This window comes from Anguilla rostrata, chromosome 4 (assembly GCF_018555375.3).
Source record: "Anguilla rostrata isolate EN2019 chromosome 4, ASM1855537v3, whole genome shotgun sequence".
NCBI lineage: Eukaryota > Metazoa > Chordata > Actinopteri > Anguilliformes > Anguillidae > Anguilla > Anguilla rostrata.
Window position 1 is genome coordinate 26,107,951 of NC_057936.1, and position 234,673 is coordinate 26,342,623.

General features: G+C 40.2%; 9 protein-coding genes across 12 annotated transcripts; 4 read left to right on the forward strand and 5 right to left on the reverse strand.

The window, feature by feature from the left end:
* Positions 1 to 4,329: 4,329 nt before the first annotated feature.
* On the reverse strand, positions 4,330 to 34,535 carry zgc:153738 (uncharacterized protein LOC558115 homolog). Its single transcript, XM_064331815.1, has 19 exons — positions 33,934 to 34,535; positions 26,380 to 26,704; positions 25,390 to 25,509; positions 24,115 to 24,300; positions 22,955 to 23,026; positions 20,902 to 21,107; positions 20,352 to 20,436; positions 18,325 to 18,417; positions 17,884 to 17,959; positions 15,873 to 15,979; positions 14,663 to 14,746; positions 14,430 to 14,491; positions 12,391 to 12,473; positions 11,259 to 11,366; positions 9,041 to 9,240; positions 7,752 to 7,838; positions 7,251 to 7,428; positions 5,095 to 5,333; positions 4,330 to 4,921 (listed from the first exon to the last, which is right to left on the reverse strand). The coding sequence occupies exons 1-19, from the start codon at positions 33,960 to 33,962 to the stop codon at positions 4,805 to 4,807; spliced, it is 2,457 nt and encodes an 818-aa protein (XP_064187885.1). The 5' UTR covers positions 33,963 to 34,535; the 3' UTR covers positions 4,330 to 4,804.
* Positions 34,536 to 34,685: 150 nt separating this feature from the next.
* esco1 (establishment of sister chromatid cohesion N-acetyltransferase 1) lies at positions 34,686 to 52,924 on the reverse strand. Of its 3 annotated transcripts, none has more exons than XM_064331814.1 (10): positions 52,769 to 52,924; positions 47,115 to 49,398; positions 46,867 to 46,924; positions 45,586 to 45,643; positions 43,475 to 43,598; positions 43,199 to 43,330; positions 42,879 to 42,968; positions 40,991 to 41,134; positions 37,582 to 37,766; positions 34,686 to 37,208 (listed from the first exon to the last, which is right to left on the reverse strand). In XM_064331814.1, exons 2-10 carry the CDS (start codon positions 49,395 to 49,397, stop codon positions 37,040 to 37,042), a joined length of 3,243 nt encoding a protein of 1,080 aa, XP_064187884.1. In that variant the 5' UTR covers position 49,398; positions 52,769 to 52,924; the 3' UTR covers positions 34,686 to 37,039. The 3 variants fall into 3 exon arrangements, with proteins under 3 accessions (XP_064187884.1, XP_064187882.1, XP_064187883.1); XM_064331812.1 differs by having other exon boundaries at positions 46,837 to 46,924; XM_064331813.1 differs by lacking the exon at positions 52,769 to 52,924 and adding an exon at positions 52,616 to 52,762 and having other exon boundaries at positions 46,837 to 46,924.
* A 3,915-nt stretch (positions 52,925 to 56,839) lies between these two features.
* Positions 56,840 to 89,827, forward strand: LOC135254102 (uncharacterized). Its single transcript, XM_064334055.1, has 29 exons — positions 56,840 to 56,934; positions 59,009 to 59,274; positions 62,072 to 62,338; positions 62,709 to 62,978; positions 64,586 to 64,852; positions 65,708 to 65,971; positions 68,241 to 68,507; positions 69,425 to 69,694; positions 69,782 to 70,048; positions 70,414 to 70,680; positions 73,659 to 73,931; positions 74,859 to 75,122; positions 76,763 to 76,860; positions 77,547 to 77,715; positions 77,937 to 78,092; positions 78,185 to 78,696; positions 79,053 to 79,344; positions 79,437 to 79,948; positions 80,306 to 80,597; positions 80,690 to 81,201; positions 81,560 to 81,851; positions 81,953 to 83,437; positions 83,694 to 83,813; positions 84,591 to 84,696; positions 85,467 to 85,706; positions 86,994 to 87,217; positions 87,680 to 87,776; positions 88,496 to 88,645; positions 88,826 to 89,827. Exons 2-29 carry the CDS (start codon positions 59,010 to 59,012, stop codon positions 89,004 to 89,006), a joined length of 8,379 nt encoding a protein of 2,792 aa, XP_064190125.1. The 5' UTR covers positions 56,840 to 56,934; position 59,009; the 3' UTR covers positions 89,007 to 89,827.
* A 2,118-nt stretch (positions 89,828 to 91,945) lies between these two features.
* Positions 91,946 to 124,418, reverse strand: LOC135253041 (cilia- and flagella-associated protein 44). Its single transcript, XM_064331819.1, has 34 exons — positions 124,125 to 124,418; positions 122,429 to 122,588; positions 119,707 to 119,869; positions 118,999 to 119,101; positions 117,983 to 118,199; positions 117,033 to 117,147; positions 116,669 to 116,833; positions 115,815 to 115,970; positions 115,680 to 115,727; positions 114,906 to 115,005; positions 113,855 to 113,949; positions 112,287 to 112,496; positions 111,677 to 111,787; positions 111,213 to 111,365; positions 110,092 to 110,304; positions 109,426 to 109,568; positions 107,376 to 107,655; positions 107,145 to 107,200; positions 106,787 to 106,949; positions 106,135 to 106,265; positions 105,112 to 105,293; positions 104,525 to 104,569; positions 103,576 to 103,726; positions 102,846 to 103,023; positions 101,681 to 102,142; positions 100,625 to 100,828; positions 98,582 to 98,777; positions 98,302 to 98,415; positions 97,979 to 98,109; positions 96,629 to 96,745; positions 96,186 to 96,387; positions 94,178 to 94,338; positions 93,830 to 93,964; positions 91,946 to 92,412 (listed from the first exon to the last, which is right to left on the reverse strand). Exons 1-34 carry the CDS (start codon positions 124,159 to 124,161, stop codon positions 92,164 to 92,166), a joined length of 5,346 nt encoding a protein of 1,781 aa, XP_064187889.1. The 5' UTR covers positions 124,162 to 124,418; the 3' UTR covers positions 91,946 to 92,163.
* A 7,083-nt stretch (positions 124,419 to 131,501) lies between these two features.
* On the forward strand, positions 131,502 to 162,771 carry boc (BOC cell adhesion associated, oncogene regulated). The gene is made up of 18 exons (XM_064331820.1): positions 131,502 to 131,885; positions 149,441 to 149,566; positions 149,691 to 149,969; positions 150,980 to 151,126; positions 151,433 to 151,576; positions 151,714 to 152,007; positions 155,277 to 155,549; positions 155,970 to 156,226; positions 156,351 to 156,516; positions 156,609 to 156,677; positions 156,838 to 157,047; positions 157,330 to 157,511; positions 158,637 to 158,739; positions 158,848 to 159,153; positions 159,513 to 159,664; positions 160,902 to 160,984; positions 161,484 to 161,638; positions 161,719 to 162,771. Exons 2-18 carry the CDS (start codon positions 149,461 to 149,463, stop codon positions 161,880 to 161,882), a joined length of 3,090 nt encoding a protein of 1,029 aa, XP_064187890.1. The 5' UTR covers positions 131,502 to 131,885; positions 149,441 to 149,460; the 3' UTR covers positions 161,883 to 162,771.
* A 532-nt stretch (positions 162,772 to 163,303) lies between these two features.
* On the reverse strand, positions 163,304 to 174,035 carry spice1 (spindle and centriole associated protein 1). Of its 2 annotated transcripts, none has more exons than XM_064331822.1 (17): positions 173,877 to 174,035; positions 171,667 to 171,750; positions 170,286 to 170,333; positions 169,922 to 170,071; positions 169,460 to 169,562; positions 167,903 to 168,021; positions 167,478 to 167,572; positions 167,272 to 167,375; positions 166,005 to 166,252; positions 165,759 to 165,890; positions 165,522 to 165,597; positions 165,008 to 165,155; positions 164,302 to 164,530; positions 164,003 to 164,189; positions 163,723 to 163,804; positions 163,589 to 163,655; positions 163,304 to 163,480 (listed from the first exon to the last, which is right to left on the reverse strand). In XM_064331822.1, exons 2-17 carry the CDS (start codon positions 171,748 to 171,750, stop codon positions 163,427 to 163,429), a joined length of 1,926 nt encoding a protein of 641 aa, XP_064187892.1. In that variant the 5' UTR covers positions 173,877 to 174,035; the 3' UTR covers positions 163,304 to 163,426. The 2 variants fall into 2 exon arrangements, with proteins under 2 accessions (XP_064187892.1, XP_064187891.1); XM_064331821.1 differs by having other exon boundaries at positions 164,003 to 164,195.
* Positions 174,036 to 178,910: 4,875 nt separating this feature from the next.
* Positions 178,911 to 201,567, reverse strand: cdk8 (cyclin dependent kinase 8). The gene is made up of 13 exons (XM_064331823.1): positions 201,104 to 201,567; positions 192,461 to 192,536; positions 190,239 to 190,349; positions 189,942 to 190,082; positions 189,618 to 189,675; positions 189,399 to 189,530; positions 188,473 to 188,616; positions 186,744 to 186,813; positions 183,737 to 183,809; positions 183,477 to 183,574; positions 181,199 to 181,277; positions 180,787 to 180,945; positions 178,911 to 179,759 (listed from the first exon to the last, which is right to left on the reverse strand). The coding sequence occupies exons 1-13, from the start codon at positions 201,229 to 201,231 to the stop codon at positions 179,634 to 179,636; spliced, it is 1,395 nt and encodes a 464-aa protein (XP_064187893.1). The 5' UTR covers positions 201,232 to 201,567; the 3' UTR covers positions 178,911 to 179,633.
* A 3,390-nt stretch (positions 201,568 to 204,957) lies between these two features.
* gpr12 (G protein-coupled receptor 12) lies at positions 204,958 to 220,957 on the forward strand. The gene is made up of 2 exons (XM_064331824.1): positions 204,958 to 205,269; positions 214,175 to 220,957. The coding sequence occupies exon 2, from the start codon at positions 214,187 to 214,189 to the stop codon at positions 215,201 to 215,203; it is 1,017 nt and encodes a 338-aa protein (XP_064187894.1). The 5' UTR covers positions 204,958 to 205,269; positions 214,175 to 214,186; the 3' UTR covers positions 215,204 to 220,957.
* Positions 220,958 to 225,643: 4,686 nt separating this feature from the next.
* On the forward strand, positions 225,644 to 229,620 carry LOC135253046 (large ribosomal subunit protein eL21-like). The gene is made up of 6 exons (XM_064331826.1): positions 225,644 to 225,797; positions 226,432 to 226,510; positions 226,661 to 226,722; positions 227,171 to 227,283; positions 227,535 to 227,685; positions 229,502 to 229,620. The coding sequence occupies exons 2-6, from the start codon at positions 226,444 to 226,446 to the stop codon at positions 229,589 to 229,591; spliced, it is 483 nt and encodes a 160-aa protein (XP_064187896.1). The 5' UTR covers positions 225,644 to 225,797; positions 226,432 to 226,443; the 3' UTR covers positions 229,592 to 229,620.
* The last annotated feature ends 5,053 nt before the right edge of the window (positions 229,621 to 234,673 follow it).

Consider the following 234,673-nt stretch of genomic DNA (forward strand, 5'->3'; position numbering starts at 1 on the left):
CAAACACAAGGAACCAGCACCCGAGTCAAGGGAACAGAGAACTTAAATAGACAAGGGGTAACAAGACACAGGTGAACTCAAAAAACAATCAAACCAGAAGGAGGGGATAAGACACAGGTGGGAACAATGATGGGATAACGAGACAATGAAACAATCATACAATTAACAGGGGGGGAGCAGGACACAAAACAGAAGTGCCGCCATCTGGCGGCCCAACAGGGGAAACACAGACAGGAAAACAGGACCATGACATAATTCATCCAGTTTCTACTGAAATTAAAATATTGCAGAGGGCCCTGGCCATGAGCTTTCAACACACAGTACCAAATACAATATAGCATAATACTATATAAACAAGTAGCAGGTGTACTCCAAGTTAAAAAAAGCACTAATATAAAGTTTTTCCATATAAAGAGATAGAGATTTGTTTTGTTGACAGCTGAAGGAGGTCAACAAAGGTTATTTTACATGCATTTCCATTTTTTCCGTCATACAATCCCATACCCAAAAACAGTTGACAGACAATATATAATAATTATATATGCCAAACAATGTCTTCTTTAGGGACACTGAAAAATTTGAAAAGTATTTTGTACAAAAGACTGACAGTTGAGGATAAATTAGATGTCAGAGAATTAAATTGCATGCTAAAAAAAAAAAAAAAGAAGATATTTTTAATTTAGTTTCAGTGAAGTAACTGGTGTGCTTGCTGGTGCCACAAAATACACGTTTTATTTTTAAACTTGTAATAAGACGATTCACATGTGGTCAAAGTGTACACCCTTTATTTGAGAGTAACTTTTATTCACCATATAGAAATTACAGGACTTTTTATACATAGCCCTGCCCACCCTCCCATTTCAAGGCACCATAATATTCATGTTATGTAAATGTTTGTCATCTTTATCATATATCATTTGCATGCAATGATTGTGTTAAATCTGTGACCTACTGTATAGGCATCACCAGGTGCTGAGTAGCTTCTCTGGTGATGCTCTGCCAGGCCTGTACTGCAGCCATCTTCAGGTCCTGCTTGTTTTAGGTGTTTTTGGAGTCTTGTTGCCTTAAGTTTTCTCTTCAGGTGATAAAATGCATGTTCAATTGGATTCATATTGGGTGAATGGTTTGGCCAGTCAAGAATTTTCCCCTTTTTAGTTTTGAAAAACTCCTTTGTTGCTTTATCAGTACGTTTGGAATCACTGTCTTGCTGCACAATGAAGTGCCAACCAATGAGTTTGGAGGCATTTGCTTGAACTTGAGCAGATAAAATGCATCTGTATACTTCAGAATTAATTCTGCTGCTGCTGCTGTCACCAGTTATCATCACAGGAGTCAAGTGAACCAGTACATGTGGCTGCCATACGTGCCAAAACCATAACACCCCCACCACGTTTCACAGATGAAGAGGGGGTGCTTTAGATCGGGACAGTTTATTTTAGCCTCCACAGTTTGCCCTGGTCATTACTCTGATACAATTGAAACTTGGTCTCACACAAGACCGTTTTTTCAGGACACTGCAGGCCCTTTTGTAAGTACTTCTTAGCAAAGGAACCAGGCCAACCTGTTTTTATGGCTAACTAGTGGTTTGCATTTTGCAGTGTAGCCACTGTAGTTTTGTTTTTGAAGTCTTCTCTTCACAAAAAGAACTACAGAGGCTACACTGAAAAATGTAGTGACAGTAGGCAAAAAATAGTCTTCGAAACATCTAACATGCCTCTGGAAGGGTGTTTCTGATCTGTGGGACAGATGAACGGGGTTTTTTTTCATTATGAAGAGAATTCTTTGATCATCAACTGTAGAGGTCTTACTAGGTCCTACCTTCTTTCTTCTTAATGATGTCCCAAACATTTGATTTTGGTAAAGCTATTTTATTTCCTCAATCTCATCCTTCCTTGACTTTCACCTGCACTACTACTATTGTCTGCATGTTGCCAAATACCAACAGGATCCAAAGGCAATCACAAGCCTAGAATGAAAACTAGATACGGAAAGCTATAAACATGTACTAAGGAAGCTATTTAACACACCTGACTAATAAACACCTGTGAAGCCATTAGTCCCAAACATTACGGTGCCGTGAAATGGGGGGAATACGTACAAAAAGTGCTGTAATATTTCTATATGCTGAAACAAAAATGTATAAAAATATCTCTTAATAAAAGCTGAGAATCTGCACTTTAACCACATGTGAATTGTTTGATTACAAATCTAAAATTGGGGAGGACGACACTGTGGTGCCTCCCAAGTGCCTCCGGGTGCTCCGATTTCCTCCCACAGTCCAAAGGCATGCAGGTAGGCTAATTGGAGACTCTAAATTGCCCATAGGAATGAGTGTGTGACTGAATGGTGTGTGTGCCCTGTGATAGATTGGCAGCCTGTCCAGGGTGTAATCCTGCCTCTCACCCAATGCATGCTGGGATAGGTTCCAGCACCCCCTGCAACCCTGCCCAGGATAAGCGGGTATAGGTAATGGATGGTGGATGGAAATTGGGGAGTAGAGAGCCAAATAAAGAAAAAATATTTTTGTGTCTACACACACACACACACAAACACTCAATGGTCAATTTATTAGGTACACCTACCTAGTACCAGGTACAGTTGAGGCCAAAAGTCTACATACACCTAAGCTAAAGACATTCAAACTAATTTTTAAATTATTTTTCAAAATAATAGCTAAGAGAAGGAGTACATAAAAGCTGAAATAAATCAGATTTTCAGGGGGTCAAAAGTTTACATACACTTCGTTAGTATTTGGTGGCATTGCTTTTCAATTGTTTAACTTGAATCAAACGCTTGGGGTAGCCTTCCAAATGCTTCTCACAATACTTTGCCAGAATTCTTGCACATTCCTCCTGACATAACTGGTGTAACTCAATCAGGTTTGTGGGCCTCTTTACTCTGACATGCTTTTTCAGTTCAGGCCACAAATTGGACTCAGACATTCAGGTCAGGGCTTTGTGATGACCACTCCAATACTTTGCTTAGTATTGGAGTGGTCATACTTAGGATCATTGTCCTTCTGGAAGACCCAGTTGCGACCAAGTTTTAACTTTCTAGCTGATGTCTTGAGGAGTTGCTTCAGTATTTATAGATAACCCTCCTTCCTCATGATGCCGTCTATTTTCTGAAGTGCACCAGTCCCTTTTCCAGCAAAACACCCCCACAACATGATGCTGCCACCCCCATGCTTCACAGTTGGGATGGTGTTCTTCGGATTAAAAGTGTCATCCTTTTTCCTCCAATATCCTACCTGGGAATCAAACCAGTTCCTTAGCCATTATACAAAACTCCTGCTGAAATGGATGAAACCAACCCGGCCAGGGACAACAAAGGCCTGAAAAACAGATCTGTATATACAGCAACAAGCAACACATTTGAGCTGCTCAATACATGCAGATGTTTTTTTGAGAAGCAGCTACTGATAAATAGTGTGGATGTTAAAATTAAAATGGTGAACGGTAAGGATGCATTCTGTCTGATGAGCAGCGACGATGAATGGTACAACCTGAAAATACTGACAGCCTAAATGTTTGTCTAAAAGGTAATCTGCCTGGAACCACGGACATCCACAGACCCTGTTGACATCTAATTTACAGTATCCGTTGGATAGGGTGGCCATGACGATGTACAGCTTGGCTGTCGGCATCAGAGATTGTAATCAAGAAAATCGTTCTTTTGGGTCAGATGCCAAAATAGGTTATTATAGGTGTATTGTATAACAACGCCCTTAAGGGCATTTATACCAAGAAACCGTTAAATTTCCATAATTATAATGCCGATTTCATAGCCTTGTATGTAGCTGGCCAATAAGCACCCTCAAAGCCCTTCCAACTGGACTTTTCCAACAGCAGTGCCGTTCGAGAGTAATCTGGTCCTGGCCACTGGGAGAGATTTAAACACCAGCCTAGTTTATAAATCGGCAAGAATACACAAGTGGTTACACTTGTTTACGCTCAACCTGGAGCCTGATGAAGGATGCAGCCAGAACCTCTCCCTGATCAGGATGGGTAACATGAGACTGGAGAGCAGATTTAAATGCGCGCTCCCCAGATCTGTATATTTCATTTTTTATGCCTGCTTTGACAACATAATCGAAGTAAATCAGAGTCGGAACGTTCTGTACTATTCCTACTAATCATGAACAACAAAGAACTAATGACTGTGATGAGCAATAACCCATATGCGGAAAAAGATTTTAACGGGGTTGTGGCCTGCAATGACCTACCATATAATAAACTACATAATTTCCCTGCTTTGTACATCGTGAATACAACATTCTTGCCATTCATTCTCCACAATCACAGAAAAAAAAAGATCAGATAACAATAGTGCTCCACAATCACATTAATGATTTAATTCCACCAAAGAAATTAACGGGACATTTGTACTAGGTCAGAAAAGACTCGACTCTCCCATATTGCTCTCTATCATGCAAGATTACTATGTTGATGTATGTTATGTGGTGATCCCTGGGCATATGTATAGTTACTGATAACTACTGGCAGCATCGTTGTCACCAATGTCACACTGGACATTAAGCCAGTGGCTGTTAATATCCCCATCGTGGACTAGTTTAATTTTTATAATATCTTCTATTAAGCAATATGTTTACAGTGTTTTGTGGACACATATATGCTAGACTCACATAATCATTGTTTGCAATTACATTGCATAACACAATCATAAGACAACTAAAATGTGCCAAATCTAAAACAACCACATTTCTAAAAGGTGAATAGAATATTCATGTTATGACTCACAAGTATAATATTAAAATGTATGTTTCTGTTGTTGCAAAAATGTTTCATTTTTTTCCTTTTTTTGCAGCTTTGTCTCCCTTCAAAGGTGCCTCCTCTTCTCCATCTTTGCCTGAGGCTGCTTTGGCTCGTTTCTTTCCCTGAGGCGTTTTAGCATACCAATTCTGTATGGAAATAAAAAACACACACACAAACATTTCCCACGAGACACTAATTAATGACAATGATGTTCAAAGCTACTATTAGACAGTAGAAGTAGTAGGGTTACTAAAAATGTGAATATCAACCAAGGAAGAATAAGAAGGAATAATTTAAAACATTAAAAATGGCACATTACTTTAAAGGCTTCCTCTTCATCCTGGAACACTGGGTCAGTCTTGGCCAGTGGTTTGACAAATTCTGATGCCATCAGTGGTCTCTTAGACAGCTGTTGTATGCGGCGATCTGTCAAGACAGACTGGACAACCTGCACCATGTGACCCTGTGTGTAGCCATCCGATATCTTGGCCAGAGAGCTGAGGTCCAACATGTTGGTCACCGTACCACCATATTTCATGATAAGCTGTTTCCACATTACTGGGAAAAACATTTGATAGGTCATGAATGAGAAGTACACTATTTTACTTTTTTTTTTTAAATATACAATTTCTGTTGTCAAAATCTATAACCGAAATATGTTTGATGACAATAAATGTGTTGCACCATAAACATGACCACCACAGATAAAGCAAGTTGTCCGTTTATTTTTAAATTGCACTTTCATTTAACAAAAGAACTCAGCTTTCTTCTGTAGTATTTCAACTATTAAGCTACGAGAAAAGTTTTTCATAGTTCCTTCAAAAATGTCATAGCAATTTTGTGTTAAATATGTTTGCTGCATTTTTATTTTCTGACACTGAAAAATAAATAACTTGAACTTAATGGCTATTCTCTCTGAAAAGTAAATAAAAGAAAGGGTCTCTGACAGTACTGTCGGAAATAACCATAGAATAAAGTTAGTTTGACTCCCCTTTTTTTCTCACATGGTACTTCAGTCCTTTAGAGCTAGAGGTTATGACAGCCTCTTTGTTAAGCACCTTTTCAAACATGTATCTCATTTGCACAGCCTCAGTAATCCAATCTGATAGAGTATTTGCCACTAATACAGACACTGATTGACAGCGATGTTTACGAGCGACATCTATGTCTTAAATTTAGTTTGATTACTTACTACTGGTGGACATGCTGCAGAATTTAAAGTGTTGTACAGGGGCATGATAGGTTTTGTTAGAAGCAGTGGGAAATCCCCACATTTAAACTGAGTGGGCTGGGCTAAAACAAAAACCTGCACCCATACCAGCCCTTTTTTTGGATAAGAGTGGACACCCCTGTTTTATATGGTTGCATTTTACATATGAAGTATATAGCCTGTTTTCGCTTTGTCATTATGGGGTATTGTGTGTAGATTTATGAGATTAAAAATGAATTTAATCAATTTTAGAATAAGGCTGTAACGCAACAAAATTTGGAAAAAGTGAAGGGGTCTTCATCCACTGGGGAAGGCACTTCTTCAACATACTTTTCCTTACTTTTGCGCCTAAATTAATATTGCACCTCAAGAATAACCCTTTAAAACCTGCCCAACTTTTCATTCAGTCGAGCGTTCATCCAATCTAGAAGTTTCATCCAGTCAATATTACTTACATTTTCTTGCATCTTGTTGAAATTGCCTCGTCTAAAATAAAAAATTCTGGCCATAGAGGAGGCCTTGTTTATTTGCCATAATAGTCCCAAGTGGCTCAATTACTTCTATGCTAGAAATTCTGTCCGGATCATCACATAGAACCATATCCAGAATTGATTTCCCTCTTGTAGGCTGATTGACATACTGTCCCAAAGAGGTCATTTATAACATAAACTAAAAATTCTTCCTCACTTTTTCCTTGTCCTGTCATCATTTCCCAATTAATAGCAGGGTAATTGAAGTCACCCATAATAACAGTCTCATAATCCTGACAAGCTGGTTTTATTTTTCCAAAGAGCATTGATTTCACACTACTGTCTGAAGCTGGCGACCTGTAACACACTCCTACCGTGAGGCCCTCTTCATGTTCCCCTATGAACTTTATCCAAATAACCTCACTAGGCACGAGCCGGTCAATTTCTGGAATTTTTTGCTCATTAAAACGTTCTTTTACATAGATAGATACACCCCCACCTCTCTTACTGGATATATCCTTCCTAATGAGTTTGTACCCCTCTATATTATATTCATCCCAAATCCTCCTCCCCAAGTCATGTCTCTGTCTCTCCCAAATGTCATAGCCTCCACTATTCATAGCAGCCTCAAGTTCCAATAAAAGTTTAATAAAAGACTATGTGTCGGAATTGGCATCGGTATCATTCATTTGCCTTAAGAGGATGAGCCACCAAGCAAATGCAAACTGTGAACTTTTAAGTGTAAAACTATTCTGTAGTAGATGAAATTATTCATTAAAAAGCAATGTTACTCACCATATCTTGAAGCATAGTCTGGTCGTGGAATGAGTACGACCTTACTGTACACCTTGCAGAGTGATTTGATGTCTGCGTTGAACGGTTCTTGAGTTGTGCCCACAATAAGAATGCGATCTTCACCTTTGATAGATTTGAGAATCTTGGGCAAATCTTTCTTCAAGCGTTTTGGATCTAACTATGCAGAGAAAAGAGAATCTTAAATGAGTCAATCTTCACATGAGAATGACACCATTTCAGTTTTATTATTATTATGATTATGATTATTATTATTACAGTAACACCTGTTTTAAAAAGCTGCAGACTCATGTAAACCATGTTGTAATATATGGCACTGTCCTGTATTTACACATTTACACAGACTTACACATCTAGTCCCTTTTAATAACAGATTACTTAACACATTTTAGTTCACAAGAATATAATTTAGTGGTTATAAGGTTACAGTATATGCAAGAGGAAGTTGGGGAAAATGTAGCACAGATACAGCTGGAATGGTACCTCTTTTTCCTCTTTTGGCACTTTCTTATAAAACATCTTCTCAGCATCTCCAATCCAAACCACAGAGGGTTGCATCAATCTAGCAACCTACACATAGGGGAATATTTACTGAGCGTTGTAAATACAAATTAGGGCATGTCATGTTCTCAATCTAAATAGCAGTGAATTTACTAAAATAATGGCTTTAATGTAAACAGAGACCATCACAAGCTATATATTACTTATAATACAACAGAAATATTGGAAGCCAGTGTTCTGCAAGGAATTGTTCTGAACTGCTGTCATGAACTGGGGTATATGTTCTGCATATTAGGAATGGTCAGAGAAGCCACGGTTTGTATTTGTATCTGTATGTGATGGATACACACACGGATTGTCCAAGACAATATATGACGACTCATTCTCGAAAGGGACATCTTTATGCTTAAATCCAATGGTAAGGTTGTACATTTATTCCATATTTAGTCCGAAATGTTGACAGTAGAACGACATGTTATAACTTTAGAAAAATTTGTTTATTTATTTTGTTATTCAGTGAGCAGCATTTCTCACCATTGCACTGACATACCTTCGGGCTATTATTTGCAATCTTGTTGCCATGACGGGATATACATTTTTAGTGGTGAAAGAATATTTTTATGAACTCCCAAATAGACACTAATGTCTAGTGTGTCTTGGGGAGTGTAGATGCAGATGATACTGCAGGGAGGGGGTGCTTGTTAAATGGACAACCTATGCAAAAATGGTAGCACTTAGAATCTCCGTGTTTGGCATAGTTGATGTCTACTGTCTACTAATACAGCTAGAACACAGAGTTTACTGGATTTGGATGTAGCAGCACATAATGTATGAGTTGATCAATTAAAGAACAGCAATGTCCTGGCCACGAGGGGGCTTGCGCAAAGGGGTTAATAAAAATATGTTGGGCAGAATTTCTCTGCGGTTGACTGATCCCATGCCAACAGGACTGAATTTTGTTAATTCAAATAATATTTCATTTGCAGTCACACATGAGATTTTGATTAAGCAAAACTTTTAATGAAATTTTAGCTGGCATTATGAAAAACTGGATGGCAACTGGCCGCCTTGGCCAGAGCATGCCAAAGCCAGCCTTAAGGTTCAATCAGACACTGGCTAAACCAGATGCGCAACCCAGAAGCTCTGAAAAAATATAATTTGACACAGGGTGCATAAAATTAATGGATTATATTAAGCTTTCCAGTGAAACAGGTATTTAAAGGCATGACATATAACAGAAGATGAGCAGAAAATTGGACCCAAAACATTACTTTGAACACCATGTGAAGCATCATCTGCAGCCCACTTTTTCCTGGGTACTTCCCAGCCAGGTTAAGAGGGGAGAGGTCAAAAAAGGTGGATCCTGTTTCCTGACAGATGGCATGGACCAGCATCTTCTTACCCACACCTGCTGGCCCTGCCAGTAAGATGGCCTTGACAAGTGGGGCTTTCTCATGGACTTCCTGAGAGCCTAAAGGGAGATTCAACAAAAGCTGAGCAAGTGGACAGCACCTATTTAACCAATTATCTTCATTGACCCACAGGCACTCCAGCTTATCAAGGACATGTGACCAATAATCAACCTACATTACCAGCTAAATACACTTAGGGTCACATTGTTGGAATCACCCGAATTTTACTATTAGTGATCAATTGTGACTATAATTAAAGAGAGGCTACACTGTTTGAGAGGAAGAAATGTGACATGCACAGAAAGTATGAGTGACTGGTGCAATAGTGCTGTTATGTCCATGGGCTGCAGTATGTAAACTATGTGGCCAATGTTGACAATGGACAATGACATGTAGTAACACTGGTATGGTCCTTTAACTTTTCTCATAACTACGAGATCCTGATATCGTAATTACGAGATTTTTTCTCATAATTATGAGATCTTTTCTTGTAATTACGAGATAGTAACTCATAATTACGAGAAAAGGTGTCTATTTTTTATTTATTTTGTGAATGCAATGCACTTCTGAACGTTTGCATTATAGGCTGGAAAATAACCCGTTAAACAAGAGAACCTGCAGAGTTGTCTTGCGTTCACACAGCAAGCAACTCGTCAACCGAGTTGCCGGAAGTGCATTCATTCTCTATGTAGCTGAGCGACGCCCAGCAACACAAGCAACTGGGCAACTGAAAAATGTTGCCCATGCCCACAGTTTAACTTTTTGCGGGCATCACCCGTCAACAGCTAATCAGAGTTACGGGCTACCTATTTCTCCAACCAATATGCCTTTTCGTGAATTATTGTTTCGCTCAGTGAGGAAAAATGGACGAACAACATCATTATAGTACAATTGCACCGGGTGTTATACAACGTTTTTTAAAAAACTAGTACAGGGATAAGCATCTGGAAATGATGCTTGGACGACAGTTTCAACTTGCTTGCTAGCCAGCTAGTGAGGGAGATAGAGAGATCGCTAGCTAGGCAGCTAACTAGTAAGAGAGATATAGAGAGGAGCAGAGATCGCCAGCCAGCCAGTGAGAGGGATAGAGAGGTCGCTAGCTAGCTAGTGAGAGAGATATAGAGAGATATATGGCTAAAGAGATAGCAATAACAAATATTTATCAGTGTCCTGACATAACTATAGAAACAAAAGGAAATGATAGGTGGCTATATGGAAAATATACGTCTTTGATGACGCAGTTATTTCTCTCCAATAATATGTAGTTGCGCGAGACCACTAAGAAGATACAACGGGAAGCTCCTGCCCCTCCCTCAGCCTAGTAAACTTGAGCAACCCATCAACCGAGTTGCTCGCTGTGTGAATGCAGGTTTAGAATCTTTATCGCCACAGAACATATCAAGCTGGCAGCTTCAGTATAGCAATGGACGCTGTAACGAAATTTTAAGTACGTCACAATGGCTATAACAGCTGTTTTAGGATGTCATTACATCACCCAGATCATTTTTGCAGCCCAGATTAAATTTGTTGTGACACTGCCAAATTGAGCAGATCAATACAAAAATACACTTCAGGAGGAGGGGTGGGTACATGAAATGGCAATCCACCAATAACAAAATCTATTATTTCGTGGCACCAATCAGATTGCAGGAAACCTGTGCCAGAAAGGTTAGCTTTTCAAATACACCATCAAACATTAAACATGTGGAATCAGCCTTTATCAGCCTACCTAAGGGTAAGTCTTAACTGGTGCTGTAGCTCACAAATAACTCTACCACTTAGATGAAAAGCAGCATGGCAAACAGACAAGCAGCATGATCAGATGATTTTTAACACTTTTCTGATATGCCTCTACACAAAATTATAGGAACAAGTGAAAGAATGAGAGCATAAGTCAAAAACTCAAATGAGAAGACATAAGTGCACAGTTGTGTCTCTCCTTTCCTTTTCTTAATTTCCAGGGAGAATGCATGCATACTCAAAAATACATCATATCTGAAATCACATAGGGCATGATCTGAACTGAGAACATGTACTGTATAGAATACCTAATGGTAAAACATGTACTGTGGCATACCTAATGGTAAAACAGCATACAAAGCTATAACTTGCCGCACATCTGATAAGGATGGCATGGGTTCGATATCCGTCTGTCGTAGAGTTGTCCCAAGATAGCTGTAGTCACCTAAGGCACAATTAAAGGGAAAAGGTTACTAAATTGTGAAATAAATTAGCAAATATGTCAGGATGCCTAAGAAAAACTAACCAATTAAGCAATTTTCCAAAAATTAACCGAAATTAAAAAAAATTACTTTCATATTACTCAGGGTCATAATGGCAATATAGAAGTGACATAAACTAAACTGTTCATTTAGAATGTTGCCATCAATTTAATTAAAAGTACAAATTATGTGACAAATTATTTATTTGTTTTATAGATATTAGCGAAGCAAGTAATCTGGCCCTGAAACACACAAAAAAGGACGGGCAATTAAATTAAAAATAAAGTAATCTGAGTTTCGGGCTACCCATTTCTCCAACCAATATACCAGATTGCAGGAAGCAAGAATTAATAAATAGTTGGATGAACTTTAGAGGGTTCTTGATATGGTTCCTTGATTATATAAGTATGCAGGAATTCCAGACTGCACAAAGCATGGATTAGCATTCTTATAGGAATTTGTTATCTCAGGTCTCTTGAGACTTGTTACTGTACCAAATTCGGTTCTCTGGGGTGTCTTATGACTTGGAATCTACTGCTACACCTCAACGAGTTTCTAGCAGCAGAATCTAAGTCAAAGACTTCTGAGTACTGAATCAGGTAACAAATTTAAGAACCTCTTGAGTATCTAGGAATAGATTCTAAGTTGCCAGACTTCTGAGTACCAACCCAGATAACAAGTCTGAAGACCACTGAGTTTCTCATAAGTTGAAAACAAGCTCCCGAGTCAGGTAGGGGTAGCATACATATCAGATTTTCTCTGGGCATATCATGTTACCATAGCACCTTTCCCTACTTTTACCAACAAAATGTCCTAAACATAATGGTAACAGGTTTTGAAAATGATTATAATCAGATCAGAAACTTGTTTTTTCCTTCCTGCAAATCCAAATCTGTACAATATTGTCTTTAGATTGTCTTATGACACTCATGCAAGCCATAATTATTACCCATAAAAACAAACACAAGTCAAAACAAGAAATATTACCTAAATAGTCCTCCAGATTAATAGCTTTCGCCTGCTTCAGTAAGCCCTGTTCAATCAGCTCCTGATACAAGGACTGAATGCTCCTGTGTATGTCAAATAAATAGAGATATGTCTAAATATACATTATACACATTATATATACATCACATTAATCATTAAAATGTATTTCAGATGTAAGAAAACAGGTTATTTCATTTATATGATAAATCATTTTTTGTCTACATTTTGACATCACAAAACGGTCATGCAGATGCAGCAACACAAACTCAGTTAGTTCAGTGCAAGCACTGCTCTATAAATTACACTTGCACCTGTATGTATAAACCTTCCCAAAGAAATCTATTACCTTCCTATAGAAATATATGCCCTGCCTATATAAAATTAATTGGCAAAGTTATCATGTTATGATCATTTATTTGATACAAACAGTCTTTAATCAATGTTTTGATTACATTTATAATGATACATTTATGATTTTTCATGGCCTACCTATATCAGTGAAAATCTATCACAAGACATTACATTCCATTATTCTCCGGTTCACTTCTAATGTCTTTTTGATCCAAACAGCTCTATCAGTCGATCTCACGTCACCATGTTGCCTAAAGTTAAAGTTAAGTTAAATATATTTACAAAGATCAGGTCTGAGTTGAACAAATCCAGTCATTTGTTTAATCAATATACTACTGACAACGGGTTTTTAAATCCTTTTTTTATTTTACACATATCAAAAACCTCCCTGGGGACCCCGGGCAGTGGTTCTCTTTCTGTCTCTAATTTTCTGTGAACAAATGCATTGTATTTATATGTGCTGCATGCTCAGCCTTATCCAGCACTATGAGCACTGACATTAAAAGTTAGCCCAGGCCCACACAGCCTAGGTTTCTCATGAGCTAATTTTTCTCAAAAGCTAATTGTTTTATTCATACTGTGACAGTTAAGGCTGTGACCGCCTATATTTCATACAGCTTGTTGTGTGCTGTCAGTACTTGCCAATTTCCAATTTATGAATAAATTATTTAACTTGCTGCTATATTTATTTCTGTGAGTAATATTTTTTATAAAAGACAGAAATTCATTGTTTATTTAGAGTGACAAATAATTAGATTAATTTAGAATTAGAGGTTATTTTTCTTTTTCATTTTATTCAGGTTAAACCATCATTTTAGTCATGAAATACGGCCACTGTATTGAAGGTAGATTCAACAAGAACAACATTTACTGTACTTAAATACATATTTTATATAATATAGTAATATATCTATTGTACATGTACACAACGTTTCCAAAAGTATGTGGTCACCCCTTCTAGTTAGTATTCTCAGCTGTTTCAGCCACACCCATTCTGGACGCAAGAACATCTTTTACTTCTTGCTCAAGTAGATCAAGTAGAAAGGAAGCACATTATTAAAGGGAAATCTGGTGCTGGTGTTGGGTGGTGTTGGCTATTTCAGCCACACCTGTTGCTAACAGGTGCATAAAATCAAGCATATAGCCATGGTTTGGGGTAGGCCCCTTAGTTCCATGGTAGGGAAATTTTAATGCTACAGCATACAATGACATTCTAGAGAATTGTGCAGTTCCAACTTTGTGGTAACAGTTAGGGGAAGGCCCTTTCCTGTTTCAGCATGACAATGCCCCCATGCACAAAGCAAGGAAGCATAAAGAAATGGTTTGCTGAGTTTGGTGGGGAAGTACTTGACTGGCCTGCACTGAGCCCTGGCCTCTACCCCACTGATGAAGTGGAATGCGACTGTGAGCCAGGCCTTACGCCCAACATCAGTGCCCAACCTCACTACTGCTCTTGTGGCTGAATGAAAGCGAATCCTCTACTAGAAAGATTTCCCAGAAGAGTGGAGGCTGTTACAGCTGCAAAGGAGGGTCCACCTCCATATTAATGCCCATGGTTTTGGAATGAGATGTTCAACAAGTACATACAGCATGGGTGTGCCGTGCAGGTGTCCACATCCTTTTCGAAATGTAGTGTATTTCAAATCAAAATGTTATTTTATTCATCAACACATTCAAAATGAACTCACCTATCAGCTGTTAGGTCTTTGTCTTTTTTCTTCTTCTTTCCAATTTTTGATCCTTTCTTTTTCTAAAGAATTAAATGTAATCATAATATTAATATCCACCATGGCAAAATAGATTAAAACACAAACAGTGTGTATATATGATGATGGGAAAGGCAATATGTAAACATTTTTTCCATGTTCACACAAAAATTATGACGCAGTAATGCCAAATGTTAGTTAAGCAATGTTTGTACCTTCGTTTTACCCTTGGCCTTCCCTTTATCTTTATCCACGGCCAGCTTCCAGTTAGCCAGCTCTTGTCTCATAAGTTCATCCACCTACGTGAGCAACAGAGAAAAAAAATATTCCTGTGTACATTTCAGATGAATAATTGTTGCCCCAATTTTATGTCACAACAAGCCTGATTCTCAAATATTTTGTTTTAGCATACATATCACTGCAACAGAATCAAATTCTGCATTCAGATTAAATAACATATTTCTGAACAATCTTTATTAATAATTAGGAATTCATCAGCAGAGTCCTCCAACACCCCATGTAATAATTTCCCCAGGAAACCCAACCTTCTCTCTGCCTTCTCCTGTTTTACAGAGGGTGGGTCCCATTACTTTTCACTTCTCACCTCCTTCCCTCCACTCCCCCACTACCACTCATCTCCTACCCAGAAGTATGTGGAGGAAAGGAGGGGAGGAGACAAGTTTGAAGCTGCTTTGCTTGTCTCCTCTAATATTGGGACACTGGAGGGAGGGCACAAAGATCGGTTTCTGGGGCAGAGAGGAGATGAGGTGGTACTGGAGTAAAGGGGGATACATTTTTTGAGTATTGGGATGCACCTAGACTCTGATCTCTTTCAACTCCTGCTATTCCACCATACAACTACCTGCTCCCTGCATTCCATCATCATATTACTTCTCCAGTCCATCTCTCCTGATATCCTCCCATCCATCTCCTTTCTGGTGAACTCATCCCGCTGTACATTTCCCCACCGTGTTCAAGCAAGTGCGTCACCTTTCTTGTCGAGAAGTTCACCCTGGTCAAGATTTCCTTTCCCCTAAGGCCCCTGAACATGCGGTTTACAACCAACTTTTCTTTTTGCATGAATGCAGGGTCTCAAACTCCAGTCCTGGACTGTCCCAGTCTCTGCTGGTTTTTGTGATTTCATTGAAATCAGCAGCCAATTTAGGACTTTGAAACAAGTCCTGAAAACACTGTAGCCAATCAAGTATGAAGGTGCAAGAACACATCAAAAACCAGCAGATACAGAAGTCCTCCAAAATTTGAGTGTGAGATCCCTGCAATAAAGTTAACACCTAATAAGAGTAATTGAAAAAGATAGAAACTATGTACTATGCACCAACAACACCCGATTCAACATAAACTGCTTTTACTCTTGTACTTCCTTTGACTGACTGTTGGCCCCAACCCTACGTTCTCACAAAATACCTGAAGCCTGACTTCAGCCTCAAGCTCCTTCCTCTTTTCTTCCTTGATCAGCTCAGCCTCATGCCTCTGGCTGAAGTTCTTGGACTCATTACGGTTCTGCCAGATTGCTGTGGATGAAACATACCGGAGGGTTTGCTGTACACTGCAGCTCAAGAAAAAATCATAACCAGCAAACCTGAAGTGGTGGTAATATTCCTATGTGTAAGGCTGCGTGCATGCTTCTGGAAGCCAAAACCTCAGTATTTAAAGAATAATCACAGTATAATGAAGAAATCATTTGATAGTCAAACAGAATGAGGGTTTGCATAGTTAATTATAGGGTTTAAAGGTAGCATACAGTTAACAAAATGTTTCTGTAAAGAATAAATTGTTTGTCCATCCATCCATTATCTATACCAGCTTATTCCTGGTCAGGGTAGCTGGGAATAAATGGTTTGTAATGATTAAAATTATTTTATTAATTCTGTTTTATGATTTGTATACTGTGTTTTGAATAGCTGCAGCTACAATTTAATTAATCTCCAGTATTTAAAAAGTGACCATGTCCGCATTAATGGAGGAGGTTAAAACCTAGATCAATAAGATTTTATCATTTATTGTGAAATGAAAAAAGACTGCAACAGAGTCTATATGTTGCTTCCAAAGGGGAGGCTAAGCACATGTTAATGTGACTAGCTCATTTGCTTTTTAACTTAGTGTCTCATTCTCCTCAGCTGCGGCATCAACAGCAAATAAAAAACATAAGTTTTAGTTAAGGTGGCCATACTGAATTGTGTGTTTCCAACTTCGTGTCACCAGTTTGGGGAAGGCCCTTTCCTGTTTCAGCATGACAATGCCCCGTGCTCAAAACAAGGTCCATAAAGAAATTGTTTGCTGAGTTTGGTGGGGAAGAATGAGACTGGCCTGCACAGAGCCCTGACCTCAAACCCATCAAACGCCTCTGGGATGAACTGGAATGCTGACTGCGAGCCAGGCCTTACGCCCACCATCAGTATCAGTGCCCAGCCTCACTAATGCTCTTGTGGCTGAACAGAAGAGAAATCTACTGGGAAGCCTTTCCAGAAGAGCGGAGGCTGTTACAGTAGCAAAGGGGGGTCCAAATCCATATTTATGCCCATAATTTTGGAATGAGATATTCAACAAGAACATATGGGTTTGATGGTCAGGTGTCCACATACTTTTGGAAATGTACTGTATGTGCTAGATGAACGTAATAGTTCCCTTGGAGTGGTCATACATAATAAAATTGTAAAAATGTTGTTCCATCCCCATGAAACAAATGATTACAAACTGTAGAGTACAGAAGAAAATACAAATGCGAATGATTACATATTCAGGCATGTGTACTACAGTGTGTCACAATGTTTTTGCAATATTTTTCAATGTGATATCAATATTTTATCTTAAAATATCATAAAGGGGCACATTCATATGCTTTATAATGGACAAAAAGCATTTTGGGTATATTAGGCATATAGGTTTGGGTATATTTTTTCGAAGCAAATGTTTAAGAACTTAAACATGGGTTGAACAACCTAATTAGGAACCTAGTTTCACATATTATGCAAATTGGCAAAAAATAAAATATGGTGCACTTTTGTAATCTTTGGCCTGCATGTACAGATGCCTCTAGGGAATACTCGTGCTGATCTTGTTTAAATTAGAATCAGGGTGTGGGAGTTGTGACCATTAATAGGGAGATCATTTTGAACTTTAATTTAGCTGCCGATTGATGTGATATTTCATGTTGCCTTCATTTCACACATTTGTGAACCCCTACAGGCTTAGGCCCTGTCCACACATACAATCCATATACGTGTGGACAGGGCCTTAAACCCCTAAAAACTAAACTCATTAAAAATCACGGCTGTATCACATCGGTCAAAGTTGATGGAATGTTACATCCCATAAGCAGGAATACATGGACAGTGTAAAAACTGCTTGGAGCCCTGAAATTGCAGCTTGCACATTTTAAAGTTGGGTCCCCCACCTTATGTTTTGTTTTTCTTACATGAAAAAGTTTTCCGGCCTATATCAAGGTCTGTCAGAAAAGCAGATGGCAGCATTTTCAAACCTGGTTCCTCCTCCTGCAAATAAATACAAATAATCAAGGAAGATGCTTTAACTGATTCTGCAGAACTGGTTCCACAGACCTTGCCGGGGTGTACCAATGTTATGCACCAGCAAGAAAACTTCTTGCAGCTTTATGCCTAAATGGTTTGTTGTTCTACAACTAATATTTATTTTGCAATGCCTAAATCTAAACAGAAGACCTTGAATTTGGAATTAGAATTTGGAGGCCTTGCAAGAAATCACTCATCTGAGTGAATATTTCTGAGAACAGTGAAAACAGCTTTGACTCAACAGCACAGGGCACGTGCTTTTTCTCAGTGAGAGGTTCCCTTTAACACCTTAGAATATAGTGTAAACATGCCTCTGCATTTGAACTCACCTCTTCTTCATTTTTCTTTGCTTTATCCTTTTTCTCATCCTTTACTTTTGGATTTTTGCTGTCCTCTTCCTTCTCTTCTAGTTCTTCAATCAACTTAAGAAAGGGTGAAACTGTAAAATTATTTGTCTTATCATTTGGCATTATACCTTTTTAAGAGTTTCCATACGTATATTGGCACATCACAATGTAGCAGGACATTAACTGCTATTATTCACTTGTTCTTCATTAGCAAGGTATTAAACATTAGCTAGCTTCTCAGTCGAGTAAGCCAGGGTTAACAAAATCATACCACATCAGGACCGTTCATGTCTTGGTTGTGCTCTTGACCGACATAGCTCTTATAAAATTTTTGACTGCCGGGGCCGTCTGGGTTGTGCAGAGGTATAAGCACTCGCCTACCACCACAGAGACACGGGTTCAATCCCCAGCAGCGGTACTTACGGCTTGGTCAGACATTCCTACCAACACAATTGGCAGTGTTCGCGGGTGGGAAGCCGGTGAGGGTATGAGTCCTGAGCGTTGCATTAGCGACTCCTACTGGTTGGTTGGGGCTACTAATAATCCTAAAAAAATCTGCTACTGTGTATTACGATTTTCTGGTTCTGCTGGTTTTTTATTTCACCTTGTTAAATCGGTAACCGGTCTAGTCTCTATTCCTTATTATTTGAGTTTATTGATTTGATTAGTATTAACAACGTGTCTAGTTTAGGTTTTTAGTCTTTACAACTCTTTGTTAGTGGTTTCATTATTGTATTATTGGTTTCTTTACTGGTTGCACTTGTGTTTCATTAGTTTATTATTCCTACTTGTGCATGTAAGTTCCCAGTTCCCCAGTTATCACCACTTGGTTTTAGTGAGTTGTTATGCTCTATAAGCCATCAGTCTCTCTTATCTAGTTTTTTCCCTGAGTTCCCTTTTGTGATTCCCACATTTGTTCCTTTTGTTCCTGTGCTCAGTGTTAAAGTTCCTTCATTATTCCGCCTGCTTTCACCCCCCTGTGTTTACCTCTGCATTTGGTCCCCCCCCTCGCATTATATAGAGGGTATGAATTGACGTCACTTTCCCACCGGAATACGCCCCCTCAGTCGGGACTGAATGCCAAAACATGCTGCCACATGGCTGCCTTTAGTATAGGAAACTGCAAAACCGTGAGTAAAACAAACGATTATCTGCTTAAATTAAAGGCAGTTGGACTCAACAGTGATCCTTACAACTTACCAAAGAACCAGTGGTCCACGGACATTCAACAAGAAATCTTTTTACAGACTGCCGAAAGCTAAAGAAAAGAGAAGCGATGCATCGCTGAAATTCGCAGAAACAACTCGAATCCAGGCACCGAAACATGGATTTGCGGTTGTTATTTTGTGTCAGGTATGTTGGATTTTTGGGTAAAATCATACCTTAATAATTTGTATGCTTGGCTAGCTAATACTATCTAACCACCCCCCCCTTTGTTTGTAGAACACAAGGCTCATCATCATGGATGTTTTTTAATAAATGCTGACAAGAACTTTACAGTTACACAGAATATAAATGAAAGATGCTAAATATTTAACTGATGAGTAGTCAATACAGTAGCCTACATAACTTAAGGTATTATTTTGCCCAAAAATCCAACATACCTGACACAAAATGACAACTGCAAATACACGTTTCGGTGCCTGGATTCCAGTTGTTTCTGCGAATTGCAGCAATCCATTTGCTTCTCTTTTCTTTAGCTTTCGGCAGTCTGTAAAAAAGATAGCTCCGATTTCTTGTTGAATCTATTTGCACAGTCAATTGCACAACAGCTCTTTCCCATTTTAGATGTGTTTTTTTGTGTTTTCACGGCATTCAAGCTGAACGCTAACGCTATCACTCAATAGTCTTTCTGCCACTCAGTGGGTGTGACCACAGTGACTTCCACCTACTGTGACGTCATGTGCAAACCCTCTATAGTCACAACCTCACAGGACCTTGTATTGCCACTGTGACAGTGCAGCCTTTTGAGATTTGGAATGATTTCTTGTGTGAGTTTCGGGGCATACCTGCTGAGGAGTTTTGTCAGAAAATATCAAAGCTGAGCCACCATCTTCCTCATCTGGGTAGTCCGGAAAGCTTCCTGTTGTATTGCTGTGCAAACAAACTTTATTAAAATCATGTACAGAAAACCCAATTTGAGTCACATTGTGAATTGAGATGGGTATCATTTTGATTTTGTCAATACCAGTGCTATAATGATAGTTTTAAAATGGTACCAGTGATGATGACATTAAAGAACATCTTTTAATGGCAAAAGCAAATAAATGTAACAATTGAATTGTTTATTTAACTGATTAAATTATACTTTATATTTTTTATATCATTTCGCTCTTGTTTAAATGCTAGCTAGCATGCTAACAGTACCTGCTGCCGCTAACTGACAGAATGCATTTAATGTTAGCTAGTGAAGGTGTGTGGCACTGAAATTTGCCTTGCGATTCAGTCCGGTAGATACCGGTTGTATAGGAACCAGTACCGTAGTGGTACAAGGTTTCGGTACCCAACACAGAACTGCAACTTCCCCACCCGCTATCAAGCCATTGGTGGTCTCCTTACTGGCATTCGATGAACCACTGCCGGATCTGGTCCTTCATGGTCTCCTTCATGTCAGGCCCCTCTACTTCTCTAAGCTGGTCAGTTATAGCAATGATTGATTTCTGGAAGTCCTCTTCATGCTGGTTTTGCCTCTGCCTCCTGCAGGCCTCATTAGCCCGGGCAGCAAGTATGGAACTGCATGTCTGGGAGTGGGCCGAGCCCAGAGCCTGGGGGGAAAAGTACAAGGCGACACAGCAAACAAGATAAGGCGGTGTTGGTGTCTTTCAAACTGAGCATCCTGACATTATCATCATTATCATCTTAAATAATATCATTAGCTAAGAACAGGTCTTTTTCCATGTCTGTATCTGAGTTGGAAACATTTCAAAAAAAGTTCATGAAATTATGTTATTTTGCTATGAAAGCAAATGTGGCTGCTTTCAGGAAGTGACTAGCAAGGGGTCCACACATCACAGGTGATGGAACCCTATTTTTTAAGGATACTTTTAAGGGGCCCAAGCACTGCAGGAGCTGAAAACAGGAACCCAAGTGTATTAGGATTCTTTGATCTTTTATTTTTCAGTTGACTTCAAATCCCCCTCAGCTGTTTATTTAGTAAGTCCAAGGCTGAACAAACAAGCCTCCTTTTGAATTGCCCACTTTGAATGAAGCTTGTTATACTGAATGTACAGACAAAATATCAACAAAAGTTATTTAAACAAAGTTACTATGCCAAAAGTAATCTAATGAACTTGCATGTGAGTGTAGTTCATCACAAAAAGCAAATAAATCCAAAATGGTTTGACATAAAGCAATTAAATCTGGTACATGCATTGTTAGATCTAGCCCCAAACTTGACAAAATCAGGTGGTCTGATGCAGACCTACAAATGTAAAAAATGTAACTGAAAAAGTGGACTGGTAAAAATGTGTAGGATCGTTAAGGCTGATGGCCCTTGCATGGTGCAGAAAATCTGCTGGAATACAATTCACCCTATAATTCAAAAATACACTGAGCAGTAGCAGTAGTGTATGTTTACATTGGTCAACTCTCCAGTGTAGAAACAGCAACTTTAGAAACTCAGTGTGTGCAGAGACAGGATGGAGTGAGAGGTTACAGAAGGAAAAGAAAGGACAAAGTAAAACAGAATGGGATAAATTTAGGAAGTGGGAAAGAGAAACTGAATGTAAGTAAGTAAGCAGGAAGGGATAATGTTGAAAAAGAAAGTTGAGGCATCAGAGAAGGGAGATGAGTGGACAGAAAAAGCAAGTTAGGAGGAGCATAGAAGAACTCCAGCCTCTGCTCTACGCCTTGCCCCAACAGCGCCAGCCCCGACAGCAGCCACCAACAGCCACCGCTACAGCCGCGCCAAAGCTGCTTACTGAGACATACTGACTGGACAAAGATTCAAAGTGCGAAACAAAATCCAGACGAAAGCCGTGACAACTACAGAAACCGCATGGAAGAATGTAAATTGTAACAATGAATGTAACAAGTGTATGCTACATGTGTCTGGTGTGGAAGAATTATAAAATATACCCTGAAGAACAAATTCTAACAAGTTGATGAATTCCAAAATTTCTCTAATTCTGACAAGAATGTATACTTGCAGCAAAAACAAAATCATCCACACACATGAACAGTAAATCTGATCAACTCATTTTTTGCAAGCTAGTGACCTGTTGCATCAACTGAGAATGTGGGTGAAATGGAAAACTAGCTTGCTAGCCATCTAGGCAGTTGTGTAGAGTGGCAAATTCGCATAGCCTTTCCACAAAGCACACCTCACTCTCAAAAACCCAAAATTCATTGACATAATTAGACCAAAAAAAATCCCTGACTTTTGCAAGCTTGTGGACATGACTATATGCAGTTTACAGTAAGTCACGTCTTGAAACAAGAATTGCCTGAATGCTATTACTAAGTAAGGTGTGTCCTAAACACAAGTAGTTTTTATTCTAAACATTTTTCAATTACAATTACAATTCCATCCTTGGAGAAACTTGAAGAACTGCATAATGTTGCACCAATAATACTTTCTTAAACGATACCATATCAAATTACACACACTCACCATGCCCAGAAAAATCATCTCTTCTTCTCTGTCCTTCTTTGTTTTCTTCCTCTGTTGGTAGCCTTTCCATACCTATTGGCAATGGAAACATGTTTGATTTCACTTAGCATTGTAAACATGTTGGCAACACCTGCAATCCTGACTTTAGTGTTGAAGCATAAATCTCATTTTGAAAAGTTTTTTAAAAAGGTTTTAAGGATCCATATGAGTTGACAAAGCTGGAAGCAGTTGCATATGATAGTACTATTGCTTGTGGACAGCACTGCAGTATCCTATGTGGGCAGTTTATGCTGGAAAGTTTTTTTTACATTTTCTTCCACTGCTAAACAACTAATGTGAAAGAACACGTTTAGCTGTTCTTAGATTTTATTTTCCTCGCATACAATAGGCTACACTGTAAGAATACATTATGCATGGTAGTGTTGATAATCTGATTGGAGTTTTTCCCATTTCAGTTCCCATACATTCACCCATCAAACAAACAACTTAGTCTTAGCATCACTAATACAAGTTATTTGTATAAGCTATTGAAACAAGTACTGGTGCAGATCAATAGGTGTGTAGCCTCAGATTGTTTTGAAAGTTACTTTTTTTGATAATTATTCAATTTCAGACTCCCCAGATTCTTTCAAGCCTAATTTGGTGACACACATCTTAACGGCCTAAGAATAGTTTGCAGAAGTAGGTTTTGTAAAAAATTCCAAATGGTGGAAAATCAAAATGGTTGCTGATGGTTGTTTCATGAGAGACAGTTGTTCACCTGAAAGAGTAGGATCTACTGATGTACTACTGATGCCAAGTTATGACTTAGTGGGGTGGCATGCCTAAGGTAAGAAAGTCATAAAATGTATATATTCACAAATGGTTGTGGACTTGGTGGGGGGGGGCTTTAAAACTAAATCAATATGCTTCCAGAAAACAATGGCTGCTTTCCAACTCTAAAAGGTTCAGTTCCTCTAAAAACCTAACTGATTATTACATTGACATGGTCACAGCAAGACATACACAAATTTTCAATTTAAAAAACAGCCAATTCTATATATTCCACTACTGTTCCTCTGGTTTCATAATTTCATTATTTACCTGCTCAATTAAAATGAAGCTGGGAAGGTACTTTTGGCTAATGTGAAATAGTAGTGTTATTTTTTTATCTGTATCACCTTCTGGATGTGAACTGCAGCATGGTTGATGGCAGCCAGGTCTCGATCCTTGGCCCTTCTCTGCCTCTCTCCATCCTGCTGGATCTCCCTCATGAACTTGGCCCGCAGCCTTCCCTGTCGCGCTCTCTCAGACACTTGTATGAGCTTGACGGCCTCCTCAAAATTTAGTGGATGTACTTCCAAAGACTGAATAGTAATACCGGTGAAAAAAAATATTTATATCTTACCTTGATGCAGTACATAATCTGCAAATACATTTAAAACATTTTTTTTTTACAAATAGTGATATGAAGTCTGCAGTTTGCTAGAAGACTGAGAGGTCAATTCCACTTGTTTTTATAATTAACATTCCTCTGATAAAAACTATACAAGCTTAACAGAGGTGTTGAGGCCAGTTACATGCTGCCCTTTGGGGCTGCCTGCAAAGCAAGCACATAACTATGGAAGCCTGTTTCCGTCACAGAAAAAAAATAGCTTAATTCTGACTTTTTTTCTTGCATTTGTGACTTTTCTCGCAATTGCGAGCTTATTTCTTGTAATTCTGACGTAGGAAATGGGGTGAAAAAGCCAAGAATTCCGCATTCTTTAAAACTACATGGCGATCTACCAGCATGGCCTCTGCGATCGATGTATTGGACACCCCTGACATACAATACACTTTCATTTCTTTGTCATTCATCGTCAAGGAAAAATTTAATCTATGTGTTTCTATGTTTCTTTCATCTAGAATGTGTTACCATGCATGTATGTGTATGCATGTCTCTCGTAGCCTACATTTATGTGTGAAATCCTATTATCATTGGCAACAGTCAGTCACTGTTTACAGGGATCTGCTCCGGGACCAGGGCCAGCTAACGTTAAAGTCGGGGTTATCCGACCTTTGAACTTGCCAGTGTGAAACAACTGTTAAACTAGGGTTAAGAGCCCAGTTAGCCCAGGGTTAAAATGGTTCTAGAATGCATTTAGTTCAGGGTTAAGTGCAGTGTGAAAAGCCCTAAAGGGGTAGTTTTGCTCCAGAGGGAAAATGACCTGGTGCTCCACTAACACGAGGACCATATTGCTGCTTACATAAAACTCAGAAATTCACCAAAAATCACTTTACTTTTTCTTTTTCTGTGTTGATGATTTTCCATATCTGGAACATACATCTTCATTTTATTTGTTGTCAACATCTCGGATTGCCGCGATTTTGGAAATGCTATTAGCCATTTTCCTCTGTATCCCAGTTTTGGCCTCTTAAAATTTCCACAATATGTTTAAAAATAGTCAACTTACCAAGGGTTTTTCCACCCCTTCCATTAATTTAAGGGTGTTGGATAGCATCTTCTCTCTGTCCTGCAGCACCTGGTTTCGCTCATTCCGGAAATATCTTGGAATTGGGATCTCAATATCTGTCTTAAAAAAGATATGAACGTATATTAATTGTAATATTGTGTAATCTTGGCTTTCTCTTAAGAGGTCTTTGATGATGTGTATCAATGTTTCTACAATACTGAACATGATTCATGAGCTTTTTTTGTCAAGTTCAATGCACCCAAATTTGTTAGTTCAAATTTGAGATTGCAAAAGAAGAGAAATTCAGCAAACTGTTCTTGGTTTTGGGGTAAGAGTTAAAAAAAAAAAAATCATCTACATGGTCGAAGTATCTGATGTCACCAGTTCCCCATGCACATCTTTTAACTATCTTCCGACCTCCAACTCTTCATTGAAAGCAAATGGCTTGGTTGTCCGAACATAGCACTGTTTGCCTGATGTTATCAACGATAGTAACAGTTTCCAAGCTGTGGGTGGAGGATTGGGAAAAAAGGCAGAGCTTTGCTAAAGGTAAATCATGTCTGCATGTAAAAGGCTTTTGGTCCTGTTTAATTGTGTATGGTTTATTTGAAAAGCCAGTTGCTTATCATTTTTTTTTTTAATCCCCCATTTCCTCTGCTCTAGATGGGACCTTGCTAGAGTGCTGGAAGTTTTACTTATTCTCCGTATTAACTGCATGATTAGGGGCCCAAGCAGCAAAGTTGTTGGAGCCCTATTGGGATTGTTCAGATCTTTTTTAGGGGTCCAAGTACTGGACAGGTGCTGGAAGCCTACTGCTGTTTTTTGGTTTTTATGATTATTATTAGGGGCACCTGTATGGAAGCATCTGCATTTGTTATGTTTTTCCACTCATTTATTCAGGTTATTCCTTTAAGCTGTCACCTGTCTATATGCTTTTTGTTTTTTAAAAGGATACATTTCCAATATTTAAATTTTACTGTAATTACTCACTGGCGTCAGCTTCAAGTCTTGGATGACATCATCCATGTAATGGTACTCAGAAAACTCCTTCTCCACCATCTCATTCTTGAGTTCCAGCACACGGCCCATCACACCATCCAAAACAGCCCGGATGACTCTTCTCTTCTGGGGGTGCACAATCTGGTCATAGGCTTCCTCCAATTGCCTAAATATTTTCACATAACGTACATAGAGGGTGACCAAACACTGGAAGAAAACCACTCTGTCCCTCTCAGGGTGTACTTGCTCAGCCAGCTCCTGGGTCAGCAGACTGTTAAGTCCCCCCTGGGCATCTGCCCAGATCTCACTGTAAGTCCTGGGAAAGAAAAAAGTCACATTACTCTTTCAAACGTCACACTCAAACAATTATTAATTAGGTTCTGGTAGATTTAATCATGTCTGGGACAAACAGTCTGGCACAAATTATGGAAAACCTGCATTTATGAACAGATTAGGTTGATTAATGCAATTTTTTTCAACAATTTCTCTTTCGGCATAATACATTTTATATGTAATATGTAATACATGGGTTGGAGCAAGAAATATTTTCACGACTAAAAAAAACAAACACTGGGTCTAATGGCCCGAATCAGAAAATTTAGGAGTTTTTAGAAGCTGGTTTACAATGACGCAGTCATTTACAGTAATTAGTGACTTTTTGGAGGTCATGATTTTGTAAGAAATAAATCAATAAAAAACCTTTGATCTATATGGTCAAGTGACTTTGAACAGCTGCTAGAAAGTGGAGCTCTTTACAACAGACAACTTTTCCATTACTGTTGGCACAGGCGAGCAGTTGCTGCAGAGACATCTCTTATGCCCTACTCTCATCTCCTCTGGCCTCTAATCTTCATAGTTTTGATTTATTTAATGAGGGCTGTCCTCTGTGCTTTCCTGCTGAGTAATGTCCCACTCTGGCTCGAATCGATAAAGGCTGAACATTTTCAATGTCGCTCAATGGACAAGAGCAATGGACCGAGGCCTGTGAAAACATTTGACGTCACTACCCAGAGTGCATTGCAATTAAACGGCGATGGTTTTCTCTAACTGATGTCCTAAATATGTTATAAACTAAATAAATTTAGGAGTTATGATTTACAAGTACAAATATAAAATAGTTTTGGCACAACACAAACATATTAACATAAACAGGGCTACTAAGTTTGATGGAAGAGACTGAATCAATGTTTTACTGTAGCCTACATCAATATAAGATGAACTATAAGGCCATCAGCGCATATTAGGCTATTACACGCACACCAAAAATCGTCCCCATGCTCCTAGGTATGTAGAGACAATACAAATACAATATGCAGTGCATATGCCTTCATTTCAAATGGATTGTCTACAATTTAGCTTTTTGCTACTTTTAGAATCACAATTGAAACGTGCCCTGCTGCTTTTGTACAGGCTCAGCAAAATAGTTAAGCTCATGGTACAATCAGTTGGATTTGTAGTTATGTTGCTATCGGTGAATAATCCCTGACTTCTTTACGTTCTGGGCACATGTGACTGCTAAGTGAATCTTTCGCTATTTTGGTGGCAGCAATTTCGACACAAGCAATATCAGAAGCGCTGTCCTAAAATCTCTCCTTACCGCGAAGAATGCCTGACCCACAAGTGTAGAAATGTGTTGCCACGGCGGTACAATTACAGAAAAATACCATCTTTGGGGAAAACAGGCACACAACGTATGCTGTCACTGCTTTAAATCAAACCTACTATGCATCAACAAGAAAAAAAAACAACTTCACAGCACCATATTTCTGAATTCCCCTCCTCAATCAGAGATAATTTGTTTAGGAGCCCCAAACCCATAGAAAAATTCCACAATGCATTGTGCTACATCCTCAGCTTGCTTAGACTTTAGTGGCTATGCCTCGGCTCACTTTGTTTTGTAGTGGATCATGAAGCATATGTACACATTGCTTCTTGGAGTTGTTGTCAGTTTCCCCACAAGATCCATCCCAATCAATACAAATGGTTCAGACACCTGGGGCTGGTTGCACCAGCTGGACGTACGCCTGGTCTTACAGAATGTGCGCGAGGTCAGACGTAAAAAATAAACCTGTTCCACAAACTGGGCTTAGCTCTACACCTGGGTGTAAACTCTGCACCTACTATAGGGTAGGCGTAAGTGAAACTTTGGGCTATTCTCCTAGGTAATGCTCTTTGCGAAAATTAAAAACAACAACCGCATGTGCCGCGTCTCATTTATAGATCGCACAACCAGTTAGCTTTCAGATGCGAGAGAATATTGAGAAACCGGACAAATCCTCTCGATACGCATGCTGATGATAGTGAGTAAATTGGACGCTTTTGTTTGAGCAGGGTTGAGCTGTTTCAATGAATTGATTGGCTCTCGCCTCAATTAGAGCAGGCCTCTGACCAGAACAGTACGCTGTCTCCGGCACTGCAGTTACTAATATCTTCCACATTAAATTGTGATTGATTGTTTTTCCTAACTGGCGTTCTAAATATAAGTTTTAAAGTAAATAAATGTAGGAATCGTTTCCACATTAAACTGCCACCCAGACATAAAGATAAATGATGTGGTGATGCAGTGGCAAGGATCTGCCCATAACGCACGCATCTGGCCAAGGTGTGTGAAGAAGGAAGGATCCAAGGGACAGTGGCTACTCTCTGAAAAATTGCTGTTGACACCAGTTATAGCCCCTAGGAGAGAGCAAGAGCAGCATCACAATAAACTGCACACAAGAAGACGATGCATCATTGAGCGCTGCATAGGCGTCCTCAAGCGCAGGTGGGATTTTTATGGATCAATTCTATTTAGAGCTTCACAAAATCGATTTGCAAGGATTTTCACAGAATTTACTATCTTGTGAAAACTTTTTTTACGAAAATGCATCGCTTGTGAATTGCAAATACAAGTGCAAGTAAACAGAAATCAGTGCCATACCATATGCCAAATTCATACTTTCAAATCTTTCAAGGTTTCACTGTTTGCATGGGGAGATGAGGATGGAGTCTGAATGGGTCACCACTGTTGTTAGTGCCACAGCTGTTCTGCACAACATATGTGCTAAGAACGGGGTACCTTTCCCGATGGAAGCGCCGGTGTTAGAGAAGGCTGAAGAGGAACATCAGAGGGAGCCTGCTGCCAAAAATGATGTGACTGGCTGACTGATCTGAAATCGCATAATTCAGCTGATCCAAAGGCCCTAAACTGACATATAGGCTAACTATAACCTGAAAATTGCCAAACTATAATCAGAGAGAAACGCCATGAGCAGGTCAGCGAACCTGTCAATAACTTAGGTAGTCAAATACTAAATGGTTTATAATCATTGTAAATAAATGATTTATTGAACAATCTGGCATATGTGAATAACTGAATAATTTATAACAGATGGACTAAAAACTAATTTTTTTTTAGGCTTATACACATTTATATCAATAGATACAATAAATAAGTCAGAGTTTTAATAAAAATAACAAAAAAGGTCTATAACAATAATCTGAACAGAAAAAAAGAGCCAGAAGCTCTCCAGCACTAAAGCTATTCCAGTGAAAGTTTGCGGTTCTCAAGTTACAGTTTCTCTTTCTCCACCCGCAACTTCTTTGTTTCTATCTCCACTCAGTATTTCCTTCTCCAGCGGCACACTCTGAAGGTCAGGTGGACATTGTTTTCTCCTCTGGGTGGATGGAGGCTTGTGAGGCATTGTCATTGTCCATTGTTCTCTGGGGAGTCACCGAAGTATGTAATTAATAAAGGGTGTGAATAAGGATGAGACAATCAATATCACTATGCATTGTGCAAATAAACATTAAAGGTTATTTACTCATCAAAAATTGATATCACAGTCATTAATGCAAGATATGATAATGGAACATTCAAAATTGTTGATAGTTAATAGCATTAATTATTCAAAATAAACTAAATCGAAAGCACTTTGAATGCAAAAGATGGACAATTAATTAAGTACTAACATCTAAGTTTGTTTGTATAATAGTTGCATGTAGAGCTATTATAAGACTGGCTTTGCGTTTAGATTTCTGTCTGATGCCATTATTGCTTCGCACCTATTAAGATGTAGTATTTACCACTTTTTACTCTGGGACCTTTTGGATGCCCTTTTCCCCCCAGTTTTATAGGTGGTTATTTAATTATTGTGCATTAATTAGTTATAAGGGGGCCAAATTGCTTACATCTATTTAAATAAGCTGCAGTTATTGTTGTAAGTAGCCAAAGAAAAAATGCTGAACATTGCTAATAATTGTTTAGAGCAGATTTCTGAATTCCGTTGTTTTGCTAAAACTAATTATTGGCATGTCCAGAATGTTAACATTTTTACATATGTAAAACAAAAAAACATGTTTTAAAAACAGTGGTTTTCTGATTGAAAACTAGTACTATAGTACTGCATATCCTGAAAACGCTGGCCAAAATAATGCTAAATTTTAATACTGGCACATGCATAGGTGTGATTATTATGTTAAGATCCCTAGTTAAGCAATGTGGCATTGTTTACTCTTAACACACATGACAGGCTATAGATAGCCTAGGCTAATTACCTACATGACTCGTGTCCATCACATTGGAGTCCGATTTCACACAGCTGTTGGGGTGTGTGGGCCTCATGATCTCCTTTTCAGCTTAGGTTTCAGCAGTTTCCAGTCCTTCCTCTGTACAGTCAACACCGTTCAGCCCACTAAAAGCTGGCCAGTCTTCTCCATACAGGTCCATTATAATGGTGCTTGTACAGTGATATTTTTGATGCCAGTCCTCCACCGGTTGGGGGATTCTTCATCACACGTGAATGCCGCCTCGCTGCTTGTAAGAGGTCCTTCCACCTTTTTCCTGGCCACTTCCTGCGGTCTGCATCCAAATCCTTTTTCTCCACAGTTGTTTACAGCTTCAGTTCTGCTTCTCCAAACTGCCTGCTTTTTCTTATATGTCACTGTGTTGCTCTGTTTGGATGTGAGTATCTCCATATAATTTGAGTGCAATTCGATTAATTTTTCACTTTTTAATTTCTGTCATAATATGTTAATTATATGTTAGTAAATTATGTTAGTTATGTTAGGTATGTTAGTGAAACGATTCATGGGGCTCTGGAATCTTGTCATAGCTGGGGTGTGTGGTTTCGGTACAACTGCGTTGCGATCAAGCGGCAAAAACCAGACTGCGTTTTTGAAGCTCACTTCCTTGTCTTGTTGAGAGGCGTTGCTCACTAGTGCTGTACGGTTGGCTGCAGCATAGGTGTTTCAGCCACCCGTTTTAATGTAAGTTAAGGGTAACTATACGGTAAAAATATGTCCATAATTTTTTTACGCAAGAAAAAGTAGTCTCAATAGGTGTTAATTCTTTGTCTAATATCTCCCCATATGCCAATATGTCTCCCCATATGCCAAGTTATTGTGCTATTTGGACAAGACAGTAATACTTTGAGGACGAATCAGTGACAGTTTGCATCACTACCGAGATACGGTAGTATCTCACGCAGTTAGTGGACAACCGGACTTCATGTCCCTACTTCGCAGTCTCTGGCTCCAATTTGCACAACATGGCAGCGCTCACAAACTACTTTTCACCAAGCCCATGGAGAGTCAATGGGTGACGTCACAGTGACTCTGTCCATATTTTTCTACAGTCTATGGTTGCGATTCATAAACATGCATCCTGGACTTAGCTGCGCCTAGTTGTAATTTTAGATGGTGAAACAGGTGTAAATATTGAACACAACGTCAGACAAATTCACCAACAACTTCACCAACAAATGCTCCAGGCCCACACAGAATATGTTTCCCCACTGGACATTTATGTAAATCAGCTAATAAAAACATTGAATACACATGCAAAATGGACATATACAGAAGTGCACTCATTCAAAAACTCTAAACTTTGCAGCCTCAGTATCTACTTCACTAGTAGATCACTGGGTAGTGTGTTAGCCTATGGGATTTTTGGACAAGTGAGAGGCCTGGTTTCAAATCCCACCTTGGACACAAGAAGACCTTCAACTCATTACACTGGCTTGCTGAGTAACTAAAAATAAAATCTTCATGGGAAACTATATTTCTTAAATCCAAATAAAATACACCCACACTTCTTCACGGCAGGTATATATAAGTCAAAACAGTCCCATTCACCACTGTGCCCGTAGCCTACAGGTACCTACTTTTTAACTAGGCTACCTTAGCTACTCTGCAATTTCTAAATTAATGTTAGCTAGCCCTATAGGCTATATCCTCTACCAACATACAATTAGTAGGTCTGTCATGTAGGCTACAAAAGGCCATTAAAAACACTTCAATTTAAAATTATGACATACACTTTTATTTATTTGTCATTTGTCGTAAATGAAAAAATGAGTGAATCCATGCCTATGTGTTTCTTTCAGCTAGTAGGCTATGTGTGCTTGCATGCATTTATGTGTATGCATGTCTCTCACAGCCCACATTTATATGCATTACTAGTATTAGCCTACTTACTCATAACAAACACAGTACAAAAAGAAATGATATCTGATGAAAAACACATTTTCAGTGTAAAAAAAAAAGCTGAGTTACTCACACATTCAAAGCGCCGTCTATAAGTTATTAATTCAAATCTATGCCTGCCATAGAAACATTAATATCTAAATTACGTCACATTACAACTATATTGGCACACAAATAAAAAAATCACACAAATTAAACAAGCTGTATTCCAAATCGTTTCAGGTAACCTGGCCCTGTGTACAAGCATACAGTAGATTAATGGGGTTAACGTGTGTGTGGATAGGTTTGTAAGATTTAACATTTATCGAATTGGCCTAAATATGTCAGAAAGGATATATATAAACATATCCTTTCTGGAGGAATATCCTTTCTGTAGTTATTCAACCAGCAGTTGCATGCATTCATTTAAATGTCTTGCATGGGGCATTTTTTGTTATTTGACACTTTGAGGCGGCACAAAGTTTGAATGACCACATTGTCTACAGATCGTAAGATCGATTAAAAAATACAGGGCCAAGTTACTTGTTAGGAAACTTTGGGTAGCATTGCTTTGGAATACAGTTACTTTAATTTGTGTGAGGTAGATAGCCAATATTGTTTCTTGTAACTTGCCGTAATTTTGATATCAATACTTTTCGGCAAGCAAAGATCTGACAATGACTTGTAGACAGTGCTTTGAATGTGGGAGTAACCTGGGATGTTTTGTACGTTAAAAACGTGTTTTTCATTTTTTTTAAATGTATAACATGTTTATCGATCGTTCTGCTGTCTATTGCGCGAATACGATACGACAGGTGCTCTCACGCTAGGCTATGTGAGCTTGATAGCGTAAGGTTTATGAATAATTAATTTTCCTTAAGTTCAGCAAACGTTAAATAAAATTACCAATCGTATAACAAATCGTAAAATTTCTCTTTTAAAAGTCCACACATCTTGCTAACTATCTTAACAATATCAAACATAGAAGAAGACAAAGTATGGCTCTGGAGCTAGTCTAACGTTAATATTGAAATACGGTTAACGTTTGCTAATACCGAAACAAAAAAATTGCAATAGAGTATGGAAACTGTAGTTGCAAACCTGTTAGACATGCTGATGGACAAGGGCATCCACTAAATTTGAACTAGTTATCACATCAACGCTGTAGCAGGAAAGTTTTATATTTCTGTAACAAAACAATCCGAGTGCGGCCGTCGGCTGTGCAACTGCGTTTTGGTATGTCTCGTCTCCATGGAAGCGACTGCAAGTGCAAAGATAGTAGGGAAACGAAGATGCACAACACGCTGGATTTCGGTCCATGTAATTTTTGGCCAATCATTTACCGTTTAAGGAACGGAAATAAATTTACAAAAAAAAAAAAAAAGAAATAAATGGGTGTTCGATATTCATTTTAAAAACAGAAATCGAAAACGAGTTATTTGTCTTGGTGACTGATATTAAACATAAAATTACATAAACTGAACTTGCTGTCGATTTTAAAGTTTATCGTGTTATCTGATTTCCGTTTTCTCGAGGGAGAAGAGTCCAGGCTACAGCACCCCAGGGGTCAAATGCAGAATATGAAAATATATGTATCTGTGCTGTTTTTTCACAAGCAGGGTTTTTGTACGGTGTAGCATATATGGCATGGTCTGTTCATCGTTCTTCTAAGTATATTTGTTTTTTAGTTTATTTTACTGCATATTGTTAATTATTTCAGTGTTTCAGCAAGCAAGAATAAACTCAAACTGGAGAAATGTGAGAAATTGCAGAAATGGAAAAAAAGAAAAAAGTAAAAAATCAAGGAACCTGTGATACCCTTTGACTTTGTGACAAACACCCAGCCAAAATCATAGCCTGAGGACTTCCTCTTTAATCTGAAAAGAACTTACTACATACAAGCATCAGAACACATTACCACCCATTTACAAGCATCAGAACATACTTCCACCCATTTTTCCATGACTGTGTGAGAACTGTTTTAGAACAGCCTTGATAGACAGTCACATTAAGGAAAATTTAAAAGGAATGGGGAATATTGCTCTTAATACTGTGGTATGTCTGGATTGGTTTTGCTCCCTGTAATGTGGATACATATGATTAAAATGGTGAGTTCACCCAAAAAGGAAATTACGGTATGTTTCCACTTACCCAAAGTGCTATCTATCCATCCAGATTATTTTGCTGAGTTTTTAGATATCCACTGCAGCTCACCCTGATACAGTGGACCTCAACAGACCCATATTTGTCTCTTTCTAAATAGTATGCCACATAATTCTGAATCTGTTGTGCTTTAATAAAGTAAATTGTTTACAAGTTGCTATACTGAAACTACCACAAACGGTCACATTCCATCAGTCATGCCACCACCATTTAAATGTCATACTAGCCCACCTGCATGAGAGCTTGGACACACACAGTTGGTGTACTTCAGTAGAATTAGCAGTTCATGATGAATCCATGCAGAAATTAAGCTCTGCGTATCTCAGCAAGTAACCATGGGTTTATATTTGGAAAGAGACGATAATGTTGAGTTCTTGGAACATAAACTTTCGGTGCATTAAGCACCACAAAAATATTGGTCTGTTGAAGTCTCTTGCATCAGGGTGGGCTGCAGCGAATATCCAAAAACTAGCAAAACTATCTGAATGATAGATAGTAGATAGAAAGTGGAAACGTACCTTAATTTCATTTTTGGGTGAACTGCCCCTTTAACATGAAACTGCATAAAGCCAAATCTGTCCTTTTCTCATAGATTATCCTTATAGCCTAGGACAGTAGTTCTCAAACTCGGTCCTGGGGCCCCCCTGTGTATGCCTGGTTTCATTCCAACCACATTTGCAATCCTAAATTTTTGAAAAGCTGTTTATTTTTCTTAATTATGTGCTTTTCAGGTTTTTAGGGATTATCGTTATCCTCGTATTCCACATTATGTCAGAAATAGCTATGCAAGCCATGCAGAAATGTCCCATGTTCATATTGTGCTATATTGGAAGCAATTTCATTAAAAGAAAAAATTTCAGCTTGTCAAAATTCTGGAACTGCAGCTATGGTTGGAAGAAATACCAGCATACATGGGGGGGGGAGGGTGGCAGCAAGGAAGTCAGAAGCAAGATGGACATTGCACTGGTGGGACTGATGGCTGTAATTACAGTGAGTGAACAAGCTGCACCTTCACATCTGAAAAACATACCTTTGTTCATGACTAGATGTGACTGAGTCTGATTAGCTTAACCACATCAAACAGACCCGTGGTACTTGATATTAATCCCTGACGGGGTAATTCAATACATAAGAATTAATTCTTATTTCATTCTTAATTAAGTCAGGACCACTTCGAACTCCCATGTAGACAAACACTAAAGGGGTGAAATCTCCCAATGACAAACAGACTGAAGGGGCCAGGATGGAACCAATGAAAGCAATGGCCTTCCTTAACGGCAATGTTTGGCATCCTTCTTTCCTAGAATCTTGACAAAAAGGAAAATCTTGAAGGTCCATTGCTGAAAAACACACTCAATGCATGTACATTGCCGGCAGAAAACAAATCTACATCATGAAACACAACTAGGTGAAGTTCTGCAGCTTATTTTAAGATACAATTAATCTCCTTCTCATGTGAAAGTCAAGAGGATTGACTGGCTTTTCAAGAAACCTTTTCTGGATGCAAGTGGGAAAATAGCATGTTGGTCTCAAGACTGAAGTTGTTTTCCAAAAGTGCATAGAAGGAACATAGAAGAAAATAAAGAAATATCGTAAAAATATAAAAACTACCAGAGTTAAAGCTATTTTGGGGATTTTTTGATTTGCTTTTCCTATGGAAAGGACCATGCCTTTAAATCTTTAAAAGATTTCCAATAAAATACAGTATTTTCCATTCTTAAAAAATGCTTTAACAAAATATGCTTTTTTTCAAAATATTTTTCATTATGGGGATAAATGGAAAAGACCTTTTTACTATTTTTTTTTTTTTTACAACTTATTCTTGTTTAAAAACCTGAGTTTAAAAAAAACAACAACAGTTGAAGGGTTTCTTAACATCTCTCTCAAAGGAGGAGTTTGCTTGGCAGTCATTAGACCAAACCCAGTGCTATGAAATTCATAAAACAACAAGCCAAGACTAAGTCTGCTCATGACAAGAAAGTCTGACATGAATGTTGCAGCAGCTCAGCCGGAGTCACAATATCAGCAGTCAGCTCAAAGACGGTCACATGACATCTGGGCTGGGCCGGGCTGACTGTGTCCCACTGACGAAGTTGTAGACTAGAAACTGTGAAGTGCCACAGTAATGTGTAGCAAAGAGCTTGCCGTCAGGTGTGGGGTCAGAGAAGGCAATCTCCTCCTTGTTTAGGTGAGATCCGTAGATGAAGTTGTTCCTGTGAAAGGTATACAGAAATACTGTTGCAGATACCAATTTTAGAGCACAATTTCAACACAGCAATGCAGTGTCCTCAAAGTAATTCTAATTCAAAACACTGAACAAGGTCAAGCTTATTTGAAATGTTAAGACTTCAAATACAATCTTGCCCTCTTATATCGAACTACAGAGTTAAGCTATAATTCAGTGATAGAAAATTCCACCCAGCTTACTTAAACCACTTAAATTCTCAACATTTTGTGACAGACACGATATGTTAGTAATTTGTCCTCATTTGTAAACTGCAAGCTGACTTCAGAAGGAGATGCAACTGAAATATGTGTAGCATGAAGTGCGTGGTTTCTTCTCCAGGCGTATTAAGGCAACCTGACCTCAGGCATTCAATCATGCGTGAGGCAATTCCCTTCCTCCTCATCATGCTGAAGACCCAGATGCGGCTGATGCCACAGACGGCCGGCTCAGGGACGGTTGAGCAGCACCAAGCCCTCTGCTGCTCAAACATCACCTTCTCCCCCTCTGAGCCCTCGGGCGTGGCCTCTTCAATCACCCGGAAACCCTGCAGACAGATTAACAGACACATCGGCATATGCAAAGAAATGCATTTGAGTAGCACTGCGCTTTGGTCAGAGGGTAAGCAGATAAACCAAGTTTACAGAGGAGCTTGATGACATAAACCACTGAAATGACACAAAATAAGATAATGGTCTGCCACCTGGCTGCGTGATAAATGTATAAGAAATATTCTACATCAAAACACATATTGGATGTTGAGTTTCTTCCAAAGTGAAAAAAAGACAGAACGGGCATAACCATATTTTAGTCAGTACTATTCATCAGTTTTATATCCCCATTTCCTAGCCAAAACTACTATTAGAAATACTTTCTATTTGGTCAGGCATGCAGGTTTGATACTTTTTAGTAATAGCCACAAACCAGCACACCATTAATCACTGGACACTAGGACTTCATCATTCCCATGAAGTTCATGCATGGAGCGCTAAAAGTATGCCTAGCAGCCAATTTGAATCGCACTCCACACTCACTATTCAGCCTGTGTGCGTATTTAATTCTATGTTATTTGCATTTGAAATTAGTCAACATTGATTTTTATATTTTAACAAATTTATTATTAGGGCTCCAACCAGTGATGATTATTATTATGACCAAATGATGATCGTTAAATTTGCAGAGGGCATGTCTTATTACAAAATGCTAATAATTCATAAAATGATTGATGTAAGGTTATTAAACTTGGTATTTATGTGGCACTAAAGAGATTCAAATTTTTTTTTTTAAATACACAGGTACCGTAATGTCTACATGGTGAATCATGTATAAAAATACCATTAAATAAAAGCTGAGAATATGCACTTTAACCACATGTGAATTGTTTGATTACAAATTTATAATTGTGAAGTATAGACCCAAATTTTTAAAAATGTCTTTGTCACAAACATTATGGAGCTCACTGTCAGCAGGTTGCATCCAGCTAGCCCACTAATAAATAGAAAAGTAAAATTCCTGAAGAAACTACGAGGGCTAGCTGAAAGTTGCTAGTTTCCCACTGACCACATAGAGCAGACAGTGCTGGTGCCTGGACTGGAATGGCGCAGCGAGTCGCCGAAAAGTCACAGAGAAGAATAATAATAATGAAGACTCAAGAGAACATAAGTGTGCTGCCTTCAGCTAGCCCACAAATACGTTCACTGTCAGATAACAAGTGTGTTGCTTTGCAATCACAACAAAAGGTTCACTGTCAGATAACAATACTATGTTGCTTTGTAAGTACACTAATAATACTAGGCAACACAACAGGGTGTCCTAATAATAATTTTTATCAGTAGCCAAGGACTGAAGGTGCAACTTTGGGCCTTGGCCCGCTAATAATAATAATATCGAGCAATACAATAGGGTGCCTTGCACCATCAGCGCTTGGCCCCCTAATAATACAAAGAAACATAAAAGGGTACCTCACATCTTCAGTGCTTGGCCCCCTAATTAACAACAGAACTGGAAGCACATACATGAAATTTCACACTTTGCAAGTCAAACGTTGCAGCTGAGGCAATACATTTCCAGATGGTTGACTGCTGGGCTTATTTTTTGGCACTTGGAGGTGTTCTGTCCCCACTTTGAAAAAGTTTCACTTATAGCTGCCTCAGACAAGTTTTGAAGGCTGCAGACAAATTCCTCAAATCAAGAGCCTTGTTGCAGCGCACAGCCGCCACCAGCTGTTCCTAGGCGTAAGCGAGTTACAGATGCGATCAGGGCCCACTTTCTGGCAATCAAACTTGAGCCACACCTCCTGATATTTTTTAACTTGTTTTATTTTCTCAACACCAAATCTGCACTACTCTTGTAGTGTGAGCATATAAAGACGAGCTTTGTGACTGATGATCAAAAACAGCCAATGAGCTTGCAGGAAAGCCATGTGCAGGAAGCTGGAAAAAAACATGGCACAAGAGCAGTTTCATAGGCTTCAGGAAAACCAGCAGTCCGCTGTGTGCACTGATGCATGAGATTGAACAGAGGCTGGTTGAAAAACAATACAATACTTATCACAACCAAAATGAAAAAGAAAATATGTGGCAAGAAAATGCCAACAGCCAGCCTTCAACAGCCAGATTCAAGCAAGACAGCGGTGTATAAACAACCCTTATGAACAAAATTTTGTGAAAGTCCTGCAGTTCGTGATCCCTGGCTGTTCTGTTGCCTCACTACATCCGTGAGTCAAGAATGGTTGTGTAGGCTGAGCCCGGCATTAAATGAAGCACCAGAAGATTTGTCACATGCTGGAACAATCAGAATTTTGGATGGATGAGTTGCCACTGCCTACTGTCAGATTTAGCAATGTCCTCAGAGCACGTGCATGCAAACTTTTGGTTTATTTTGGGTTCATAATTAAATTTAACATGTGACCATTTTTAGCACTAAGATAGGCTAACCTCTACTGGGTAACTTAGGGTTACGGACAAGCAGGAACACAATGTATTAAGCTGGTATGAAATATAATCTAATTTTCTATTCAATCTGACACACAATGCCTTTCATAAGCCTGTGTAATTATACGACTCAAGATGGTTACATGTTAATGACAAAACACCAGATTACCAATTTTTGGGTGCCACAATTATCTATAAATGCAAAATAGATAAGTCACTGACCATCTTGCATAACTCACTGTTTAGTCTTACTCACGGTGTCACTATACATTTGTGCTGTGAGTGTAAATGTATACTGTATGCTTTGTCCTTATTTCACAGTTACTGCGAAAATATTAAATCTAAGCACCACATGGCCTCACTATTAAGAACTGAGCTATGGGGCTGTGGGACTGCAGCTGGTACACTTGCTGGGCAATGCGTAGATTGTGGTAGTGCCTCCCAGGGCAAGGGAATGTTCGGTTTGCATATTATTGCTCTCTAGACTTCCCTGCTGTTCAACTGGACACCTGTGCTGCGCTTGCTAAAGCTACACATGATATGTCTCCCTCCAACAACAGGGTAAACCAACCCTGCTGTTTGTCACTATCTATCAATGATTTATATAAGGACTTCCAGAGGATTATTAATTTCCTTTGCACCCTTGTTGCAACAGCTTGTGCACAAAAAACACATAACCAGACGCAACAAACATTTTATGGCAATTCAATAATTAAGCATATTTTGCATATAAAATATTCAAATAAAATTATTGCTGTTATTTTCTGGAATACAGTAGTTAATTGAAATTTTTTTGGTCCAGTGATTTGTAAGTAGGAGAGATAGCCCCCAAACTCACCTCCTGAATGTGCTCTGCAATGAGGCATCCAGCCACCTTCTTGTCATTGGAAATGAAGAGGAAGGTCTTAGTCTGGGAGGGACACTGTGTATCTACCTGCTGGAATCCCAGATCACTGTCCACCATTTCACGAATCTCCTCCACCTGAGACAGGATCAAGAGAATCTGTCATACATAGGGTTCTTACAAGGCTAAAACTGACAGAAGCTTAACAAATGAATGGGATACAAGGGGGCCTGAACGTGCAGCACTAACAATGAATTCAAAATACTGCCAAGGAATCAGAAGCACCCGTGACTGGGATGGCTGGTATGCCATCCCGCCAAGTAACAGCTTGGTGGGGAAGCATGCCCCATACCTATACAGCACAGAGAGTTGGGCACTTTTCAGGACTCCCTAAAAAATAACCACAATGACCACAGACTCTCAGCCCTTAAAAACATTACTCTGTACCTTCTGACCCCATTTCAGCAAACAGAATTCACAAACAACTACACGTTCACACACTAAGTATGAGGTGCTGTTGTGGAAAAAAAAAAAAAAGCTGCTCAAAAAAAAGGGGGTAAATGAACCATTTTTGTGCAAGAGAGATCCAGTTAGCCAGCGAGAGCAACTGAAACCCGCAAGAGAGGTCCAATGAACAGCACGCGTGGTCCATTCGATAGGCTGGGCGAATTAAATGCAGCACCCAGTTGGTAGCTTTACATTAATTAGCAAAATTAATACTTAGTATCCTAAGTTAGGTAGTTAGCCAAGACTTACATCATTAAGAATAAAGAGAGCACCGGTGAGCTAAGTAATCGCAAAGGGCCTGGTAGGCTAAGGAAGACCTCTACAGCTGATCCCAAACATACTGCAAAAGCAACAAGGGAGTTTTTCGAAGCCAGATTCAGGACTGGCCTAGTCAATCACCGGATTTGAATTCAATTGAATACGCGTTTCATGTGCTGAAGAACTAACACCCAAAAACAAGCAGGGGCTGAAGATGACCACAGTACAGGCCTGGTGGAGCATCACTGTAAGGAATTTTGGTTGATGTAATCTGCCTCAGCATGCCTGGATGTTGACTTTAACTGGGATAGACTTGCAGGAGATATGAAATGATGAAAAGAGGGTGGTTGATGGCCTACCAAAATCAAATGCGAGGGAGGGAGGGAGACGGACAGACACAGACACTCAGACGCACGCACGCACGCACAGAGAGGTGACAATGACCACTTGGTTAATGCAGGCATGAATGTTGATTTGGGATAGATTTGCAAGAGATGTGAAAATATAAAGAGGGGTGTCAAATACTATCAAAGACTAGGGAGCAGACATGCATACAGAAGTTACCTGCCACCTCATTAGTGCATTTTGTCCTCGGAAAAGGATATAAAGCTGGTGCCTGCACAACACTGTATTGTAATTGACCTACCTTGCTTTTACCTTGGATGTTTCATAGTGTAAGGAAGACTATTTTTGCTTAGTTAATAAATTGTTATTGACCTAAACGTTGGAACTACAAGTTTTACTTCACAAAGGACCAAATTCCTACAATCACCAGAGAAGATACTCAGCCCCTGGTGATGCCTATGGGTTACAGACTTCCAGCAGTCATTACATGCGAAGGATATGCGATTAAAAACTAAACATTAAAATGTCACAAACATTATAGTTAAATGGGGGATGATGTATGAAAAGTGCTGTAATTTCAACATGTTAAAACACAAGTGTATATAAATACCCTTTAATAAAAGCTGTGAACCTGCATTTTAACCATGTGACTTGTTTGATGATAAATCTAAAATTGAGCCAAATCAAGAAAAAAAAGCCTTTGTTGTCCCAAATATTATGGAGCTTACTGTGTGAGTGTCTATATATATATATATATCTAAGTGGGATGCACCTTCTTCAGAGCGTATTTGGGGTCATCTGGAAGAACCAAGATGACCTTGCCATCAGGATATTCTCCCAGAATCCTTTCCTTCTTCCATCCCTAAAAAAATGAAAAAAGAGAACGATAAAAATGATGTGCAGGAACTTAATTTGCATTGCATTGAATATTTCAAGGCGTGTGTAAAAAAAAAAAAAAATTTTAAGTATGTGGAAGTACATGCGTATTTGTGCATGCCTGCAGTGCATGCGCAACTGTCTGTGTGAGATCATGCTTATAAATTATTCGCTGACAAGCAATAGTCCACGTTCCAGGACCGTGCCCTTTCTCACCACATATCTGACAGCGCTGATGAACTGGTTATGGAATAGCAGGTGCTGGGACTCATCCTCAGGATTAGCAGCAGAGTATAACATGCCACACACACTGCATGTCACTGTGCCAAAGTTCTTCTGATCTGGGTCCTATACAAAAGACACCAACAGAGTTTCAGTGTTCATAGCATGCTAATGTTATTCTAATGATAGTCACAGCATTCATTTTTGTCAATAAACTGCACAGGTGAAACAGATTTGTTTGATGTTGACAGCATTTTTCACAATTCTCACGTTCATGGCTTGTAGTCCCTCTTTGTCCACATTCTTCAACCTCTTGTTCTCTTTGTGCGTATGGGTGTCAGACGAGGGACTGCTTCCAAAACAGGAGGAGGCTGTGTCAGGAGACACAGCATGGCTGCCATAGAAATAAAAGAAAACTACTGAAAGTTGCCAACATGTTGTAATGATGACAAAGAACACGGCAAGATATCAATTTTATAGAAATCGTGGGAAATTTTATCTTTATCTAAACTGAAAATACAAACTTTGAAAGGGCATAACTCCCATCCCACTTAGTCTTTACAGTTGGCACTATTCGGGCCAGTACAGTTGACACTACGCATTCCACCAAACTCAGATTCGTACGTCAGATTGACAGATAGTGAATCGTGATTCCACTGCATTTCCACTGCTTCAGAGTCCAATGGCGGTGAGCTTTATACTATGCTTGGTACTGCACATGTTGATCTAAGGCTTGTGTATGGCCGCTTGGCCATTGAAATCCATTTCATGAAGCAACTGATGAACAGTTCTTGTGCTGACGTAGTGTCCAGAGGTAGTTTAGAACATTGTAGTGAGTGCAACTGAGGACCAATGATTTTCACATGCTGCACACTTTAGCACTTGGTGGTCCCGTTCTTGTGAGCTTCTGTGGCCTACAGATTTGCAGTTGAGCTACTGTTGACTTGCTCCTATACATTTCACCATAACAGCACTGCATTTACAGTTGACTGGGGCAGCTCCAGCAGAGCAGAAAGTGCTGTTATTGTGAAATGAAAACATACAGGAGCAACAACAGCTCAAGCCACAAAGCGGAAGGCCACAAATGGACTTGTTGGAAAGGTGGCATCATTGTGCCACATTGAAAGTCACTGAGCTCGCATTCTACTACCAATGTTTGTCAATGGAGATTGAATGGCTGTTTGCTTGATTTTATGAACCTGTTAGCAATGGGAGTGACTGAAATAGCCAAAACCACTAAATATAAGGGGTGTCCACATACTTTTGGAAATGTAGTGTTCTTATAGCCACTTGAACATGAGATTCCACAACACAACAAATTGGTGAAAACAACACGTTACCAGAGAAAATATCGAATACATTTGGCTTTCATGTTCATAGCAGCGTATACTTTTTACTCAAGAGACAGGTCATAACGTTAATCCACTGATATTTCCACAGTGGATTTACTTAGCACATCTAGGCCTACAAAGATTTCTATGGGTAATATATAATGTAATGTAGACTTTCTATATGTGCCTTCAAACGATTATGTTATTGGAACTGCAGGTATGCCATCCTGCCAAGTCACGCCTTGGTGGGGCAGCAAGCCCCCAAACCTACACAGTATTGAAAGTCTGGCATTTTCGGGGTTCCCTATAGAAACAACCACAATGACCACAGACTCTCTGACCTTTAAAAAATTCATTTCTGCACCTTCTGATCCCATTTCAAGACAGAGTTTCACAAACAACTTCACACATCCAACAATAAAGCCCAAAACTTGGGGGATTTTGTGTTTTTTCCTTTTCCTTTTTTCTGCATCACAAATGCTCCAGGCCACAAAGAAAGTCTCCTAAAAATATTATGTAAGGCCAATGAAAAAGAGTTAACTTCACAGAGATAACGTTCCACCCTGAATGACAGAGAGCTTAGAAAGCGAACATTGAAATTCCTTACGTAGTCACCCATAAGTAAATAAGATAATCAACACATTATTATTGTACATCAGCTGAGGCAGTTTCTGCTTATTTAAGAGATTTTGATATTTCTGACAAAGCCTGTTTTTCAAATTTTTTGTCTGAACCCAATAGTGCCCTTCCTCTCATATCACACAATGCAAAAATTTGTTTTGTGTAGACAAAACCTCATTCCATATAAAACGTTCATTCGACCGACAAGTTTTCATTACGTGCATGAAATGTTAATTCTGCCCACTAGGTTTATTTTGTTGACAAAATTTCACACAATGTTCAGTCTATTCATGAAATTGCCTTCTGTCCACAAAATAGCTACACAAAACTGCATTTTGTACAAAATATATTATGTTATATGTTATCTGGGCTCAATACTTACCAGTTGCTAATTTATGCTGTAATATACAACAAAGGCAGAGAACTTACTGGCCAGAAGTGTCCTTATTGATGAGATCTGCGTGTGCTGAGGGCCTCTGTTCTGATTCTGAAAAAAACATGAAAAGGTTTTAAGTTTGTATTCGTGGGATTATTAGTGTCCTGATATAGCACATGTTCTCAATGCAATGGCAGGCTCCACAGTAAAGAACTGTATGCTGGTAGGTGTTGAGATGGCATGGGATAACACATACTCATGAGCATACCAAAAGGGTAAAAATAAGCAGGGGGATGTAAAGTTACTCACTAAAATTCCTTGAAATTTCTTGTCACCCAATCGAAAGCACACAGTAGCACTATACCACTGTATTTTTTTTAATTTTTTTTATAGATGTTCAGGAATACACAAACAATCACTGGTTCTTCACAGATATTTCAAATCTGGTTCATGTGGCCAAACTACATTGTTCCCACAAAACTTGTCACACTGAAGAAGGGTATGTTTGAATGGCCATGCAGAATTTTTGAAACAGACTGGCCATTCAGTAGTGTTATCTTTATTTTTTTAAACGTACAATTTATATATTTCCATATTTATTTATTTAATTTTGGCACGTTTAGTCCTTCATAGAAATGTGCCATCTATACTCTGTTCTTAGAAAATGGCCAAATTCCCTTCTCCTAGCTTGTACTAAGCCCCTGCAGCAAAAACAGGACACAGCCGCACGACTGGTCCAAAGCATTCTCATGTCACACCCCTCCACATCTCAGCTCCTATAAAGTTTAGAACCTTAGTACGAGCCTACAGGGCACTGAATGGAGCAGCTCCATCATACCTCCAATTAATCTTCAAACCTTACTACCTGATGCATCTACTTCTCTTCCTTCCTGTGGTTCTATCTTTCATTTCATTAGGGTCTGTCATGTATGTAGTCTGTATGCATTTAAAATAATTACTTTTATTTTTGGATAGTGTGGTTAACTTGCACTAGTGCTGTAGTGATGTGGTGTCTTAATTTGTTGGTCTGGTTATGTTGTTAGCCAGCGCTGACACAAATGCTCATTTTAATCAGGTGAATGCACTTCTGTTTCCCCTATAATATGAATAACACTAGATAAAAATGTATTTGAAACGACTGTGTCAATACTTTTTTTTTTTTTTTTTAAAAAGATCAAATTCAGCTTTTTCAATTTGATTAAATACTGCACCTCATGACCATATAACAATACTTTCATTTAAATGATATACTGTTTACATCTAGGACATCAGTTTGTTTGAACTGAAAACTAAAGACTCCATACCACTGCCGTGCAGGTTACATGGCTGCTTGCCTGGTGTGGCTATAGGTGACACTATTGTGGGAGAAGAGGAGACTGGTCCTATGCAGCTCTAAAAGAGAAAAAGAAGAAGCAAACCATTTAAACAGCACAAACATTGGCACACCTGCTATGACTGATAAGCTACCAATTAAAAATATTACCAACATGACACACAGAAAACAGGCAGTCAGAAAATGAATCTGACTCACTGCTGTTGAAAAATGCATGTAGGGAAAAAGAGAAACAAGTTTTGAGCTTACCACATCTTCAACACCTTTGGAACCAGGCTGTACATTTATTTTCCGAAACATGGGTTCCATAGGGATGCGTCTTGGTTCCTCATCCACTCCATCTAGCACAAAATCATCAGGCGAATACTTGGGCCTGGGTGTGTACAGTTTGTATTCCACCACTGGTCTGGTCTTCAGAACAGTGACACCATTAGGCATAGATGGTGCCACTGCTGGAAGTGGTTTCTTGTTTATACTCTCAGTTTTTTCGGTCTCCTTCATGTAGGTAGTGGCTAAGCATGGAGCAGGACTCAAGGGAGCAGCAGCAAGAATGACATTAGGCTCTATAGTCGCATCATTGGAGAGCCTTCGATTTGTCTGCTCAGTCTTGAACTTCTTCACTCTAGTCCATGTCAGTTTTTCCCTCTTAAGTTCTGTCTGGCGCAGCCTCTGAAATCGAGTCAGCTTCTTCTCATGTGATTTCAAAGGTACTGTAATATGACTCAAGAAAAAGCGTTTTTTTGGCTCCTCTATTGTCACAGTAATGGCCTTTTGGGCCATAGCAGGGTGTGGAGTGGTCTTGTCACAGATAGAAGATGTTGGGATGCTGTCATCTTCCTTCTCGGGCTTCAACTGTATTGCCTCCGGATGACTAGGATAGTCAGTAATATCCTGCTCTTCTTCCTCCTTCTTCAACTCCATTGTGTCTGATGCAATGTCCTCAGCAATTTCCTCACACAGAGCCAGGAGATTCAACTGCTTAGCAGCTGCTTTCTTCATTGCTGCAGCCTTTTCCTCAGCTAGTGCAGCAAGACGGGCCTTGGTCCTGGCTTGAGGGTTCATCATCTCCTTCTTGGGTGGAGCAGGCCCGCCATCTGTCTCTGGCTTATCTTCTATCTCTGCAGGGTTAGCCACATTGGTTTTGAAAGACACAGCTCTTATTTCCAGTGATGATGGAAGGAGTCGATCCTCTGTGCTAAGGGGATTGCAAACTTGAATGCTCACTTCAGACTGTTCCTCCAACACTTTGTGTTTCAAAGTACTCTTTTCCTCTGACTCATTATCTTGAGCTAAAATACAATCATTTAGTACAAGCAGACTGCCAAATTCAGCTGCTGACGTACCAAAATGCACAGCACAATTTCCCATTTTTGATGTCTGTGGGTCACCACATCTTTTTGTGTCCATTTTAAAGCTCTCTACATCACCAGGGATGCAACTCCTGTTCACTCCTTCAATTTCTGCTGCACATGAACCCTCTTTTGCAGTTAAGGATGGTTTGTAAAGGTTAGACTCCTTAATGACTTTTAAAAGTGCTTCCAAAGGTGGAGAGGACTTTTTTACAGACTGTCTGACCCCATGGCATTTGTCAACATTATCCTTTGGGCCAGACAAAAGTTCTATCTGCCAATCTAGGGCACTTCTGGTCTTTTTGCTAGTCTGAGGACTGGACATAGAAATCTCCTGAAGGTTCTCAGTGCAACTGTATCTCCTCCTCAAGGCATGTTGGTTTTTTGTTTTTAAAGCACCTTGGTGCTTAGGTCCTTTCTTGAAAAGTAGTTCTCTCTGGCTTGTCATTTGAACATTACAGCTTGTGGACTCTGCAGTTCTACCGTAATTATGGTCTGACTGGACTGAACTAAGAGTTACAGGGTTTTCCATGCTGGTGAGACCAACCCTAGTTTTATTTTTTTCTGTTGGGCTGCTGGCTCTAGCTCTCTTGTGGCCTCTGGTTCCATTAGAAGGGAATTCTCCATTACGGAGAGTTCTAGAAGGGGTATGCTGTGCTCTCCGTCTTAGTGGCTGCTTTCTGATCCCTTCCTCTCCAAAAGAGGCACTGTCCCGTGACGACACTGAAACAGATGGGCCCAATTCTGCAGTTTTCTTGACCCGTGGCTTCCTTAAACCAATGTTTGTCCTTTTAGCTGGCTGGGTTGTAGAAGTATTCTTAGGAAACTGGTTTGATGGTGCTGCCCGTTTGCATGAATGAGTCCTTGAGGCAGTCCTCCTCCCCTTTTCGGTTTGGACAACCATTTTTGGCTTTTTCTTGATCACTGTCTTTTGGACTGTTCTCACTCTGGTTGAGCTGCGAATGGGTTTTATTGGGTTTTTTGTATCATTCTGTGGAGCTGGAGGCTTCTTCCTGGCTCGGGGTGTAGCCAAAATCATTCTCTGTGTAGAAGGGCCTCTCTTAGTCGATTTCACAGAAGTTGAAATGTTTCTCTTAGTGGGCAAATCAGCAGCCTTTGGCTCCAGCTTTCCTCTCTTAGCTTGCGAGTCAAACGAAACCGTTCTTTTTTTAGGAGTTGGCATTCTGCAAAAAATTTAATACAGTAATGCAATATATCAGTAAGGTGCTATCAGGTGAAATGTAATATGACAAACTTCCCATTAATTATGAGTTTGGAAATTCTATAGAATTGTACACGATACACCTTAGTTACCTGTACATGAAAAACAAAGTATTTTACTCATATTACCACATCATACACAATTTACATAGCAGAAGCATGCTAGCCGTACACCACATAACTAACCAACAATGCTAGCCAGTTAGCCGAGATTTGACTATTTATAGCCAGTTATTTGATTTACAAATTGCTATATCTAACCAAGCACAATATAAAATGATCTAGCACAGTAGCAAACATTTCTAGATCATGAAAAAATACATTTTGAAGAACAACGAGAAATATGCTGCCTGCATATTTCTCAAATATTAATAGCTGGAGATACAGAGATGAAGTGCAGAAAGTGGTGGAGGACCACTCCATTCTATAAGGTTTGTATTCTATAAGGACCACGTCCAAAAACGCATGACATGGTCCAAGTCTATGAAGGAGGTAGGACTGGTGGGCAGATTTGCAAATGAGATGTGGATGATTTAAAAAAAACGGAGTGACCTGCAGACAACTGCTAAAAATAAGTAGGCTAGCCACAACACGTAGTGTTTCTCATACATTGACTTTCTTTCGGCAGCCCACCCTAACTGATTTGCCCCCACCCAAAAAGATTTTTAGTATTTAGTTTATTTCTATAAACTACACCCACTAATCTGGGACTAAATATGGAATAAATATACAACCTTACCATTGGCTTTACATGTAGAAATGTTCCTTTCAAGACTAAGTGGTCATATATTGTCTTGGACAATCTGTTTGTGAAATATACACTCATTTGTGACGCCTGGGTATCTTCCAAAAGAGCTCTGCGTAATACCACACACTTTCGGGACAAGCAATCTTTATGATCAGACAAGTGGAATGGCTCTTCCAGTTGTCCGATCGCACAAGTAAAAAATAAACGTGATCAAAAAAGCTGTAATGTATGAGAAAATTAACTGAAGTTTTAGCGTGTCTTTGTTTGCAACACACAGTCAGTTTCCCAGCTGAGTCTGCTTGCTACAAAGGCACATGTTAGAGAATACTCAGCTGCGTGTCTGTGCGGTTGTCATTTTTTCTACAGTCTTGGGTGAACTTTGTCTATTTACCTCACATGCACGGCACGAGTCTGATGCACTCCTCTAAACATTGCTAACTCAGGAACACCTAGTATCGACCACGCAAGGGGGGGGGGGGACGTGTATCGACCACCTCAAACAGTAACATTTTTATTTTCTATTTATTCTTGAGGACTGAACGCTGTTACCTATTAAAATGTAATTCTATTTCACTAAGTCACTATTTCTTATTTCCAAAAATACAAATGCACATTCAAATATTATGTTTCCTATTTTATCTTCTGATGATGCCAATCTTGTTCTTTCCAAATCACAAGACTCTTGTCTAGGAGGCAAAACATGGTTCCAGTGCCCGCTCAAAATTGTTCCAAATCAGTAAGTAATCTATAAATGTTACGATATTCAAACTCAACAGAAATTCAGTCAATACTCAAAATTGTTACAAATCAATATCATCACTAAAAAAATAGGTTTGTAGGTTTGATTCCCCAGTAGGACACTGCCATTGTACCCTTGAGCAAGGTACTTAACCTGCATTGCACCAGTATATATCCAGCTGTATAACTGGATACAATGTAAGTCGCTCTGGATAAGAGGGTCTACTAAATGCCTGTAATGAAATTGTTCTGGAGTGAGCATACTGATCTTGTATGCAGATTACTGGCAAGGCATTAAGCAAAATGTTGTCTTTAGTTGATCAAGATTGCTTTTTAACAGTATACTACAGCTTGATATGTCATTACCTGAAGTTATTGCAGTGTAGCGCAGTCAAGTAATTATCCCATACATCTAAAAAAAAATACTGCTTATTCAAAAAAGATATGTAAGAACAGCTACTTGTCTAAACTTCTTCTGAACCATCAGCCCCTTCTATCATGAAACATCCAACTCCTGTCAGTTACATGCAATGCTACATATTCTGCAATATCACGAATATACAGACTCTTACCAAGGAGTCTTCAGTTTTATTTTCCTGAAACTCCCAAATTAAGTCTAATAGAGTACAACAGTCAAAAACCCTCACGTTTTGTCATCCTATGCCTCAAGAGGCCAGTTTTCTATTATACATAGAGGAGCTAAATAAATATTCTATTTGTATACAGAGGATGTTTAGATTAAGCATGTATGTTCAGCCATCATTAATTTGACTTGCTGGAACATTTTATTACATAGACCTATTTTCATATTTTCAGGTAAAATCCATAAGACCTTCAATCTCATTTTAAGTATGAACGTGCTTGTAAATGGTATAACTGACTTCTTATTTAATATTTTGAGAAAATTACACTGTTAGCATCAATTTGACAGAAAACATGCTGTTCAAATCTGGCCCATCGGGACCAAATCTGACCAATATTTTCCTCAAAAATCACCAAAATGAACTACTTGAGGGAGTTGTACCACCTAAAAAACACGACCCACATCTAAACCTACCATCCAATACTGCCTACCTTGTAATAAAGCACAAACTACACGAATCGTCTCAAACGACGTTTGATGCAACGTTGTCGCTCGAGATTCACAGGATACTGTTCAGACATTTTAGACTTCCTACTGCTTAATCTGCTCAATTAGCTAGTTATCAAAGCAAGGTAAATTCGCCAGCCTGTCACTAGCAATAGCAGCACAAAACAATTATTTACGTTCAGTGAGCAAATAAGCAATAGCAAACCATGCTAGCTGGATCTATATACATTATGAAAACGTAACTAACGTTGACGTGTTTGCGGCGTTCTCCGTCCGTCTAACTAAAGCACAGCTACGCAATGCTAAGGATTACGTTACAGGTTTGGTTGAAGTTACAACGTTAGCTTGAATGAAAACAATTATGTTGTCTATTTTCACTAACGCTAGCTAGCATACTAGCTAAATGAAGCTAGCTGTGCTTAGCTGGACTTTCGACCTACGATATTTGGCGAGATGAACAAATATATCCTTGTTCATCGGAGTACGGTAGTTAAACAAATCTAGCTCTCCGCTTGTTATTTCAACCCCATTGTAGTTATAATATCTGCGAATCGAAGAATTCACAACACAGCCCGATATAGCTCCCGTTAGCAAGACTACTAACCAAACGACTGTAGCCAGATCGAGTCCAAATGAAATCAGTGAAACAAGAAAGAATGAAGTATCTCTCTAGAACTACACTACTGTATAAATAGAAATACTGTAAAATAAAACAGCATTAATAAATACATGCCAAGACGAAGAGGGATGAACTCACTTTGCAAGTTAGCTCAGTCTCTCAACAACAGCGGTTTTTTGTATTTTTAATGTCAACTAAAGTTCAGCATTGCTTCCGGAGCCTACAACCCGGAACTCAAAAGATACTGGAGAAAGATATTTCACTCCCGTATCTTGTCCAGCTCCCCCTACCACTAGTAAGTGCAAACAATCTCTAAAATGACAAAGCGAGGTAGGTTCTGGAGAGTACCGAATACTAATATTCACAAATCATATTATTCACAAGACCATGTGTTTATGAATTTTAGATCACATAAAAAAAATAAAAAAAAACTCAACTTCCATAACCTGCTGATCATGTTGCCTTGCTCAAGCATCCTCCAGGAGCCTTCTAGCAAGGGTAGATAAAATAAGCAATTAAAATGAGCATGCGTTTTCACCCTAGACCAGTGGTGTCAAACTCGTTGCCATGGAGGGCCGTGTGTATGCAGGTTTTCATTCCAGCCTCAGATCTTGATTATATAATTAGTTAAATTATTTGCTGAATTAGGGATGCAGGTTTGTGCACAATGGTGACCCGACGTCTATGGTGACCCGCATTGTCTAAATAAAATTTTTCTTATATTCTGTGCTTCAATGCAGTTAAACGCATATGGCTGAATGAGTAATTGGACTCAATTAAGGCAGCATTAATTGGTTGGAATGAAAACCTGCATACACACGGCCCTCCATGGCAACGAGTTTGACACCACTGCCCTAGACCGTAAAAAATGGAAGTGATGATGACATCACCCAATGAATGTAGCCTACGTCTCTTTCAACTCTCTGCTTTCAACCCATGCACTCCTTGGGAAATCCGTCAATAATCCAAACAAATGATTCCAATGTCCGATTCCAAACGAAGACTGCAAAGCTTTCTTTAAGGCAATTATATAATCGCGATAAACAAGAGCAAGCTATAATTTCTATTTATTTTAACAACAACGCAGAGTACTCTTTCAACTCCGGCAGATTAGATTGTACAGAAGAACAAAGTAAATATTTGATAAAACGTTTAAACGATAAATAGCCTATATAGCAGGGGAGATGCATGATAAAATGTGGTTGACAGTGAGTGGCAGACTCCCCGTAAGAGCAGTGGTAAAGTGGAGTTGTTTCGTGAAAACTGACCTGCCCAATGCCAGAGTGTACCGAGAGAGAAACTAATATGTGACCGGAAAACAATCCTTACTGCCAGATTTGAAGAGCATTTTAATGACAAAAAAAGGAAACTATACGGGTTGTGTATTTGCACCACTGTTAGTAAATTGTGGAAAACCAGATGTAAAATGACAATGGAAAGTATCTTCATAAAAAGTGATACTGTTTTTAAACAAATTGTTGGAATGGGCTGAAATCAAGATATAGCTTTGTGTGATTTGTAAAGGGATACATGTATGTATGTTATGTAATCTATTTTTGTATGCTCTTTTTTGATGTATTGTGAAATGTTATATAATCAATCCACTTCTACCAACTCCCTGACTTGGAGAGACTTGTTGGAATAATCTGGTCCACTTTTGCATCACCCCCCAACAGAAATCTAGACAAACTGGGACTCAACTCCCATGTTGGAGGGGGTGTGGGACAACTATGGTGGACCATACCTATGTGTTCTGGTCTTGTCCTTCTGTTCAGCCATTTTGGGAGGAGATGACAGGAGTAATCTGGGATTTGATATCAATGTCACATTTACAGCTCTGTTTCTTGGACATATTCCAGAGGATTTATGTAACAGTGATGACTATCTTTTAAATATATTTATGGCAGCGTGTGAAAAAAGGCTGTGGCTCCAGAGAAACAGTGCCTCTGTGAGTCTGTTGAAATTTAAACCATTTGCATCACATGGAATGGATGACCTATACTCTAAGGTTACAAAAAGATAAGGCTGAAAAACACTGGGAGAAATTGAACTTTTATTTAGCCCACACTAGTGCTGCGACTGTATTTGTCTCTGTAATCATTCTGTGACTGCCCATGACCTCATGTTTACTATTGGTTATTATGTATAAAACTAAAAAAATGACGTAAAAAACCTTTTTATGTAATTGTTTGCAGGGTAGCATGGTAAGCACAATTCTAGCACAATATCAACATAGAAATTTTATTCTTCACGGAATGCAAAGCTATTGCAGACATGGCTTAAGAGGGTAAACAATGCCTGAAAAGCACCTAATTAAGAAAAACTAGCAGATTGTTAAAACGATGGTATTGTGATTGTGGTTGGAATGAAAGCCAGCATACACAGGGGGATAAAGTTTGTGACACTGACATAGTCCAATGTTTAACTCTGTGCGGATGCCAAATCTGGCCAATCCTTGCCCATTTAGGGGGTTCCCTATTTAATACTTTATAACTTTAGGTGTGAGCATCACAGAGACTTGGAATGAAGCAAGGCACTTGTACCATTTAGAATACTAAACTTAGATCAGTTAAAATTCATAATTTAAAGAGAAATAAAGTGCCACTTATCTTGGTGAAAATGCAAAAATGAAGTTGTTCTTTTTTAGTTTGGAATGAAAACTGAGAGATCCCATATATAAAATAAGTAGAGCTATAAACTCCTTGCCCACAAGTATGCAATATCTGAGTGTGATATGCTGAACTACTAAAGATCTATATAGAAAGAAGTAAGCAGTGTACTCTGGTGTCCCTTAATGTCTCCAAATCTATCTGAAATGTCTAAATTGTGCATCGCAACATAATCAAGTATTTCACTTCAAATCAACTGTTTTGTCTCAAGAAACTCACTTCTGCATCATTTTCAAGTGTGAATGACTATTTTTCCATCAGTACAGGAGTCTAAGATATTGTATCTATGGGTCCAAAAACATATACAAAAACTGTCCTAAAATGAAGAATATACATTTGCCCTTTATGGTGGTTTAAAACTGATATCACATTATGCAAGTATATGGCTTAACCCTCCTCAGAAGTTGTGAAGAATAATAATATTTTCTAACAAATGATGGAAAACAATGATTACATCTTGTCACGCGTGTGTTTTTTAGTGCTATCGCAGGGGCTGAATTCGAAATGCAGCCACAATGAGACAAAAAATTTCAGTTACGCTGGGCTATGAATCACTATTCCAAAAATGGAATTAGACTTATGCTGTCTATCAATGGGTAAAATAATTGTCAATCAAGCCAGAATGTTCTTAAAAAGACAATGCCGTAAACAGCATGTGTGGTTTTACCCACAGCTATCTATCTCGGAAGGTACCCGGGTGTCACAAATGAGTGTATATTGAACAGATTGTCCAAGACAATATATGACCACTAAATATTAAAAGGGAAATCTCTAAACGTAAAACCAATGGTAAGGTTGGATATTTATTCCATATTTAGTCACAGATATTGATAGTAGGATGACCTGGTATGAATACACAGGAATTCATCATATTTCACAATTCAGTGAGCAGCGTTTTTCACCAATGTACTGGCAAACCTTTAGGATATTATTGGCTTTATGTTGTTTCTATGACAGAATACAAAATATTGGCGGTGAAAGAAGATTTTTATGAAGTCCCCGATAGATGCTATTGTCCAATGTGTCATACTTAGGGGGTATAGTTGCGGATGAGACTGCAAGGAGCGGGTGCTTGTTAAATGGACGACATACACAACTGTGGTGGCACTGATAAACTCCATATTTAAAGTTTTCCTGTATCGTCTACTTATAAAACAATACAGAGTCTGTTGTCTGCAAAACGTACAGTTTTATTGCAGGAGCATTGAATGTCTGAGTTTAGCAACCTCATAATGCTGGCGTCCTGGCCATTAGGGGGCTTGCACGAAGGGCTTAAACTTGTGATGTCTATGCTTTAGGACAAGGATACTGAAATCTGGCCCACGAGAACAGTAGTTATACTGGTTTTCATTCTCCCCCTCAATCTGCTATTACAGTAAAGTATATAATGCAGGAACTGGTTCAGTCAGCTGTCACTATTTCTGCAGCTAAAGACATAGGACTATTTTAGAATAGAGCTATCGCAGAAAGAGAGCTGTCAGCAATACAGCATAAAGCTTTACCAAGGTAGGACACAGACACAGACAATCACACACACACACACACACAGTCGCTGACACAGTCCATTTCCAGGGACTGGCAGATGCAGCTCCTGGATAAATGAATCTTTGGGGATTTCTCTGAAAAAAGACAAAGGTTGGATATTCTTTTTTATGAGTTCAGAACTTCTTGTCAAATAATGATATTTGATGATATGTCAAATTAATTTACATTTTTATTTTTATAATTTTAGCAAGGCTAACAAAAGAGAGGTAGGAAAATTGTATTACATACGAGAAAGGCATTAGTTCACAAATTTAGCTATAACAATTTGTGCAGTAATGTAATTTGTAATAACAGTTTGTACAGTAATGGTTGTTTGTATGAATGTTGTTCTGTACTTTCTATTGTCAAGTTAAAACCAACATAGACTTAATAAGCAAAATTATTTAATTACAGTTGAAAAACAGTAACCACCTCACTTTTGACAAAGGATTTGTATTGCAGGATTTTTAGTGCATTTGCTTGTCCAGATATTCATTTATTTTATGACAAACTACATTCTGGGACACAGAGGTATCACTACGCTATACTACAAATGTTCATGCAGATAGACAGAGTTGAGCAGCTGGTGCTATTTTTGGGCCATGGATCATAGAGGATTGAGGTGGCAAAGATGATCATTTTTCAGCCAGCGTGGAATGCAGAGACATGGTCAGTGGAGGGACATGGTCTGAATGTGCTTAAATGGATTCTATAACTGGCAATTTATTCTACATACTTAATATGGTGAAATTAAAAGGATTCTGGAGGAAAAGGATTCACTCCTTTTTAGAAAGGATATCCATCTGAAAATGTTTCAATTTGAATTATATCAGCTGATCGCACTTGTGTATGGAATGATGTACCATTGTGCAAAATTTCATCAACACTGATTTTGTCATTATTTATTCAACCCAAAATAATCCAACAAATAATAAATAATGACAAAGTAAAATCTATTATGTGTTATGGGCCACATGGGATCAACTTTTTTGACTGTTCAGAATTGTGTGTGGGTGTTTGTGCGTGTGTATTTCACATTTCCTGTAAACTGCCTCGTTTAACTTTAATTTAGCAAGATAGTACATCCTAGCAATTGGCCACTTGGTGGCGTTATAACAGTAATCTGACGAAAAACATGTTTTCAAAGTACAAAAATGCCAAGTTACTTACACATACAAAGCACTGTCTATAAGTCATTCATTCAAATCTAGGCCTGTCATTAAATGTATTGATATCAAAATTGTGCCAAGATACATGCAACAATATTGCCTATCTTAGCTCAGACAAAATATACAAGCTGTATTCCAAAGCAATGCTATCCAACATTTCCTAAATTCTTTCAAGTAGCTTTTTCCCTTATGAAAAAATCACAAGTGAAATTAGCCTTTTCACATGTGAATTTAACATTTTCACACGTGAATTGAAATGTTGACCTGTGAAAAGAAAATGTCACATGTGAACTGGACATTTCACATTATATTACAGGCATTTAGCAGACCCTCTTATCCAGTATTTACATTACATCCATTTTATTGGATTTATTAGCTGTTTTGTAAAAAGCAATGCCCACATGCAATGCCCACATTCAGTGGTTTCCTGTGGGCACATTTTAAATGTAGGCACTTCATTTATTTAACTTAAGATAATTGTGAGTAGATGCGGCAAGCCAAGTGTCAAGATGCAAATTCATCAAAGTTTGTAGGATGTCTTTTAAGTGGTTTTAAATTTATTCAAAATGGTGGAAAATCTACATGATGCACCTTTTTGGTTAAAGTGGCAAAGTAGTTCAGTATGAGGAGAGGCATCAATTGACTTTGGTTTCATTTCTCTAGACTAAACGTGGTGGGAGTTATGCTATTTCAAAGTTTGTATTTTCAGTTCAGCACTATAGCGCCACCAACTGTAAATCATTGTCAAAATCACTCCTGCTGTACAGCACACTTCGACCACTGTTTCGTAAAAAAAATATCAGTCACACTTGCCAGAAATGAGCAAAACGCTGGAAGATAAAATAATAATAATAATAATAATAATAATAATAATAAAGTAACAAATACAATAGGTGTTTACGCATTATAACTTGTACAAATACAATAGGGTTCCAGCAGTTCGTGCTTGGACACCTAATTACCAGGTTCCAAGCCCAGCAACCAGCAATTCACAAACCAACTGTAATATTTCCTAGGATGCCCATAACCATCAAAAAGAAGCTAGAAAACTGTACAGACCAAGAGGATGATGAGGTGAAGCTGGAGGTAGAGATGAGCAAGCCTTCACTGGAGTTGAACTGGAGGAAAAATAATGTCGCTCTGCAGGCTGGGAACAATGTGGAGATGCATGTTGAAGAGACTAAACACTCACTTTTCTTCAAGAAAAACTCCAGAACTGAGCAGGGCTACTATTGCTGTGAGACCGCGGATGACAAGACTCAGGCAAAACTAACAGTTGAAAGTAAGTATGAAGGGATTTTGCTGTCAGAGCCATTATTACTTTTTTCAGATCTCCTAGTTTAATGTATCCAGGGGAAGCTATTTCCTGTAATAAATTTTAATTAAAAGTAATAATATTTAATATATAATATTTAAATAAAAGTTTCATAGTATATGCCACAGATATGTACTTATGGGTAATGGGGTCAGCAGCCACACAGGTCCCTAAGGTCCATACCACACCCAAAGGGTGAAGCATTTGAAGAGTGGCCATAGGTGCAAAATACCTCCTGAGGTTTTCCTTGGAGCACCTCTAAAAAATTAGTCTATTGCTAACGATGACTTGCCACCTTGTTGTGGAGAAGACATTAACATTGTCCATGATGGTCAGGAACTTTTTCAGTGTCCTTCTGTCCACCACCGCTGGTCCAGTTCCACACCTAGGATGGAGCTAGCTGTCAGATAGCTAGGTCTGGTTATCACCTTTGAGCGACAGACGAAATAATTTGATCCGGCAAACTTGCTAATAGTCCACGCAATATTACATTATTAAGTGGCCTGCTCTTTGTCTGACCCGACTATAGGAAAGCTGCCTGTTTCTCTCCCCCTTCCTTCCACAGGCATAAAAATGAATGTGGAGGCAATTAAGCCAGGCTGAGGGTCTTATCTTTTTATACAAATCTGGGGTGTCCTGGAGTCTCCTGTACTGGAGAGATTTATGACCTTCTGAAGAAACACAGAACACCAGAAGTGTTGGGGGTTAGGGGCTGCAAGGATCGTGGATTCCTTTTTGATTTTAATGTTGAATGCCAATCCATAAAATTTAATCAAAATCATGAATTGAAAGTCTTAATGTCTATATAGATAATGGCTGTTGAAGCCAGCCAGTTGGAATTTTACATTTTTAGAAGCAGTTACAGTTCCAAGCAAAAACCAATGTAGTACCATTTGGTCTTCTCATATGGAAATATATATCTTTTTTATATATCTTTTGCCTGAAAATCGAGATTACTAAAGGCTGGATTTATCAATTATTTGCCTACAAATACCACCTCTGTAGAAGCCTACATTTATCACCTCTGTAGAAGCAGAAGTAAATTCTCATTCATGTAGAGGTATTAAATAGTTGAGCTGAATTACTTCCTAACATATTCACGTATAGTCCCCTTAGAAAGAGGCTAAAACCATGAATCATTTGATAATAATACAGTGCTTAACCCTGATTCCAACAACATAAGGCAACTTTACTAAGTGCATTTGCCAGCTTTTAGATAAGCTAGTCCTTGTCTGACCCCTCTTCCACATCTTCACTCGTCATCACCAGATCAGAGCAACCATCCTCCCCTGATCATTCAGTAAGTATGTATGGGCCAGGAGAAGAGGGGGTGTTCCTCTCCCTCTTTCAGCTACATAAAATGAGGACCTTTCTTTAATTAAAGTCAGCTAACATCTTGGCTGACATTCACTGTTGGTATCTGGGTAATCTGAACCTTGGATCTGGATCTGGTGTTTGGTGCACATGGGGCCTTACATCCTTGGTTTTACAGCTCATCTGGCAGTTTTACCTTTTTATCCCTTGCTTTTTGGAATATTCAGATGACAAAAAATCACAAAATAGCTGTATTGGCACTACGGAGTAGCTACAGTGAACTGTTCCCATGCGCTAAGGGATGCACTCAGTGTAAAGATTGTTTTAACACTGCATAATTATATGTTGCTATCTATATGGAATCATTTATGTTGCTAAAAATGCTATTTTCAATATGTCTGACCACCTCACCTCTTTGCTGGACATTTTGCTTGTAGCGCTCAAGGGTGTGTCCTCAACAGAGGTGTCAATGAGGATGAGGACTAAGGAGGTGTGAGCGGGGTTTCCAAATACAGAAGGGCCGCAAAATCCTCCATAGTATACCTTTAAACAATAGATGTTCTGCCTATTTCCTACTTATCTTATGAATGACAGACTCCTCACATCACATGAACTAATGATTTTCTCCAAATCAATATGGACCAGAACGACAATCTGCCATTTTTCTTTCACGAGTGAATCAATAAAGGCAAGTCAATGTCGATATTGAAATTCAAACGTACATTTATAGACCTATAGCTGGCTAGCTACATAGCTAGCTATGTGACACACAGCTGGATAGCCTGCTAAGTAAAATAAGACAATTGGGATAGATTAGATAAAAAAGCTACAGAATGATTCATCATATTGGAAAGCAAATGCAATAACAAAATTAGAAAGGTTTTCTATAAACGTATGTTTGAATTTCAATATCGACCTTGATTGCCTTTATTGCTTCTCCCGTGAAAGGAAAATGGCAGACTGTTGATCTGGTCAGTACTGATTTGGTTAGGTCATGTGATGTGAGGAGTCATTTGTTGTATAAGTACGAATTTTGAGGGATGGAATTTCGTAGAATAGATATGAATTAGTCGTGAGACCAGGATCCAGTCACAAGCCTAGAATCAAGACTAGATACTGAAAGCTCTCTTGTTTGGCTTGTTAGCTAGCTAGCTAGCTTGCAGCATACTTCATATTATGTCAGTTAGTTACAGTACCTTACCTCACTATCTAGATAGTCTATGTTAAAAACAAACAAACAAACAAACAAACAAAAACTGTTTGGTGAATGTTATGGTCACAGCACTGTCTTTAAACCAATGACTGAAATTTTCTCCAATGGTGTTGAAACATTCACTGTTAGCTTGTTTATTGCTGTATAATTCAAACTTTGTGTTGTTTTTGTAACATCTCTCTGTTACCCTAAACAGGAAATGACAGACCTGATTATAACATCTCCTTGTTGTTGCAGAGCTTCCAATATGTATAGTGAAGCCTCTCAGGGTCAAAATTGCCATATACAAGCATAAAGCCCTCCTGGAGTGCCAGGTTTCTCATGCTAATGCTAAAGTTAAGTGGTACAAGGACAACAAGGAAATCAAGGCCAACAACAAATACAATCTCATCAGCAAGGATGTCTATAGGCAGCTTTACATCAATGAAGTGGAATTTTCTGATGAAGACACTTACACTTGTGATGCCATTGATGAAAAGACCTCTTGCCAACTACTTGTGGAGGGTAATATACAAGTTACCTGACTAAACTATCACAGGGCTGCCATAGGTGTGCCTTGTCTATTATATGATTTGTCATGTTAGTGTGTCAAATATTGACATGCCATTTTAATATAATACTAAATACTCATCGACACAAAATCCCTTTTATTGATTATAAGTCCATGTTCACATCTAGAGCATGTATATGCTATCCACTGCTGTTCAATTACAGTATATGCTATGCACTGTATTACTTGTTGGATTTATGAATTGATCAATGATTTATGTAATATATATTTTCAGTGGCGTCCATGTGACAGTGTGACAAAAACAATTAGAGAATGCTGTGTGTTTGTATTGATGGATTGTAGTCCCTAACTGTGCTCCTGCAGAACAAGTCATTAACGTTGTGCGAGAGCTAAGGGACGTGGAAGTGATGGAGCCCAGCCCAGCGCACTTTGAGGCAGAGATCAGTATTAAGTCAGAAAAGCTGCCGAAGTGGACACTGAGAGGAGAGTTACTGAAGGCCAACGATGATGTGGAAATGGAAAAGATGGACAATGTTTACCGCCTCATCTTTAAAAATACCAAGGCCACCATGTCTGGTCCTCTACAGTTTATGATTGGCAAGAGCAAATCTGTTGCACAACTCACTATTTTGGGTAAGAAGGAACTGTTCTACTTGGTTAGCAGGAATTCCTTACAGTTTTGGTTTCTTACTTACTTTTTCAGACCATACATTCAACAGATTTTCTTTGCTTACATCCTATGGCTTGAAAAAAATTTTTTTTCCAGAAGAGCGTAACAATTCCTTGAAAATAAATTCCAGATCACCTCAAATACAAAATAGAATTGCAAGCAATGGCAAGTAATTGTCTTATTAAATAAACCAATACATCACTTTAACATTTGATCACATCATATTACTAGATGATTACATGACATTGCAGGTCAGAAATACAACCACATTGTTGACATTGCTTTCTCTCAAGGCAACTCTTCCTCCTCCAAAAGCAAAATTTTCCCACCCCACAAGAACAAGGTCAAGAAACATGGTCAGAAATGATTTAGTAATGATTTTTGCCTTTTAAATGAATAGTTTTCAAGTTAAAATCTGGAAAAATACACATAACACAATTGCACATAATATTAACCATATGATTTGCCCTGACCCTCAGGAATGGCCATTTATAGCCACAATTTAGTGACCTCAAAAATTATGCGGCTATTAGACATGGCAAATGAATCCAAATTGTCATATCCAAAAAGTAAAAATGTAAGACCACCTGATTTACAAATGGTTATAGGCTACAATTGCTTGAGAAAATCATCATCAAGGTTTACAAACCCAAAGGGATGAAGTGCATAGAAACAACCTGGTGCAGAATTATTGGCTCCCTTGATGAAAATGAGGAAATAAGGCTTGTAATGACTAATAATGTAATAATTCACCGATAATGTAATAACTGGCCAAACTGACTAATAATGTTGCTCTAAGTGCCAACAAAAAAAAACTTCAATAATGAATAGACTGACAAATTAGTACATTAGTGGTCATTTATTGCATTATCTGGTGGACAAACAATAATGTAATAATATTGACTAGTAGTGTATTAACTAATAAGAGCTAGCAGTTATAATTTTGGTTGTCTTTGGTTGTTCAATGAATAAAATAAATAAAGGATTTATTTTGTACAGCACTTTAGCACAGATACTCAAAGTGCTTACTGTATAAAGAAATGGTATATCTGCCTCTTCGCTCACCTGTGTGTTGTATATCCTGTATGAACTTGACGGCTGCCTGAATTACTGGCAGAGGTGCTGCAACTTGGACAAGAGGGTGATTTTTTATCAGAGTCATGAGACTATATAAAGCAGAGTCATGAGACTTAAATTCTACTAATTTAAGTTCATATAAGTCTTAACTGTATTGTGGCCTTTCATCACTTCCTGATTCACAAGAATATAACTATGAGGTACTGTAAAATACATGTAAAATCCCTCTGTCACCCATCATGATGGAGGATGCCAAAGAACTATTAAATCCAATGAGACAGTTGGTTCTTGATCCAAAACGAGGTCCAATGGGCCTGCTCAGAATTTTTATATATGCCACAGAGCACAATAGGATATTCATTGCTTAATTGTATCATGGAGTACATGTTTATCCACTCATTTAATCAGGTTTTTCCTTTAATTTGTCACCCAATTGTATGTATATGTATATCCACATTTTTTCATGCAGTAATATAGTTTTCTCATATTACAGAACGTCCCCTGAGCATTGTCAAACCAATAAAGGACACAGAAACCAAAGAGAACGGATCAGTCACCCTCAGTTGTGAGTTTTCTTCCTCACCCAGAATGGTGAGATGGTTCAAGGGTGAAACTCTGCTGGAGAGTAGCAGGAAGTACAACATAAGGCAAGAAATGAAAAGTGCAGAGCTCACCATCCAGAACCTGCACGGAAATGATTCTGGGGAGTACCACTGCCATGCTGGAGGCTGTGAGAGCAAGGCTACACTCACTGTGGAGGGTGAAGTACTCTTTGTGCTGTACAAGTGTGACTTGTGGTAGATTCATAAAGATTCATAAAGATAACGAACAGCCAAAATTCAGCTAAATGTAGTTGTGGTTTTCAAAGGAAAATCTGATTTTATTTTATTGTCAGTCAATTAAACGTATTTGAGATACTGCATAACAAAAAATAAAGAACGATCCTACGTTCAGAAATAAGAAAGTCATTCAACGGAGATGAAAGGGAACGCATAATCTGGGTTCAGGGAATTAATAACAATGACAAAGGTTACAGACAAGTTAGTCGCATAAGAAAGAAAGAAAGAAAAGAACCAAACATGTTTGTCCCAAAGTAATCCAAGGATGTGCCAAGACTGAAATTCAAAAACCAAAAGACAGCAGGCTATTCCAAAAGACCAGAGTTGAAATGTAGAATGCCAGACCTAGATGCAGGACTCAGATGCCCACTTATAACTATATGTTAAAAATGGACTTCTTGCCAAGTTGCTTAAAGAATGTTCCCCATGAGTTGACAGGCCACTCCAGACAGTTTGAAATCTCTGTAATGGAACACTGACTAGAAATGAAATTTTTTTAGTTTTTGAGATCTCTTCATACTGCATACATAATTCTCACCCAAATGGAACCAATAGCACAGTTTCAACTGAATTGCAAGCTACTAAATCAGAATATGTAAAACAACTTTCAAATCAATGCTATTCTATTGGTTGTGTTGACTGTAGCTGCCAATGTTCGTGTTACAGGGACATTCTTGATTTTACAATTTGCAAATATTTGTAAAATGTTGTGCCTGTTTAGATCAAATAGTGAGACCAGAACAAACACTGTGGCTGTAACTTGTTTTTTTCTGCAGTACGGAGGGTTCAGATAATAAAGCACCTAAAAGATGCTGAAGTAGAAGAGGACACCAGTGCCATGTTCATTTGTGAGCTGAACTATTCCGATGTGGATGTACAGTGGTTCCTCAACAAAAGGCGCCTTTGGCCCAGTAATGTGAACCAGATCAAACACGTGGATAATACTCATAGCCTTACTCTTAAGCGGCTACCACCTGAAGACAGTGTGATAACAATTCAAGCTGAAAATGCCAGTGAGTCTGCCTCTCTAAAGATCAAAGGTAAGTTTAGAAATCACTTTTTTTAAAACCTCACTTCACTAGTTTGCATGCAGAGGACCTTGTTTTGTGTGGGGGTGGTTAGGGCCAACACCTTTTCATATGCATTTCACAATGCTATTGCTTTTGCTACTTACATTGTATGCTGCTATTGACTTGGCTACGTATGCAGCCACTCCAAAAAAACAAACAAACAAAAAAAAAACTTGTTTTACATAGTCTAACCTTCCCTTAATAATGGCATTCTTAGATTGTCTCTCACAACTGGAAATCACTTCATAAATCACACTAAGTTTCTATTTCCAAACATGAGGGTGAAAGAGAAGGCATAGCAAGCCTCACAGGCAGGCTTGATAATGTTCCATACACTGTGTGGAGGGAGCATGAAATCCAGTTCCAATGATCATCTTAGTAGGGTTGTAGGAATATTTATGTGGTAACATTAAATTGCAAGCAATAATCTCACAGATTGTACATAAGTTATAGCTAAGGGTTTATATTTTATTTCCTGCAATTCTACTGCTGTGGTTATTGCTGTAATTTGTAATGCACCTATATATGAGTCAAATGCCTTAATGTTTTTTTAGCTGTGAATAAATCTACGTACACCAAGTGCATTACTAGCCTACCAGCTAACAGCATCCAACTGTCAGAATTATTTTTTTCTCCCCACTATAACATACAATTGTGATTTAGTAGTTATTGGTATCAAAATGTAAACAAATATGGGTATGCCATGCTACACAAACAAGTTTTAACTGCACTGGAATAAGATTGTGGCGAAGCTCAAATTCCAGTCTTCCAGGAGACAGGCGGCCGTGCTAACCACTGTGCTAAAGATGAATTCACCTCTGACAGAGTTAAGCAGTCCCACTAGCAGATCACTACAATATTTTAACCAGCCATAGCATGACGTCTGAATAAATTATTTCTGTGTATTCCGGACACATACCTCACTTATTTTGAGCTAAACATTAACATTATGATTTAAAGCACCAGAGGCAGACCTACCTATTTACTAGCTACATTTCTTTGTATAAATAGTTCATTTAGCCTATAAATACGAATACTATATGCTGCTGCAAGTAAATTCTTAATTATTGATGGTTATCATATTTATAGTTTTGTTTAGTAAGGCTGTATGAATTTATTTCTTTCAAATTTGACATCTCATTTGTTGCTACCAGGTATTAAAAATGGCGGTTGGTGTTCTCAGATTCATTTGCAGGACTGCTAGCTCCTCCCCATATTTTCTGGTACCTCTTTGGAGTAGCAAAATGTAATTCTGAGATCTATACACAGTATACTTCTGCTGGAAAAGGAAGCACATCCAGAACCTGTGAGCATGGTTTTACGGCAAGGGATGGTACAGTACGCAATGCAAAGGGGCCAATAAATTGAAATGCAAGTAGCCAATTTAAGGGCACATGCCATTCAATGAAACCAGAGATTGTTTGGTATTCAATCAAACAAATCCTTATGCTCTTTAATATAAAAAATTCAAGAAGCAATCAAAGTTGTAGCCTGAAACTTGAGGTGCAAAGGCTGAAAGCAGGGTTTTTTAAGAGCAGATGAACTTACCTTTTCCAAATAATATGCTTTCCTGTCTCCTGTATCCTCACTCTTAATACAATTAATAAAATATAATCAAAGAAATAAATGCAAAAATAATTTCAAAAATTGAGGAATCTCATTATATTGTGTTATTTGCTCTGTATTGTGTGAACAAAACATAAACATTTTTACCAAACTTACATGTACAGTAACTTGTGCCTTATTAAAATAGTAATGTATTACAGTACCTCTGTTTCCTGAAGATCATACTGGTAAAAACATCTCACCACTTTGGGTATTAAGCTGCTTTGTTCTGGCTTAAGCATTATTTCATGCCTTTTGTTAACTGATAATAATACATTTCCATTTTTTCACCAAATTCAAGTTGCTTGTCACATTTTTAAATATCATTTAAAGAAAGAAAACTAATTCGGTAACAGTGCACCAGAAAGTAATACTGCCATTTAATTATTATCATTAGTTTATCTACTGCAATGATAGGGCACCCTTTATCCCCTATCCCAGGGTCTAACCTTGGGCCCTCACACACTTCAATCAGTGTTATCGCTTGACTGAACAAAGTCAGGTAGTGTAGTATTACACAATGGTGAGTAAAGAGGCAAATTGTGATTTGGTTATTCTGAACTAGCAAGAAAAGAAAAAGAGAACTGTTTACAATTACGAAATCATGGTTTCACCTTCTCATTGGATCTACCAGAAAAGCCAGCTATGTTTGTGAAGCCTTTGAAGAACATGGTGGGAGAGGAAGAGGATACCATTTCCTTGGAGTGTGAAGTCTCCAAGCCCCTGGTTTTCCCCATCTGGAAGAAAGATGGTGTGGTCCTGGCCACCAGTGACAAGTATGAGATGCTACATTTATCCAGGTTCATTAGTCTGATTATCCATGATATCAAACAGGAGGACACAGGAGAGTATTGCTGTGAACTTGGCACGGACCAGACCAAATCCAGGGTCACTGTGAAAGGTATGACCACTAGTAAGACATAATACTCCATGTGCACTGCCAGGAAAAATGTATTGGTTGAATTAAACGTGATTCATTTTGTATTGGTTAACTCCTTGTTTTTCATAAATTGTGGATCTTTGCTTTATCTCTGTGAACAGTACTGTCCATACCACTAGGGGGCAGGAGGGATATGGCTACAACATGTTTATAAAGTATTGTGATTTTGCATGACAGTTCCTTAATGCCGGTGAGAGTTATTGATTCATAGTTGCCCAGGAAGTTACTGGTCACAACCCACCAAAAGCCAATTTATACATTGCATTGCCTTCTTATCATTGTCTTCATACTCAATAGCAGATGTCATGACTAATGTCGCTGTTGCAGAAAATAATACTTTCCACATTGATTTAACCACTCTACAACAGCTGCTCTGACAAACAGGCTGATTGTGCAGGTGAAAACACCACACTTTTGGCTTAGGAGCCAGAGCAAAGCAGGAGAGTGGAGGCTTTCCCAGATATGTGAAACGATAGTCCAACCCAGTGAGGGTACAGCAGCTAGCTTAGAGACAAGAAAGCTAAGGGAAGGGGCCAGGCACTACAGAATGGAAAACAACACAAGGAATCACATTTTCAGCAGCCATGGCAGCAGTAGTTGTGGTGTCTGTGAGGTCAAGCACAGGGTCCTGTTTATAAAAATCATTATAAATTATAAAAATAGCCACAATCACTCAGGCAGTGTTCTAGCTTTACAATCCATGCTGTAGTAGATAACAATGTTGTACTCAAAAACTCTTAGTTTAGGTTTAACAGGAAGTATTTTAATAAAGAAAAAAAATTGATGAACACTGACTATAGTAAAATTTTCAGTAAAATTTCATTGTAAAACAAATGTGCCAAAGGACACTGCCATTCATATTTTTTTCTACTCTACAGACATCACCATTGATTTCATCAAGCGGCTGAAGACAGTTGAAGTAAAGGAAGGCGAGACCTGCAATTTTGTGTGTGTTCTTTCCAAATATATAGCAGATGAATACATATGGACATTGAATGGTCAACCTGTGGTCAGTGATGGTCGTTTCCAAATCTCCAATGAGAAAAGGAAATACAAGATGAGCATTAAGGAAGTGAACATGTCTGACTCTGGGGATGTGGTCTTCACAATAAGGAACCTCAGTTCCAAGACAATGCTGTTTGTGAAAGGTTAAAATACTTATTACTTATATTGTTTAACTACGTGTGTGTCTCTACATTCTATGTATAGATGTTTCTATGTTCATTTCTCCATAGAAAAGCCTGTCATGGTGTACAGAGATATGCAGAGCCTGTCTGTGACCCCAGGAGAGGATGCTGAGCTCAGCTGTGAGGTCACAAAGTGTAATGCTAAAGTCAAGTGGCTCAAAGATGGGAAAACAATTAAGAACAGTCCAAGGTATGAGTTCAGCCAGATAGAAAATCTTGTGAAGCTGGTGATCCACAATGCAATGATCACAGACTCAGGAGAATACTGCTGTGAGGTGAATGGAGCTACCTCAAGGGCCAGGCTGAATGTTAAAGGTATGTTGCCTTCACAACAACCTTTCCTTCTACAGGTTACATTTATGTGTTAAACTGACCACTGTTAATAGTTAGTCTGTGACATTATATTGCCAATTCACATTAAATATAGTATTACTCAAATAGTTCATAAAGTTAACATGGTGACACTCATTTATCCATAAGCTGCATTGTATCATTTGCTATGTAATGTACAGCAACACTAATTTACCTGCACTATATGCATGAGTGCAAGGCCATTGAAGTTACTGCCACTAGTCTGATCTCCAGAACATATGTTTTTTAAATAAATTACCGCAAGTCCCTTCCTTGTTTAATGTTGAATAAAATACAATAAAACTGCCACTCTTGCATCTGTCCTCCAGACCTGGAGCACATCTTTTCCAGGGAGCTGAGGGACACGAAAGCAGAGGAGAATGGTGTGGCTATTCTGGAATGTGAAACTAGGCGTCCAGCCCTCAGAATGACATGGCTTAAAGGCATGGTCATACTGAAACCTGGGAGTAAATACAATATAAAACAGCAAGGGAACATACTCTCCCTCACCATCAAGGGGCTGGAAAAAAGTGACAGTGACATCTACACCTGTGATGTGGGAACTGCCCAAAGCAGGGCTGTACTGACAGTAAAAGGTAAGACCTGAGCCAGTAAAGATATTACAGGTGCATAATGTTTATACAGAGACAAAATTTATTTAGAAGAGAAAACTCAAGACTAAGGAATTCAGGTAAATTATAACAGAGGAAAATACTTCAAGTGGGAACAGCTGATACTTCAAACCTGGCCATCAACAGTACATCCCAAAAACATCCCTTTTAACCTGACATGCTTCACAATAAATGGAAATATCTAATTGCCTGCTGGTAGATTATACGGAGCATGTCTGCCCCAAATATCCTCTCTTCTCAGTTTGGCTGTCCATTATGGATTTTACAAAATCAAATCATATTGTTGGCAACTTAATTCCAAATGACCTTTATTTGTTGATGTTTTTCATATGGGCAGAATTTAACTGATACTGGTATACAAATGTCTGGTAATTTATTGAAAACAAATACTACAAATATGTTATATATTGACTAGAAAAGGCCATTCAGCCCAACAATGCTCACCATTTCCTACCAATAAAGGGTACAAGTGCAAGTGACAAACTTATTACCATGATGTTTAACAGAAAGAAAAACTTGTTTAAAAAGTGAAAGCTCAAATACGGCTGTTTTAACTTGCCAGTTGAGCATCACAGTACACTACAAAAACAGGAGGCTTTGCTTTGCACAATTGTTGTAAATTGTTGTTAGCAGCTGAATGAAGAGTTGCCACTACTCTTTGTATACTTCCGGTTTGGTAGAGCTTACATGCATTGCAAAATAAATATTGCCACAGACTAAACATCTGGCCAATTTCACGGGCCAGATTTAATTGATTGTCTGGATTGATTGATATGTGGGCTGGATCTGTCAGGTCGCCGGTAGGTAGGACCCAAACGCAGAGTAAAAAACTCAAACTCTAAAAGGAAAATTAACACAAAGACTTTACTTACAAAACAGGAAACAAAAACCAGGAAACCAAAAATGAGGCCACGCAGGGCAAATATACTCTCCAAAATACAAAAAATACTTTAGTACAAAAGAAAATTAAAAAAAACAGGCAGAAACACAGCAGCAGAAACACAGAGTCAAAAACACAAGCAACCAGCACCCAAGTCAGTGAAATAAAAAGGACTTAAATAAACCAGACACAGGTGAACTCAATACATAATCAGATAAGAGAGGGATGGGATAACAAGACATGAACTGAAACAATGATTGAATAATAGAAAACAATAATACAATTAACACAGGGGAAACCAATGAGGGAACGAACAGAAATACAAAACTGAAGTGCCACCATCTGGCGGCGCAAAAAGGAAAAACAAACAGAAACACCGAACCATGACAGGATCAAAATGCATCAGGGGCTATATCTGGCCCGCAGACCAGATATAGCAGGTTTGACATGTGACCTAAATAATTATAATTGACCTCTTGCATTTGGAGTTGTTTGTCACAAATAAGCCTACTAAAGTGAGATGAATTCCAACACAATCCTAACTGTAGGGTTTGTATTGCCTGTTGTGTTTATGTTTATGTTCCCATAGTTTTAGCAGTCAATATTGTAGTAGAATACTTTAATTGTAATGTTTGTATTTCATTACATTTCATTACGTCTTGTGTGGTTTCACACCATCCTTCATTGCATGTCATCTTTCACAGAAATAAACATCCTCATCCCCAGAAAGTGCACTTTCACTTTCACCACCTGGACCATAAACTTCATCATTAGAATGAAGTATGGCATGAAGTGGCAGTTCTACTGTCAATGTTTGTTTCTGAGGCAAGTATCTGAAGTATTACCATTGCAGTTCAGCATGCTTTGTTTGTGGTTTCAGCAGCTAGTACTGTCGGTGACGAAACACCCAAAATCTAGTTAAATGTAGTCATGGTTTTCAAATGCAAATCTGGTTTTCTTGTCGGTCAGCTCATCATATTTGAGAGTTAAAAGCCCCCACTTCATCAGCATCAAATGAGGCTTGTATATTTCATCATTTTGATTCCTAAAATATTTGCCCAACATTCAAAATCCTTCCATTCCGAGATTCATCGGAGTTAGGTGTTTGTTATTCATTACAACCTGACAAAATACATACGATTTGACTAATAGTGCTATATTTTTAATTATTATTATTATTCCAGAAAAAGGAATGGGCAGCAAAAACCATAACTCATAGAGCTATGAAACTTGGCAGGTATGTTCCTGTTCCCCTCCACCACTCAGTTTATTGCAGTGACCAAATGGTGGTGCTGTAACACAGTCATTTATGTTTTGGCCCTCCTGAACCGTGTGGTCTAGAATCAAAATTATTTTTTTCCTTGGCTCCTTCTTTGGATTCCTTAGCTCATGTTGAACAAAATTCATATTCACAATTTAATATATGTATGCCAAAATTTTCCACCATTTCAATTTTTTTGCAAAACTAGTCTGGCATCATTTGGCCTATTGTCACCAAATTAGGCTAGAAAGACTCTCAGGAGTCTGAAACTCAATTATAAAAAAATGTTGAAAAACATGCTGGCTGCCACACATAAAACATAGTTGTGGGTGTGGCCATTTTTCCTTAAACAGCTGTAACTCGTGAACACTATGTCTGATCAGGAAATTAATATGTAAGTACAGCACATTCTGAGGAAGCATGCACATTTTGGCGCCTTTTTGCCAATAGATGGTGATATAAGAAGCAAATAAATGTAAATGCCTATAACTCTTCAACTTTTTTGTGAGGTTATTAACCACCTGACTTGGTTTGGATAAAATTTGGATTCACTCAGCCATTAAGGGGTGTGATGGCAAAGTTTTCAAAGAGCACATCTTTGGCTATAGTTAATGGAAAATCCTATAATTTACATTAGTAGATCTTGCTCCTTCAGATGAACAACTTAGCCTCAAGATACAACATTGTCAACCATTTTGTTTAGTATATAGCATAACAAAATAGTTTTTACAATGATTTATGAAATGTGTGTTGGTAAGCGCTGTAGAAAGATAAGCAAAAAATGTTTGTGTTGCACTGCAGAACGACAGGTTTTTTTCATGGAAGAGCTGGAAGACAAAGTGTGTTTGGAAGGTGACACCATCATGTTTAAGTGCCGTATCTGTCCCAGTGATTACTTCAATGTAAGGTGGTATCTGGACAGAACTCTGCTGCATACTGACCACCTGAACAAAATCCAAATTCTTCCTGGGGGCTACCACACCCTCACCATGAGGAACCTGGCGCGAAAGGACTCAGGCATCATTACCCTTGAGGCTGGAGGCAAAAGATTATATGCCTTCCTGCTTGTCAGAGGTATTTGAAGTATTATACATTTTGGATGCAAGGATCCAACACTGTTCTAACAAATTTCCTATGCAACTACCACATTTTCCCAACCACTGTGCTGCAGCACACTAATGTGTCATCAGGCAATGTCAGATGTTCCATTTCAAAATGAAAATAGAAACCAAAATGACCTTTAAAATTACTGTATTCAAATATTCTTGATTTATGCATAAATAATATTATAGTCAATATTCACAGGGAATTGCTTCGAAAGAGTATACATAAAGGTTAATAAAAAAAATTATAAACTGTAATCGTTTCAACAACCCTTTTGCAGAGAGACTCTAAATATACGTTATTGGAGTATATTTCATACAACGAGGTGCTACTGTTTCAAATTTACCTACAGGGAGTATAATTACTTTTGTTTTTGAGTGTACACATGGATGCGCTTTTCAATATTGAAGATGAGCGCATGTACAGGAAAGGTCTGAATATCTGTTTAGACTACGTACATAAAATTTACTTTAAAAACAATTAAAAAGTATTTAAAACTACCACACTTGAATCAGGCCTTCGTCTGATAAATGTTTGTATTTCTGCTTCTTCTTGTCTGAGCTACTTAGGATGAATATTCTTGATTTAACATTCTTTGCAGGAGGTGATGTTCCCTTTAAAATCACTTAAAGGAAGCTCATTGTTGTATAACTAAAAAAAATTCAGATCATATAATTATATATATATTCCTATATAATGGTTTCCATGTAAAGAAGCAATCAGAACACATTTGCATGTGCCCCTTTTAACTAAAAATATATTCATACACATCCAAATATTTTGTTATTTAGTCAGTGTGGCATCAACTTGTAGGCCACAAAGCCCCAGCTGTGTATAACAAAGACCTGCTTAATTTGAGTGTATTAATGAGTATTTATGGTCTTTTGTAATTTCTAGAAAAACGCCCAAAATTCACAAAGGCATTACAGGACTGTAAAGCAATTGATGGGGAAAATTTGGTACTCTCATGCAAGACTTCCAAAGCCTGCCATATTCTGTGGTACAGGGATGGTTGCTTAATATGGAACTCCTCAAAGTACTTGGCACGTGGTTTGGACAATGAGGCAACCCTGACAATCTACAATGTGAATGAGAAGGACACAGGGTGGTATGAATGTCATGCTGGATCAGTCAGCACCAAGGCCCAAGTTACTGTCAAGAGTAAGCACAAATACATTTTGAAAATCAACATTTAATTTCCCCATTACCTGAAACAACCTCACTGAATTCATCCGTACTGTCTACTCTTGAAACATTAGACTTCCCTTTTCATCCACCCATGACTAATCTGTACATCATCAGGATTAATCAGGATTGAATTTAGTTTACTTGTCTGTTTCAAGTGTTCTACAAGCCCACTCTTAGAAGTATAGGGTGACATGTGGCAAGAACACTGGTTGTAAAGTCTTCATGAACAAGATGACTCTCTCAGTGAATCCCTGCCATATGTTTTCATTTTCATTAATTTTGTTATGGCTAATGAAAACCTATTAAAATATAAGAATAACCATAACATAACCACATGTAATTTCAAAACAAAATACTAAACTAATAGGTCTGGCCAATATCATGGAAGGTGCACTTGGTTTAGTTTTAATATATTTTGGAACTCATGACATCAATGACCATAATAAAAAATTTTAAAAATCTGTGTTAAAACCAGCAATGGTATGCATCTTAGCTGGGTAGAATTCCTATGACAAGGTGCACATAAATTTGCGTGTTTCATTTTGTTAGTGCTTCCAACTGGTCACTATGTGTGAATGTGCACCAGAGTAGACCATCAGCACAGGACATTGGGGTGTTGAGTGTGCTGCACCACCCCCTGCTGGTTGGTAGCCTACCATAATAATTGAGAGTTGAAATATAGAAAATACCTGGTCACCAATTCTTAACATTTTTGTCTTAACATTGTCTTGAAATTATTTCTATAGTGTCGTTGTGTGCATAAATGCCTCCTATTCAAAGAACTAGCCATATAGAATTCTGAGAAACTGCTGTTAACAGGCAGTTTTGGCAGCAAATGGACATTGGAATACTAAATTTAAAAAGCAGCCTATGGATGGCGGGCAGTTGTCATAATGAATCCCGTCTCATTGCAAAAACGAGAAAATGGCCTTCTTTTTTGCTGGCAAAAAGCAGCTATAAGGTTTAAAGGACATGCTACTCAGTTGCTGGAACTCTACCAATTGCGAACTGTGGAGTCCAGCAAGGTGGCCCCTGAGATCAAAGGCGAGTTGCTTTGTGGCCGGGAAGCCCACGTATCTCGGCCGGGCCAAACCCGAAAAGACTACATGAGACACCACTCGCAAGGTTCAGGGTAGGGGTTGGGGGAAATGAGTAGATCAGGGGCAGGAACAGGGTAGATCCAGGCGTCATCTCCCCAGATGATGAAAATTGATTCTTGGTGCGTAGAACATTACCTCACTGGTGGGGAAGGAACCGGAGCTGGTGTGTGAAGCTGAGAGGTACCAACTAGATTTTTCGAGCCTACAGACAAGAATCTAGTGGTATCAAAAGCAGCACTCAGAACAGATATACAGCCGCAATCAAGGGAGAGAAAGAGATCATTTAATTCTTGGGCATAGGTCTCCGTACTATGATGCTTCCTAAGACTGAAACCTCTCATGTACATTGTTAGCCAGTAAGATTGAATAAAGTGGTTGAGCAACACATTTCTCAAGAATCATTGATAGAAATTGTCATCTTGTCCTTTGGAATTCTTGAATGTGTAGCAAACAATCAGAATGTAGTCTGACAACCAGACATGTTAAACTTATTTGCCATTTTCCTCTCTCTAGGCCATCACTCCATCCCACAACCAATGGAGAATATTTTTGACCAGAGCAGTGAAAGTCCTGTCTTCGCCACCATAATCAAAGAACATTTAGCTTCATGGGTAACCTGGGACATTCTGGGTTTTCTTGGCTAAAGCTATGATAATTTCTCCTCAACCAGTCATTTAGATCTATCATTTAATTTAAATTTCATATGTTAATGTGTAATTCACCAACCATTCAATATACCATCAGTAAATCTGAATATAAAGACTAGTTCATTTTTTATTAGGGAGTATTATGTGTTTTTTCAACCCAGTTTGACTATTTTCACCTGCAAATTTTATTTCTTACCAAAAATCAATTTCAGTTTTTAATGAACTCACATTAAATGGAAGATCATGTGATCAAATCAGTATATGACTACATCAAATTCATGTTGTTAAAATCCTGTCCTCAGAGGACATGTATATGTGCAATTATAAGCCTCTATATAATTAAAATCTATTCAGGATTTCCTTATTTTTCTTCAATTTCACTTTTATTCAGCGTTGAGGGTTTTGGCAAGTTTGGGTCGTAACTGCAGTTAAAACATTGTACTGGTGAATTTGATATAAGGCGTGGGGAAGAATAATCTGCTGATCAGACTGTTACTCATTGTTTTTTTAACTATGCAACCTTGGTGTTTATAGTGATCAGCAGAGCAATATCCTATTTATATTTTTAAACAGTGAGCAAATATAGCCAACCATTATAAAGTCTATTTCCTGTTCCTTTTCATTTGTTTGTTCTTTTTTTTTGACTGGAGACCGGAGAACCACTTCAAGAAACTGAGCACATAGGGCTGCTCCATCATACTGCCCACTGTGCTCCCATTCTTGTCAGCACTGATGCTATGCACAGGAGAACCGTTACTTCTCTGTTCAAGATCTCTGGTGAAGAGCAGTCTTGCAGTGCTGAGCTGACGTTGGAAAGACGTAAGACTGAGCAGAAAATGAAGTATGCATGTAGAGCCATTAAAGATGTGAAAGCACAATAGTAGATTCCCTAACACAGACTAATACTTTATTGACAAGGGAACGAGTGCCTTTCTAAGTATGCATGTTTTATATTTGCCAGTATTATTGATTCAAACAGCGACTAAATATGATCATCTTGAGCTGATACATAATTAACACTTATTTAACTCTGTTCTCAGAGGAGACCGAGTTTGATGAAAGAGATGCCTGGGATAAACTTTACCAGCACAGACCTGAAAAGGACTGGAAGGAGGAGGAATGCAATGAATTATGCCCTGTGTTATCAGAAGGCATAATGATTGCAGACACATCCAATAATTTGACAAAACATCAAGGTAAAGTATTGAACAGGGTTGTGTGAGTATCAAGTGCTCTCCCTGTAAATTGTGGTTTACAGAAATGTCTGACCTCCGTTGTGTATCTCTAGAGCAATCCAGAAAGCTGGGGTGTTTGGCGCGGTTGGACACAGCCCTGTCTCTACCCTACTCTGAGGCAGAAGACCCTACTTTTGGTTTGAATAGCATCCCCATGCAGAGGCTCATTAAGAGCACCTCCTGCAGCCACGCCCAGGAGGTTTCTTGCCTCTCTGCCCCTGGAGTGATTTTGAAAGAGATAACGGCGCAGGAGCAAGCCTATGAGCATCTGAGGTCCAGTCTCTCTAAACAGCTGAATGAACCCCTTCTGGAGTACAGAGAGGACCATGCTGATACAGAAGGCAGAAAAGGCCAGAGAGGTGGCCCATCACACTGTATAACCATGGTTAAATCCATCTCTTGTGATAGCGGAGTCACAAGGCCTCAGTCTAATGTCAACAAGCAGGATCAGTTGTGGAGCAGGTCCTTAGACGATTTTATGAGCATGATTCCAGAGTCAACTGAACTGAGGGAATCAGGGGAGAAAAGCAAAAAGCTGGAGATTTCTAGGACTGAGTGTATTCAGGTGAAGTGTTTTTTTTACGCAATTTGTCAAAATACCATATTAAATATTAGGGAAACAGTTGCTGTTTTGTTGCTGTTTGATGGGAGCACAAGCTTATATCATGCCTCATACTGACATGTAATATGTTGCTTATTTCTCTAGTATAAAATTCTACATTTTAATGAGGAAATGACAGGTAATGAGTAATAATGAACAGTATATTGTCAATTACATTTTAAACATGTACGTGAGAGGATGGTAATTTAATTCCCAGTCCATAATCGCATTATCACTGGAGAATTGTTTGATAAGAATCCTTATAGCAAATTCATATAGAGATTCTGAGATTTAACTCTTAGCTCATTGTGCCCTTGTAGTACTCACTCGCCTGCAAAGGCCCAGTGATGCTGCAGCAGTCCATCCCAGAGCTACTGGTGGCTCCAGCCAAGCACACTTCATTGGCTGTCCCCAAAGACCAGAATGACCACAGTATCACTTCTGTTAGCAGTGGATCCTCTTCTGAGTTTAATAAAACAGATACCTGGGATAAAATTTACCAGCACAGACCTGAAAAGGACTGGAAGCAGGAGGAATGCAATGAATTATGCCCTTTGTCATCAGACAGCATAATGACTTCAGACACATCAAATAATGTGACAGAACATCAAGGTAAAGTATTGAACAGGGTTGTGTGAGTATCAAGTGTTCTCCCTGTAAATTGTGGTTTACGTAGATGCCTGACCTCTGTTGTGTATCTCTAGAGCAATCCAGAAAGCTGGGGTGTTTGGCGCGGTTGGACACAGCCCTGTCTCTACCCTACTCTGAGGCAGAGGACTCTACTTTTGGTTTGAATAGCATCCCCAGGCAGAGGCTCATTAAGAGCACCTCCTGCAGCCACGCCCAGGAGGTTTCCTGCCTCTCTGCCCCTGGAGTGATTTTGAAAGAGATAACGGCGCAGGAGCAAGCCTATGAGCATCTGAGGTCCAGTCTCTCTAAACAGCTGAATGAACCCCTTCTGGAGTACAGAGAGGACCGTGCTGATACAGAAGGCAGAAAAGGCCAGAGAAGTGGCCCATCACACTGTGTAGCCATGGTTAAATCCATCTCTTATGACAGCGGAGTCACAAGGCCTCAGTCTGACATCTACAGGCAGCATCAGTTGTGGAGCAGGTCCTTAGATGATTTTATGAGCATGATTCCAGAGTCAACTGAACTGAGGGAATCAGGGGAGAAAAGCAAAAATTTGGAGATTTCTAGGACTGAGTGTATTCAGGTAAAGTGTTTTTTTTCCCGCAGTTTGTCAAAATACCATATTAAATATTAGGGAAACAGTTGCTGTTTTGCTGACGTTAGATGGGAGCACAAGCTTATATCATGTCTCATATTGATATGTAATATGTTGCTTATTTCTCTAGTATAATATTCTACATTTCAATGAGGAAATGGCAGATAATGGTTGATGATGAACAGTATATTGTAAATTATATTTTAAACATGTACGTGAGAGGATGGTAATTAAATTCCCAGTCCATAATCGCATTATCACTGGAGAATTGCTTGATAAGAATCCTTATAGCACATTCATATAGAAATTCTGTCATTTAACTCTTAGCTCCTTGTTTCCTTGTAGTACTCACTCGCCTGCAAAGGCCCAGTGATGCTGCAGCAGTCCATCCCAGAGCTACTGGTGGCTCCAGCCAAGCACACTTCATTGGCTGTCCCCAAAGACCAGCATGACCACAATGTCACTTCTGTTAGCAGTGGATCCTCTTCTGAGTTTAATAAAACAGACGTCTGGGATAAACGTCACCAGGACATACCTGAAAAGGACTGGAAGGAGGAGGAATACAATGAATTATGCCCTTTGTCATCAGACAGCATAATGACTTCAGACACATCCAATAATGTGACAAAACATCAAGGTAAAGTATTGAACAGGGTTGTGTGAGTATCAAGTGTTCTCCCTGTAAATTGTGGTTCACATAGATGCCTGACCTCTGTTGTGTATCTCTAGAGCAATCCCGAAAGCTGGGGTGTTTGGTGCGGTTGGACACAGCCCTGTCTCTACCCCACTCTGAGGCAGAGGACTCTACTTTTGGTTTGAATAGCATCCCCAGGCAGAGGCTCATTAAGAGCACTTCCTGCAGCCACGCCCAGGAGGTTTCCTGCCTCTCTGCCCCTGGAGTGATTTTGAAAGAGATAACGGCGCAGGAGCAAGCCTATGAGCATCTGAGGTCCAGTCTCTCTAAACAGCTGAATGAACCCCTTCTGGAGTACAGAGAGGACCGTGCTGATACAGAAGGCAGGAAAGGCCAGAGAGGTGGCCCATCACACTGTGTAGCCATGGTTAAACCAATCTCTTATGACAGCGGAGACACAAGGCCTCAGTCTGACGTCTACAAGCAGCATCAGTTGTGTAGCAGGTCCGTAGATGATTTTATGAGCATGATTCCAGAGTCAACTGAACTGAGGGAATCAGGGGAGAAAAGCAAAAAGGTGGAGACTTTTAGGACTGAGTGTATTCAGGTAAAGTGTTTTTTTCCCCCGCAATTTGTCAAAATACCATATTAAATATTAGGGAAACAGTTGCTGTTTTGCTGACGTTTGATGGGAGCACAAGCTTATATCATGTCTCATATTGATATGTAATATGTTGCTTATTTCTCTAGTATAATATTCTACATTTCAATGAGGAAATGGCAGATAATGGTTAATGATGAACAGTATATTGTAAATTATATTTTCAACTTGAACGTGAGAGGATGGTAATTCAATTCCCAGTCCATAATCGCATTTTCACTGGAGAATTGCTTGATAAGAATCCTTATAGCACATTCATATAGAGATTCTGAGATTTAACTCTTAGCTCATTGTGCCCTTGTAGTACTCACTTGCCTGCAAAGGCCCAGTGATGCTGCAGCAGTCTATCTCAGAGCTACTGGTGGCTCCAAGCAAGCACACTTCATTGGCTGTCCCCAAAGACCAGCATGACCACAATGTCACTTCTGTTAGCAGTGGATCCTCTTCTGAGTTTAATAAAACAGACGTCTGGGATAAACTTCACCAGGACATACCTGAAAAGGACTGGAAGGAGGAGGAATACAATGAATTATGCCCTGTGTTATCAGACAGCATAATGACTTCAGACACATCAAATAATGTGACAAAACATCAAGGTAAAGTATTGAACAGGGTTGTGTATCAAGAGAGAGTATCAAGTGCTCTCCCTGTAAATTGTGGTTTACATAGATGCCTGACCTCTGTTGTGTATCTCTAGAGCAATCCAGAAAGCTGGGGTGTTTGGCGCGGTTGGACACAGCCCTGTCTGTACCCCACTCTGAGGCAGAGGACTCTTTTGGTTTGAATAGCATCCCCAGGCAGAGGCTCATTAAGAGCACCTCCTGCAGCCACGCCCAGGAGGTTTCCTGCCTCTCTGCCCCTGGAGTGATTTTGAAAGAGATAACGGCGCAGGAGCAAGCCTATGAGCATCTGAGGTCCAGTCTCTCTAAACAGCTGAATGAACCCCTTCTGGAGTACAGAGAGGACCATGCTGATACAGAAGGCAGAAAAGGCCAGAGAAGTGGCCCATCACACTGTATAACCATGGTTAAATCCATCTCTTATGACAGCGGAGTCACAAGGCCCCAGTCTGACATCTACAAGCAGCATCAGTTGTGGAGCAGGTCCTTAGGTGATTTTATGAGCATGATTCCAGACTCAGCTGAACTGAGGGAATCAGGGGAGAAAAGCAAAAAGGTGGACACTTTTAGCACTGGGGCTTTCATAGTTGATGAGGACGATGCTCCTGAAAATGTTGATACAGACCCTGAAGAATCAGTAAAGGCAGCTGTGGATACACAGATTGGGAGCAGAACTTATTCACTTGCTGCTGAGAAGGCTGCCATGATTGAAATGACTCTGCCTTTAATGGTGCAGTCCCTGCCTGAAGAGGTTAAAACAATGACACATGTAATATTTGCTCCGGGGATGCATGAAGAATTAGAATGTAGCTCCATTCCGGAGACAACGCAAGCTGAGCACACATTAATATTGAGCAGCATGCAGCCAGTCAAGAAGGGCTTATTGCAACAAAACCCATTATTTACAAAATCCCAGCTTTTGATTCCTAGTTCCTTGGAGCAATCGGACAGGCCCCAAAATATGGATATATCTCTGAAGCCTCTAGAGACATCCCAAGAGATCCTTTCACTTGATCCTCAAAATAAGGAGCAAGGTCTTTTCAGTTTACACAGTTCCGTCAATATAACTAATGTGGGGTTAAAAAAGTCAGACAAAGGTGATCAGGTGGCAGTGTTAGTTGAAGATGAAAACCCTGCCCTGCTGGAGATAAAAGAGGAAAAAAGGCCAGAGGATAGGAAACTGTCAACAGTGGAGAAATCAGATAGTACTCACAAAATCTCTCATATAAATGATTTTCAAAAAAAGTCTGCAACCCTTCAGGTATCTAACAAGAAAACCTTAAGCAATTTTTGTCGCTATGGTTCCCAGTCAGCACTCGACACCATACCCCCCTCTGGTAAATCTGGGAAGTCTGTGCTGAAGCAGTTTTTTTGGAGGCAGTCCGGGACAGTTAAGTCCTCCAAACAAAAAGGAAGGGAGAAACTGCCAGGACGTGATTTTCCCTCTTCACTGCAACAGCAACAAAAAGCTGAAGATCTCTCCATCTCAACGAAACTCATGGAATCCATGTCCAGATTTTCTAAGCTGTTGAACAGGAAATACAGTAAAGAAAAAGGGGAAGGTATGTCCTCAATTATTACATTTGACAAAACATACAAAAATGTCATTTTGCATCAGTTGCATTTGCTTATGTACATCTATTCATTTTCTGGCAGCACAACTTTGACATTATAGTCTCTTTGATTCAAGGGTGTGTGGCTATATATTTAAGTATATATTCTGTAGACTTTTTGTTGCAGAGTAACAGAAAAAAATGTCAAGGTGATATTTCATTACACTTTTTAATGTTCTACAACTTTTTTAATTTGGGTTTTCAGGTGACAGGTCAAAGGTAGCATCTCTTCCCAAGGGAATGCTGCTAGGCATTGGAGATGCAAGCTCACACAAGAGAGCACCCAGTGAATTCTACAAATTGCCCATTTTAAAGAAAAAGAAAGGTGTGAACATTACCTAAATAATGATTAAAAGAACCAAGGGTGGAAATTTAAATTAGGGATATGGGGGCAAGGAAGTTCTGGGGGCTTTGTTAGTAAGATGTGGGACTATTGCTTAAAGTGATGTTAAAAAAAGAAATGGAATAAAAAAACCCACACAAACCCAAATGCCTCAGACTAAACTGTTTCTGCTTTTATATACAGGTGCTAGTAATTTCTGATGATCACCTAACCATGTGTGATTCATCTACTGTTAGTTCTTGATGGGTTCAAGGTAAGGGTTACTCATTTCCTAATATATAAAACCATTGAAGTGAAAGTGGGTGCACTTTTTTTTCCACATCACTATTTCAATCGGAGAGATGCACTTGTGTTCTCATATTGTGAGAGATCACGAATTAAATGAAATTAATCAATTTGCCAAATGAATGGAATATAAATTCAGACTACCCAGATGGGAGTATCAGAGATACATATAGTAATACTAGTGAGAATCACAAAAAAAATAATTTAGAACAGAATTTAATATGGATATTTGGTGAAGCTGTGAGTTGTGAAGGGAGAGGTGTAGAAGAAATGCTCAGAAGTTCCTTTGTTAAAATGCTAAAGAAAATGGAGAACTTCAGTCTGTCATGAATAATAAGGGTTATGACATTGCTTGGTGAATGGGATTGGAATGAGTATCATGAAGCATATAAGCTTATCTGGAAAAGTATTCCCTGCTCCAAAGTCTGGGCAAATCTAATCTCATACATCCCTTGCCTCTTTTCCATTCTGCAGACATCCACATTCCCCTCACACCTGTGGAATTGGCAGCGGTAGCAGACACTGGATCAGACCGTCTGGCTGCATACAAGACCTACAGCTTTCTCTCCGAAATCAACAGGTCATAAACATGCACTGTTTTCTTTGTTTATCTGACAAAAATGAAAAGGACCAGGTTTAGCACATCAAATATGTTATCTTTTTTTTCATTTATAAATTACAAATTTAATTCCAAATTACAAATACATACAAGATTTGAAGCAAAAGAGGCAAGAGTCATAGTTCTCATTCAGGTCTTCCAAAATCCCCTTGGGATGTGACCCACTGTGACACCATTCGCAGTGTGCATATCCAGTGAGATATGAAAGATGACAAACAGCTTCTCCTTAACGCAGAACTTTCAGGTTAGTTTTACAAAAAAAAGAATGCAAGGAGATACATTAACATAATTCACTTTGCAATGGATTTACATCTGTGCAGTCTGTGCATATGTTTATTTCTTTGTGAATCTCTGAGAATGTGCAGAGTGAATAGTGAGGCTAGGTGGCGCACATATAAAGATACTTAATAATAAGTATTGGTGCAACTGCTTTATTGCCACAGAGACATAAATGCTATTCTGAAAATCATATTTAAGCCAATTCCTTTTTATTTGTATAGTATGTCAGAAAGATGCTTTACATGAAAATATGAAATTGTAAATGACTAAGCCTGAACCCCAAAAAACAGGAAGCATGTAAAAAAAAAAAAAAGAAATATGAAATACACAGATTGAACTTCTATGTGAAGGAATGCTTTCTGATGCACAAAACAATTGTATTATAACTGAATGTAACTATATAATTGCTACTGTCCATCGTATACAATGTGATTAATACTCCACTGTTACAGAGGCCGTTTCAGTGTGGTGAGACAGTGTCAGGATGACCAGAGCAAGCAACTATTTGCAGCAAAGATCATCCCCTACAAACAAGAGCAGCAGCAGCAGGTATTGCACGAATACCAGCTGTTGAAGAAGTTGGACCACACTCACATTGTCCAGCTACATGCTGCCTTCATCACCCCATGCTACCTGGTGTTGATTGAGGAGCTGTGTGCTGGACGTGAGCTTCTGCATAACCTGGCTGAGCGGTAGGTGACAAACCATCACCTCTGGTATGCACTGCATTTGTCTTTTGTTACACATTGTATGACATTGCAGGGTGAAAACACAATCTCTTACCTTGTTGGCAATATCGCTTTGTCTCAAAGCAACATTTCTTCACGAAATGATACTTATCCTCTTGATTACATTTGCCCTGTACTATATCAAGTATGTTGTTAAGCGATTAGACCCTGTTTGGCAATGCACGTATAGGCATATTTTTTTCCTGCAGTTTACCAATGATATTCATAAGATTTTCGTTTTTTTTCATTCATTAGTAAGTTGAGGAAATCCCATGTTACTAAAGAAGGATTGTGTGATTCGTACAAAAGAATGAGCATTAAGGGAACAGGTTCAAACCTTCCAATAAAAAAAAAAACTAGTTTTAAAGGAGTAACATAATGAAAAAGAACAGTAACCCTTATACACAATAAAAAAGCTTTTCTCAGCACATTAAATGCAACTGAGCACTTGAATCAGAATAAGCTGAGCAGAGTTGTAGCACAACTTAATTTGCAAATTCATACCCTCAGACTGCAGCTCACCTTTCTTATTTATTTGTTTATTTGAAAGGGGCAATGGACGGATAGTAACTGCCTCAGAATTAGCTTAATAGCTAAATTTCATCTGTCCCTTGGCAGGTAAAATGCAGGCAAATTTGCAAAACATGTGTACCAGCAGCAATTTTCAATAAGAATAAATACACTCAATACACTCTAGCAGAAAAGTCAACGAAAAGGAAAAAATATAATTGCAAAAAGTACCTAAGTAGCATATGATGTGACAAATAACATTTTTAAAAATTACAAGAATTCCACTTGTCTAAAACCCCATTATCTCCAAAACTATATAAAATACAGTCATGGTTCAAAGCTTGAACTAAAGAGCACATTTGTTCCAACATGACCAAATCCCCTGCACTAAGACTGCATAAGGACTTTGGTATTCTAATTCTTCCAAGATATGTACATCGGGTTTTCAAGATCAGGCTTGATATGGTGCTACATATTATCAAGTTTGTAGGTAAACGGTGAGCACTAGGTGAGCACCTTATAGTGGTAGGAAAATGACAAGCATTGCTGGGCAGAATGGCCTGTTCTCATTGTTATGTAATGTTACACAATAAATTGATTGAACTTTGAGGACCACAAACAGTTGGTTTCCTCAGTTGAAAAATATAATGACAGTCAAATATAAATTTACTTTGCTGTGAAATGTGAAAAGTGTAAAATGAGAATCCTAACTCTACCACCTCCTCCCTCTTGTCTCTGCAGGGACCTGTATGCAGAGATGCATGTAGCAGAGCTCCTGCAGCAGATTCTGAGCGGTGTGGACTACCTTCACAGCAGCTACATTGTGCACCTGGACTTAAAGTCAGACAACATACTTGTGACAGATCACAACCTATTGAAGATAGTGGACCTGGGTTCAGCCCAGACCTTCACCCCAGGACAGACCCTCTCTGTGGAGCACATTCAGGAAACAAAGGAGAACAAAGGTTCGGATTGGCTTTATAATTTATATAATATATATATATTATCTATAACTTATTCAATCTCCACTTCACCACAATAGTTTTTTATGATAAAGTTACATTATTCTGGGGTTAAAACAAATGCAAGCAAGGCATATTGCTCACATTTGGTAGTTTATTGGTAGTTCAGTATATTGCTTTGACTTGGGGGGGTGGGGGTGCAAGGAGAGATTTTGGGTGCTTTATCTACTAATAGGCCTAGGGCCATATTTATTCAAGGAATAGTCACAGCACAGACACAATAGTTGTGATGCGGCCACAGATATTGACACATTAATGAACGATTTAACAGGCCTGGTTCTATTTATGCAATCAAATAAATTAAATGCACTCATTCAATTTTTCAGTAGGAGACAGTTCAGTAGGATGGAATTCATTGTGATACATGTCAAACAAATAAACATCTTTGTCTGTTATGGTTTCCAGTAAATATTGCCCTTCCCAAAGCACCTGAAGTTTTAGAAAGGGAAGCTGTGGGACCTGAAACAGACATCTGGGCCATTGGCGTTTTGATTTTTATCATGTGAGTATGCATATATCCTCATTGTAATGGAAGTTATTAACCCCCTAGTTAATATTAACAATCTAATTTGGACCAGGTGTATTCCATTTTCTTGAGATATCACACTCGATACATTCGACCCATGTCTGTTGATTTTGAATCTACCAGTGTTGAACTGCAGGACTGCAGAATAAATAGCAAATTTCTGGTGGCTCTGTGTCTGTCACAGAAAATATTACCTGAAGCCGTGGCGTAGTCAGGGCAAAGTTGTTGAAAATCACAGAAAACTGAAAAAAGTGAAAGAGTGCTTATGTGCGGCAGTGGGAAATAATTGAAATAATTTGCGAAAATGTAGCAACTGTACTAAAAGCAGACTGTAAAAGATCAGAAAACACTCTGGGTTATGCTTTCCGCTCAGATGGATATGCAGGCTTTCAATGATTTTAAACTACAATGAATATGTATTTGGAGCCTATCATGCCTATTCTAGTTCTGTTTTCACGGCATACCTATATTATCCCAAATTCCTGTAAGTATAAGTATCTTATCTGAAGGGCCCAAGGGGGAAAATGGTTTCTGAATGAACTACAAAAGGTAGAAAATTACATAGTTGTGTTCACATTCTATGCTAAATTCCATATCTCAAACAGCCTAATATATTCAGAAGAACTAGTATATGAGTTTCATATCAAATACTGCCTGTATTTGCCGAGCTTTTTTGTTCAATGTCCCACCCATAGGCTGAGTGGGGATGACCCCTTCAAATCTGAGCTGCACTGGGAAAGCGAAGACAACATCAGGAAAGGGAAAATACAGTTCAGCAGGTGCTATCCTGGGCTTTCTGAGGGATCAGTCAGTTTCATCAAGAGGACTCTTAACTATAAGCCCTGGTGAGATTGCAGAGGCACTTCCATTGGTGTGAGTGCTGCTTTTAGCAGCAGTCATGCCTCCAACAAATCAATGCTCTTCCTTATTGATTAAACATTTGTGTACAATTAATTTCACATTAATGCAGAAGTGAAAAACTGACAGATGAGATCATTTTGCTGATGAACCACTCCATTTTGCAGGGGAAGACCGTCAGCTGCAGAGTGCCTCCAAATTCCATGGGTTAAGGGGTTACATCACTCATCCCGCCACTGTCACTCCATTGTGTGCTTCTCCACCGACAAACTGCAGGCTTATCTTGAGGAGCAGGAGATGAAGCGAGAGAAAGCCTGCACAAAGATGGATGTTCCACTCCTCAATTAAGGGCAGATCCAAATTAGCAAGGTGGATATCTCACTAAACTCACCAGCTACCAATCATATTTGCATGTCTGTGGAACCCATCCATATGAGAGCAAATTATTATGCCATGATGTTTAGTCTTAGTCTTAATTTCAAGTAATTCCATTTTGCACAAAAATTTCAATAAATAACAAAATCAGATACTCAGATATCCATTTCTACAATACTTTCAAGTTATATCAGTTGTGTGAAAAGACCTAGTTCCTAGAACCTAGAACTCTATATTACCTAGTTCATTTTCCAGTTGTATTGCAATAACATATCAGCATCTGCTTTATCACTGCACTGGCCAAGTGGAGGTTCTTGCGCATAATATGTTAAAGACAAGATTGATGGGATCCTTGATGGTATGTATTGTCAAAAGTTAGCAATAACAGTAATAATGATAATAATAGTAATAATAATAATAAGAAGAAGAAGAATAAACTTTACTTGAATAGCACCTTTCTTACAAGAAATGCAGCTCAAATTTATTTACAATAAAGAAATTACATGCACCGAGTGCTTCACATGAAAACAGACATATAATGAACATAAAAACGGATAAAATGGCATAATTATAAAAACAGGGATAGAATGCCAAAATTAATTTGACATAGAATGAACATTTAAAAAAATATACTAAGCATATGTCCTCAAAAAATAAGAGAAATGTGCCATACATAGTGTTTGCAGTTGGTTGCATATTTTTAGATATGAGCATGTAAAAGAATGTTCTGACAGTGTGAGAAACAAGTTCCTGTGCATCTGTGAAAAATGAATTAAAGCACCACCATGCACACGCTGCATATTGCACATTGTATTTTGTTGTAGTTATTTAACATCTAAATGTATGAAAAAATACAAGAATGTCCTGAAATATGGGGAAAATATCACAGAAAGGTGCGCAATGCTCTTTACGCTGTGTGCTGCTCGCCTCTGGTCTAGAAAACACCAACTATCACAAGCCACACCCAGTGCGCAACACGCCACGCCACTGACTGCACCCATTCACCATGTGGCATTGATTCTGGAAAACTGAGCACAACATCTTAGGCATGTTTCTGACGTATAACAACTACTAAGCAGCCTCACTCCATGCTCCATTAGTATTTTCTGCAGCTACTTCTGGTGGTGATGAAACAGTTGAAACAGTCAAAAGAGTAGGCATATTTTTCAAACGCTCTGATACTACATTCAGAAATAAGAGTTATTTGATGGAGATTAAAGGGACCACCTTTTTGACGCAAACTGTGTCATTTGGCTTCAAAGGGTTAAAGCCCCCTATAGCAGTTATGATAAGTGAGTTAAAACATGCCCTAGGGGGCCTCCGGGGGACTCGAAAAAGATTTCACATGCCCGTTGCTCTGCCGTTTCCTGTCCGATTCACGTGAGGTTTGTGTTTTCCCAGTCAGTAGGGTCTGTGCTTTCAAATGACATAGTTGAATGGCATATGCTCGAAAATTTTGGTGGTGCCCCCTGTTGTAAACTCTTGGATTGGAGTAACCAATCTGCTTCTGACATTATCCAGTGGAGTCAGAGAAGCAATCTGGATCCCTGAGTTTCTATCCAGACACTCAGAGCCCGAGCTACACGCCTTCAAATTTGGCAGAAATCATACTTTCATAGGGGCCCCCAGTATTTCAGGTCCAGTTTGGGAATTTTCCTATGTGACTTAATCCGAATCCCCTCACTAGAAATGAGTAAGTCAATTTCTGGAATTTCCTGCACATTAAGATTTTCTTTTACATAGAGAGCTACACCCCTACCTTTCTTACTGGATCTATTCTTCCTAATAAGTTTGTACCCCTCTATATTATATTCATCTCCATCCCCAAGCCATGTCTCTGTACTCTCTGTAATCCCAACTATGTCAAATCCAATTTTTTCATAACAACTTCAAGTTCCAAAAATTATGCTTTGTGCATTTAAAAAAAGACAATTCAGACTAATACTTCTACACATCCTCTCTTGTTCCCACACTCCTCAGCTCCAGACCATGCATACTAAAATTCTGCTATAAAGACTGTATTAGTGTTCTCCCTCTTTTTATAGGTAGCCTAGACAGCTTCCATCTGGGCATTCTGCACCTACCTACCCCATTCATTCCCTGTTCCTGACCCGCAAGTCCCTAATTTAAATATTTAGTGCTTCCCTGAGCATATACTGGCCCAAGATATTAATTATTAACAGTACTAACCTTCAAAGCACTGGGCCTTGTCACAATGATACAGTCTAAGCAACAGCTGTGGGAGCATCTAAATGACAGGTGAACCTTTGTGTTAGCATGTAATGTTATGTTTATAAATGTCAAGGAGAGGTTATACAGATGACCACTGATTGAAATCTGGCTTGCCATGAAACTACATGCACTGTTAAACAGTATGATCCAGAGAAACCTCACCAGCCAGAGTAGGTGCATAGCTTTTGGTCATGATCGTGAAAAATATATGTAATGTTGGACAATATTTAAGTCTGATAGTGAAACAATCAGTTTACAGTTTGATTATGGAAAAAGATTAGTTTTAGTTTTCCAGTGGAGGTTGGTCAGGTCCTCTAGCTGGGAGGCGCAATGGTGTCATACAGGAGAAGATTTAATCACTTGTTGAAACTGAAATGAGTGCTGTTAACTGTGGCTACATAGAGGGGAATAGATATTAGGCTATAGGGAGGTTGGGGCCTTTCAGACTCGATCAGGATAAATCCTGATTCATCCCCTCCTCTGCCCTGCACAAAATGTCTGTGCACACTTTGGACGGTCACTGTGGCAACCCCTTGCCCTGCTCTTACCGCCAGTGCTCCAAGCTCTGGTCAATATTTACTCTTTTTGATACAACCAAACTAAAAACTGAAGAACGGCATCAACCCCCACCCCACAAGAAGAATTATCCAGTTTTAACAGACACACAGACACTGTTTTACTCAAGGTAGTTTTAATTCTGGTGTATTAAATCAAAGTCAATACTGCATTTAAATAATAGGTAGAACCAGGAAAAGAAAGAAACTGAGAAAAAGACTGAATGAGAGAGGGGGAGAGCACACGAGACAGAGAGTGAAAGAGAAAGACAGACAGCAAGAAAGAGACAGTGACCGACACAAACGAGACAGCAAAAGAAAGAGGAGTGGCTTTACTGATGGGACTAGTCCAGGCCCTTTCGGCTGCTGTGCAGAGAGCCTGGTGCTCCTCCAGATCGGAGGGGTGGGTGAGGCCTATCATTGCTGTAGGTGGAAGGGAGGCACTGTGTCGGGGGCAGGACATGCCCTCCCTTGTGGGACAGCATGGTGATCTCCCGCCTCAGAGTTTCTATCTCTTCAGCCTGAGAGGCAACTGCCTTTTGCAACCTGAGTCTCTCATCCTCCTCACGCCGGTGGTCCCTGAACTGAGCGCCCTGCAGGCCCACACACAGACACACACACACACACACACGTTCCAAGTTTACAATTTAAATATTCTAATTTTCAAGACATCACATTACATTTCAGCCATTTAGCAGAGCATCTTTCACAGCTTTTGCATTTCATACAAAGTATCAATTTACACAGATAGACATATACTAAGGCAATTCAGTTTTGGGAGTTTGCTCAAAGGTATCCAGCAAGTAACACATGCTTGCCTGCAGGAAATTTCCTAAATTGTCACATTACTCTACTGAGCCTGCACTGGAATAATTTTAGTCCTATTTGTCAGATCGAACCTTTTTAGTTTTCATTTGAAATAAATAGTTCCTCTCTGGCATTAGTCAGTTGTGGTATTCCACAGGGCACTATTCTGGGTCCGAATTTGCTCTCATTATACATGCGGGAAGCCATATTATTTGTTGTCATGATTTACTGATGTCACGCTATTGGACCACCGGCAGTCTATATGAAGCTGGTTGTGAGAAACCTTGGAATTATTTTTGATCCATATCTAAGCTTTGATCATAATATGAAAAAACTAGTGCAGTCATGTTTTATCAACTGAGAAACACTGCATCAGTTTTATCCTTTGAGGACACTGAGAAAATTATACATACTGTTATTTCTTCACGCTGGACTACTGTAATGCTGTGTTTACATGCTTAAACCACCAGTCCATTGCTAGACTCCAAGCTGATTCTGATACCAGAATTTTGACTAAGACTTAAGTGTCACACATTACTCCTGTACTAGCTGCCCTTCATTGGTTGCCAGTTCATTTCATAATCAATTTTAAAATTTTACTCATCATTTACAAGTTGTACCAAATCATATTGTACAGTTGTTAGCTCCATATGAGACACATAGACCTCTTAAATCATCTTTGGATAAGGGCTTTTTAGCTGTCCAAGAATTCTGGTTGAGAACTAAAGGTGCGCCTGTGTTTGTTGTAAAAGCCCTGAGAACAGCCTCCCCTTGAACATTAGGACTGCTGAGTCAGTGGCCTCTTAGAGCCTTTAAATTCCTTCTCAAGACTCATTTTTATTCAATTGCCATTACAATGTATGATCTGTATTTGCCTTTTGTTTTTTCTGCTTTCATCTAATTTTATCACTTTCAATTTGTTATCTCTCTATTTGGTGTTTTAATTAGTTTAAGTCTTGTGTTACTTCTATGGTATTTTATGGTATTGTTTTTTTTTTGGTGTTATTTGTACTGCTGTAAAACACTTAGTGCTGTATGCTTGAAAAGTGCTATACAAATAAAGTTATTATTATTACTGCTATCCCCACTGAAATTCTGGTACACAATCCAAGCACTTGAAACACAACATTATGACCATCTCTCTCTCTCTCTCTCTCTCTCTCTCTGCCTCCCTCCCTCTTCTTCTCATACAAATGTCAGTACCATCTTCCTCTGCCTGGTGTCCAGTTGATCTTCCAGGTTCTTCTTCTCTTTCAGTAAGCAGGTAAGGGTGCAGACACGCTCAGTGTGCTGTCTGCTTACCTCCATCAGTGTCTGCTTTGCCTCAGTCAGCTTCACCTGAGACACACACACTGGTCAGCTTCATCTGACATGTACAGCAGTCATCTTTACCTGAGACAGGCACACAAACATCCAGTTTCACCTGAGACGCACACACGTGCACACACACACACACACACACACATACCAGCCAGCATCACAAAAGATACACACACCTACTGTACAAGCTTCACCTGAGACACACACAACACATACACAGTGGAACAGTACCTTCCAATGTTTGAGCTCATGTGTGTGTTGGACATCCTTAATTCTGCTGTCGTGCTTCAGTTCCTCCACAACTCTGTTGCCAGAGAGAGTCTGCAGTGCCTCCAAGTCCACCAGTCGCCCAAACTTAGCCATCATCATAGCCTCGCAACGCTCCTCTAGTTCTGAGACACAGATACAGAGTCATACCCATAATGTCACAAACAGAGACATTACAATTACTAATACTTAGCAAACAAACAGACCACACAGTCTAGCATTCAGAGACGCACCCAGTGATGGTGTCGCCATTTAAGGGGATGGCTTAGCGAGGAAAATCAGTCCTGAGTATACTTTTACTTTAGTAAAACAACATTCTTTGTCACTGATTTGCTTAAGACACATACTGCCTAGTTGTTAGTATTTGTATGTAAACTTACTGATTGATGAACTTTCTAAGTGATTAATACACCTTTTTTGGTTTGTGTTTTTTTACAGGTGTTTCATTCTCAACGTAAGGTGAAAACCATGCAGTGCCTCTTATAAATTTTGCATGCAGCAGCACGACATTCTTTTAAAGCACAACAGACTTAATCATCAGCATGCCGGTATAGGTTCTTTCCCTGTTCAAATCTAGAGTGTGTTTGTACTTCTAAAACAGCAAAGGCCTTAAAAACACATCAACAGACTACATCCTAAATCAGGAAAATGTATTGTGAAAATGCCACATTCTGTCGCAAAATATGTGAATTGAATGTGTCTGCTCCTAGGCAACATTTATTTTGTAATTTAGGAAGACATCTTCAAAACTATGAGAGGGTTCAGTGTCCATTTCCTAATTGTGATTTTAGCAGTAACAACTACACCACATTCACAGCCTTAGACTAAGACTAAGACCCACAAACTTCACATATTGCATGACTGTTGGACAGTGTCGGACAAACTAATTCAGTTGAAGATGTCACATATACTTAATTGCATGCAACACGTCTATAATTTTATTAACCACTTTGTGCAAGCCCCCTAGTGGTCTGCACACCAGCATGCCTTGATTGCTCATCTCCTGCAACCAACTATGAGTTGAAAACTCAAACTCTGTGTTCTGGTTTTATTAGTAGATGACACACGACAACCATGCCGAATATGAAGTTTCGTAGCACCACCATTGTTGCACCGGTCGTTCATTTAACAAGCTAGTAAGTCAGAAGTAAGTCAGAAGAGGAGAACGACAGCATTGATTCTCTGTCTCTATCTACTGAACACAGATAAAATTTAATCATCGCTATGTAAGTATTACGGCTCAAAATATTTTGGTTATATATGTTATTTTTGAAATTGAGTGTCTTTAAATAGGTTAGTGGTATTTCATAATAAGGATATTTCACATTGTAACGTAAGCGTTCATTGGTAGCTCGGTAGTGTTTGTGTTTCATGCACTGAATATGAGGATATGACATGAAAGCTACTTACTGTAGGAAAAGATGATATCAGGTGCATCAGGAATGAAGAAGGAGCATTGCTTTCTAAGAACTCTTGATGCCTTAAATAGTTATTTTGTTGAGGGTTTTACTAGAGAAGAGGTTACTAATAGACTGGAAGGCATATTCAGTACTCAGAATGTCTTATCAGATATTGAAATAGAGGATAAAGAAGTACTGGATGAATTACTTAAACTAAAGAAAAATAAGGCAGCAGGTCCTGATGGCATATACCCAAGAGTACTCAAAGAGTTAGCTGAGATCATTTTTAAACCACTGGTAGGTATTTTAGACATTTTAGAAGTTTCTTGCCATGCCATCAAAGGATGATATCAGTAAGGGGACATTCAAAGGTGAGCAGCAGTTATCCCAGCCTAACTTAAACTGCTCCTTGTACTGATAATTAGAAATAAATCTGACAATGTGTCAAGAAATGCATTCAATTATAGAGTCAGATGTTTATCTCCAATTTTATCAATGGAAAGTGTGGTTCAAATTTTGTCAAAATTTTGGCAGCTTCTTTGCATTTCTGTAGACACACAGATGATCTGTACCTTGGATCCTCGTCTCCATGTCTTTGCGGTCATGGATGAGCTGGTAGTGGCGGTGTTTGGCCTGCCGGTAGAGCTCCCCCTGGTCATTCTTCTCCACAAGTAGCTGCCGGATCCGGTCCTGCAGACTCAGCAGAGTCTTAGTATTCAAGACCAGGGAATCCGACAGATCACTGGGCAACACTCCATTGTTCAGGAACTCAACCTGAAGAGGAAAAACCATCACATGCACACACTCACAATCACATACATATATGCACAGTCAAACACAGGATCATCATAATCAACAGGGGATGGGCGCAGTGGTGGACAAGACAAATTGTGCTAAACAGACACCTTTGCAACTTGAACAAAATCAACTATGAAAGGGCTATTGGCCCCGTGGACCCCCCTTTCTGGCACCACTGTGTTACACATACATACACATGCACCACGTACATACCCACCTGGTGTAGTCTGAGAGGAACAACCACATCCAGCTCATTCAGTTTCTGTTGTTTCTCACGATCAAAAAGTTCAAGGTCGCCCTCTGCTGCCTTCAGGCTGCTTTGCACAATTTTCTCCTAGAAGCAGCAGTTCAATGTTAGACCAGTGGTTATAGCTATAATTGTAATTCCTGATGTATAATGTGCCATTAATTATTTTAATTAGAAACTTTCAATTCTTAATACCACATTTTGCCAGAAAATGTGTCATATGTTACAAAACATTAATATTTATATTCAATTAAAGGCGCAGTGTGTAAGTTTTGTTCATATTTGGTTAAATTTCCTTCACATTCCGACAGAAATAAATAAAATATAAGCTCTAAGAAAAAATCCAATCTCTGTCTGCCCCAGGCTCTGAAATCAGCCACACTAAATTTCACCATGCCTGAATATTAGCAACCAATCAGGGTAGCTCTCTGCAAGGAGGCCAATCAAGACAGCTCTCAGCCTGTCAATCATGTTGCACGTTCGTATGTGCATGAAATGTGCTATGTAATTAAAGTTTGATTTGACTTGGCTCGACTGCATTAAAAGGGCTACTGTATAATCTTTGATTAACTTTTGGCTGATTAAAGAAATATTTGCTGTGGTGTTTCATGGAAGTGACTACCAACTACAGATATGTGGGTCGAGAGTCAGCTGCCCTATAAACTGCACCAGGACAGTACCAGCTTCCAAACAGTGTATGGCATATTTCATTAGAATAATATTATCAAGATTGAAAGGCGCGTGCAACTCCGTTAGTGGTTCCTTCATCACAGCATTGTGCATTCAACTGTAACATTGCGTAGTAATTTACAAGCACTCATTTGAGGCATAATGGTTTTTTCCTCTGGTTTTTGGAAAATTTTACTAATTTTGCCAACTCCACAGCATGGATACAGTAAATTCTCGCCATGGATTGGGGAGTTGGTCAGAAGAGGAGGAGAAAGCATTAAGTCTAGTGCGGACTTGGGCTTTGGGCACACCCATAACACAATACATATCACACAATTAGTGAAAAATAAATGTCTTTTTGAACTATTTTATGTTTCCTCAGCTTTGGAATTTGACTTGGGGTTTTGAAAACCAACTGGTATCACAAACAGGATGGTGCAGCCAAGGACCCAGTCTGTGAGGCACAGTCTGGACAAAGAGCAAAAATTTAGTTTTGAGATTTTTATAAACTTGAGATTCACCAATTTATAGGACCACAATTGAGAAACCCAATGTTAGAGAGCAGGAGCAGGTAAAGCAGTTCAGTGTGTTAGACCAATGGCAGAGCAGAAGGGGCAGGAGGAACTGAAGGAACAGGCACAGATCTCACACCTTCTTGGCTAGTGCATCACATTCTTTCCTCAGGGCATCACAGCTCTTCTTCTCCTCTGCAATCAGCTCCTCTAGGTCCAACTTCCGCGTTCGCAACTGCAGAGTGTTCTCAAACAGCTCTGGGTCACAGACTGCATCACAAGATCGTACATGCTACACTGAGGGTTTACAATCTACACTGATAGAGTACAGTCTACACTGAGAGCACAGTCTACACTAAGACAGAGTACAGTCAACACTGCAAGTGTTCAATCTACACTGTGAAAACAGTCTACACAAAAAGAGTGAAATCAACATTGAGAGTTTGATGCAAGGGAACATACAAGGCGGGCAAACGCTGTCATCTAGCGGACCGCCACTCTCAGACTCTTCATCACTTTCCATTTCATCCCAGTCAGACTCCTCGTCAGAGTCTTCATCACTGTCCTCCTGCTCCTCTACACACAAAACATGAACAGTGTGCAGTGTGAATGTTCAAGTCTACTTTACAAACATGAAAGTAAACAGACTCACACACTCAGAAATATACGCGAGCGCGCGTACACACACACACACACACACACACAAACCCACACGCAGATGTTTGGAGACATGATTGCTCACCCTCATTTCCAGCCTTCTCCGACTTCTTCGTGCGTTTCACCTTCTTCTTGAAGACCTTGGTGAGGAAGTCTGCAAATTTGTTGTTGTCTCCTAGTGAAGTCTGGAAGGATGTGTGAAGTGCCTTCTCCCTCTGCTGGAGCTTCACCATGCTCTGCTGTTTGAACTCCAGCTGCTTCCTACAGTCCTCCAACTTAGCCTGTAAATACACACACACACACATGCACACAGACACAACATATTGGAGCACAAAGAACAAAAGACTGCATGGCTCATGCAATCCTGTGGATCACCACAGCTGGTAAATAGTAGAGAAGAATGTTAGTTAAGTTTTTAAGTGAGCAAGCAGTCTCATAAGAACATAAAAAAGCAATGACAAGAACAGGCCATTCAGCCTAACTTTCCTTGAATACATGTACAGAATATGAGAAACTGTCAATATAAAAACAATCAACAAACAATAAAAACATCAAAAAACAAATAAAAAACATCAAACAATAAAAACTATCAATGAATCAATGAATAAAAAACAATACCAACTCCTCCCCCCCAAAGAAAAATATATATTTTTTTAAAAACCTAACAACAGTAAAACCAATAAAACTACAGTGTATCCAGTACTGTGTCAAGCAAACCAGGCCTTGAATTTCATCAGACCCTCCATTCTCCATTGTTGTTTTTGTTTTGTTGGTGGGGGGATATTCTGATAGGTGAAAAGCAGAGCGTGTTACAGATAGAGATGAGATCACAGTATGTTAAGTGCCATGGTGAGGAATCAAACATGGGGGTAATTTGTATATGTGTCGAGAGTCAGCTGCCTTATAAACTGCACCAGGACAGTACAAGCTTACCCTGGGCAGTGCCAACGCAGTGTAGTGGCTTGTAGTGGCCTGCTTTGTTCAAATTCATATCACTCACAAGGAAATTTTCTAATTCTAGCCAATATTGTTTCTTGCACCTTGGCCTAATTATGATATCAATACTTTTCATGGCAGGCTTAGATTTAGCAAGTTTGAATGAATGACTCATAGACAGTCCATTGTATGTGTGAGTAACTTGGCATTTTTGTAAGTTGAAAACGTGTTTTTCTTCAGATATCATTTCGTTTTGTACTGTGTTTGTTATAAGTGATAATAGTAATGCACATAATTGTAGCAGACCTGGGTCAAATATGTATTTGTTTTGGATTCAAATACTTTTCTGTGCCCTGTTGATCTTGCCTGGTGTAGACATCAATGAGGTATTCTCCATATGAGAAAACATTACACTCTGCTGCCCACTACTGTCAGAACCCCGCAAGTATTTCCCCCTGGCAAGCAGAACCTTTACCATAGAGGCAATTGTGTCAAATGAAACCCTAAAACACTGTATGTATGAAACAGGCGCATGGAACTGGAAGTGCAGTTTACGTGTTACACAAGGGTCGATTTTTGTATGAATCATGTGAAAATGAGAATTATCAATTAAATTGCTGAATTCATTGGTAGGTCAGTCTACAGTAAACTGGTGCAATGAACCAACAGTCAAAACCAAAACTCTATATTAGGCTTTAAGATTAAATAGAAGCAGTCAATTAAAATAATGAACTGAAATCATACATTCTTTCTTGAATGCAGCCCACTAAATTACAAAACGGAAGACATTAAACAAAACATTAAACAATTAATTTGAAAATACCAGAAAAGAGAGGGAGATCGAGAAGCCGGGGGAGGGGGGGTGGGTTGGGCTGACCATGAACTTATCATTTAATGTGAACTTAGAGTATGTTTTTGGGGGTGGGACCCATAGATTGCCTGTCTAGATAAGGGTATCAGCGGACTTTAAATTTCCCCAATTACCTTTGCTTTGATGTTTGTGGCAGGGAGGGCAGGCTGCACTCTTGGATACAAAATAATATTGTACCAAATTCACTGTTTCTCTCTCCAAGGCCATAATCTAAACACTAGATAACTAACAGTGTATATGTGATGAGCAGACATGAGTCTGTGATCGGGGAACATGCGCATGTGGAGGGAACATGGTCATGTGAGGAGGGTATATGCTCACCAGGATCTGACTCTCCTCCTGCATGCGAGCGCTCAGCCTCTCCTGCAGTAAATTTTCTCTCTTCTCAAAGTCCTTGAGAAGCAAGAGCTCCTGAAACAGGGTGATGTGGCGCAGGTCAGCCAGCTTCATCTGCACATCTAATGACTCCTTCTCATGACGCAGGATCTGCAGCTCTGCATCAAAGCGGCACATAGCTTCCCCCATCTATTCCAAACAGCCACAAAAAAGACGAAAGCAGGGAGCAAGCTTGTTAAAAACTATTTTTAACATTTGCATGGTTTTACTTTTACTTTTACTGTATGCTCTACATTATACATTAGTAACAATTGGTGCATTTCATCTTGGCCTAGGAGTCTGGAGGCGTGGTCACACCCAGCCAAAGGACAAGTCTGTTGACCCACAAAGACTGCCTGCCTAGATTGGAACCTGCCTGGCCATAGGAAAAGGAGGCTACTTTGACCAACCTGGACATTGGATGAGGAGGGCTGGGTGCTATACTGTATTTTTCGGTATACCGGTATGAATTCATGCAATCGTGCGTGGTTTTGCCATCTTCAATACTATTTTATCGTTTTTTATCCGATATTAAAAATTGTTGCAAAGATTGTTACCACAGCAAAATGTTGATGCAACTCTAACAGAGCACGAGTCCAAAAGGGACCATGTACTATGTAAGAGTTGATTTAGCACTTAACATTTTACTGTAATTACATTTCTTATTTTATTTTATCTTTTTTTTACTAATTTTGATATGGTTAATATGCCAGCTCTATCTGAAAGTATATTTTTTCATTTAAATCCAAACCTCCAAATTTTTTATTTTGCTTGAATATTTTGTAAAGAAACCGTACACATTAGGGTTTATAATGTTTACTAATGAAAGGGCCTTTTCATACAATCAAAAGATTAAATTATTTAATTACTGATTTGTCAGATGGCTTGATGTAGCAGTGATGTATGGAGTCTGTCTGTGGAGTGGGATGTCATAGGATGTCAATAACATTTTAACCTTCCATGTTACAATAACACACACACACACACGCACACTGCTCCCACCTTTGACAGCAGCTCATCCTGCTGGTAGAGGAACCTGATGATCTGCACTTGTTTCATCTCTTCCTCAAGCTCTGTGAGCTCACAGGGCTTCGGCCCTGGTGGTGCCGGGCTGCCCTGCAGCGCTCGGCTTGGTAGGATGGGATCATCGCTGTCCTCCTGCATCAAGCTGAGCAGACTGGGCTCCTCTGGACCACGCTCTATTGCACCTCTCTGCTGGTTCCACTGTGCACAAAGGGCAGCGAAACGCTGCAGGGTACTGCGTGTGTACTGCAGCCTCCTCTCAGGGATTTCCTCTGGCTGCAGAGTAGGCAGAGTGGGGCACTGGCAGCGCATATCCGGAGTAAGCTGGGCCTGCACTGCCAAAAGCTGCTCCATCCAGAGTCCCAGCTGGGAGATCAGCTGCATCTTCTCATCCCGCAGCGTCATGATTCGCACGTTCATCTTCAGCTTTCTCTCATGAATCTGTGTGCCACCAAAGCATCATCATCGTCATTATTATTATATCCTGATCTTCATCATCAATGCTCAGACTGATAATCATTGTCATCATCATCACAGTACATGGGGATGAGAGTGTAAAGGCTGAGGGGACAGGACTGAGCGTGTAAAAGGTAGGGGTGTTAGGAGTGAGGGGTGAGGATGTAAAGGGTTAGAGGTTTAAGGATGTAAGGAGTCAGAGTTTAAAGTGTTAGAGGGGAGGAGTCAAGGTGTAAGGGACAAGGGTGTGGGGGATCCCAGCACAAAGCGGTCAAAGTTAAGAGGTGGGAGTGTAATGACTCTGCTCCTGGAGAGCCCAATCTGATTCTAGTTTTTGTTCTTGGCTAATAGCTGTATAAGTCAAAGGCGGTTCACTCATAGGCTACATGAAAATGTTTTATACTGGAATACAAATGAGTTCCTAGGAATAGTTTTCTATTCCCAATATGGCACTGACTATGGTGACAAGTACTGCAATGTCTTGATCATCTTGATCGTCTACAAGAATAGTCGTCTCATTCATAAACGTATCAGTAAATGTAACTACATTGTATGACATAAATCATTGACATAATAAAATAATAGAGAGCAGAAGTTGAATTAAGTTAAATCTACAGATGCCATTAAATCCAGGTACTGTCATCCAGGAACAGGGTTCCGCACTTCTACTGTAAGGGGCATGACGCACCTCCTCTTCCAGGGCGACCAGCTGTAATTTCTTTCTCTCTGTGTTCATTCTTAGCTGCTCTGGGACAGTGAAGTCCTTGGCTGTCTTCAGTTTAAAATCACCCATGTTCTCTATAGCCAGCTGCAGGGCTCGCACATCTTCAGGGTCCTCATAGTTCTCATTTGGCTTTGAAGAAAAGCTGACAACAGAATACCACACGCAAATGACAAAACCATTAACCAAAAAATAAGAGCATTCTGGCTTACTTGACCTGTGTGAAATGATGAAGTAGCAGGCTATACAACCTAATGGCCTGAGAATTAGTTTGGCCACAGAACCACTAGGAATTATTAAAGTCCACATGCTTAGATAACAACCCAAAATAAATTTGATGGCTCACAACACAGGCTTAAAATAGAGCCTTTTGTTGCCCTCAGTTTGCTAGCTGAATCACCCATCAGAGGACTCTGTCAAGCTTATGGTTAAGTTCTTGGTCAAGCTTTCATTTCAAAATAACTGGAGTTTGAGCACGTATTATTGAGTGGGCATGGGGGGATGACATTCGACCACCTCAAATGCTAACATTTATTTCAAATTCATGAGAAGGACTGAACGCCGTTACCTATTAAAATGCAAGTCTCGTAAAAATACAAACAATAAACTGTCCAAATCACAAAGTAGTGATGTTTGTTTGAGGACGTGGATGCTGAGAATGGTCTGGAGATTTAACCAATGGAAATGTGTCACTCACAGTTCCACCCACTCCTGTCTCCGTCTTTCGATCTTGGCTTTCATTCTTTCTGCCTTCTCTGCAGCTTTCTGGAGCCTGTCTGCCACGTGGGCTCCCATCCCCTCAGCCACCCCCACAGGCTTTTGAGATTCACCCTCTGAAAAAATCTCATCTGAGGGATGGAGAGAAAGATGAAGAAAAATATCCTTCATAGAATCTAGATTTGGTATAAGGTATATTCCATGAAATATCTCTTTAGACTACAAAAAAAAGAAATTGATGAGAGACATCAGAGAGTGGTTTCCAGTGATAGTGTAAAGAGTATGGGGTTATGGGGTTGATTTAGTATCAAAACAAACTGCAAATACAGGTGCGTGTTGGGGCAGCATGGTCGTGCAGTGGGTAGCACTGTCACCTCACAGCAAGAAGGTCCTGGGTTTGAAACCCAGGCTGGACCTCCCTGTGTGGAGCTTTCATGTTCTACCCATGTCAGTGTGGGTTTCCTCCGGGTACTCCGGTTTCCTCCCACAGTACAAAGACATGCAGGAAGGCCATAGGTATGAGTCTGTGAGTAAATGGGTGTGTGTGCCCTGCGACTGGCAACCTGTCCAGGGTGTATTCCTTTCGCATGCTGCGATAGTCTCCAGAAACCCTGACCAGGATAAGCGGGTATAGACAAAAGCGGGTATTTACAAATAAGCTATTAGCTCCTCTTGGCTTTGCCTGCAATTTTCTGTGATGTCAGAAATAAGGGAAATCCGGGAGATTGCCTAGAACATCTATCACTACATGGACCATCGATCACTACAACTTATTATGGCAAAAGCGTTCAGCCAGCACAATGGCAACTGTAGTGGAAAAACCGAAGAACAGGGAGGAAAGGGCTGGAGCAGGTCTGTGGAGAAGGAAGACTAAAAATGGTAATAAAATGATGTATTGTTATTAAACCAACAATATCCTTCAACATTACCATCTCTCTGTTTCTCAGCCCTATCCAAACTTCCATCCTGCCCTCCTGTGAGAGAGATGGAGAGAGAGAGGGTGAGAGGAGAGTGAAATGCAGGTCTTCTCATAATCAGAAAGGACTCATAATTCACAAAAGACCGCAATGCACCATAGACAAATCAAATGAAGATGATGGGATAAAAAAAGATCCAAATCTACTATGAATATATGAATAAATATGGGTAAGAGAAAACACAGACAGATACAATATGAATAAAATATACGGTATGGATGGGCTATGTTGATAGTAACAGAGACTGGAATGAAACATACAGTATGGATGAGCTTTTGTTAACGTTTTTGTATAATATTAATTACAACCAGGTCTATTGAGGGAAAGATGGCTGCTTCTGTTCTGACCATGTTCCTTTCCAGATCCCATGCGCAGACAGAGAACACTACCGGCACTTGTACAAACACTTGTGGAGTCTCATACATGTGTCTAAAAAACATACCTCCAGGGTCTCAAATATCCCATGTGGATATTTATCTTGCATCTACAGATGCATACCTGTGGAGATTCAGACACCTGTGCATATGAGTCGCACACACCTGAAGACATGTCGTTCTCCTTACTGAGCTCCTTCTTGCACTGCCGAGGCCTGCCTAATTGGCCCAATTTCTGCAGTTGCAGAAATCTTTGTGACAATGGCAATAGCCGGTATGTGGAAATCTTATGTTCACTTTGACAGGCCACCACAGTAATTATATCTGACTCCAGGGACTCCCAGAACCTGCACACCACAGGAGACATGGGTGAGACACAGATGAGACACAAGTGAGGTACACAGCAGAAAGAGCAATGTCTGAGAGGTGGAAGAAAGGCAAGACACAGCTGATTACGGGCATGTAGAGTTTCTGTTAACTGTACCTGTCAACCAACAAATTAATCTGTACCTGTATCTGTATTCAGGACTGTTATGTGGGGAGCTGAGATGTGGACCCAAGTGCAAAGAATAACAGACTGGAGATCAGATGAAGGCTCACATAACGAGCAAAGAATTGTCTATTATTGCATATTGAATACTGAAATGTATTGTCATACCAAAATGTTTCAGATCTTTAGCCAAGATGTAATATTAGGGAAACTGAGTGAATACATAACACTTTTTAGGGGGCCAAGCACAAAGGGTGCCCAGGATCCCAATTGTTTTTGCTAGGATTATTCTTCTTATTATAATTTTTTTTCTTCTGCTTCTCCCTACATTTTCACCCCTTTCCCATGCTCAAAAACTCACAAGATTTAACAAACTTAATTTTATCCATGAAAAGCATGCATCATGTGCTGTAATTGCACAACTTATTGCAAAAACTGTAAGATGACTCTTTCTATACAAGTTAATTTTGTAAACATGAACAGATACAATCCATAAGGACTACATCATAAAAAAAACTCCTTCCATCAGGACAGTACTGTTTGGTGAGCGGTTCACATTGTAGTCCTGATTATAAATGTGTAAAAACTCCCAAATGAATGGGAATTCAATAATCAGGCCACATAACCACAACATGGAGAGGGTGCTGACAAGATCTGACAGACAGGTGAGACAGATAAAACCAGACGAACACGGTTACCGTTCCTGCAGCTTCTTCAGGCCGATGCTGTGCCGCTCTGCCTCCCAGGCCAGCTCTTTCTGTACCTCTCGAATCTGCTGGGCAGTCAGTCGCTCTGCCTCTTCCCGAAACCGAGGGTCCAGCTCCAGCTCCTGCCGCACATCCAGATCTCACTGCACTACACTTGTCTGTAGAGCACAGCCGTGTCTCACTGCATTAGGCTGCACTGTACAGGACAGCCATGTCTTACTGTACTACACTCATATGTAGAGCACAGCCATGTCTCACTGTATTACACTCGTCTGTAGAGCACAGCCATGTCTCACTGTACTACACTCGTCTGTAGAGCACAGCCATGTCTCACTGTACTACACTCATCTGTAGAGCACAGCTATGTCTCACTGTACTACACTCATATGTAGAGGACAGCCATGTCTCACTGTACTACACTCGTCTGTACTGCACATCCAAGTCTCACTGTACTACACTCGTCTGTAGAGCACAGCCATGTCTCACTGTACTACACTCGTCTGTACTGCACATCCAAGTCTCACTACATTATGCTACACAACCAGGTCTCACTGCATTGCATTGCTCTGTACTACCCAACCATGTCTCACTCACAATCAGATCTCATTGCAATTACTCTGCATTACTGCTAGGGTTGAGGTACCGTTTGCCGTAAGCGGATATGCTCTGGCAGGCTCTGGTTGCACTGTAGTAGCTGTTTAAATTGGCTCTGCAGCTCCACAAGCTTCCTCCGCCTCTCCTCCTTCCTCTGCTCCGCCTCACGACGCATACGATCCAGCTCAGTCCTCTGCTTTGCAGTTTCAATGCTACACACATGACATTCAGGCCCACCCATAAATGACACATACATACACATACATACACGTACACACACAGATAACATGCATGTATAAGTGATGGAATGAGACAATGTTCCATCCCGCAATGGTGAAAAAAAGGCAATATGTGATTGGGTAATTTGAAATGGATAATGGCATTTCACAGGAGGTAGTAAAACTTGCCTGTAAGCACTGGTATCCAATATGTCTGGTACCACTTTCTCCATTTCGATTCCAAACTATAAAGCAGCAAAAACAGTCAGAACCATGATATAAGAGATTTACTCAGCCAGCAAACATCTACTCACTCATCACATTTTAATCTCCCATCCTATATTTACTCACTATTATCAGACTTACTCATCACCCATTCACTCACTCATCCCATCCCAGTCTATACCCAGGGAGACTCACAGGGGGGGAGGGGATTTTAGCTTGGCTGGGCTCCAGGGCTTCGGCCAGCTCCTCTTGGGAGAGCAGGCTAAAGACGAAGATGTTGCCATCCTCTCCCGTCGTCAGGACAAACAGTTCATCGTAGCTGCAGCGCATGCTGCACAGGTGTCCGTTATGGTTGTCATGAAGACTAAGGGCCCAGAAGGCATCAAGGGACATCATGTTCGGGTCTTGCGGCTGCATGGGGTACACCCTGATCTGCCCACTCCACATCCCGCACAGAAAGAACTTCCTGCTGGAGCTGAGACAGAAGCACAAATACTGACTCACTCACACACTGAAAATCCAAATTAGTTCAGTCTACTCAAAAGTTTTGTGGAAACTGATTACCTCAAAACAATTATGTAACCAAACTTACTTGCCCTTGTGCACACAGTACTTAAAAACATGTTAAAATAACTTCAAATTGTAGCTTTTTGTTCACTCAAAAACTTATTTATCTTACTAATTTAAAACAGTATTGTTACAATAAATCATTGTTAATTGAATTCTGTATACTCTATTCATGTGGCTATGCTCACAGCTTTATCCTGTTCTCTGCCCCCTGGTGGTATGGGTTCTGGTGCCCACAGAATTTTGACTCATTACATATCCAGTTTATTAAAATGAATTGGACAAACACGCCAAAAATTAGCATTCAGAGCTATCCAGAGATTCTTCTGAAGTTAACCAGGCCATTCTTTCCCTTATCTCTTCTCCCTTTAGCTCAGTAAAACAAGGCAATAAAACAAGGTGCCCTACCATGCTCCAATGACTCATTACACCAAAAACCACATCATAAACGTCTTTCCTAAAATACTGTTTGCAAGCTGTAACTAATTCCGAGCTCTGACGCCATTTTGAACTCAATCCAATACATATCAGCTGAGAATATTACAGAAAAACACAGATCAGCCACAGACTGGTCTCAGATCAGCGGTGATTTGCTTTTCTGCCATTGGTGTTATAAACCAATCGAGCAACAGGGCGAATTAGAGTGGAGTTTTCGCTTTTAAACAAGCCCTCCTTGGAGTTTCTATCTAATCTCTCAACTCAACGCTGGCATCTGGTCGGTTCACTGCTAGAGGCCCTTTAATCCAATTGGTTAAAGAGCCAGTGCATTTTTTGAGAAAGGTATATATAGTATAACCTAATAATGGCGCATATTCAAATAAAATCACATTTCCACTGTGGCCAAGTTATTGAAGAATTGGACAAAAGCGAATTTTCAATGTGAAATGTAGTCTGTCCTTTGAAAAGTAGACTGTCCTGTTAACCCCTGTTGAATTTAGATATATGCACCACTATTTTTCCAGTGGTGAAAAACATGTTGGCGATCAGACTGTGTACCATGTCTCTGATGTGTGTTGCTACAAAGTTATAAGGCTTTATTTAGGAGCAGTGTAAACTGGACAAAATTGCCTTTTTTAAATTGGAGGTGGAAAGGTATACAGCATTGACTCCCATCTCATGTTCATGAATGAAGACAGCTTTGCAATGACCTATTTGAGAGTATAGCTGCAGTTTTGAAGCAACTGGAGCAGATGTCCAGCTAGCTAGCCGGTTAGCTTTCCATCGGGTGGATCTTTGCCTTGTGCATTAAAATCATACCACAGAAATGCCGTTGATTATGCATTTGTACAAGCATCATTACAAGTTGGCTGCTACCTACTTGGAGCAAAGTTGCATTACCTAGATAACACGCACTAGACAACATAAGAAACATTAAATTTGTTCAATGCAAGCTTACTACAATTTGTTTGAGTAATTTTTAATCAAAATGGGATGACCTATTCTGATTTAAAAAATTTCCCTCGCTGCCAAGGATACAAGATCGAACAATGCTAATTTGACAGTATATCACCTCCACCGTCAACACCATAAAACATGATGTAGGTGATAATTCAAAAGAACTGGTGAAAAGGCGAAGCAGGGAAAAAAGTGTAAGCGATTTAAATCTTTTAGGGCCTATTTCCTGTCTTAATTTAATTTTTTTTTTAAGTAGATCAAATGTTAGTGTCCCACCCTGTACCTGAAGCTAAAGGTGCAGATAGGGTTCTCTTCCGTTTCCTGCAGAGGGAGAAATGCAAAGGGCTCATCTTGTCTGAGCTCTGGGTCCTCTTCCTGTTGCTCTGAGAACCGGCAATGGTACAGAAACCCAGCATCATATCCGCCCTGCACACATAAATACACAAAAAATACACATAACACACACAAACACACATCTTAATGAGAATAAGCACGAATGTGTGAGTAAGAGTGCATATGAACGGTTGTTGTGTGTGCATGAGTGTGTATGTGTGTGTGTGTGTGTGTTTGAGAGAGAGCTGTTAAACATGACAATGGGCTGCTAACCATTAATTTAATAGTGTTGCTTTTCAGTTATGTACTATGAAAATGGCTCAAATTAAATCTAAAAAGCTCAGGAACAACTTGAACAATATTAAAGGGCTAAGAACTTACCATCCAACCAAAAAAACTCATACATATTTAGAATCAAGACACTTGATTTTATTTTGGCATACTAATATTTCATTATTATATTATATATATTTAAACCACATGTGGCCTAATACTTTTGGCCTGTGTATATATATGTATGTGTGTGTGTGTGTGTGTGTGTGTGTGCCTATATGCACTCTGAGAGACAGAGAGAGAGAGAGAACAAGAGACAATGAGAAAGAGAATGAGGCAGTACCAAGGAGACCCAGAAGGCTCCAGGTTGGGAGTAGAAAGCACAGAGCAGGGGGCTTGGGGACTCTGGGATGTAGAGGGCGGGTAGCTCATCTTTCTCCTCCTCTTCTTGCCCCTCCTCTTCTTTCTCCTCCTCAGTGGGGTCATCCTTCCTTTGCTCTTTCTCCTTCCTCCTCTTCTCTTTCAGTTCCTTTCTCCGAGCAACCTCTATATCACGCTAAAAAATTACACAAAATCAACACATCTACAACACAACTAAGAGTCGCTTTCATCTACAACCGAAATTTCCAACAGTCTGTGGACCCCTGAGGGTCCTTGAAGGTACTGTAGGAGGGTGCCCAACCAGACTGGATATGCAATGACTATATATAGATTTGGGAAATATTTGAAAATATAAAACCTTTTCTAAAATCCAACCTTTTTAAATTTATTATGGGGTCCCTCAGAAAGGAAAACCCCTGATCAATAACACCTAACTGAAATACCTCCGCACTTGCAATGTGAATTCTCAAAGCACTGACAAATGGTTGTGTAAATGGTTGGGGAAATTAAATATTCTACAATGTACATTTCCGGTTATTTTTGTCCTTTGGTATTTTGTCCTGGTATTTTTTGATGCTGCAATTTCCTTACACCTCCATTCTCAAATTCTGTCCAAAACACTATTTAGAGGCTATTTAATTTATTTCATTTAATCAATTATTTAAGAGTTAAGGGCCTTGCTCAAGGGCCCAATGGCAGAGTTTGGTGTCTTTTCATGCAGGCACCCAACTTCATCTCTCCAGAAACAAGTTACCTATGCCAACCAGGGGCTCAAACCAGCAAGTCTACAGTTGCCAGTTGAACACCCTACCACAACATGGGCACGTACCAGTCCACACACACTCAGCTGTTTATGGATAACCATTATAATAGCATACAGTTTCTTCAACACACACAGTGATGGCCGAAAAAGAAAATACCCAAGTCAGATTTACTAACAAGCATGTTAGAGGATGTGAAAGAAATACTGTTTAGTGAAGGAGGGAAAGACAAAAATGGGATGCTGAAAGAGAGAGAGATGTGTCACACAGAGAGAGGAATGTAGCAGTTCAGACAGGAGAGAGGGGTGAGAGGTCATCTCACCTTAATGCGAGACTTGATGCTGTGAAAGTGGAAGTATCGAGTGCGCAGTCCGTGGATCTCAAAGGTGGTAGCAGGTGTGTGAGACTCTGCTTCAGGGGCCTCAACTTCAATAATGTAGCCATTATGACACAGGATCAGCAGTGTATTCCTCTCCTACCAGAGGTACAGCGCAGAGATAGAACACACATACAGGCAAAGCATAGATACCAAACACCACAGACATACAGCACAAGCATAGCACACAGATATACATGCACTCTGCACCGCCTCACAACACATATGATCTGCTTTGCTGTTTCAATGCCTCACACACACACCCACCCACACACACACAGATACAGCACAGAGCTACACGCACAAAGAGACTGTCGCTCTCTCTTTCACACACACACATTTCATGATAAGATTTTGTTGAGATTTGAGATTTATTTTAAAACACAGAGTGAAGGAGGAAGGTGACTTACATGTGTTTTGGGAGACCACTCCAGAGATTTCACTGGTCCTGGGACAGTGACAAAGCCAATAGGATCATATTTATCCCCCACGGAGAAGAAGAACACAGTGTGGTCTGCGCTCTGGAGAGGGAGAGAGAGAGAGAAAGAGAGAGAGATGGAGAGAGAGAAAGAGAGATGGAGGCAGAGAGATTTTTTTTATTTTTATGTCCCATGTGCCATTTATTTAAACATTGCAAAAAATATTTACAGAAACAATTACACAATAACCATTAATCAATAAAAGTGTTCCTAACAGAAATTAAAAAGGGACAAAGCCAAAATCTTAAATAGAAACAAATAAAACCAAAATAGAATGATAAAAACCACCAGAAACAAGACCAGGTCAAAACCTAGTATATGGCTGGACCTAACACACTTCATCCGGCCGACCAATGGTGTAACTGCATAACTCGATCGACCAATGGTGTAACTTCATCACTCAGTCAATCAGTCACAGACATTCGTGTTTGTAGGACTGGCCCCGCTGTTGCGGTCCAGCCAAAGAGACCTCCAGTAAGACAATGATAAAACCAGTAAATAAAATAAATAAAGTAAAAACACAATAAAACTGCCCTCTTACCCCAGTGGCTAGGATCTCCCCGTTGCATTCGTATGCAATGGCGGTCACAGGTGCATTATGGGGCTTCAGGGCTTGTCTTAGGCGGAGCTCTCCGTCCTTGGTCTGGCTCTGGCCTTGCACAGCCTGGAGGCTGACAGATCGGTAGAGCTCCAGAAGGCGCACTACCCCATCCTCAAACCCCACCACCAGCACAGCCCCCCGAGGATTAATCTGAGGGGAGAGATCAAGAACAATCACACAACGTACTACATCCTAGGCTCTGGTTACACTAGTTATTTCATTGTGACTTCTGTGTGACTTCTAACATCCAATGACGCTAGGCTGCAGTAAGTGACAGCCCTGGAAGCATGCAAAAATTGGATTTTGTTCAGCTGGGTTTGAATCTGCCAATCCACTTAAAGAGGTGGCCTAGCTTATGTAGAGCCCAATAGCCCAATGCTAGTTTCACCGCTGGTTGCACTTGGATTCAGTCACAGTTAATCAAATGACCGCATTTCATTCCTTTTAAGAGCCATATGCTTTGTGCCCTGGCATACTGCCAATTCCGTGATCTACCACCATTATGGTAGATAAGTATATACTCATCACAGGAGAGACTGACACTCCTGTGTGGGAAGTGTAGAGTAGGGCTGTCACTTTTTCCAAAAATTCAAGCAAATATTATAAATTATTTTGTTCAAGTTTCCTACTGTCAAAATTTCTATGAAACGTCGCCTGTATAATTACTATGGCCCAGTTTTCATTTCCCATTAATAGAAAACGTGATACTCATATCTGGAGTTCTAAAGCTTTAAACAGAACACCCCCTAAATGAGTGAGGATTTCACATCTGCGCAAAGGGGTTAAAGTCACAAATGGGGCAAGCTAATAGCTAGCTAACGTTTTTGTGAGATGTGCTGTGAGAAACTTTGCCAGCTAACTTTGTTCATTGTCATATATCCAACCATAGGTGTCACCAGCATCAGGCTTCCGGGGCTACAGCTCGGAATGTTTTTTGATTAGCGGCAAAAACATTATTTTAATAAAATTCCATTTTATTAAAATAATAAATTGTTGTTGAATGAGGGGAGCGCCGGTCCCCATTGTTAACCAAAATTGGAAAAGCTGACCACTTTGTTAACATAAGCAATTCTAAAATGAAAGGCAACATATAAAATGGAATGTTCTGCCTGAACAAAGCAACTGCTCTAATGTTCAATGTCATATCAAGTTTGGAGCTGGGATGGGGGGGCAGGGGTTATGTGAAAACTACCAGGCAGCATTTCTTCAAGCACACTTCAAGTTCAATGCATGCTTTTTATTTGCAAAGAGTTTTCTGCTGTGACCTTACTCCAACTTGTAAGACAGCAAAATCACTTAAAATATCTTCTAGTGAAAGGTCTGCCTTAGACAGTGTGCTGCAATCGGAACAAGAGTAATTTGGTCTTGATCTTGTTGTACATCCGGGAAATATGTAAAGTCTCAAGTAAATCCTGTGCAAGTCTCCAATTTGAAGGCACACTGCAATCAAACCAGTATGTTGAAATTCCCAAAAAGGTCTGCACACGCAAACATGCACAGGTACTCACTGAGCGAGGTGCCCAGATCAGTGCTGTTCCTCCTTGGCTGTACTGGTTTGTTGTCAGTTCCCTCTTTGCCAAGAAGTCAAAAATCCGGACAGAGCCTGGGGAATGAAAGATGGTGAGACAAAATATGATCTTCCTAATGAAGCCCAGAAGTAAGGAAAGCAGACACCCCCACACGCTAGACAACACTGCCTTTGAGCACTCGTTAAATTACTATTGATTTGGACTGAAAATAGGTGATATTTAAAGAGTAACTGCACTCTTTATGAACAGGCCACCATATTTCTCCAGTCCGGTTGGACTGAAACTAATCTAGCCAATTAGGCGCAGGCAGTGTTCCATCATATTAAAAAGTAAACAGACAAATTTGTGGACGGCAACAATTTCCTACTGGATATCTTGATCGACATCTACATGACGTAGTAGTATCTCCAAATATGTACTCAGATATCACGATTGGGGCAGGGCCAGAGTGGAAGGGTAGTTTAATCTAGTTCATTCACAATTACAAAGATAAAAATACATTGTCATTTTATAATTTATCATTATCTGTATTTGAACAATATTTTGAATAACAATCTTTTAAACAAGCTTTTAAAATGCATTTAGTTTATTTTTATTTTTAAAGATGTAAATTAAAAAGTTAAGTAATCACGGTATACACATATACAGCACTACTTCTGGAAGCATAAAATTGTTGTACAAGCTATTTTGGAATTACTTGAAAAAGCCTGTTGAGGTCCCTACACCAGCCATTGTGAAGCTGGCAGGTATTGAGAAAGTTCTGTAAGCACCGAAAATAGCCTTCATTAAACACAAAAACTGAAATAATATCAATGAATTCCCTTTAATTTCGAAACTACCAAATTTAAATTTTCCTGAAGACACGTTCAGAAACTGCTCTCATCAGGTAACATCTCACCTGCACCCCACAGCACCTGCTCTAAAAGCCCTTTAGTATCTTTCACTTCAAGTGAATGAACAAAGTTATATGGCAAATATCTCCTCATTCAAAACATTTCAAACTATCCATGCTGCCAAATATGCTGCGTACGGTCCAGTGCTGTAGTCGCCATGAGGTGGGAAGTCGTGGAGACGTCCATGGCCTGAATGGCACCAGCATGGAAGGTGAACAGGCGTTCTGGGTCATGGGTCTGTAAATACGCAAACACGGTAAACACACATGTACACACAAATAGACAGCGTAGGGGTGGGACTGTTTACATAAGGAAGTAAGTACTCGCCAGCAGTTTAGAAAAAACGTTATCGGGAATTTTTTGTAGCATTTTTCAATCAAAGTCACTCCTACTTCCCCTCTCCAATCTGCAATCTTGCCCTAGAGCAACAAGACTACAGCTGTGCCTGGTATCTGGTAATGGCTCAAAACAAGCTTTTATCTTAGTGTTGTCGCGTCTTAGTTTTGTCGCACCTTTAAGCTCCTGTACAACGCACAAAAAAATTTGAGTACTTAAGTAAACAGAAGGAAAACTCCACTTGTAAACCTTTTGAGAAAATAGTAAAATGTCCCAAGTAGTATATTGCTATCCCATAGCCTATAATAGCAGCACCACGTACTTTGTGTACTGACGACAACTGCTGGGCCTAAAAAGAATGGTTACTGCAAAAGACAGAAATGCTTAGAATTGTAGGTGTGTGGGACATGGTGCAGCAGGAATAGAACAGTCCAGTTACATAGAATTGGAGACCTCGTTTTCTTTATTAAAATATTAGTTTCACAAAATCATCCAAATATATCACATTACACACCTTACACAAGGCAGAGTGCCTCACAAACACATGCACGTACACAAAGGGTTGGTAAACTCACCATGTTTGAGAATGAGAGGTCCAGTTTCCATATGGAGCCATTAGCATCCTGTAAACAGATGAATCTCGGTGAGCAGAAGCCTAGAAACACTCTTCAGGCTGACTGTGTTTCTGCGCTCCTGCAAAGACCCCTGACCTGAGCAAACCAAATGAAGGAGTCCGGTAAAGAGCTCTTCACCATGGAGGTCAGGCAGACAGTGCGTCCAATCAAAAGCTCGTTCATGGGCTCCATCTCAAAGAGCCCACTGTCGTCTGGAGAATCTGCAGCATCGATGCACTCCACATCCCAGGTCTGCACACCAGTCACAGCATAACTCAAAACAGACATCTTTGACACACATGCATTTCACAGACATCTATTTATTCATTTATTTACTTACTTATTTTTTACTTACATATTAACTGACTGATTGAATGAATGAATGAATGAATGATAATTAATTAATTAATTAGCATGTGTTTGTGGCATGTTTGAGGTGTGTGTTAGCTTCGAAAGAGACACAACAGGGTTGGATGGAGATAGGAGGGAGACTGGGAGGAGACAAGTAAGAGCTGGGTTTTTTTAGAAGCCAGACCTGGGTCCAAAATATTTGAAACATTCTTCAATAAACAGATGATTATTATTTTCTGCAACACCTCTTTTGGAAATTGGATTGTTTGCATGAGTCAGAAAATTCTACCCCTCGCAAACCTGTACTTCACAGTCATATCTGATGTCTGTTCTACCCCCCCCCCCTCCCAAGTCTGGATCCACCTCCTCAGACTGCACCGCCCTCCAATGCAATTACTGCAGTTCGATGTCTGATCTATGCTCTTGCATTTACATTCTAAGGTACTACAGATAAGAGTGCCTGCAAAATGCCAATAACAGTAAACTAATGTAGAAAGTATTACAAACTAATTGACCCAGGCCTGGTGGAAAGCAAGCTGGAGTGGGGTTGGGTGGAGGTAAGTTAGAGGTCTAGTGCAGCAGAAGCAATGAGCTCTTACCCTGACAGCGCCATCTGTGCCAATAGTGATCAGCTCACCCTCATCCAGAGCAAACTGCTGAATGGAGCCGGCATGGCACTGACGTCCCCTCTTTCTGCAAATCTCCACCTTAATTAGGCCCCCTTCCCAAAGCAGCATGTTCCCCCACTCTGAGCCAGACACAACCTGCAATAAAGCACATGACCACCACTATCATCACCTTCAACATCATCATCATCACCACCTCAATCCGCTCCACCATCATCATCAAGACAACCACCATCACCATCCTGACCATCATCATAAAAATTATTTTATGCTGGTTCTGATCCCTCATACTTCTGTAGAGACAAACACATCCCACAGAAAACAGGCAGAGAGAGACCTTGCCATCAGGAAGCTCCACATAGCCATCGATGTCTGTCAGGGCTGTCTTCCCAAACCGTCCCAGCAGCCCTTGCAACTTGAGCCCTGTGAAAGTTTTGGCCATCTTCCAGAATCTAAAGGGGTTACAGATGTCAAATGTGATATAGTGGCTGGGGTAGTAAAAAATATGTTCATCATCACAGTTCTAACAATCTCAGCCAAAAACTGTGAAACTCCAAATGAATATAGCATCACTGAGAAGCATTGTACCTGGTTAGTGATTACCAAGCACTCCTATAACAGGTTACTGAGAATCAGGGAGACTAATCACTAGGGTTGGGTACCTACCAGACCGAATCGCAAAGCAGATTTCAGTTTCATTTCAGTGACACATCTTCACTAGCTAATGTTGCACTCGCTTTAACAACTCAGTCAGTGACAGCAGGTACTGCTAGCAAGCTAGCTAATGCTTAAACTCTGCCACACGTGAAACAGTATAAATTATAAGTATAAAGTATAATTTAAACATTTATTAAACAATTAAATTGTTCAATTTCTTTGCTTTTGCAATAAAAATGATATTCTTTACATTTGCTCTTTATTTTAAAGAAGGTAACAATTAAGTATCATTTTATTGGTATTGACAAAATCTAAACAATACCTATTCCTTACTAATATCTCACTATGGGAAGGTAAGGCCAGTCATATCTACATGTTTGTAAGGAGACACATCATTGGCTACATTACATTACAATCCCTGGGCAGAAACACTTATCCAGGGAAATGTACAGAAGTGTAATGTACTCTCAGAAGTACAAAACAGAAGAAAAGAAGGGACACAAGTACGCCAACTCTGTATATCCACGCAAAGCCAAAGGTAACGCTTTACTATGTTTGGCAACAGAACCAAAACTGTCTTTTGTTGCACAGTCAAACAAAACTGACCACTGTTTACTGTGGAGCACTAACTTGATGTGTCCTGAGCCAGAGGTGGTGAGCTGGCCAGGGTTGTAGGGTGAGAAGGTGACTCGGTAGACATCCTGGGAGAAGGATTTGTAGCGAAGCAGAACCCGCTCCTGGACCCAGTCCCACAGGGTCAGCATGAAATCTGGTGCACAGCCCACACTCGCCAGCAACGTGCCATCATGGTTAAAATCCACAGAGCTGTAGGCCGTTACTGTTCCCCCTGTGGATGCATTCAAGCACACATATAAAAACTCAGTCAGCAGTGCAAACAGGCACACAGACAGAGACACACACATGCACACACACACACAGTCAGCATTACACACGCATGCACATAAACACCAATATATAGACTGCTGAGTGTACCTTTCTGTTGTCAGTAGCCTTTCCAAATTTGCAGCATTTGTACGACCATAGCTAGTTCTTATACATTTTATTTTATTTTACCTTAAAACATGGCACTTAAAAAAAGAAAACAAAATAAATTGGGAAATTGGGATCCTCCTGTGTGCATTGGTGGAATCTTCCAGCAGCAAGTGTCACAGATGGTGGCAGACCTGGTTGATCGACTGGCTGAAGCTGTCCAGGTGCGAGGATACACCAGCACCGCTTTTAGTCACCAGCTGTCTTAGCCAAAGAACACTTGCGGAATCTGACAGAAGGCATGTGGTCGAGGCATGCCTGCACGCTTTCAATTTCCCTACTTCTCTGCCTCAGTGGCAGGCTGCTCCAACCTGAGGCACTGAACTTCGATGAGGCCAATTTGGAGAAAAAAAATAGCTAAGTTTAAGTTAATGATTAAAATATACCTGTAGAATATCCAAACTGATGATCAGAGTGCATGTAAAGAATAAATAGTTCATTCTTCAAATTAAGAGGGTTTTTTTGGGAATATGAATTAACCATATAAAGTCAAGCTGACCTGCTTTTGGAACACATACAGACACATAAAGTATAGACACAGTCCACAAGTGTGCATGTACACACACTAGTGATTTTTGGGAACAAGGATACAGTACCTCTGAGGATACGGTAGGGGCGCAGAGAAGGAAATGCATAGATGATGATATTGGGCTGATATCCCTTTTCTGCCACAGCAAAGTAGCTCTTACTGGGATGAGCCTTCAAAGAGAAGGGCACAAAGGCATATAAGGATTATATGAGACCAATACATTTAGAACAGTAATTCAATGAGAAAGACAGGTTCACCTTTAATGCATGTAAACTGTGACATCACAGCGACCATGGCTGATGTTTATACTGGCAAACAATGCTGGCACAAATTATGGAAACACTGCATTTATGAATAGATTTTGAAGATTAACAAAACATTTTGCATAATAAATATAAAAGATGAAAAAAAAATTAGCATTTGCGTTAAACCAATAATAATCATTATACCTTCCTACATGCACTAGTCTCTACCTTCGTATTTTATAATCAGTTTGCACATGCATTTCTTTGTCCAATATTTTTTGACATAAAATTATAACGTTCATGCAAAAAAGCCTTTTTTCTACGTACATGATGATAGTTTTCTACTAGTATTGCAGCTGACAAAATATTGCCCAAAAAATATCAATAATAGATTTTTCCAAAAGAACATACAGGTAACATTGCTAATTTACCCAGATGCCTGACTTACCTATTATGAGGTCTGTGTGAATGAGGCGGTGTGTGTATAAATGAGTAGGTGTGTGTAAATGCAAGGAGTCCTGTGTTAGTACCATGATGGTGCCGATTCCTCCCCCGCTGCAGCTGCGCAGGTACCGCTGCTCTTTACTCTGAATATCCAGCAAGACAAGCAAATTCCCAGCAATGAAAGCAAGAGTCTGCTCATCCAGCAGCTGTAGGTTATTCCGTCGGTGACAGTCATAGCCAAATGAGTGACTGAAGTGTTAAAGGCAGAACTTCCAGCACTGAGAAACACAATCCCACACACACTCACATGCATGTAAATGCACACACAAACATAAAATAGCATTTGAGCATTTAGCAGATTCTTCATCATAAGATAACATATTGCCATTTATCACATTCTCTTATCCAGAGAATAATATGTACACAGATTACATTCTTACATACAAACCATTTTTACAGCTGGTTATTTTACTGAAGAAATTCAGGTTAAGTACCTTCCTCAAGGGTAAAATTGCTATACTCCAGCAGGGAACTGACCCCACAACCTACTACAGTGCTGTGAAAAAGTATTTGCAGCCTTCCTGATTTCCTATATTATTGCATATTTGTCAAACTGAGTGGTTTCAGATCTTTAGACAAAATTTAATATTAGATGGAAAGCCAAGTAAATTCAAAACACTTCATTTAAAATTCTTATTTCATTTATTTAATGAAAATGTTATCAAACACCCATATCACCCATGTGAAAAAGTAATTGCCCCCATAAACTTAACTGGCTGTACTGCAATAACTGCAACCAAACGCTCCCATCTACCCATTTTCTAACCACTTGATACAGATAAGGGTCGCGGTGGCACCAGGGCAAGCAGAACAGCCCAGACGTCCCTCTCCCAAGCGACTTCCGCCAACCCATCCCGGGGGATCCCAAAACAATCCCAGGGCAGCCGGTGAACATAATCCCACCAGTGTGTCCTAGGTCTGCCCCTGGGTTTCCTCCCTGGTGGCTGTGCCCGGAACACCTCCAGAGGGAGGTGCCCAGGAAGCATTCTTGTCAGATGCCCGAACCACCTCAACTGACTCCTTCCAATGCGGAGGAGCAGCGGCTCTACTTTGAGGTACTCCCGGACAACTGAGCTCCTCACCCTCTCAAGGAGAGTAAGCCCTGACACCCTACGGAAGAACCCCATTTCAGCCACTTGTATTTGCGATCTCACTCTTTCATTCACTACCCAAGCTAGTGACCAAAGGTTGCCTTTCGCCTTTAAATCCTGACTATAAATACCACAAACAGGAGAGGAGACAAAGTGCACCCACTTCCAACACCCACTTTGAACGAACTCGACTTAATGCCAAACATCCAGAGCCTTCAACATTTATGGACAAATCTCATACATCCCTGGTGCTCTGCCACTGAGGAGCTCTCTTACCACTCCAGTGACTTCTGCCACGGAGATAGACTCTGATCCCCCAGATTGCTCCAGCTCAGCCTCCTGAAAGGAAGGCGTGTCTGCCGAATCCAGTAGTTCCTTCCACCTTCTGACAATATCCCCAGATGAGGTCAGTTTTCCCCATCCTTTCTAAGAACAGCCTGGACAGCGTCCCGCTTTCCCCTCCTGAGGTGCCGAATGATTTTCCAGAACCACTTTGGGGCCAACCGAAAGTCCTTCTCCAAGGACACTCCAAACTCCTCCCATGCCCCGGCTTTTGCTTCTGCAACTGCATCAGCTGCGACCTTCCTCGCCTGCTGGTACCTGCCTGATGAATCAGAGGTTCCCTGCGTCAACCAATAAAACGCCGGAGTTATCCAGAATTTCCATATCTCCCTGTGTCCAGCTCTTCTGTCCCTATCAAGGTGGTCACGGCGTGGGACAGTCATATTAATATAACTAAATAAATGTATATGTATTAAGTTGGGTTTTTTAAAATTTATTTAGACAGTTATGTGTATTACAGGATTTGCATTTAAACAGGTAACTGCATCCAGTCCCTTATATAAATACCTTAGCATTTCAGGTGGTTGATACTAGGTGCTTTCGGGCTCAGGTTTATCATCAAAATTTCCCAAATAGTTACAGCAAAGGTTAAAGGTTATTGGTCAGATAACACGAAGTGCATCCCACTGAAAGAACTGCTTTTCCGTGCTACCGTACTTCCATGGTCCAGAGTGCGTAGTCCCAAGCACTGACTGGAGTGCGTATTCAGGAGCATGGTAGTTCGGAGCATAGAAGTTTGCGGTTGTGCCACACCCAATGGCTCTCACTGTCGTTCAGTGGAGTCCCAGAGCCTTAGAAATTGCTTTGTAACCTTTTCCAGACAGGTATTGTATATTGCAACAACTTTTCTCATCTCTTCAGGAGTTTTCTTTCATCGTGGTATAGTGTGCTTGTAGAAACTTTGTGATGACCACTTCATTCGGATGGTAAGGTTCAATATGAGAGAGGTTTAGATTCAACAGGGCTGGCTGCAATCAAGGCTGTGTTCAATCAGCTGAATCAATCTAATTATCAATTAAATTTGGGTAATAGGTTTATTGAGCAATTAAGGGGGCAATTACTTTTTCAAACAGGGAATATGGGTAAATACTTTTTACTTAATTATTTTTTAATTAAATAAATGAAATTATTTTGAAAATGTGTTGTGTAATATTACATTTGTCTAAACACTCAAATCCATTCAGTGTGACAAATATGAAAGACAGAAGGGGGCAAAAACTTTTTCACGGCACTGGATCCTGCTGTCTACAAACATGCTAACACAAGCAGACACAAACACAGAGATACACTGAGCATTCCTCCATGAGTAGGATACATGAGCTGAAGCAGGTCTCTGGGGATGTTGGAATTGGGTGTAATGAATGGCCTAGAGCATAGATCCTCATAACTGTAGTACATGTCCGCTGGGATGGTCTGGGTCTGAGTTACCTCCGTCTCTGCTCCTCCCTCTTCTTCCGTTTCCCCGTCCACAGCAGCTGCCATCAGAGACACACAGTACATTCCCTGTTTGAAAGCTGGCAAAGAGCTCACACAATGCTCAGTACCTCCCCAATGTCCATTGTGAAAACAAGTTTCGGTGCTTCAGGGTCTGCATCAGTCCTCTTACTCTGTTTGAAAGCCTCTCAGCCAGTTATGTGCAGCTATGTAAACTTACTAAGTAAAATTAACTCGCGTCACCTCCATGCAGCTCCCAAGACTTACATAATGTCTGATGACTGATACCTTTCTGCCTAATCTCTGTGCTACTCACCTGACTGATTCCATTCCATCTCATCTCTGTGTAGCTCCCCTGACTGATACTGTTCTACAGAATCTTGGTGCTTCTTTGCTGACTGATACTCATAGATCGTCTGATACTGGTCTACCTAATCTCTGAATTTACTCAGAGCTCTTGAACTGCAATGAGTGTTGGGGTAACCCTAGATGACCAGCTGTCCTTCACTCTCCATATAACAGCAGTCAGTCGGGCATAAAGATTATTTCAATACAGCATCAGGAGCCGTTCCTTTCTCACAACCTACTCTACGCAGCTGTTATTTAAGCCCCAGGTACTCTCACGTTTTTTGTAAATCTAACTCCATTAATTTTAAAACCTGTATCGTGGATGTTTGTGTGAGTACAGGTTTGCATATATGTGCATTCATTGGGGTGTGCTGATATAGGGGAGAGCGGGGAAATAATTAACGGTTTTCCTATTTGATTCAAAATACGACTAGAGATAAATACATCATTTTTAATTTAAAAAAGAAGAAAGAAAAACAACCAAAAGCTCTTGGCTATGATTATACAACACAATGAAATTTCTGGGACATACCATTAAATGGCAATCTGACCGACACTACCGAGAGTGAAGTGACACTAATAATGATTTAACTCTGAGATAGGAGTAAAAACAAAAAAGTGGTGCGGGGTACACCTAAGTCGTAATAGCTGTAAAGGTTAACAAAGTAAGGGAATTCACCACAATTCCATGTTGCATGATACAAAGGGGGTGCAGCGCTATATCGTTTAAAACGCGCTGTGGTGGTACTACAAATTGATTGAACGTGACTGACGAATGTTTTTTTATACATAGTAGGTTTGATTTAAATGCAGTTTTAGCATATAGTCTTTTTTCCAACGATGGTATTTCTCGATGTAATTGCGCCGCCGTGTTAACACATTTCTATGGTTGCGGGTCATGGCACTCTTCACGGTAAGAAATTTTAGGATAGCGCTTTCAATATTTATTGTGTCGAAAGTGCTGCGACAGAAACAGCGGTAAATTTGCTTAGGATGTACACCTGTCCAAAATATAAACAAGTAACTTTTGACTCATGAAACTCACTTTGGCACTGTGTGCCTAACTTGCTGTACTACCTAGACTCGCTAGCCAGATAGTAACGTTACTTACTAGCCCAGGGAGCATTTCAGCAGAATAACTAAGTTAACTATCCATATATGTTATCAACATGTTACTACTCCAAACATATTATCTAAATATCTAGTTTTTTAGATTCCAGTTATTTTACCGTTTGGGACACTTGACAGTTTCTCCGACGTATCCATTTTTTGTTTGAACGGTTGCTCGAGCAACCTTCGCAAAGCATTGTGGTTCTTCTTCTTCTTCTTTTTAATAACGAATTCCTACCAAACCGGAGCATTATCGCCACCTACTGTTAAAATTGAATATGAAACCAAATTTTTCAATCTTTTGCATTAGACCCGTTTGTTCCAGAAACATGAATGCATGATTGTATACAGCACTTCCCGAATGATAGGGGGGAAAAAACATTTAAATTCCATTCCCTTAATTCCAAAGCGATCCAGTTCTTCTTTTAATCTCTGACGTTCTGCAGAATATTGAGGACATAATAAATATTACATGTAATACTGTTTCTTTCTGCTGATGGCAATGGTCACATTCTCCGGTTGGATGTTTCTTTGTCAGTCGTTGTGTGGTATTCGTATGCCTCAGTCTCATCCTGCTTATCAAGCACTCTTCTCTTCTTTTCCTCCCAACAGGCCTCCCATTCCCCAACTATTTTTGAATTTGATAAAGATGTCTTCCTTTTGAAGCCTTGTTCCACATGCCACTGCTTCTTAACTTGGAGTCATATACGATTTAACTTCCGCTTTGCTAACTGTGACATTGATCTCAACTGATTCTAGGTTAAGAGCCCTCTTAGCAAATTTATCCACCACTTCATTCTACCACTGCGAGCTGGTACCCATAAGAAGATAATGCTACTTCCAAACCGGGTAATTCTTAACAATGTGGTTAATATTTCATAAACAATATCTTCTCTACATCTTAAGGTTGCATATTTAATATTCATTAAAGCCAAATTAGAATTAGAGCAAATCACCATTTTAAAAGGCTTGACTATCTCAGTCCAATGTAGGCTAATTCAAGTAAGATAGCAATCAGCTCTGCTGTATATACTGACATATGATCTGGTAGCCATTTTATCTATTTAACTTTCAGTTCTGGAATTTAAAAAGCGCATACTGTATGTCCAGTATTTGGATCTTTTGATCCACCAGAATAGACAGGAATGTATACACTATACTTAGTTCTTAGGATTTCCTCTACAAAATTAACAATATTTTTTATTTCCATTATAATGAATTCTTACTAAAATATCAAAATCTACCAAAGGTTGAGGCTGTAACCAGGCTGGGATTACTGACCAAGGTACAGTAAGACTAATAGACCATACATTAATTCCTGGGTGTTTAGCATAATTGTTTCCTGACGTTATGAAACTCTCCTTTTTAATCTTGTCAGCCTCCCAACCTGGGATCAGTTTTTAGAAGGATGAAAATGCTGATGCCCTTGAAGATCAACCCAATAAGTTGTCATTAACCGTTTTTCCTTCTTAACTACAGAGGTATCTCCTCTAATTATACCTGTAGAGCAGCTAATGAGGTCATTTTGAGAGCTTCACAATTTATCCTTAGAGCTTGTGCTTGAATACTATCCAATCAATTCAGGAAAGATCTGGGTGCTGAACCAAAAAAGATACAACCATAATCAAAGATTGATCTAATCAAAGTTATGTACATGGGTTTTAATGCTATTCTGTCTGCTCCCCGTTCAATACCAGTTAGACACCTCATGACATTTAATACTTTCTTACATTTTGTTTCCATTTTCTCAATATAACATTTCCATGTTAACAAGGTATCAAACCAAATTCCCATAAATTTAAATACTTTCACTCACTCTAACACCTTGTCATATAGTTTCAAACAGAGGTTATCTTGGGTCTTTTTCCTTGTGAAAAACAAAAAAACAAAACTGAGAACTTAAAACCCCACATTAGTGGCCACCCTTCTACCAATTTAATAGCTTCCTGAATCTTACCGACCACATGAATAATATTCTTCCCCCTTTTCCAGAGAGCACTATCATCTGCAAATAGCGACCTGCCAATGTCTGGACCCATTTGATTGTATATATCATCATCTCATAAAAAACGTTTTCAACGTACAAAAACGCCAAGTTACTCACACATACAAAGCACTGTCTATAACTCATTCATTCAAACTGGCAAAATCTAGGCCTACCATTCAAAGTATTGATATCAAAATGATGCCAACTTACTGTACTACAAACAATATAGGCTATTTTGCCTCACCAAAATTAAAGAATCTGTATTCCAAAGCAATGCTACCCATAGTTTCCTAAATTGTTTTAAGTCACTTTACCCTGTGTGCATATGCATACATTACATGGACAGGCCAAACATATGTGTGGATGGGTTTGTAAGAGTCAAGATTGATTGAATAGGCCTGAATATATCAAATTTGTATCGGTATGTATTTAGCTGGCCAGGGTTTTTGTTGCATGAATGATGGTATGTTTCTTGGTATAAATGTCTGTTCATAAATGTGAATGTAACATGCTGGGAGCGAAATGTCCCCATGGGGATAATGAAGTATTCTATGTATGTATGTACAATATTTATTTTACATGCAGTACTTATTGTAAGTTGCAAATACACAAGAACTTGTACATTTAGTAAAATTAAGTTGACAACCAAGGGTAAACATATGTTTTCTGGAGGAATATGCTTTCTGTAGGTATTCATATCCTGCACTGACATTCTCAGTCACCTGAGGAAGAGTTGCTCTTCTGTTTGTTTATTGGCTAATAACATGACACACATTGCGATAGCAATAAAGGGCACTATATTATTGTAAATCTTTTATGATTTTATATTTTTGTAAATAATAAAAAAATTACTCCTTGTGGGCTCTCACCCTGTTGTGATCAGGAGGGTTGTGTACCTCTGGTGCTATGAGCTATGGCAGTGGGAGGAAACTCCTGGCTGGTTTTTAATACACTGGACATGTCTAAGGTGAGAGATCAGCACAGTCAAATCAACTATTACTGTAGAGCACTGCCTGCTCACATATGTGTGTGTATGTGTGTTTGCGTGTGAGTCCGTTGGTGAAGGACATGATTTCCCTCATTTCACACTTTCCTGTGAAATTCCTTTTTAAGCTTTGATAACTAATAAAAGAGGTGCTGGGAGGCTCTGCCTAATTTCATACAGCCACAGTTTGCATTTGCAAATTACAGCAGCCTACTTACTACTTACAAGCCTGACTAACAGCAACCTGACAGCTGAGTGCCAGTCAGAGCACACAGCAAGGTAAAACCTAGTGGTTTGGTTGTTTCTTAGTGAATTTAGTGTGTGTGATAAGTACCCATTATGAACAAGTTTTGTACAAAGAAGCTCTCCAAAAGGATACTTTTTGACTGAAGTACGAGGTTTAGGCAAAAAGAGAGAATGGGTAATTAAAACATTTGTTTTTTGGGGTTCCCAGAGGGTCCCATTCTCAATAGAATTAACTTCTGGAAGTGGAATATAGCGGGGGGAGAGATATGCACAATATTCCAATTAGGAGAGGTTTGGTGCCAATTGGAATGGTTTTGGAGACACTTGGGCCCACCTATGTGAAATCATGTCAAATTTAACTGTGTCCTTGTGCTGTATACATCCTGGGGTACAACTGGCAAAATATATATGTTTCGTTCAGTATCAGAAGTACATGCAATCACTTCAGAATTAAGAAAATACAAAACGATTTGTGGATTTCTTGTATGTTTTCTGAGTGAGACCCATGGATTTGGTCATTTTGGTACAAGTGTGCTCTTTATTTCATGCTTTGAACCATGTCTTACAAAAAACACTTGGTTTTAAAGGGGTTAAACTTTCCTGCCCTCAGTGAAGGCAGTAAATTCTCAGGCTTCCTGTGCAACACTGCTGCCCTGGTCAACTTCCCTATGTGATTCCTTCAGTCTGGCCTCCTAATTACCCCTGCTGCCACTGCCCTACTCTGTTTCCCTTGGCTATTTCTGCTAAATACTGCCAAATACACACCAGGAGCCCAAATCACCTTCTTGTCTAAATAAGGGTTTAAAAAACTAATAAATGAGAGAACAGTTACATCTCCATCCAACTGCAGAGAGAAAATTAATGCGTTGGAGGATGTGTGGGTGAGTATATGAGTTTGTGAATAAGTGTATTTGTGTACTTGTGAATTAGTGAGTGCACTTATGTGTGTGCATGTGTTTGAGTGAATGAATTAGAGAGCTTGTGTGATTGTGTGTGAGTGATTGAGGGTGTGTGTCCTGGTCCCTGTGTAACACTGAGGAAGTAACACAGCTGCTAAGGTCAACAGGCAACACTGAGCATGAGGGTCATCACTATGGTACCCGGTGAATAGTGGGTGTACGGGCAGTGATCTGTCTCTCTGCTGGAGGCAGTAGGAGCTCCAGGGATGGTGAGAGTCAATGACCTGTGGAGCCTAACAATGACCTTGGATCAGCTGGAGGCTACAGTTGCTGTACTGTCAGAGCCTACCATTGACTACAGATCAGCTTTGAGACGGCAAGTTTTATATTGCTGTGGGAAATGAGCCAGGTTGAGCCACTCATTTGGAGGTTCTTTGGAATTCAGTCCCTGCGCCTCCTCATTTGCAACTCAACACAGATGTACAGCTCCCTCCCATGGGCATGATGGGAGTCAGGTACAGTGACAGCAATGCATGCTGTCATTTGGTCTCCTGCAGTATATTTAACGGGTTTTTCATGGTCCGCACACAGTTGCTTTTGTTTCGGCTTAATTCAACTTGCAGTGAGGGAGGGGCACAGAGGGAAGGTGGGCAGAACATGGGGAAAGTTCTCTCTGTGAGGGGGAAGTAGACTCAGAAGTGGACTAATGCTACACCAGAACTACAACTTAAATCCTCAAAAGCATGCATTCACCCTCCAAAACACCACTTCAAACCCAAAATACCATCTGACCTGCCAAAAAATTACCTCAAACCCACCCACACATGTAGACACGCACTATCAAGATTTGTATGCCGAGTGTTCACATGTTCAGAACATGAGATGGTGACACAGTAAGATACAAATTGAGTTGCTGTCAGTTACACTACATCTTTGACCAGGTAACACATAAGTACACACATCTTATGTGTAATCACAACTGGGGTGATCTTGAAACAGGAATGCAATGCCACATCCCCAGTCAAAAAAAGTGTGACAAAACCACATTAATGTCACGCCTCCCTATTCCAAATGATAATGACGTTCCTGCTGTCCTATCCACCTCACCCTCTATCAGAGCAGTAATGCATGCAAATAAATGTTAATCTGTAAATAATGATATGCTAATGATACCCAGCTCCCACAATGTGTTTGCTGCTGCTGCCTGCCTTGCTAAGAGGGAAAGACCACTATTTCTTGAATTCCTGTCACTCAGAAAAATGAACGTACCTAACCATTATGGTTAAATATGCACAAAACTTTTACATTAGTATTTACACTTTTGTAAAATAGAAAAAAATAAGAAAAAAACACAATATATATATAGATATATAGATCCCCAAGAGTTATCTTCTTACCAAATGAGACAACTGCTGCCTTTCCAACTTAAACCGATTGTAAGTTTATTCACTATTACAATATAATACTGCTCAATTACAGTGCAATGTCGTATTACGTTTCACAGTTGTTCAGCTGTACGAACTTTTTATAGCCACGCAAAGCAACTCGCCTCCATGTGATGTCTGTTGTTTTTTGCAAACAGATTATTTTATGGTTATAAAAGTTATATACATATATATATATATATATATATATCTTTTATAACCATAAAATTATATATATATATATATATATATGACCAGTTGAACAGGTGGACCTAATAAAGTGGCCGGTGAGTGTGTGTTTGTATATATATATATATATATATATATATATATATATATACATATATATATACTGCTTCCTCAGTTGAGATATAAGAGAGCTCTAAGTATCTAGTCTTGATTTTAGGTCTTTGATAGCTTTTGGAGTCTGTTTTTGGCATTTGTCAACATGAGGTCCAGAGCTGTGCGAATGAAAATTAAGGATGCGATTATGAGACTGAGAAATATGAAAAAAACAGTCTGAGACATAGGGCAAACCACAAAAAATTGTATAATATGTGATTAAAAAGAAAGAGGTCACTGGTGAGCCCAGCAATCGCAAAGGGCCAGGCAGACCAAGGCCTCTATGTTAATGACAGAAGAGTTCTGAACATAACGAGCAAAAACTCCCAGACACCTGTCCAACAGAACAGAAGTACTCTTCAGGAGGCAGGCATGGATGTATCAGTGACCACTGTGCGCAGAAAACTTCACAAACAGAACTGCAAAGTTTACATTGCAAGATGCAAACCACTCTTTAGCTGCAAAAATAGGATGCCCAGGATACAGTCTGCTGATAAGTACCTACAAGAGTCTGCAGAGTTCTGGAAGAATGACTTGTGGACAGATGAGACCAAGACTCATTGCATCAGAGTGATGACAAGAGCGGAGTGTGGAGGCCAAAAGAAACTGCCCAAAATCCAAAGCACCTCCCTCATCTGTGAAACATGGTAGTAGGGGTGTTATGGTTGGGCATGTATGGCTGCCACAGGTACTGGCTCACTTGTCTTCACTGATGACGTAACTGCTGATTGCAGCTGCAGAATGAATTCTGAAGTGTACATTTTATCTGCTCAAGTTCAAGCAAATGCCTCCAAACTCACTGGACAGTGCTTAATCCAACAGCAAGACCAAACATACTTCTAGAGCAACAAAGAAGTTTTTCAAAACCAAAAACTGGAAAATTCTTGACTGGCTAAGTCATTCACATCTGAATCCAGTTTAACATGAGAACTTAAGATAACTAGTTGGCTGCACTACAGCCCAGACAGAGCATCACCAGAGAAAATACTCCGCACCTGGTGGTGTCCATGGGTCACAGATTTAAAGCAGTCATTGCACACAAGGGATATGGGACAAGTACTAAACATGACTACTTTCATATGCATAACATTAATAGGTCCCAAACATAATAATGGGCTGAATCTCTGAATCTGTGCTTCAACCACATGTGAACTGTTTGATTACAAATCTAAAATAGCAGAGGACAGAGGCAAATCAAGAAAAATATGTCTTTGACCCAAACATTATGGAGCTCACTGGATATACTGATAAATGCAAACACATACACGCCGACATATGTACAGTACACGCATAAACACACACATACGTTCCTCATTTTGTTCAGAATAGGGAGACATAGTGAGGGGGGAGTTCTGCGTGAATGGCGAGGGTAGCTTGCTGTGATCAGTGCAGTGTAGTATGCACACAGAACCCCGCACAGCACGATACAGCTGCCGCGCGCACTGAGGGCCTCAATAAACTAGGGTTAATTCAGCCTCTGTGGCTTCTGCTGTGAGGGAGCTGGAACACGAGGAGGGGGGAGGGGGACACTCTCCTCCCCAAAACCCTACAAACTTACTCATTTAGTTGCTCGCGTAGCTCATATGCGTCAAAGTAAAATTCAGCTTTATAAAATGTGCGTTCTGTGATTACGAATGAAAGTAAACAACTCACTTGTGGTAATGCAAAAATAATTTTATTTGGATGAAACGAAATACATGTCCAACTTTTGGATTTGGGAAAGGACACTATTGTTCCGATCCCTCCCCCTTTCTGGGGAAGTGGGAGGATCCGAGAAGGAGAAGCAAAGGAGTGAATTGTTTGGGAACTCAGTCATCCAAAAAACGGCCTTTCAATTTGAGAGCTTGGAGAGCCCAACAAAATATCTTTGGTGTCGTAGTAATGACTAAAGAGGTAACGCCTAAGAGTTAAAATAAAACCGACTCCTTGGATTTAAGTTCATAGAAAGAGGAAATTTGCACGGCATTAGTGGGAAAAACACTACGGTACAACTTTAGGTACGTTTTATTTTTATTATGTTTCCAGTAATTTTCCGAAACGTAAATTTTTTAACGGCTGCTTTTTGAAAATAGTCATAAATTGTACTTATACAGTATTAAACGAATTGTTATTTACGCCTAAATGCCGTTTGTTATCAACACAAGTCTTGTTTTGGTTTGTGCCCACGCTTAGAGTTGTGCGTGGTGCAGTAGTTAACACGGTTGTGTGCAACAGTTGTTCTGTTTCGAGGACATTGTGTTTTTTTTCTCCCTCTCTTTTTGGGAGCAATATCTAATTAGAGATTAATTTGTGAAGGCGAACGGTGTGCAGTGGTTATTACACTGATGCGGCGGAATTCGGCAATAGTAAGAACTTATTTTATGAACGCACTTTTGATGTCGTGCGTGGTCCAAGAAGTTAAAGCATAACTCAGCTGCTTTTTAAATTTTAGGTTAATCTGTTCCAATGTCTTTATTTTTGTGTGTTTGCATTCAAAATAAAACCGCAATGGAAATATGCTTTAGAGCCTGTTTCCCCATCACGGGCAGAAAATATAAAATTTGTAACAGGCCGCAGACCTGAGTGGCCATGGAGAACACTGCTCCGAGGCACTGCATAGAAAATTGCCCTCTTGAACCAAAAGGATTGTTAGTGTGTATGCATTGTAGGTTATGGGCAACTGTTTTGACACGCTACTGTGATTTTTGTACGGAAGTTGTGACTTTGATTTTTTTTAACGCGTTTTGCGTAAAAGAACTTCATTGACATCTAGGCATCACTCAAGCTCGGGATAAACCCAGAAGTTCCGCTTCCAAAGTTTCATTTGCATTATAGCCTCTCCCTCAGCTATGTAGCCTACCCAGATTACAACATGAATCAGAAAATGTAATTAGCGACGTTGTTCTTTGGAAAATATTGCCCAGATGTTTGGAATGGGGTACTATATTTAATTATTATTTTTATTACAGAATACCTCCCATATAGTTGCTAAGGATAATTAAACGACACCAATCGTGCATTTCGTTTAAACCGAAATATAGTTACGCAAGTGTGAACGCGCGACCCAGCAAGGAGGACAGTCGCTTGGAAATTGCGGAATGATGGGGCTCAGATTTCAAACCCCAAGTGCGGTTGTGTTATTTGGATTATAGCTCTGGCCGACAACCTCGCCTGGAGCTTCGAAGATATATAAGAGACGCGTGTCGGCCATTTTTTGAAATAACTGACATTATTTAGATAATGCTGTTTCTGTGGTTGGTCTGCAAACTTGCCCGAAAGAAACAATATACAGTAAAACCTTACAAACATATCACTAATATTGATATAAAAACACTCAGTTGGTCATAATTTGTATTTTGTTGCCGTAATTCTGAGAAGCATTTGGTATTGGTAATTAAATTGTGTGCCTCACAGTTTAATGATAATTGCCTGGCTGTATCTTGTGTGTACTGTTGTGGTGTTTTATACTGCATTGACATTTATAGTGGGTACTGCCTGACTCTGAACTCAGATCTTTATTGCAGAGTTCAGAATCGTCAGTGACCAGACCACTGTGTACAATCAGTGTGTCCCTTTAGCAGTGTACTTGCAGTGTGTGTGGAGTGTACCTTGACAGTATATCCAGATAACAGTTTTTCTTTCTTAGCAGTTGTATGATAACATATTTTAGTAATTGTGAAAAAGTTGGAAAGTCTTAAATGCTTTGATCTGAGCTGTTCTGGTGTAAGCTTGCTCTGTCATAACACCCAACGGGCCTCCATCTGCAGGCTCTGAGAAAGTGAGAGCACTGTTTGTCCCCCTCTGTTTGAACCATCACACACACTTGTAGGATTGTGTATTTTTTAAGCTAGGAGTTTTAATGTGTAGTGGAAGTGTAAGATTGCCCAAAAGAGCGGTAGCATTTTATAATGTGTAAGACAGGTGTATGGTGGTAAAATGTGCAAGGGAGGTATAGGGTATTGTCATTTGTTAGCGACATGTAGGATTGTGTATGGGAACTGGAGCTGACTATTGGACTGGGGAAGTTTTGCTTTTATTCCTTTCTTGCAGATATTGATTGAATGGCAGAATTTATACAGAATCCAGAGAATGATCCATGTTTCTCTTGCCTCTTCTTCGCTTCCTTCTTCTGCCTCCTTCATGCTAGGTCATTCCATTATCCATGTATTTCCAAATAGAGTTTTCATGTTCAGATAAATCCCAGGAGCATGTAGTCATAAGAGCAGAAATAAAAAGGGAACTTGTGATGCAGGGGTGTAATTGAACCTAAATACCCTATTTGGAAATGGGAAGATTGTGTTACATACAGATGTTTTTCTTCCCAGCTTGACCAATGATATTTGAAATGATTTGTTGTCGAGTCTTATAAATCCCATGGTACTACAGAAAAAAAAACTGCCTAAAAAAGTAAGAATTAAAGAGAAACCAGCCATACTTTGCAATGAATCAAAGAATGTGTCTACAGACACACACATGCATAAGCAGGTGCACATACACACACACACATGCAGGTATACAGTCAGCTTAGTTTCAATCATATATCTTTGACTATTTGATTGCTACCAAAAATAAAATCAGCAGTGGTGGCAGCTGTAGCCAGTAGTGTTTTGCAGTCAACTTTTAATTATGTCGCCTGCTTCTGTGTTTCATCATTTACATGTGCATTAACATAATTAGTGGGAACAAGTTTGAGGGAATCTAGCTGCAGTAGCTTGATTGGCGAGCTAGCTGACAGTGACCTGCTCACTAACTGGCAACATCCCTGTATTACTTTGTTCTGTCTGATAGCAAATTAGCAAAATGTGTCTAATTATTCCCATTTTCATCACATTTCCCTGCGACTTCTGCCTGACAGACAGGTACGACAATATTACGTAACGGCAACACAATAACTTGCATTTTATATGGAGTAGAGAGAATCTAAAAACCCAGCTTTTACCCAAATATGATATTTAGTGTAATGATCTTACTTTTACGCCAATACAGGTTTCTATACAATTTGGCTTATATTTTTACGTGATAGTAACAAACTTGCCAATGCAATTGGCGCAGGGCAATCGTGGTGCTAACACGATCTGATTCATTTTATGTTTTGCTTTCAATATCCGATGGACAATGGTGTTTTAAATCTAATTTTCTTTGCCACAAATGGTGCTGGTCGAAGGATTTGTCTTTTATACCAATACAGCTAGCCTACAATTGTAGCTATTTGATTTTAGAAATAGAAACTACATACATGGTACTGGAAAACGTGGGCTAGTTAAGCTAGTAGCTCTGCCCAAGACTAGATATAGAACTCTACTACACATACACACACACACACAAACACACACAAATGTTGGCTAGTGGTTGTACGCAGTATTATTAAGTAGACTCAAAAAATAAATTGTTGGATTTACTAAATAAATAAAATTGTTGGATTGGATTTGCTTAATAAAATTATAGACAATTATAGACTCTCTCTCTCTCTCTCTCTCTCTCTCTCACAGTCTGAGCTGCCTATGCAAGTTGTGCAACCATTTTCAATAGCTGACTTGCATTTTTTAGCAGGACCGCAAAAGCAGGACCAGCCCTACAAACGCAAATGTCTGAGTGAATGATGAAGTTACACCATTGGTCGGCCGAGTTATGAAGTTACACCATTGGTCGGCCGGATCACGTGTTAGGTCCAGCCATGTACTAGGTTTTGACCTGGTCTTGTTTTGGGTTGTGTTGGGCTAGGGGCTTAGTATAAAATACATGTGATCTTGGGTTGGGCTGAGCTTGGGCTTCAACTCACTCAGACTGGGCCAGATCAGGTCGGACTTAAATTTTCAGGTCCATTGGGAACTCCATTGAGAGTGTCCACTTTAACCAAGAGTACTTTGTCCTGGAAAATACTGAATGGCGCTTTGATACAAATTTTCCAATCAAGCGTAACTAATTTTGCTCATGTAATCTCACAAAATTCATTCGCTGCAATCGTGTGACGAAGTTGATAAAGCATTGGGGTGGGGATGAATAATTTTGGACGCTGTAGTTATAGAAATGATAAGCTTAGAACTCCACGGAGATAACACCACTAAGAAATATTCAGGATTTCACTGAAATGAAGACCTGGAATAAACTGAATAGAACAGCTACATGACACAAAATTATTGTGTGTGCAGTCCTAGCAAACGACCAAAGCTGTGTGTTCTCTGTGCAATTGATAAGAGGAGAGAGGCGGTGCATTGGCTATGTGAAAGTGTACTTTAAGGAGAATGGAGGGAGGTGCGCTGAATTTGAATATTGCACTCTGTAAAAATGAACTATATTTTTATTTATAAAAACATTTTGCCTTTGTTTGAAACTTGATTTGACTGTTTGTTTACCTCAGTGTTATCGAAGCCTATTATGACTACGCATGTGAAGCATTGTTTGTTAAATACAGCTTTAAAAACCAAATCACCTGTTGTTAAACTGGGCTATTATTGGTGTCATTGTAAAACCGTGACTTTAATGCTTTAATATTGCAACAGTTGCAGTGCTGTTGATTATAGTGGTAAAAATCAACAAATTTTGGCATTTGAGTTAAACCCCACCCACGTCTGGTTTACGCCAAGCCTACTTTTGTTTTTATCCAAATACAAATACAATCCAATCCTTCTTTTAAAATGCATGCTTCTGATGCTTGAGCAGCCATCACTCCAAGCCTATAAATACCCCAACATTTATTGTAGTCGCAAGGTTGGCTATGTATTACATTTTTGAAATCATGTCTAGGCCTATCATGCTGTGTAATAAACTCCAATTATCAACATTCCAGCGGTAGAGGCCCCCTTGAGGGCATACCACTACTATTGATACTGCAGTGATCGTGCAGAATTGTAACATCTCCATATTTTGATCACAGCATAGGCTAGATTGTGGTACAACTGTTAAGTACTTAGGCTACTAATGTGATCACTATTGAAGTCTATATGACAGGGCAAGCTCGGGAAGGGCTGGGGCCCCAGTGCTGCCACACTCCCTGCACCCCCCAGCCTCTGCTTATGAGTCCACCACAAGATGGCAATGAAGCCATTATAACCTAGTCAATCAAATAAAAAATGAGCTCAGTTCCAGTTTGACCTATATCTAGCATTTTGAATTTGAGTCTCAGTTACACATCTACCAGGTGCGGATAAGTCTTATGTCATTTTTAAAAACTATTTTAGTTATTTAGCCATCATGAAGTGGCTGGGCAATGATGCGCCACTCCAGAAGAGTCGTACATCGTTCTGGTTGCCTTCATTGGTAGCACATAAAGCTTACTGTTCCAACAGTAACTTGCCAGTCTTGCTTATTGCATTGATAGCTATCAACATAGTTATGTATCATAAATGCACTGGCTAACAGAAGCAAGATGTATTGTGTGCTCCCAGATTTAAACCCTTTGCGCATATGCCAAATCAGGCCAGTCCATGCCCATTTAGGAGGTATCCTATTTAAAGCTTTATACCTCTAGATGTGAGCATTACAGAGACTTGAAAATTGATTAAATGAAGCAAGACATTTGTGCCATTTACAATAATAACTTAGATTAGTTTATATTCATAATTTTGGAAGAAATAAAGTGCCACAAAGGCAATTGTCTAGGCCAAAAAAGCAAAAATGAATTAGCAGTTTTTTGGTTTGCAATGAAATACTGAGAGATCCCGTATATACAACAGGTTAAACTACACTTGTCCTGGATCAAAAACTCCTTGACCACAAGTTCATGAAATCTTAGGGTGGATATGTAGAAGTACTAAAGATCTATGGAGCAAAAGCTAAGCAGTGTACCCAGTGTCTCCAAATCTATCCAAAATGTCTAAATTATGCATTGCTGTAAATCAGAACATAATCATGTATTTCACTACAAATCAACTGTTTTGACTCAAGAAACTCACTATTGCATCATTTATAAATGGGAATTAGGCTACAAGCTTTCAGTCAGTACAATGGTCTAAAATATCTAGGGGTCCTGAAACATATCCAAAATCTCTCATAAAATGATTTTTGTCCATTATAAAGCATATAAATGTGCCCCTTATGAAGGGTTAAGATGAAGCATTGATACCAGATTTAAAAAAATATTGCAAAAACATTATCACACAATGTGGTAGAGTACCTAAATGTGTAATCATTGTATGTTTTTCTGTACTCTACATTATGAAATGGTTTCTTGTATGGGGATGGGATGACATTAAAACAATATTCAGCTGTCCACCACATTTTGGCAATGTTCCAGTTCAGGTTACATCCGGTCACTACTTAGCTACCAATGAATGCTTATGTTACAGAAATATCCTCATTATAAAATAACACTAACCTATTTAAAGACAGTCAATTAAAAAAATAACGATAAACAAAATAGCAGTAACACTTGGACGATGATATCTTATCTGTGTTTAGCAGATAGAGAACACAGTCAGAATCAATGCTGTCGTTCCCCAGTTCTGACATAGTCCAGAAAATTGTATATCAGCTAGATCTATCATCAAACATATGCCTTAGCCATGAAGCTCAGAAGTTTTCAAGAATAATAATGTTTTCCAAGAAATGTCCACAGTCATCAATAAAGTTTCACCAGGTGCAGTGTCTTTTATTTCTACCACAGAGTGAATGCGTAATGCAGCAATAATAAGATACAACTTTCGGTTATGCTGAGCTATAAAACGCCATTTCAATAGTAAAATTAGACATTCATCATTAGAAAGCTCATTCTGTTACATCTTGGATAGTTCAATTGTCGATCAAGCCAGATTGTACTACAACAACAACAAGGGCAACAACCCGTAAACAACGTGTGGTATTACGCACAGCTATTTGTGAAGGTACCCAGGTGTCACAAATGAGCATATATTTCACAAACGGATTGTCCAAAACAATATATGACGACTCAGTCTCAAAAGGAACATCTGTACATGTAAAACCAGTGCTAAGATTGTATATTTTTCCATATTTAGTCGCAGACAGTAGAATGACATGGTATAATTTTTGAAAAATTCCTCTTGTTTATTTCAGTGCTTAGTGAGCAGCGTTTTTCACCGCTGTACTGGCATATCTTTTCAGCTATCACTGGCTTTTTCTTGTTGCTACGATGGAATACAAATTTTATGTGGTAATGTTTTGGATGTTTTCATGTATGCTCAGATATATACTATTGTCCAGTGTGTCATGCGTGGGGGGTGTAGTTACAGATGTGACTGTAGGGAGGGGTGTTTGGTAAATGGACGACCAGCGCGACAATGGTGGCACTTAGAAACTCTTCAGCATAGTTGTCGTGTATTGTCTACTAATAAAGCTAGAACACACACGAGTTGTGTTTTCAACTCATAATTTGGTTTGCAGGAGCACAGAATGTCTGAATTTAAAAAACCTAGGACGCCGGCGTCATAGCCACTCGGGGATTGCACCAGCAACTTCTCTTAATAAGCCAACTAACCGATTTGCATGAGGCCTGCACAAATATAGTCAGGGGACACTTCTTTTTCAAAGTTATGTAAAGAACGTTTTCATGTGAAATTCTGGCTGCAGTTTATTATTATTATTATTATTATTTTTATTATTAATAATAACAAATATAACAAACATGGGTATCCTACCATATTATCCTAGGTCTAGGAGGGGCTTAGGATGCAGATTTGTAAAGCGGTCAATCATAGCTTCCTCTTTTATATTTTCAAGCACATCTTTTCCATTTGAGATGACAGCTTAAGTTCTTTAAGCGTGTCTGGCCCATGGTATTGCGTAACCTTGTATGGAGGCGCCTCAGAATGCTAAAAGAGCACTCAAAACTACAGCTGCTTACTGGTATTGTTAGTGCAGCCTGAACAGTATTTTTCAAAAATGGAAACATGAGAGGATCCAGCGAATTGTACACAGCTTGTGTGTCGGGAATGATCAGTATCATTTTTACGTGACGGGTAGTTCCTGGCAACTGTAATTTCTTGCAAAGGTAACTGGATTTTGTAATGTTTTGCAGTTTCACTACGGCACTCCTCAGACATTACGTTTTTGAACTTTGGAGGGCAGGCTTGAATTCGACTCATTAGTTTAGCATTGATGCCAGAAAATCATGGGTCTAGCTCGCTAACCATGCGATCAGTGCAGGGGAGGAACAGCTGCATTTTGTCGACATGGCTGAGGGTTGCGCTCTCTCCACATGCCGTTTCCACGGTGTAACCTTCCATTCTCTTCCGCTGCTTCCTTTTTCGATCAGATGTCTCATCGATGTTACTGGTCTTGCAAAGCACCCTAGCTTTGCTATAGAGCTGCTCTGCCATATTGGTGGACCGCATCGCTTTCAGAGCGCTGTATACAGGCTCTTTAGTGTTGGCCGCCTCCGCCAGATCACACTGAAGGAACGTGTGAAATGTGAAACTTAATAAGAGCATATACAGTCGAAGGTTTGCTGAGTTTTGCTAAACGACCGCTGTGGGTGAGTTAATGCTTGAGAGGCATTGAGTGAGGGCAGGAAAATTGGCAATCACCAGTTTTACAGATGGTATTTTGCATGACCAGTGCATTTGGGACAGGCTAATGTGTCCTGTATACGAGTTCATGAAAAGTATTTGCCCCCTTGTTTTCCTCTATTGTTGCATATTTGTCAAACTGAATGTTATTCAGATATTTAGATAATGTAATTTTAGACCAAGGGAACTGGAGTAGACACAAAACACATTTTAAAATTATTTTATTTAATGATAGAAGTTTTCAAACTTTCTGTCTTTCACATTGCTGTGGAGGAATTTTAGCTCACTGTTCTTTGCAGAACTGCTTTAATTCCGACAAATTGATCAGTTTTCGAACATGAACTGCTTGTTTCAGGTCCTACCACAGCATCTCTTTTGGGTTCAAGTCAGGACATTGTCTAGGCCACTCCAAAGCTTTAATTTGGTTTCTTTTCAGCCATTTGGTTTTGGACTTTCTTTTGTGTTTTGGATCATTGTCTTGCTGCATAAATAAATTGTGCTTCAGCTTCAGCTCATGGACAGATGACCAGACATTCTCTCTAAGGATTTGCTGGTACAGAACGGAATTGAATGTTTCCTTCAATAATGGCAAGTTAACCAGGTCCTGAAGTATCCCCACATTGTCACACTACTATGACTGTTGATATGATGTTTTAACTGAGAAATGCTGTATTTGCTTTAAGGCAGACATAATGGGACCCGTGTTGCCCAAAAAGGTTCACTTTTGACTAATTTGTCTAGAGAACATTATCCAGTGGGGATAATCTAGGTGCTTTTTTGCAAATGTGAGACAAGTATTGATGTTTCTCTTGGTTATCAGTGACCTCCCCCCACCTTGTTGACCTCCCATGAATCCCATTTTTGCCCAGTCTCTTTCTTATTGTGGAGTCATGAACACTAACCGTAACTGAGGCCAGAGAGGCCTGCTGTGTTTTTGGATGTCCTTCTGGGATCTTTTGTGACTTCCTGGATGAGTTGTTGCTGCACTCTTTGAGAAATTATGGCAGGCTGGCCACTTCTGGTAAGATTCACCTCTATGTTTTACCAGTCTCAATTTGGAGATAATGGTTTTGTGGAGTCCCAGAGCCTTAGAAATTGCTTTGTAACTCTTTCCAGGCTGATATTTCAACAACATTTTTCTTCATCTCTTCTAGAATTTCCTTTGATTTTAGCATAGTGCGCTTGTAGAAACTTTGTGGTGACTACTTCATTCTCATGGTAAGGTTCAATGTGAGTCAGGTTTAGTTTCAACAGAGCTGGCTGTAGTCACGACATCTAGTCATCTAATTAGCCATTAAACTGGGTTAAATAGTTGATTGAGTGGGGGGAGGGGAGTACCTTTTCACTTGGGTGATATGAGCATGATAACTATTTTCATTAAATTAAATAATTTAAAAAACGTGTTTGTCTAATATTACATTTTGTTTAAAGGTCAGAAACCATTTTGTGCGACAAGCAATAATAGAGGAAATCGGGAAGGTGGCAAATACTTTTATCGTGGCACTATAATAGGTGACAACAAAAGCCTGCATAGCCAGCCGCCTAGCAGAAATATGTATGGCCACCCCTGGTATTGGCTATCTGCTTGGACCCTGTGTATCACTGCTTGCAATTAGCCTATATTTAGGGGTCCAAGCAGTGAAGCTGCTCTTTTTTTGTTTGCTCTATTTGCTCCGTTTCTTGCTATCTTTTTTCTTAAACAGCAATGCTCCTTCTTCATTTCTGTGCACCTGACATCCTCCTCCACTTTCCTTTTCCTACTGCAGTATTGAAAAAAAGTTTAGGATTGCATCTTTAGCATTTGTCTTTCAAAGTCTCTTGGCTTCCTGTAGGTCTTTTTTAAGCCTATGTGCATATTACAATATTTAGCCTAATTACTCTGTGCTTTTGAGAGTAATCTTTTCCCCTCAGACTCTCCCATATGGCTTTGGTCATCCACTGGAGAGACTGCTTCTTCAACCTACTTTTCCTTATCTTTGGAACAAATGTACATTGTGCCTCAAGAATAACCCTTTTAAACCTGCCCCATTTTTCATTCACGGTCTTTCAGTCATAAAGGGGTGCCAGTCAATGAAATTCAGTGTAGCCAAATGTAAAAGTTCTGCATGTGGGAAACAAAAACATTAGGCAAGATTACTTTATGGGAGAAAAATTGGAAGGCGCTCAATTTTAAAAAGACTTGTGTGTAATGGTTGAAGCCTTTCAGGTTCTAGGCACTGTGCTGTAGCAGTAAAAAAGGCCAACAGGATGCTGGCATATACAGCCAAAGGTATTGTGTATAAATCCAAGGAATTTATACTTATCTTATACAGTACATTTGTTAGACCACACTTGGAATATTGTGTGCAGTTCTGGGGACCATACTACTAGAAAGGCCCTGGAAAAAGTTCAAAGAAGAGGAACTAAATTGATTCCTCATGTGAAAGATAACAGCTGTGGGGAAAACCTAAGATGCTTAATCTCTTAAAGTTTAGTAAAAGGAGACTCAAGGGTAGTCTGACAGTAATCAGAGCACTAGGTACAGTTTAGTCTGGAAAATGGCAAGCATTGTTGGGCTGAATGGCCTGTTCTCGTCATTGTTATGTTATGAAAGTTGGACATAACCTTTGAGACGTCCTTTGGAGGCTGACTAACTTAACTAAATATAAATTTGAGTTAGGTAGGAAACTGGCTAAAATGGTTTTCTGCTTGTTTTAGCTAGCTAGGCAAGCTGTAACTTAAGCAAATTAGTCATGGAACATTTAGCAGCTGAAGCAATTTGGACGAACTAGGTGTAGTTATGTAGTCTATGAAATATAGAAAAATCCTAAATTGCAGGAAATTCCAAAACTGAGGATTCATTTCTCAAAAAGTCTTGTTCAAAAATACCATCCTCCTTTCATAGGATTGGTTTGTGTAGAGGCTGGTCACGGCGGTATGCCCCGGATGTTAAAATTTTAATTTTTCACGAACAAATAGCATGGTGATTTTTATCGCTGCCTGAGGAGAGAGCAACCCATTCTCACCTGGTTACCAGTACCTGTTACCTGTTGTCTGACAGGTTTTTTTATGGCAAACTGCCTGTACTTTTTCAATGAGTTTACTGATTATTTTAAGTCCAAATATTTTGGAAAAGTCATTGAAGGAGGAAGGTAGGCTGTTGCATCTGCGGTGTTGGAGTAAGTTGAATGTTAATGTCCAAACGCCCCATGGCCCTGCCACTGGCCTTTTAAGTGTTAACTAGCTGGTGACAAGAAAATATAAGTGTCGTTATTTTGAACCCGCACTCAAACATTTCGTGTAACGATTTTGGCTATTCATTATTCATCTTGTGATTGCATTATCAACTTGGCGCACTATCTAGCAAACTTTAGCTAGTTAAGCTGGTAACCGCCCTCTTCGTGTTCTCACCAGCTGACGAGAGCATAGACATCTATAGCAGAGTTGAGTGATCAGTACACATAGGAATTATGTTTTTAGTTGTGATGATTGTAATTTTCCCCTTTTCCCCTTATAGGGCATATGACAACTTCTGAGAATTAATATGGGGCAGATGCCCCCCCTATAATAGCTCCAATGCCCCCCATTCTTCCATCATGCTTCCTGGGGGGCGTGCCATCCCCATTGAGGAACCCTACTCTAAGACATTGTTATTGTTTGATTTATGCCTGATTTCATTGCCATTGGGGCTCAAGAGTTTAATCTTCGATCCATGTTCACTTTCCTTCCATGTTAGGCTAGCTAATTGTTTTTCTAAATGTTTTAATTAGAAACTGGATCGTATGATTCATCACTTGACTGTGCCATTGGAGTGCCTGGCTGTGGGGACCCCAGGATGATAACTGTTGAACTAGTGACAGAGTGTGGTGGAAACAAACTGGACGCCCTATGTATAATATCTGCAACGGAAGACACTTGTTATTGTTTGTCGCAACACAGCGGACAAGCTGTTTGTTTTCAAGTGGCAGTTGATTTTCTCATAATGTTACTTCCACACTATTCATTTTCTGATTGTATCAAAGTAATTTTCCTTAATGTACTCAAGTTGATCAAATTTCCAGACATTTTTACAGAGCTTTCTTCTGTTTTACTATTTCTGTTTTGTTTGTTGGTTTACAATCTAGTCTGACCAACATTAGAAAATGACCAGATAATTTAAGGGTTAAGATGCATATGTGACAGGGGCTTTATACACTAGAGGAATGATTACAGTAAGTGTGTGGTTACATAAACTGTGACCATGGCACACCGAATGTACTTCATTACAGGCTGTTGGGGCCAAATCCTGCTTGTTAGTTCATTGTTCTGTGGATTGGAATTGCAGGACTTGTTAGTGGGGCTTTGATGTCATAAAGTATTCAGAGGAGGATGGTTGATTGGCACAGAATGAAATTGTAGGGTCCGTGCCATGTGGGGGGGGGGGCGGGGGCTTTCCCTACACTCCCAGTGATACGAAGCCATCCAGTGTTTTTTTTGTTTGCAGATGAACTGTTATCATTTCAACTGCTATAATTATCAACACTTCACTTCATTGCTATGTCCTATTTTGTAGGTGTGCTGAGACTGAGATTGTCAGTGAGGGTATGTCAGAGCAAGGAGATGGTGAGGTTATTTTGAGAGTAGTGGTGCAGTTCTATCTGACCCTGACCTCACTGCTGGTCTAGTAGAAACCTCTGGAACCACCTCCTTCACCCTCACCTGAGAGCAGAGTTCCCCATCATACCCCCCCCCCCCCAGAATTCAAGGGAGGGAAGGAGACAGCTGAAGATGCTGTTGTGTGAATGTGTCTTTTGGGATATAATTTTATCAGCTAAGCAAATTTCAGTCACATGCAAAGTCATGTGGAAAACCATTGAAACAAACATTATGCACTAAGCCTTTAAGGATGTTGCATTACAAAAAATAGCTTCACTGATGTTGAAGCAGTGCACCTAAGAAATGTATAGCCTGGAGAGAAAGAAATAGACTTGTGAATTTTTTAGATAAAAATGGAGGCAAACACGTTAACTGTAGGCTTGATAATGGAGGGTCATGTCAGCAGCTAAGCTCAATCACCTAAAATGGTCAACTTTATAGAGTGATGAGTCAGAGGAAGGCACTTAATGTGCAGCTTTAACAAGCAGACTGCAGCCCCCCTTGTATCAATGGGGTTTGCTAGAGAGAAAAGAGACAATTCCTGGGCTTCATCATTTTTATTTGACATTCTGCGATGCTACTGGCTGCACTTGGCACCGGCGTAGTCAAGATTGAATCCCGATATTGTGGGGTCCATCCATGCAATACATTGGCCCTTTAATCAGATGATCCACTCAGCAGCCCCAGGAATAAAAATTCTGTTATAAAGCTAACATTTCATTAACCTACATCAGGATGGATTATCGGTCTGCTGTAAAACACACTTATATTATTCAAATTGGTGTAAATTCACTTTGTATGTGGACCAGACTTTGTGGAAGAAAGGTTATTGTTGATTATTTAGCAATGATCACATCTGAGCCAAAAGCACAACCCTTTTATGTCTGGTGTTTTATGAGCAGTAATGGCCTGCCCTGCAGTCCAACCTTACTTCCGAAGGCTCTTCTTGTTTGTTCTATTGATGTGAGGTAGGGGTCCAGTTTCCCTCCCCTCCAGTCCTTGCCCCCAGAAAAATTCCTGCCCCCCACCCACCCCTTCCATGGTCCGTTGAGCTTTTCCTATCAACTCTTCCTCTGGTCCTTCAGAGCAAGTGCTCTCTCTTAAAGACTGTAGCCCTGGGGCTATTGTCCACACACCGACTCACTGCATTACAATCTCGCACTACTCTATTAAGCTGCGTTCTGCCTGTTAGCGTTGCCCCAGGAAACGGGACTTCTGTATGGCTGCTATGTGATGGGGGGCAGTTTGTGGAGCGGCAGCCCGAGCAGGCCCTGAACCCCACACTGCTCACACTTGACGCCGCTTCTGTTTATCTAAAGGGGAGCATTGTGGTGTTTGTGCTGAATTCAGGGTGGAGTTGGATTGGGGGGGGGGGTTCTTGATGAACGTGAATGGCAAGGGGGGGCCCCCAAGGTGCCCCCTGATGAATATTCAGCAATCCCACAGTCTACAGAAGTACCCCCCTCCCCCAATGGCAGAAAGCAGATGGAATGTAAACCAACAAAGCCCTGGTTCAAGGAGGGAGAGATGGGTTTTATCCAATTAGTAGGGTTGTCAAAATGAATTTATCCAGAAAGGGGAAGGGGGGTGAGAATGGGGGGCACTGAACCTCAGAGAGGCCAGTGGACTGCTGGCTCAAAGGAGTTTTTTTTTAAACGCACGCACGCACACACACACACACAGTAGGTTAACATGGCCAGTTTTATTTGTCTGTCAGTTCCAGAGCTCCAGCAGTATAGCAGTACATTCACATTTCTTACCCACAGTCCTGCGCTCCCCAACAGGTTCTTATTTAGACTACAGACTGCAAATATGTGTTTGAGTCTGAGGAGGCTGCTTAGTGTCCCTGGTGCTTAGCGTGTGCTCAAGAGGTTTGTGCTGGTTTATTTGTTGTTTGTGTTTGTGTATTGATGTGATTGGGTATGTGCTTTTGGGTGATTAAGTACATTTGACTGGGGTTCTATTTGTTTCATCACATTGGCTAATATCTGCAGTCACCTTGGATTCTTGGATTGCTTGATGCATAAGTTTCATCGGTTAAAGGCAAAACAATTGTAACCCAGTCCCATTTTTCTTTAAATTTAGATTTCTTTACCAACTAAACAATGTGAATTCGCCCGAGTTCCTATATACACACACGGGTGCACAGAGTTAATATAACATAATGACAGGAACAGGCCATTCAGCCCAACAACGCTAGCTATTTTCCTAACTAAATTGTACCTAGTGCTCTGATTACCTACAGACTAGATAGTATCAACAACTGTTTCTGCAGAGTATGCGGAGTACAGAGGATGAAAACATTCATAATAAGATAATAAAGTGGATAAGTAATTAACAAAAATATGTTAAGCTATACAGAGAATCATTAAAGGAAAGGACAGTGCAGAAAATATTCATCTAAAGAAAATGAAAGAAAAATATAATTATGCATATACTAAATGCCTCATCACCAAGTGAGGAGTGGCGTGTGGAGGGGGTTGTGAGTAGGCCAGAAGAGGAGGAGCAAAGATATTTGTAAGGAGAGTAGTCCAGCAGTAGGTCAGAGAGACAGGTGGGAGCTAGATTGTGAAGGGCTTTGTATCTAAGGAGGAGGATCTTGAATTGAATTCAGAATTTAACTGGGAACCAGTTAAGTTTGTGAAGAACTGCAGTGATGTGTTTATGTGGTTTTGTATGGGTCAAGAATATGGCGGCATTCAGAGTTTGAATAAGTTGCAGTTTGACGGCTCTGTTTGAGATACCTATGAGAAGTGAATTATAATAGTCCAGTCTTGATGTTTCTAGTGCATGGGTAAGTGTTTCTCTGTTGGAATAACAGAGAGAGGGTCTGAGTTTGGAGATGTTACGAGGGGGAAGGCAGATGTGGTTTCTTATGTGTGGGTCAAAAGGAGAGTCTAGAGTAAGGAATGTCCAAGGCCCTTGACTTGAGAAGAGACAGGGAAAGACATTGTCAATGGGGATGGTGAAGTGAGGAGTTTTGGATGAAACGAATGTAGAGCCGACTAGCATGATTTCAGTCTTACAGTTTAGATGTCGAAAGTTGTGGGTCATCCAGGTTTTAATGTCATGCAAGCTGTTGGTGAGAGAAAGAGAAGGAATCGAGGAGGATTTGGAGCTAATGTAAAGTTAGGTGTTGTCTGGGTAACGGTGTAAACTGGTGACATGACGTCACATGATCTGACTAAGAGGAAGGAGATAAGTGATGAACAGTAAAGGATCTACCACCGAACCTTGAGGGCCACCTCTAGTGACAGGAGCAAGAATTGATTTGACAGTCTTGAGGGAAATGTACTGTTGTCTGTCAGACAAATAGGATGTGAACCAGGATAGTGAGAGACCAGTGACACCAAGACTAGGTAATCTTTGCAGGAAGATGTGGTAGGAAATGGTGTCAAAGAGAGCGCTCAGGTCAAGTAAACTTAAAATGTTTATCGGGCCAGAGTCGGCTACATGGAGTAGATCATTGGTGACTGTAAGTAAGTTTAATAAGTCTGCTAAAAACTCAACTTCCCTGCACTCCTACTTGGTATTAATATTTCAGGTTAGAAAAAATGGAGCTGAGTCTTCCACTTAGCAAAAACTGGCTCTGTGTCTGGCCAACTAATCACCGCCTACATTTGACTGTATTCCCTTCGACTTTTGATTTCCAAGGACATCACAACAAATTATAACCGGTTTTCTGTTGACCTTCCTGACCTTAAAAAAAATAAAAATAAAAAATAAACATAATCCCCCCTCCCCTGTAAGTTTACAGTGGGATGAGCACTTCATGTGTTTATCACAATATATATCTATAGTAATATTTTATTGTTTGAAAGAATACATTAACCTGATTTTTAAAGTGATTTTGAGTAGACTTAAATCTAACTAGCCTATCTACTGCATTACCATAAATCCAAATATTGAAGACTTGGTGTTAAATTGTTTATTTTGATTAAAATAGGGTATTTTGTACTTTACTGCTTTTACATGTATTTTAATTATTGAAAAGGGAGAAACTTGTTTCTGAGTTCATCACATTAATAGATGCTAGATTTTCAAAATTGGATTCTGAAAGCAAGGTTTCAGTGGTCTATGAAAGCATTCCTTATGTATGCCTATATGCTTGGTGTTTATAATTGGTTGATTGGGTATGTTGTATGATTCTCCCTTGAATTTTCCTGTTTCACCAGAAAAATATCATTAGTTTGCTGTGTTTGTATCTCTTATTGTATTGTTGAGAGCATGGAGTTTTCAGGTAAGCATTGCGCTGCAGTGGTCCTTGGTTTGAATCCTGGGCAGGGCCTTTCTGTGTGGAGTGCGTGTTCTACTCTTGTTGACGTGGGATTTCTCCGGGTACTCCGGTGTCCTCCAGGGTGTATTCTTGCAAAAACTATCAGGAACTAAAATAGTAGATTTTTCGCACCTTGACTACCGTGAACATTATGCAACGTACGAGGGTCTGCGGCCACAAACTGCATCTAACTTTCCTGGTCTGTCTATCCCCCCCTTTGCAGGTTTGGGTGCTGCTTGGATCATGTCCTGGTACATGATGTCAGGGTGGAGTATCTGGGAGCATAGGGTGGGAACGTGGCTGCTCTGTGTGTTCCTGCACTACTTGCAGTGTGTTGCCACTGCCATTGGTGAGTAATGCCCTGAGTATAGAATACACTTGAATCTGGGGTTGTGGGTAATAAAGGTCATGTGTGAGTGAAGATTTGTGCATATTGTACTTGACGATTGTATGATGTGTCTGTCCCTGTGCAGATGATATTCCAGTTTTTTTTGAGGAGCCCGTCTCTGTGGTACAGAAGTTGGGTGGCAGTGTGACTCTGCGCTGTAGTGCCCACCCTCCCTCTGCTAAGATAAGCTGGAGGCTGAATGGGCAAGATCTTGGCGAGCGTGAAGAGAAGTTGGGTGTGCTGGTACAGCCAGGTATCTTGCTCATCCCCAACCTCACCAACCTCGCACTCGGCCGGTACCAGTGCATAGCCAGCACCAGCGCTGGAGTGTGTGCCAGCCTGCCTGCTACTGTGACAGCAGCCAGTGAGTATATGTATAATCTATACCACACTATTAAACATGTCTGTTGCCAGTAATTATAAACACTCTACACTACACTCTAACATGGCTATCACCAGTTAGTAAATATATATTCCACACTGTTTAATTAGGATGGCAGGTATGCTATCCTGCCAAGTTACTGCCAAGTGCCAGTACTAAACTGTAAAGCTTGATCATACTGTAAGATATCAGATGAGGATAACCATAATCCACAAGTGGTTCTTAAAGGTTTAGTTTGCATATTTAGAACCAGGTCCGCTGAGCCTACTCATCACTAATTATGTGATTAATTGGGAGGCTGAAGCTCTCCCAACTTGTGTACGCTCAGCTCACTCTCTGTTTGCCGTTACCTTTGTTAGCCAAATAACAATGATACTGAACAATGGCTGTGTAAATATTATGGTCAGCAGATAACAAATGTCTGGCAAATAACTGCATTTATAGAACGCAGTGTATTTTTTCTCTCCATTTTGGCTCTTCTTTTCTGTAAAAAATGCAGAATCTTGCGTTAATAAGACCAACGATTCTGATATTAACCTCTTGACCACAATCCCTTACCTTTCGATGGTGTGATATGAGATATGCAAATATTTATCAATCCAAAATATTGCTCGCCCTGTAATCTTCACCTTAACCACGTGTGAATTGTTTGATTACAAATAAAAAATTATGGAGTACAGAGCTAAATAATCAAGAAAAAAATGTGTCTTTGAGCACACACTCACCGACTTTGCTTTGTCTACCAGACTAGTGTATGGTGTTTTAGGGTAATACAAATTTGCTGTGCTTTAGACACAAAATAAGTTGAATGCAAAATTGTAATTATCTAGGCTCTGACCTATTTTTTTTCTCCGGACTTTGGGCAAAACTGCCAATCGACTGCTAATGCAAACTCTGCTGTGTTTGTCTATGCGTGCGCGTAAAAGACAAAATCCTGCCGGTTATATCTCTGGTGTGGTGAAATTTTTTTATACGTGTATTTTCATTCACAGAACTACGGGATTTTGAGATGGATGATCAGCAGGAAATTGAAGTGGATGAGGGGAATACAGCAGTGATCCAGTGCCACCTGCCTGAAAGCCAGCCTAAAGCACAGGTTCGCTACAGTGTCAAACAGGAGTGGCTGGAGACATCCAAAGGTATGCTTCTGTACCAATCCTTAGCTCTTGCTTCCCCTCCATAGTGTGCACATTAATGCTCACATGTCTTCAGGAGCAGAAAAGAAGAGATGTTTGTCTTGCTTGTTTTCTAGTTTTGAAAGTACCTGAGCACACAATTCATGCCTTCAGCTGGGAATCCCTCATGCAGTTTCGTGCTTCAGAGTAAAATAATAAATAGAATTGCACCTCTGATTTGGGTGATCATTTCACTGAAGACTAACAAGCCGGCAGGATAGAATATTTTTGATGTTTTAGACTGATTGGCACCTCCTTTCTCTCTCACAGGAAACTACCTCATCATGCCCTCAGGAAATCTGCAGATTATAAATGCCACCCAGGAAGATGAGGGCACCTACAAGTGTGCCGCCTACAACCCTGTCACTCAGGAGGTTAAAACATCTGCCTCTACTGACCGGCTGCGCATACGCCGTGAGTAAATACCAAATGCATGGGACAGTACCCAGGGACGGGTTTGACTGAACACAGGATCACAGCAGTCTGCACACACAGACAAGGCGTGTGTGAGTTTATACATGTATCTTACAAGTATACATTTTCCCCCTCAGGCTCCACCTCTGAGGCAGCACGGATCGTCTACCCCCCTGAATCACGCACCATCATGGTAACCAAGGGTCAGCGGCTCGTTCTGGAGTGCGTTGCTAGCGGGATCCCGCCCCCACAGGTCACATGGGCCAAGGATGGGCTGGACCTGCGTTACCATAACAACACTCGTTTCCTGCTCAGCAACCTGCTGATTGACATGGCAAGCGAGGGTGACTCAGGAACATACACCTGCTGCGCAGATAATGGTGTGGGGGCACCAAACTCTGCTTATGTCCTGTATGAAGTGCAGGTGTTTGGTGAGTGAACTCCATCCCACTTCTATTCCAGAGAGTGAGTGAGCATGAGGCAAGTGATGTGACAAAAACTACAGGTGTGTGAAAAAGATAGGTGTGAATGTGGAATTAAAGATGCTGACTTGGAAGAAAAAGGCAGAGGAGAAAGATCTTTGTAAATGAGGAAGGGGGGTGTCTTTGGATAATAGCAAAATTGGCTGTGTTCAAATAATTTAAAAATACTAATTGTATCCCTGGCTAAATGCTATGACAGGGAACATTAAAATAGTTTAATAAACAAAGGGGGTAGTATGATCTACTCTCTCTCACCTTGAAGGCAGCTAACCTTTATCAGTGTACCTTTCAACTCAGGTTTAAGTATCTCACATCTTGCATGCTGGGATGACGACATCAGGTTGCAAGTTGATTGCTCTTTCTATCATGACTTGCCAGAAGACATCTCTGAATCTCTAGCAGTATCTCAAAAGACAATGGAAATGCAGAGAAGTGTATAAACTTTTCAAGTGGGTGGGGAAATCCCTTCTAATATATTGGTTATCCTCTGTTAATACATTGTTTATTGGATAAAATTTACACGCCATCAACTAAATAAACTTTGTATATTCTTTCACTGCTATAAATTAGGGTGGGGTGAAAAATGTCACTTTGCATGAGTTGTCTTACAATGTTCCCATTTCAAGACTGCATTGTTATTTCCAAGCTGTGGTCTGCTTTCTCAGCGACTGGGATGCAAGCTTTACCAGCTCCCTCTCTCGTTTCTCCTTTACTGTGATGTGCAGGCTCAACAAGAAGGGATGAGAAAGACTCCCTCCTTTTCTGTTCTTTCTAACTTAAATGAAAACATTTGGGGAATTGGAAAAAACAAAATAGATGCACTCTGCAATTTGTGCATATAAAATTTTAGGTGAAGGGTATAACAATGCATCATTTGTGTAGGCAATTTGGCCTATGCATGACTGTCAATCACACAATGCTTCATATAAGTTGAAAGGATAGCAGCAATGAGGAAAGGATGCATTTGGTTAATGTAACTGACTACAGATCGAAAGGGCCATATATGATGATGACGACTTGAACAATTTTTGTAGAGATGGAAAAAATGACATTAATTAAATAGATCTGTTATTAATTATACAGTAAGTTGATTTGCTATGCATAATGGAATTGTCACATTTGCACAGTGCCCTCCAGAATTATTGCCACCCTTGGCAATAAGTAAAGATGAGTAAAAAAAGGCTCTTAGTTGTTTATCAGCTTGATCTTACCCACAAAATATGAGAGAATTCTCCCCTTCGAGGTGAAATTATTAACTCCCTTGCCCACCCATTAACATAGGAAGATCAGAGAATGCACAAATGAAATGAGACAGAAGTTAGAAATCAGGAAATGGATATTAAGAAAATAGCCAAATGTCTGAAAATACCCATTTTTACTATATGGGCATTAATAAAGTTTCAAACAACTGGAGCTCTGATGAACATGCCTGGAAGAGGAAGTGTATTTTCTCCCCACACACTGTGCGGAGGATGATCGAGAGTTAAAAGTTTTTCAAAAGATCACAGTTGGAGAATTGCAGAAGGCAATTCCTGCATACAAAATCTCTCCAGATCCTTCAACATCCTTGGTCCTTGCTTGTGGACATTCCTCTTCAGAATTATAAGTGAAGAGTGCTGTTATTTTGGCCAATGGAATGTGCACACAAAGTAATAAATGCAGGGGTTCCATCTTTATCAGAATAAAAATTTTGTTTTGTTTGTTTTTTTCCCCCCCTTTGCAATGATGTCACAATAAAACGTGTTCCCGAGCATGAAGAACATTTCAGAACAAAGTGAATGTTATCCAGCATTTTTTCACACATTTATTGAGGATGTCAATAATCCATCTCAAACGGAAGGTAGTTGCCTCGCCGGCTACATTTTTAGAAGTGAGCTCTCTTCGAAGGTAGTGTCCTACATGGAAAAGGACCCTCAAAAGGTAAAAAACTTGGGATGCACTTTGAAGGCCAGATGATGTCTCAGAAAAGTAACATGATTACTAGCAAGTTAGGTGGCTGGTTCGTGGGAAGCTCACAGAGGCTGAAAAACATTACACATAGTAAATTATTCCAGCGTATTAATTAAAATGTATTTTCTTAATATAACTCCAGCAAATTGAGCTCACTATATTCACACTTGTAAACAACCTCCCACGGTTCAACTGCCCCTTCAGCTTTTTTAAATTTACTTCAACAATTATTTTGACGGAAGAAGCCTGTGGTAGTCGCATAGACCTATGGGATATTCTACCTGGTGAAGGATACATCATGCTGCCTTTGAAGGACACCGTTTTTAATGACTTCACTTTGGGACACGCAGGAGGAATGCGCAAAATGTGCGCAAAATTGTGAAAATAATGAAAATGCCTTCAGGTGCTTCCTTCTAAGGCAGCTGCCTTCTGTTTGAGACAGTCATTGATTTGCTGAGGGAGATGCGTTTGTGACTGTGTGTGTTCCTGGGCAGCTGGTGTTCATTCCCTCTGATTTAATTAGTTTCACTGAAAATTGCAAGCCACAGTCAGCCAACCATCAAGTACTGGGGCATGGCACGCACACACTCTCCTTCATGTACCCACATGCGCGCAAATGCGCACACACACACAAACTTGCATTCCCTCTCTCTCTCTTTCTCACTCTCACACACATACGTCACCCTAGCACTGTCTCGCGCGCGCGCACGCACACACACAAACCCGCATTCTCTCTCTCACACACAAACACAAGGTAATTATATTTTTGAAATTTTCAGCTTTAGTTTCAATTTTAGTATTATGGAAGGAATTTGACTGGGGTAGGATTTAAGGAGTTCACTATGCATATTATCTAATATAAATGATGAAAAAACATATGTTTACATTAATTTATGTAATTCATATTTGAAGTCTTATGCACACAGTACTAATCATGAACTACAAAAAGCACATTTGTCAGTCCAAAAAAGTGTGCTTATAACTGCAACCAGTGATGCATGGGGTCAATACAGTACATCAAAAATAATCATCCCACTTGTAGATCGCTAGCATAGAGCATTTATTGTTGATACAGGTCAGTGCTAGGGGACCAGAAATGCTTGGGGAAAAATGATACACAATTATACTATACCAATTGGCAAGTCCTGGGAACTCTGCTATATTGTGTGCATGTAAACGGGATCAGTTTGAGCTGATGTTGGGGGTGTGATCGGGTGAAGCTGATGTTTTGCATGTTGTCCCCCCCTCCCCCCTCCCCCCCCACCCAGAGCCCCCACAGGTGAGCATGGAACTGCAGCAGCAGTCGGCGTGGTGGGGGGAGAGTGTGCACTTCAGCTGCCAGGTGCAGGGCAAGCCTGCCCCGTCTGTAGTGTGGCTGCACAATGCGCAGCCCCTGAGCCCACTGCCGCGTTACCGCATATCTCCCCGTGTGCTGCGCGTGCTTAGTGTGGGCCCACAGGACCAGGGTCTGTACCAGTGTATGGCCCACAATGCTGTGGGCAGTGCCCAGGCCACTGCACACCTAGTCACTCTCCCTACAGGTATGCCCCGTGCCCTGCCTCTGTGCCGTACCTCTGCATCTGTACATTCTCTCTGAATCTGCGCCGTCTCCCTGAATCTGCGCCCTCTCCCTGAATCTACACCCTCTCCCTGAATCTGCGCCCTCTCTCTGAATCTGCACCGTCTCTCTGAATCTGCACTGTCTCTGAATCTGCACTGTCTCTCTGAATCTGCACCCTCTCCCTGAATCTGCACCGTCTCTCTGAATCTGCACTGTCTCTGAATCTGCACTGTCTCTCTGAATCTACACCCTCTCCCTGAATCTACACCATCTCTGAATCTACACCCTCTCTCTGAATCTGCACCCTCCCTCTGAATCTGCACCCTCTCTCTGAATCTATTTTGTTTCTCTGAATCTACACCCTCTTTCTGAATCTATTCTGTTTCTCTCTAACTCCTAGCAAAGCTCCCATCTCCAGACATAAAGCAGCCCCTCAGCCCTGATAAGGTTCTGCAGGAGTGGGCCCCAAAGCCTGTGGCCACCGGTGCAGAGCTACCCCAGAACTGCTCCGGGATTTCTGGGGAGATCTCCCCTGCTGAGGCCCCTGTCATCCTCAGCCAGCCACGCACAGTAAAGGCAGACTGCTATGAGCTCACATGGAAACCCAGACACGATGGGGGCGCACCGGTACAGGAATATGTCATCAAATACCGAAAGGTACAAATACTTTCAGTCATTGCTGACACGCAGGTGAACACATGCACAGACAGACACACACAGTCTCACACAGATCCATGAACACATGAACACACGCCCACATCAATGTTCTCTGTGCCTGCAGGCAGCAGACCCCTCAGAAGACTGGAAAGTCAGAAGCATCTCAGGCTTATTTCATACCCTGCCCCTCACTAAACTGGAGCCTGCCAGTCTCTATGAGGTGGAGATGGCTGCCAAGAACTGCGCAGGACTGGGCCAACCTGCCATGGTCACCTTCCGAACCGGAAAAGGTACCATAACCTCTGTTTCCATCAGTCTGTCAACATGCCTTCATGTGTGTTTTCTCCTTCATGCATATTGACTGCCTCTTGGTTCTCTTCAGGGCGGAGGATGCAAGGAGGACCGAATGAGCCTCCTAAAACTCCACCTGTGGAATCCCCACGCCTGTCTCGTGAGTACCCCCCTGAAACCATCGCCTCCCTCTCCCTCAGCCCCACTGACACACAGCTCTCTCCCTGTTAGTCTGTCTCTCTCTTTACACTGGACATACACACCATGTGTAACTGTGTGTGTGTTTGTGTGTGTGTGTGTGTGTGTGCATGCATTTTCAGCCCCTGAAGCTCCAGACCGCCCCACCATCTCCATGGCTACAGAGACCTCTGCATATGTGACTTGGATCCCAAGGGGCAACAGAGGGTTCCCAATCCAGTCCTTCCGTGTGGAAATGAGACGCTTGGGGAAGGGGGGTGGAGAATGGAGCATTGCTGTTGCAAACATACCCCCCTCCCGCCTGTCTGTAGAGATCACTGGCCTGGAGAAAGGTGAGCCTTCACCACCACCACCACCATCTCCTTAATCAACAGCATATTCAGTTTCACTGCTGCTATCATCATTATCCTAATTTCTAGTAACATGTTGTCATTTTTACAATACTTTTCTTTAAATCGGCATACTGCTACCATTGTTATCATAACCTTCACCTAAATCAGATTCACCATTATGATAAACTTCATCACCGCCATTATCCCCATCAGCTACTTCTGCCAGTTATTGACCTGTTCTTGTTCTAAATCCTAAGTTGTTATTGCAATCTTTCCCTGTAGGAACATCATATAAGTTTCGGGTGCGAGCAGTGAATGTTTTGGGGGAGAGCCCCCCTAGTGCCCCTTCTAAGGCATACACTGTGGTGGGTAGTGGCCATCCAAACCCAGAACGGCCTGTCAATGGCCCCTACATCACCTACAACGAAGCTATCAATGAGACGACTGTAATCCTGAAGTGGACGGTAAAGAAATGGAGGGGGGTGTATCCATTTACAGTTCAGACCAAAAGTAAAAAAGAAAAAAAAACCTTAGAGAAGAATCCAGTTAATGTATGTGCTTTTATTGAATAATAAACCAAAATATAAACATTTTATTTTTATTTTTACGTACAATAACACAAAAAGATGAGTTTACTTAAAATAATCTCAGACACGACTTTCCTCAAAATATCATCCTTTGGCTTTAATTGCAATTAAACATATTATGGGAAATCTATCTAATAGTTTTGCAAATGGGGGAAGGGAGGGAGGTGGAGGGGGAGTTCATTGAGTGAAGTCTTACCTACCTAAAGCTTTTAAAGCCTAATACCATTGGCCTATAGTGTAAGTAAAATAGGCACTAGAGCTGCAAGAAATATGGCAAAGAAGGCAGCATTAGCGTTAGATGTTCGGGGCTAAGTTAACATATTGTAGCAGTGTTATTCACCATGAGAAATGGCAAAGAAGCTTAAGATTTCCAGGTGCAGTGTTCAGTACACTCAGAAGGGTACAGATGATGAGCAGTAATGTAAATAGATGGCGACCAGGAAGATCAAGAGGCAGTAGACAAATATCTTGTGGTGTCCAGCAAAAGAAACCATTGTAAAATTGCACCACATCTACTGGAAGAACCCAATGCAGCTAGAGAGAAAACAGTTCGCCTGACTACAGTGAAACGGCAACTTCACCTGGAAATCTTATGCTTCTTCGCAATTTCTCACTGGGAATAACCTTTTTGCCATAATGTTTACTTGGTCCCGCCTAACTCTTCTTCCACTCAACCATATTTTTTGCAACTTTAGTGCCCGTTTTACTTGCACTGCAGGCTATAGGTATTTGGCTGCCTGGGGTTTTAAAAAACTAAAGGTCGATAAGATTTCACTCAATTAACTCAATGTTTGTACTCTTTGTATGGGTTTGTATTCTTCTCTACCTAGTTTTTTTTCTTCTTAACTACAGGTGCTCTAATAACTTTGGCCTGCTCTGTATGTGTTCGTACATGTTTATGTGTGATTGCATCCAAGTACACATTGGCTTGTGTGTGTAGATGTTGAAAATACATATGCCTTTTTATGTAATCTTACATAGATATCTCGCTTTCTCCCTCAGTACACACCTGTCAATAACAACACACCCATCTACGGTTTCTACATCTTTTACCGGCCCACTGACAGTGATAACGACAGTGACTACAAGAAGGACGTGGTGGAGGGTGAGTGTGACTTTCACACACAATTCTGTGTGTGAAAGAGAGAGAAAGACATACAGAGGCCTAATGTTTGTATGTCAAAACAGCACTCTAACATGCTGCTCTCCCTAGGTGACCGTTACTGGCATTCTATCACTGACCTGCAACCTGAGACGGCGTACGACATCAAGATGCAGTGCTTTAACGAGGGTGGGGAAAGCGAGTTTGGGAATGTGGTCATCCTGGAGACCAAAGCTAGAAGAAACCCACGTCCTTCGCCCCCTGAGACTGCCTCGCTAGCACCAGTACCCCCGGGTGGCCCAGTGCCACGTCCCAGTGACCTACCCTACCTGATTGTGGGTGTGGTCCTCGGGGCCATTGTCTTCGTCATTGTGGCTTTCATCCCCTTCTGCCTGTGGCGGGCCTGGGCCAAACAGAGTGAGTTTCAGAGGCCTTGATTTTACATTTTTTTTTTTTTTTTTTTTTTTAGTTCACCAAGTTTTGGAACTCTGTTCGTTTCACATTGCATTTTCATTTGTTCAGAGGGAATATACAAGAAAATGTACGTGCATATATAGAAGTGTATATGTCTATATGCTTCTGTCTCTGAAAGATTCCACCCATTGGAAATGATTCATAAGCAACATTGTATGCATAGCCAGGACAGTAACAGAGACATTTCTCAATGAAAGCTTTGGCAGCAGGTGTATGTTCTGCTGGAGTTAGGGGAGCAGGTGTAGGCTTTTCTGAAGCTGGGGAGCAGGTGCAGGAAGTTCATGTTTATTGGTATTTTTCAGAGCAAACGGCGATCCTGTGCTTCCCAGTTGTGGCAGCTCCTGTTTCGGCCTGCCAGTACACCATGGTTCCCCTACAGGGTCTGCCTGAGCCTCATACAGAGCACCCCCCCAACAGCAAACACCATGCATACTGCCAGCCCCACATCCCCCAGGTGAGCCTCAATTCATGAGTGTGTGTGTTATTGTAAGGAAGTAGATTTTGTCCAAGGGGGAGACCCCATTAATTCAAAATCAAAATCAAGACCTGTAACCTGGATGTTTGTGTAAATATGGTTTAGCACGTATGTGCATTGACTGGGTGTACTTATATGAAACAATTGGTAGCAAGACTGTACTTTATTTAATGCTGCCATGCATTTAGTTAAATGTTGTGACATGAATACTCTCTATCCTAGGAGGTAATTGTCCTGCACATCCAGGAATCTTACAATTCATGTTTCTGCGCTCAGAAGGAATGACTATACCCTGTGAAATATGTAGACCCAGGTACCAAAACTAACAGCTATCCTGGAGAGCCCTAACTAAGGTTTACTCTGGTTAGTGAGACAGACAATATGAATATCCTGTAACACGGGCTCTCTATTGCACAGTAGGATCCATCTGGACACTGACTCTAAAAGCTATTCTAGAGCAGCTGCACATCCAGCTGGTGAAACTATCAAAATGCCCAGTGACTAACCAATTAACAATGTTACTCCAAAATCACATATGTGGTCAATACAGTGATTGGCTCTTGCAGCGATGCTCACCCTGGTCATTGTGTAAGCGAACCACAAACTTTGGATGCACTGAAAAGGGGAAAAGAGTTTATCATGATATAATATCATTATATGACAGTTGGCAATGACCATGGATATGCAGCTTGATGTTAAAAATGTAAACATTTTATTCACAAGACAAGACAAAGAACACCATGTTATATAAAAAAGCAGAAACGTACAAAAATAAAATCTAAATAATGTAACTAGACTAATATAAGGCAAGGGAACACGAAGGGAATCCTGATGTATATCCAAAATGCTCGTACACAGCACGTGACCTGATGATCATAACAATCATTTTTATTAATGCTTTTCTAAGGAGGTCCAAGGTTGTGGCTTCATAAATCCGGTCGAAGGGGTGTTATGGGTTATTTTATTTTGTTCTCCATAAAAAGGTTGCAAGATTGTACTGTACAATGTCCTGACAGTTATATTGATTGATCTGTGGTCTCTGGTGTAGGTGGCCCCTACAGTGCTATAAAATGTATCCTTAAATTATTGTGCATGTGCTGTGTGTTTCTGTGCATGAGTGTTTTGTTCTGTTCCTCTTTATGCATAGTTGTGCAAGTCCGTAATTTTTAAGATCTGAAAGTTCTCATGCCTGTTGCAATAACACTTCTTGCTGCAGGAGGAACGTGAGATGGAATGCGATTCGTCGCTCCCTCAGACGGCTGTGTCAGATAGAATCTCGGAGCTCTATGGCTACAGCAGGTCAGTGTGCTCTGCCTTTATGGAAGATTTTCAGTGACTTCATTAAATGTAGTTGCTAGAGGACTGATGTTACTTTTCAATGTCAGTATGCAGCTTACGTGCCATAATTAATTGTCATACACATTTGTGAATATAAATGATATGTCCATTGCATTTTGCTCTTTGACCACTGGGTGCCGCAATAGCATAAGCTAATGATGAGAACAGGCCATTCAGCCCAGCCTACAGACTAGATACAATCTAAAACTGTATCTTGAAAATCCCCGGAGTTTCTGCCTGTGCACCATGACCTGTTCCACACATTGACTATTCTCTGCATGAAAAATTTTCTGTACGGAATTTACCTTTTGCTAATTTCCATTTCTGTCCCCTTGTTCTACTTACAGAACTCAACCTAAATAATTTGTCATTCACTTTGTTAATCCCCTTTATGAATTTAAAGTGTTTTGTATATTTGTGTTGCATACATGCTTTTGTCTTGTACATTTTTCTCCTCCAGCACACCTGAGAATCAGGGTGAGAACTTCTGCCAGCCTGATGACTCCACCCAGCAGCTCCTCCCAGTCTCAGACCAGTCAAAGTGCTGTGGGGACCCAGCAGATGTTGACCCATGTATCCGTATACCTATAGCTGGGGAGGGCAGTGTCATCGCAGGTACCAGTCTGCCTTTTCCAAAAGCTTTCTGAATTCCCATATTGAATGCATGTCTGTTAAAAGAAACTTCTTCTTTATAGATTCTCTCTGTGGTGGCCTTTTACCTCCAGTGAACGAAGGTCAACATTCCAATATCATGTCACTTTTGGAAGACCCCTCCCACGATGCACTGCAGCAAGAATTACACAGCTTTCAAATGGATGCACAGCTGCAGCAGAGAGAGAGACTGGACACTGATGGATAAGACTCACAAAGGACCTGAAAATATTTATTTTTGTATAACACACATATTTATATATTTATGCTTTTGTAAGTAGACCTATGTGTGTTCTGTGATACTGTATATTAGGGGTATCTATGTTTGTTTTTCAAATTTGTTAAATGGAACAAATAGGCTCCATTACCAGAACGAGGACAAAGGGAATATTTCTAATGTCTTAAGTCATGCTATGTATTCAGTTGTATCCATCAATCAAGGCTTAGAACAATATGTATATATCCTGCTAGGGATTATATCAGGTTATAGGAAGTGGACTCTGGATACCAGAGTTCCTGCTGTGTATTGAATTCTATGGAGCATGTGTGGTGCATGTGCTTGTTCAACATGTCTGCAGAGCTCACAGTGGCCATGGCTACTCCCAAACCTGTCCAAGTTAGACAGATTCACACGCAACCTTTCACTTTTGCTGGGTAGTGTTACATCATGGGTAGCGTTTAATTATTGGTGCATGAGTAAGGCCTTGCTTTTGTATAGACATTAAGAGGGGTACATTATCTGATACATTTGGCTGTCATTAACAAATATTAAAAATGTAAGTTAAAAGCATGCTGCCTTAAAGTAGACAGAGAAAATATATTTGTATAGATATTTATTCTTTTGAGCCTATCTGAATTTATCTAAGTGGAAACTGGAAGCCTGGTATGACAAAAGAAGAAAAAAAATATCCAGTTCTCCTGTACTCATGCTGACAGTGAATTGTGAAAGAGATTAGTCGTTTGTGTATTTTATTTCTCCACCCCCCCCCCACTTAGGTGGAAAAATGAAGGTCATGGGTTAAAGGGCCTAGCACACTTACAAATGTAACTAATTTACCACCAACATATGTTTCATGTAAATAAAGCTTAAGAAAGTTGTTTGCCCTTTTTTAATGCTGTAAAATGGATGTTGCCAGACTCAAGATCCACAGGAGCTGAAGCACCCTGACAGCTCTGGCAGCCCAGTGAGCTGCTGCACACCTTCTAGCAGCTGAACCACGGGGAAGAGCTGCATTGGGCCAGCAGCACTGAGGGGCTGGTGCTACTGTCAAAGGGGAAATGATGAGGAGTTGGAGGTTCTTCACTTCAGGGCCAATGTCCTTCCAGTTTCACCTTCTCATGCCATGGCTGTAAGGGTGAAGAACACTAACTTGTTGGAGACACGTCTTTGGGCTTGGTGGCTGATTTATGGAATGTGGTCAATATGAAATCCTTTGTGGCTGGTATATGGAATGTGTTCTATATGAAACCCCCTGTGGCTGATAATGTAGAATGTGTTGTATATGAAACGCTCTCTGGCTGATATATTGAATGTGCAGAATATTGTATCTAATAGATTTGGAACTTAGGCACGCCAGTTTGTGTTTGCAAGCAAACTACATGTGGTAATTACCAAGATCTCAGAAACTTAAAAAAAAAAGTTTAATTCAGATAAACCCCTGTGTACAAGACAAAACATTTATTAGTGTTAAAAAAATCAAGATCCTTTTGTTGCATCAGCACCTTCTAGGGAGAGGAGGAGTGGGGAGCAGGTCACTGCAAGTGTGTGGACAAGGCAAACCATCCTTCATCCTTCAACCTGTCCACCTGCCACAAAAACATGAAGCAGAAATGACATCCCCTCATCAGAGCATCTTGCTATTTCTCAAATCCAAATGTCACAGTGCTAACGTATGGGTGCGCAGGCATGTGTACCTGACTCTGGAGAACGAGGGATTGGTTCTCTCCAATAGCACCATTCACAGAACTCTCAGAAGCGGACCTGTAACATAAGAAAATGAGCCACCACACCCAACTTAGTCACAACACTGAGCATACCTGTGACTCACCTGCACCCACAACAGCTGGCAACGGGGGAAAAGTTCTGCTTGGGCACAGAGACCAACACATCTGTGGTCCTTCTCTCACCATCTGACAACAAAAGAAAGAAAGTATTGAAGCCGAAGAGAGAAAGTAACACACAGTTTTAACAGCCCTTTTGTTAACCCAAAGCAGATCTCCAGAGCAGAATTGTTAAGACTCACAACTATCAAGTAAAGCTACACAGAAACGCATAAAATCAATGCTAAAAGCCAAAAAAAAGACTATTAACGATTAGGTGAACCGTACCTGCCGAGGCACTAAGGAGTGTACGCATGCTGGGTAGGATTGGGGAGACAGAGGGTGAGACTGCGCGTACAGATGTCTGTGTCTGCTCCTCAATGAGCTCCAGCAGCCTGCACCGTGCTTCTGTACTCTGCCTGTTCAGCTCCAACAGACGCTGTTCCATACAGCGACCAGCAGGGGGTGCCTTCTCCTGCAACTGGCAACCACATAAACTAAGCCATGCCCATTCAGAATCCTCAGAAACGTCACATACAGAATTGCTCTTGTACCCTGAATGCTGCCTTTCTCCCTCCCCGTCTCACCTGTGCCGCTTTATCAGATGCTCTATGAGGGCCTGGATCCTGGGGCCCTGCTGGCTGTGTGCAGAACTGCTGTAGCTGTGTTCGGATCAGGGCGTTCTGCTGCGTTAGCTCGGTGATCTGCTGCAGTATGATGGCTTGGGGCAGAATCTGCTTCTGGTCACTGCAGCAATGCTCTTGGCTGGGGACTGCTTGCAGCTGCAGGGACATGCCTTGTTCTGCGAGGACAGAAGTACAGTCTGAAACCCAGAGCAACAGCCCTCCTTACGCCAGAACATTATTACAAATTACACATGTCAGGACGACAAATCAATACAGACACCTCTGCCAGAGGCGTTAGAACAGTCCAACAAAGAACATTTTGTAAATATGAAAGGGAAAGAATTATAGGAGACAGAGTTTTAACCACAGTGATCTAAAAATAAAAAACAGGGCTTTTCAATAATTTGAATTCATTCATATTCAGCACACAGCAATATATGTAAACCCTGAAATACATACTTTTATTCCAGACTTCCATGCTAAGTAGTTTGCTTATAGTCATCTTTCACGGCTGTATTTAATGGAGGATACAAGAAGTTTCCTAACAAGAAACTTCCGCTTTACCTCCCTATGAGGCATTACAGACGGTCTACACAGTATGTAACTGTGAGGCTGATTTATGACCATACTTTCACATTTATAAAAAAGGGGGATCTGACCGGTGGAGTGGGGATGCAGGCTGCTTCTTTGCCGGGGGGGTGACAGCAGCACGGCAGGGGCAGGGGACAGGTTGTCTGCACGGGCTGGCGAGGGCAGGGGCTGTTCCTGTGCTTCCCTTTCACCATAGTGGGGCTCAGCTTCCGATTCCACACAGTCTGCACATCCAAAACAACACCAACTCTACCCTTTACTCAGCCTTGACAAGACAGATAGAATAAAATAGAACAGAATAGAAAACTTCACCCATTTCTGGAAATTTGTCTTTGGCTTTGCCCTGGCTGCATTAACAACAATCAAATATAAACACACCACAGTACACAAAAACAACACAAAACAACATAACAGAGCACAGCAATTGGCATACCATACCCTTAACTCTTTACAGGACATACCCTGGATATCTTTTCCTGGAGATATCCTACCCTTTACAGTTTTAACTCAATTTACTTAACCTACCCTAGCCTTTCATAGCTTTATTGTAACTTCATATGTGCATGCAAATAAATAAGATGAGTACTTACATGGGGCAGTGCTGTCGGCGAAAGGCCGGACTCTATGTCTCTGTTCTGTATCCCAAACACACTGCTGCACCTGGCCCTTTAAAACAGCACCACCGTCATCACTACCACCACCACCACCACCACGCCCCCCCCCCCCCCCCCATTCATTACCATTACCATTGCCACCATCACAACATTCAGCAGCAGGGAAATCCTCCAGGACTTGGAGTGAAATGTACCGTGTCTGAAACTCTATACCTGTAGGGCAAGGCTCTCCTCCCGCAGGGTTAGGGTCTCAGCAGTGAGGGCATCAATCAGACGCCTCTGCTCCATCACTTCCTCCTCCAAACTCTTCCTGTCCTGCACCTCCCTCTGTAAGTCCTCTCTGCTCTGTTCATGCACAAACAACCACAAGCAATGTGTACATTCTTGTACATTTGTGTGTGCGTGTGTGTTTGTGCGTGTGTGTGTGTGTGTGTGTGTGTGTGCGCGTGTTTGCTGTACCTGGTGGAGGCAGCGTGCCAGGCGGGTCACAGTGCGCAGCAGTGACACAGAGAAGCCAGTGAGACTGGGAGAACTGTGCTCTTTAGTGGCAAGGGGCTCCTGCAACTCCAGAGAGTCCAGTTCTGCCTCCACGTCGCTAAGCATGCTCTGCAGCAGATGCAAGCTGGATCGGTTCTTAGTCAGGCTGTCATGTCCCACAGGTTCCCCACAGCATTGCTTGCTGTTCTGGGATGACACACGCTTCCTAGCTATAAATACGTAGAGGAGAAAATGCCACATACGCGGAACATTAATTCCGACGGCACTGTGCTTACAGATAGTTTCGCAGTTTAGCTCTGTTGAAAATGCAACAGACATGGTACATTCATTTTATGCCTGGTTTCTTGGTGTGGACAGAATGCGTCCTTTTCCTCTACTGGGAAGCAGGTGAACAAAAAGACATTGGCACAAGCTTCTTCGGAAATAGACTGTCTGGTCTATTTTGGCAAATTTACCAACTTCACCTTTTTCTTTTTCCATGCTAGCATTTTGGTAATCCTACCATTCTGGCAGAACAACATTAAAACAATGCACAACTTAGATCCCTCTCCAAAACTCCAAGTACTTTCCAGTTTTTAAAAGTACTATATTGTACATAACCCAATGGAAATTGTGTACCTTAATTCTATTTAAACAAAATTATTGCTAACAGAACTGGTAGGCAAGAAGTCTATGCATGCACAGCAAAAAGATGCAACTATTTTTAGGTACACTTTTTGTTTGGACATAACATTACGCTTTTAATCGTTTTGCCATGCATGTATACTTGCATATTACTTATTTAAACCCCTGATTATGAAAGTGTACTGTACAAATCTTAAGCCATCTGCAATGTTCATGTTCAGTTTTTTTTTGTTTTTTTCAACTTTACTGTTCATGTTTATGTTCAGATAAAATGTACCTATGTTAGTTATGTCTCAATTTATTGGTTTGCCGTGTTGTGGACATAACGCACAATGTGCAATTAACAGCCCAAAAGTTGGTCAAATTATGGCATACAATTCAACGCTTAACATTGCAACACAGTGACAAAGCCATATTTTTTCATATTTTCTCACCGTATATTGAAATATATTTGAACTTAAAGTACAATATTTTCCCAGAAGCGATAAAATTTTAATACGCCTTAGCAATGATGTAATTTGCTTTCTATAGTATTTTTAGTGCATCTTCACCAATAATGCGGCAATAATTCTGAACCTGACCATATGTTGGGCAGAAGACGTACCTGCCGGTTTCTCTGTAAGAGATGAGATCTGAGGGCAGGGAGATTGGGGTGTCTCTTGTTGCGCTCCCAGACCCTGGGCCTCCTCCTGCAGCAACCGCCCGAACCTGCAATCACAAAGATCGGTGGTTGATACCGAGAAATCGGCAGGTGTTAAGAAAAGGGGAGAGTTGTAATGGGTAGATGTTGCTATGATTACATGTTGATACCTGCTCATGTCCACACGGGAGCTGTGTGTGGATGAAGGATCAGGCTCCTCTTCATTGTATTCTCTTCCACTGACATCTTCAAATTCATTCAGAGCCTGGAACATATACTGCAGTTTTACATGTGCATAATATGGATAGGACAGATAAGGACAGAATTCATGCTTACTTTCCTTCACTGTTATCACGGTTTGCCACAATGTTTTTTTCTTTTTGGACACCAGTACCCCCTCTTCTAAAAAACATCTGTTATTGCTTCAACCTTTTTTCACAGCTATTTTCCAGACAGTATTTCCCCACTATTTTATGGCCCCAAGTCCTCCTTTATCCAGCCTATAATTCAAATTAAACCTTTTCCTCCCTCACCCACAGCCATTCCAAATATGCTCAAATACACACTGGATGCACAGACACCCCAAGACACCTACCTGTGGATCCATGATGGACTGGCTCAGAAGGGAGAGTGGGGTTGAAGGTTCTGGTCTCAACAGCACTGGGAGGTCTGGTTCAGGTCCAGAATCAGGGGCCACGGTCACATTGGGGAGCCCTTCGACCGCAGAGACAATTCGCCTTTAACACACAGAACACTGTACACCCTATCCACTCATACTACTGTATCAATGCCTAATCAACAGCGCTATTTATTTCATATGTGAGCTGAGCAAGAAATGGAATGGATACATTTTCGAGGAGCACACAGTAGACGAATGTTATGCTCTGCTGGGCCCAGCATGCAATTGAATCATCACAGTACAAAAATGAAGTGGCTAGCCTACTTTAAGATGGAAGTAAGGCAAATATTTTTTCCCTAATTACCGCAAGTACAATTAAATATATAGCCTACTCAAGCCTAACCAATATACCGTTCCCTCTAAGGGGACAAGTGGACCCAGACCATGCCAGAAAAATTCCCCCCACAGCATAACAGAGCCACCGGACCCCTCAGTGTAGCGGTGAAGCATTTAGGCCTGTACCGTTCTCTTGGCGTACACCACACACGCACTTGTCGAGCATAAGGTGACGGACTGTAATAAGAGGTTCACGCACTTCAACCCTACATTGACTATAGCACCATAAGTGTGAGAGATATCCCACCAGCTGTAATTAGCTAACAGATAGCAAAGGCAAAATGGTATCTAATGTTAATAGTACTGGCTAGTCATATGCTTTTGTCCTTGCTTTACCGCATCTGACACACTGTAAGTCTGCTTGCCACTTCAGACAGAGTCAGTGTACTACTGACTGGCTGCTGCTGTTGGGTGTGCCTCCCTGCTGCCTGCTCGCTGCTGTTGGGTGTGCCTCCCTGCTGCCTGCTCGCTGCCGCACTGCAGCACTAACAGTCTCCCATAGTTCTCATGTACGTTTAGAAATTTAGAACAATGGAATTATTCAAGCTTGCAGAAGTAGCCTAATTTTGTAAGTTTTGTAGGAATTGTGTCTCCCCATGTTAAGTCCATAAACAATTCAGCATCCAAATTTCTAATTCTGTGGCCTCGTTCAAATTTAATAAAGTCTGCAACCATGAAACTATAAAAAACATGCATGTCTCAAAATGATCAATAGAATAAGGGGTCTCAAGTCCAGATCATTTGCCTTTAAAATTAGTTATCTTCATGGTAAAAAGTCATTTTTAATGATAATTTTTTAGGGGGTATACACAGCACAGTAGTGGCATAATGTAGCTGTAACAAAATTGGTATTTGGTGAGCCCACGGCGATTGTAGTCTACCTGAGAAATGGTACCGAGATCGGCACTGAAATGGCGGAGATATCGAGGTTCATCAAGCTACCGTACTCAGTGCAATGTTGGTGTGCGACTGCATGCAAATTTGATCCAAAATTGTTCCAATTGACTGGCTAGGCCAATGTATCTGTTGACCTCTAGTGAACACACCCAGTGGGTAAACTCAAGGAGCAAACACTTAGCTACATATCACTAAACCCAAGTCCATATTGACACAAAGTGAAAGGTGAGAGAGCAGCACCTGTTTGTCTGTGTGGAGCATCACCAAACAGGTCATTCACCACAGCTAAGACTCCATCAGATCGGGCCAGGACATCCTGCAACTGGTACTTATCTGAGAACACCTGCAGTAGCAAATATATACATAGAGGGATGCAAAGTTATTTATTTCTGTTCTCTTTAGGGTAAATACAGCACCTTAGCTGCTGCAGCAGATTCCAGCTATATAAAGGATAAGGTGCGAGATATAAGCAAGCTAAGCTGTTCTAGATGAGGGCAACTGCAAAGCAATTAACTGACATGTGCAGTATATAACTACATTTTTTTAAAGTAGCCTGCATCAGTGTAAAGTGACATTGTACTACTGAATGTGCCTGCACACACATTCACATGTAAATACAGATGTCTGTACACCCCCCCTCCCATACACATACCCAGTCTTGCATGCATTCACGCAGGCACACACATATGTGCACACACATACCTCTCTGATAATGTTAAGATGGGCAGGGTCCAACTGGGCAGGTCTAGGCAGGCCTGATGAGGTTTTCTTTAATTTGTGTCCCACGACGCGCTTCATCTCCCACTGAGCTGCTACTCTGTTCTGAGATTTATGGAGGTCATGCCGCCGTTTCTGAGACATGGAGAGGAAGTGCCTTTTGTACAGGGACAGGACACAGCAGTACACACAAGCATGCATGCAGGCATGCACACACTCAAAACCCAAATCTGGTTAGAATATGAGGAGCCGATAGTGAGAGTACAGGAGGGCGGAATCCTATGGGAATGATATGAGAGGGAGGGGGCATATCCTGTGATAAAAATATAAAGATTATTACATTACTCACCAGTTCCTCTGGTGTGGCCTTGTGCACATTTAGATCATGGATGGTGCTCTGATTAAAAGTGGGAGGGGAAAAAAAAAAGAGATAGAAAGACAAAGTTTATCCATGTTCAACAGGGGAGTATGGTGCATGTTATATAACTAGCCAACAATAAGAACAATAGCATGGTATTGAGGGTTTGTGTTTGGTATGGGAAACACACACACTGCATTTTATCACCCGGCTGTGAAAAATACACACCAGAAGCCTGTCGTTAAGAGGCAATAAAAGCAGTCAGAAGCTCTTCTATGTTTATTAATTAAGTGCTGCTAACTGGCACGCTGACGAAGTAGAAAAATATTATACATAGTGATGTCAAAAGGAAAGTACACCCTCTTTCAATTCTATGGCTTTACATATAAGGACAAGACTAACTTGTATATGCCTCATATGCCTAACAGTAGACAACTCTAACCTGATGCAGAAAACAATCCAACATGCAGAAGCCATTCTGGCAGGCAATTTATCTTGCATGACATGCATACAACTGGCACTCTAGGCAGCGCTATAGTGCCACCTGCAAAATTACAAATTTGAAAAAATGATTACTGCTATTTTGCATGACGTACATCCACCAATTATTTTCCACGTCTACCACCTCATTTTGAACAAATAACATCATTGAACCCCGTGTCTGCCTTATTGATTTTCCACCATTTTAAATTGTTTGAAAAACAAACTTTTTCATACTACTCCTAGAATATTCACCCGATTCTCACCACATTTGGCATGTTTGACTTGCAGTATGTCCCCATGTCAAATTGCAAAGGAAATTTTGATAACTCAAAAGATGGCCACACAACTACTTTCAATTTAGGCAAAAACTAAAAAAACAGACTGCGGAACTTTCATTGGCTGATAGCAGCCATATTTTCCCCCCCAATGTCAACTTGTCGGTTTAAGATTCTATAAGACCTAAAATCCCAGCATGTACAATTAGAATTGAATTAGTTATTTTGGTTAGAAGTTAAGCCCACTTTTCCAAAATTCTACACAATAGGGCCACCTATAAGCTAAGAATCACCATAAAATCATATGGAGGACATGTGTCAGGTTTCACTACGATCAGACATTGCATTCAGGAGATAGGTAGTGAAATTTTGACACATCCTTAAATTGGCTCTTTGTCCAATCAACTTTTCTTTTACTGCAACTGTAGTCTACTGGTACCCAAAAAATTTTTTATTAAATTTTCACTGTTGTCCAGCTCTGAATCTTTCTTAAGGTACATGGCAACTCGTTTACTACTTTATTGATGAACCTGGTGACTAGTAAACATGCAAATCCTATTGCAGTTGTGTAAACAACCACCAATGGTAATACAGTCACATGGATAAGTACCTACCACCCACTCCTGCTTCACCGTCCTGGACTGGGTTGGCCGCCTTCCTGAACTGCGGCTGAAGCGGTTCACCTTTGCTAAGGACATCTGATCAAACAGAGAAATGCAGTCAGCTGACCACCACATGACTACGCACCATGGACACACTATGAAAACGATCAGCTAGCTAGCCAATGTGTAGCATGTTACCTGAAAGATGCTCATACTGGTAACCTACTTAGTTTGACACCTGACCAGAAAAACGTCATTTATTTCGTGACATTGCAACCATTAACCAAGTACAATATGAGAAGATTTTTCCAGCCATATAAAAATGCCAATAAAAGACTGAAATGTCAAGTGTGCTCAAAGGGCTCACACAACAAAAACACTATGACGCCAGCCAAGCATAACCCAGCAGCTGCACTTACCTTTTTCCATGTTAAATATGTTGCCACCCAAAAATTAATTAGTTATGCTGCCTGAGTTGCTATAGCAATGTGCCTTTTTTGCTGTTTTTGTGTACAGAATGCCATCAAAAGCAAAAAAGAGAGTGGAAGTACCCAGGGAGGTCATGGAGAGAGCTTCAGATTTGGAGGTTAGAGACGCTAGGAATCAGGAATTTTAAATAGGGTTTAATATTTATTAAAGAAATTAATATTACTCATCAACATGTTTGACATAGTTCAGTGTTTAATGTTAAATATGTTCAGCTTATTTGCTTGCTGTGTTAACATAGCCTAACATATCTTCTGGATGCTCAAAGTGATTAATGGAAAGGTAACAGCCACCTAGTCACAGGCATTAATAATAAGCACACACCAGATTGGTCTGTATGGTAGGCTATTTGCTTTGTAAAAGTAAAAGCAGCTTTCCTCATCGATTTGGACATTACAACTCACTTCACAGTGAGTTATGAAGTCGCATGTACGTCAATGTTTACTCATTTTTTTCATGAATAAAGTTCAATGGGTCATAATCTGAGGATGTAGCTGGTCTCACGTTACCACTGGAAATGTGTTTCCTAGATTGACATTAGTATGTGCAGGGGGGGAAAAACCTGCGTACGCACATTATAGGTACTGTTAAAATTATTCAGCAGCTCCAGTACAATCATACCGAGTAGGTGGTATGAATGAAACATCAGACTCTAGGGTCCTGCCGACTGACAATAGATCAAGGGATCAGCAGTCTTCATGAGGGATCAGCAATCTCTACCCCTGGCTAAAAAATTATATATATATATATCAATGTGAATGAAAAAAGGAAAAACAGTATGTGCACAGCATGTTATCACGAGGTGCTGGTCCGGCGGCACAATACAAACAACATGAACCACACTCAAGAAAAAAAAGGAGACCTTCTGACATTAAAGACTTGTATTGTTTCATTTCATTCATTTTTGAATGACAATTTACGGATGGCGATCTGATGTATATAAAGTACCAATATGCAAAGTCCTTGAATTTTTTTAAAGGGCAAGGAAAGCACTTATAGTATAAAAGTCTTTAAAATTGCTGCTGCTACGACATTTTCAGTATATTGAAAACCTAAAACGTCACTGACCTATGTATCTATGTATGCGTTTGTCTATGCGGGTATATTTCCGCATAGGTTACGTCTGTACTACTCATGTTTGTAAAGGTAGCATTTAATTTTTTTTTCCGGTATACATTTCCGGCGGTGAACTTTGTAGACGGTCCCTTCAGTCTCGGAAACGCGAGGAGCTGAAAATAGCAGAATTATGTCGAATTCGCTTAAAGATGGATATAGACCCGGAAAGATGTTTCCTATATGCTATAAATAAGGTACAACGATTGTAGCGTGTCGTATTTTGTGCCCGCATTCAGAATCTGTGATCTGTTTGAATATTTGACGTTTCGTTCGTAATCTACTGAAGCCGGAATCCGATTATCCCAGTATAAAACAAATTTTTCCGCAGTATTAATTGTGGTTGCCGTCTACTGCCAGCTAGGCAACTAGCACATATGTGCTATCTAACAAATAATACAACGTTAAATTGCTGGTCTGCAGGCGGACTGTGCTGACAACACGTTATTATACGTTTCCATAACTACTAGGCTAGCCAACTAGCCTAGTGTTGTTAGCTAATTAGCTGGATAGCCAACGTACTTTTAACCACATCAACGACGTCAACTGTCATTTCCTAACATGGCATTTATTGCACAAAACATCAAAATCCTGACGAAATTCAGCTACCGATGTTTACTTACTAAGTAGCGGGTTTGGCGTCTGAGTTTTTACAAAAGGCGTTTGTACACAAGGCATGCACCGAATCACAGAACTGCAGGAAACTACACTGGCTCAATCTCAAAACGGCGCTGTTTTCACGGCCCTTGGTTTTCTTCTCTGATTGGCCAATTTGATATGTCACGTGAAGGTGGTCCTTTTGTCTTTTGTGTTGCTGTAAACCGAGGAGTTAAAACGGTTGTTCGCTAACTGCCTTTATATAGTGGATTTATAATCCGCATTGATTGTAGTCATAAAGCGTATATAGGAGCGTCATAGATGAATATCATAGAGTTCATTGATGGTAGTGCTATGTAATGTTTATGGCTACCACTAGACTAAAGTAGTACCGTGAAATGAGCGACCGTAAGAAAGCAGATTCTTCTGAAGTTGTTCAAAATAAAAGTGCGAATACGAGAAACGGGCACCTCAAAGTTTAGACTTTTAAAAATACTGCTTCATTATAATCATAATGCAAATTACGTTTCTGCAGTAACGTTTACACGTACATGCTATGTACTTTTTTCATGATTTTTTCTTTCTTTCTACTGTGTTGTTTGTTAGAAATGCAGTAAGTATATGAAATACCAAGATCACCCTGTTTTTGGAGAATATATCACTGATTCCAACATCCTTGAAATAATTTGCAGGTCATGTTAAAGGCATACTATGCAGGTATGATTTTTTTTACTAGGAAATATTGTAAAGTAACTATGCTAAGACATATCTATGTTAAACTGGCAATCTCAGTCTTGACATACATTTGCCAAATTCTTGCCGCTTTACCTATAGGCAATATATATATATATATATATATATATATATATATATATGTTATCTGAAGATAAACACGGTTTTCAACGCACAGAAAAGCCAAGTTACTCACACATACAAAGCACGGTCTATAAGTCATTAATTCAAACTGTCAAAATCTAGGCCTGCCATTAAAAGTATTGATATCAAAATGATGCCCAGTAGCAAGAAACAATATTGGCTAACATACGTTACACAAATGAAACAAGCTGTATTCCAAAGCAATGCTACCCAATGTTTCCTAAATTGTTTCCTAGTATGAAAAACTGTCAGATGTCAATTATAGACTCACAAGGGTGGATACAGGAGAAGATGCTGGCATATTCCATGTGGTGAACCTGCGGCCCTTCTACACTTGGGACACTGCTGCAGCACTAGAGAAGCCTAGACCTAAAGATTATGTTAACCTGGAGCCCATGAGCCACAAAGGGTTGGAGGACAGTTTCATAGCCGAACCTGACAGCCTGGACCCAAATTATTGCCTAAGCATGGACTTGAACATTCCTGTACTGAAAGAAGTCAATGGCAATGGCCATGACTTGAACCTACCTGACCGTGACACTGACACCACTGACTTACCTGCTGACATTATTGAAAACAATGATGAAACACAACCTGAAATGCACAAAATTGATCTCAAGTAAGGGTTAAAAGTTTATTATTAGCAGATTGGCCTGAATTACAAGTAAAAGTTAAGTATTCTATGTTTTTGTAGCCTGCAGAATGGTAAATGGTAAATGGACTGCATTTATATAGTGCTATTATCCAAAGCGCTTTACAATTGATGCCTCTCATTCACCCATTCACAGATACACTCAAACACCAACGGTGAAAGGCTGCCATGCAAGGTACCAATCAGCTCCTTGCCTTACTTTCCCATGCAAGGTACCAATCAGAATATTTAAAAAAAAAGTTATTAGTTCATATTTGTTCAAGAAAAAAAAATTAAAATGGGTACAATGTGATCCACTAATTTATGACTGATAATTGTTTTGTTATTTCATGTCTAATTTTTTTCTATTGCTGTTTCCATATGGGTTTGTAACTGTCAGACACGAGCGTAAGACCCCTGGGAGGGAGATGCGGCAGTTCTGGGAAACACGGTTGCCGCATGGAGAGAGAGAGAGAGAGAGCGCATCCACACAAACATGAAATAAATAGGTTCCGGTCAAAAGCAATAAACTAAAACAACAAACTAAAATAAGAAAGACAAAAGAAAGTAAAACAGAGGGATCACTTTTGAGTGCGCTGCTCGTAGCTGCACACATCCCTGGGCTGCACTGGTGTTAGTGATGGGTAATAATGTCTTTTCAACCTTGACTACTTGTGGTCTGTTTGTGAGAAAGTTGAATCCAGTGAATGAGTGGTGATGGGACATTTAAGCACTGGAGTTTTAACTATCATCTGGTGCGACTGGGGGCAGAATTATATTTAGTACCAGTTTTTAAAGGCACTTCATGATAATGGAGGTGAAGGCTACACATTGGTAATGATTGACTTCAGATGGGTGTGGCTTTTTGGGAACAGAGATGATGGTACAGTGGATGTGCAGAGGGATTTGATAAAGAGAGTATGGAGTATGGGTGTGAGGTCCATGGCACATAATATCAGGACCCTTCCCGTGATCCTATCTAGCTCAGGAGCCTTGTTGGGTTTTTACTGCAACAGCTGGTGGTAGATATCCTGTCTGGTATGGAGGGATTCATAGTCAGGTTAACAGGAGGGTAGCTAGTTGAGGAGGCTCTCACACTGCTGAATAATCAGAGGTGTCAAAACAGGCATAAAAACCATGGGGAAAAGATGAGGGGTCTGATGCATTGCTGGCTTGTTTTTTTGTCCAGCGAATGTCCAGATCACCTGGATAGGTTGTTGAATGTTCAATTTAGAGAGCTGGATCCAGTTGACAATGGACAGAATTCCGAAGGAGTAAGATCGATAATTATCTACGTATATAATGCAGAGAAGTATCCTGACTCTTTTGCACTGATTGTCATGATGATCTCTAAAAGTTAATTGACAAAATGAACTTATCATCAGGACTCATTACACACCACTCTGGATAACTGTAGGCAAAGCATTTGGCAGTGCCTCATGAAAAATGTTGGGGGGAATTTACAAAACCTTGTGGCAACCTAGTCCAAGTTGTTGTTCATTACATGTGAATGCAAATCGATTTTGATCTCTCTCATCAATTGGTATTGACCAAAATCCATTGCTAATGTCCAATGATGTAAAATGTGTCATGTGAGAGCCTATGTAATGTAACAATGGGGTGGGAGATGGATGGGCGATGGCTGTTGAGCAGGTTAGCACTGAGCAGCCATGTTCCGTTTCTGTTTTGATGTAGGTCATCTGCACTGAAAAGGTCTCTGCATTCCCAGAATAGATTGAAACTGTCAATAATGTTCAGTTTGTGAGCAGCGCATGAAGAGCAAAACCAGGTGTTCAGGCTCAAAAGTCTGCTGAACCGGTTTATTCCACATGCACTTCAGCAGATGATTGCCTAAGAGGGCTGAATAAATTGGCTAAATCCCGTTTTAGTAATTAATTTGAGCCTACACGTACAATGATCAACCATTGGGTAATTTTGTAAAATTGGGGGGATTTTTTCAGTTTGATTATTCACTGTGGCCGCAGGAAAACAGGACTTTTTGCCATCTTACCTCCAACATCCCTGATCATAGAGTCACCTAGGATTAAAGGGCCATATTGACAAAGAATTTGCAGCGCTTTTATAGGCGCTAGCAAGACAAATAGCATTTTTTCTATATTTACTAAGGTGCTGCACCGAAGGTTTGTACTGGTAAAATGAGAGAAATGTGGCATCCCTAAAATTTGCGTTTTAATTTGGGTTAATGCATATGTATTTTAGGGCGTTATGGTGGTAGACCGCAAGAATATGGGAGGAGTGAATGGAAATGTATGCATATGACCTGCTACAGGTGATTTATCATGGCTCATGGCCAGCAATGGTAATTGCATGTTTTTTAACATCTGCAAAAAGCGGGTGTTAACCTCTTTACAGCACAAAATCAACATTAATAAGAGGAGAGTTGCCATAAATTTTCTGATTTTGCTAATTTATTCAGAAGATATTTAGCCTAGCACTGTGAAATTCACACAGCTTTGACACGTCAGCAGTCATACTACTACAACAATTAAAACCAAAGGTCGATATGGCTATGTCCTTTACTCTTTGCATGACTGACAGGGAGACTCAGAGACCGCATAATTGTAACAAGCGGTTATATTTATGCAGATGAGGAAATCATTTTTTGGTCACCGAGCATTCAATTCTTACTAGAATTCACTCCAAAAACCATATTAACTTTGAAAGGACAGATAACTTTTTTAAACGATGTATGATTTCATTTATTGCAAATAAAAATAAACCCTTATATCTGAAAACTACTTCAACAGTTTTTTTACATAGCTTGCTCAAAGTTTTCTGGAAGTATTTCCCGCAAAGGTCATCACATTGCTATGCTCCTTTTGGAGGACTAAATTGCGCCTGGTCACTGTTTAAAACAAATAATTTAGACAAGCCTTAACTTGAGACACCCATCACTTGCCCTTATTATATATATCATCTCCTTATTCATTTTACATCTCAGTGGAACCTCCAATTTCTGGTGCATCTAATCCAGGAACCAGGAGTGAGATTCAGACTTCCTGGGAAGATTAAAATTGGTTAAAATAAAAAATATTTAGTTCTCATCTGTCAGAAAGACTTACATTGTCATCAAATTAGTTATTAAAATGAATCAAATATTTTATATATTATATATATTTTTTTATATATATTTTATATATTTTATATATTTCAAATATTATATATATATATATATATATATAATGAAACCCTGAACCACTGTATTTACTATTTCTCTATTATAATTATAATCACATTTTGGTTTTTTTAATTAATTTTTTCTTTCTGACTGTTAAGTTGTTATACTGAACTATCAAGTCTTAGCTCTGGCGATACAATTCAAGAGACCATTTTGTTATTTTGTTCCTGGAGGTAAGCAGATTGCCCTTGTGTGTCAGCATAGAGGGAAATGCATCTCATTCTTTCACACACACAGTCAAGAGACGGACACACTCAGACTTAATCTTACACTCTCTCGCCACATACATACTCACACACACACACACAAATGCACACTTGCTCAAACACAACACCAAACCACATATACCTCCAATTCCGTGAACTGACCATTTCAATTTTTATTGTCAGGATACTTGCTTCATCCATGTAAAACATTTCAGTACAGTACAATGCATGGTATATCTGGGTTTCCTGTGGTTGTTTCTGTGGCTCTATGGCTAGGCCAATAGTGGCACTCCTAACAAAAGAGTGCAGTACTCAGTAATCACCCAGTAATATCAACTCCAACAGGGACTGAGTGCTGTCATCCATACAGGTAGAGGGACAGGGACTCCATCACTGTTGCCCACAAGATAGCAGCTTCATTCTCCATAATGCCGAGGGGCTGAAACAAATTAAACAGGGTGGGGGAGTAGAAGAGGGGGAGGGGTGGGGCAGTAAGTTCAGCTGGAGCAGAGTCCTGGGGGTTGCCCAATCAGGTGTTGTTTTGGACCAATCCAGGGAACCAACAGAGAGTCACCTTGAGGGAAGCAATCTTCAGTACATTTTGTGACGTTTAAAATTTCAAGTACCAGTTACAAGGGTTGATTTAGTCATAGTCCCTGGGACAACGGAACTTTCCCAGCACTCCTTCTCTCTTTATTTTACTTTTACTATTTCTCCTCCTTTTTTCTAGTTCTAAAATCCCTGTGATAAGGATCAACATTACAGGGCGGGTTTTCTTGCAGAAGGGGCATGCCGTCCTAGCCCCACCCCACCCTCAAGGGAGCAGATCCTTCTCATTATTCCTGGGTGCTGTGTCCTGGTGGAAAGGGCCTCAATATCTGTGTGTCTGATGGGAGAACTGTGGGGGCTGCTGGGAGGTAGACGAGTACACCATGCTGCTCTGGGGCAGTGCTGTGCTTGGTCCGGGGTTCTGGTAGGCAGCATGTGGATTGGAGCGCTGCAACAGAGAGAGCAACCAATCAGGACTTGGTAACCAAACCAATGGATGAATAAGCACGTAGAAACCAACTAGCCAATTATGCCAGGAATAATACATGATGAGGTGGTCAGCTATCGAGAAATAATGACCAACGTGGGGGCAAAGAATCGCAAGGTGAATAATTTGACAAATAATCAATAAAAAATATATAGAAAAGTGATTTTATTCGTTCAAACAAATTGAAATGAATATAAAACGAATTTTCAATTGTGTCCTCATAGACAATATAGGACTACCTGGTAGAATTGGCTAATGGGGTATTTGAGTCAGATACGAGGCAAGTTAGCAATAGTAACAGACTCTTCTTGACGTGGATGACATAACACTAACTGGAACAGCTATACACAGAACCGCTGCATTGATAGCAGAAAGATTACTTTTTTTTCCTGTTTTTGCTCAGTCTCTGTATTTTTGGCTAACAGCCACTCTCCTCACACCATCAGTGTCATCAATATTTATTTCTGCCTCGGCATCTGATTCAGCCTCACACCTCATTACATCGCTAACACTTGATTTTGCTTCATCATTGTAAATCTTTGTATGACTTTGTACAACTTCATATGACTGGGCTGTAGCTAACGTTACCTAACGTTACCTAACTGAATATACTGTATAGCTAGTATAGTCAGACAGTAGCCTAATAACTGTAATAACATTTAGATTCAGTTTGCAACACAAGCATGCATACGGCAGACTTATTGATTTTCTAAAAGTGACAATAGTCAAATTGACCACAGTGGCACTTCTTTCTGCAGAATGATATGAAATGAGTTCCATGTTAAAGCACTCCATTACCCATAGCAGCCGTCATTATACTGAAATATTTGACCGCAGAATGCCTGAAATGACCAATTAGAATCGTGCATTCAACAATGCTGTGTAATAATGAATGATAGAACTGGTCAACCTGACATACGAAACTGTAGCGTGGACAAGAATGTGTGTGTGAGTGATTGTGTGTATGAGTATGTGTGTTTGCCCAAACCTGGTAGTCTGAGGTCATGATGAGGCCACTTGAGGTAGTGGTGGGAGGAACCACTCGCACCTTCTTCAGGGGTGGGCCTTGGGCGTGGCTGTTGTCAGGGTTCCCTGTATGCCCTGCCCCATTGGTGTGGTTGTTCCCTGCCTGCTGCTGCTGGTTCTTCTTCAAGGGAGTAAGCATGAACATTCATCAACAGCCCAATGTAGAAACGCAAATACAAAGACACTGGAACACACACATGCACATGCACATGCACATGCATACAAACACTAACTCACTCGCACACTTGTGCACACACACATTCACAGTTCTCAGCTTGTAAACATGGATACAAAAGCACAGGCACACACCTAAATGCGCACATGCAAGCACACACATAAAAATCCATACTCATGCACAAACATACGACTCTTACTTTGTCTGCTTTCTCCTCTGGCTCCTCTTCTGTCAGGAACTCACGCTTAGGATATGGTATCTGACAGCCCGCAAAGACACTATGCAGAAAGGCAAAGGAGGAGGGGGTTAATTCAGATTGTATTTGTCTGTTCTTTCGTATTTAAGTGTTTGGAATGTATTAGTCAAATCAATTCAAATAAACCTTTATTTATACAGCAGCTTTACTGCAACTTTGCAATCCACAGTGATTCACAAAAATTAAGACAAGTGGAAAGATCAATAACAACAGTGTAAAAGAAATGTTGGTAGAACAAAAATTCTAATAAAAAATTAAATGTATAATAAAAACACCCTCACGCTAGCCTAAAAGGTTTTAAATGTCAACCAATTGTGATGCCCTCATACCCTCAGGCAGAGTTTTCCAAAGGCAAGGACAATAAACACTGAGGCTGCCTTCCCATATTTCTTGGTTCTGGCCTTTGGCACAACAAAAAGGCCACTGCCAGTGAACTGGGGGATCTGCTAGGAACATACTCACAGGTTGCAAATTAAAGGAAAAACCTGCATAAATGAGTGGAGAAGCATAACGAATGCAGATGCTTCCATACAGGTGTACTGCATGATACAATTAAGCAATTAACATTCTATCATGCTCTGTGGCACGTATAAAAATGCTGAGCAGGCCCAGTTGACCTCGATTTTGGATCACGATGACAAGAAGAAACGATCTAAGTAACTTTGAAAGACGGTTCATTATTGGGGCATGGATGACTAAAGTGACATCTGCATTTGGGAAAGACATCAGTAAATAGGCATGGAAATTGTGATTGAAAGCACACATTCGATGACCGTGATGTTCGTGCATTAGTGAGATATGTAAGGAAAAACAGAAGAGCAACCCTTCCTCAGGTGACTGAGAATGTCAATGCAGGGCTTGATCAGACTGTGTCAGCAAGAACAGTCTGTCGACAACTACATAGAAATGGATATTATAGTAGGGTTGCAGTGTATAAAACCCTCATTACAAAGATGAAAGAACATTCGAGAGTTCAGTGGTGCGAAAACCATAGGCACTGGTCTACAGAGATGTGGACAAAAAGAGATATGGTCAGATAAGTCATCCTTCACCATATTCTTGAAGTGAGTGAATGCATCTGTGGCATACACCAAGAGAGTGGTACAGGCCTGAAGGCATAACCCCTACAGTGAGGGAGTCCGGTGGCTGTTATGCTGTGGGAGGTATTTTCCTTTCCACTTGTCCATATAAAGGAAAGGGATTGCAAATCAATACGTTATTCTGCGTGATCACCTTTATCTTATGATGAAACATTTCTATCCTGATGGGAGTGGTCTCTTCCGGGATGACAATGCCCCCATCCATAGGGCACGAGGGGTCACTGAATGGTTTAATAAGCATGAAAATGATCTGAATCATATGCTATGGCCTTCACAGTCACCAGATCTCAACCCAATTGAACACCTATGGAAGATTCTGGACCGACGTGTTCAACAGGGCTCTCCACCACCATCATCAAAACAGCAAATGAGGGAATATCTTTTAGAATAATTGTGTTCCATCCCACCAGTAGAGTTCCAGAGACTTGTGGAATCTATGCCAAGGCATATTTAAGCTGTTCAGGCAGCTTATGTTGGCCCAGCACCTTACCAAGACACTTTATGTTGGTTTTTCCTTTAATTTGTTACCCGTCTGTACCACAAAAGCATATCTGATATGTAGTCAGGTGAGCTGAGCTCATTGAGTGAAGACTCTTACAATCCATTTTAAACCTAACAGGCATTACGTATGTATTGTTGTGTCATGCTGCTGTACACTAATGGCGTAGTACTGCATGAACATGCTGTACATTTATGGTGTAATAATGCATTGATGTGATGTATGCTTATGGTGTTTCAAAGCATTGATTTGCTGCATGCGTATGGTGTAATAACGTGTTGATATTGCTGTACGTTTAAGGTAGTGGTTCCCAAAGTAGGGGGTGCAGAGAGACAACATGGGGGCATGGTAAGGGAAGGGGGAAAAAAAGGCAATTTAAAACCAAAAGAAAATTGCATCCAAGCAGAACCAAAATTTCCTATTACCAAAGGGGGGCCTGACTGAATAAGTTTGGGAAGCACAAGTTTAAGGTATGTTAATGTGTGAACGTGCTGCACTCCTAAGGCAAAATAATGTATCAATTTGTTGTATGCTTCCGTTGTAGCAATGTGTTGATGTGCTGCATGATTATGGTGAGGTGCTGTGGTGCAGTGTGGTGGTGTGTCAGGCAGCCGGTACTCACTCAGAAGTGGGGAGTGGTTCCTCCAGAAAGTAGGGGTCCTGCATGGCCTGCTCTGATGTGATCCTGCGAATGGGGTCCATGGTGAGCAGCTTCTGCAGCTGGGACAATATTCACATAACATCATCATAACATCACTGCATTAAATACACATTCTTGGAAGAGGACAGGCATGTAATTGGTAAGAAGCAATTGGGATGTTTATTAGTATAGTTTATTAAGTATAAGTCCAGTTAATGCTGGTGTTTGGTGTGGAAACTCACCAGGTGGAATGCTTTGCTGTCTGGTTTGACTTTGTGTTTCTCCATGTACTTTGTGAGGCTGCAGTTGGTGTACCTGATGGGAACATTTAAAAACCCTGCAGAATGAGTCTCTCTCTCTCACATGCACACAAAGCATGCGTGTGCGCGCAGGCACGCACACAGAAAAACACACAAACAAAAACACTGGGGAGGGGGCAGTTTCTCCTGTATACTTGGACAATGGTTACTAGCAGCCACACCACCATGTCGTATTTTTGAATTTTCATGTAAAACTGCTAATGCTACGCAGGGCAGGGCTTGGGTAGAAATTGTATGTATTGGTAGCCAGGTACAATGAAGTTCTTACAGGAAGAGGTGTTGGCAGAGAAAAAGGAGGCACACTTCCCTCTGGATTAAAGAAAAAGAAAAATCCAGTGCAGTTATGGGCATTGTGCTGGACTCTGCCTTGTGCCCTGATGTTGGACCACTACTTGTTTTATGCCATCTCCTACCATGCCACTTCCAATCTCCCTCCTCTGAAAACTAGCTATACATCACTGCTACTGTATGTATCTATCTGCATTCCTTCCAGCAGTTAGAGCCGCACATACTATTCTCCAGCCCAAGAACCAGCACTATCAATGTTTGTCTGTTAACCTAGAAATATTACAATTGTGAGAAAAACCATAAGACAACCATAAGTTAAAACATTATTACTGATGTTTAAAACTTAACTTGACATCACCGCTTGCATTAAAAGTAGACCCTGGAATGGGACATAAAACCAAAATGAGCAGGGTGACTACATCACAGATTGCTATAAACCATTGGTAACCGAAAGCTGTGAATCACCCCTTTCGCATTTCACTCTGTGGCAGCAGTAAAAGACCCGGCGTAACGTTATCTATGATTTTCGTCATTTCTTGTAAAATATTATTATTCTTGAGAACTTCTGAGAATGGCTAAGGCATATATTTGCAGATTGACATAGCTGATACTGATTTCTAGACCAAGTCAGAAGAGGAGAACGACAGCATTGATTCTCTCTCTTTATCTTTATCTACTGAACACAGATAAGATTTCTTCGTCGATCTGCATGTGTTACTACTCAAAATATTTTGGTTATATACGTTATTTTTGAAATTGAGTGAGTTTAAATAGGTTTAAAATGCAGATATTTCACACTATAACGTAAGCATTCGTTGGTAGCTTCAGCAGGGTTTGTGTTTCATGTACCGCATGTGATGTGATCTGGAACATTGCCAGAACGTGGTGGACGATTTAATATTGTCCCATCCCCATACAAGAAAACATTACATACTGTACAGAGTACAGAAAAACATACGAGAGTTAATGATTACACATTTAGTTACTATAAGGGGCTCCATTTTTCACAAGCAATTTTGAAATACAGTATTTTCAACAATTTTAAATTTATTCATTTATCCATCCATCCATTTTCTAACTGCTTGAACCAGATCAGGGACATGGCACCAAGGCAAGCAGAGCAGCCCAGACGTCCCTCTCCCCGGCAACTTCCACCCACCCATCCCGGTGGATCCTAAAACAATCCCAGGCCAGCCAGGGGATATAATCGCTCCAGTGTGCCCTAGGTCTGCCCCTGGTTCTCTCCATCTGCCGCCGTGCCCACTGCACCTCCAAAGGCGCCCAGGAGGCATCCTTCTCAGATGCCCGAACCACCTCAACTGACTCCTTTCAACGCAGAGGAGCAGCAGCTCTACTTTGAGATCCTCCCAGACAACTGAGCTCCTCACTCTGGCAAGAAGATTAAGCCCTGACACCCTATGGAGGAACCCCATTTCAGCTGCTTGTATTTGCAATCTCACTCTTTCAGTCACTACCCATAGCTGGGGGACGGGTATAACGGAAGATTTGCCTTTCGGCTCAGCTCCTTCACCACCACCGTTCGATACAACGCCCGTATTACTGCGGCCACTGCACCTAGACAGTGGTCAATCTCAGAATTCCTTTTTCTCCTCTCTCGTTAATAAGATGCCGAGATACTTGAACTCCTCCACATGGGGTAGTTGCTCCCCCTTACTAGAAGCCATGGCCAGACTTGGAGGTGCTGATCCTCATCCCAACCACGTCACACTCAGCTGCAAACCGTTCAAGTGCGCATCGAAGGTCACAGTATGATTGGGCTAAGAGGACGACATCATCCACAAACAACTGAGATGTCCCCGAACTGGACACACTCCATACCTCGGCTGTGCCTTGAAATTCTGTCCATGAATACCACAAACTGGAGGGGAGACAAAGCGCACCCTTGGCGGAGTCCGACACCCACTTTGAACGAACTTTACTTAATGCCGAGAATGCAAACACAGCTTTCGCTCCGTGTATACAGGGACCGACTGGAACACAACAGCGACCCTGGCACTCCACACTCCTGCAGCACCTACCACATGACACCCCAGGGCAAACAGTCATATGCCTTCTCCAAATCCACAAAAAACACGTAGACTGAATAGGCAAACTCCCATGCCCCCTCAAATATCTGTGAGAGGGTAAAAAGCTGGTCTGCTGTACCGTGGCCTGGACGAAACCCGCTTTGTTCCTCCTGTATCTGCAGTACAACTATTGGTCATGGCCTCCTTTCCAGCACCTTGGCATAGACTTTCCCAGGGAGGCTGAGGAATGCGATTCTCCCATAACACACTCTCCTGTCTTTATTTATTGTTATTTTTATTCTTTAAATCAGTCCAAAATGGACAAATCAGCTTTTTAGCCCTCAAAAAATATCGGCAACAGCCTTAAAAAATCCATATTGGTCAACCTCTACTAATCATCCTCCATAAATCTGATATGCAACACAATCTCTTGCATTTTTACCCTCTTTGATTCTGTTGGTTAACTGCAAATAAGATTAGAGTCCTCAATTGACCCATCAGGTTAAATAAATAAAATTAGAACCAGGAGGACATTGACCAGGATTAGGAACAGGATCAAGATTAAAAATCCCCTCCTCCAAATCCACTGTTCAGCACTGTAGCAAGAGACCTACGTGTTTCTCCTGAAATCTTTCATCAGGGTTGAGTGCTCTGGCATCTTCTTTATGTCCTCCCAGTCTTTATCTAATATACAAAAAGGGAATGAGGAAAAGAGTGAGGGAGTGAGGAGAAAAGGGGGACAGAGAGAAAAACGAAAGAAAGAAAAGACTGGAAAGAAACACTGGAACATGAAAGACTTCATCTACACCTGTAAAACATCTATGGGGTGATTAATGCCTTCATTAAAATTTTCATTTGGAAAGAAGATCTGATTGTGGAAGGTGATCATTTGCGAACATGCATACACGAAAAGACGACACACTCATTTGACATGAAGACTTTCAGAAAACAGTATATAGAAACTGGAGAGGGTAGGAGGGGCCAGGCAGTGAAGTCAAGGACATAATGGGAAACAGCCTCTATTGCACATGTTAAGTGGAAAAGTGCTTTCTGCCCATTGAACTGATTTTACAACCTAAGAAAACCTCATTGGACAATTTTTTGTAATCATAAATTTCACACAATAAAATGTCCAGAGTTCAACTCCTGAGTCCACTCTTGACTTAACACTGAATATTTTACTGTGCATTATGTGTAGCGGTTTAAAACACCTTGTAACCTCAATGGCCATGTTCATTCAGACGCTGGTGTCAAACAGTAACATTAAGTATTTATTGCTTTAATCTGTCATTGATTCAAGGTGCAGCAAGCTAACCAGATCTAACTGAAGACATTAGGGGGATAATTAGCAAGAAAATGTTTTTGTTATTATTGTTGGTTGTTATTCACTAGCTAGACATTAGACAGCTGACTATCTTACAGAGCTAGGTTACTGCAAAAAAAATTTTTATTCAGACTGGAAAATGATAACTCGAAACACAACATTAAACCCAGTCAACATTTAACAAATACAACTGTCTGTCAAAAAATAGGTGACGCCCACAAGTGGCCAATTGTGGGACGCGGGAGCGGTGTCAGGCTAATCTAAGCTAACTTATCTAGCAAACAAACTTAGCCAACAAACTTAGCGTAACTTAGCAGTTGACACTAGCTAAAAGTTACTGCAGCAGCCATTACACTGTGCAAGAGGGACAAAATGACCTAATTCACGTGATGTGTCATGTTAGCCAGTGAGAGAAAAAACTATTTGGAAAAAGCACCGTTTTGAGAAGTTCTGTGGCAATAGCAACCAGGGTCAGGGTAAAGCTATCCTACTGAGCACCAGTAATGTTAGCAAAACTGCAGATAACAAGCTAATGTTAGCTAACCAAAAGTAGATTTGCCAGAAAAAAATCTACATTTTCATATGAAATGTAACTATCATTAATCGAGTTTCAAAATACCATCACCAAAAGTTTTACTTTGTCTTCAGTCTGATATTTCTTTCACTTTTATGGGGAGCTCCAATGTTTTGCACTCAAAGCACAGTCATGTACAGAACAGGCTTACTTCCAGGGCTGCACAGCTTAGGTTGGCTGAGTTTCTACTTTCCTGTCTTGTCTATGATCTTCATTCCACATGAGTAATTAAACTGTACACGTCTTCCTTAAGCAGGAGCAATTGACGTGTGAAAGTCTTCATATGAAATGAGTATGTTTTCATTCCATGTGTGCATGTTTCCAGAGCAAACCCTCATTCTGAAAGCATGCATTCACTCCAAATGTGAATCCTAATAAAGGCATCCATCACCCCCATACTATCTTTGATTACACCTGTCAATGAACTTGGCTCTGATGGCCATACCTGCAGGAAATCCCATGACATTGAATATGCGGTCCAGCTGGTCATGGTGGTAAGGATTGCTGGTCTTTATGTCCTCCTGTCGACAGTGGAATATGGGCTCAGATGTCAGGAGCTCCGCAAAAATACAGCCAATCGCCCAGATATCTGCGGACAAAGAGTTTGATTTTTTTTTTTTAAACAAAAAAAAAACGTTTTGTACTTTAACAAAATAGAGGACATCTGATTAGGGATGAGTATGTGTACTGGATTGATAAAAATACATCGTATTATTGGATTCTAAAGACTTTCCAAAAATACACTGGCAGGTATTTTTTACATAGTCTTTAAAAACTGGAGAAATACCAGAGGACTGCAAGCAAGGTAATATAATACCAATATACAAGAAAGGGGACCGTACTGCTCCAGGAAACTACAGGCCTGTCAGTTTAACTAGCATCCCATGTAAAATACTGGAATCTATCATTAGAGACAAGTTGGAATTGTTTCTTGAAAATACCAGCATCCTAAGGGATAGACAGCATGTTTTTTGCAAGGGAAGGTCATGCCTGACAAACCTTTTGGTATGCTTCCAAGTGTTATGACTATAACAAAGCTTATGATATTATACACTTAGATTTCCAAAAAGCATTCAATAATGCACCATAAAAAACAAATGAGCAAAGAAGTCAGTAGGTATTGCAGGATGTGTGTAGGCATTGTGGGATTCAGAATTCGCTTTGGATTTGGCTGAATCTTGAAGCACTGGATTTGGTATCTGAACGAAACCTAAGACTGAAGATTCGGTGCATCCCTACTTCCAACATACATATCCTCCCATTCTTTCAAAACCCCAAAACCCTACCTCAAGTACAACTCCCCATACACACACACACACACACTCAATGGTCTAAACATATCTCTGACATTTCCCCCATCACTCCACTCACCGATGGCTTTGGTGTAGTGTCTGGCACCCAGCAGCAGCTCTGGGGCTCTGTACCAGAAGGTCACCACCACAGGGTCCAGGTCTGCTAATGGCTTCAGTGGCGAGTTAAAGAGCCGAGCAAAGCCCATGTCCGCTGCAGAAGAAACAGAAAGTCAGCACAGAGAGACAGGACAGAATTGTACAGGGGAAGAACGGGAGTAGTGTGGTTATGGTTGAGTACCTATCTTGACACGCCCCCTCTCTGGCCCTTCCCCCATTACTAGAATGTTGGCAGGTTTCTATGGAGAAAAATAACATGTACAACATGTTACAGCAGTTACTCATCTCACAAAATCACACACAGACAGCATCTGGTACACACAAAATCACACACAGACAGTATCTTACACACAAATATATATGCATGCATACACACACAACCAGACAGACACAAACACATACACACACACACACACACACACACAGGTTCCTGTTAGTGAGGGTGTGTGTGGCATTCCTCACTCACACTGTGACCGTGAGCACAACATGAGGTAGCATGTCTTACTAGGTCACGGTGCAGGACCCAGTTGGCATGCAGGTAATGGATGCCATCCAGGATTTGGTACAGCAGAGATTTCACCATCCCCCTTGGGAGCTGCAGGGGCTTCTTATTGGCCTTGGAGGCTCTGTGGAATTTTATAATATGCTGCAGAGACAAGCATGACACAGTCAGGATTCAGTGTGTGTGTGTGTGTGTCTGTGTGTTTTTCTGTCTGTGTGTATGTGTAGTGTACAGGGTGTCAGCGTATGCAAGCATGCGCATGTATGTGTGAACAGCGTACATTGTATGTATGCGTCTCACCCATAGATCGTGTTCAGCGTAATCGAACAGCAGCCACACCTTGCGGTCAGCATGTGACAGAAAAACCTTCTGCAGTGAGATCACATTTGGATGTTTCAATTCCCGTAGCAGCTGAAACAAAAAACATAAATTTAATATCCATACTACAGATGCGGTATCCCAACCATATAGAAGTACACCCAATACGCATCAACATTATTTGGATTAATGTTAGCTAGCATTTAGCAAGCATCAGCATTCACCCTACTAACGTTAGCTCAGATAGCTGATGAAAACTCTTCACTTTTCTCTTTACATAAATTCTGATTAAAAAAAGAAGGCTAGAGGAGGAGGAGGGATAAACTGTGCCACATATAGGTTGCCATAACATTACCATTATAGTAACAGATACGGTTAACAGTTAGGCCGACTTTAACTGAAATTGAGGAAAATCATTGTGTTTAGAAATGAGGGCATTTTGGATATCAGGCACCAATGACTTTAAAGCACTTAACTCATGTCTAGAATTTATATGACATTATATTATCCTCCAAATAATTCTGATAACATTTTTTCTGTAACCGAGACCATTACTGCAAAAATTGTTTTAGTTTGGGAACCTTTTGCATTCTGGTAATTTTCTCTCTCGGTCGCCAGTACAACTTGACAGGAAAAGTGCCGTACAGATTTAATTTTCATCTGGAGATACAGCCAAAGTAAAAATAAATTAATAAATAAAATTGCCCTAAACTGTGGGAAACACTGCGACAAGTAGGTTAAGCTTGACTGAAGTGGCTGAATGAAGATTTTCTAATGAGAAGGGTAGTGTAGCATTCACAGGAGTGCTCTGGTTCCCACACAGTGGCAGCGATCCCTTTAGCTTTTCAAAACATGCTTCAACAGTTGAATATAACCAAGGAGATGGTGATTAGGGATAATGCATGTCACATGAAAAAGGCTCTGGAGGTGTGTGGGGTTGCTACCAAGCGCTGCATGGCACACAGCTTGTCGTGAACAAGGGTGTATCGTGCCAACGAACCATCTCCGACTGCATGTCTAACAAGAGAAAGATAGTTGAGAAATTCTAAAACTGGTGAATCCCTAAACCGTATTGTTTTTAAGTCACTCTGTTGTAGATTCTGCCGCATGCATTGGGTCACCGTCCAGTTGGAACATAAATCTTAACCTAAATGCAGATCTTGTGCACACTGAAACAGGTTCTCAAGGATTTGCTTGTATCTGGCTTGGTGGCAACAAGCTTCCCAGTTCTCTCTGCTGAAAAGCAACCGCATAGCATGATGCTGCCTTCACCATGCCTGTAGGGTGCTATGTGGGTGGTGGGCCGAGCTTAGGTTATGCCAAATATAGCGCTTTGCTTTCAGATCAAAGAACTCAACTTTAGTCTCATCAGACCACAAAATCGTCTTCCAGAAGGTCTCAGGGTCTGTCACAAGGCTTCTGGCAAACTCCAGCACGTGAATTAGGCCTAATGTTGGAATTTCCCAGAAGTGACTTCTCCATCTAGTCACTCTCTCAAAGAAGCCAAATCTATGAAGTGCTTAAGAGATTGGGGATCTCTGGGCAGTTTCTCCCATTTCAGCCAATGAGCCTTGCAGCGCTGCAATTGTCAGTGTTGCGGTTGATCTCTTGGTGGCTTCTCTAACAATTGCCCTTTTCATCCCATTGCTCAGTTTTGATAGGATGGACTGATCTTGATAGTGTCTGGATTGTGCCACACCTTCTCCATTTTGATACAACGGACTTTGTTGTGCTCGAAGGATGGGTCAAAGCTTTATTAATCTCATTACAGCTTTCTCCAGCTTTCTGCCTTATAAAAACTGGCCTCAAAGTTCCATGAACCGATTCTTGATCTTTATGACAGTGTGACTAATCTGATCTGCTATTTCAGCTGACCTCCAAAGTCAGTGATATTTATTTTGAAATCATACAACTGAACACAGGTGGATTTGAAACCAACAGATGGACCTCATTAAAACCCAATATACATTTTCAGGTCTTTCTTTGTAATATAAATTGAAGACATCTAACACTATTTCATCTTGACATTATATAATTGTTTATATAGGAGTAGAAAAATACCATTTTTATATTCTCTCATTTAACTTGGCTACACACGTAAAGAGAAATAATCAATGGGGCATGAAAACTTTCCGAAAGCACTGTACACATGCAAAAATGTGAACATACACAAACACACATTCACACAAGAAACACACACTCACTGCGATTTCTCTGCAGGCTGACATTGAGATGCCTGTCCCTTCAATCTGTTTCAGAGCGTAGTCCTTATTATCCTTCCTGTTTAACAAAGAGGGAAAGCAATCAAATATACAATGCATTACATTTATGTGGCAGACGCTTTTATCCAAAGTGGCGTACAATAAGTTCATACCGAAGGTCATTGAAACAACTACAAAACACAAGTCCGATTAGGTACAATACTCATTATGTAACAGTAAGCGTAGGCTAGGCCAGAGAGTAATGTTAAGTCAAAATAGGAGGCATGACAACAAGCTACAACATCAGAATAACGATACAACTGCAATATAAGGGCTGGATGGAGATACATGTAACATGAAAGTGGTACATGAGATATATGTGTAACATGAAAACGCTACAGGAACAAAGTGGTAGGATATAAGTGATAAGAGTGATCCTAGATTGGGAGTGTCCTGCAAAATGGTGAGTGTTAGTCCAGGTATAGTCTGAAGAGATGAATCTTCAGACCATATCAGAAGATGGACAATGAATACAAACAATTCACGTGTGGTTAAAGTGCAGATTCATAACTTTTATTAAAGGCTATGTTTATACATTTAAGCCGCTTTTCCACCACATGGTACCGGCTCAACTCGACTCGACTCTACTCGCTTTTGGTACCAGGTACTTAGTTTTCCACTGCAGATAGTACCCCCGTCAATGTAGCTGGTCGTCATAGCGACGCCACGTGAAACTGCCGTGACATCACCTTCAACGCAACACACAAAGGAACAATGGAGGATATCGAAGGGATGGTGTTCTTGATTCTCGGTATGTGGCTGTTTGTCACAGCAAGGAGACTAATTTTGTTTCAGAAGAGGCTGAAGGCAGCAAGACAAAAGACTGCTGAAAAAAACAGGAGAGTTTGGGAAATCCTACATCAGAGCTCAGACGACGAGACGACGAGACGACTCTGGTTGCTCAAAGGCGTCGATTCTAGCGACGATTCCCTCTGACCAATCAGTGGTCTGCAGTGTTTTCACGTCACCTTTTGGTATCGCCTCAGCTCCTGTGGAACCTTGACAGAGGTGATACCAAAAAAGTACCAGGTACCAGGTATTATCCACAACTTTTGCCCGATGGAAAACCAAAAAAGTCGAGTAGAGTTCAGTTGAGCCAGCACCATGCGGTGGAAAAGTGGCTTTAGAAATGTAGAAATTACAGGACTTTTTATACATAAACCCCCTGCAAACACCATAATGTTTGGGACAAATGGCATCACAGGTATTTCTGATCAATCAGGTGTATTAAATTGCTTCTTTAGTACTGCTATAAGAACACTTTTAGTATCTAGTCTTGATTCTAGGCTTTTGATAGCCTTTGAAGTCTATTATTGGCATTGGTCAACATAAGGACCAGAGTTGTGTAAATGAAAGTCACAGAAGGCATTATAAGGCAGAGAAATAAGAAAACAAAAACAGTACAAGACATAGACCAGGCTTACCAAAATCAACTGTTCATTAAGAAGAAAGAGACCACTGGTGAGCTCAGTAATCACAAAAGGGCCTGGTAGGCCAAGGAAGTCCTCTACAATTGATCACTGAAGAATTCTCACCATAAAGAAGGAAAACGCAAAAAACACCGGACCAATAGATCACAAACACTCTTCATGAGGCAGGTATGGATGTTTCATTGGCTAATGTCCGCAGAGGACTTCATGAACAGAACTCCAGTGGCTACACTGAAAGATGCAAACCACTAGTTAACCACAAAAACAGGAAGACCAGTACCTAAAAGAGCCAGCAGAGTTCTGTAAAAGGGTGTTGTGGACAGATGAGACCAAGATTCACATGCTTCTGAGTGACGACAAGAGCAAAGTGTGATGTAACTGCTGATAGCAGCCACAGTATTCAGAAGAATCTTATCTGCAAATGACTCCGAACGCATTGGACAGTGCTCCATCTCACAGAAATACAGTGACCCCAAACATATTGCGAAAGCAACAAAGGAGTTTTTCATTGCCTAAAACTGGAAGATTCTTGATTCATCAAAATATGTATTTATTTGGCAAAACATTAAGTGTCACAAATATTCACACCCGTTTCACTTTATGCACCCTCCCTTTGCACAAGGTCATCTTCAGTAGTGTTTTATGAGATTAGTGAACATACTGGGGGGAGGAATCCTTCACCATCCCTCCATACAGAATCTTTCATTCACATCCTTCAAAATACAAAATTTCAATCAGGTTCAAATTTAGAGATACAGATGGCCATTGTTTAACAGTGATGTGGTGTTCAGTAACCATTTTTTGGTTTATTGAGAAATATTAGCAAAAGCAGCTATATGAAAGAAACCATACAGGGAATGAGTAATTTGCTCAAGAAAGTAATCTGCTCATTTACACCAACAAAGCTGCGCAGGCGGGGCATGAGAGACGGCCCACTGTGCAAGCTCTGGAGAGGGAATAGCATCATGGAGCAGGGGTAAAACGGCACTCACCCAAGGGAGATACAGTTGCCATCATGAGAAAGCCCTCATGGCACTCTTCAACACCCTGGAGCAGGAGAGATGCAAAAAGCACCAGACCCCCGGGAATCCAACACCAACAATCATATTTGTCAAAGAGGGACAGAAGCCATCAACTACAAAAAGAACCAGGAATAACTTGCCGCAAAAATGCTCACAAATTGGATATGAAGGTGGACCTGGGGGAAGAAAAGCTGCAGTTTCCTTTGGGTAGTTTAAACAGGGCAGGAAAATTAACCTGATATAGTTCCATGGGAAGATGTCCCTGCAGCCTGATCATGGTCGCAGGGACAAGTGTTAGCAGGTATGGCTGTTCACAGTTGAGATTATGACTGCAGAGGATTCGACCCTATTTTAAGGATTAATTGTCCGCTAGGACACACCTCATCTGAATTTGATCCTCTGTGACACTACAACACTTAATATGCATATAAATTCAAACCAGTAGCGAAACTTCTCCTCCGTAGTTTCTGACTGTGTCTGTACTCCATTAACGCCAACTGTATGATCATGCAGTCACTCCCGTGAACAAGCACTGCCCAATTCACCACCACGTTGCCTGAACGTAGCCTAACCAGTTTATTTTTTAAACGAAGCAGAAGATGCAGCGACATTATTGCTGTTTCGATTTGAATTTCTTTTTTACATTAAAATGCAGTGTTTTTTCTGCACAGAGAATTCCAAGGTGGCTTACTTGACAAAAATGTGACTGTATGAACAATAAAGCCCTTTTCAAAAGCATTGCGCATACTGCTTTACTATCATTTGAATATGCAGAAGAACTTCAGAGTGGCACTGTAGCTTACTAATAAACCTCGGGGACAAAGTGATGACGAGGAAGCAGGCTTCTGTGCTGCCATAAAGCTCAGTGAAGCTAGTGACAGTAATATGGCTGGGTGTTTGTCACGGAAGTCAGGCACACCAGGAGTATGGTATTTTTTAATATATCGGTCAATGTTTTTTGATTGAAATGTCTTGAACTCACAAGGCCTGAATATACTGCCACCGTCATATTCACTAGAGGAAATATATCTACCGCAAGTGTACATTGACATTGTTAAGGATGTGTATAGTGGCTTGCAGTCCATACAGTCAATTTTTTGATTGTCATCAATCAGTGGTTAAAGTGGCTGTGTCTATGTGCGCTTCCCAATGCGATTTCCCCCAACTCTGGACAGGGGCACGCAGATGATGTTCAGTTAGCCTCCCATGAAGAGAGAGTAATAAAGAGCATGCTCTCAAACTGACTCTTTTCTTGAGTGGTCAGATTTGGAGGTGAAGGGCTCTAAGTGTGTTGTATTGCATGAGAGGAGTGTGGACAACCGTTGGTAACCCTGAAAATCTGATAAAAACCCTGTGTTCACTGTAGCATCAAATCATATTTGTGTATATTCTCTTCATGAGACATACACATACCTTGAAAATAAGTTTAATATAGCCAGTGAATGGAAGGAGCAGGTTAATGACATCATATCCGAGTTGGCAGCATATGATTGATTTTTCCCCATTACCACTGATTATGAAGTTAGCAGCAATAAGACAGGTGGCTCTGCATAAAATTCAACACCTTTTCTCTAATGTTCATATTCCATGCAACATACTAAACAAGCTAACAAATAAAACAGCATGTTTAGTGAGGAAATGTTTTGGCCTAAACACTCGAGACATTATTTTTCATGCTAAACGAGAGGGAGGGTTGAGAGTGCCAAATGTAGAATGGATCTACACTGCAACAAGGCGCTCCCCTTTTGGATGCTGAGCAGTGACCTTCAAACTGTCAGAAAGCTTACTAGAGCCTCATTCTTTCGTGATATGAAGCACCACAATGTTCCTGTAGTTAGCGAATCTGACCCAGGATTTCCGGGCTTCCTGGAGAAATTCCAATGGCAAGATGGATCCACACGCTGCTGGCTTTGGGGCCTGGTCAGATTGGCCTGACCTAAATGACCTCTGTGTTCAGACAGGAGTTACTCTGAAGTGGGTACACGCTGACTCTGGTACTGTTGCAGTTACAGAGGGCATTATAACTGCGTAAGAACAACTGTTGAGTACTGGGACTCAGAGCACCGATTAACATCTCCTAATGCCCGGAGGCTCCTTGTGGACTTACAACGACTCAAACAACAACACTGGACTGGTTTACATTTACATTTCAATCTGCCTTTAACATCCATGGTCTTTCTTTACTGATCTGTCTTTACTGAAACAGTATGCCTGCTCTTCTTCAATTAAGCAAAATAAATCGCCTTGAGACCTTTACAGCATACGGGTTTCAGTGAGTGTAGCAGAGACAGGCTGACCAGATGTCCAACATTATTTGAAAACGTGTCCTCCGATTAGTCATTTGGTTAATTTTTAAGGTTTTTAAAAATAAAAAAATAAAAAACCCACATACTACTAATTGGTGATACGCGACCAGCAATAGGTTTACATAGAGGTTTGCAACATTCTATTTAACAAATCCACGCACACACCCTCACACAAACACGTGACCTCTTCTTTGGCTCATGACCAACCTTCCCACAAAATCCTGTGCAAATCTGTGCAGGTACCAAGGAGGTTAAAAAATAACGTAGTAAAAATAATGCCGAAATTAGATAGCGGCATCTCATCCAATCAGCAGTGTCAATACTGTGTCTGCGCACAGGTGTGGTTCGACTTCAGTATTTTTGGACGAGCAGACCAAACTACAGAGACCAACAGACCCACAGAGACCAACAGACCCACAGAGTGGTTTATGCTAGCTGCTGCTGGCAGCTAAAAAAAAAAAAAAAAAAAACTTTAAATCTACAAAAAACCGGCAAATAAAATCCACCACCAATGCATTAAGCCCATCGCCAATTCCCAATGTGTTCGTCCAATTGCCCAACCCTAAGTATGGAGCTATACCAGCTACATCATCCTTCTCTCTTCTTAATCATCACAGAACTAGTGCTAATGATACTAAAAGCTGAACACACGGACGGCATTCCAATGAAAAAGTGCAGCATTGTGGAACACCCCAGGCAAGACTAACAGTACCTTTAGAGCAAGGGTAATAAGATGGTTGAATAACTGCTGGAACATGAATTTGTTTCCACTATTCCCTATTTTCATGAGACAGTTCGCAGAGGTACAGTGATATGGTGCTGAACAGCAAGATCAGCATTTCTGTCTCCAAAGCACAAAAACTACCAAACACTGAAAAATGTGACAAAAACAATGAACACCCAACACCATAAATATACGGACACTAAATCTAAATGGCATAAAAATGCTGATAATATATAACCAACATATAAACAAGATAAAGAAGCTAACCAACTTAGAAAATAATCGACAAAGTCTAAACATTAAGACACATGCACAGAACATTTAACATACAGAGACGTATCTAAACCAAGAAAAACTAAGTTCCAAAAACACAATCAATAACAGCAATAACCTAGTATCCAACACAAGAAACACAAACAACATGACTTATCAGACTGACAAAATCTGAACAATGCAAAAAAAATTACATGAAGAAAATGCAATGCACAAGTAGCCTAACTTTAACAAGAGCAACACAATCAATTTTGCTATGTAACATTAATAGTACAAGTTCTACCTCAGCTACTGGTACACTAGACTACCATTAAGCAAGTTAAGGTAAGTTAACAAATGTTTGCTAGCCTGTTGAACGTAAGCAAAAAAAAAGCTCTTTCGCAGATACATATAGGCTAACTCATTCCATGTTCAGCAGGGGTTCCCAAACTCGGTCCTGGGGGCCCCCTGGTTATGCTGGTTTTCATTCCAAGTTCCAACTTGTCACAATCCCAGAATTTTAACAAACTGTTACTTTTGCTTAATTAGGTACTTTCATATTCCACATACTAAGCCACATTACATCAGAAATAGCAACAGTAAGCATTCCATACTTAATAAAAATCCCATGTTCATATGGTAGGCTACTTATTGTGTTATATTGCAAACAACTGCATAAAAAGAAAAAAAAACTTCAAACTTCAAATTAAAGACTGAGGTGAATCAAAGGGCACCTAAGTGGTGAAAGGGTGGACACCTGGTCACTAAAATAAACTATTTGGAAGAAAAAGAAGAATTCAAAGACAAAAGGCAATTGACTGAGTCAAGCCTGCATTAAGTTAATAATTTCAAGAAAAAGTACATGCATACATTATACATGCATTCAACAACCTAATTAGAAGCGTATCGGTTTACCGCTTTCATGTTATCAAAAAAAGTGACCTCTTCATGTAACTGCTTGCAATGTAGCACAATATCAACACAGGAATTTTATTATTTGTGGAATGCAAAGGTATTTCAGACCAAATATGGTTTAAGAGGGTTGATAATCCCAATAAAGAGGAAAAGCACCTAATTGAGGAAAAATTAGCAGCTAGTTAAAATTATGAGATTGCGATTGTGGTTGGAATGAAAACCAGCATACACAGCAGGACCCCAGGACCGGGTTTGGGAATCGCTGATCTCTGGCCAGTTACAAGCACGCCATACTGCAGAAACATATGCCCCTATTATTTAGAGCTAGTGCTGTATATACTCTGCTATCGACATCACATTTTTTATTAAAAAATAATTTAATCTAGGCCCAGTTATGTAGGCCAACACCTCAATCTACATCCATTGCCATTTCTTCTCCATTTAGTCCACATCCTCTAGAGCAGTGGTCTCCAACCCTGGTCCTGGAGAGCTACAGCATCTGCTGGTTTTGGTTTTCACCTTAAAATCAGCACCCAGTTGAGACCCAAGACACTAGGTGAGTTGAGTTAACTGTGTAATCAACTGCTCTAATTGATTCATGAAGTGCAGAGTCACCATGAAAACCAGCAGACCCTGTAGCTCTCCAGGACCAGGGTTGGAGACCACTGCTCTAGAGTATGTCCTGAGTCAGTTATACTCAACGAGGAGGAGGTACATCTGTCTATAGCAGGTCCTAGCGCATGCAGGTACACCCACACCCTGTAGAGAGGCCCTGCACGTTGCAATCCAGAACTCAGTTAATAGCAACAACCACCACCACATATAGCATATATCTTCATGAAATGGGTCTACAGAACAGCATGTAGGTGTTCATGTCGGTGATTCCAAAACTATGTCCTGGGGACCCACTGTGCATCCGTTACACCCAAATGCTTGATCAATAAAGACAGTTTAAAATGTATCTCCAAGTGTCTTCTATAATTTCCCCCAAAACTTAGTTTTACATAATGCAGGTTTGGCGTGTCATTTTCTTAGTTTTTAAACTCTTTCATTGTCATTGGTTTAGCTTAAGTAATTGAGTGTCCACTCTTTCAGCAAGGAGTGCCCAAATGCTCCTGCCAGCCTGTAATTGAATTGCTTAAAAATGTAATCACTTTCTACAGGGCTCGTTCCTCATATAGCACATTATAGAGAAAGAAAACATTAGCTGATTATACTGATTCATTGTCCCTAGATGGGACCATGGAACATTTATTCATAGTGAGCACAGCTAGTTCTCATATAGCATGGCCTTAACGAGAGCATGTAGTATTAACTTTCAAATTAACAACAATTATCAGCTTGCTACAATTCGGAGCTAGCTGTAATGGTTGGAATGAAAACCAGCATAACAATGGGTCCATCGAGCCAAGTTTGGGAACCACAAATTTATGCACCATGTAAAGCTTGACAAGTAGGGGCGTGAGTTTATGGCATTATTTTGTTTTTACTTCGTCACACCATTGTGATTAAACCCCTTTCCTGTTATAGCTGGGTCTTGGCAGCAACTGCATCGTAGTTTGTGCCGCGCGACCACCACGGCGTCCCGAGACCGCGACTCCGTGCTTCGCAAAGGACAAACAACAGCGAAGCGAGCTCTCAAGCCTGCTTCTACACGGAATTCAACTGCCATCGCGCAGCAGCTAGACTGATGTCAGCGACACAGGCAGCTTTGTCATGCTCTTCAAGAGCAGAGGCCGGGACACGGCGTAATGCCGTTTAGAATTCCCATCGAATTTCGACCTGTGGTCATTATACTGTGCTCGGTCATTTAGTTACCTCTGATAATACAAGATGGAGAGAATGCGGTCATAAGTGACGTGCAAATGTAGCTTATTTAGTTTTATTAGGGATCATATGAGGGTTCGAAGGCCGTAGCTAGCTTGCTATGAACTCACCCGTCTTTTCTCTTGGCTTTGTACACATGACCGTAGGTCCCTCTCCCAACTTTGCAGCCCTCGTATTCAAACAAGTCTTCCACCCGTTCCCTCTCTCCGGTCAGCTTCACTTTAAAATCATAATCCATTTTCACTGTTGTTTTTTTATATATTTATATTTTCTTTCTTTTCAAAGCTCCGCTTGGGAGGACATTAGACAGCCCTGCGTAGGTGCTATGCGCTGCCGGCCCTCGCGTCGCTTCCACCTCAGCCTAGAGTCCACATTTACTGCCGTAGTTAGTCGATGTCGGAGAGAAGCACAGTTGTTTGTCGTCGGTAAGAGACCGGGTGGGAACTAGACGTCTTCCCTCTTTCAACCCTGCACCTCCACAACTGCGCCTCACTCCCTCTCTCTGCCGGTGTCTCACCAGAGAGATAAGCATCCGCGTACGGCAGTGTCGTAAAGCGTCGCACAACTGGTGTACAGTCCGCACCATAGACGGTCCGTACAAAACACCCTGCACTGAAACCATAGAGCGTAGGCTACATAGCAACTGCAGAGGCAGAACGAGCCAGAAGTTGCAGTAACCAGACTAGTTAGGTAAAAACACAAGAGATTCATGTATTGCTGCTAAAATTAGCTGATGTGGCGAATGTAAATTCGTATCATATATGTTTTCTTATACAATTTTATTAGAAGCAGTTACACCAAGTACATTCTGCGTTAAAATTTCCATATAGCTGGCTGTCATGCGAGCTCAGGAGTGAAACTGAAATAATCCGATTTTGTGTGGATCTTGTAGTCTAATTTACTGTAAAACATCTGTTCTATTTTGAACAGGACAGCGCTGCCACCACCTTCGGTAAACCAATATGGTCCTGGTCCTTGTGTGAGAGGCTGGCTAGTTACCACACAAGACATTATGCAAACACAACTTTACATTTTTTGCAAGACTTTCATTTAGCAAGGGCAAAGATAACAGACCAACTTTGGAGGCTGCTATTTGAATTAAATGGAAATGATGTCCCGTGTTGATCACTACAAACAAACGGCTAGATAATCGAAGTTCACAGCAATACAGGGAAACATGCGAATTCATAGCGCTAGGAGGCGACACTACAGCATTGATTTGCACCCTTACAATCTATGGTTGCTCCGCATACCAGCAGACTACACTACCCACATACCCCCAAAACCGGAAAACACCAAGGAACGACAGCGTCCAATCTACGTAGACCAGGGGACCAGAGATTGCCATTCTCCGTGAAGCTCTTAAACTCCAGTGGTTACTCGAGGTATTGCATTTAGAAAGCCTCTGGTGCCAAAAAGCACATTTCCAAAATGAAGTCCATTCAAAACTACTTATTTACCCTGGCCAAATTAAAGTTATGCAAAACCACTGTTACATTACATTACAGGCATTTAGCAGACGCTCTTATCCAGAGCAACTTGCATTGCATCCAATTAAACAGCTGGATATATACTGGAGAAATGCAGGTTAAGTACCTTGCTCAAGGGTACAACGGCAGTGTCTTACCAGGGAATAAAACCTGCGCCCTTTAGGTTACAATTGGTTTTTTTATTTTTTATTTTTTACTAATGAAGCATGTTAACATTTAACGGTGAACATGACTGTCCATTGCATCCATGTATCCAGACACCTGTCCATAACCCGACTTCACCAGAGATGCAGTGGTACAACAATGTAGCTTTACTGCCATGTGCAGGACTTATCATAAATTCTGGCAGTGCATTTAAATGAATTTGCTGTGGCTGTGCCTATTTACATAACTAGCCTTGTAAATACTATGCTCAACTGGAAAAGTGGCCACGCAGAATTTTGCAACACTGACGGTAATTTGTGGCATACTTAGTAAATATGGCCCTAAGTGTCAAGTTTACACATTTAGCATGTACCAAATCACCTGGCCAAATCGCGTTCAATGCCATCGATGGCATGAAAGAAGCCAAATGATTTGGTGCGTGTGCAAATGTGTGAACTCACCCAAATTGACGGCTGATAACATGTCCTAAAAAAGTGAATGTCAGATATACAGACTGTATAGCAGTTAATCACTTTGGTGAGTCAAAAAAGGCAATGCACTAATGTATGTAATTTCAATGGATTTAGTACCATTGTAGTGGCTGTGAGATCCAAATCAGGGGTGTCCAATTTATCCTCTTATATTACAGTAATTACTTTAATCAGGTGCCATAGTGCTTGGCTAAAACAAAAATCTGCACCTGCACCAGTCCTTTCTGGATAAAATTAGACTCCTCTGCTCCAAATTAATCAATAGCCACAATAGTGCTTTAGCTCCCCAGTGCTGAGAGTATGATCATTTCAAGCTGAAAAAAATAGAATTGAAAGTTTTTTCTGAAATGATAACTCAGAGATGGGTCAAGCCACACCAAAGGAACACAACAGAATATTTATTGTGGGAGTCAAGAAAAGCCTCTATTACATCAACTTACTCAAATTAGATACATCTATTCTTTCTCTAAATGAGTAGGGAGACATGCTTGAGGTTAATTTTTCTTTGGTTGAAGAGTCAAAAATAGTTTGTTATTTGGTTTCTGGAAAGATATTAAAATATAACATGTATGTTCACACAATTGAAAGAAGAGTTCTATTTTTATGCATCTTGTGATTTTTATGTATTGCAGACTATCCAGTTACCAGAGATACTCCGAGCCTACCCTGGTTTCGCATAGCCATCCTTTCAGATTGCATCTTTCCTGATTCTCTGGCCCCCTGTCCATATTCCAATGCACACACACAACAAGCATTGTTTATCCTGATTAATTTTCCTGTTGAACTCAATGGAAAAAATATTCAGTAACAGGAGAAACAATGCTTGTAGTATCTACTGCATATCTGGCAGAAGCATGGTGGTTTGAGGCTCATTTAATACCTTGGACCCTTGATGACTTAAAGCCATTTAGCCAACAAATGTGTTCTATACTGTATCAGCATAATTTACAGCTGAATCTAGTCCCACCCCCCAATTCCCATAGAGATCCATTCAAATGCAAAGAGTTTTTGTATCGCTTGTAGGACAACCTGAAAATAAGATATCCAGATTCTGATGATGTTGGTAGGTCACAGGCATCAGGAAGCTATGGCATGCAAATGATATGCAACCAAATACAAAACATGACTCTTTTATTTGACATTATGTTATTTTGAATACTGTATAAGTGAATTTCCCTATTTCTAGCTTTTCCCCAAATAGTTCAGTGCAGCAAAAGTAAACAAGCAAATTGTGGCACAGGAGGGTTTCAGGAGTGCATTTGTTTAATTCTTGCTAATTTTCTGACCAATGATTTGTTGTTAAGACCAATAAAAGCTTAATATTTAGCCATTTTGGGCTTGGCCCATTTTCTTTGCCCAGGAGTGTATATAGAACCCAAAAGGACCCTTATTTGTATATACTGTAGAACTGAGTTCATATTTTATCAGCACATATTGTAAGTATCATGCTACACTGCACAATCATTACTGAAACTGAAACTAGATCTCAGATTTTAAAATATGGGACCTTTAAACTCTGAAGCAACAAAATGTGAAAACAGAAAGGGCTGGAATATTTAAGCAAGCCACTATCTTGCAGTTCACTGTAGAGGGGCATTGTAATCAACATGAATGGGTTGGATAGAAGCCAGCAAGGATGTTCATCTGAATGAAATCGAGTGTTAATATTTTGTCAATTTTAAGTAGGAATTGTAAGCACAGATTCACGTTGGCTTGTACAGGCTACACATCATCATTGGTAATTTCAATATCAGAAACACCCCACCCACCCTCGCTCCAGTGTGCAGCATGGGGGTCGCTCTTCTTGACTCTGTCCTTGAGACGCTGGCGCACGCGAGCGTCACCACCACCTTGTCTACCGGCAGGGGATCAGAACTTGCTTCTCAGTCTGGTGGCTTCTATATATGTCTTTCGGTCAGCATCCTCCCACCCCTCTACCCCTCTGCCCCTCCCACAGTCGCAGTCGGCAGTGATGTTCGTGCAGTCGGCGTAGCACTCTGTACTCCTTATTACAAAGGACTCGTGAACTGTAGCCTACGGCCGCATTATCCCTCTCTCCCTCCGCCTGCGTGCACCTGAGAACAACCCTGGCAAGAGCATGGCGAAAGAGCAAGGTCCCGGGTTCAACTGACCCTCCCGTGAGAAACCAAGGTAAACAGAAATATTAATAATTCTCGGCTGAATTAATGAACGTGCCAGATTATTTTTTAGTGCAAATGTGGCAGCTTTAATGATAATACTGGGGATGAATCACGTTTGCGGTTAATGCTAAATGATAAAGATGAGGCGGTAGAGGACGTGTTGCTGCCGAGACGAGCGAGGTATTTTGTTGCGTTATTTTCGGTATGGCGCTGGTGGCAGAGAGGAGGCGGCTATCGTGCGCTGCCTCTGAAATTGGGAGAATTAACACCGAGTCTTTGAGTAAACGTACATGTTTTCTATATGTTGGAGAGAGGTGCTAGTTAAAATGATCTGTTGTCTAAGCCTCATGTAAGCCTCACTCGGGATATATATATTCTTATCGTTAAAGCTGTTGTTTTTTATTTTTCGCTATATGATTTCTTAAATTATGATTGAGTATGCTGATGCTGATTACGTTGATAATGTGCATGACTGCATCCATTAATGCTATTAATGTTATGTCATTATTTGCAATATTATCGGCTCACTGGCTTGGGATGCTCTGATTTTTTTTTGCACAGCTGTATGTGGATCTGTCCATTTGCTCATCATGTTTTGCCTCCTGTGGCTTTTTAAGGCATGTCTGCTTCTGCGGTGTGTGGATCAGTGACGTAGCCCTAGGTATTCATTTTGGGGGGGGGCAATTAGCCCGCCTCCGTCAATCGCGCCCACACACACGCGCACACACCTTCCCAAGTCCACTCTATCATGATTATAATTTATATAAAATGATAAAATTCCACGTTACTACATAGGCTACTGAAATGTAATATTATGCCCATTGCCTAGTGTAGCAAAAGTAGGATATCAGCTAGATCCTTTTTGTTTGGTTTGAGGTAACAATTGTGGTTGGGGATTAACCTAATGCATAGCCTGGTCTGAATAAATGCATAGTAAACCCACTGACAATGATCTGTCACTTCTAAATAACAAGCCCATATTTATTTGTTAACAACTTGCAACAGTTGTTTTATAAGTGTTTTATAATTATTTTATACACATGATAATTGCATTTTCTTGGGAAAATGTGTGTGTGACAGCTGAAGTGAGACAGCTGTAGGCTAATCAGATAAAGTTGGGCGCCCATTTCAGTTGTTCTATTACAGTTATAGACTGCAGTATAGACTGTAAAAAGGTATTAATTCAATATTGTGATATGTTGCATTGTTACAATTTTAAAGGAAAGAGAGAGGAAAGAGGTCATTCTACAAGAGAGAGGTACAATCAGTGGATCATGAGTATATGGAGACAATAAAGGCAGGCCAGAAACCAAAATTGTGTTTTTTTATGCCAGGACATGGGGTGTATCCAAGTCCACCTTGAAAAAAAGGATTGGTTAGTGGGTGCTTATGCATATTCCAATGTACTTTTGGCTGGACTGCAACAAATTTGAAGACAATACCATGTCATCAAAAATGAGCATTCTGCATTGTTTTTTCTAAGCTATGTCTAGGCGGGTTTCCAAAAAGGCCATTTGGAGACTCCAAAAGGACACTTGGTAACCAAATGATATTATGGGTCTTTAGAGGTATAAAATACTATGTAGTGTATACTATATGCTAGTGGAAGACTATTACAGAAACTATCTTGCTTTCCCCCTGCCTGTCACCCCCACACCCTCCACACAAACTCTTTGCTGTCTCATTGCCACCTCTGGCAGCTGCAGGTCTGGAAGATTAAAAAATAACTACATTAGCTATATAGTTAACTAATCCATTCATTGTAGTCCATTGATTTAAGTTTTCATCAAATACCCCACCCCCATTAAAGAACAATGTTTTGAAAAACATAGCTAAGAAAATGGTGGGTGTATAAATGACTACAATACACAGAACTTGCTATCTGATGAGCTCCGACATGTTATTAGCCTGATTTTCAAGCACCTATTATCGAAATAGCAAAATGTTTGCACCTGTATATAAAAAGAGCTAGGCGAAATATTGGTCCCACTCTGTACCTAGTTATCTAGAAACAATATGTCTGTTATCTTCCAGAAGCTGTTGTTTCAGTACCTTTGCTTTTTTCTGTGCCCGGCAAATATATTCAAGTTAGCCCAGTTATAGCATTGGCCGCTAAGGAGACGTGTATTGACCACCCGTTGAGATTAGTGCAGCGGCCTTTCTTTTATTCCAGATAGTGTCCACACTAAGACCATAATGTAAGCATGAATTCAACTCTGTGGCACTTTAGCTTCCAAAAATAGGTCAATGATCTCATCTACTTGCCAGTTTTGTAACATAACATTTTCACCTGTGCCTTGTGGAAACATCTGAAGCTGACTACACGTATACATTACAAAATATTTACAGAAACACTCAGCCCATTGTTTCTTCTCATCCATCTTAATTAAATGGGTTGAACAATCAATAGACATGTTAAAAAGACATAAAAACATAATTCAGTCATTGCATTAATGGAATTTCAGTATTATAATGGGGGCAGCATGATCATTATAATGGAACTTGTCTTTAGTTGAGATCATATTGTGGAAGTGCCCCTTGTATATTAATATGTTAATATGACTTATTAAATAAGTTAATATGAGAAAACGTGGTCCCAATCTGCATTTCTAGTGATCTGAACATATTCATAGTTGTAATCCAAGTTGCAGGAAGCAAAACAGGTGTTAGGAAAGTTAGGTTTTCTAGTTGTAAACTATTTTAGCCAGTTAGATAGCCATGATCCCAGTTCACAAGATATTGGCGATTAGCACACAATACTTATCTGCTTTTAAAATTGTAGGAGAGTTCATGCATGTTGTCACTGGCTAGATTGTTTACCATTTTTGTCATGTGGTGGCTAACCAAATTTTCATTCTCAGAAATAAATACAGTTTATCAATCAAGATGTGATATTGTTGTGTGTATTATTGACGTAGTATGCTAATTTTGGGTCAGGGATAGCTCCTGTATGTGTTATCTGTAGGCTATAGCAGATAGAGACGACATGTACCAGGGCTGGTTAGGGACAGCCACCATTGGGGGGAGAGAAAAGAAGAGCAGAAGAGCAGGGTAGAGAGGTGCTGCCACACGGTCCTGTATGCATTTTCTGAACACTGATACAGAACAAGTTACAACTTATTCAGTTGTTATAGTTTATACAGTCAACTAATCTATTTGAAAATGTTTGTTTGCTGAGATGACTTGGTGTATTGTTAGGTTATGGTTATCACTTTAGTGTAAGAGATGAAGAAATACTGGAAAAATCTCAGGGACACATATGTCCAGAAAAAGAGGGAGGAGAAAGAGAGCAGCAGGATTGGCCAGGCTGGAGGGAAACTGAAGAAAAGGCCAAAGTTAATGGATGCCATGGCTTTCCTTGAACAATCTACTGAATTTCAAAGGTGTGAAAGCTATTACAGGCTAAATGGATCCACTACCTACAGTGCTGAACAGAAATCATATGCAAATGACTATGAATGGTAACTGTCATAATTGTGAAAGCTCGCTGTTAGGCTACAACCTAAGTGTTCAAAACGAACTTTAAATCAATAAAAATGGACAGACAGTAGTAGCCTGTTTTATTATTTTAGTAATGCAATTTGAGCATGCTGTTTGTCACATTCTGTTAAAGGCAGAAAGCATGCTCTTTAATTCCCCTCCTGAACTCTCCTTTTGTTTTATTGTAGTGAGAGTTCAGGAGGGAAAAGGTGGCTTTGTTGGCTAGAGACAAGACAAGTGTTAGGGCTAAGACATGACTACGCTGTGCCTTTCTTATCGCTAAACACAGTAACAGAGTGGCATTGCAAGTCTGTTAATTCCTTCTGCTTTTAAATAGAATGCACAGCAGTGAAGATGAGCAGGTGGAGGAGATGCAGGAGTCTGAGACAGGGCCAGGAGTCCAGTTAGATATGTCTGACAGTGAGGGAGAGAGTGTGGCTACTGTAGCTGTCTGGTTCACAGCCTAGATCCTGGCAGGAGATGACCCACAGCAGGGGTCTGCTAGAGGCATGCTTAGAGAGGAAGGAGGCCAAGGAGATAGAGCGAGCCAAGGAAAGGAAATGAAAGATAGAACCTTACTTCCTTTGAGTTTGGCACCAAGCATTCATAGACTCCCTTTGGAAAGGCAGTCAAATTTAAAATGCAGGAGTTTTATTCTCAGCAGCCCCAAATACTTACACGAGAATTTAATTTAAATAACAAGCACAATCATCGAGGTCAACGATTGGCTGAAAGTTACACCTCAGACTTGTGTCTTTACTGCTTCCTGATTACAAAGTCCAATCAGAGCCAGCCAGAGATGTTTTGGCCAATGGGATGCAGCCAAGGAAACGTGTTCCTTGCGCGAAAACTAGAAACAGAGGGTGCTTGTTATTGAGGTCGGCGTATGCCTAAATGAGACGCTCTTGAACTTGATATTATGCGCAAATTTGAATTGGATTGTATTAGAATAATGCAGTAATTTTAGATAAAATAAAAGGCGTAGTAATTTTCAAAAGGCTGAATTACCTATATCTAGCAACTTTCAAGTCTCATAGAGTGTTTTTCCACACCATTTCAACATGAATAGCAGTGAATGACGTCTGTCTGGACAAAATGTAAACAAACACAATATCTCAAGAAAATGCATTAAAAATACAGAAAAGTAACTTAAATACACAAAGTGTAAGACTGTATTAAAAACAGAACTCTTACTAAGATGTGACCAACAACAACTGATTATTATTTATAGAACATACCTGATTCTACTAATCAAGGTTCTTAGCGAAGACTCTAGTGGCTGATTAGTAGAATCAGGTATGTTCCTGCTTGGTGAAACAAAAGCCGACACCCACACTGATCCTTTATGGATAAGATTGGGGACCCCTTCTCTAAAACCTGAAAGCACCTAATCAAGAAAAATTAAGAGCTTGTTAAAATTTTGGGATTGAAATTGTGGCTGGAACGAAAACCAGCCTTCACAGGGGCCCACAGGACCGAGTTTGAGTTAAGTAATAATAATAGTAAATAATAATAAATAATAATTGAACAAATGAACAAATAATTTCTTACATAGTAATAGCCTAGATCAGTGTATAGAAGCTATAGGTAGGACCACCAGTTTGTCTCCACTACGTCACCTGCAAGGAATTAAACTTGTATTTCAGTTGTCATCCTCCGGAGGTCCCCATAGGCACTCCAATGGCCCAGTCAATAAACTTATTGTAGAGTTGTAAACTTATTTATTTAAAAAAACAATTAGTTGATCTCATATGGGGAGAGTCAGGCAGGAATCTAGGATCGAGTATCACTGCAGTAACTAACACGCTCCTGCCTGTACTGCATTTAAAATACTGCAGCATGTCCATGGTAGTAAGGAATCAAGCTGAATTTTACATTAGTGTCACTTGTAAACAGCACTGTCAATTGTTGTATGTGCTTAATTAGTGTCAATTACTTTATCAACCTAGATGATTGAGGTGGTGCAATTTGGATAATCATTTGAGAAGTGGTTTGACAAATAGGCCATCATGACCTCTAGCTGGCTAAGGACTGAAGTACAAAGCGAGAAAACAAGGGAAGACAAACTGGTGGCCCTGGCTATAGGTTACCTCAGTCATTTAAAACAATTTTAAAAAATTAGCTGTCTATGTGGATCTTTTACAGAGTGACAGCATTGCTAGACTAGCTGTCAGGGAATTGGCTAGCATGCAGTGTTCTTTTATAGGCAGCTTTATCAACACTTAGCTAAATTAATCTGGGATGAGGAATAACTCTAGTGTAATAACATTCTACACAGAGACGTCAATCAAGGTTATGCTTTAATACATGGTATCATGGAGAGAACACAGAATCTGCAGTTCTCTGAAGAATGCACATTTTATTCAGCAAGCTTTATAACTTACAGTTCTTGAAAAGATGAGAAACAACAATAAATATTTCTCTAAGGGAACTAATTAAAAATGGGAGGTAACATATTTATATTGTCATCAATCATACGCTGTATTCTCTAGGCTTTAAGTTGCCAGCTGCGGGCTCATTTGAACTGGAAATATGTCAATAAATTTGGCACATTTGGCATCTGTGCCAAAGACCTCCTTTTCTGCCACTGAATATTTCTGCTCAGTAGAGGTCAAGGTGCAGGAAGCAAAAGGTACAGTATGTTTAATATTGAATGGGTGTAGCTGCATGAAAACCCCTTTGGTGCTATAGTCTGGGGCATCTGTGGGATCGTAGGCAGTGACTGGTCAAACAGGGCAAGTGCTGAGCTGTCAGTGATAAGTAATTTGACTCGCTGGAAACTTTTCTGTGCATCAGTAGTCCATGTGAATGTAGGCTTTACATAGCAGGTTTCTCATTGGTCCACGATGGTGGTATGGTTCGGAATAAACCTGGCGTACCACACCGTCAGGCCAAGGAAAGACCTGAGGGATGCAGTGTCACTGGGAGCTGGAGCATCATGATCACAGATGGCGGTGATGTGGTCATCACTCGACTGCAGACCATCTTTGTAGAAACTCTGCTTTTCTTGGTAGAAGTTTAATTTGTCTTTGTTCATTTGTTTTTGTTCCTACAGCCTGTGTAGGGCAGCTTTTCAAGCATGTTTTACTTTATGTTCGGTACAGGCAGAGTACACAATGTCATCCCGATATGACTAGACTCCAGGTAAACCTTTCAGCGCAGCTAACATCCATCTATCCATTATCTATACCCGCTTATGCCTGGTCAGGGTTGTGTGAGGTGCTGGAGCCTATCCCAGAATGCATTGGGTGAGAGGCAGGAATACACCTTAGACAGTTGTGCAACCAACAACAGTTTTTGAAATGCTGTTGGAACAGAGGTTATAACCCAAAAGATACTCGTTTGTATCTGAAAAATCCATTGTGGGTTCAAAAGGCCATCTGGGTCTTGTTTCACAAACCAGGACAAACGAGGTAACTGCACTGAGAAAAATCTGGAACCGTCCCAAATCTGTAATACAGATTGAAGTAAAAAGAGCTGTTCAGGGTTTTACTCAGTCCAGGTCTGTGCTGGCCTAATGCAGAGAAATCTGGTTGTATACAATGGCAAGGTCAATAGTTGAAAACATGGTTGCCCCTCTCACCTCGGAGAACATATGTGGATTGAGATATCTCTGATTATGGCTTTGTTGGGCCCCCTGAGGTCGACACATCTGCACTCCTCCTGATGACTTTTGTTGTTTTGGCATGTGTTGACTCTCTCGATGATGTCTGCATCAAGTAGCCATTTCAGCTCTGGCGAAACAGCTTCTCTTACCGAAAATGGTAACCATCTAAGTTTCTGTTGTACAAGCTTTACATCATCATGTGCTTCCACCTTATGCACAAAGTTGGTAGCACAGCCGGTACGTGCAGGTGGAGTGTTTACTTCCATGATGGACTGTTTGGCTGAGGTCAGCACTTTATTAACAGAAATGCACATTTTCAATGCCACTATGAAATCCATGCCCACTAATGGTGTGCCTGTCTGAACAGTGTAAAAGGAAGCTGGAGCTGAGCGTCCGTCATGGTGCACATGTGTATCCAGGCAACCAAGAACAGTGATACTGTCTTTTTATTAGGTCACCAGATGCACATCAGTAGGTTTCAGTGCTATGTCAAGAAAGGATTTCTGATACACCTCCTCTGGCAGTATTGCAACTGATCATCCAGTATCTACAACCAGATTTACTGACTTTTGCATAGTGGCTGGGCCTATGTCAACATCACAGATTATTTTATTTGGAACAGGGCTTGTTATGTATAGTACAGTGAGCTCAAGCACTTAAATCTGCCTGACATGCTTTTGACTAGAATGACATACCTTAGCAAAGTGCTCCATTTCCCTACTTGATTTTCAGATCATATTGACAGCAGGGAATTTGGATGAATAAGCAAAGTGCTTTTCTGAGTCACACCCATAGCATTTTCAGACTGTGTAGGATTTGCACCATTTGCATGTTTGACATGAAACGGTCTTTTCACTTAGAAATGCTAAATCATCCTACTTTGTTAAAACACTGTCTGATTGTGGTGGTAATCCTGCTAAATTGATATTCAAATTCATTCATATCTTTCCTATCACAGTATTTTAAATTCCCATCAGTCCGGTTTCTGGCCTGATCACAGTACTTTGACTGCAACCAGTAAATCAGTAAATTACATTTTCTGTTTCCTGGACAGGAAAGAGCATTTGCCTTGTTTGTTGACTTGTTAAACGCCTTTGATACGGTAGACCACAAAATTCTTTTAGATAGGCTCAAATCCTTTGGTTTTGATGAAAATGCTTGTAAGTGGTTGGCAGAACACAAGCCATTATGCTTGATGGGCATCGGTCTGCTTTTCTGGAGGTCACAAAGCGTGTGCCACAACTGTTTGTTAACCCAGACACTACGTCAGCTACGTCACTGGTGTGGATGTATGTTTTTGTGTGAATTAAAATGCAATTGCAACGTTTTAGGAGGTTTGGGTGATTTAAAAAAGAAAAAGGTTTTTTTCTTTTTTTTTTTACATTGATGGCACAGTCAGTATGTAAACAAAAGTTCATTAATTATGGCAGAGCCACTCTTCTAATTTCACCATGAGACATCAATGAACATGCCTGCAAGCAAGCTCAATTTTTTGCTGTTTCAAACTCATTTTACTTTGAACTTCCTTTCTTGCATTTGTAACAGCTGCATTGTCTTACAAATTTGTGACTGTTAGTAAATAGTTTATGTATGTGTGCCTTATTTTGGCATGTGTGTTACTGGAGCATGTGTATTTGTGTTTGAGCAAGAGGGTTTGTGAGTGTGTGTACTAAAAAATGTATCTGTTTTTCAGATACGTAACAGAAAGTGTTCATTTTGTGTTCATTTTTCTTTATTCATTTTAAGTTTTTAACCACAGTCATATTAGAACCTTAGTGCATATGAGGAGTGTGTATGTAATCTGAATCTGCTGTCACTCTCTTCTCAGACGGGGGGCACTATGAGTGAGGAGTCGCCAGTAACCCCCAGCTGGATGACTCCTGACCCCATCTGGGCCAGCACGGGGGCAGTAACTGAGAACATCACCGCAGCAACGTTCTCCCCGGCAGCTGTATCCCCCCAGTCCCCCGAGTGGCTGGTGAACCCCTGGGATGTGGTGCTGTGCACATCAGGAGCGCTGATTGCCTGTGAGAATGGCCTAGTGGTGCTGGTCATCTGGCATAACCCTGCCCTGCGTGCCCCCATGTTCCTGCTCATCGGCAGCCTGGCACTGGCTGACCTCCTGGCTGGCCTGGGCCTCGTCCTGCACTTCTTCTTTGCCTACCTGCTGCACTCCGATCCCACCCAGCTGCTGACAGTGGGGTTGGTGGTAGCATCCTTCTCTGCTTCCATCTTCAGCCTGCTGGCCATCACGATTGATCGTTACCTGTCTCTGTACTATGCCCTCACCTACAACTCTGAGCGCACGCTAACCTTCACCTACACCATGCTGGTGCTGCTGTGGGGCGTGTCGCTCTGCCTGGGCTTGTTGCCTGTCACTGGCGTCAATTGCCTGGGAGCAGAGTCTACCTGCAGCGTGGTGCGGCCACTGACCAAGAACAATGTAGCGGTGCTATCGGTCTCCTTCCTGCTGCTGTTTGGCCTAATGCTACAGCTCTACGTGCAGATCTGTAAAATAGTCCTGCACCACGCCCACCAGATTGCACTGCAACACCATTTCCTCACGGCTACGCCCCACTACGTCACCACCCGCAAGGGAGTGTCCACCCTGGCCCTCATCCTGGGCACCTTTGCAGCCTGTTGGATGCCCTTCACCGTCTATTCCCTGGTGGGAGACTATACCTACCCACCCCTCTACACCTATGCCACCCTAGTACCTGCCACCTACAACTCCATCATTAACCCGCTCATCTATGCCTTTCGCAACCAGGAGATTCAGCGGGCGCTGTGGCTGGTCTGCTGTGGATGTGTTCCTGCTAGTGTGGCCCAGCGTGCTCGCACGCCTAGTGACGTCTGATCCAAGTCCAGCTCTAGGCCCCTGCCAGATTTGGCCAGAGAGCTGGCCAGGGTGATCACACTGATACCGAAGAAAGGGAGAGGAGCGAGACAGCATTTGCACCTACTTTGCTGTGTACCCACACAAGGATGAGGGATAAGGGCTGTTCTTCTGGCTAAGCGTCTTCCCCATCCCCACACATGCAACACTTACTCCCACACACCTCCCCCTAACAGACCCTAACTGTAAGGGAGGGAGATGAGCTTTATTGTCTGTATATATTCTGTACATAATTGGCATCTTAGGCTTTTTTGTTCAGCTCTTGCAGTCAGGTATTTCTCCTCTGGCATGCTGAATGAAAAGTGGGGCTGATGGGGGCACCTGGTGCTGCAGGCAGGGTGTGTGCACCCTTCTCATCTCCTGCATTCAGTACAGTACGTGCTCTGAAAGCTAAGAACCCCATGCTAAAAATAGCCAGCACTCTGCTCTGCACTTCTCATCCCTCCAAAGAGAGGTGCATTGCCCTTCCTGCATGTCTTTACCATTTGAATCACGATCCTCATGTGAGTCCCAATGTATAACATTCAGGAAACTGCTAATTAACACTGGACTAATGTGAGGAAAAAGCATTAAATCCCTTTTTATAATATAAATGTTACACGGCGGTGTGACACCCCTGTGAGGGAGATGTGGCTGTTCCGTGAGTGGACTGTTGGAAAAATAAATTTACGAACACCTTCCCTCTCACGGGTTCCGGGCAAAAACAATAAACTAAAATATCAAAGACAAAAGAAAGTAAAATGGAGCAACAGCTTTTCAGCTCGCCGCTCCTAGCTGGCCAGCTTCTCAGTGGCGGTTAACTTTCTTTGTCACGTGCTCCGACAAACAAAACTGAAACTCGCTCTCTCGGTGTGTACTCCGAGTCTCAGCCCCAAACTGTGGAGAGAAACACACCTTTAAGCTCCTGGGCTGATTAGTTAACGCAGCCCAGGTGCATGTGCTCTCTCCACCAGTCGGCGTTACCGAGACCAGTCCACTTCCCTGGCGGACCAATGCGGCAATAAATTTGTGCTTATATATGGCGGTTTAGCTACCCACTCCCCCAAAAAACTTGCTTTGTAAAGCTATTTAAGAATACTTAATTGTAGTTTTAGAAACGCAGCTAGTGTAAATGAAGACCAGACAAAAACAGGTGCAAATATTCATGTATTCATCTCTCACATCTGTGATTATTTCAGTGGCGTTCCAAATAGATGCTTTACTGTCTAAAACAATTAACCATTTCTTTCTGTGCATAAAGTGTTTTGTAAAAAGCAGGATTTTATGCATTGAAATTCAGAGATAGGGTGTACTGAATGTATTTTTAATGGGTTTCAGGAATGCGACTTTAGATTTTTGGAACTATTTAGGACACTGAATCCATTGTCTCAAATGCTGCAAAACCCCTGAATGGAGCTGCAAGAGACACGCAATACCCACAGGCTGCACCGTATTCTCACTCTTGCTATGGTTACCAAATTAATAGTTTCACAGTTGGCAGTATCTGGAATGCCTCCCCCAAAAACAAAATGTATATTTTTATTTGTTTTTTTGATGTGTTCTTCAAAGAGCCACTGAGTCAAATGATAGGTAGCAAATTTGCAACAGTAAAATAACATGCTGTCATTTACTGTGACCAAAAAAGGCAGAATGTCAGTACCACCGTGCCTCCATCATGGTGAAGGCACACAGTTAACATTTGCAGTACCCCACCCTACAGCAACCCACACTGTATACCTGGCAACCTTTCATTTTTCAGTTCAATTTGCTCTGTACATTTTCTTAAATGTAATAAAAAGACACTGCCTTATAAGGATATACCCATGAAACTTCCAAATATTAATAGGGGATTTATTACATTACAGGCATTTAACAGATGCAGTTATCCAGAGCAACTTACACAACTTTTTACATTGCATTTACATTGTATCCATTTATACAGCTGGATATATACTAAAGCAATGCAGGTTAAGTACCTTGCTCAAGAGTGAGGGTCCGACCTGAGAATTGAACCTGTGACCTTTTATTTTAACACTACACTGCCCGTATCAGTACGTTTCATAATTAATTACTGTTAAAATAAATTAACAGTAAAGATACGATTGAACTAAACAAGAGTGGCACAACTTTTTCGCACCAGAAGAGTATCTGGAAAAGTCGTATTTATGAACAACTTGATAAATGTTTTTTATAAAATCAAGGAAAACCTGAAATGTGAATAACTATTTGTAATACTCAGGTCCTGGTGGCTGGGACTAAATTATTTAAATAAACCAAGTATATTCAGAACTTGTTAATATTTAGATCCAGGCAAGATTCAGAAATAGCTGTAATTCAGAATACATTCAGATTCATCCATTCAGCCCAGACACCAGCTATTCCAGTCACTAGCCACACCCCTGCTTCTTGATGGTGGGGAGGGTGGGGTTAACTAGTCTCATCCTCATGGCAAAGGCCAGTTAGCAATAACTATGTGCTGAGTTTGAAATGGACTACAGGATTATCTAACAGCAATAACACCAAAAAATATATACCCCACCCTCTTGCCCTCTCTGTTGAAATAAAGCCCAAGAGCCTTTGCATTCCTAACATCAGAACAATCAGTTCTGCCAGATCCAGAATCTAACACACCACCTGCAAAGTGTGAGGCCGACCCAGAGCTTGGGATTTGGCCGGACCAAGACGTGGAGCTCATAGCGTAGAATCCCGCCATGAGAAGAAAACCCCATATTCTGCTCCCATGAAGGAACATCCCATTATATTCTGCACTATGGATGTACAGTCTGTTTACTTCTGCAAGGGGGAGATAATAACAACAGGCAGCAGATTTCAGCTTGCTACTTTTCACTTCTGTGTGTTTATGTTGGCATGTGCATGCACAGCATTGTTATTATATGGAAGATGTTTGAGTACATGCAAAACATATTGGGAGTTGAGTAGTCATTGGGATCTGTGGAGAATCTGGGTGTGCCTCAAGATTTTTTCCACTCTGTATTAAGCCGATTGGTTAGATATTGCCGCTGTAGAACCCTTCGGCCAATGACTAAAGCCAAGCCAGTGACTGAAACTGGGACCCAATCCCTTGATCCACTATTTTCTGAATGCTAGGTTGACTTCCTGTTGCGCTGAGGAACCTTCCTGTTTCCCCAGAGGAAGGGCTGGGGGTCTTCCAGTTATCCTGAAGAAAGTGGACACCTCCCCCTACCTATCCACCTGGAAAATATTACCTGAATTAACTCACTGCCCTGAATGGTGCATGCGTGATTGCATTTTAGCCTGGTGGGTCTGTGAGTGTGTGGGTTGGGCGGGTCAAGGTGAGGAGAGAACCATCACTTCATGTGTAGAATGTGATGTCACACCTCAGATCGTTCAACAAGAATCTATTTTGTAATATTTTTTTAAATATAGTTTATATTTTTTCCAGCTTGCCTATTAAATTTTGATATTGTAAATGGACACCGAATATACCTTCTGAATGTGAAGTACTAATTATGGAATATTTGTTCCTGTTGATGTGATACTGAGGCCCATTGTCCAATGTAGGTCCTCTCTTCTGTCGAGTTGCAGAGCTGGAAGGGTGTGAGGTTGTCATATATCACTACTCACCAGCAGGGCTTCACTGTCTTTAGCCCACAATGCCCTGCTCTTAGCCAGTAGGTTGTGCAATATTGAGCAGGGTTGTGCATAATTCAGAATTTTTGGATTTGCTCCCATTTAATTCATGAGTTGGAATTTCAGTTGAGTTGGCCACACCTCACAGGAAGTTATAGTGGAATTTGAATTGAAATGACATGAAGTGGAATCAGTCATGCAACAAGAGAACTTCATTACATCTAACATAGTTTACCACAAAATACCAAAAATTATATAATTCATTTCTAGAAATGATTCCCATCTATTTTTGTGTATAATCACAAGTAATAGTTTTTCATTTCTGTACCTATTAAGATTAATGCTGTTTTAAACAGTTGTGTTGTAGACCTCATAGAGAATTCTGTTACATATTTTAAGCCACAATCCCTTTCATTTCCAATTGAATGTTTTACAGACACTTAAGGCATTACTTATTTGCATATTAAGTTCATATGGCATTGTGTGTATTCTTTCATTAGAATGGACATAATCTAGGTAGTCTCAATAAATAAGAAGTTATACCACAATATGATGGATTTGATAAAATAATTTTTGGCCTGAATGCATTTTATTAATCATTTTTATTACATTTAGTAGATAAGTTCCATTCTGTTCTAATATGTAGGATTTACTATCAGGGTGCCAAAGGTATCAATAGAAGTAACTATTTAAAAAAACCACTGAGGCAGTGGGTGATCGCATCCATGCAAGATGAATGTTTCGTACCTTTATGTTTTAGCAGCATTGTGTATGAATTTAATTGAATTTAATTGAGTTTTAATTTCACTTCCTTAATTTAAAATTGAATTGCAATTCATCATCCTGTTTGCTGCCAAATTCAAGAATTGTTTTGGAGTTAAAGAGGGATTCACAATCTAATTCTGAATGGTGCACAACCCTGGTATTGAAAGGGGACCACTTATTTTGGTCTCCATGGTTACTCCTCAGACATACAGGATGGCCAAGATTGCCTGACCTGAACACAGGTCATCTGAGGAACTTTTTTTTTTTCTTAAATCATAGAACATGCCCTTACAAAAAAATCTCATGTGAACACCAAACATGTGAACTATAAAAATAATCCCACTTATAAAGTGAGAGTGGGAAAAGGTAACCTATGCTATTTCCAGTCACATGTTTTGTTTTCACATGTCAAAAATGTAGTTCACATTTGAAAAAGTCAAGTCCCATTTAAAAATGTAGAATTTCACAGTTTCATGTCCCAGGTTTTGTTATCGCATGTGGAAATTTACATTCACGTGAGAAAATCCAATCACACAAAAATGTCCAGTGCATGTGACATTTTCTTGTGATTTTCACATGTGAAAACGTTATTTGTTCTTAAGGCTACATGTTTTCTTCTTTATAAAGTAAGGAAGTACTTCCTGTCCAGGCTGCATGCGCCTCGTATTCCTCAAACAACAGTACCCCAGCCTGACTCACACAAGAACAGCAGAGAGGTAACCACCTCAGTCAGGTGCTTTGGTTGGAGTCCTGGGTCTGTGTGCTCTGTAACTCTCTTAGCACAGAAAAATCTACATTTCAATGCGTCTTCTTACTCCAACACAGAAGAAAACTGTCCCACAAAGTCATGCATGTGTGTACGCTTTCACGCATATACATACATGCATACACCCTGTGGGACTGCACTGCCTGAATGACTGTAACTGCCTATGAATTTCACACCCCACTTCCTGGGTTGGGGCTTCCTGAGCAGGCAGAGCCATGTGCTGCTGTGAGCTCCTTGTACAGAGCATGCCCAGTGAGTGTGTTTGTGTGTGTATGTTTTTGGGGATGGGGGGTGGATGGGGGGGGGGGGGCGCTTCAGTAGCATTGTGTATAAGTGTGTTAAACTGTGAAATGCACTTTACTTTTCAACCAGAAATGGCACAACCGATTACGTATCTGCAAAATAAACTATACGCGATAATCAATGTGTACTAATCAATGTGCACTAATTAACCAAGACATTGTATGACATTGTGCTGATCAGTGATGTATATTTTTTGTGCTCATTGTCATCATTATTATCTCTCCAGTTGACTTGAGAGATCTGGTTAATTTTGTATCAAATAATGTGCTGTGCATTATCAATAAACCTTTTTTTTTTTCCACAAACTCAGTCGTGTTTCAGTTTCTGAGCTATTCACCTTCCATTGAGACTCGAGCTATAATTTCTATGAATTCCATGGAAACCAGCATCTAAGGTGTTCAATTTCCATGGAGACAGATACCAAAGATACACAGTTTCCATGGAGACTGCTACCACAGTTTTATTGTTTCCATGGGCAGTCAGAACGATGCAGACAGTCACTTGACTGATGGAATAGCAGAAACAGTGTGTTCCAGGTATTTAAGGGTGTTATCTGAGCTCACAGTCATACAGACTTCACTGCAGAGACGGACTGTGATGCAAGGTTAGAGGTCACATGGGACAGTTCACATAAGCATAAACTCCCACATATGCACAGTACATCCTGGTTTGTCCTATTGGTAAACTGTCTCCTATTTTAACATTCTGCAGAGAAGGAAAAGGAGTACACTCTGGAATAAACAGTGATGACCCAAAAAACCTGCCAACTTCTGAACCCCACACCTTCAACCCTGACCCACCTCTTGACATTCACCTTATAACACATTCAGTTATCCACATCTCGCTCATTCAACCCATTCACTCATCTGTCCTAATTTTCTCTCACATTCATGTATCTGCTCTCCTTCCCTTAGAACACATTTTCAGTGCTTTCTGGAAGCATCAACAAGGATCTTGGCTTATTTAATCATTCCTGTCAGCTCTCTCTCTACACTGACCTCATTATCAGGTCTCTCTCCACACTATCTCAGCTCAACTCTTCCCCTCCACACTGATATTAGGTCATATGTTAATCCATGCTGATCTCAGGTCAGGTCATCAGAGAGGTAGACTTCACATGTTTTTCTCCAGGCACATTATTGTAATACGCAGTAATATACTGTGTGTACCCTCTAAATCACTCTTATCTATTGAAATGGACTTCAATCATTGTCTAATCAAACAGAAACAAAAGGACCTCATGTCAGAATAAACAGAATAAAGAATGTTTATAACCAAGGCCGAACTTGACCTGCCTCAACCCCAATGTACCCCTTGTCCTGCTCGTGGTATTATGTATTGAGAGATCTCATATATAAAACAGGTTAAACTATACATGTCCTGGATTTAAAAAACTCCTTGACCACAAGTGTGCAAAATCTAAGGGTGGATATGCAGAACTACTAAAAAATCTATGAAGCAAAAATAAGCAGTGCACCCAGTGCCTCCAAATTTATCCAAAATGTCTGAATTATCCAGTAAATCACAACATAATACAAAATATCTAAGGGTCCAGAAACATATCCAAAATCTCTCCAAAAATGAATAATTATGTCCATTATAAAGCATATAAATGTGCCCCTTACGAAGGTTTAAGATGAAACATTGATATCAGATTAAAAAATAATGCAAAAACATTGTCATACAATGTGGTAAAGTACCTAAATGTGTGATCATTAACTCACGTATGGTTTTCTGGTCTCTACTGTATGTAATGTTTTCTTGTATGGGGATGGTACGACATTAAAACAATATTCAACTGTCAACCACGTTTTGACAATGTTCCAGCTTTCACGTCACATCCAGTGTATGAAACACAAACCATCAATTTCAAAATGAACGTATATAACCGAAATATTTTGAGCAGTAACACTTCCTTATGGACAATGAAATCTTATCTGTATTCAGTAGATAGAGACAAAGACAAAGAATCAATGATGTCATTCTCCTCTTCTGACCTAGTCAAGAAAACAGTATATCAGCTAGGTCTATCAGCGAACATATGCCTAAGCCATGCTCAGAAGTTTGCAAGAATAATCATATTTTCCAAGAAATTATGAAACTCATCGATAATGTTTCACTGGGTGCAGTGTCTTTTACTGCTACCATAAAGTGAATGCATAAGGTGGAGATAATGAGACAAAACATTCAGTTACGCTGAGCTATAAAACGCTATTCCAAAAGTACAATTAGACATATTATACATCATTAGAAAGCTTATTCTGTCACCTATTGGATAAATGAATTGTCAATCAAGCCAGATTGTACTACAAAGGACGACAACACCGTAAACAACAGTTTGGTATTACACACAGCTATTTTGGAAGGTACCCAGGCGTCACAATGAGCGTATATTTCTCAAACGGATTGACCAAGACAATATATGACCATTAAGTCTTGAAAGGGACATCTCTATGCATAAGACTAATGGTGAAGTTGTATATTCATTCCATATTTAGTCCTAAGATATTGACAGTAGAATGACATGGTATCGTTCTAGAAAAATTCCATGTTTATTTCAATGTTCAGTGAGCAGCGTTTTTCACAGCTGTACTGGCATATCTTTGGCTATTGACGGAATACACATTTTTAGAGGTGAAAGAATGTTTTTATGAATGCCCAGGTAGACACTATTGTTCAGTGTGTCGTGGGTGGGGTGTGTAGTTGAAGATGAGACTGCAGGGAGGGGGTGCTTGATAAATGGATGACCAGTGGCACTTAGAAACTTAGTTGTCCTGAATCGTCTACTAATAAAGCTAGAACATAGAGTTTGTGTTTTCAACTCATAGTTTGGTTGCAGGAGCACTGAATGTCTGAGTTAAGCAATCTCAGGATGCCAGTGTCATGGCTACTAGGAGATTGCACCAACAAGTTAACAGTAAGTCTGTTAATAAATATGACAATTTGAATGTGTGTGTCAAATAAAAGTGAACATTTGTGTGAATTGTTGAGCTCTGTATGTGTGTGGGTGTGTGTGTGTATGTGTGTGTGTGAGAGAGAGAGAGAGAGAGAGAGTACTTGTACTTGAATGTATTATGGTTCAGTCAGACCACTCATTCTCTGCCAGTTCTTCTTTTAATAACATGCTTATACAATAAAAGATGGGAAAACTAGTAACATTAGGTAGGTAGCTAGCAACCAAATGTTACTAGCATCCCCATCTCCTATAGGTAGTTTCCCCATCTTTTTTGGCTACCACTCTATCCAAATATTTTATCCTTAGTTTGACTAACAAATTAGGTCGAACTTTAATTGATTTTATTCTTATCAATTAAAATGTAGGTGTATTTTATTTTGTAGTTATATAAATACAGAAATATAAATGAGTTTCTCACAAAGATTATATAGATGCAAAAGCAACAGTTGAAATGTTTTATTTTTAGTTACCTGGCAAGGCAGCGTAATGAGTGAGAGCTGAGTCCGAGGGGGGATTTGAACCCCACCTATCGCTGATCCAAAAGTGTCACTGGTAGATGTGTTACCCGCTGCACTTCTATTGAAGAAGACACAGATAATGCTAAGTTTTGCTCTTTTAAATGAATGCACTTCTACATATGTCATTTTGCATGTGCATTTGTTGTTTTTATTGGCTGGTGTACCTCAAATGTCCAATGGGGAGATATATTATTTGTGTGCTTGGAGCATTTGTGATAATGTAATCAGGCAGGAAAAAGTTTGGGGCTTTGTTATGTGGACATGTGAAGTTGTTCGTGAATTCTGTCTGTTGAAATGGGCTCAGAAGGTACAGAAATTGATGTTTTTAAGGGCTGAGAGTCTGTGGTTATTAGGGGCCAAGCACCGAAGGTACAGGGCACCTATTGTAATCGTTAGTATTATTATACTTTCCGCAATGGGAGTCTATGGCAGCCCATAGAACCCATTGATGGTTTTTTATGAAATTTGGCACATTGATAAAGGATAGTCCAATATATCCAGGCAGGTGGCATTAGAGAGCTCATTTTCTGTTTAGGCATAACCACTATGCTGATTTTTTCCAAACTCAGCACATTAGTATAGGGGCACTCCAAATGGACAGGGAGCAAATATGAAGCCGATTGGCCATAAGGTGGCGCTATCATGAGCTAATAGGTGTTTTTTTTTTTTGTTGATAATTTTGAACAAGCATATCTTCTGCCCCATTTGAGCTACAGTTGTTAAATCTTGGACATATCTGCAACTCGTCAAGGGTAACAAGGACCCATAAGCTCTGCCCATTAGATCTTCCGCAAATTAGACTTTTTTGAAAAATGCTTCAAATGCTTTCTGCCATGGAAGTCTATGGCAGCCACTACAACCGACTGGTCGGTTTTCACAAAACTTTGCAGAATGGTAGAGGATTATGCTGTTCACCCTGCGTTGGACTGGTGTCTTGTTCAGGGGTTGTTCTGATTGCTTATCTGCCTGGTGCCCCTGTAGTGCTTGGCCCCTTCATTGCTGCTTGCAGCTATATTTGTAGTCATTTCTGTAGGGAATCCTGAAAAAGTTCCAAACTTTCAGTGCTGTATAGGTAATAGTAAATATATAAAAATAAATTTAAATATATAATAATAATATGGGGGCATGCCGCCCCACCAAGGCGTAACTTAGCGGGACGACATACGTGCCATCCCAATGGATGGATGGATTCACAATCACTGAATGTACCCCTCGATTGTATTCTAATCTGAAGGCACATAACGCTTGACCACAGGCCATTTTCTTCATTCAGACGTCCGTTCCATATCTTTCAGTTCGGTGGTTGAAACGCACCCCGACCACGATGATGGATGGACGTTTTTATATAAAAGTTTTAATGTTACTACAAAATGTATCTGCTTTAAAAGTTTTTTAACAATTCCTTTTCAGCTTGCTCTCCATCTACAGTATTCTCAACCAACGGATTCGTTATAAACAAACAACGACCCGTACTTTTCCTGATCCATTAATTGTTCTTGCAATCTATTTTAATTGTTTTAACTTCATTTCCTTAGTCTATTTTTCAGCATTTTGAGCCAGGCGATTTGAAAGGACTCCTGGATTTACCATAGAGGGAGGAGTTCGGGGGCTTGATCTCTCTTTCCGGCCGACTCACCATCTTGTGTGTAACACAGGGTACGCGCTCCGTCTTTATAGTCTTTCAATTCCGTGCAGTTATTTTCCTTAAGGCTTTAAATATTGTACTATTTCATGCTAATAACACACCGCAGTATCGCAAAAGATGATACCTGCAAGTGCTGAAATATGAGTAAAACTGAGATTACAGAGATTAATTATTACAGCCAACCTATCGCTGCATGGCCCTGCATGCGCGCTACAGATATTATGGTCAACAGCCGTTTGAATTTCGTTAATATTATAATAGTTAATTGATAGATGGCAATGTTTTTTGGTATTTGCGTACTAGGCAATGAGCCAACGACTGACCCCGGATGACCACAGGGGTCTCCTGGTGAGGGGATAATTTATTGGAAGCGAAGCTTTCTATTTGTAGCAGTAATCTCATTTTAGCCTACAGATTACAGCAAATATAGCGGCAGTACATGAATTGCAATTTAGAATGCATTTTCCTTATATTTTCTGGAACCGTTCAGGTACATTACTTTGTGGTAAGGTAAAAAAGGCAGTGCCATGCTGATAATTTGAATGTGCATTCTCTGAGTTAAGCTTTCACCTCAGAGGATGTCAAGAATGTTTGAAAATACTGCAAATTGGGTGGTGTGTTTACCAGTTTTCTATTGCCCTTCAGTAAACCGGCACCATGACCAACACCAGAGGCAAGAGAAGGGGCACACGGTACATGTTTGCCCGACCCTTCCGTAAGCATGGTGAGTATCAGCACCATACGGTTGCTCTACAACACCTACAGTTAAGGTGCCTGATAAATGTGTTTGTGCTGGAGTATTAACCCAGATTTGGGTGTGGAATAAGCTATGCTGAAAATGTATGGGTTAACAGTGATCCTCTTCGTTCCACAGGCCCTGTTCCCCTGTCTACTTACATGCGTATCTTCAGGAAAGGAGATATTGTCGACATTAAGGTTTGCTTGTTTTTGCCTGTTTCTCCCAAAATGATCTTTTTTTGGGGAGTTTGGTGGGTGCTCTGATGTGTCCAACTATTGTCTTGTTGAACACACTTACACTGCCACAGAAAAATGTGTGCGTGGAAACAAAAAAAAATCTTTGGTATTTCTAATCGGAAAGTGTTCAAATATGTTGAACAAGGACCTTGTTGACTGACAACATTTATACGAAAAATACTTTATCTCTTCTTTGAAGGGGGTTCTGGGAACAAATATGAAGCACACTTCATATTTGAAAGCTTATGATTTGTATCCTAAGTATGCAGCAACATTTTGGGATGCACTCTCACTCTTGGTTCTTGATACAGCACTTGATATGCCTACTACAAACCTCCTAACTATGTCTTATATTATTATAGATCATATACAGATGCGTTTCAGACAACAGCCTATTTGTATTCCACAGGGAACAGGAACCATCCAAAAAGGAATGCCTCACAAATGCTACCATGGCAAGACTGGGCGTGTGTACAATGTTACCCAGCATGCCCTGGGCATCATTGTCAACAAACAGGTCAAGTATGTACACAGAGTAGAGCAGTGATTAGGCAGTTGTTGTCCTGCATGATGTGTTGTTTGATCCCCACTTTCACTTTGCCACAAGGGCAATCCAGTGTTCTTGATGGTCATTCATGTGGGGCAGAATGTCCATCCTTTCACAGCCTAGGCAACCTGAACCAGGGTCTGCACTGGGGCCTGTCTAAGGAGACATATGACCTTGTTGCATTGCTGTGTTCTATGTTGGTGTGACAAGTGAGCTCTCCCTGCAGAGGCAAGATCCTGGCCAAGAGAATCAATGTGCGCATTGAGCACATCAAGCACTCAAAGAGCCGGGACAGTTTCCTGCAGCGTGTCAAGGAGAATGAGAAGAGGAAGATTGAGGCCAAGCAGGCAGGCACCTGGGTGGAGCTGAAACGTCAGGTAAGCTGATCTCACCTGAACTCACAGCCACAGACCTGTATGTGGTCACATTACCCCGTGATCTCTTACACGCTCACAGCTTTACTCAACGTTCACCTGTACTTGTACTCACAGCCATGCACATGTTCATGGCTGCATTCAAAAAGTTAAAAAAAAAAAAAATTAACTGCAGTGTGTGGCATGATGCTTATTTGCTGGTTAAAAAAAATATTCTACCGCACTTTAAAAATTTATTTATTTATTTATTTATTTGTTTATTTATTTATTTTTTGCTGAGTAAGAAAGAAATTTGCCAGGCTAAACGGTCTGTTTAGAAATGGCCTCAGCTGTGATGTCACAACTGACCTGTGAACCTCCAACCACTTAAAAATATTTAATTAACATTAAAACCCGCCCTTGTTTAGCTTTGTCTCGTAACGTAATGTACACAGTTGTGATTTAGCAATTAGCATCAATTGCCTGCCTTCTCCTGAAGCAATTAACATCATAATCTTGTCAGCTTAAAGCATGTATAGTGTGTATGTAATAATATTTGTCTTGGGTTAGGGTTAGGTTAGCATACATGTCAATCTACTTGCCTAGTATTGAACTGTTTCTGCTACATTCACAAGTGACGGCCTGCTGCTACACGATTCTGACCACCACTGCCAGCAGTGCTCAAAATGATTGATTTCTTATCAATAATCTGGCTGTCATCGCTATTGTGTGCAGCACTGCACTGACAGGAGCTTAGTGGCACATTCCTCAATCATAGCACCTTATCACAAGATCCAACGTCATGCGCCATCCTGCTTCACACAATCGCATTTATAAAATAAGTGCAGGATCTCTATTTTAAGAATGTCCTGGAAAATGCATTTAAAGTGCACAGGTGCATAAAATCATGCATACAGCCATGCAGTCTCCATAGACGAACATGGTGTGGAAGAACTTGACAGACCTACATGTTTCAAAATGTAGTGGAAAGTCTTCCCAGAAGAATGGAGGCTGTTATAGCAGAAAGGGGGTGACCAACTCCATATTAATGCCCATCATTTTGGAATGCGATGTTCAACAAGCGCATATGGGTGTGATGTTTGGGTGTCCATACTTTTGAGCATGTAGTGTATTGCTAACAGTTAGCTGCTTCATAGGAAACAAGCTAGTTTATTGGCTAAATTATGGGAGTAAATGTATGCAGAAATTTGTGCTGGCAGAAACAGAATTTGAATTGCATAATTTGAATTTGCATTTTCCTATTTTAAATTGTAAAAGTCTTCATTGCATTCAGTTTTCATTTATTTTCTAGTTAAATATTCTAACTCAATGTAATTGCAAAATCAGTTCTTAAAATTCAATTTCAGTTTTCTGTTACGCATCCAAATACAATTCGAGATTCTGTCAAACTGCAAACAGCAGTTGGCACCTTAAATGGTGATATTTTTTCTATCTGCATTTGGTATTGTGTGGTGCATGAAGCATATAATGCAGCTTGACACCAACAATTTTTAACCATGATGACCAAAGGCAGAACTTCCTTGTATACTGCCTAAAGGTCCAGGAACCTAGCCACAATAAGACTTCTGGTTTTAGGCTGCTGGTTTGAATTAGCAATTTTTTTATACCAAAATAAAAGTTCTTCTGCTATTGTAAGAGATTAGAATTCTGACCACAGTGACGCCTAATGTTACATTTGCGTATCTTGAACTATGGCAGATTGGTTTGCTTTTTGAATGCACCCCACCACTGGTACGCCCGTACATGCCCACTTTTATCTGCGCTTGCAGCCATAGCTGCAGTTACTTTTCTCATGTTTGTTTGGTGTCTCTGTTTGCAGCCTGCTGCCCCCCGCCCCGCCCACTTTGTCAGCTCCAAGAACAACGAACCCCAGCTGCTCGAGCCAATCCCATACGAGTTCATGGCTTAATATAAACCAATAAAGTCCTTTCACTCACACTGCTGTGTTAATACCTCTGTCTGCACACACACCTCTGATTTTCTGCCTATAAACTGACTGCTTTACCTGTCTGGTCTGCCTGAGGGTTTGCATGTGAGAGGTGGTGGTGTAATGGTAGCAGTAACACTGCTGAAGCACTTAAGCCCTACTTCTGTGTAATAAGATTTACATTGTTTGGGTTCAGAGTATCTCTGCTCTTTTCATATTGGTTGTTGTAACCTTAACCTTTTCCTAGTGTATTCTCCAGAGGCAAGCTGATGCAGAACGGAATAAAATGGTACTGCAGTAGTTGGGTAAATGGACTGCATTTATATAGCACTTTTATCCAAAGCGCTTTACAATTGATGCCTCTCATTCGCCAGAGCAGTTAAGGGTTAGGTGTCTTGCTCAAGGACACTTCGACATGCCCAGGGCGGGGTTTGAACCGGCAACCCTCCGACTGCCGGACAACCGGTCTTACCTCCTGAGCTGTCGCCCCAGATTGGGGTAGATTAACTTGAATGCAAAAGGGTCAAGTTGATCAAGCCAGCTAAATTCATCCATTACCCCGAACTGGTAAAATATTGGAAGTTGGGTGCCACCCACTGCTATTACATTGCTTTGTTGTCAACTTCATCCTGTAAAAGTGTGGAAATTACATGAAAACTTGAAGGCACATTCCTCTTGGTGCACTAGCTTCCATAGCCTGTGACTTGTATTGTTTTGTCCAATGGCTGCACAAGTGCCTGACTGAATGAATATCTAGTGAAAAATAAGGATTAAAGCCAACAGTTGCCTTCAGAATAACTTAGTCTTTGCAATGGTTTCAGTTTCTGGACTGTGACGTAGGATATAGGACCATTCTTTGAGATGGAAAGCCATCAGTTTTTTAAGAGATGAAGTATGTAGAAACTTTTTATGCTGGGCTCTAGAATTCTCCATAAAGGTTCAATTATTTTTATTGTGGAGGCTGAGAAAAGCATTTGACTTCATCCAGCTATCTGTGAAATCGCTTGAATTTGTTAATAGTATGTGTGGGGGCATCATAAGCGAACAGTGTTTTCACCATACCTGGTGATGTAAAACTGCTTCATATTTTGCCCATTATATGACCGTGGCGAGCAGTTATTAGACCAATGACTCCCACAAGATGGCTGTCCATGCCATCACAGATCCACCACCATATGTAACCATTAGCAATGGATGTGGAATTAAGGTTTTGTTTGTCCCCAAACATAAACCTATCTATGAGGACAATAAAAGCTGATTTAGGGATTTGGGTTTGTGCATCTTACACCTGGGGACTCATGGCTACATTGTCATTTTGATATTACTACTAATAGCCTACTAAAGTGGTATTCGTTGTATTTTTGTCTTTCCATGACGAAGAGTAATCACATGAAAAATGAATAGACCAACATAAAACAGGCGAATAGCTATATTTAGTTTGCTCATAAATTTTCAGATGATGCTATGGTGCTGATTAAGGTGTGAAGAAGATGGTAAACTTGTCAATTGCAAAGATGATTGTAGGCTATATGAATATAAAATACATAGACTAATTCGCCACATCGCCAAAAGTGCTTCAACAAAGTACTGAGTAAAGAGTTATGTAAATGTGATATTTCAGTTTTTTTATTTTTAATAAATTTGCAAAAATGTCTAAAAACCTGTTTTCACTTTGTCATTATGAGGAATTGTGTGTCGATTGATGAGAATAAAAATGAATTTAATCAATTTCATAATAAGGCTGTAACGTAACAAAATGTGGAAAAAGTGTATTGTGTTGGTAGATCATTATGCTTTAGATCACTGGGCCCTTCTGCCCACATTTTTTCTGTCTAGGTGTTTGATCAACATATCTGAAGACAACACAAACCAACACTTATTATTTCTGCATATGGCAATGGAACAAAAACAATCCGCCTCAAAGAGGAAAAAATTAACAGCATATACATCATATACCAAATTAATAATATATAAAAGATTTTATGAAGTTATACATAATATACAAAACATGTTTTAATTTTTTTGAATGCTCTATTCCTTGTTTCCTAATCCCTTCAATACAGCCATCCAGTTAATGCAAGGTGCCCCATAAAAGCTCTCCACAAATTCTACCATAGGAGTTCATTCTGGGCACTAGAGGTCGCTGTGGACTAAAGAATAATGCTTACCCTTTGCTCATCAGTGTTAAACATACCTTCAACCCATGGTTTGCTTGAATACTTTCACGCTTATGCCATTTAGCTTCACTGATTTGCAAAGTAGTATTAGTTTTCTTCACAGAGGAAAGGTGAGGTAATGTATAGGAAAGCGTAGATTAAGCAAGTCCGAGTCTCCCATCAGTTGGCCTGTCTCCGTAGGACTGATCCATGTTATGTCAAAGCTTAAATACTTACTGATATTTCCATTAAATGGTACCATTCAACATATCCACGTTTTTAATTTGGAGGCATTTTGCCATGTGAGCCACCAATCTTAAACCAAGTGTAAATGATTCAATATTTGATCAACCATTTGTGAAGGCCACCCACAGAGCTTTTTTTTTTTAAACAAGATTTAGATGCTTTTTTAAATATTTGTCATTAGGCAAATACTTATTTCCAAGGATGTTCCCATGAGACTTGTGGCACTGCATATAACTGCTATTTTCTAAATATGAACTAAATTATGGAAAAGATTCAGTTCAGTTACAAGCTTCCTTTTAAGATCCTTGATGCCCCCAGGTTTGTGCTTATGGACTGCCCTCTTTAATTCAGTTCTGATTTTTGGTAGGGTTTAAGTCTAGGGACTGAAACAGCCATTGCAAAATGTTGATTTTGTTTTCGCAGAACCACTTCTGCATTGATTTGGAGTATGATTGGTGTAATTTTCTTGTTTACGTTTGGCAAACGCTTGAATTTATTGGTTGCCCTCAGTAAGGACTTTCTTCTTGCAGCCCTTCCAAAGTTGGTTGGTAAGCAGGTGGCATTTTATGACTGATCTGAGATGCATGCGACAGCTAAACTCTTGAAATGTGATCCTCGGGTTCTTCTTTGCCCCCTTGCCATCTTCCTCACTGTTAATGGGTAGAAGATGCATTCTCTTCCTGGAATGTTTCCAACTGTTGCAGATGTTTGCATTTTTATCACCCTAACAGTGCTATGTTTAAATGTTTATATAGTTTTTGGTGTGTCTTTTGACAATTTTTTAGCTTTCCCCACGGTGATGGATGATAAAGGGATATTTTTACCTTGTGTGTTACCTCATTTTTATACCCTAAAGAAACATCATGAAACAAGTGATAGAAGGCCACCCACCATTCACACTGCAGCCATAAGCCGCGTATGCAGAGGAGGCAGAGGGCGGAGGAGACCCAATCATATGGCTGCACAGAAAGCGGGCTACAGGCACCCTTGACGACTAGCAGGAGTCACTCAAGCAATGAAGACTGCTATCCCCAGCGACTGTATCCCTCCCACATCCTTGGGCAACACAAAGCCAACTGTGCGCCAACCCTGCAGGGCTGACAGCCACAGTCAGCACTGATATGGGTCAGAATCAATCCGAGACAGTGGTGCCCACTCATGCGCCCCAAGTTACCAAGCAGCCCAATTGTCTGTATGGTTTATTTTACATGGCCTTTTCCCCTCATTTTCATCAAGGGGGCAAATAATTGTGAACCTGACTATACAGTGCAATCTGTAAGTATTTAAAGCTGTAGTAAGTGACTTTTTTAGAAAGATATCAGGGACAGCTGTGCTTCATTGGCTGCGATCATAGACTGAAATCCGGCACCATACACTGTTGGTACTCTTAAATTCTACATTGTAAAACCAGGAATTCGGCCCTAATTTTTGTATTCAAAACAAAGTGGTTTTACGACATAAACCAATCAAAGAGATGGACCAGTTCATGTCATGAACCAATCAACAATGAGATTGACCTTGCATGTTCATGTAACAGCATTTTTTCTACAGTAGACATGGCTAGATGCATTGAAAAAGAAAGTTTCACTGATGGGGGTGACTTACTCAGGCACTGTGTAATGCCAAAAAGAGGAAAATTGGATAGAGCTCACTCTAAAACTAAAATAAACATCAGACCACAAATGAGAAAGTGGCGAGGGCTTTGGGAGTGGGTGGAGTTCAAGATAGATGCGGAGCTTGCATTGTTTCTCCTGGACATATAAGTGCAAATTTCAACATTAACCCTCCTGTTATGTTGCGGGTCAAATTGACCCTTTTTAAAGTTTGAAAATCTAGGAAAAATATTTAAAATTATTTTTTCAGTATGAAACTTCTTCTACTGGCCTTAATTAGTGTAATCAACATTTTAAATGAAAATGGTTCATTTCATGTATTTGCAACCCCCCCCTGTATGGGGATTGACCCGGGAACATTTTTGCTGTACCTAAAAAATGAACAGAACAGGAGGGTTAAGTTCTTCGAAGAATTAAATGTTTGCTCACATTATTTGTGTGGTAGGTGAAGTTAGGCAGCTTAGAAGCTAGGCTAGTTTGGTAAGCTAATGTTACCTGTTGGATAGATCACGTTAGCTTGAACTGGTTAGAATCCAACTTGCTAGTAGCTAGTATCAGTTGTTGTCTCTATGACCAGACCCCCAAAGGGTCCTGTATCAGGGCTAAGGCTGCCCCAACATGCTTTGCTACACAAATGTTTGACTTAGCAGCCTAATATACATTTAGAATAGTGTGACACGAAGTTATTTTGAAAAATACAATAAGTAGCCACTGTAGGTAGTAACCTACAGAACTACACGGTCTGTGCAGAGTGTTAGAAAGGTTTGGGTGTATTGTAGCCCTGATTCGGTGCTTATTTGTCAGAAAGGTCCCATTGTGAAATGTCCAGCAGATTATTAATTCGGGCTAGGTGTATGGGGTAGAGGATAGCCTTGTTCAACTAGTTACATGTATAAAAATATATATATATTTTTTTTTAACATTACCCATCACAAACCATCAGGTTGATAGCTAACTTTAGATTAGCTAGTGAACTTAGCAAAGCCATTACTTCATTAGCTACCAAATTCAGGTAACTAAATTGTGCATCACCCTTTGGGGCTGCCCAC

Excerpts from the sequence above, each read along its gene's own strand:
- LOC135253041 (XM_064331819.1), bottom strand. The coding sequence starts at position 124,161 with ATGGATACGTCGGAGAAACTGTCAAGTGTCCCAAACG. Across the intron at positions 93,965-94,177 it reads ATGAGCTCAAACATTGGAAG|GTGAAGCTGACTGAGGCAAA; the intron begins GTACTGTTCCAC and ends TGTGTGTCTCAG. Across the intron at positions 92,413-93,829 it reads ACACCAGGCAGAGGAAGATG|GGCGCTCAGTTCAGGGACCA; the intron begins GTACTGACATTT and ends GTGGGCCTGCAG.
- zgc:153738 (XM_064331815.1), bottom strand. The coding sequence starts at position 33,962 with ATGCCCTTGTCCATCAGCATGTCTAACAG. Across the intron at positions 24,301-25,389 it reads AAGGGGTGGAAAAACCCTTG|TCTTTGGAAGTACATCCACT; the intron begins GTAAGTTGACTA and ends ATTACTATTCAG. Across the intron at positions 21,108-22,954 it reads AGATGATTTTTCTGGGCATG|GCTCTGGGCTCGGCCCACTC; the intron begins GTGAGTGTGTGT and ends TTTTCCCCCCAG.
- gpr12 (XM_064331824.1), top strand. The coding sequence starts at position 214,187 with ATGAGTGAGGAGTCGCCAGTAACCCCCAGCTGGATGACTCCTGACCCC.
- esco1 (XM_064331812.1), bottom strand. The coding sequence starts at position 49,397 with ATGCCAACTCCTAAAAAAAGAACGGTTTCGTTTGACTCGCAAGCTAAG. Across the intron at positions 42,969-43,198 it reads TCAGCGCTGTCAGATATGTG|GGATGGAAGAAGGAAAGGAT; the intron begins GTGAGAAAGGGC and ends TCATTTTTTTAG. Across the intron at positions 41,135-42,878 it reads CCAAATACGCTCTGAAGAAG|GTGGAGGAGATTCGTGAAAT; the intron begins GTGCATCCCACT and ends ATCCTGTCTCAG.
- spice1 (XM_064331821.1), bottom strand. The coding sequence starts at position 171,750 with ATGTCCTTAGCAAAGGTGAACCGCTTCAGCCGCAGTTCAGGAAGGCGG. Across the intron at positions 170,072-170,285 it reads AGGCCACACCAGAGGAACTG|AAACGGCGGCATGACCTCCA; the intron begins GTGAGTAATGTA and ends TCCATGTCTCAG. Across the intron at positions 165,598-165,758 it reads AGGAGAGCCTTGCCCTACAG|GGCCAGGTGCAGCAGTGTGT; the intron begins GTATAGAGTTTC and ends GCTGTTTTAAAG.
- boc (XM_064331820.1), top strand. The coding sequence starts at position 149,461 with ATGTCCTGGTACATGATGTCAGGGTGGAGTATCTGGGAGCATAGGGTG. Across the intron at positions 151,127-151,432 it reads GTGGCTGGAGACATCCAAAG|GAAACTACCTCATCATGCCC; the intron begins GTATGCTTCTGT and ends TCTCTCTCACAG. Across the intron at positions 151,577-151,713 it reads TGACCGGCTGCGCATACGCC|GCTCCACCTCTGAGGCAGCA; the intron begins GTGAGTAAATAC and ends TTTCCCCCTCAG.
- cdk8 (XM_064331823.1), bottom strand. The coding sequence starts at position 201,231 with ATGGATTATGATTTTAAAGTGAAGCTGACCGGAGAGAGGGAACGGGTG. Across the intron at positions 192,537-201,103 it reads AAAGCCAAGAGAAAAGACGG|GAAGGATAATAAGGACTACG; the intron begins GTGAGTTCATAG and ends TTTGTTAAACAG. Across the intron at positions 180,946-181,198 it reads CAGAGGAGAAAGCAGACAAA|AAGAACCAGCAGCAGCAGGC; the intron begins GTAAGAGTCGTA and ends ACTCCCTTGAAG.
- LOC135254102 (XM_064334055.1), top strand. The coding sequence starts at position 59,010 with ATGCCCATAACCATCAAAAAGAAGCTAGAAAACTGTACAGACCAAGAG. Across the intron at positions 87,218-87,679 it reads GGAAACAAAGGAGAACAAAG|TAAATATTGCCCTTCCCAAA; the intron begins GTTCGGATTGGC and ends TATGGTTTCCAG. Across the intron at positions 87,777-88,495 it reads GGCGTTTTGATTTTTATCAT|GCTGAGTGGGGATGACCCCT; the intron begins GTGAGTATGCAT and ends TCCCACCCATAG.
- LOC135253046 (XM_064331826.1), top strand. The coding sequence starts at position 226,444 with ATGACCAACACCAGAGGCAAGAGAAGGGGCACACGGTACATGTTTGCC. Across the intron at positions 226,511-226,660 it reads CCGACCCTTCCGTAAGCATG|GCCCTGTTCCCCTGTCTACT; the intron begins GTGAGTATCAGC and ends TTCGTTCCACAG. Across the intron at positions 226,723-227,170 it reads GAGATATTGTCGACATTAAG|GGAACAGGAACCATCCAAAA; the intron begins GTTTGCTTGTTT and ends TGTATTCCACAG.